This window comes from Brienomyrus brachyistius, chromosome 11, assembly GCF_023856365.1.
Source record: "Brienomyrus brachyistius isolate T26 chromosome 11, BBRACH_0.4, whole genome shotgun sequence".
NCBI lineage: Eukaryota > Metazoa > Chordata > Actinopteri > Osteoglossiformes > Mormyridae > Brienomyrus > Brienomyrus brachyistius.
Window position 1 is genome coordinate 17,138,415 of NC_064543.1, and position 288,358 is coordinate 17,426,772.

The following is a 288,358-nucleotide window of genomic DNA, read 5'->3' on the forward strand; positions in this document are numbered from 1 at the left end:
AACTCTATATTTAGCCTCTTTGCCCTTATTTTCTGCTCCCCGGGGATTATGGGTATCAGCTGTCTGCAGGGAAGGGCATGGTGAATGGCCAATTTTATCTCTTTTAACTGCTGCCCACGGCTGAGGAAATGGCAAGTAATTCAGCGCGCAAGGTTCCATCAGATTCCTTCTTTCCTGAGCTTTCATGGCAATGTTAACAGTATGCCAAGAGGCTATTCAGATTTTGTTTCTTCGACTTCTCTTGACTTCACTTAAAAGACACCTTTTCAGATCACCCAAGTCCAGTCTGAGGAGCCACAGGCTGGAGATCTTCTGGGTTTTCCCCGCTGTGGTCAGACTGATTGGGAGAAGGCTACTGGTCGGGGGAAGTCTTGCGGCTGCCGTTGTTGTTATCAACCACAGCAAATGACCTTACGGAGATACCAGCTGGATCAAAGGGAGCCTCTCTCACTCCTGCCAATTTTAACAACACTCCAGTGCGCAAGTAGATAAAAACTTGAATGCTTGGAAGGAATTCAGTGTCACCTATTTATAAGTACAATTAATCTGCCTAACGGGTCCAGCAGGCCCCCTTTCTTACTGAATTTAATAGGCCCTCGCCAATCAGACTGCCGTCTCCCTCTGAAGCTCAGCCTCAGCGGGTGGCAGATGTCAAGTGAAGGTTAGCCAGCCTAACTGGAGAACCTGCAATTTCCACGACCTGATGAATATTTAATCCCATGATATCAGGAAAATATCCCTTGCCACGTCGCTTTAAAAGACGCAAGCATGGAAACTAATTTGGGCACAGAGCAATAACATGGTCAATAAACTGTATGAAGATGGTGTTAACATTAGTTTGGGCTGTTCATTTTGCTGTTAGTCCAGAAGAACCTCTGATTATAAAGTAATTGGGAGGAGAACATGAAAGACTCCATCGTGGCTCACTTTGAACGTGATGGTTTACCTTCGTTTTACTATCCCAGAATTCCCCACTGCAGTCCTGAAGGCCCAATGCTAATTCTCAAGCTCACCAAGCTCACCCAGTTCAAACTGGGGAAATGTGAGAACACATGGATGTGGAACAAACTGGAAAACAGAAGCAGCACCCTCTGTCTGCTGAGACATTTATTGCTGTTTTCCATGATGCTCCTGCCCATGTTTGTGAGCCTGTGAGGTTTATTGTTCTGTTTAAATATTAAAAAGATAAGCTTTGATCAGATAATGATTCGCAGACTCAATCTATAACCGACACGCGATATTTTTCTGTAGGCTTCAGAGTAAATAAAAAATATTCAAAGGAAATGTTAGCTGGAGAATCTGCTTACAGCTAGTTAATGCGTTTATGTACAGCTAATGTCTTTTAATCACTGAGCTTATTTTTGCTGTTGATTTTTTTTTTAGCTTGCTTTTTAGCTGGTGTTTTCACTGTTGGGCCCCTGAGCGAGGCCCTTTTTGGATAAAAGCATTTGTTTACCATTGGGGAATAAACCTTTGTGTGAGGTAAAGAAGGCCAGGTGCAGCTTGATGCTGGAGCTTTATTTCCACATGATCTGCAGGCACCCGATGGAAATTTTTTGTGAAATTAGCTAAAATGTCATTCATGTGCGAGGACATCATTGCTGTGGTAGATTAGAAGATGCATTCCGCTTTTGAGTATCACACATGTTCTATCCATCTTTCATACCAGTTTAGAAACACAGAATAATGAACGATGTTGGGCAATATACAAACCCAGATGAGAGAGGTTCTGATTCAAGAGTTTATTGTCATGTATATGGCAAGCAGTCAATTACACTATAAAACTCTGAAATGTCCTGTCAGCCATCCCTAAACAAATCAAAGACAAATACAAATTCATCAGTATCAGTAATACATTAAATATGAATACAATTACCACAATAAATATGTAAACATTGTGCAATGGAAACACAATGCAAGTGTTATGAGTATCCAAATGTGGTTAACGTGGGTAAAAAGCACTATGCTAGTCAGGCAGGTTAACATTCCAGCTATGGGTCCTCAGGGGTTCAAGATAGAACGTGATGAGAAACACATTCTGGCCACACATATTGGGGCTGCATGTGGCTAAGCAGCTTTGGTTGCTGTCCCTCCCATCAGAAGGCCATTGGTTCAAGTCCCAGGGTTGGTGAGCTGATGTCACCATATGGTCCTCAAGCAAGGCCCTTAAGCCCAATTTCCTGAATGTGTATGTCACTTTGAATAAAAGTAAGCATAGTGTTAGTCAGTTAAAACACTTTAGTCAAGCAGATAGATTTGAAATTAGGTAGACAGACTGTGGTCTTGTGGGTATGCAAACAGGATAAATGCACCAGAGATTTAGACCAGAGTGAACTAGGCCAACATCCCTGATACAGGCAAGGTGATGGCAGCTTCTGTGTGACACGTTAACTTCCCATAATGAGAAATGACACGGTATCACTGCGATCGCGAGCCAAACCCAAACCGTCCGGCATTCCTGTGCTACTGTGGCCCCCATCCAGGTCTCTTCAACGGGCCCCCTGTCCTTCGGGGGCTGCCAAATTCTAACACTTTCTAAACCACGCGTACCGCATCTAAATTTAACATGCAGGTGATAATGGTCTGCAATTACAGGAAGGGCCACTGGGGATTGCTTTCATTGTTGTTTTGTAAGTTCGATATTAATAGCTTTATATTATTTTTGGCCTGTATTCTTCTGTTTCAGAAATATTTTTCTGTAACTAATTGCATCTAAACTTTGATGACATATTTCAAGAAGTAAATATACAAACTGTGTTCTGACAGGGCAAGTGTTTTGAGTAGTCAGGCTGTACATGCATGTTGGGAGGGTGCTGTGACTAGCAGATTGGGACAGTGTGCCCTTGATCAGAAGGTCACTTGATTCAAATCCCAGGGTCAGCAGAGTGATTTCACCAATTGGCTCTTAAACAAGGCCCTTACTCCCCAATTGCCCCAGACATTATCTCTCCCCGCTTTCTTAAAAAACAATGGCTATAAGTGTCTGATAAATAAATAAAATGTAAAATGATCAGCGTTGAAGGGGTCATGTTGAGGTTTAATTTTGCTCTGCTCTTTCTCTCTGGCTTGTGGTTTGCTGTATGGAATCAAATCTTTTTTGTTCCACACAGCTGTTCACCCTACATGTTCCCCTGCCCCGCTGGGTCGGTGGCCCAGAGACTCCTGGGCACAGCTGCCGTGGAGTGATGGTGATGATGTTGTCAGAGGTTTGGCACCAAAGTCTTTCCAGCTAGTGACAGGTGATGGAGCCTTCTGGCTTAGACCACAATCAGCATGCCTGCTCTCCCTCTAACTAGCAGTGGTAATCCACACCCATTTCCCAGAATCACCCTGGAGTAAATCTGCTCTTCCTGCACATATCAATGTTTGTAAAAATCTAAAAACCTTTGGCATCACCTCCAGGGTGTCCCCTCTCTCATGCTGTGTGATTCCTGGAATAGACTCCAGACTCGCTACGACTCTACAGAGGGAAAGCGGTGTGATAGATGGATGGATGGATGAATGGATGGATGGAGGGAAACCCAAATCTGTGCATTGGCTTTAAACTCCAATATCCACCATTATAATTAATAACTCAATGATTTACACAGATATTCCATTACTGTTGACGCCGCTGTGCCTCACACAGCCACGATTTCCATTGAAATGTGTCGGCCTTTATTGGTGGTTAAGCGAGTATAACTTCTATGTATTTTTCACAGGACTCCTCTGACGTCTTGAGCGCTGATTTTATTCCCCGTGAAAGCGATGAGGAGCGCTGAATGGCATGGTGTGCCTGAACAAACACTGCGATGTTTCACCGCCACACGTCGCGAAGCGCGGGGGAGAACACAATGTGATATTAATTTTCTGACGGATCTGACAGCAGCTGGGTAAGGACCCTCTTTTAGGTGAACGGCAGGCTTTCATTTTCTCAGGCAACTGCAGCCCTCAAGTGTAAGAGAAGGAGAGTCCCTGACAGCTTGTTCTGTACCAACCTATGATGTACCTGTGATGCCTTTCCCAAATGTTCCCTTGGAACATCCTATTATTTAAGAGGACCATTGACCAAATTGAGAAAGATAGACAGACGGACACATGGACACGTGGTGTTACGCATTCTCTGTCGGCCATGTTCTTCTCCCCACTCATAGACACTGCGCAACCTTTCCCAAACCATTAGACCCACATAAATAGACCAGACCTATCCATTATTGCATTAAGAAGTTTGACAGTGGCTTGTCCTTTGATAATCTTATCCAGCTGCTAATCTGAATAGACTTGCTGGTGTGTGTTAGGGAAGGCGGATGTAAAATACTGTTAAGTCTATCCTGGGAAGATGTTACTTTTCACTGTTGGAAAGGTAGAATTTGTTTTTTAGCATTTATTTTAAAGTAATGTAGCGCAGTGGAGGCCAGTGGCCTGGTTTTCCTGATGTGTGACATATCAGCATCACTGCCCCCTGAAATCCTTTATAATAGTTCCACTTCACCTCGCAGGAAGGAGTCAGCACTGGTGTGTAGGAGGGCTAGCTTGGGGATTGAGTATTTTAATCCAGATTGTAAAGGTTAGAATTTTATGGGTCTTTGGGTATTCATTCTGGATCTGCACCATGTCGGCTTATTTTTGCACTTGATTGTGTTTTTAAGATTGGCGGGAAAATTCCGCAAAAATGATTATTTCCCTGGATTTGATATCGTTTCAGTGACAAAGCAGTCTGATTGCTAGGCAGAGGAGAGCGGCATGATTCACTGCTGACGTGAAGATCTGTTACTCCAGAGCACTTGGAGGCTTAACGGTCTTAATTAAAGGTTATGTCTTGCGTTTGATTGCAAGGGTTTTTTGAAGACAGCTTCGTTTGGTAACAGAACTTTAATTAGAGAATCTATTAAATTGGTAATTATAAAATATATGAATGGCAGTGACAGGGCAGTTCCACAGATTCCTCCAATACTCAGAAATATGTTATCAGTTTGGCTCTACTACACAATAGCTGACAATTTGCATAAATACAATTATGTATATTAATGCTATAAAAGACCATTTCAGTAGTATAATGATTTATTTTATTGACCGTAACCAAAAGCTCCTTTTTTTCCCCCTCTTTCTCAGGGGTTGGATTCATCTCCAGTCCGTGCTGCATCTCCATCTCCATGGTAACAGACCGCTTTCCTGCATACCGGCCCTCATGGCTCTCGCGTGTGGGAGCTGTCCGCGGCACTGCGGCGAGGTGCCCCTCACCGGCTCGCCCACGCGTCACGCTGCAGATCGTACCTGCGGCTCATTTTTACTGAGCCTACCCAATGAAAGCTTGATTTCACGCCTCTCTGGTTCAAATGGTCCCAAATGTGGGTGTGTGGATATGGGGGATGTTTGGGGGAGGACCACCTTCTGCTGCCCCCCCTCCACCTCCTCACGGCGAGGCCGTACCCAGAATCCCACACCTACTCCCCTCGCCCACCATGCGAGCATTTCTGATGTGTGGAGAGACTAAGAATGTTACACACAGCGGCGTGATACGCAGAATGTACTACAGTTTGCCAGAGTGGGCTGCTTACTATTACTACAGTACTGTCATTGCTTCCTAACTGTGAAAATAACTCATTTACAAAATACATATAATTACTGTATAGTCATCGGTTTCCTAGTAGAACCATGTAGAACCGATTGCTTGTATTGCAACAGAGATTTTGGAAAAGCATATTCGTAATTCTGTTTTTATATAGTGTATTGTCTTTAACACCCCCCTACATGTCGCTGCCCCCTGTCTGTGCTCTAATGTATTAACCGCCAGACACCACATCCCTTTAAGTAAGACCAAATCCCTTTAAGTTAGACTGCCATAGCTTGCATTCCAGGAGGATGTGATATCAGGGGTTTTCATCTGTTGCCTTTCAGGAACCATGGTTCCTCAACAGTTATGGCAGCTGCTGCTGCTTAGATCTCATAATGATCCTCCAAATCTCCCCTTAACCCCCACCAGCCTGCTTCGTCCCGCGCCCCACTCAACCAAACATTTTTGTGACCTATGGAGAGGGGCGCCATGGGGGGGGGGGGGTTTAGCATGATCCCAAGAGCCTTTGAATGACAGGGGCCCTAAAAAACATTATTAAATTGGTCTGGGTTGGGGGTCCAATATGATATGCTTGCATGGGGCCCAAAACCTCTAGTGCCCCCCCTGCCTACAAATCCCAGACTCTGCAGCCATCTATCTTCCTCAGTTCGGCACCCCCCGGGTTAACACTAATACCTTCACTCCCACTGACTGCTCTATTTAAAACTGAGTCATAATTACACAGGATGATGGAAACGAAACAATCTACACAATGCTAGGAAATAGATGTATATTTAGGCTTTTTATTGAATAAGCTGCAATAAATCAAGCAGTATTTCATTGTACAGTTTCGTTTCTCCTCTGCTGCATTTGAAGGACAGGAGGTGCCATGGTCTCAAGTGTTACTCACGTGAGGTACAGTGCTCTCATCAGCTACTGCCCAACCAAGCCCCTCGTGCATCCGCGCATTAAGCCCAAAATATCCCGGTAACCAGCACACCAAATGCCAGCCTGAACCCAAGTCTGCCCATATCAGTGTTTCATCCATTACATGTCAGGTTCTTGCCATGGGTTCCTTGCAGAGACTCAGTTTAGTTATTGTGGGCAGTGTTGGGCACCTGACCTTTCTCCTGTTGCCATGGCCACAAAGCACGGAGACAGCAAACCATCCTGCATTGTTGTGACACCAGAGGTGTTGCTCCCTGCCTCTTGGCTGGCTCTGCCAGGTATCCCTGTCCCACTTTAGTGGAGCTGCTGAAAGATTGCTCCAAAACAGCCCCTCCTTCCTTATCGGAGCTGTCCTCTGGAAGCCTTTTCAGGAATCACACAGCTAGAGAACTTTCCTGAAAGCCATGTCAACTCCTTACACTCGTAAAAGCAGCACAATAGTTATGCGCTCACACCTGTCCAAAAAAGGGGGGGCTTTTTAGACCATTCTCGTTGCGTTCAAGCATGGCGGCTCAGCTCGCTCCTTCTTGCGTAGGTATTGATTTTGACTATTTTTTGAGAAGTTGCCTCAGCATAGGTGAAATTTCAGTATCTGTCTGTTGTCAGCACACTTGGTGGGGGGAGCTGCCTTTTTCTCCTGGAGAATTTCCCATTTCAGCAGAAGAAGTTTACTCAAGAAAACAACGGGAAGGTTATTCACCGTGCGCAAGGACCTGTAAGAACATATGAGTAATGCACCTCCATTTTAAGTCAGGTTTTCTTCTCAGTGACATTTTTTTTGATCCATTGTTATAGTTAAATGAACTTAATCTTGCCGACCGATCATCGTTTAACACTGAAAGCTCTTCCAAGGAGTCAAAAAAAAACACCAAATAAACCACAGCATTAATTAGATGGAAAGAATTTAGGAGGAATGGTCGGCCTTGGGTTGATGATGCCATTTTTACCTGCGTCGCAGTAACGGAGGCACGTGTCAGCCGTTTTTCCCAAGATTCTCCAGCAGCTGGGGTCCGTGGCCATGTGACCTATTGAATGGGGAGTGCGTAAGTGGTGCTGTCAACACAAGGACATAAATAAAGCTAAAGATAGGGCCACGCTGCAGAGGCAGACCCTTTGCTGGGCTTTTTATAGACATGCTTTGATTAATAAAAGAGAGTGCCGGCTAATTTTGACCCTGAGTCTTGGAAACTTCTAATGGTGCCCTAAGCGTAAGACTGACTGACCCCTTCCCTGGACACCCCCTCCCCCCAAATGGGGGGGTGCTTACTGGAGATAGGGAGCAGGCTGCCGGGAAAAAAAAAAAAAAGCCTGCAAAGGATTTGCCAAGAGTTACTGTGTAAAAATCACAGTGCCTAAGGCTTGTAAGTGTGAGAAAAGACAGGTTCCTTCTGGGACAGCGGGAGTGGATGGATGGTTAACTTGTTATGCAAACCTGATTGTTGCTGGAAGCGGGAGTCAAAGTTCACACGTTGTTTGTTTCCCAGTAGGGCTGGGAGGTTGTGGCTGTGGCACCCTACTGCTACACAAACACACAAATACCCCCCACTGTTAAAACTAACAGCATGAACAAAGCTCCCAGAATTCGTATGTCTCCCATTCTTTAAAAACTATTTATGGATGATATATAGATATTTAAGATGGGTGCTGATCATTGTATGTTCTTGTACATTATATGTAAATTGTATATGGCGTGTATATTACACGCTGAATATATTGTATGCATATAATTTGTCCTCATCATTCTGTTGTACACTATCAGTTAAAAGTTTTGCACACAGTACGAGTTTCCACATTTACATGTTACTCATTTAACATTTGCCAAAAATACACTCGGTATTCTTTGCTAATAACTTTACAGTATGTTCATCATTTCAGAACCTTCAAGACAAGAAAATTCAAGACATTCATTCTACAAGGGACATTAAATACTGCTCTGTTTCATGGCATGAAACAGTTAACTAGTGCATTTATAGTTAAAGGACAACCTAGAATTTGACTATGCCATCACCACACAACCAGTTAATAGGATGTCAGACATGCACTGTTACATACTCTTTCCGTGTTATAAAGGAAGCTTGTTTTATTTGGAATAAAAATTTAGCAGTTTATGAAACAAATGCAAAAGTGATAAAAACCTGTGGTATGCCAAAACATTTGATTGGTAGTGTATGTTATTTGCTATTTATTGTTATTTATCATTATATGTTATAAGTTTGGTATTAATAAAGTATTTCATTTTACTTGTACAAATAACAATACAGCATTTGAATCCTTTGAATACTTTTTTGTGGCATATCTAAAATTAGTTGATTACTATATGGAAGTATTAAACAGGGGGATTTTACATGGCAGAATCTGTGAGTGGGTGAATGAATGAAGGTTTAAAGAATGTGAAATACCCCACAGCAGTCAGGTGACGAATGAGGCAGATGTCTTAAAGGCTGTTTACAGTATGTGGTTGCCAGAGGAACATGGCACAGACCTGACATGTCAATGAGAGGAGTCACCTGACGACCGCGTCAACCAAACGTCTCCAGGAAAGAGCAGCACTGGCTTCAGGACTGAATTCCCATTAGCTGCCTCAGAAGTTTCCAGTTTTCTGGCTGACCTGACCTGACACCCGACCTAGCTGCGGGGTAAGGGGCTGAGCTCTGGGGGCGTTTGGTCATCCGAGCCCTGGCAGAGCGTGGGCCTTGGCAGGGGCGCTGATCCCGGAACCCGAGCGCCGCGTGGGGAGGTGATGGCTCGGAAGCGAAGCCGATTATGACAACACGGCCCCCTCCCGTCAGCCTGACCCACAAACGGCTCAGCCCCCGCGGTGGGTGGCAAACCAGAAGCGTGAAGATGCAAGCAAATGTAGCTCCATACTGGGAGGGGGCCCATGTGACCCGTCCTAACAGAGAAACCAGTATAGAATGAAACTGGGTCAAGTCATTGGACAATGTTAACCAGTGATGGTAAACACCCAGTGACTCCAACTGAGTGCTACCCAATGCAAGCAATTACACTAACCTATTCTCCTATTTAGTGCAAACTTTTATGAAAATGTCTTCAAACCACCTCCTTTTATCTGATGAGAAATGTAGGTCATTGACTTTATTTATGGGTACAACAGCAGTGACCATTAACATCTGGTAGCACCCCGTGGAAGAAAACATATTTGTAATCGAAAGGTTGGTGGCTCATCTGCCCAGTACCTAAAATAATAATAATACATGAGCAGATAAACTACATGATCTTTGAACTGTTTTGAATGCCAACTATCTCCTAAGCAACTTCATCTTCCTGCAAATCAAAAGGTGCCAATTTCAAGTCCGACTGGTCTCTTTAAGATGCATTTGCAGGTGTTTTAGTCATTTGTGGGTGACTCGTGTGCATTTGTGTCACAGGCTGGTGATGGGCGTATGTTCTGTCCCGTACTTTTTAGGATAGGATCTCACTATAGATACCTTTATAATGCATTATAATGGTCGGTATAAGCATTAGGGATGCTTTGTCCTGCATTATAAAGGTATCTATAGTGCATTATAGATGAGGGCTTCATAAAGCATTCATAACCCATTATAAACGACTGTGATGTGTTGTGCCTTTTAATAAATGTTTTAGCCATGTTTATAATGCTTTATGAATGCATTATGATGCATTATGAATGTGGTTATAGATTACGAAAAGCATGGCCTTAAGTAAAGTGTTAGCCATAGTAATATTGAAAATACAGTTACATTAAGCTTTGGCCGATGTTCCTGCGCCACTCGGCCTTGCTAGCACAAGGACACGGCTCTCAACCCTGGCTTTGTTGGTGATTAGCGAAAATGCAGCTTTCCAGTAAAGATGTGAGGCAGAAACACATTCAAAGGCCTTTATAAAACATCCATCCTCTGAAGAGGGAGCCTTGGAGGCTCGGTGTTGCTGTTGATTTCGCAGATGTACCGCACTGAATAAGCTGAAGGTTATGGGGGACGCCACTGCCCAGCACAAAGGCTGAGGGGCCGGGTGGGGATGCTGTCACGTGTCCTTAGGTACTGTACCATGGGGGGTGGGGAGCAGACTGTACATTTCCAGTGCATCGCTAAATAAAGGCAACACAGTGCATGTGTGCTTGGGGTATTTCTGAGCACAAAGTATTTTGGGCCAATGTCTTTCTATTTTTCGATGGGTGAGAGCGACAGATTACTTTTATTGAGGAATGGAAGATGGGGGGGGTGGTTTGTTTATGCGTAACCATGGTTGCAGAATGCCGTGTCAATGGAATGGGGTGCAGATAGATTCCAGTGTGATTTGTGGTATTTGACCTGGCCTTCAAACCCTGGGCTGATGAGTTGCAGAAAAAAGTGCTGTGATTGTTCACCAGTGCGTGTGCATTTGAGTTTCAGTTCTCAGTCTCAAAGAAGGAACTGGGTGATCTTAAACGCAGACATAATAATAATAATAATAATAATAATAATAATAATAATAATAATCAGAAGAAGAAAAATAAAGAAATTAATGATGAAGAAGAGATAGGGATCACAGATCACAGTATTGTATCATTTTTTGACAGATTAGGGACGTATATCACTTACATTTTTACACATTTAGCAGACGCTTTTGTCCAAAGCGACATACAAGTGAGGCAAACATGTGCTGCCAAGGACTTAATTAGGTATATTTGCAGCTAGGCTGAGCTTCCAGAGATTGTGCAGGTACAAGTGTAAGCAGTTTTGGAGCAAGAGCAACACAACTTCTAACTCAAGACACAAGGTGCACATAAATACAATATATACATATATTGTTCAAAACTATGTTTGATTTTGTGCCTGTGTGAGGTGTAGTGGAAATGTGCAGTGTAGTGAAAATAAAGAATGCAACGTGATTAAAAAAAGCAAACAAAACAACAAATAGCAGCACCTTCAGAGGGTAGATAGGAGCAGTGGCAGCCTTTGAAGTTGGGGGGTAACAAGTGGGGGCAGATTTGGGCTTTGGGGAGCAGCAGGGTGTTAAGGAGCCTGACTGTCTGAGGGAAGATGCTGCCACGTTGTCTGGAAGTGATGGTTCACATGCTTCAGAACTTTCTACCAGATGGCAGGGGGGTGAGCGGTCTGTGGGATGGGTGGGCGGGGTCTGTCACCGTGCTGTTTTCATGGCAGATGACATGTTTCCTGTATAGTTCGGTGATGGGCAGAAGAGGAGCCCTCATGATCCTCTCTGCTGTCCTCATTGTCCAGTGCAGGGACTTGTGGTCAGCGACGCTGTAGTTCGGTGACGGGTGAGAGAGGAACCCCCATGATCCTCTCTGCTGTCCTCACTGTCCAGTGCAGGGACTTGTGGTCTGTTACCATGACAAAAAAATGAGCAGGCCATGCTCTCATACTCAATGCAAATAAAATAAATGTCCGCATGGCTCTCTAAATCTGAATTTATGGACACAGAACCCAGTCCTAGGACAGATGGTATTGTTTGACTGGTTAATATTATGTGAAGATAAAATGCTGAAATGAGTATGAAACATTTTAATGAAAATTCAGTATATGTGATTATGCCTATGAATCTATTCGTCAGCAAAATTGAAATTCATCATTTTATTTTTAAGCCAGTGATGTCTCCATGCTCAACTTCCTGTTTGCTTCAAGCAGAAGACCAGAAATAGAAAATATATATTTGTACAAAACCTATAATGAAATACAGTATTCATCAAGGTCAGATGAAATGTCTGTGTTTCAAAAACACCGCCATAAATAAAAGATATTTGCTGCTTAAAATATGGTACAGAGCTATTTTTATTTCAGCTAAAGCAGTTTGTATTACATGCAATTGACTGATTTTCTACATTTTCTGCTTGCTCAGGTATCTCCAGCCTTAAGGAAACACCTTGAATGCTATTCTGAGGAACCTGTCTCAGAAGGTGTGTTACATATATCCATGCCGGCCGGCTTCATCAATTATTTACAGAGCTACAAACAGAATATCCCCATGTGTCCAGCAAGATTCTGCTTCCCGCTCAGGTTTTTGACAGACGACACTATGGGCTGATTGGTAGGCAAATCTGAGCCTCTTCCAAACTGCATCTGTACAAAACAGGTTTTGTCTTACTGACTGCCACCCTAAAAGTGCTAGGTTACCAAAAATAAATGTGCATCCTCATTTTGACAAGTCAGGTTGGTGTCTGCTAGCATTTTCACCTGCACTTACTGTCATTTGAAAATGCAAAATTGAAGTTGCATGCATTATTAGACCACTCATGCAGATATTGATGTGGTTCTACTTTTTACTTTACTTGTCAACTCCAACTTGTCCTCTTGCTGGTAATCATGAATCTGGACTTTTCCCTCAAAGGTTGTGGGTTTGGATAGAAATCATGTAGTAAGCGACAATACACGTTTTCAGCATTTTTGGACCATCTTACCAGTATTTCACTCGGTATCATCTATCGCACTTGTATAAAGCTGTAGGCGTCACATAAAAATTAAAGTATTTTAAGATTTCTGGATTACCCATTTCCGTTGTTTCATTTCAGAATCCATTGCATGATTCTGGATATACGTGTATGAACTTCCTTTTACGTACTATGAACGCAGGATTGATGCTCGTTTCAGCTAGAAAAGGTGGCCAATACTGCCCTCAAGTGGAATGCTTCATTACAACAGTTAATCGGCGCTAATTTATTACAACAGGAAAGGTTTTTCGTTTTAAAATTATGTTTATTGTGTTAAATGTTAGTATTAAATAGAAAATAAATGTACATTAATGAAAGACAAATTTTGGCAAAACACTACTTTCAAAACTCATCACTTGAAACTATTTAGCCAGTTAGAATTCAATGATGTTTAAAAATAAAGTGAAATGAAACCTACTAATAAAAAGTGAAATTAACAATCTAAAAAAATGTTTCAGTGGATACAAATGTTCACCCTAACAGAGACAGCAATGGAACAGCACTTGGAAGTAAAACAGCAACGCTGACAAACAAAAACATGTCAAAATATTTCAAATACACACAACCTCCATATACGTTTTCCTGGCAAAGGTATAACCAGGCAATCACAACAAATAAGACACGACTAAGTGAAAAGCAACATTCATGAGTCTACAGTATTTCTCTATGTATGATTCACTAAATGTATACACATATGCAGTTTCCCTCTGTGTCTCAGCTGTACTACACAGATTTAAATCACATTCAACAGATTCCCTGACTACAACTTCTGGCAGGTAAATCAACATACATAGAGCAACATATATAAGCAAGTTAAATTGAGTTTTTTAATGATTTAAAATATTATTACATTAGTACAATTTTCTTCATATTAGAAACAGTGAAAGTGTCCAAGTATTAAAACACAGGTCAAAAACCCAAAGAAAATTATTCTTATTCCAATATAAGGACTAATAATCAGAGTTGGACTTTTTACTTTTGCCAATACAAGCAAAAATTCATTAACATTCAGTTAAAAAAATATATATAGTAATCAGACAATCTGGAATTACTGATCGGACTGGTTTGAGTTTCCCTGGTAGCAAATTACGATCCACATAACAAATCATGTAACATGCACCTCTATTGAGTCATCTTAACTATCCTGGGAGTGATGTATCCACCTTAAACAGCAGAATCTTAAAGTTATAATGATCTAAACTACTTTATCATTAATAATACTTTATCATATTCATGAAAAAAGAAATAACTTAAGATGTCTAAATTATTAATCACAATAATACTCAGAGAAACCCTTCAGGCACATCATACTGACGTCACATGTGACCAAACAGACCAAGCACAGTCGTAAGCTCCGCCCATCATAGAGGGGGTCAGTGGCAGCTGATTCCTCTGAATGAATTGTCTATTCAACAGGACGAATTGGACAACAATGTATGCGGATAACGGGAACAAGAGTGACAGTAAGTGGCAGTGCAATTTTCTAACTATCTATCAGAAGCTAAGGCTTTCTGTAAAATACAACACAGGCTACTTAAACACTAATCCCACAAGTTGAGATTAGACGGAAGAATGGAATTGACCCAATCAGCCCCGGGAAAGTTCTATGGAGAGCACAGGTTCCCATTAATCCTCTTTGGCCTTGGCGAGGTCGGAGTTGAAGTAGACAATGGTGACTGTGATGTCATCACGGTACATCCGAGCCAGGTCGTCGGGCAGCGCCAGCATTGCAGACAGGCGCTCCTGGTCAAGCTCCCCGTACTCGTTGGTGCCGACGGCGTGCCGGATGAGGTGCGTGGCGGAGTTGAGGTCGAGGGAGGGCACGGCACAGCGGTGCAGCAGCAGGCTGTGCATCTGACCCAGGTTCATCTGCCGCTCGCTGGCCGTCACGGGCGCTTGGAGGTGGACCCCGGTGAGGTGCTCGGCAGCCAGCCGCACGGCCTCGTCGTCGCTCAGCATGTCCCACAGCCCATCTGAAGCCAGGATCAGGAAGCGATCCTTTGGCCGCAGCCGGTGGTAGGTCAGTTCCGGGGTCACCTCCAGGTAGGGTGGTGTGTGGTAGTTGGCTGGAGTGTACTGGTAGATGTCCAGGGAATCCAGGTCACAGCTGTTCTCCAGCACGCTCTGCTGCAGCTCCTTGCTCCACTTGAAGCGCACATCCCCGAAGGCCCTGAATGGCATCAGGATGCCCAGAAGCCGTTCGTCCTGCACCACCGTGGCCTCCTCCGCCTTGGGGTGCTGGGACCTGACCCTCGCCAGCTCCGCTTCGTTCCGGGCGTTGTGGTCCCGGGAGAGCGGCAGGGAGCTCCACGAGCCGTCCTCCTCCTGCACCCCCAGCACCGCCCGGCAGTCACCGGCATTGGCCACGTGGATGCCCTCCATGTCCACATGTGCCAGACAGGCGGTGGAGCCAGCAAACGCCACCTGGATGGCTGTGCTCCTCATCAGGTCACTGTCCAGGGGCACCTGGGCCTCCAGGGAAATATCAGCATCCAGTCTGCGGAAGGCATAGGCCAGGGCGTCTTGGGGGTCCATGCCATCGCCGTGCTCCTCGCTCTCCAGCAGCTCCTGCCAGAAGACCCGCAGGTGGTCCACGTACAGGGAGGCCGACTCCCGATAGATGTAGTCGTTGTGGTGCTTGTACCACTGTAGGATGGGTGGGACGGGCTTGGCGTTCTCCATGGCGTACTCGATCTCCTCCAAGCTACGCCGGGGCATGAGAGCCACTGCTATATAATAGAGGAGCCGCTCGCTCACCGTCTGGGCACAGGCATGGCCACCGTGTCCGTCGAACACGCCGAAGAGCATGCCCTTGGTCTGCAGGCAGGTGGCGACGCTGCGCCGGTCTTCGTTGGGCGCGTTTGCCGGCAGCTGGTTGCTCTCGAACCGCAGCACGGGGCTGAGGCCCCGGCCATCGAACTCGGGGATCTGCACGGTCTGCTCATTCGCCCGCAAAAGGCCATTGATCTGCGCGCCAGTCAACCGAAAGTCCACCTTCTCAAGAGAAGAATGCCTCTGGGAAGAGGGGGCTCTACCATCGTTAAATTCAGGGCTACTGCTGGAAGAGGACCTGGCTGCCCGAGTCCTTCTGGGCCGGGAAACAGGCCGAGGAGGTGGGCGGTTTATCCTAGAGTACAGTCTGTGCTGGCTGCAGGAAAGTGTGAGGGATTTACTCTGAGCACAACGCAGGATCCATGAAGCCACAGTCCCAGACATTTCAGTACTGGGACCTATGACATATAACTAATATTACTGCTCTCAGTCTTGATTTCAGTGTTCTAGAAAAAAATAGAAATCAAATAGTTACTTTCTGGTAAGAGCTGCAATGGCTTTCCTCATTGACAAAATCATAAATCAAGTCATTCTGAAAGTAAATGCACCGGGAGCAAAATAAATTTCGTTAAATGCCGGCAGCTGTTTAATGTCAAAACTATAACGTTGCTCATTTAAGCAGGCAAAGAATGAAATACATAGGATTGTGAAAACGTCGGGTCATCTGGTCAACAACAGAAAACACGTTTAAATTCTTATCTTGTGCACTTTATTTGTAGTACATACAATATAACTAAACTGCTTCGAATAAAAATGTATGATCGCCACGCCAGTTTCATGACTTCAACTGTAAATATTCCTACAATCCCTCGTTGTAAACGCAGATTGCACAAATTTAAAACGTGAATATTACGGTTTACTAAGGAACTTGGCCGCCTTCCTGGAAAGTACGGCGTGGTCAGTTAATGAACTGGCCATAGACCATATATCCCTTTGACCAGGGAAAGTTTAGATCGTAGCACGTAGCCACTGAAAATCCAACTGCTTATTGACTTCATTAATGAAAGGTTACTGTGTCTTGCACAGGTACACAACACCAGCCGGCTAGCGGACTGGCTAGCCGAACGGCTAGCTGTGGGTCAGCCAGGTCAACACGTGAGATTTTATGTGTCGATCACAGTTAAAACATGTCAGAAAATCCTATGATTATGAACATTCTTTCTCGACATCGCTACAAATAATATATCACCTGTCAAGCTGAAGAAAGACCTCTTCCAATTTACACTTCCCCGTACTCCCAACTCCTCACCCTGGCAGCCTACTTCCTCTTCGTTGTGAATCAGTTAAATAAAACTCCGCCCCCTGCCTATTGATTGGATGATACGTTATTCTCCTTTACTGATTGGTTCATAATGGGGCTGGTCATGTATAGCGCCGGGGTGTGGTTTAGCTATTACTCAAAAGCGTGCCGGATTTGGGTTTTTTTATGTATATGTAGTAAAATATAATATAAAATCAAATATGAAAATATAAATCAGGACATTATATAGAAATTGTAGAGTTGACTAAATTCTCAGTCTGTCACCCTTCATTTGAACTACTCTTTAACGCGACCCGACCTGGATACATGGCTGGAATATGGATAGGTGGATGGATGAATGCAGTGGTAAATATTTAATCCCAGAATCATTTTTAGTGCATTATCTCATGCCTTTTATCTCCCGGGCGCCGACTTCTGTTTGGTTAAACGTTCAACTTGCATCAGCATAGCGTTCAGCTGATTTTACGGGGATCTTACTCGCTGACGTATCTGGTGTTACTTACTATTATGTGCCCTACGGACCTCAGCCAGTCTGTCTCCGTAAAACCCTTAGAACAGTACTTTTCGTGTAATAATTTCAACATTAAATTTTGAAGTAAGAAAAAGTATTTGCATATTGACAGCTGCTCTTTGCACTGTTGAAGTGCATTAAAAGAAAAAAAGAAAGAGAATCACAGCCTTAGAAAGCAAAATAGACCATCTCCTCTCCAAAAGAGCTAATGGATACAGGCAAAATCACATACAGCTTAATTTGCTTTTTCATCAATCAATTATTTGGTTTTTGCAGATACCATCTTGCTCTGCTATGAGACACGCATACATACAGCGGGAGCAAGACTTGCTGTCAAGACAGTACTGCAGCCATATTTCTGGTGCCCGGTACAGTAATTGGGGCCAACGGCCTTGTTGAAGGTCACAGCAGTGATGATTACCCTGCTGGCTCACACAGATTGAGGTGAAGACCCTCCAGACTCAGTCTCCTGACCCAGAGACATAGTTTCCCATGTTAATACCGTAGTATATATTTTACATTGTACATGTAAAAAAGAGTTTCAATTTGTACCTTTGCTTGTCAGTGGGGCTGTTATCTCGAGATTGTCAACTGTACCCTAGCTGTAGGCACTTGTTCCTTTTAAGATATAGAAATGGGGGTACCATTGTGGGTACATTAATGTTGCTTGTACCTAGGGGATGTTCCCCAGAGTCCATTGATGTACCTTAATTTTGACTAAAAGATTTTTACAGTTAGGGTACAACTGGCAGACCCTTGGGGGTACAACCCCAATGACAAGCCAAGGTACAAATTCGTTCTCTTTTTCTGACAGTGTACTAAGTTTTTACCACTCTAACATTTTATCTATTTTTTCTCTATGATTTAGTTTGTACTGGGTTTGTATTTAATGATCTCGAAAAATCTCAGATTGTTATTCACAAGGTTTTACTGGTGACTTGCTGATGACTTCTGGAGTGAAAATGAAAGGTTTGCACATGAGGAGATAAAATCAGTGGTAACATTATGCTTCTATACAGTCATTATGAGGGATCAGGGTACTTTGTAGTTGCTAAGGTCAGCGGGAATCGCAACCCACACTTGGATGAGCAGTTTTGAAAATCGATGGATAAATGAATGAAGAGTTAGTCAGCTAATGGTCTGGGGGGAGGGGGGGGGTGCATGTTGTTTTTCAGGAGAGGAAGGTGCAATGCTCTGACTGCCGAATTAGATCCAAGTAAAAAGGATGCCTTCATTAGCAGCTGTTTGGAAAGGTGAAATGAGCCTTTGCTTGATTACTAAATGGAACAGCTTTGGTGAGCATCCATCCTTAAACACCATCAGAACATACTGCTGCAGGATGAACCCAGACAGATTGGATTGTAGAACGGGGATGCGCATGTTAATGTAAAAAATTCATTGAGGTTGAGTGTGATTCACTCTTTCTACGTTTAGGCCTACATTTCACAAATAAATGTAGAGGGGCTGGAAAATGAAATAAAAACACCTAGTTTTAGACCACAATAATTTATTACTATGGTGTAGGACTTCCTTTTGAGGACAATACAGCATCAATTTGTATTGAGAATGACAGATACAAGTCTTGCACAGTGGCCAGAGGGATTTTGAGCTGTTCTTCTTGCAGGTTACTTGATCACTACGTGTTGCTGGTGGAGGAAGATGTTTCCTGACTAACCCCTCAGAAACACCTAAAAGTGGCTCAATATTCAGATCTGGTGACTATGCAGGCCATAGGAGATCATGGGAGACTTTCATGCTCTTCAAACCTCTCTGTCACCAGTCTTGCTGTGCGTATTGGTGCATTATCATCCTGATGCATGGCACCACCTTCAGGGTACAATGTTTGAACATAGTGCTTGGCAGTGACGCACCCATCTAGAATAAGTAATGGGCCTAGGGAATACCACGATATTGCAGCCCAAACCATCACTGATTCACCCCCATGTTGCACTCTGGGTACAGTTTGGGTGGAAAGCCTCTTTGGGGCTTCTCCACACTGTAACACTCTCGGATGTGGGAAAGACAGGAAGATGGACTCATCAGAGAACAGTATTTTCCACAGTGCAATATTTGCACTGCTGACACATGAGTAACCAAAGGTTTGGACCATGAATATTGACCCTGTGGAGCTCCTGATGAACAGGTTTGGTGGAAACAGAAAAGTTGAGGTGTGCATTTAATTTTGCAAAAAATTATACAGCTGTGGTCTTATGTTTTCGGATACAGTTTGGGTTAGCGCCCAGACGTCCCTTCCAGACAGTTTCCACAGTTACCCCTTTTGAACACTGTCTGTCCTTCACGGTGGTATGCCAACATTACCCTGGATACAGTGGCTCTCGATTCACCACAAAGACTTCTCGTCTTGGTCACAGATGCGCCAGTGAGATGCGCCAGTGAGATGCACACCAACAATTTGTCCTCTTTTGAACACTGATATGTCTCCCATTGTATTGTGTGGATTGGAATATTTTTGCACAGCTTGCCATTGCTCTGCTGATTCAACCTTCACACTCTGCACGTTCCATGAGTAAAAGCAATCAGTGAAGACTGGCCACCAGGCAGCACATACACTATACCAGTCAAAAGTTCTACACACCACAGATTTTTACTATTTTTCCATTTATTTCATAAACTGCGGATTTTAAAAAAAAATATTGATAAGCATTGGAAAGCTGAGTGAACAATTGTAAATGAAAATATTGTTATGCTTTTTTCTCTATTTCTTAAGCATCATCCTTCTTATTGGCATCGGATAAATGGTTTAATACTGTCCAGCATTGCTAGTGGGACTGTGACCTGTATGTTAAAGAGGCTCTTTGTGAAAGTGGAAATGTTGCTTGTCTGCTGGCTGGGGACTAATGCTTTGTCAGGAGATATCCTGCTTAAGGCCTGAAAACAGCAAGTAATCCCTTCAGAATGCCTTAAAAATGTCTTTTGAAGGGTTGGATGACTGTGTATATTGTATACACTGACAGTTCATGTAGATATAGGTCTGTTGAGTTTGAAGATGATGGTTGAATGGATAAATATTTTACCTGTCTAAATTTTGATAATTTAGTCCATCCATCTACACAAGGCAGGGAACAACTCAGGATGGAACAGCAAACCATCACAGGGCAGATTCACACGCCATTCACACCTACGGGCAATTTGGTAACTCCAGTTAACCTCGGCACGTTTTTCATTCGTGGGGGGAAACTGAAGGAAACCCCACAACGACACAGGAAGAACATGCAGACTGTACACACATAGAGCCATTTCGGCAACTACACCCCTGGTCCCAAAGGTGTGAGGGAACAGTGCTAACCACTGCGCCACTCCATGTATGTAAATGTATATATACACTATATTCTTTAACAAATAAATTCACAGCCTGGAAACCAATATGTTAGAACTTTGTACACTGGACTGTATATATGTATATATTCTGACGTCTGTTTCGATATACGATATGTCTGTTGGAGACTTTTAATTCGGGGGCAATGTATAACGTTTATAACAAACTACAATTATTTAAAAAGCCTTTGGCAGTTTCTCTCATGACCTCAAGGTGGAAGCACGAGCATTTAGGTAATACTGAATTCCTTAATTCTCTGTGCATTAATTTAACTAAGTCATACAGTCCGCGGATTTGTCTTCCACGGACCAATACCGTTACTCGCCTGCCCATACCAGACCACTAATTCGATGGTTCTCCCAGCCAATCCGCGTTTTCATTCCAACCACATGTAAGCTAATGATCTGTGGTTACTGGATTTTGTTTCAACCTGTAAATTAAGGATGACTGAACTGTTAGAATATAGTTGCCTTTATGTTCCTACATATAAAGACCTCTACGCTATTGGTTTAACTACGTTTTCCATAAATGCTTACTGTGTACTAGCCCGGTGCCAGAATCATTTATCTTCTGGTCGCCTTTTCCCGCTTCTCACACAGGATTGATTCTCAGTGAACGCGATAGCAATGTTTCTTATGAGCGCTATGTATGTAGCTCTGCATTCATACCATTTTTTCTGTTCGTATTCTTTCAGATTTTCAAACCAGTCAAGCCAATTGAAGATGATGTAATATAGATTGCAAATATGGAATATATAGAATACCCAGAAGGATAAGCGGTTTGGAAAATGGATGGATGGAACGTTTGTAATAATTATTTGAAAAATTTGGGAGGTGAATATTAGTTTTAAATTGGTACCAGAGATTGCATTTTAAAGTAGCTTCAATGTGGTCAAGCTAATTTTGATATGCAGCTTGTAGTGTAATTTCTAAAATTCTCCGATGAGCTTTCATTAGCTCAGCGATAAATTTGGTAGAAAAACTAGGAAACTTTAAAGCGATTGCCCAACATTATAAGAGTTTTTTTATTTTCAACAAATGTAACATTTAAGTTAATGTTTGCCTCTGTAATGTACTCTGCACTGCAGAACTATGTCTATATATTTAGACATAACTGCTGATGGACTCGCAACATTAAATTTTTAAGGTGTATAATTTTGTCATGTCCCTCCTTGAATGCATGACCACAAGACGTTTGCACTTCTATATTTTATCAGCCCAACTTCCCTTCTCATAAACAATTCAGGCATTTCATGATATGAGCAGATTCAAACAAAAGCCTGTAGGTGTCTAATTAATTAAGAAGTTAGGGGAAACCACCCATCGCATCTGGGATTCACTGGGCCTTGAAGTCTGTGTGCTCAGGTGGTGCCCAGGCCTGGGATTAATTAGCTTAAGAGTGTGGAAAGCCATTTCAAATGATTCAGCCATTTTATAAAACCCTCAAAACCCTTCCATTTAAAGGCAAATTGTGTATCTGGCATTGGATCCATCTAACACCTGCTGGCAGCTATCCGAGCTTAAATGGTTAAAAAGGAAAGAAGAGCACATGATGTGTGTGTGTGTCTGTGTGTATGTGAGAGTATGTCTGTGTGTTGTATCACGATAACTTCTGGCACGAGAACACGAGTCGAGCCACTTTCCTGGCTACAGGAAGCATCTAGCTGTACAAATTGGTAAATTATGAGCTTTGAAAGTGATTTTCAATTAAAGCATCGATGCCTCAAAACAGCAATATAAAATATTCACAGGGTCAATTCTCAGCAAAGAAACTTCAGTGGCATTCGAGGGTGATGATTAACCACATTCCAGCCTCACATTCACTAAGAAGCAGAATACAAACCATGATCAGCTCAACATTTCGTCATCACCCATTTGAAACGTGTGCTTTCCAGTGGGTAATAAAAATAATCTGCAGTTTCAAAACATTCTCACTATATAATTTTAGGATATAAATCATAGGGAAGAGTTAAAACTATAAATTCAATCACTATCAACATGTCGGTTACACAGGAATCATTTTCTTTTTGCCAATAAAGACAACATTTTTCAATAAAAGTATCTATTTTATTTGTATTTTGGAGACATACAACACCAAGTCAAATATACCATACCAAAAGCATTCAACAGCACAATACTTCATAAATAGGTCTGAAAGACACATACAATTTCTCAGAGACAGTAAAAATGAAAAAGGTTTAAAGTAGTATATAAGACAGGTGAGAAAATGACAAGCCATACCCTGGTCCCCTTAATCAAAACATGAGTCAGCATTACTCAGGATTTGCAGTCAGTCCACAGAGTCACACGGACCGTGGAACTAGTTACACCTGAGGCCCAGGCAGGTTGAATCACGTGGCTGCCTTACATTTAGTCTAATTGGTTCACCTGAGTAGCTTGAGCCATGTGTAGCTGAATAAAGGACAAAGGAGTCAATCAAGGCACACTGATGTCATACAAGCAGTTTTACAGTGAGGAAATTCAAGGTGGAACTAGTGTTTTTTATTCCAGCATACATTAACTTTCCCCTGCAACTGATGTTCAATGCACGGCTTTCAAGAGTGGAAAAGGAGGTAGAGATGGCCTTGTTCAGTGCAACTGTAGCAGCGGGTGTATTACCAAGGAACACCTCTCCTTTTCATTGTCAGTACGACTCTCCAGGACCATAGTAAGCTCATTCTAGGCTGAGGCTAAGGGTTTTCTATCGAAAAATGGGGGCCATCTTAGTTTGGTGTTCCCAGACAGGCATGCTACTTGAAGGAGGCTCGGACCCTTCTTCCTTTCAGAGGCTGAGGGGGTCTATAGTTGTTCACCATGCGCTGGCGATCCTCCTCCTCGCCACTGAAATGCAGCATCCGGAACTTTCCCATCTGTATGGTGGGAGTGATGAGAGAGACACATAAACCAGGGCCATGAAACATTTTTAGCCAACAGATAATTCTCAACTACCTTTCAGTGTTGCGGAGCAGGACTAGGAACTGTGCTCATTTCCAGGTGGTCATGGATTCAAAACCTGCTGGCCAGCAGTGATCAGATCCCCGTTTTGCCACTGTGCAAGGTCCTTAAACAAAACTGTTCCAGGGTCACTGGCTGACACTCCCAAACATCTATCCTATGTATGTTACTTTGGATAAGTGTCAGATAAATAAGTAAATTCAATTCTCAGAAATGCTTTATTGATTCTGGGGGTTGATGACAAGACATCCACCAACATGAAACACTTAGCTTTTTTACATATTTAGCAGACAAATTTAAGAAACATGGAGAGATAGTTCCTGGAGCAACTCAAGGTTAAGTGCCTTGCTCAAGGGCCCAACACTGAAATCACTCTGCCCAAACTGGGACTTGAACTGATGACCTTCTGATCCCAGCCACAATGTCAAACTGCTGAGCCACAAACCGCCTCCGGAAAAGCACATGAACACTCCCTTCAAAGCCAAGGTATTCATGACAAAACAAGGAGCGAGACACAGGGATGGCTCATGAGGATTCTCCTTAGCGCAAAACCTCTCCCGTGAGATTAGACAAACAAAACAGATCCATTTACATTTGGCCTAACTGAGACCTCAAAGTTGGCAGGTTATATTAAAGGGGTATAACTTCCCAGAGGACTTAAACAATGCTAATAAAAGACTGAAATGTCATCACTGTGTTTAGTACATTGTGGTCTAATGACTTGGAGGGATTCAGAGTAGATGCAACCTATAGCTCTATATCTCAAATATTATATACGTTGTTCTACAAGAGTACCAAGCAAGAATCAGTTTGCAAGCCCGTCTAAAAAAAAACAAGGAACATTTTTAGATCCCCTTAGACGTGCACGTATTGTGAAAGCCTTTTAGTCTGTATTGAATATAATCAGTTAGTGAAATAACCGGATTTACACAGTGAACGTGGTATCCTACGACATTCGGATTAAAATGTATTCTGTGTCATTTAATTAAATGTAATTTGAATATTCTCTTAAGTGTATTGGTATTCATGTTTACATCCCATAAATGCATGAGCCTCTTCTAAAATTACATTTGAGCAAGATACAGTCATAGCACTCTGCCTGCACTCACGAAAGTGTCTCAATAGACTCAGGGCTGTTCAGGAACATTTAAAAAACAACACAGAAAGATCTCAGAAAAGGTCTTTGTAATATTTATGGCTAAATACAGTATTTACACCCTTATTCCTGAGGGAAGTCTGCTAATTATAAACAATTACTATTAAATTAAATGCTTCACACTTAGACATGTTACAGTTTTGGTAATTTGTCCTCCATTATAAACCCACAAGGCTGCAATAAAATCTCAGCTTAAAAAAGAAAAAGTCCAGTGATGTCTGTATTTTCTCCGAGCTTGACAGCTGACATTGAATGTGTAGAACTGGGTTCTCCAACAGGGATCCCATGGCCCCATGAGAGGCAACCGATTCCACCCCCACACAATGTTAAATTGGTACTGTTCTCCCAGCCCACCACCTTCTCAGCAATTTTTATTATGAGAATATGACCCACGGGGAAAAAATAATTGGGGAACCCTGGTGTAGCGTTACAAAGTTACAGTAATTTGCTTTTTTTTCTACAAAACTCACAGCTTAGGGGATACAAAAGCCCAAAAGGAGTTTTTAGAATATTCCAAGACAGAAGCGAGAGCAACTATGGCATTCCGCAGACCAGCCAGCGTTTGACCTGTAATCAACACATGAAGAGAGATCAACCAGCCACACATGAAGCTGGTATCGTACCATCTACAGTGATGTATTACACTGCTGCTAGTTCGATGCGTAGTAAGGTGACAGGAAGGGCAGAGAGCCCAGCATCCCAACAGCACCTTCCCAACATGTAAATCTTCTGAGGCTGGGATGGTAGTCAGGATGACAGTGTTCCTTGCTCACATTTCCATAACCGGTATGGTTCAGATTTGGAAACCACAGAACCCCTGAACCACCCCTGGCCGACCAACCTGTTTCGCAGACACACGGATGGGCTCCTTCAGGACAATCCAGGTGACGCTCTCATGCAGTGGAGGCGTGGTCAGTGAACCAGGATACGTCCAGTAGTTCAGGTTGTTGGGCAGGAGGCACCTGGGGTTGAAGTCCTTGAAGTCTACGGAGCTCCCCTGACATTGGTTAGGGGTGGGGGGCAGGAGGTAACAGACCTGAACTCCTACATAACTCCTTAGGTCACAAAATGCTCAAAGGTGAAGGGAAAAAAACTGGTAAGGCTTTGAGAAGAACCATCTGTAATTATCAGGCAATGAAGGACATCATGCTGGAAGTAGAAGATGCAGTGGCACCAAGGTTCATCCTGAATTTCATACCTTAAATTTGACCATATACAAAGAATCCGTGATGCTGTTCAAAGCCCTGTGTTCATCACCGATCTGCAGGAAACAGACAGACATAATAATTTCACGTTAAAAAAAGACAAGAGAATATAACAGGGCTTATGCAATAATAAATTTACAATAGACATTTTGGAATAACAACGGGCTATACAATCAGCAAAGATTCTAGCACAATCTAATCTTCCATGGAGATAAACTGGGCCAACTCACCTCCAAAAGGATGCCAAGGACAGCCAGGCCATCAGGGGCTGCCACTGCCTCGCCAAATGACTTATACTTGGTAGCATTCCAGTGAACCAGGTGAAGCTATAAATGAAGGAAGCGGAAATCAGGGCGTGGAGTTTGAACGGTGATCCCATTCATACCCGTCTGAACAGCCAAAGACAAACTGGCATGACCTCCAAAGCGTAGCTCCTCTATACAGAACAAAATGGGGGCATGGAAGAGTTGGGGCGACACCCCCACCTCAGATGCAAAGGTCTTCCCGCAGATGGTGTGCTCTGAACCGCAGCTGCCTGTCCCACCCCAGTGGAAATGGAACTGCTTCAGCCTATACACCGACTCCAGGGGGCCCCCCCTGATGACTGCCAGGGCAGAGAAGCCAGCTGTCATTCTTTCTGCCGCGCTGGATATCTCTCCGCAGTACCTTGGCACAGAAAGATCATCCTCCCCCATGCTGGTCTTTTAGAAGGGGGCTGTGAGCAACAGCGGATAATGGCAGAATCATAGTAATGGTTGAAAGCAGTAAAATTAGCCACACATTAAATCCCTACCTCATGTAAATGGTTTCTCATTTTTGCCTAAATTAAGTGCCTCATCAAGGGAAGCACATGATCAATGACGGATCCAGACTCCCGGAACAGCCAGGTTGGTTAAATAATGATGCCTGGTGACTCTCATCTGCCACTGAACCCCAGACTGAGCTTCTGCTCTCTTACAGAAGCATTTACTTAAGTCAAACTTTACCCGATTAAAATTATTCACTATGAAAAGAATCTACTGTCAAGTAATTTACTAAGATTAACTCACATTGCTTTTTGGAGTCAATACCACTGGATATGAAAATGCTTCAGCCGGCTGGTTTGGAAAGTTCCAGTGGGTGCTGTCAGTTACTCAAACATGCAAATAATTTCTAACCAGATGCTTATGGATTACGCAAATTAAATGTAATTTCCGGTGGTTTTAAAATACCTCAAATCTACAAACACTGCAGCACTAATGATGTTTTGCGCCAATTTTAACCTACAAGGCAGTATTTAGTTTTGCGCAAATATTAGCGGTTTCAATAAAAATAAATAGTAGTCTATACAAAGAAGAAAAAAAATAAGGAATATAATATAAAGCAGTACTAGTGTATCAAGCTGACATGTATTTACAAAGACCTTACATATTTCTCTACTGACTGCATTGTGGTCCAAGAACCTCCACCCAGGAAGAATTAAGGCACATATAGATGAGATCAGAATATTCATATTATCTGCGTCAGCCAACACAATGATACTTGGGCGTGTATTATAATTGCTTTGCCTCTGGAAACGTTACCGGCTCTGCCATCTTCATCATCAAACTCAACGACCACAGAGTGGCCGTTGTTGGAGATGCTGAGGGACGTGCAGGTGTCATAGACCAGCGTGATGGGGGGCAAAGTTGGGTCAAACTGTGCCTCGCTCGGGACGATGTCAATGGGAGACTGCCGATTGCCCCGCGCGACGGGGTAGTCTTTATGCCAGGCGGAGGGACCTGGGAAATAAAAGCCTGGTGAATTATTATTTTTTACAGTTCAAAAGTATCGCGCGAAAATGCCCCAAAATAAACTGCGCTGAATGAGTTTACATAGTTGATCTCTCTTGGTGTCTTTGCTCATGTAAGAAATAAAAATAATCTGTTAGCGTTCATCCAACTTGACAACACGTCTAAATGACAACCAACTACCAAGGTGACTGTACATATCTAACAGGGAAGCAAGTAACGCAGATTTAATTATTATAATGAAGACAAAGCAAAACTGTGGCAATATTTCATTACTCTAATCGTTAAATTAGAAAAACAAATACGTCAGAGAACAGTAATATCACTTGACAAATAGACACTTAAACCTCAATAAAACAGGTTCCTTAAATTATAGAGTAGTTGATATGTACTGCAAATATCCCCTTATGAAAAGGGGTTAATCTAGCATTAACTTGAACCCAACTCAGGAACAACTGAGGCTGAAAGATTTAACATAGAAGCTGTTGCGTTAACATTTCAATCTATTAGTCCATAGAGCCGCCCCTCACTCAAAAAAAGAATGTGCAGTGAGATGTTAACCAGTAACTATAATTAAGTAAAAAAAATATAGAAGACTCAAGAGATAAATAAAGACTTATTCCCAAGCACGTCAGTTGAGCGCACCTCCCCCAGCAGCACGCCGATGGACCTACAGCCGATCGCACTCACCGTTTTCCTCGCCGTATCCCCACTGATGACCAGTCATTGCGGAAAATTTGCCCAGTTTAACAAATTAATACACGGGTCCGGTCGGGACTGGAAACGCTGAGTTGTGATGCGGGATCCTAAACAAGCATCAGAACAACTGTGGAATTTCTGGAGTAGTCGGAGGTATTACGGTGGGTTTTTTATAGGTACCGTGAAAGGTGAAGTTCCAGGTAGGTTGGGAAGAGATAAGCACGGCAAAGCTGAAATTGGGTAGTATAGCGATCCCGCGTCTTTAACTCCGCCCCATCCATTACCCTTGGGCCCATCAGCCAGGAAACACCGCATTTATACTGCTATTTGTTACTTATTTTGAGTTTTGTAGACTGATGGCATTTTCGGCTGAAGAAAGGTAGCTTTTGCTATCAGAGAAATTCAAATGTAAAAGTTATTTTAACGTTCTACAAATTAGGCGCGGAAAAAAGTGATAATTAATCCTAAATAGTACAATCAACTGCGGTAATTTATCTACTCTGTTGTAATTAAAAGGACATTTTGTGATTTTATATAACGTCTAATCCAGTCTAATGCAAATGGACTGTACGTTGTAAATGCACCAACACAAACTTATTGTAGTACGAAAATAAGCTACTAATATTAGGCTATGTCTTAAAGGAAGACTTTTATAAAGTTCATAGTGGTGTAAATTAAGGATTCAAGTTTAAGAGGTTAGTGGTTGTTGACGAAAATCTGTTTAGTCCCTGATAAAACTATTATTCATACCCCCCCCCCCCCAAAAAAAAACAGCCTATTACTAACGCACATCTTTCTTCACCACGAATAGCACACATAATCTCCCCAAAAGGTAATGTTAGCTTTAAATCGGATATCTGTGCTTGGCATTTGGTCAAGGTGGTAATACGCGGACAGGTAACTTGGCAAACAACTTGCCGGTAGATTGATCAATGATTATAACTATGACCTACGATTATTTAAAGCTTTATCGAAGCTCTATAATTCTTTAGACATAAAATGTTTACTGAAACATATTTAGTTTTTTTTGGGGGCGTGGGCGGTGTATTTCATGCCATTTCATGTTTAAGTTTTGTACCACATTTTTGGAAAAAAATGTTTTGTCGGTGTATTGAATTTGAAATGGTTGATCGATTTATTTCTTGAAACGCGTGCAGACGATCGGTATATTCCGGTGTTGCCGAATATCCTTCAGTTTAAAACTGCGTATGTGTAGTTGGGAGGTCTCGGTTTCTAGACGAGATACGAGATCTCACATGAATTATAAGCAGTAAATTTGGCCACTGTTGCATTTGCTGCGTATGTTTCATTCCTACCCGAAAGTATGAAAGCTGTCATTCCGCACAGCAATAAATTTGTCGCCAAAGATAACTGAAATTTGTAAATACTTGTAAATACCAACTAATGTCCATAAAGGTCATTTTAATGGAAAGAGTAAAATGCTATAATAGGTCTATCTGCAAATTATTAGTAAGTTTATTTCATATCAGACAACAAAGGTCCACATCAAAAACTACACAAATTATTGGTCACAAACATATGACTTACACTAATCCACCTTGGGAGCTTAAACAATATTCTAAATGCATCATTGTATGCCACCTGAAGCCGTTTCATTTTTGCTTTGCTGTAGCTACACCACAAATGTGCTGTAAACAATGGAGTGCTTTACAGTATGCTTTAAAAAGAGCTATCTTTACATCATCTGTACACATGAAATTTACGCGCCAACATCGCATAGCTTGACCACATAAAGAGTAATTACATTTACAATATCTGTGTGAACTAATTTTAACAATTTATTTGGAACTTCTGATACGAATGTACGGACATTTGCCTGACGTCTGAGTAACATCTAAAAAGCAGACATGTCCTTCTATTCTGCAAGTTATCCTTTTTGGGTCGCAACAATTAGATAAACGGCTATCTTGTTGCATTTTCGACCACGGTCTGCCAGTACACTAGGGGGCAATATGAAACATGTAGCCGATTATTGATGGCGATCGACCATCGAAGAAGAGAAAGACGTTCCGGCTGCGATGCGCGATCACTCCGCCTGCTGGTCAAACTCTGCGTCTCAAATACAGCATTACCTGCTCCAATCGTTTTATGTTGAAACCGCCAGCTCTATCGCCGTAGGAAATCGACTAACATCGCAATCCGCGCCGCAGGCATGGCCGACGGCTCTAAAGGGAAATCAACGAAGGAGCAGAAATATGACAGGCAGCTCAGGTGCTGGGGCCGGGTCTGGGGGTACTGCGCTCGTAAGGATGGCGATGGGCCTGCCCATCCATGCAGGAAACCGGGTACCCGGTAGTTAGAACCGGGACATGCGTGTCACCTATTGTAGGAGTGTTTTATTTACTAAGTGAAAGTAGTTGTTTTTGTATTCGCATTGGAATTTATTCACGTATGTATAAATTGTCCATTGACCATGGTCGTGATGTTTAGAAATTCCGGGAACTATATTAGGTTGTGGAGCGTGTGTTACTGATATAACTGGTAATACATTTATGAGAAGGAGAAGCTTTATTGGCTAACGCACCGGGCTTTGACTGTCGTAGTTGTATTAGTGTAGCATGGTAATGTGGTTGTCATCGTTGGTGAAAGAGGACTTGAGTTTCTGTCAGTTCTGTACGAATCTGCCTTTACGTTTTCGCCTCCAGATTGTGGGGGGATCACGGGCAAGATGCTCTGGAGAATGCACATGTGTGTGTGATCAATGCCACTGCCACGGGAACAGAATTACTCAAGAATTTGGTGCTGCCAGGTAAAACTGTTTTATTTAGCAAAACATCAAATCACCAGATACAGATTAAGATTTCAAAATTTTGCACATGTACCTTTGCTGAAATAGGTACATCTCCAATCATTTTGCATTTTTTCGGTGCAATGTTTTTAGTGCTTGTATTTTCTTTCTTTCTTTCTTTCTTTCTTTCTTTCTTAGGTATTGGTGCATTTACCATTGTAGATGGCCATAAAGCTTCTGGAGAGGATGTGGGAAACAAGTGAGCATTAACATTATATTTTAGATTTTCTTGCAATAAGAATTTTTATACTAATGCCTAAATATTATTGCCATTATATGGCACCATGCATTGGTGTGCTTATTGTATTTCAGGTACAGTATTGTGTCCCCTTGTTGCATTGCACCCAAATAACACACATTTTTCAACTTGCAGCTTTTTTCTAGGTATTGACAGCATCGGGAAGGTGAGTGGTAATTAGTTATTAATACTTCATATCGGCCTTTCAGCACCCCACAGAGAGAGGGATTACTGCTGTCATTTTTCCTTAGAGTCGGGCTCAGGCTGCCACAGAGCTGCTTCAGGAGCTGAACAGCGACGTCTCTGGCAACTTCGTAGAGGAGGTCAGTGGTCTCGTTCCCTCTTGGTCCACTCCATGCTCTAATTTTCCTCTGCTTCTTGTAGACTAATTTGCTATAGGCTGTCATTCTTGGCAGGGCAGCGGTCACCAGCCAGCCCATCTCAAAGACATAAGTCGTGAATTGTGATGCTACCTCCCAACTCTAACCCTAACATTAGCCCCCCCTACCCTCCTGATCAGCATAATATAATGAGGCTTGCTAGATTACTTTCTTGTAAAAGTAGCTCTTTATAAAAAAAGGCTGGAGACCACTAAGAGCACTTCCCCACTGCACCAGGTACCATACTTTTGGTACTTCAAGAAAGATCCAAAAATATGGTACTTCAATGTGTTAGTTTTCCACTGGCGTAAAAACTGGTACCGGCGCTGAATGACATCACAACGTGAGTCAGGGTATTTCGTACTGAATTCGAAAAGTGCCAGTTTATTAGTATATTTATATAGCATATTTTAGAGCTGGACAATATTAATACCAGTTGCACATGCAGTTCTTCCATCGCCAGTCAGCTAGATTGAGATCAGGCTTTTTCATGCCTTCACATTGTATGTATGGCACAGGGGCTTTCAAAGTTTTGCTAAAGCATTTTTAACGTGTCATAGGACAATAAAGCTAACTTTGCAATTTTAATGATTCCTTTTCAAGATTATCTAGTATATGTTTAAAAAATCAGTTTAGTTTACCTCTGCTGCTTTTGCATGGACGCTGCATGCATTCTCCGTGACATTTTCTTCCTTACCATTTAAATCATTCCTAGAGAGATTTGTGAGACATTTATGCTGGACTCCTTTTTTTTCTTTATAATTATACCAATATTTATTTAAACAAAATCACCAAAACAACAAATTTAACTGTCTGTTTAACGTTACTGCTGGTGTGTTGTGCATCTGTGTAATTTTTGCACTGGGAATTGTGCACATTCCACCAGTCATTCTTTCAGTCTGGTCTTTGTGCTGTGAATGATGTGACAAAGATGTACTAATTTGTCTGGTTGTTTGTTTTAGACTCCAGACAAGCTCCTGGACAACGACCCTGAGTTCTTCCACAGATTCAGCTTGGTCATTGGAGTCCAACTAGAGGAGAGGTAAAGCAGCGAAAGCTATTGTTTGATGTAAAAGTATATCTATTCAAAGGTCCAAATGAGGGACGCGTATGTATGGTTTTTATATTTCTATACATGAAATGACGGTACCACAATTTGGGCATTATGATGGATGCAAAATCTGGCTTCCCAAGAGGAACGCATCACTTGGAGATAGTAAATTTAAGCTGACTTGTCAATTGTCTTGTATTTGTCGGTTGGTGCTTTGAATAAATGTGACTTTTAAATATTGCATTGTCTATGCAGCACATGCCTGAGACTGGGTGCGGTGTTGTGGAACGCTGGAGTTCCCTTTCTGGCATGCAGGACATACGGACTCGTAGGGTACATGAGGCTGGCAGTGAGAGAACACACAGGTGAGCATGGATAAGGTAATGTTTGTCAAACTGGTCCTCGGTGACTCCCAAACCATCTACCTTTTATGAGTGGGCAGGGAGCAGTGATGTAGATCAGAGGTAGGCAGCCCTGATCCTGGAGTGCTGGTATCCAGTGGGTTTTCTGTCCTACCTGATGAGTTACTATCTGACTGAAATCAGATGTTGTTCATCAGAGACCGGGTAGGATGGGAAACCTGTTGGGTACCGGCACTCCAGGATCAGGGCTGCGTATCCCTGATGTAGACTATCTGGCAGGGAGGTAAGAAAGAGCAAAAATATGGACTGTCTGGGGGTCTCTGAGGAATCGGCTGAGAAACGCCTGGAAGAGGTGCACTGCAGGCTTCTGATAAGTGCATGGGGGTTCATTCAGATTATTCAGATTACAGCTTTTGTTGTAAGTTAGTGGCTTTGGTGTACTAAGATATGGTGGTTAAGAGGGTGGTGAAAATGCAGCATGTTCAAAACCTGCGAGGGGAATCAGAATCGGAAAACTTCTGTTTTCCCGGAGGAAATTGTTTGCGATTAAAGTTCACACAGTAAAGAACAACACAGAAAGTCAATAATAGACAATATACAGTACCACATACAACAATTTCTGTAAAAAAAATAAATGACATAACATATAGAGATGGTAATAAATAGGTGTGTGAGTATGATGATAAGCTTTATCAAACATATGGATCAGCAGGTCAGATTTTAATTACTGTCCAGCTGTAAAAACGGGCAATAAAAAACTTTGCTTTGGATAGACATGCATATGTAGGTAATGTGCTAACATAGCCAGTAACATATGCGTATTCATGGCCAGCTTACACTCACCTGCAGAGAGCAAGATGGGGGAGATGAAAAGAGAATTTCTCTACGAGGATCAATTGTTATTCTAATTATTATTATCGTCATAAACATTATTATTGATAATAATTATATCATAATAATGTTTTTAGTAGTTTTTTTTGTCCAAGAACAGATATGGGATTGGTTGTGTATTGGAAAAAAAAATGTGGTAAACGATCATAAAACTAACCATCGTGTGAGAAACTATAAAACTTTTGGTCTTGGTTGTGTTTTTGTTTTGCCGAAAGTAATAGTGAAAGGATTGCCTGTCAGAGAGTGTTATATAAAAAGGGTAGGTATAAAAAGCTGGAGCTTAAACTTATACCTTCAGTGTCTGTAGCTCAACAAGTAGCATTAAACTAACAATGGAAAGGGTGCGGGTTCAAATGCCAGGGAGTGCATGCAGATTGTAACTCCTTCCTTTACTATGTGTTGGTTTAGATAAAAACGTCAGATGTTTTCTGAACTCAAAATGTGTTTTTTTTGTATATTTTTTTAATCTTGTTCTCATGTGCCTAATCCAGTTGCTGGTTGTTTCTCCCCCCGGATAGTGATAGAATCGCATCCAGATAATGCGCTGGAAGACCTGAGGCTTGACCAACCGTTTGCAGAGCTGAAGAATCATGTCCAGTCTTACGATCTAGACAATATGGAGAAAAAGGTTGGTTAGTTTTTCTCAGTCATTGTTGTGAGACTAGTAGCTGCTAACTACTCAAAGGGAAAACCATATGTAGAATATCTCATTGTTATATTTATTTTGACGTTCGCCAGCACCGCAGTGAATAGCCAAGTAGATTTACACCTCCAGGGTTGTAGGTTTGAATCCCACCCCAGCTCTGTGTGTGGAGTTTGCACATTGTCCCGGTATTTGCATGGATTTCCTCTGGGTCCTGCACCATGCTCCTGCAGTCGAAAAACATGCAGTTAGGTGAACTGGTATTTTTAATGTTCCCTGGTGTGTGAGTGTATGCCCTGCAATGGGCTGACCCTGCTGTCATTTATGCCAAAGCACTATGCCCTCTGGATAACTGACAGTGGATGCATTTTGAGATTATTAAATGTTTCTTACATTATTGCAAGGTTTTTGTTAGTTTAAGTCTGAAATATTGTCTGTAAGAAATACCTCTCTAAATGTACTAACCTTTTTCCTTTCTTCTTACGTATAGGACCATAGTCATACACCATGGATCATTATTGTTGCCAAGTACCTAGAAAAGTGGTGCAATGAGGTAAAAGCAGAGTTTTTCTTTGGTTTAAATTCGAGTCAGTTTATTTGCCTGCTCATTTTCTTGTGTAGCTTTTGAGTAAAATGTACGTGATGTGCATTTTCATATCGTAGCACAATTTTCAGTTACCGAAGAATTACAAAGAGAAGGAGTCATTCCGAGAGCTCATCCGGAAAGGTAGAAGCCTTAAAATGCTGAGCTTCATAACCTTACTGCGGAGTTTCCCATCCCAGCCCTCAGGGACCCACACACGGTCCATGTTTTTGCTCCCTCCCAGCTCCCTGCCAGATAGTCCACATTTTTTCTCCCTCCCATCTCCCGGTAGCAGAGAACTGGGAGGGAGCAAAAATGTGGACCGAATTTGGGTCCCCAAGGACCGGATTGGGAATCACTGCCTTACTCAGTTAATGTTTTCTTCCCATATCTTACTGCTGTTTCATATTTTCTTCTTCTGCATGCCCAGTGTTGTATTTGATAGGTGTCCTGCTGCCCCTCACGTAACCTGATTACATGTTATTTGTACCACTTCAGGCATTTTGCAGAATGAGAATGGAGTTCCTGAGGATGAGGAGAACTTTGAAGAGGCAATAAAGAATGTCAACACTGCCCTTAACCCAACAATGGTCAGCATCCTTACATTGGCTATAATTCTTTAATCAGATGAGCTTCAACGATGATACCAGGGTTATGATACCTGGTGTCTTAAAAATTGTACTGTAAATCAGAATTTATTCTTGATTGTTATATGGGATGTGATGGTGGTACAGGGCACGTGTATGGAGTTTGCATCGGTCGCCTCTAGGTGGACGGGGTATCTGCATTTTCCTTAGTGTGTGTATCACTTCTCATCCATGATGTACCCTTCTTCATGCTCTCTGAATACTTGGATAGGTTCCAGGCCCCAGGCTCACTGTCACCCTTTACTGAAGCAGTTACTGTAGAAGATGGATGGATGGATGGATGGATGGATGGATGTTTACAGAGTAAATTTCTTGCTGTATGACTGTCTGTGAATTTTTTTCCCTGTTTTTATTTAAATGATGTTCTTGGTGAAGCTTATGTGAGAGATGTTAACCTTTTCAGCTGTCTGTGTAGTCTGTCGACCAGCTGCATGGTACACACCTTGGGAGGAGTTGGAGAAACCCTGGTTTGATGGTGCCAATTTTTTCCCTACACAGATTTCACGTGTGGTACAGGAGATCTTTGATGGACAAGAATGCAAGAACATTACATCTCAGGTAAAGGCGGCCATGTTTACTAGCATTTACTTAATTTGCAACGTTGATACAGTGAGATAAGGCATTGGGGCATTTTTGGATGCACGCTAGTAATTGTTGACTTAAAAGGTCCAGAGCAATTTTATTAAGAAAACCATCTTGGGGCTATTAGACTGTAATGTCAGGTCAAAAACGTGTATCCAGCCATATAAACTAAATTAAAGAGTAAAATTCCATAAACTTAGCTTGTCCTTTGAGATACAGCTCTGTGAAACGCACTAGTCTAACGCTAGTTAGTTTCTTATTGAAGATGTTTCCCACGTGTCACTTTGCCCTGCAGACACCAGCCTTCTGGATAATGGCCCGCGCAGTGAAGGAGTTTGTGGAGAGCGAGGGCGGGGGGAACCTACCTGTGCGCGGCACTATTCCTGACATGATCGCTGACTCTGAGAAGTTCATCAGCCTCCAGAATGTGTAGGGGAACATCTGTGTGTGCGTGCGTGTGTGTGTGTGTGCATGTGCGTGTGTGTTCGTGTGGTATGTATATATTATGTTATGGGGACCAAATGTCTCCATAGTGTGTTGAAAACCTCCTATTCTGACGTTGTGGGGAACAACTCAATTTTATAAAAATTTGTGACTACAATCAAAAAACTAAAAATGCCGAAAGTGTCGTATTTTGTTTTGTTACTTATGGTTAAGGTTCGGGCTGGGTTGGGGTACATGTCATGGTTGTGATTTTGGTTTTTCCCATAGAAATGAATAGATGGTCCCCGCAGAAATATGAATAGAAACGTGTCTGTATGTTACATGACTTTAAATACACACACACACACACACACGAACTACTACACAGTGCGCATGTTAATTAGGAATAAAGACATGCATTTGCCTAAAATGGCATTGACACCAATCTCAGTTTAATACTTTATCTCTATGTGAAATGCACCATTTAATTTCAGTCCAGTATATAGTATTTGGAAACAATATTATGCTGCAGGTAAGAATGTCTGTAATTTGTTATTAGTGATTTTTTTCCCCTTTTCAGTTACAGAGAAAAGGCAATGCAAGATGCTTTGATAGTGGCCAAACATGTAGAGTGTCTCCTACAGTCTGTTGGAAAGGTACATTTCATATGTTTTTTTACCATAGTAGAAGACAGGATTCATTTCAGTTGTTTAACAATCGTGGGGAACATATGAACGTACGGCTTTGCACAGCACGTGGTTATTATTCTTTCCAGTTGCTGCGTTTGATAGTTTTTGTTCTTCCTCTCCCTTCCTCTCATAGCCTCCAGAGAGCATCACTGAGCAAGACATTAAACTCTTCTGTAAGTATATTCTGTGCCAGACATCTTTGAGGGGGAAATGCTGATTCAAGTTATGGAGACAGTTTTGCAAGATATTTAGTCTCCCGTTTGGATTTATTATGACAATTCTTCACACATTTACAGTCGGTGGTTCTAAATAAGCAGACCGAAAACTTTCTGTGATCGAACAAATTTAAGTATTAATACCAACGGTGGGTGGAATTATCCAGCACTGTCAAAGACTGTTTCACCCAGTTGGTTACCTTTATTTAATTTCCAATAATTGGTTTAAACCAGGGGGGCGGCATGGTGGTGCAGTGGTTAGCACTGTCGCCTCACACCTCTGGGACCCGGGTTCGAGTCTCCGCCTGGGTCACATGTGTGTGGAGATTGCATGTTCTCCCCATGTCATTGTGGGGTTTCCTCCGAGTACTCCGGTTTCCCCCCCACAGTCAAAAAACATGCTGAGGCTGATTGGACTTGCTAAATTCCCCGTAGGAGTGCCTGTGTGTGTGAATGAACCAACAAGTTATTGATACTCTGGGATAAACCCATCCAGTATGATTTTTGGAAACCACTGAAGAGTAAATAGTATATTGTGTAGATGTGTGGTATCAGACATTATTTCATGATGCACGTTTCCATTTGCTTAAAGGTAAAAATGCTGCTTTTCTGAGAGTGGTGCACTGCAGATCCCTGGCAGATGAGTACAGCGTGGAATCTTTGAACAAAGACGAGATCAGTAAGCGAAAGGCATACCTTTGGAAGCAGGAGACAGGGGTAGCTTCTGGCTCGAAGTGCTTTGTGTTTAACCAAATCAACAACATTGATTCACACAGCCTCCTGTATGGACAGTCCCGACTGTGAGATGGTTCTCTACCTCATGCTGCGCTCCATTGATCGCTTTCATCAGCAACACTCCCGCTACCCAGGTAACGCTGTTTGAGACAGCCACGTAGATTCTGAGACAAAACAGCTTCCATTGTTTTGAAACAACGTCCTTATGTCCCTTTGAATCGAGTGTTCTGAAGGTTTGTCCTTGTATTCTTATGAATATGACATTGTAGAAAGAAACTCTGTTTCTATCATGCTGCCTTACGTTTATCATGTTGTGGACTGTCCTTGACTTTAGAAGCCACTGAATTCTTAACTTTATTGTACTTATTTTGTGTTCCTCCTTCCCCTCTGTAACTTTGCCGCTCTCTTCCGGGCCTACATGTACAAAATGTCTGGTCAGTATTAATTGATTCAGAACGTGGATGTTTCCTTCCTAGGTGTCTACAATTATCAGGTTGAAGAAGACATTGGCAAATTGAAGCTGTGTGTCAACAGCCTTCTACAGGAATATGGCTTAAATGTAAATGTCAAGGACGATTACATTCATGAATTGTAAGTATCCAAGATCAGAGGATGCAAATTGTTTTATTGATTTTGTGTACAGAAAGCACTTCTTATCTATACAAAACAAATACACTGTCAGAAAAAGAGTACCAATTTGTACCTTTGCTTGTCACTGAAACTGTACCGTCAAGGGTCTGTCAGTTGTACCCTCGCTGTAGGTAAACATACCCTTTAGTCTAAATTAAGGTACAGAAAAGGACTATGGGGAACATCCCCAAGGTAAAAACGACACTAGTGTACCTCCAATGCTACAAAAATATTCCTGAGTCAATTTCTGTATACAACAGTAAAATCCCGTTAGAAAGGACTTCAAGGGGCCTGGCAAAACACTGTTATATGCAAGTCCATTATATCCAAAGTCACTGTATGCCCAGAACACAACTACAGGACACCATTTACTCATGCCACACCCCAGCAGGCACACTTGTGGTATAGATTATTATATTGTACATGTAGTAATCCAACTTTACCTGACCAGATGCGTGATTATTAATAATCCCGACTGCGCTGGATATCACCGGCACGCCACGTGCCTTGTAGGCAGAGCCTGCATGTCCATTATAGCCGAACATAACTATAGCTAAAAGTGACCCTGGCGAACAAATTGTTTGTCTGTTATAAGTGAAATTCTGTTATACGCTAGTCCGCTCTATCCGATGCTTTCTCTGCACGATCTTAAAGGCGCACGGCCGGGACCAGAGTCCACTATAACAGGATTCTACTGAATTACCTTCAACTAGGGTACAGTTGGCAGACCCTTGAGGGTACAGCCCCAGTGACAAGCAAAAGTACAAATTCATACTTTTTTGCTGATGGTGTATACTGAGTCTAGCCAAAATAGAAATAATTTTGATGGCTTCCCTGCATGAGTAACTTAATAATAAGAAACTAAATAGATGAGGCTTAATATTTTTCTGACCATGTCTTACAGCTGTCGCTATGGTGCCAGTGAACCACACACAGTGGCATCCTTTCTGGGAGGTGAGATGGTTTATCTGTTAGTAATGAACATGTTATTGGTCTCATGCACAACTTCCCTTTTAAAGAGAACTTTAGGGGATACATTAAATATAATGAAAATTTCTACTTCAAAGTACTTCTTCTTTTTCTGTTTTAGGATGTGCTGCTCAAGAGGCCATCAAAATGATCACCCACCAGTTTGTACCATTCAACAATACGTTTATCTACAATGCCATGTCCCAGACATCGGCCACTTTCCAGCTGTGAAATAAGATGGTTCTTCATCCTTTGTGTTACTTTATGCTTTAATGTAGACTATTAAATTAAAAATAAACCCCAAATCTTTGTGCATTTTTTTTTTGCCAAGTTTATAATTGTGACTTTAAGCCATTCATAATTCATACTGTCCTTGTTAGTGTATTGAACTGTGGAGTTTGCATATTCTCCTTGGGTTTCATAGGTTTCCTCTTGCATTTAAGTGCATTGCTGTCTCCAATTTGGCCATGGTGTTTTTCTGTGTGTGTACCCTGTGGTGACCTGGCAGTGCTTTCCAGGGTGTGCCCAGTGCTGCCTGGGATAAACTCCAAGCCCCCTCCTAACTCTGTACTGGATAAGAAGTTGGAAGATGGATTGATATTTTAATTGTTTTCATTAGATCCAGGGTTGCAACTTTGGTCAGCTGGCTGGAGTGATATTTTCAATTCGAGACAAGTCTGCTAAGGCATTTACATGTATGCAAGTTTTATTACCTTGTAAATAGTCTGTATGGTTTGCAGACTGCACCAACGCTTTTGATGTAGCTAATATTAGGTTTATAATGGAATAATATAAATTTGCATGAGAGTATGAAGGCGTGAGTGCCACACTACTCAACCCTGTCAACCCTGGGACTGAAACATTGATTAAACGATACCTTGTAAATAAATGGTTTCAGAGCGGAGCCAACTGGATGCACAATACCGAAGGGTTTCGTTTGATAAGATAGTAATACCAGTATTATGTCCCATTTCCCTGGTCACCGGTGTGCGGGTTCCTGAAAATTCTCCCCGTTTTATCTCCGTATGGGCGGCCCTGCTTGGTGATATAAACATTTAAATTACTAAGTAAAAATAGACATTTTAACTTTAGAATCGGCTGTAAAAAATAATCGATATTTCAGCATCGATCATAAGGCCCTTAAAGGCTTAGGGAACCGCGAAATGGACGGGCTGCCAGCTTACTGAAGAAGCGGTTTCGGAAGGCACTGCTTGCTTGGAAAACCGGCCCAAAGTTCGGACACTGAGCTACATACGAATGTAAACGCGAAATACTGATTAGTTACAGTAGTGGCGGTGAGTGGCGAGGGCCTGTACGGGCTGTAGCGGCTGGTTATCCGGCTCCCCGCCGGACTGAGGTAATCGTTACACGGCGGGTTGCTAGTACAGCCACTCCGGCTTTCTCTCCCTCTGTTAATTTGTGGCACACATAGCAATAAAACTGGATTTTATGACGGGAAGGTTGAAGTTTACTGACCGACGAACTGGAAAAAGTTCAGGGAAAACGGTTAAAATGTCTTTAAACTATGACCCGAAAGCCTTGGTCTGTTAACCCCATTTCGGTTCCTGAGGTGAAGCTAAATTCAGTCGTGTGCTTTACATAAAAAATATTTAAATTTCTTAAAAACAGGCAAATAATTTCCCTGCTATAAAAACGTGGATAAACGGTACTCTGTCGTTATTTTTTGTGGACTCTTATCTACTTTTGGTATTAGATATCGAATGGTATAGTAATGTAACTAATCATCCGTACTGCAGGTGCTCCTTCTCAGTGCCATTAGCGTTAACATTACGGGGTATCGATCAGTTATTTTTCGTAACACCATCCATCCATTTTCCAGCCCCTTATCCAGCACAGGCCGTTTCCCACTGGGGCTGCACCTACATCTTCGTTACGGGCCAGAGGCCATCACTGCTGTACAGTTGTTTGGAGCAATAATAAAAACACGTTTATTATAATGGTGTAACCTAATGTTCGTGCAGCAGATGCATAGTTATGAATATGACAAACGCATAATACGTGACTATCTTGTGCTGACGGGGTACTGTGGCCTTTATTTGTGCTGAACACCTGCTTGGTTTGCCCACTTAGCTCACTGATACTTGACGAAGAGGAAAAATGGACACTGGCCCGAAAAGCTGTGGTATGGCTCATCATCATTTTCTTTATTTATATGCGATCTCAGTGACACCCGCAGGATTTATCTTTTAAAAACTCCCAGGCACGATTCACAGGTGGTTAATCTATCGAGATTGGCTTTTGTACGCATTCTAATTGAGAGTATAATGTAAAAAAAACAAAGGATTGAACATGTGCATATGAAACCTAAACATTATTTTCATCAAATAGACAGGAGTAACATGCGTCTGAAGTTTATATTCCACATAGAAACGTAAATCAGTAACCACCCGGCAGTGACCATGCATGTATATTCACTTCTATAGGCCTACACCTGGAATATCAATTTCAATGTAATTAAGGGCCAGTATGTTTATGAAAAAAAAACCTGTACTGCCCAGTTCCGTGTTATAGCATCAATTTCTTAATATTTTCATGGTTTCAATCGGTATAAAGGAATTTAAAATGCTACCTGTAGCCTGAAGTTAAAGTGGCAATTGACAATACCAAAACTGTGATTTTGTTATAGACTATGTTCTCCTGTCCCACGTTGGTATATAATGCCATTTAAATTTTTGTGCTAAAATAAACATAAAATAGATATCATTAAGGGATTAATAAGGTACAACATTGTGTAAGAAGTATCACGATCTGCCAGCTTAATTTCCTAGCCTGGCCTTTGTTTGAAGTTTGTGAGTAGTGGTTGAGTTACCATAAATTTCCTCACATAATCCTAAGATAAGTAGGTGTCTCGGAATCACTCAGTTGACCTTTGTGTGCCCTATGATGGGTTGTGCATCACCAGAAAGGCAGCTAGATGTCTGATATCTATCTTTGAGCAAATTAAATATGAAATTTATATTACAGCAGTCAAGACAGACCTGAATTTGTTGCTTGATTGCCTCAAGTACCAGATGAACTGTCCAGACTTACAGAAGCAAGCAATATTCACCATATATTCGATCTGCCAACAAAAAGGTTAGCCATTCACTTTTTATATGGCTTAATTGATTTTATTCATCTCTAATACTAACTGTAGTACATAGATTACAGTTTTTACTGGCATAGTTCATTGTCCATGCCTAATTTTATAGACACGGTTGCTGCAATTGTGTTACTTAATTATCACTGATTTTAACGTATTGAATTAGCTGGATGGCAAAAATGTCCCTTGAGTCACAAGATGAACAGTAAATTAAACGTTTATATGGACACATAAAATTTGTATTCATTTTGAAGTTATTGATCTAATCATCTGTTCAGTAGTCCTGATGTTGTATATATTTATTTAAAAATTCAGCATAACTTTTAATTAACTGGGAAAAGAAATGGCTTGATATTGGGACAGTATATGAAAACGTTTAATTGAATGCAATAATTTATCAAACAAGCTCCTAATGATGTCTTTACAAGTCTCCAGTGTCACAGAAAGAAACCTTAATAAAATCTACTTTGCATTTAAATATATCTTGTTGCTCACTAGCACTAAGGAGTGATTCACAGCTTCGTGTGCTCTCAGATCACCCAGCTACTGTCTGCTCTCCTTTTCACCATCTTCCCATTAGTTATTTCCTGTGAAACTCTTTTTTGTTATTGCATTGAGGTTTTCTGGTTGTGATCTTAATATATTGAAGATTTTGAGCCAAATGAAATGTGTTTGTGGTTTTTGTCATTTATTTGTCTTAATGTTCACTTCTGGATGTGTGTCTTGCCTTTCGGAATAGGGAGTGCATGTTCTCTGTGTTGTGTTTAGTAGTAATATTTTTTGAGGAAGAAAATTGTTATATTGAAGGCTTTTTAAACCTGATATTAAATTGTTGGACATGTGGTTAGGGAAAACACCTGGGCTATAGTCATTGATTTTAATAGAAGTATTTTATAAATTTTATTAGCTTAAATCATGTGCACCCGATTGAACTTCAATCCCTTCCACAGCAGGCTTTGTTGGCTCAGATATATTTACATTATTTTTGCCATCTTTTTGAGCTCAAAAATGTCTTTTGTTCTCTCTTGCACATTTTACTTTTGGCTTTAATTTTTTATGCATTTATCTGAACACAACTGCTGTATCTATTTTTTTAGTTAAAAAGATAGATATATAAATAGATAGAAAGACTGACTTAATAAGGGGATGTTATGGAAAAATGTGGGATGGGTTTATTTATACAGACCGAATGAGTGAGAATGTCAGCTTCTGCATGTAGACTGTTAAGTTGATTGCTATTCAACTTGTTAGTGATGTTGATTAACATGCTTCTGCCGGAGAAATGAGAAGTTGTAGCCAGGCTGCTCACATGACCTGATAGCTTGAACTCGGGCATGCTTGTCATTCCTCACGCTGTGCTGAGGACTGCCAATATAGCTGAAGGCCCCCACCAGTAAGCTGGTACTGGGCCAGATATGATAATCCTCAATGCTAATATACTGAACATTTTAAACTTGGTTGGGTTGCCAGTCCACAAATTGCATTTTTTTTCCAGATGCCAAGTTGTCACTCTCTGCTTGCCTCTTTTATTCTTGGTCGTCTCTGACCCATGCAGCATGGAACTTTCTCACACTGAAAGGTGTCTTTTCGTTTTCCTTTTCTAGAGGAGGTCATAAACTATTTCCGGGATATTGGTGGGATTCAGTTTGTTTACAACCTTTCACAGTCCAGCAAACACACAGAGGTACAGGAGGCTGCACTCTTCTCCCTGGGAGCCATGGCAGAGAGCAGCGGTGCGTACATCCAGTTTTCAAGCATGTTCTTGTGCCTCTTTAGTTCTTGTGCCTCTTTAGTTCTTGTGCCTCTAGATATAGTTCATATTCCTACCATGATAATGTGCAGCATTTACCTATAGTTAGTTCTGGTTTTGCCACCAGTAATTTCTCATGTGTTGTAAATCTCAGTGCTCACAATAGATGGCACCATCCCTTAGGTTTTGCTGAGGCACATTATAACAGAAATCATCTTAAGCATACTATAAAAACACTTTTCACTTCTTCGCCTGACAACATGAATGCTTGTGCTGGGATTGTTTTGGGAGTATTTTATATGGGTCATTATAATACTTAAGTGATTTCATTCAAGCAATGCGCCCATGCGTTTATATTTTAAGTTTTCCTGTAACTCTGTCTTATATTACTGTGTTGACAATGCAGTGTGTGGCCCAGAACCCCATGCTTTTAGAAACGTACTTCCCAGACCCTGGGTCATTGATTCTTACTCTGAAATGCAGCAAACAGTAGACCGGCTATGCTGCCAAGGTCTTACACGATATCCTGCCCCTGAGTGTCACTTTTCGATGTGCTGTGATAACTAAAGAGTATTAATGCTTCCTTTGCAGTGTTCTGCCAGCAGGATCTGTGCGTTGTTGGCATTTTCTCAGACTTGACCCGTTCGCTTGTGCAGGACTTCCCACAGAGCCTGAAAAGAACAGTTGTGTATCTAGTTTCAGTGCTGGTCACCAAAAGCAGTAAGGATGTGATCTACGATGGGTATTTATTTTTTTGTGGATGTTTTTGCATAGTTAGTTTTTTTTTGGTAACTCTAAAGATTGAGCCAAAGCAGGAATCATTCCTCTTCCCTGCTAGCAGGCTGGTGACGGCTGTCTTGGGCTCTCAGTGAGTCTCGGCTGCCCTTGACCGACTTCTGTAGAGGTCAGATTCACCATACAGTTGCATATCTAGCCAAGGGGGCTGGCACCAGCCTGCACTGTTCCAGTCCCGCCCGGTTGTGTGTCCTTGGTCCGTCTGCTCTTGGCAACTGACACAGGTCTCCTCTGGTTTGCAGGAGCAGGCCAGATGCTTGCAAAGGCCACGGGCTGCATCGACGCCCTCCTGAAGATCTTCAGGTAATGGGCGTCTCCGTCCCTCTCCTGCGGTGGGTACGGTGTTCTGAACTCCCGCTCAGTGGCTCTCCTGTCTTTTTCAAGCAAAAGCTTTCCCGGTGGAAACAGCATCGTGGGGGCAGTGAATGCTACAGAGTTGTACCAGCTCTGGGCAGCGGTGTCAGGTGCCCTCTGCAGCTGTGTCAACAACCCACAGAATGGTAGGGCACACAGCCTACATCCCATGGTTCAGTTTTGACTGCACCTTACACAGTCTACCATGCTTTGATGAGGGGTGCGTGACAGTTTCGGGACAGTGTGTGGCTCAGTGGCTTAGGATTCTGTCCCTGTGATCAGAAGGTTGCTGGGTCAAATCCCTGGCCCTGTGATTTTGCTGTTGGACTCTGAGCAAGGCCCTTAACCCCCATTTTCTCCAGGGATCATCTGCCCTTGTGTTCTCAAAGATGTGTGTTACTTTGGATCAAAACTTCTGCAAAATAAATAAAATGTAAAAAAAATAATAATACTTCAAACCTGAATTACAAGGCCCATTGAGACACCTGGTGTTGTCACTGTGACTAAAAATACACTTAATTATGTAGTTATGTAAGTTCAATTAAGAGCTAAAGCTGCATGGAGATCATAATGCCTTGCAACTTGCCTTGAGCAGTACAGTATAATGATAAATTAAGCATGACAAGAACAGACAAAATAATACCGCAGGTCCATTCTTAACACACATGACCGAACATGATGTTCTGTCTTGTTATATTAATGCCAAACAGGCTCCAAATCACATGCTCCTTAGTCTTGCAGCCTCTCGGTCATATAAGGGAGTTAAAGGTGTGTTCTTCAGTGCTGGGTCCAATAGGCTAAAACGGCCACATTTTTAGCGGGGTGGAGCTGCAGGGTGTGAGACTCGCCCACATGTGTTTGCAGTGCATGTTTTCCTGTCAGTCAGTGTGCTGTGACATTAGAAATCCAGGGTGACAGATGGAATGGACTCTGAACAGGCTCACTGATTCTTTTCTTTTCTTTTTCTTTCTTCCAAAGGTGCGTCAGAAACACTCCTTAATGCTCACAGATCGTCTGGTTTTTCACTCAGGGCTGCTCAGATCAATTCAAATCATAGTTCATATATGACATTCATACACAACATGCAGCAGAAGATATAGGCAATGAGTTTCCCTGAGAGCTCTCTGTAGTAAAGAAAGTAAAAGTAAATAAATAAAATAGTAAAAGAGCAAAAAAGTGTTTGTGCATGCGATGATAGAAGTGAAAACAGTTTGTACCTGGAATGGCTAGGATCCTTGAGGATAGACCCATTGCCATGTTAATCATGTATTTTTTTTCCTGTTATACACGGCAGAAGAGAACCAACAGCTGTGCACTTCCACCTTTCCAGTGGTTAAAATGTGGCTGCAGGAGTTCAATCAACCGATGAAAGAGATGGTGCAGCCCATATGTTCCCTCGTAGCCATGATTGTTGCCAACAACTGTGAGTAGGCCGCATGGGTGCAGGCGCATACATGGTACACACGAGTAAGCGAGAAGGCCCTCTTTATGTAAAAGATCACAGCAGGGGTCATACTAAAGGTGCTTTCAGCAGAGGTCCCTTCAGTGTGCTTAGGTCTGTATTTTAGGAACACTGTAGTACACCTTTCTGTGCCAGTTTTGTATAAGGACAGCACAGTGGCTCTGCACACACTGTTGTGGTCTGACGGCTCCTGGACCGTGGGCCTGATTCATATCCGCTCTGCATGTGGACTTTGAATTTGTTCCTCGTTCCTGTTGTCTCCTCCCACGGGCGAACAGTGTTGGGTATTTCAGGTCCAGATGCTACAAATCCAGACCAAGATTTTGTTTCTACCAACCAGTTGATCATAAAGAGTCACAGTCACAGTACTCAGCTGGTTAATAGAAACAAAATCTTGTTTTGAATTTGTAGCTTCTGGACCTGAAATGCCCAGAGCAGCGCAGTGTTCCCCCTAGGTTTACAGCTTGGGGGAGGGGGGGCAGACAAACACCGACAGGATTCATGGTGCTCATGTCTTTCTTTTAATGACAGCAGTCAATATAACAATTGAACTAAACATCAGAACATTTCTTTTTATGACAATTATCCACAAAGTGTGCAGCTTTTGTCACTGCAATGTATCTTTCTGGCCTTCTGGAAGACCATTTCTTGAGCCTCTTGATATGGGAAGTCAGAAATGTCTGGCCCATTTATTGAGATCCGCATGCAGGCTGCAAGATGGTCTCCTTGCAGCCTATTGCGGAAGTTTGTCTTGACCTGCAAATACATTGACTGCTAGGCTTTAAAGGTGATAGCTGATAGCTTAATATAGTGATTGTTTAAAGCAGAAAATCCCATTGTGAAATGTATTTATTACCCTGTTCATGGTTGAGAGGTCCCTCTCACAGTTTACACTGCTGACCGGGTGGTTGTACGCATGTCTGTGCGTGCGGATCGGGGCGGAACTCCGTCATGCACAATACAGAGAGCAGAGGAGAATTGTAAACACGTGACTGTGTAGAGAGAAAAATGACAAGCTGTTGTGTAAATAAGATAAATAACATAAGGCTATTTAGTTTTATTTAGGACAATGTATAGACCTGTTCTATAGGAACCTTGTGTGATTGTGTATAAATAAAATAAAATTAGCTTAACCTTCAAGGGGGGGGGCGGGAGGTGCCGTTGGGGGGGGCGGGACACCCCCTTAATATAATGGTAGGGGAAACACTGCTGCAGGTAAAGACGTGCTGTTGGATGTAGCTGGATTTGTATTTGTAATGTTCATAATGTCTGTGAGTGCCTGGAGATCACACTGGTGTTCCATCCAGGGTGTATATTGCAATGGAAAAACAGTTATGGCAGACAGAGAGATGGCTGGATGGATTTTTAAATATTGGTTCATGGTTCCGCTTTGTAAATTGTACGCTGGTCCATCTGGATTTTCCTTCTCATTAGTGCCGAAGATCCACGGCTGGAAGCACACTATCCATGGATTGTGTGATAATCACTGGATTTGGTGAGATGCACCAGAGAGGAAGCAGGTGGCGAAGCCAGTGCTAGCTGTACAACTGTGCTGGAGGCCAGTCAGGTGCCTGATGCAGCCAGCAGGGGGCCGTAAGGCCAGCTGAGGCTGACTGTAAAGGCAACATGAATAATTGAGTGGCCTTTATCTGTTAATAGAGCTGATGGGGAACTGTGAGTGAGTGCAGTGGTAAATCAACCAAAATGTTGATCAATGTTGATCAGAGGGTGCTATACGCTCGTGTCACTCAATTGCGGCCAAGTCTTTGAGGAAACAGAACTAGGAATTAAATTTAAAATGAAATCCCCTCTCAAATTTTGTATTATGAAGACCTGTCAAATCGTCATTTTTTTTTGGTCAGATTTTGCCTTTTTTGCCAGTTTCTTATGGATAGGAAGTGGTGGAGTCCTGCTGTTTTTGTACTGAAGTCAGAGCTATATAAAACATGACATGTTCCATGCCTAGCTTGCTGGTTTAATCCAGCAGCAGTTATCCAGTGTTTTTCAGTCGCTTCTAACCTATTCCAAAATGCAGCGCCATGTAGCTGGTAGCATGTTAGTACACTCTACCTCTGTACATGCCATATAGGACAGTTAAGCAAAGAGTGTTTTACTGTGAATCTTCGGAAAGATGTTAAGACTGTTACATGTATTTCAGTGGAAAAAGTGCTGTTTACAAAAGATAACAGGCACTAGTTTTATCGTTTGGTGTCAGGGATGCTAACAGGCATCGATTCACCCTATCAGGAATCCCACAGTGCCTCTGATGCTTTTCTTTAACATTTGACGTTCTTACAAGCAGATAAAATTGAAATCCAGTTTGACTTGCTTTAATTAAAATGTGTAAGAGTCCACTGATTCATTGCCTTTTGAAGGCTACTGGTTCTTACGCTGTCTTGCTCCTTAATTACATTGAGCTGATATACATGTTCTTGAACTGAAATATCTCTGCAGCTTTTTAGATGAGCAAGCGTGTTATTGTAATGAAGGCACGCATATGATTTCTTTTACGTTTGATTTTTTTCACTGGATTTGAATTCTCTAATAGTATTTAAGTTGTTTAGTATTTGTAAATGTGACCTCACGTGTCAGCTTAGTGGAACACTGTCCCACCCCCCCCACTATAATTAAAACTAAAAATAGTTACACTCTTGAAAAGGCGACCGTGAAAGTGGGACCTTGCCGACCCTGTTTGTTGTGTGCATATTACAGTCTCTCCCTCCCTTCCTTTCTGCTCCCTCTCTTCTGAAGCCTGTGCCCAGGTCTGCTTCGCCTCTGTGGGGGGGCTCGATGCGTTGGCCCAGTGTGTGCTACAGCTAGTGCCCGAGTCCAGGAGAAACCCCTTAGCCCGTGAAACAGCCGTCGCCATGACGAGGGCGCTGTGCGCCTGCATCAGCGAGAGCGGTGAGCGAGCGGTCAGGCGGGTAGGCTGTGGTGGGGTCACGTCGGGCCGACATCTCAGCAGTCCTGTATCTGATTAGTGTAGCACTGCTGACGAGATGGTTATAGCAGAGTTGGGGGGAGAGAAGGGGCTTCGGCCCTTACAGCTCAGTCGCGAGTGACCGGTGTCTCTATCCCCAGCACCTCTGGCCTCCGCCCTGGCTCAGCAGCGGCTTGTCCCTCAGTTCCTGGCCCTGCTGTCTTGCCCCAGCCTGCATCCCGCAGACCAGCTCTGCATCATCCTCACGCTGGGCCACTGCACCCAGGCCAGTGGTAGGTGCTCTGTCCACCACTTGCATCATCTGCATTGATTTATTTATTTAACCCATCGCATTTATCTGAAGATCTGCCTTACACTCCCCCCTGTGCTTAACCGTTCGCTATATCACTCTCTCGCCCAGGGCATGGATAGCATCTTAAAAACCATTTTGAAGCTCTTTAAACGCTACGTGTCGCTCAAAATGCAGGCCTGTGGAGTTTTTTCACTGCAGCCTAGATGCAGCTTCCCTGCTCCCCTTAGCAGCTCATCCCATAAAAACAAAATGAGAGAACTGTAATAAAACATGACATGTGATCGTCTTTGTCCCTTTCTGTAGCATCACTAAATGTGGAGCAGAGTTTTCATTATTGTAAATACATAGAGAGCTGGAGAAAGTATTGTTCTTTTGCAGGGAAATAACTTTATTGCGCGACATCACTATTATATCACAGCAGAATATGTCAGAAGGTTAAAAATGAGGTTTTCATGTCATTAATGGGAGGTGGAGTGCTGGGTCAGTGCTGGGGCTAGCACCACAGCCTCACATTTTTAAGGTAGGCTTGGTAGGGTTTGCCTGTTCTCCTCGTGCATGTGTGGGGTATTTCCAGGTGCTTCTGCCTGCAGTCTAAAAACATGCGACATTTGGTCTCTCTGAATGGCCCTTTGTGTGTGATTGTGCGTGTGCCCTGCGCTGGACCGGTGTCCTGTTCAAGGTAGTCCTCTGTCATTAGTTTCTGGGGATAGGCTCCAGGCTCACTGTGACGCTGTAATGAATTAGTAATTATGGAAGATGGACGGATAGATATTACTGTCAATTATAATAATCTCCCTTAACGTATCCCTTTGGGGAGAATATTCTAATAATTTTTCTCATTTAAAGGGTGTGTGTCACTGTTGATTTCATTGCATTGAAAACTGAATTCGCATTCGTCACACCTACGGAAAAATATAATGAAGTCTTTGTTGTATCTTTTATTAAGTTACATTCCTTTATGTTTATCTTATATACTGTCAGTTCTTTGTGCAAGAACTTTTAAAGAAGTCTTAATGTATCAGCCAATGTGTGCAGCAGAGTAACAACACTGAATGCGATCACTAGTAGTTCTGCATGACTGGCTGGGGACATTGAAAGAAAATGTATTAACATAAGTTGGTACCACTTTACAGTAAGACTACCCTTATAAAGGGTTTATGGATGGTTTATAATTAGGTTATTAAATAGGTTGTAACACTTTGTAAATCATTAATAGACAGTTATAAACAAATTATAAACAGCTTTTTTGCAATTAATTACTACCATTTAGAAGTGGCAAAAGGTAGCCTTATTGTAAAGTGGTGCCTATTATTAGAAAAATAAACTGCAGTTAATCTTGATCCGACTGGGTGAGGGTTTGTTAGCCACAGTCTCTCTGCGCTTTGGCATGCAGAGCATCTCTCCCTCCATGCACTACTCCTTCCCATAGTTCAGTGCGTTTTCCACAGCGACCTGTCTTCTCTCCGGCTCAGAGGCCCACCAGTACCAGTTCGTGCAGAGCGGAGGCCTGTCCCACCTGATAAAGCTGCTGGCTGAGTCCCAGGATGAGGAGCTGAAGAAGGGCGCCACCTTCGTGCTGCAGTCCTGCAGGCTGATGAGTGAGTGGGGCTGGCGCGACTGTCTGTGCCGGTCTGTGTCTGTGAGTTCGGCATGTTGAGCTGTTCCTATGACTGTTAGGATCAGGAAGGTTCTAAATACACCTTATGTGCTCTCACTGTGCTGTTACAGTCACAGACTTAGGTTTAGGGCATTATATATTTTCTGTCTGCCCCTTTGTACCTCAGCTGAGGGCTGCTCTAGTATGTGTCCTGGCACAGAACACGCACTGACACCTGAAAAATCCTTCTCATTAAGCACAGGAACGGCTGTTAAACAAGCGCCATATAACATTGCTCGGCGTCTGCGGGGTGATCGCTGCGTAGGCCAAGGCGAGATACGCTGTTATCTCACAGACTGATTAGTGACTCTGTTTTTCCCTTTCAAGCCAAGGTCTTATGCGCAGGCGGCAGTAACAGCCCCTCACAGGCTGACCCCCGTGACCTCGGTGACCCCAACGACCTCCAGCGGAACATCTCGTCTGTCTGCGACCTAGAAAGTTACCAGAGGTCGGCACAAGAAATGCTGCAAAAGATCAAGTGCCTGGAGAGAGGGCTGGCTGGGGTGAGGCTGCCAGAGCAGGGGAGGTTTAAATGGCTATCAGGGCGTTAACACTTACCAAGCTGAGGAGGCGCTGCCGCAAGGTGATGTGTAGATTAGAGGCATCGCGTCACATGGCTGTTTCCCTCTAGGCCATGTTACGGTTTAACCTCTGAAAGGTGCTGTTCTGTTTGTTTTTCCTCCACAAAGCTCACCTTCGTAGTTTTCTCTTCAACGTATGAATTCCGTTCAATCATTCACAGAGTTCCACAAAAAAATTCCCTTGTTGCAAATCTTTTGTAAATCTTTTTTTTGATATGTGCTTTCCTGTTGTGTGGCCGTACCACGGTTTTAAGTTTTCTCGTCCGTGTAATAAGCGATGCAGGTAACGCAGCTCGGCAAGGAACAAAGAACGCCGGGCCGTGAATCCTAATTTTAGAATCTACAGGATAAGACGCGGGCTTTCTGTTGCTCTGGGCAGGTCCTCCAGGAGGGTGTTATTGAAGGGGAACGGGGCCCTGGAAATTCCACAGATAAATGGCATGCTCCGCCACAGTGGGGCGTAGAGGCAGGCACAAGAAAGCGGCACCGGTCTTTCTCCGTGCCTTCCCCCGTCAAATTCTATGAGAGCACCCCATACCGGAAAGTACGAGGACGGAAGGATGGGACCAGAAGGAAATCTATTGAGAGCCTAGAAGGTCTGTTTGAGAGAGGGGACCTAACTCCGATCAGGCCCATTGCCATCCCACAGAAGGGTACAGGAAGCAGGAACGATGGGGGAGCCAGGGACCCCAAGGATATAAGCTGTTCTGAAGCCAGGGATCGGGATGAGGTTCAGACGGTAAGCCAATGTGCCACTTACTCTTACCACGTCGGACACTGAGCGGAACACGGCTCCAGGGCCTCTTCCACCCCACACGTCAAATTTCACACATCGTTTTGCTCCCTGCTGTTTGGCAGCCTCTGAGATTTAAGCTCAGATTGATCGTCATGTAAACCATAGTGCAGTTAGAACCTGTATTAGCTGTTTATCAAAAATTGAAATGTGGGAGGGCAGGATTCCATTCTGGGTGTTTTTCTCAGTTTACTCTGACGCCTGTTTGCGGCAGCTCTTGTCCCCTCTGGCCAATCTCCATAATTTTTGGCATTAATTCTAATTTTAATTATCCTAAATAGGAGCTACGTGCGGTTCCATGTATGCTAACATCACCTGTGGGGGCTGCCTGTCCAGGGTCGGGTGAGGAGGCAGATCTTCCAGAGCACCACTGAGCAGGGTGAGGCCACCTCCCCTCAGCAGATTCCGACCAGCAGCCAGAGACCCGGAACCGGGTCCGGACCCCCGCAGCAGGTGCCTCAGCCTGGCGCAGGCAGTGCGATTTCGGGGCTGTGGTACCAAGCTGCTGGTACTCAAGGCTCCGCAGAACAGGGGGGTGTTCTGTGCTCCATGTGTAGACTCAGACTGGTTCCCGAGGGCCCATCTCAGTCTCTGTCTGCAGAGCCATGTGAGGAAGGCGTCTCCCACCACAAAGGCCCCATGAGGTATCCCCGCCGACCAGCGTCGTCACCCAGCACATCGTAAAGCAGCACTGCTCTGCTCTGGATTAGTTTATTTCCTGCTTGGTCACATGCTCCTCAGCTCTAAAAAGCAAGGTTGTCTCAACACTGAAGAATGTCTTACACATTGTTGACGCAAGCGGTGTGACAGAACGTGGCCCCTTATTAATGCTCCGCACTTGGATGTGACCAGCTGCCTGGATTATGAGCTAGTCTGAGATCTGGCCCTTGCTCTGTGTCACACAGCAGAGCAAAATCTTAACAGTTTGCCCTCTTGCTGTAGTTTTAAAGGAGCAGTTGTGCAGAGGGCCCAGGTGTGAGGGGTTGTGTGTCTCCGAGGTCCAGTTGAAGTAATTTTGTCCCAGGCTTGGGAATTATGTGCTTTTCTGTCCTTTGGAAATGTGAGACTCCGAGGAATGACCTCTAAAACTGACCTCCAAGATGACAGATTATATGAGCTTCTGTGCATCTCTGCCTCCCCCCCCCCACCCCCACTGCAGAACAGTCAGGTGGAGTATAATTGTACGTGCTGCCTGTGTGCCCTTTTGCGAAATTCAAATTTAGCTTCCAAATACAGTTGCCCCCCTCCAGGCTGAATTGTGACTGTGGAAGCCGCTGATCCTATTTGCTGATGGCAGGTGTGCCGCCTTTGGGCACCCAGTCCCGCCTTTTTCCATGGGGTTATGGGCATCAGAGCAAAGGGGAACGCGGCCATGCATGCTGCCAAATGCGAATGCCGAGCAGCCATCCTGCACTCTGCCCTTCTGAGGCCTCAAATGGGCAGCAGCTTACCTCTCACCACGTGCCCCTTCCATTGTGTGCTGCTATTGCAACACACTCTGCTCTTCATTTAACTGCCTCTTACAGGGTAACATTTGTAAGTGGTGCGTCTGCATGGACATTTCTGGCTTAATTGCTGTTGTTTTTCAGCCAAACGGGTCCCGTCAAGGAAATCCAGAGTAAACCACACATCCAAGGTATACTAATCCTATTGGTGACATGCTAAAAGAATGCATGAGTTGCATTTGTGAGCATGTCACTAATTAAAGGCATTTCTCTTTTCCCAGATCACATGTCTTTGTGCTCTGAGACGCATGATGACAAAATCAGCATGATACTAAAAACTCCAGCCAAACTGAAGCAGCAGATCTCCTATCGCTGCTCAGGTTAGTCACACATACGAAATGCAAACTGCAAACACACAGAGCAGATGTGAGATTCAACCCCCCAGCCCTACAGGTTTGAGGCAACAGAACCACCCACCAAGCTATATAATTTGCATCAATTTTCCTTAAATGACATAGTTATAAAACATGTTACTTAATTATATTAACTATGCATGCTTACATTGCTAGACCAACTTGAGAGTGGGGGACAGAGGAACAAATCCTTGCAAAATTTACTAGAGGCATCCTCTCTTGAGGGAAACTCAATGGATGCCACCAGAATCCCCTTGTAGAATAGCCAGACTCACTGAAGGGAACTCCCAGAGGGACGTCCTGTTTGATGAGATGCCTCCCGGGCACATATGCGGCCCTCCTAAGGTGTGGCTAACCAAGCGTCAGCACATCCTGGCAGAACAGCCTGGGTGCCCCCTGCTAGCTCTTGTTTGATTTCTACTCAGGCAAAAATGTTAAGTTAAAAAACATGAGTGTGTAGCTTTAAGCCAAAGTCCTTTATAGCTCCTATTAAGGTATTGTAGTTTGTGTTGTAATATGTGGCTGTTGGAGGCAGTAAGACAGTAGCAGATTTACAGTAGAGAATTACAGCAGTGGGGGAGCAGATTTATAAACCTGCTGTCAGACCTGATACACTGGGGGGTTTTTCCGCTCAGGGATGTTGCACATGCCTATGTAAATGTGTGCCGTTAGAAGATGTGGCAGGCCTCTCTGCTTATTTCCCATCAGGCTGTGCAGCGAGCCTCTCTCTGGCGAACAGTAGGAACATCCCGCAGATCCTCCGCGATTGCCAGCACAAGTGTGACAGGCATATGGTCCTGCTGGAGGCTGAGGGTCGCTTCAAAAGGGCTATCAGGGAGTTAGTCAGGAAAAAGCCTGGTGCTTTCAGGCACCCCGCACGTAAGGAGCTCTGGGGCTGCCCGATCTCCTCGCGGAGACCCTCTGGTATCCATGCTGCCCGATCTCCTCGCGGAGACCCTCTGGTATCCATGCTGCCCGATCTCCTCGCGGAGACCCTCTGGTGTCCGCGCTGCCCATCCCTTTCTGCCTTGGTGTTGCTCTGCCTCTTGCCTCTAATGGTACAGACCAATATACTAATCTTTGTTAGCACATTAACCCAGGGCAGCTTAAAACAAGGACGTTAAGGGTCAGCTGGCAGCCATCACATTCTCCTCCTCTGCAGGCTTGCAGTCCTATCAGGGGAGTTAGCATGCTACCTCAAAGATACTAACATTTTTGTTACAATATCTGCAAAGCTTGAGTATAGCCTGAAATACGAGACACTGTGCTTTTATAACCATGCTGATGCTTTGTTGTTGGTTAAATGTATTTGCTTCTGCCTTTAAAAGATGCCGGATAATGTCGTCTTTCTTGTAATGTTGTGCAAATTCCCTCTGACCTTGAAATATCTTATTAGCTATTAGCCTGCTGCCAGCACCGCCAGCCAAAACATATCAGGCAGCTTACCAGCACTTCTGATATGAGTGTGTGTGTGTGTGTGTGTGTGTGTGTGTGTGTGTGTGTGTGTGTGGATGAGTCGGGGAGAGGGTTTATATGGTAAACTCACGGTATAAATCTGGTTTAGGGTGCTTTAAATGCATCTTGAGGAAACAGACTGGGGGGAATTTCGACTTGTTTAGGTCTAACCCTTTTGAGGACTTATTTTTAAAACAATTTCAGGCATTCTTATAGGATGCTTAGTCCGATTATGGTGAGCCTTTACAATAGTGATAAATTGTAAATTGAATAAATTGCCTACCTTTAGGTCTGGGAGGCATTTAGCCCAACCACAGATCTACAATGCCAAAATGTGCCAAAACCGGAACTGCACCCACGCCATTGTCGCCATGGATATGGCTGTGTGGGCATTGCGTGGGGGGGACAACCGACAGCCTCGGCTGCCAGCCCCCGCTACCCTCTCTGCCTGAGCCAGCAGAGCTGTGTGCAACTGGGGAAGGGCCTTGACATAAACTCGATAATGAAAAACATGTTTCGTGGGACATATGCTTTTCCGCACATGCGTACTCCACAAATGTTGACCGTTTTCGCTCTGCCTTTACAGGTCCAAACCTGACACCACTGAACAACTGGGGTTCCCCAAGGACACCATGGAGGAGCACAGATATGCCATGTAATGTCCATCGTCCGCCCTGAAAGGTTTGGGTTGTCATGCTGTACATACCTGCCCAGAAAGAACCATGAAGGTCTTGGGCCCGCTGTATAAGTGGGCTTGTTTGGACCGATACCGCCTCCTATCAGGCTTGTCTGAAATATATGTTCTGTGGTTGGTTAAACAGCGTTTCCACAAAATGTCACCGGGTATCTTGCTGAAAAATGCTTTGTCTTCTGCTGTTTTTTTTTATTGAAAACTGAGAAGTTATTTATCCTGTACTTAATAATGTGTAATAGTTATTAATCCTGAAAATTATTCTGTTTCTCTTCCTTCATTTTGAAATCTGGTGAATCACTAAGTCCTTGTATTAATGAGCATACGTATTATTGTATAAACATCGATTAATTTGGCTGTTCCCATTTATATTTAAGGTTTATGTATTTAATTTATGTATAGAAATTGTCAATGTCCATTTCGCCTTATTCTGTTGTCTTAGGATCTTAATTTCTTTGTTACTTTAGTGATTGTCCATTCGACTTATCACCTCTTATCTAATACAAGACCCTGGGGGAGCACGCAGTACAGATGTCAGACCATCACAGGCACACGAACACGCAAACGGTCACACACACGATCACACGCTATAGGCATTTCATTGATGCCAGTTAACCGAAGTGGAAGAAACTGGAGTCACTGGAAGAGACCTGTATAGCATGGGGAGAGCATGCAAACCGCGCACACACACACATGTCCTGGTCTCTCAAGTAGCTGCTGAAGATGGAAATTGAGAATATATTCCGATATTAACATGAAAAGACAAAGCTTCCATTTATTTCCTTTTATATTTCTTGCCCTCCTTCATCTGCACTTTTCAATAAACAACTTGGTCCAGGTTCCTTGTTGTAATGATAAAAATAACATCAGAATCAGAGTCCGTTTCATTATCGCCAAGTATATGTGTATGAGGAATTTTGATATGGTATGTCAAACAACTTGAGTTACCTGATTGTTTGGCGCACTAGTGGAAAACTTGTTTTTCCTCTAAATTATTATACAGACTTCTTTTTCTTGCAGGTATATCTCTGACTCCTCTTAAGGAATCTCAGAATACACAAGGTAACTTTTGCTCCATTCTCTGTCCTGTATGACTTCCTGTATGACTCGATTTGAGAGCTCATACCTTTGGACTTAATAATGCAATGGTTCAGGGTGAATGAGTTCATCTCATGTATAACAAAGGTGCTAGTATTTGTTTCTCTTGCATGCTATAGCCGTTAGCTACTTATCATGTCTTCAGTATGACAGAATCTGTCCATCTGAACTGTGGGAATGTGGGCCTTCGGAACAGGTAGGTATTTTTGCTGCAGCTGTGCTCCCCATCAGGTCCGGTCACTAAACAAACAGCCCTTTGATTTGACTTGCTACAGGGGGTCGCGGTGCAGGGCAAGATAAGCAAGATGGATCAGAAGAATGTCTGTAAATACTTGTCATATCTCTTACCACTTTTCAGTTTCTGTGTCCGTACATGAGCAAATACAGCTAAATACACCTGGGAAACAAAAGCCTTTATTTATGGTAGTAAAGTAAAGAATCCCCCCTTGAGTGTCATAGTCACAGTGTAGTGGGCGGGTCCTGTGCTGTGCCTTGTGTGAATGGCCGTACTGTTCATTTGCTGGCATATGCTGTGGCTAGACGTACCTGGGGGTAGTCCTCTAGCCACCTGCGAATGATACTCACCCCCCCCCCCAGTCCATTGGAGGACAGAGGGTAGTCCTCTTGATTCCATCCTTAGATTTTTCTTCTTGCACCTTCTAACAAACTTTTCATCATTTTTTAGCACTGAGTTGCCTTCCCCAATCTTGACACCCTCCATTCTCTTCTTTGCCTTAATCTCTCTGCCCCCAATCTTTTTTTTTTGCTTTTTATGTAGCCGCAGTTTCTGACCCATCGTCATTGCCTTCATGTATAAATAATTCACTATGACAGCCCCCCCCCAGCACAGCAGCCTTAAGTGACACAGCCTGTGATTCAGCCATCGCCGCCACATTCTAAATATGCAAGGTCACTGCATGTGCACTTGAGGTGGACGATTGGCTTCTCCTGGACATCAAATACCAGAGACAAGTGTTAATCTTTTTTTCGCTCATTGGTATGGCTGCTTTCACGTTAGCCTGAATGACGTCCCCTGCAAATTAGGATTTTTAAATTGTTTCAAATAGTGCTGCTGTTGTAATTGTCATTATATTTTTTGCACACTTTGTCTTTGAACAGACATATACTGCTCTACTTTACACAGTAGTTCTTTATGTGTTAATGCAGTAACCCCTTCACATTCGCGTGGATTAGAGGCAGAAGATCCCCACAAATGTGAAAATTTGCGAACAATCTCGGGCCCCGCCAACCTCAACCTGTAACAGTCAGCTAGCCAGAACGATAATATAAAAAGTCCATTTATTGCCAGTTTCTTAACAAGTAGTACTGTACTACACACTTTGCATGACGGATTACTTTATCATTTCCTGTCGACCTTTTTATATAATACACTAAGCATTTAAATTATGCCCTTGTATGTACAAAGTTACTACTGTATGCACTGTGAGCAATACGGTTTGGACACATTATTAAAAATGTAAAATTAATGGCAATGAAAAGTTTGCAAGTTCCTGAGAGAGATGTCATGGACACAAAGGCAGCTGACATATGAGGGAGGCTGGTTGCCAAGACAATTAAAGATGCGCAGCGTACCCAAGCCAAGACTTTAATATGAAAGATATAGTATGCACTTACATTATTAATATTATTAATATTTATATATGATATGAGTTTATGTGTTCCAAATCATTTTTAGTAATGTTTTTGGCTGCAAATTTCTGTGATCTTTTGACCAGCTCCAAAAATATTTGTTTTATTGATCATGGCCAGCTCGCGAATGACAAACCATGAATGTGAAAGGGTTAGTGTATGATGTACTGATGCATCTTAATAAGTTAAATGTTAATTTATTGTATATGTGGTTTCTTCAGGGTAATTGTCAAAACTGCATATGTTGCTCCTTTTTACGGAGAGCATATTGCAACCTTTCATGACATTGATTTTTCTTGGAAGGCTGGTTCTTTGTCTTTTTCATATCAGGTCTCCATAGTTGTAATTCATATATTGAATCTTTGCCTATCAGTCAAACACACCTGGGGTATTTGCACAACTGAGCAGATTTATGTCTCCATGCAGCTGTAGTAGCTGTAGTAAGTAATATGGGTAGCGAGAGAGGATTTACGCGAATCGTCTCTGCAGTTAACCTATGAATTTGCTGTGGTCATTCGTTTCCGCCATGCCTCATGGAATCGGTACATGGAGCCTGTGGTCCAGATTCATTAGACCACGTTCTTAAAAACAACATATATAGTGCAGCTGGCTTTTTGCAGTTAACAAAGCTCCTCACTCTAACCTGTTTATGTGCTCTAAAAAGATGGAAGACCACATCTTTGCAAACCCTGTGGGTCTTTTACCTTCTCCCTGACTTGAAATAATGGCCCGGAATGATTGACTGTCTGTTAAATTCAGTTTTTCTCCCTCTGTGCTGATGGCTAGGGAGGTGGGGGTTGGGTGCCCTTCCAAAGGGCCGCTCTCTGTGCTGCGGACACCATGCTGAGAGCCTGCCTCGGCGCTCTCGTGGGGGTGCTGTCCTTTGAGAGCGCACAGCTCTGCACCACAGCTTCCGACAATAAATGCATTATGTAGAGGAAAGCCACAGGCCGCGTGTGGCTATTAAACTAACCCAGAAATCAATATGGATCTTAACTGCCTTTGCTCCCTAATTGGCACCCATAGTCTTTGCTCATTGTCGGCGCTGAAACGCCTAGCGAGCCGGACACGTTTCTCCGGGGGTGAGCTTCTCCTGCAAATGTGCCCAGATAGCGGTGTATAGTAAAAAATGCGACGAAAGGCTTCATTATTGAAAATATTACTTAAAATTCACCTTCTCTGGGTGTCTGTTGGCTTTTGAGAAGGTTTGGGAATATCTGTTTAGCTTGGATGAATGCGAATGGGGGCGAATTTCTTTGTTTCAAAAAAGCCATTAGGGTGACGGCAACAAAATCTCAACTGTATCTGTAGCCAATAGCCTGACCCCTCTGCATAAATAATGAATGATCCAATTGGCTTGTAGCCAGCTGATACCCATTAGCCCAGGGCTAGGCTTGGGGAAGGGGGAGGAGGGTGATGGGAGGAGAGGCCTCTTTTAATATAGATGTATTTTTTTTTCATTTGGTTGTCACGTTGTACACTTCTTTTTTGGCACAGATAAGCGGGTAAACCAGGAGCACTTGTCTTCTGTCAAGAAAGCCTTGGAGCGAGAGTCTGGGAACACATACTGGGTAAATATATCCTATTTACGAAAGAAAGTAACTTAACGGCATGTAATAGTGTTATAAAATAGTCATGTGAAATGTAAGGGCCACCAGTGCTGGTTTGCTGTTGCCAATAAAATAAACTTAAGTGTGAAACAGGACACGGTGCTATAGTATCGCAGCCACCCTGATGAGGGCACCTTAAATCAAGCGTGACTCTGCTGCTCCCACAGGCTGAGTGTCCTCAACGTAGAGAGAGGAAGGACTTCACAGAGGAGGAAGTCCAGTACCTAATGGATGGAGTGAGGAAGCTAGGGCCCTCTTGGAACTCCATACTGTGGTCTTACTCCTTCCAGAACGGGAGAACCAACGTGGATTTGGCAAAAAAATACCGTCGCTTGCAGGCAAGATTCCCATCTGTGTCCCTTTCTGTTTTTTGTTGTTGTTTCAAAGTAAGTTTTAACACGAGGAAAGACTGATTAATAATTAATATTTAGTTTTAACTAGGGCCATTTATTACATAATCACTGGAGCCTTTCATGATTTTTTCATGGTTCCCTCACCAAAAATTCATAAAGCATGTCAGATAGGATTAACGTGAAACTTTTCTAAATACGACCAAGTGGCTAAATATGCTGGCTTTTGTTACTACTTGGGATGTTTTTAAATGTAAGCTGAACTTTCATAGGTAGCGTAACACTGATTGTTCCTTGATCTTTTTCAGAATGCTCAGCAGCTGGCTGTGGACGCCTCACGTAACTAAGACGACAAGCAAAGTTTTAATAGCTGCAGTTGAACATGTTATTATTCAGTAGTTTGTTCTCTCTCAAATATGTTCAAGGCAAACCTAATTTTTTGACAATGTTAAGAGTTACTGCAAAAATTGCATATTAAGATGGTTGTGTTTGAAGTTCAGTGACCACTTGTTCAAAAATAAATGTGAAAGAGGTTGTTCTTAGGTTCAACAGCTACACAATTTGCATTAGTTGTCAGAACCTGCTTACTTAATAGACTTTGTCAGATGATGGGAGTAAAGCAGTTTTACACTATCCTTAGCCCTTGCATATTTGGTGCCTGGTGATTCATCAGTGCATACTTCTGATTCATTTGTTACTCATTCCCCCGGAAGGTTACGTCATTTGGACCTGAGTGATTTCAATAACTATAATAATCATAGTATTTACCATGCTTGCCCAAGCCCTTGACGACTAGAGCAGTTCTTCCCGAGTCCTTGTGGAGGGCTGAGTGGAACGTTCTCTCATAAATCTACATCACTGTCCCCTCCCCTGTAAACCATCCACTAATATTTACGGCTTTATGTCCAAAGAAGCTGGATACACAGGCAGGCACAGGGATAGAGATGTTCTTTTGAGACATATGTTCTCTTGCTTTGGATACCCCCTTTCTGTTATTGAAGGGATTCAAGCTCTTGTGTATCAGTCAGTCCTTCAGGCAAATGTATGGGTATTGTTATGGGTAACTGTGTTTGTGAAAGAACTCAGGCCCACCCCCACTCCCACTGGTGCAGAGTGATGGGAAGCCGTGTGAAATTATTACCCTATACTGGTGAGGAACCAGATATGGTAACTTTGTTGGCCTTAATTTGCAACATAAAAAAGGAAAAAAAGTCACAATAGAAAAAAGTCCTATCTTCCAATAACACTCTAGGGTTGAAATTTTGAATTTCCTAGTATTTTAATTAAATTAGTGCCCTGCAGTGGGTTAGGCCTTTTTCATGTCCCTTCGAATCTGCGATATTTTGATAGCCTGACGCATCACCCTGGGACCGATATTTATGAAGACCAGAGAGAGCTCACCATTCATCTACCCATGCCTCATAGAAGAGCTTGTCCTTCCAACACTGTCCCCTCCCCCATAAACCGTTTCCTCAAAACAATCTATTCCCCTTCCCCCCTACCCTTCCAGTCTGAAGAGGAGGCTGTGTGTGTGTTGGCGTAGAAATAGGTTTTTCTATGAAGTCACATTTCACCAATTAAACATTTAGAATTATTTTTCGGTGATGCAATTTTGCTGCAGAAAAATAATAGATATATAAGAAAATAATAATTTCAGCGATTTATTCTTATGAAAAATCATTTAGGATAGCCGTAAATCATGTTTTGGTAAAAGGATTGTATGAAGTATGTAAATGGTAGGTTTTTATTTCAGTGTTTTTGAGACGCAGTCAGTTCCGTAGGGTTGGTTTGTCACTGTAATTGTGCCTTAAGGGTAAATATGCCAGCGTCCAATAGCTGCTTATAAAATGTGTTCTACAGTGAATTGTGCTAGTCACTGAATGCACATTTTTCAGGTAAAAATTTTTTATTAGTGACCAAGTGATTTAATTAAAATGAGCATTCCATTACCGGTCGTTCCACAGCATGTCATTTTAAACAGTTAAGGTAAGAATATGTGAAAGTCTAGATGCAGCACAATTACATTTGTTAGTCGTTTAGTTATTTAAAGGGCTGCTGTCCTAATTATGTAATGTTATTTTCTGCTGTTTTGTTTTGCTTATCAGTCATTCTGCTTTTTATTCATAAACTGCAGACCCTGTAACATTTCTGTTTAATTTTTTGGCTGCCCAAAAATTCTTTACCCAAGCATTTCCATGATCCATTAAGCAGCTAGTGCCACCTTGAAATATGCATGTCATCAACATTTACGTTTGTGTCAGTTCTTCAGACTAAGTCAACCTCATTCGTTGTTGCGTTTATGGCTGAAGCCATGTCTCCAGTGACTGTGGGGACCTCAGTGTCAGCAGTCAAGTCCTTCTTCAGGTCACAGATGTCTTTTACATGTTCCTCTTTAGGGGTTCCATCGGCTGAGCTGATTCCATTGACGCATTCCTCATTTTGTGATGTCTCAACAACTGATTCGGTAGCTTTAGTCTCCCCATTCAGCTCAGGTGTGAGAACCTCATGCTCTCCGTTCTCCACCTTTACCTCCTCAACCAGAGCTGTACCACAGTCACTTGTTGGCACATCATCAGGTGCTTCCACTTGAGTGTTCACTTCTGGCACCACAGACGGGACAACAGGTTCTTGGTCACGTCCTTCTGCTGCACTTTCCATGACCTCTTTCTCAGTCACACTTTCTTTCACCTCATCACTTGGGAATTCATTGGTAGAAACTGACTCAGAAATAACTATCTCTGGAACAACCTCTGTCACTGCAGCCTCTGTGTTTTCTGAATTTAGAGCAATGCCTGGTACATCTACTTGTGAACTTAGACCTGTCTCAATATTTTCAGGCTCTGAACCTACAAAACCGTCGTCAGATTTGTCTTTGACCTCCGCCTCTAGTTTTGTTTCAGTGGATTCAGTTTTATCCTCATCTGTTGTTGTGACTTCAGGGAGCTCCTCTGGCAGAGGTGGAGGAACCTGTGTTGGTTCCAGGATTTCAGTATATGTAACATGTTCTTCCACTGTCTTTGCAAGAGATTCTGTAGTCTCGCAAATAACAGATTCTTGTCGAGTCTCGAGAGCGTCTGATGGAAAAACGGTCTCGGCAGTTGATTTCTGCACTGTAGTAAGACCCACAGATTCAACAGAAGCTTGTTCAAATGGAATCACAGTGCATTCCTGTACTGTGGTCACATCCACAGTTTTTCCTGCAGCGTTTTCAGATGGAGTAATAGTCTCTATCACAGTGGTTGACTTCTGCACTGTACTGACTTCCACAATAGAAGCTTGTTCTAATGGAATAACAGTCTCTGAGTCGCTGGTGGATTTCTGTGTTGTACTCACGTCCCACTTAACGGTATCTGGTTCTGATGGCATGACTGTTTCTGCCATAGTGGTGGATTCTGTTTTGGGAGAGTGCACCACCGTCTCTGTGACCATTGCCTCTTCTGGAAGGACTGTCTCTGACTCTGTGGTGGGCTTGGTTCCTGTGGCAATTTCGTTTGTCACTGCAGTACATTGTTCTGCTGGAATAACTGCTTCTGTTTGTATGGTGGGTTCGGGTATCACTGTCGTTTCAGCAGTAGCTTCTTTGACTTGAGTACTTGTCTCAGGTGCAGTCACTGGAGGCTTCGTGTCCAATTCCATAGAAACCGGTTCAACTACAACATCAGCTTCAGAAGGTGATATGATGGGAGCAGGATTCTCCTGAATGACTTGAGTTTCAGGGGCTTGGGGAGAAGGGGTGACCACCTCCTCTGTTACTTTTGGCTCATCTGCCTTTTTTAATGCAGGGGTTTCCAAGTTTACTTGCGGCTCTGATCCACTGGATGGTTCTTTTGGCTCTTGTGTCTCGACAGGAACTGATGGAGTTGCTTCCTTCATCACTGCTGCTGTTTTCTCTTGAGTTGCATCCGTTTCTACTTTGGTGCCTTCCGTTGTTGGAGCCTGGGATGGCACAACCTCTTGAGACGCTGTAGAAGCCTCCCCTGTGGGCTCAGTAGAATTATCCAATGTTGCTTGCTTGCCAGCATCGACTGTGCCATCTATCTGCTCTGATAGTAAGGTTGCAGACTTGGTCTCAATGTTGTTGGCGTCCCCATCCTGCTTCTCTTTTGTGTCGCTGACATCGTACCCCTTCTTTTTCTTACTTATCTTGCCTCCCATGGTGTGTCCTATAATAATTAAGCTACAATTAGTAATGGTGACAAGGCTTGCCTCTGTGAGAAAGGCAAATGGAACAATAATGACTCGATGGATATTTGGTTTGGTACACAGCAGTATAAGATACTTTAAATAGCAAAGCGGAATTCAGAAAATGCTGTGCTGGCCGGCTGCCATAGCCCACTGTTTAAGGACAGCCCACCCTGGAATATATTTTCATTTTGGAAATTGTCTGCCATGTTCTACAAGAGGTTTATGGGCTCCATGGGAACCTAGATGAATACTGCACTGTAAGACATCACATAATCCAGTACATACCGTACAGCCAAAGGGCTTCTGTGAAAATGAACTGGTACATAAAACATATTTCAAATATTGACAATATCTATGTTGCATATTTGAGACCTCCCTTGGGTATATGAGATGTGGTGCAGTAGTTATAACACAATTGCATGCCAGAAAATGGTTAAGTACAAAGGACGAGGGTTTTCTAGTAAGGGCTTTAAAAATATATGAAAAACCACGTGAACACGTCAGTTAAAGTGGATTGTGTCAAAGGTCCAACTGCCAAAGGTAGCACCCAGTATGACGCAGGATCATGATACTCCAAAAATCCATTTGTCGTCACGTGGGGGGTGCGATCCGCATTAAGAAGCTGGCCTGATTACAATGGGCGCTGTCCATAGTGCTGCACCGGGGCAATTCAGTTGCTGAACGTCACAGGTACAGCCGGACGTTGATTTATATTATGCGGTAACGGCAAAAGCAGCTTTAGTGACTCAACTCAACGCAACCGGTTTTCACATGCCTGTGCAATTTTCACGTTCCAAAAGAATTTCAATTAAGTGATTGGCTGGATTTCAACGCAGTAGAGTGGCATAAATCGGCTTAATCTAAATCAACAATGACTTATCCATGAAATGGTGACAATTGCAAAAAGATGTATGTATTAAAATACAACTGCACAGTCCTGGGACCGAGGTCTGGCTCTATCTTCAGTAGTGTGGTACATCTCCCGAAAGTGATCTCCTGCTGTACAATCATCAAAAGAGGAATTAATTTCAGAATTTCCTACCAACACTGCTGAATCAACAAATTCGCCCACTTACTCAAACCAGAGTAACAACATGGGGGTGATATAAATAAGAAAGATCTGTATTTAAAAAAAAAAGGAAAAAAAACGCCGGCACGTCTTTAGCACCAACCAGCCCCCACCCAACACCCGCTGCTGCCCCTCCCGGATTTTATTGTTTAGGAACACGTACACCGGCTACCAGATGCTCCAAAAGCATTAGAAATGTAAAACTTGGTCGCATAAAAGGGAATATTTCGCGGAAACATAGCTAGACGAGCAATACGTTGGACTATTTCAAAAGTATTCACACGATGGCCAATGCACGGAGAAAAAAGACACTTCAACAATTAGCTAGTCGGTTATAGCCATGTGCACGGTTCATTTGCAGTCATCCTGAGACCCCAAACTGTTCCTCTATTCTTACATTTCAGAAGCATGGTTCATACAATGAGCGCTACACTTTGTCATGGTCACTCATGGTTAAGACAAATTCGAAATATTAATCCATTTAACGATACTTTATCAATGCCTATACATAAATACACCATTGAGATTTCAGCATGTTAAAATTAGTAATTACATATTACAGGATGCAGTATATCTTGATGAAACATTTCATTTAGAAAAGTGTCAGTGAATCGTTTTAGTCACGTAAAAAAAGATATTCTCTTTCCATCCGAAAAAATTTTGAACAATATTCGGTATTACAGTTTCAGTTTTTACATTGCTGAATTGGTAAAAATGGTAATTGGTTTTTAAAAAGATGTCAATGTACTGCTCAAGAACAAAGGACAGCTCGCCCAAGCTCTAAATTAAATTTCTTCAGTTTCGTTCCTTCACTCTATAGTTTAAAAGTGCGGGTTTAAGCAAATGCATTTTCACTTTAATTTGAAATGCATGTTGAATGATGGACAAACCTGGCTTGCTGATGCGATGGATTCAGTCGGCAAGGAAAGTCGAAGGTCTGGTCCACCACCTTCCAAGGCTGAGCACAAACTGAACTAAGATCAGGTTGGGTACTGACAGCTTCTCCCTGCTTTTCGCACTCCCCGAGGTATGATGTGGGACTGCGTTTTTTTAACCCAGCAATGTACCCCCCTCCTCCTCTTAAACGTGCTTTTTGTAAGACATCTGTCGCAATCAGGAGCGGTCCTGCCCACTGGCCTCTCAGTTTCCCTCCCCTTCCTCTCCGTACTGCATAATTCTCTAAATGAAACGGGGTTTATTCCTTTAAGGAAGAATGCCCCTCTTACCCCCACTCCATTAAACGGTCACTATAGCAACAATTTTCCTTTGACTTCCAAGTAAAGCAAATTAATTTTAATTCGAACTTCCTTAACACTACCGTGCGCCCCTTCTTAAGCGCCACATAACGTGGTGTGTGGAAATGCCATATTTTCAATTTAATAAAAAATTGAAGGCATTTACTAGTAATGTTCACTAGTTGCCTACCCATTTGAAATAAAAAAAGGTAGCACACGAGGAAGAAAAATATGACTAGTGTCTCGCAGGAAAATACACTATGCAGGTATAAAACTCTGACGGCACGATTGAGGTATTCAATCATGTGTTTTGTTTCCGAGAAATATCTTTTTTTTTCTTATTTAACATTTTCAGTGTTGTTTTTTTATAATCGTATTTCCGGTAAATTCAAGTTGCGTGACTTCTGTTAGCAGTTACCAGCTCAGCTAGTACAAAATTGGTGAAATAAGCTCATTTTCTATTTGATTTGTTTGTTGTTGTTTATAGCGTTGTGTAAGAAAAGTAGCTGGGACTGTTTTATGGTGATTGCGTAGAAAAAATAAACTTATTACACCACCGATCCTGATTGCGACAACTGCTCGGATGACAATTTTCTAACTTTCCTTGACTAACTGACACTTTCCTAACTGAATCCATCGCATCAGCAAGCCCGGTTTGTCCATCATTCAACATGCATTTCTAGGTTACTTATCGACAATAATTATTTAATTTGTTATATATAGAAGAATAATATGGGGGGGGAAATCTCAAATTCAGCAACTTGCTGCATTTCAGAGAATTTTGATCTCCATGCTGATGGGTTGGTCCCCATGGTCTGCTGATCACATACAGTAGGAGTTAATGATTATTATTGACAAATGTAACTGGTATAAACAAACTTTTTATGATGGTATGAACTGATGGTTTGTTCACTGGTATAAACAAAATTTTGTCAACACTTAGACTGTAGAATGACTATGTTGTTCTGCTGTTTGGACATATTAGGCACAAGTAAAGAAATGTTAAATAATTAATTAGAACAAAGTGAGAGTTATAATAAATGTGACTTGAAAGGAAACTTTTTAAAGAGTGGCCTCTAGCGTTAGTCCTGTGAAGATACACTTTGTTCGGCTTAGTTCGGCTTCGATTTCCTTAATAAAACATGAACTACTTTTTTAAATCTAATTTTGCCATAAATATAGTACAGTAAAACAGGAGATGTGAATTCAGAAAGGAAAATACGAATGGGTGCTTATCAGACAGAAATTAGTATTTTCCCAGAAACGATGTTCTAATGTCATTATTGGGCACGAAGAAGACGTGCTATTTTGTTACATGCCCTCATTATGGAGAGCATCTGTACCATCTGTTTATCAATTAATGAATGAGTTAACCCTCTCTTATCTCATACCGCAACCAGTGACCCATCTATTGTGAATGAAATGGCACCAATCTGTGGCATTTCTTCAGCTAAACTTTGGGATCCTTTTCTTGTGGTGTAAAATGTAAATTATTTCCTATGTACGGGCACTGTTGTAGACGAGCAGGAGCCTCGAGATCCTGGCCGAATGCTGACAGGTACCTGCGTTTACATTAATCCCTGGCTTGATGTTTCACAGTAAAGGCTGCGGATTCATAACCTTTCAGCTGTGAACTGCTGTCTGGCAAAGTGATGCTTGGCTTGGGCCATCAAGAGAAAATTGTAATTGCTGGGAAGAAATGGAAAAATAAATAGCAAGAACACAGATAAAATCTTCATGCAACCTCTGGTCAAAAATCTGCATGGATTGACGACTTGTGAAGGTCTTTGGGTAAATATTCCTCTACACATGCAAAGATGGTCATTTCCAGCTACTGTTGTGTTATTTCTGAAAGTCAATTGCATGCCAAAAAATATTTAATAATAATAAATAAACCAGATGAGAGCAACATTTAAATTCCACTGAATTAATCTACTCTTTTTGTTGCAGTGTCTGTATTGGTCTTCTTTCCGCCCTTGGGACTCTGCTGGATGGTCAAGTTTCATGCACACTGGTGTGACTTGAGATTCTGTCCATGCTGTCACGTCCCGGGAGACATCGCTTCCAACCTTAAGCCAGTAACCATGGCAACCCACAGCCAAATGGCAGCGCCCTAAGGAACTGTAATGATGGGGGATGTCTCAGCTGTCAGCTGCCCCATCAGCCAATCCTGCATTTATAATGTGGGCCAGGTGTGACAAAGTGTCTGCCACCAATATTAGCGTTAATTACAAACCACATTCAGCCTCTGTTTTTCTTTTTCACATGCTAATTGTCCCAGATTAAGATGAATTATCTACTGCAACATGGGGTTTCAAGTCCCATTTACCATTTTCCTAGTTTTATACATACACAAAAGGGTTAAGTTATTTGTGAGCTGAGTAAATGATACATGTCAAAAGTTATTTTATGTGTTTCTGACCTTACAGATTACAGAAGTGTTTGGAGGCAAGACTGTCCATATTACAAGAGCTTGATCAACAGCTAAGTAACTGTGTTTAAAATCGGGTTAAATGGTACAATTGCAGTTAGTATTTTGATGTACTGAGTTATCTCCTCTGTGCTTACTGTGGTCAAAATTTTAATTAACATCATGCAGGATGGGGATATGGCAGTCCATCACAGGACACACTGTCACACAATACAGGAAAATTATTGACACCAGTTCACGTAACTGACTTTATTTAAGAAAAACTAAACATGGAGAATGTGCACACTCTATGCATGCAGGATTTAAACCCTGAACTTAGTATGTAGGAAACAACAGTGCTAATCACTGTACTACTCAACTGCACTTAATGTTGCATCTAAATTACTAGATTATGCTAAAATCAATGTGTGAAAATTATCTACACAGACAAAAACAGATATATTGATATATCGTCTGTTGAAAGACGAAGGGGATGTTTTGACTTATTACACATCAGCACTGCCCAAAGCGTCAAAATCTGCCTTATTTTCAATTTCTCAGTCATGCCACCAGATGGCGATATAGTGGCATACTCAGATACATTGTCTGTCTATCCATTCATCAGGTCTACTGTCAGAGACATTAAAACTTCTAGACATTATTCAAATTATCCTTGATAATAATCTACCAATCACTAGATGTCTGGCTATTGTTACAGATATTTGTATAGCTGCTGTCTTTAATATAAATGGCATTTATTCATTTAAGTGTTGCTTTTATCCAAGGCAGCATACAATTGAGACGGCAGGGTCTGCCAATTCCTGGAGCAACTGGGACTTAAGCACATTGCTCTAGGCTCCATGGCAAAATCACTCTGCCAACTATAGGATTAGAATCAGAGACCTTTCCATCACAGGCACACATATAGAAAGCCTCTGTAACATTACACATAGCCACATGGGTGTTTGGAAATATATGCCAGAAATATTTGTTTGGCTGTAAAAGGGCAGCCATCTTATGGTTTTAAGGGCTGGGGTTTACATGGGAAAACTCCTCATTCTGTGCACATTTATCTCTGGAGCAATGTGTTCTACCATAAGGGAGGTGAGGATTTAAAGGAGTGGACAAAACAGAGCTGGGTGTAGGAAAGGGGGTGTCCCAGACTATAGGTTTTGTGGGTTAACCTATAAGAGCAAAGATATATAAAGCATGATAGATGAAATGCGCAGGCAACACTGGGTTTCTTGCTCAGGGGGTGCAAGGTGAGAGGGCCCAACCAGTCATTCACCCAGATCAGTGCTGCCAGGGGGTGGCGAGGGTCCCCCTCAGGAGGGGGCCCACTGGAGATTTTAGACCCCCATATGAATCCAATTATATGGAAAAAAAATTTGAGTCCATTTCACTCTTAGTCCTAACTTTACCCCCAACTTTTCTGGTCAAATAGCATTTTCATCTGATGATCAAGGAGTAGAGTTCCTTTTTAAAATCGCCAATGTTGAAAAGACAGAGTTGTTTAAATAAATCCTGACTCACTGGGGGCGCTGCAAGATAGCTGTCTTTACATTGCTTATGTTGGGTCATGGAAATATTTTAAATCTGAGAGTTTAAAGAGGGATTATTACACTAATGTACAAAGAGGACGGTTGATGTCAGATTTTTCAGGTTTTGATTTGGGATCAATGATGCGAGGAAACAAGATGCCCTTGAAGGCAAGTAACTATAAGGAGTGATACTCTGCCTTTAAACTAGTAATGGGTTATCAAACAGGAATACGGCAAAGCAAGCAGAACAGAACACAAGATCCAAGATGGAGAAATGGAGGGTTTGAATGGATATGTGGTGGATTATTTTTGTATCAGCAATTCAATGTGTGAACCTAAACAAAACTATAAAAATTTTATCGCTGTATTGATTTATGGGAAGGTCATATTCTGTTTTCTGTAAACACCCCTCAACTGCAGTATTCTTAGTGAATAATATTTCATATCATATTAGATAGGCCTAAAAACATCACGACAGAGACAATACCTAGCAGAAGCTAATTTTAGATCATTCACTTATAGGCCTATTGTACCCTAAATTATATGAATGAAGAACCCGCAAATATTATCTAGCTAAACTAAATCAAAGAAATCAAATAACTAATTATCTATTAAAATCGGGGGTGCCACTAAAGATTTTAGGCCCCTAGAATGTATATTATATTGGGCCCCAAACCAGATCAGTCAGATTGTACTCCAAATATGTTAGGGCCTTGGAATTGTCCTAACTTATCCCCGGCTTTACGATGCCCCTGATTAAAATACGGTTCTGTTAAAAGAAAAACGTTTCTGACACAAACGTCTTTATAATGGTAATTAAGCGTTATATACTAACACGCAATTTCTAAATATAACTATTATATAGTTACTGTCAAGATATAGCTGTGCTGACGTGCACTTTACGGTGAAGTTATTGGCGGCATTTAAGTGATTATTATTATTATTATTATTATTATTATTATTATTTTATTATAATATGTACGCTGCTGTGTTTCGGTACAGATTTGGGATTCTGAAAAGTCTCTGACAGTGAACCACTCCCATTTGAGCCCCACCCTTGCGAAGATGAGATCAGAATTTAATTCCGGATTTGACCACCAGATGTCCTCGGTGTTGTTATAGGAGGGTGAGGTCCATGTGGCTTCCTCAATTTTTTTTCTACAGTGTTTAGCCGCCTCATCTTGGGCGGTTGCGTTGGCTTCTTGGGATGATATCATCCTAAGGCCAGCGAATCGAGGTGTCTATCGCAATGCCTGACCAAAATACAACAACACGGTTTAATTTGTAAAAGCAACAGAGCAATTCGACAAATCCGGCGCCGTCAAATTAATCGCATGTATTGCACGTTTATATTCCGGGATGATTTTATTTAGCGACTGACCCAAATTCCTCTGGGGCTCCAAGGCACCTTGGTGACACCTCTTTTTGTGGTTGCAGAAACAAAATGGCTCCTGTACTGGAGAAGAAGCTCCTGAGCGCGCCCGGGGCTGGTGACACCCTGGAAAATAATGAAGAAGAAGAAGGACAGAACCTATGGCAAGTCAGAATAATTAGCTGAGTCGCTGCATATTTCTTTTATCATGAACAATGTAACTGTTTCACTTTTGTCACTCATGGCTGCATGGCATTTCCTCTCAAGTGCCGGCTTGGGAGGGTCTGCCAAACGGTAGCCAACAAACAAAGGTTGTGTTGCTACAAACTATTTGGCAGACTGTTTAAAAATGGTCTCGTTATGTACAGGTCATTCGTTTTAAAATAAATCTGTGGTGGGAGCTTATGAACTGTATGCAGACCCTGAAGTGTCACGGTCTCGGGGTGTTTTGTTGTACGTTTGATGGCTCGATTGAACTAATCTCTTTAACGGTAGCTGTCTGGAAAGGATGCTGCCAACAGTGCAGTGGTCCCGGAGTCCCATTTAGAGCAGGACAAAAACTCAGATCATAGCTTCCACAAGGGTTCCCATCTTATTAATCGGCACGTGGCTATAAAATACAAAACGACTTATGTTATTGATTTCCCCCCCCCTCCCCTCCTCAATATCTGGTAACCTTCTTCACAGTACTAATAATCCGATGCACTGATGTAGCGTTACTGTGCGATAGCCGTCTATGTCAGCTTGCCTGTCAGAGCCATGACTTGCACGTTGTTATGACGTGGAATCCGTGGATCCACCTTGTGCCTGGTTTTGATTTGTAAGATGAGCAGGCAAGCTATCAAATCGTGTGCGGTGAGTGTATAGCTGTCATAACGATTACATATATATATGTTTGATACATATCAAACAATTAAAAATGTCACTGCCACAGTGTTTTTATGCAACTGCAAATTATTACAAAACTGTCCACCCATCTTCAAACCACTTAGACTGGTCAGAGTTGCAGGAAGTACAAAACTGGTGAATACCGTGCACATTATGCTGACTGTCATGATGAGTTAATATAGGGAACTTATCACATTTCCCTTAGGTCCTCTATTCTCAGTGAAGTTTCCACCAGGTCCAGTTCCAAGTTGCCATCTGGGAAAAACATACTGGTTTTCGGTGAGTGTAACTCCCGTATTCTTCACTGCCCATTTATGCATTATGTTGTTTTGTCTGATGCTGAAAATATAACCGTTTCAGTGTGGCATAGTGTCTGTCTGTGTTTACAAATGTATGTTTTAATGAAGGACCTGTACTGACAGGGCTTCATTTTAAATTCTTAAATCTGTGACAGGCCCTCTGTGTGTTGACTGAGGTCTGTTCTTCACAAATGTTCCAAAAATAGGAATAAACATCCTTTCAGTGCCTGAAACCAAACCCCTGATCTGTCTGAAGACAAGCCCATTTACAATGAAGACACCTCAGGACTGGACTCGCAAGATGCTTTTGAAAATAATGTGCGGCGTGTTAGAATCTCGATCCGTTTTTGCCTGTTTATTCACAATGTAGAATGACTCCCACATGACGTACAGTAAACCGGGGTGAGCATCAGTCACTGGCCAAATATAGCGAATGCTCTCTTTCATAAGACATGCACTGTGCCGTGCGGCTCGTTGCTTTTGGTCGCTGTGCATTTCCATTTTCCCGCTAGGTCCACCCGAGGGTGGTATTCATTTTCATTTTAAGTAGCTTTGATATAAAAACGTCCATGCAATTCTCAGGTGGAATTCTGCACAACTGCATCAATGAAATATCTCCATTACCTATAATTTCCAGAGAGAATAACGTTCCGTGACATGATTCTTCCTGGCATGTGTATCTTTCAATTCCCTAGGGGAAGATGGCTCGGGCAAGACAACGATCATGGCGAAACTGCAAGGGACTGAACATATTAAAAAAGGGAGGGGGCTTGAGTATTTGTACCTGAGTGTCCATGACGAAGACAGAGATGGTAAGTATCTGAATTCTTCATAAAGAATAACTCTTTCGCTTTGAAGTTCATGAAGATGGCACATGCACTGCCTGAGGGGCTGAGCACCATAATCTCCACCCTTCTGAAGAGGTAACGTTAGCCTGGACTTTAAATGCAGATGCTAATCTCTCTCTGTCACATTTCTCCTCTGCAGATCTAACACGCTGTAATGTGTGGATCTTGGATGGGGACCTCTACCACAAAGGTCTGCTAAAGTTTGCTGTATCAGCAGACTCGTTAAAGGACACTCTGGCCGTGCTGGTGGCCGATATGTCCCGGCCATGGACTGTCATGGAGTCCTTACGCAAGTGGGCCAGCGTCCTACGTGACCACATCGACAAGCTCAGGGTCCCACCAGAGGAGATGAGGGAGATGGAACAGAAACGTGAGTCCTGCCCTCGCTGTCTTTGAACTCTGCGAATGTAACCTGTAGTCTGCCACATTAGCCCACACCCTGCTGACAACGCCCTGTCTGTGTGCGCTGTCCTGGCATGTCACAGCTTGGCAGCTCTCACCAGAAATGTAAAACTTGTTTCAGCCCTGCCCTAATTTAGCACTTGCACTATAGCTGAACTTATAGAAAAATTAGTTGACTGCTGAGTGTACGGCTTACTTTGGGATTGCTGTACTTAGAACTGCCCTCTTGTTTTGGTTTGGTGCAAATGACATGCTTGCCACATCGTAGGACTAAGGACAGCTCCCGCGTCCTGCCTGTGGGTTGCTTTGCCATCCAAGGAGCCATAAATCATCTCAGGTCTATGTTAATTGTTAGTGCAGGAGAAAAATGCATCTTTGATGTCTTTCATGATCGGCAAAATCCTGTAGTCCAGGGGTGTCAAACTCCAGTCCTGGGGGGGCAGAGCCCTGCACAATTTTTGGTTTACCCTCAGTTAACACACCTGATTTAACTCCTTGCGCTAATTACAGCACAGCTCTTGAGCTGAATCATTTGTGGTGGAACAGGGAAAGAATTAAACTACACAGGGTTCCAGCCCCCCAGGCCTGGAGTTTGACACCCCTGCTGTAGTCTGTCCGAAACGACCTTTTGTCAGCTGAATTGTCGCTTAAAGTAGCCCCCTGGTGCCAATTTTCTGGAAATCTAGTAGTTGATTGCCCTTCGCTATACTGGGGAAGTACACTTAACCGTACCTTGGCACACTTGCAGAGAGAGGTTAGAGAGAGGGCACGGTATGGATGTAGTGTGATTGCTCCATGCCGTGCTCGTGCGTGATATGCTTAATCGAGCCCTGGCCAACTTGGAGACTCGCGCACGGTATGGATGTAGTGTGATTGCTCCGTGCCGTTCCTGGGTGTGATGCACTTAATCGTGCCCTGGCCTTCTTGGAGACTTGTGCGCGGTACGGATGTACTGTGATAGATCCGTGCCGTGTCCGGGCACGGAACACAGACATGACTGACACAACTGACACACGCATGCGCACATGTACATTATACTTTTTTTTCTGCTAAAACTGTGTTGTGAAGAAATGGTGTGCAAGGAGTGTATTGGGGGCTGAGTGGAGAGGGGGATCAGTATGGATACGATTCAGTGTATGGATTTTGAGAGGGCGCTGTGCTGATGAATGAAAAGAAAAAAATTGCGTGAGCACACAGAACAGTAATGTGTGTTTTATTTCGTGATCAAACTCACCTTTACTCTCCGCTGTAAAATTAAAAACAGCAAACTGATAAGTGCCCATAAAGGTAACCGCAGTTTCTTAAGTCTTCTTCCATTCATCAGCTCAATAAACATAAAAAAACCTTCCTGTTCTGTGCATTATCCTTCACTATCTAATTGCTTAGAACAGCGTAGCACAATAACCAGTAGTTACGGATGCTAGTTAACGTAGCCTGTTGGCTATAAGCGTTTGCTGTATCATAAGATCTCTTGCATAAATCAATGACTTGAAGGGAGACCATATATGAATAGCTAGAATTTTAGAATTTTTTTATTTTAGTAATGGCCTGATGCACGCAGCTCTGACATAGGGTATAGTTTCAGCAGTGGTTTAGACTACTGGGTCCATGGTTCTGATTCGATGGCTAACGATGCCTTTAATAGTGTAATTAGTACCGGTACTAAAGAAATGTGATAGCGAAAAGCTTTTTAAAACGTGGTACCAATGTACCTTGTCAGTAGTGGTATCTCATGCAACACTAGTCTACACAAACCCTGAGATATTTAGTAAAATGTGGGGCTGTCTTCTTGTTGGTGCAGCATGAATAAATAAAAATCACAACATTGCATGCTTGATAAATCTGTGTGTGTCCTTCTGCCCAAAACGACTTCAAACAAGCCATAAAAAAAGGAGATTAATCAGGAGCTTTCGTTCCTGTTTTCTTCAACGCATCACACGGTGATGACAAAAGCGTGCATGGGCCAGGATCACTAAAGTGCTATGTGAGCGCAGACCAGTGGGGGAGTGGGGAGGGAGTCAGGCGTGATCGGATACAGTACAAGGCAACCGAGCCAAGTATGAGTACGCTGTTAGTGCCTGAAATCAAGGTGATTAGTAACCTGCAGATAATGTGCGGGTGGGTCACAAGGGGGCTTCATGATATCTGATAGATGATATGATGCTTTACTCCAAGCAGTCCTGCACCAGCAAGAGTAAATGTAGATGATAATCTCTCACTTGCTGGTGATGCAGATGTCACTGCATCTGCTGTGCTGTAAACAGAATTATGCATGACAGCTTATGGCTCGACACCTCTAGGTGGTTTTTTTTTTTTTTTGACGGATGCAAAAAACATGGGCCAGACTGGCAAAACGAGGGAGAGGAAGGTGCATGCTCCATACGTTTGCGGAAAGCGGAGAAAGGCCATACTGCAGGAGCCTCTGTCAGAAGCCCGACATCAAACACTTTCGCTGGCCTAGATATGCTCACTCGTACCAAATTCACACAGTGAAGTGCTTGTAAAACAGTACTGGGATGATAGTGAGAGGGCCACCCATGTGTGTTTAGTATTACAGGAAGGCAAAGGTAAACATCACATGGTGGTTCTGTTGTATGTCTGGCTTGCCCAGGTCACATGCTAATGACAAGCTATGGCTGAGCTTTTGACCTCCGTATACTTTACAATCACACCTCATGTAGCGACTGCCTTGGTTAGCGACTATTCACAAATACGTAATAATAATAAAAAATCTATAACTGAAAAAACTATAAAAAATATTCATTTTCCGACTATTGAATGAATTCAGAACCAAATTTTGTATGTTCCCCGGAATGTTGTTTAAAATGTGTATTTTGTGAAGAATAAAAGAAATTGAATATGAATGGAGGAAGTAAAGTCATAAGCACAGCCATGGTCACGCCTGGGCAACCTTGATTTTTACTTAGTGACCATTAAGCTTCATGATCTGGTCATTGGAATGGATCTCTGTGGCTACATGAGGAGTGGCTGCATTCAAAATGTGTAACTTTGTTCAAGTTTAAGGAATGAAAAGCTTGTTTTGGTGCACTTGAGCTGCCTGGGAAATGAACTGGTGGTGCTGATGATGATGATGATGATGATGACGATGACAATGGCTGTGATAATGTTTGAGTGCTTTGTGCCTGGAAGTCTAACAAAGATTTGAGTAGCTTCCATTTGCAGTTCAAGCAGTCTAGTTATCATTGGTGCGACTCATCACATCGGATTTCATCCCCACGTCAGCTTTGTGTGATTAGGGTGTGGCCAAAATGTAGGATCACCTAACATCAGTATATAAGGAGTAGATTCAAAGCCCTTGAGATGACCTCAGATGGAATTCCTGCAGGTCAATATAGGTTAGATATGTGCCGATTTAATGTTTTGGTCTGAAGCTCGATTCAGGGGGATGGGGGCAGTGAGAGACAGTGGTCCTTGCTTCGCGTCTGAGTCTGAGAACGAGATTGCCCATGGATGGGTGTAACTAGGCCATTTCCCACCTCCTAAGACCTGGTGTGACGCCGACTCAGGTGTGTGTACAGATCCCTGCCTGTCCTCCGTCCTTCGGCTGTCCTATTTCCTTCGCATGTCTGTGATTGGACGCCGCCTTTTACCACAAGTAAGCTGTCGAACCTGCAGCTGCTTCTTTCTTTGGGTTACTGCACCTCACCAGTGGCTCCAGCGTACCGGGTTCATGGGGGTAGTTAGGGGGAGTGTCACCTGCCAAACACCATCCCAATTTCCCTGATTGCTTGAACTGCTTTTGCAATCATTTCGTTTAAATTTGTTTGGCTGCTGGTTTCACTATAAGGATTTACAATCCCATGAAATATGAGACAAACACATACCTCAGCCTGCTATTTATATATCAATGTCACAAGGACAGCATCCTTAATAAATACCCTCCGTTGTACTAATATGAGTATTATGAGTGTTGTTGCGGAATTTTCTATGTTGCGAGTGTTAGGCTGCCCCCTGCTGGTAGAGGTGTTAATACCTCCTTTCCCTACTTCCTGCACTGCAGTCATGAAGGACTTCCAAGAGTACATGGAGCCAGAGGAGGTGGTCCAGGGTTCTCCTCAGAGACGGGGCCCCGCGTCTGGGTCCGAGGACGAGGGTGTGCTTCTGCCGCTCGGGGAGAACGTGTTGACGCACAACCTGGGGGTTCCGGTTCTGGTGCTCCTCACGAAGGTGAGTGACCCGTGGGCCGGCAGGCAGTGGAAGGTGGCAAGGTGGTCAGAGGATAACACAAGAGGGCAATGCGTGAGGAGCAGGGCTGCCGAGACCAAGCCACGAGGGAAGCAAGATGTCAATGTCATAGTGTCATTTATTGTCCAATAACATAGACATGACATTAAGACAGAAAAAGAATTAGCCACCTGATCGGCAGGGAAAGATTGTGGAAGTTTTCCGTGAAGCAGTCTACGATAGATAGATCTGCACTTATAACTCTGAATCGATTTTATCAGTCCTTTTCACAGACCCGATTTTGAGCTGGGAGGGGCCAGAGTATTTGGCAGTCGAACAGTCTGAGGGCCTCGCTGTTCTGGCCTTGAGGTTGCAGAACCTCCTATTACATGGCACCTAGACTGACACCTGAGTCTATGGATGGTAGAGCAGCCCTGTGGAAGCTGCTTTGGGTGGGGGCTGGTGGAGGAGCAGCCCAGGGCTGAGAGTCGTCTTATCAGCTGCGGTCCTTGGCTCTGGCCCCCAGCAGCCTGGACTGTGAATGCAGCCCTTTATTGTGTGCTGCTGCGTGTGTCCTGACGTGCAGAGAACACCCCCGCCTCTCCCAGATGTCCCAGGATACCATCCACTCTGTGCCCCTTGCCTCTCCCTCTCCCTGCATGATGCCCCGACCCTCAATGCGTCCTTTACTGCTTCGCGCTTTTGTTGGGACACAAGTAGCCTTTATTTCCCGAGCCTGTTGGTCAGCTGTTAGGGTGTGATCTCCTTTTTGTTGCTTTTCGTATTGGCAGATTAAAAATAAAATTATTTCTGAGACCCTCAGAACGAGACAATTAGAGATAGAGGATGACATTTGATGAATTAATATGGGTGTGTAATCAAATGGACACAATGGATGAAATTGTTTTAATTTGTGGGACGGCAACACATCTTGCACCTACAGTTCAGCCCATCTGCTTGAAGTGTTTATATTTCATGCATGAGTTTTGTGTGTTTATTGAATCCACTCTTCTGTGTGGGCAGAAGTGCTTTTGTTGAGTCATGCATGGACTGATCGTTGACCAAGGTCTCCCTCTAGTGGTGAAGGAAGGACGAAGGCTTGCCTTTTGAGATGGACCAGTGAGGCCCTGTTCACTTTCTGGGCCGTGACAGCAGTCCCCCTTTTTCTGCAGTGCGATGCCATCAGTGTCCTGGAGAAGGAGCATGACTTCCGGGAGGAGCACTTTGACTTCATGCAGTCCCACATCCGACAGTTCTGCCTGCAGTGTATCCCTTTTGCTCACCTTTCCGGAACTTTGTCCGCCGCGTGCCTGCTGCCGTGAGACGAGATGCTGAGTTTATTTTCCTTAAACGCACCTCACAGACGGCGCCGCTCTGATTTACACTTCGGTGAAAGAAGAGAAGAATCTGGACCTGGTGTATAAATACATGGTGCACAAACTGTATGACTTCCAGCTGACCACGCCAGCACTCGTAGTCGAGAAGGACTCTGTCTTCATGTGAGCGGGAACTGTTATTCTGAATGTACAAAATGTGTATGTACAGAATGTACCATACTGCATGTCTGCTGCAGCGACGTGGTTATTTTTAAAAATGAGAATTAAAATGGATTTAACTCTCCCCATAGTCCGTCGGGGTGGGACAACGAGAAGAAGATCGCCATCCTGCATGAGAACTTCACCACGGTGAAAGTGGAGGATCCCTTTGAGGACTTCATCACGAAGCCGCCAGTGCGGAAGGTGGGTTCAGGGACGCATGGGCACGGGGGTGCATTTATGGCCATGGCCATGTCCGTGCCCAGTTCTCAACCCCTGTGGCGCTCTCTCCCTCCCTGTAAATGCAGCTGGTGCATGACAAGGAGGTGAGCGCAGAGGATGAACAAGTGTTCCTTATGAAGCAACAGGTGAGGGCTGTCTGTGCCTCAGTCTGTGCTTCTAAATCTGTGTGTCTGTGCCTCAGTCTGTGTGTGTGTCTCTCTCCCTCTCTCTTTCTCTCTTGCTTAGGCTCTCTCTGTCTGACTTTGTAAGAAGACACATGAGTGGCCCTCTCTCTCTCTCTCTCTCAGTGTCTGTCTCGCTCTGGTTTTTCTCGCTAAGCAGACATGACAGTGATTCACAGTGTATCTCTGTCTGACGCATGAAGCATGTGGATTACATGCCAAGAGTAACACACAAGAGGAGCTTGTAGTTTAATTTCCTGCCTTGGGGAGAATGTCAGACAGTCCTCTGGATCGTTTCACTGGCCGTTTTCATGAAGGCTGACTGCAGGGACTGGGCTGCTCACAGTTTTGTTAGACCATCACAGTGTTCCATGTCTGCTGGCAGTTTCATTTTAAAAAGGAAGGCTGGAAGGCAATCCAGGCTTAATTAGTGAGCAATCCCCGTTTCCTATATGCATGTTTTTGTAATAATTTTGTACAAAGCAGTGCATCCTCCCAGCAGACAAAGCCGGCAATCTGGACCACCTGTTTCCCATTGATTGAGTTTTTAATGAGATGTGGAATTTCCATTTCCTGTTTTTAATTGTAATATTGTGTGAATTTGAACTTAGCTCACCAAACCTTGGGACTGTGATCTATGTGTCAGGAAGTGACATCAGAAGGGTTTCATCTGTGTAATTTTCACTTCAGTTAAACTGCTGTTACTGGCCACGCCACGTAAGATATCATAGTATCAAAGTGTACTACTAATAGATGTCTGCTGTTTACCAGTTGTTTTTTTTCCTCCTTTTCAGTCATTGTTAGCGAAGCAGCCAGCTACACCAACAAGAGCAACTGTAAGTCTAACGTCTCTCAGAATGCAACACTGCACTTTCATAGATGGTGACACTGATAAATGGTTTTTCATTCAGCTCTTTGCAAGGATGGTGAAATTAAAAGCAAATGGTTTTGCCTCAATAGTTTTGAATCATGGGATGGCCTGAGGTCTTGGTACGCTGGGAATCTTCTTAGCCAGCTCTGGGATGTTTCTGAGGTTATGAGGTGCGATGGTGTGTGCTGTTCCTTTTCGCTGCCTGCCAGGAATCCCCTGCAAGAACTGCGTCCGGTTCCCCGCGACCCACAGGTCGTGCTGGACCCACCAATGTCGCCAGTGTGTCGCCCATGACTGCGGTCAAGAAACCGGATCCCAATATGAAGGGTAGGTCTGCTGCCCGTTGATCTGAATGAATATACTGGACATATTACCCCTTTTTTGCGACTCCCCCAAACCACTGTGGAAACAGTGCCACCTGGTGGACCTAATTGGTATAACTCGCAGAGCAAAGGTTCCAGCCAAGTGTTGTCTGTAAAAAACAACCTAGCGCTTGTGTTTCAGGGGCTGCGGCCAATGAGGGCGTCCTGGCTAATTTCTTCAATAGCCTGCTGAGCAAAAAGACCGGGTCCCCAGGGAGTCCTGGAGCTGGGGCCGGAGCGGGAGCAGCCGTACCCAGCACAGCCAAAAAAGCAGGTATGGGCTCCCCTAAGACGCACGCGGCATTTTGGAGGTTCATCCTGAGCTGCCGCAGAGAGTGAGAGACGGCTAAGCAGGCGGCAGGTCCAGTGTCTGACGCCAGCAGGAAATTTATGGAAAAACTATCTGCGCAGACCAGCTGGTAAAATATTTAGCTCCCTTCCTCTGCTGTCAGCAACTCTGCAGGTCGAAGGGTGAGCATTCAGTTGTAGTATTCCTTCTCCCATTCAGGGGGAACAGCTGAAATGCTAGCATGACCCTTAATGTCCAGTCAAAGTAGTTATAGTATGTAAAATGGTGCCCTATTGGACGCCTGGGCCTGCATGCATGTTTCCGAAATATTGCCCTGCTGATCCATGCAGTTGTGCAGCGTTCTGCACGCTAGAATTCCCCCTGCATATCTGCATGCAAGCTGCAGATAATTGGCTTGCTTCTAATCTACAGCCTGTCCTCTAAAAGCTACATGAAAGTATTGTTTTTTTCCTCTTGTCTGTTTTGTTTTTCTTCAAGGGCAGAAGCCAATTTTGACTGACGTTCAGGCTGAGTTGGACAGAATGACTCGCAAACCAGATTCCACGGCGAACAACTCTCCACCAAAAGAGAATGAGGCATGAAGCACACCCACCTGCGGCACCGTCTGTCGATTTAAAAAGAAAAAAAAACGCTGAAAAAAATGCACGCAAGAGGAAAAAAACAAAACGAACAAACAAACAAGTAAATCAACCAAATTCCCCATGTGTATCAGTGTGCGGTTTGCAGACCACAGTTTCTGTCTGATGGCAAGGGGACAAGTGAGGATGAAGTTAGAGGGGGAAAAATGAAGGCATTTTTTTTAAACATGAGGCACGCCAGATTACATTAAAGCTGCACACTTTCAGGCAGGTAGCCAAATCTCTCACGTCTCAGAAGTCAGGTTTAGCTTGGGAGACATTTCTGCTCTTCGTCATTGTCATCTGGAGCAGAGATGAGCTGGGGATTTATTTTCCTTCAGCAGGTCTTATGAAAGAGAGCATACAAAGCAAACAAAAAAAAGAGAGAGATAATGTTCAGAAACAAACTGAACTACTTACAAAAAGTATGTAGTATGATAAGTAGACTTTATTATTTATATATAAAGCCATCTTTATTTTCTTTCTCACTAAACCAATTTAATGAAAAATGTTTAGCTGCATTAACGTTTAACTTAATTTCCATCACAACACTAATTTGAAGAACCTTGGCCTGGTAGCTTATAAGGATATACTGTGCTTAATGCAAATAGCAGATCACAGGACTTAAGGCATATCTGTAAGGAAGCTGTAAATACAACCAAACTATTCTGTGCAAGCTTTGGGTCTTCTGTATAAAGTGCAGTCTTTTGGGGAAGAAATTATGATTTTCAGAGGGAAGCTAAAGACCCATTTCAGGCTCTGGAAGTAAAGGTGGCATTGAAGGCCTTTTTGTTTGGCTCTGTGTGTTAAAGTGTGTTTCATGGGTCTTACCTACTACTAACTGCAAGTGCCTGGCACAGTATACTGTCACAATCTGGTTAGGAGTCCTTAAAGAAACACCTGTAGCTTTTTTTATTTTTTTTTTTAAACGTCAAACTGTGGTTTTTGCATACTCTATTCCTAACGGGGATTTCCGGAAGTCTGCGCCTAGACACCACGCATGAAGACAGGTGGTACCCACCTTCTCGAATTAACGCAGAAGAGCTGTGTTAAGGCCGTTTGTGGCTGGCTTGCTCCTGCGGCAGTTTCACGAGCGTTTGGTGGGATCTGCTCGGGGGAGATCTACTCATCTGCTCAATGTTAATGGTGGCCAAATTCTGAAGGGGGGGGGGGCGGTTATGTCGTTCCAGGTTTTAAGTTCATACTGCTTATTTACAGTTCAATTCCTGTTATTGTAACTTTTTTGTTATTTATTATAATTTTTTTTTTTTTACTTTTTATGTTTTCTACAAAAACGTATGGCATACAGTATGAAACATTCCCTTTTCTGTCACACTGTCACTGCATAGGTCTGGCCTTGTGCGTGTAGGTGATAGACCATGGGGAGAATCTGCTTCAGTGATCAGCACCTTTATTTTGCTGTTGCATTTCTGTTTTCTTTCTCTTGACATTTTACTGACTTCTTGTTGTTGGCTTTTACTGTGAGTAGGAGCAGATGGATTTTTTTTTTCGTTGTCTCTTAATGTCCTTGCTGGCCACTATTGTATCAGAATTTGACACTATGAGGTATCAAATTTTTAGGAAGTATTCAGAACCTGCTGAGTTGAATTTTGATTTTGTACAGCTTTGTTTACCGGAATTTTTTGTATAGACTTGCAAATCGGTTGTTGAGAGATCAATTTAACACTTTTTTAAAAATTATCTTCAATTTCTCTCCAGACATTGTATGTGTCTGGTTGTCAAAACTGTTCAGACACTGATGCAGCAGCTAAATGCTTTTTTTTTTGTTTATTTTTAAAAAAGGTTTTTCTTAAAGAATAACATGAAAAAGGAAAATGTGGAGAATTTAGACCTGGAACCAAAGAATCGAAGTGTTCTGATCTCTGCCCACTGACCCATTTAACCGTCTGTTCAGGTGTTAAATACTCCCTGATGTACAGTACCCATAATTCCAAAAAGCAACAACAGTTACTGAAAAGGTATAATTAAGCTGCTTTTTTTAAGGGAAACTGCATACGCAGAATTTCTGCAGAATCTAAACATGCATGATTTTTTTTCTTCTTTTTGGTCTGGTTCAGATTTACAGATTCAGTTATACTTACCACTGATACTGAATATAACCTAGAATGTAATTAATCGGTTTTGATATACTCAGAGCTATTTATTGGCATAAGGAAGTTTTGGAAAGCTAGGCCTATTTACATATATACATTTTGATATAATAAATTGACATTTGGATTGTAACTTAGTCACTGGGCAGGTTTCCGTGAAAGTAATTAGAGATTAAATTATGCCTCTGGGGCCACTAGAAGTTTTGAAAATCTTGAAAAATGCTGGGAATTCTTATTTCAATTATGATCCTGTTTCATTTGAAACTGGTTAACACTCCTGGCACTTTTTTGGGCCCATGTCAGGTAATTTGTGAATTTTACTCTCATTGAAGGAACCACAAAATTCTGCACCTGGCTGCTAACTGCCAGGAAGTGAGTGAGAGTGACCCTGCACTCAGGAGGCGTATCAAACCTTGCAGTGCACCCAGGTGGCTGCCTGCTCCCCACCGCAGCACAAAGCCCCGCCTTAGATGGGTTCAGATACTTGCCGCCAGCGTGGTGTTGTCGTCGTCTAGGTAACCTGTTAGAATCGGATCAGGCTGCAAAAGTTAAAACTGCTGCTTGAATTAGTGTGCACTTAATCTTTTTTTTTTTTGTACAAATGGTATAAGGAACAGTTAAAGTGTTTTACCATATTGACAGTGGCTGCTCTGTGCATCATAAGCCTGAAGATATGCATTTAGTCTTAGGAGGCAAACACTTCAAAGTTCTGATCTTTTATGAAGGATCTTAAGGTTTTTTTTTGTCCACAGTTAGGACTGTATATCTGTCCTAGACATGTGTATAAACTCCATTGGTGAGGCTTCATTCTTATGCAGTATGCAGTCATGTGGGGTCCTGCTCTTAGCGCTGGCAAAGGTAGGAAAATATTTCTCAGTCCTGGCTTCAATAAAGAAGAATCCAGACCCCAGTCGTCTCGTTGTCTTCATTTGAAATCCGTGTTTGTTTCGGTTGATTTTTGTGCAGGTGCCATGGAAGAGGGATGAGTGGTTAATTACAGTACAATTAGAAAGTACATATCGAGTGGGGTGGGGCTAGCCGGTGGGGGGCGGAGGAGGCGTTTGATTGGCTGCTGACAGGCTGTGGGATGCTCCTTGGCCAAGCTATCATCACATTCATGTTATGCTTTTGGTTATTTCAAATTGAGAAAAAACTTCTGATACTTGAAGAATGTTTGTCATACCTAATAAATGTCATATTTTGTCAATGGCCATTGTTGCAAGTAGTATTTAAAGATTAATAATTTGTCTAAGTAGGTGAGAGTGATGGATCAGAATTAAACTAAAAACACACAGGTAGCTATTAACTTGTTTCATCACCGGTACTTGCAATCTTTTTTTTGCATCCATCCTCTCAATCAATTATGCTTGATTTGTTTCTGACCTAGTATAAATCCAGGTCTTGATTTAGATCCAGATGCAAATTTTAAGGATTAATTGTTTGAAAAAAAAAATCACTTGTTGGTCAGAGGGACTGGTCCTACCCCAAGAAATGTAAGTACCTCCTGGATGGAGTACACTGCTTCAGGGCAAGTTCTGTGCCAACAGAAAGGCAAAGCAAGTAGCCCTTCTTTGGCTTAGGAAATATTTGAAAAGCGCCGTCAATTTAAAATCTGCTTCAACTATTCTAATCTTTAGGGTGCACTAATATAAATATTTTAAGCAGTATTTCGCAAATTTATATCAAGCACTTGAATTATAAGTTTTGTATAGCAATACATTTTTCTACAATGAATTGTACACGTTAGGACCAGTTCACTGGAACCTTGTGTTTTTAAATGTTATGCGAACATCTTGGTATACAGAAAACTGTATACATCAGCAATATACGAAAAGGGTCCTGTTATTTATTTATTGTATTGAGTGCGAGTGTCGGCGTCAGTTACGGAGGTGAGCCGAGGGGGAGGGGGAGGTACCTGAGTGACGACGCGTCACACCTGTGTATCACGTCACATCTATGTTGGAAAGCAGACGTGTCTTCGCAGTCCGCTGCCGGGGTCGCGCTGAGGGGCTGCCGGACCTGAAGAGTTTCCTCTCGGCGGGCGAGAACCAGCGATTCTACCGTATCCGAATCAACAAGGAACCGGGACTTCAAAACCAGGATTGGTTGGGTTCATCTGAGCAGTACGCCATCCCTTTGCTTCCCTGGAACGCTTTGTAGCGCTGTTGGATAACACTTTTTATTCGTTTTTTTTGCTCCCGTATTTGCACGTAATTTTGCAGGGCGGAGACGAACGATTGTAAGAAAATCATAGCCATTTATATTCTAGGCTTGAACGGCAGAAGTGAGCGGCCAAGCTGAAACACAAAATGCCGTGTATGCGGAGGATTTAAAAAACTTTTTTTATATACCGAAAGGAAAAGTAATGGATCTCATCCTGCACAATATTCGGTGAGAAAGGGCTGTGCGTAGACTCATCAACTGCAAGCTAGAAGTAATGTTCCACTTTTTAAAACCCCACGTGCATCCAGTTGTTTTTGTAAGAAGTACAAAAAATTATTTATGCTGAAAGACATTTACAGCACAGCGCCGACGTGGACCCTAACCTGATCAGCTTGGCTGCATTGTTTCGGGTCCGTTTGCCGTAACTTGAACGCTGGTTGAAAATATAATACACGTATAGAATCCGGACTGTCTTGGTTAGTCTGTCGGCGTGTCGTCCTGGTAGCATAGACGTCGCTGGAGATCATGAGGAATACCGATGAGGCGGATGGGTTTGATGGCGAGGCCTCAAACACTTCTATGATTTCGGGGGCGAGTAGCCCCTACCAGCCCACCACGGAGCCCGTGCGCCCACGGAATGTCCTGGGAGGCATCAGGTGTGACAACGAGTATCTGCGGTCAAACTTCGGCGTTTTGAAAATCATTGAAGTGGTGAGTTAAACGGCGGTGCTGCTCATGGAAAGAAAAGTACCGCGCCCGTTGAAGTGTTAAGATGTTTCATGTCGTGCACGATACATGGAAAATTTTCTGTGTTAACATTATGATTCCTGCTTGGAAAGTTGGCCGTAATGGGACTGTTCACTGATACCTTTATTATATGATCTTTACATCCAAACAGCATGTAGACAGCCGCTGTGATTTTATATATACGTTTTTGCATGATTTCAATAAGAAATTCAGAAAATGTTGCAAATAGTGTAAGAAATACACCACCGAGATGTTTTGGAACTTAAGTTCAGCTTCTTATTACACACCTTAAACATGTGTTTTGGGCGGAGGAGCAAAAATAATGCCTCGTCTTTAATACAGTCTTTAACAAAATCATTGAAAAGTACACTAAGGTTTGGGAACGATGAAGCCACTGAGTTACTGCATGTTTAATATGTAGCGAGGACTTTTCGAACATTGTTTATACATCTCTATTACAGTATTGTGGTATTACTTTTTGGCTTCAAAATACAATAGTTTCCCATGAAGGGGTGGTTATCACTGTCGCCTAACACCTCTGAGACCTGGGTACCCGCTCCAGCTCCGTGTGTGGAGTTTGCATGTTCTCCCCGTGTCATTGTGGGATTTCCTCTGGGTTTCCCACCCCCCCCCCCCCCACAGTCCAAAAGCATGCTGAGGTGAATTGGAGTTGCCAAATTGTCCTGAGGTGTGAGTGTATCCTGCAATGGGTTGGTACCTCATCCTGGGTTCTCCTGCTTTCCATCCACAGTCTCTAGGATAGGCTCTGGACCCTCCGTGACTCTGAATAGGAGAAGCGGTTACAGAAAATGGATGGATGGAATTTAGCATGAATGATTTATTTGTAAAACTAGGCAGTAGGTCCCGATCGTTGCAGTGCACTGCCAATTTACCTGATGTGAATATGCAAATTAGCATGCGGAGCTGGTATCTCCAGCATAGGCCTATTATCGACTTGTGTAACAGAAATGCTGCCTTTGCTCGCAAGTCCACCCCCTTAAATACGTAGCGTAGAGATAAGTCGCGGTGCAGTGAAACGTAAAGGGCTCTCTGGGGAGAAATGGCCGATGCGCAGCCCTTAGTACACTGGCCCATTGCCTGCTTTCTGTGGCTTAGCCAGCGTGACCTCATTCTGTCCCATAGCTGTGCAGTTGAATGTGAAACTTTCCCCCGTTTAATAGATAGGATCTGACATCAGAATGCCATTTACTGCGTGCTGCAGCTGGGACTGGATAAATCTGAGGAATGCAACTTTTTTAGGGGAATATTGAGTGTGTCCTGTCAGGTTTGCTTTTATATCTCGGCTGTGGACTTTCACTCCCTTGGTTGACACAATCTGATTTTTTATTTTTTTTTGGGAAGCAATTGCAGCCCACAGGACTGGAATGATTCTCAATCTGTGGCCAAGTTATGTGTAATGTTAAATTGTCTAAGTCATATTTCGGGGTGAGATGGTTGTGAGACACAGCAGCCCTGTTATAAGGTGAACATCTTATTTTTCATTCTGATTAACTTTGCAAAGCATTTTCCCCTTCAGTATGTCTCATTTTCAATTAACTTTTACCAGTGAGTTGTACTTAATGTACTTGGATAAATAGAGATGCTATTATCTACAACATAACAACTTTGTTGCTATCGAATATCATTTTCATGCAGGGTGGTGTATGCATACACAATCGTGAGAAGACTGCACTGAGTAGTTTCTGTGTGGATTTCAGGTCTTCACCTACACCAGATGTTTTAACCAGATGTCCACGAAAAGAGGGAAATGACTCCCAGTGCACAGCCTCTACTGGGACCAGCTGTAGGGGAAGCAGCTTTGAGTGGTTTCTCTGTCATGGCTTGATGGAGCTTCTGAATGTCGATATTTTCTTTTTTTTTTTTTTTTTAGACAAATAAGAAAATGTGCTACACAATGCAAAAACAGGAGAAGCAAGGAAGTCGTTAAGTAAAACAAGTGGTTGGAAATGCCGCCAAGTAGAATAACCTGAAAGCCAGACCTAGACGGCACGCCCGCTGAGAGGTTGTCTGCCGATCCGTAAATTGCCATCGAGACGGCCCCATGTGAGCTTGTTTTCCAAGCCATATGGTGCTTTTCCTCTACAGCAGGACTCTAGGGTTTGGTGGAAACGTGATGGAAATGAGCCAGTAATACTGACAGTTACCGACGCGACCCTGAACAAAGGATATCTGATAGCATCACTACATCGATCGACTCGCTAATGTATTTTATGGAAAGCAGAACCCATGTGACCTCATGTGTCCAGTATCTTGCTCGGGGGAAGTAGATGAACCCCCCGACAAACGCCTGCAGCTGGCAGGTTCCCCAGGGTGGGAATGAAGAAGTCCATGTTCAGTCTCTGTTGGCTTTAGCCGCAAGCTTGGGAGAAGATGTGGAACGACTGTTATTGCCCTGCCTAGGAGGTGTATAAGCTGTAAGGACCTGATGTAGTTCAGTGTGCTTGGACGCGACATGGACTGTGAAGTCATTGTCTATTTTAACTATGACATCACACCATGAAACAGTAGTCTACAGCTTCAGTGATATCTTTTCATATTCTTCTGCGTTTTCTGGCATGTAGGAAACTCGCCCATTCCGGTATTTCCTCGGTTGAAATATGAAATCACCCCATGAATGTGTCCCTCTGATGTAATAGTGGTGTGAAAGGTTTAGCTGATTGTCACCATGCCCACCAGCTTGCATATTTGCTTAGAAAAAGTTTCCAGGGATACTATCACGGGGTAAATATTTCTGCTGAATGAACAAAAAGCCGGGCGCTGTTCCTAAACACGTAAAACGAACTCCTCGTAATGTCTGTGAATGAGACCTCTAGGAGATCTATGGCCTGCTTGCAGTCCATGTTGCAATTACCTCGACAGCCAATTGCTGAGCTCCTCCAGTCCAGGTACCTAATCGCTCTGCTCTCTGCCACTGCACTGGGGACCCTGGTAGTTTGTTTGCACTGTGACACTCTGGGTGAGCATTAATCGTCTGTACCAGCATAGAGTGCATATTTTTTCTTCTTCTGCCATGACTGGTTCAAATGGGACTCTTGAGGTCGGTGGGTGATATGAATTGGATCTGACCAGGTAGAATCTGTGGCTGATTTATTTGTGGAACGTCCTTCTGAGTTTAGCCGTGTTCAGCGGTATATTGTTCAAACTCTGTGGAGTACCTGAACGTTGTTGATCAGCAGCAGGTGGAGTTACTGGGCAGTTAATACATCATCTTGTTGCCCATACCTTGTGTGTCAGAGCTCTGACCCGCAGTTAAAGTTTAGTGTTGGCATGGTAACTGTGTTAATGTTCTGTGCCCGCATGACCTCTTAACCAACCATTGCATGTGATGTTTTGCATTGTGCTATTTTACATCCATGATGCATAATAATGGTTTTACCATTCTTCCCTGGGATCCAAAGAGAGGTGTACTGTTCTCCATGAAGGTGTTCTAAATAGGAAGAGTCTGCTGGTGTCCATGTGTAGGGACTTGGGGCCAATGTGTGGCTCGTAGGATTATAGCGCTGATTCTGTGATCAGAAGGTCTCCAGTTTCAGTTGCTCGGTTGGCAAAGTGATTTCAACTTTTGAGCCCTTGATCACAGCCTTTAATTCTCCACTGCTTTGGCAACTGGCCTACCTTGCTTTCTTAAGCTAAGCAATATTTAAAATGTCTTTTAATGTAAATGTGAGCCTTTACGCTCCAAACACACCACTCCCAAAGAAGGGAGGAAACTGTTCAGTTTTCATCAGCTTGACTTGGTCAGAGTAGAAATACAGGATGGACAGGATCTCCTGTTGTGCTCTTTGCCTTGTTTGATGATCTGTGTGCCGTGAGATGCAGGTAGGAGCTTTGTACACGCAGACCATTGCCGTGTGAATTTGTAGGGATGGGTTGTAGTTGGGCTGCACACAACTTTTTGTTGTCAGAAGGTTTAAACTCTTGATCTATAACGGTCTCCGTATTTGGTGGCTTTTCTAGCCAGGCGTCGGACCACCTGGTTCCAATAATTGCCTCCATAGAAGCTTTAGTGAACAAAGATCCAGCAGGTGGAGCTCAGTCTTCCCAGAATTCCCTGTGGGCTATTTACATGAAACCTGATCCACGTGGGCAGAAGTGTGGGGGTAGAGTGCACATGGAGGAGACTGTGCCCAGCGTCATTTTGTACAGGTTGGTCCAGCATGCTCGCTGGCACTCTGGGATAAACCGCGGCAGCCTGCGATAGATAAGGGGCCGTGGTGCCAAGAAACTCGGGTGCAAGAGACGTGACAGACATGGCTAGGCTGTAATTCCCACAAATGTGTCCCCTGGAAGTAGTCTGAATAAATATCTGCAGAACACACAATTACTCTGCTGTGATGGCTCCATTATCCCATGTGTCATGCTGGCTGAGAATCGCATGAGAATGGATAGGTGAAGTGTGAGGGAAGGCGCCTGGCAAGAACAGAGCAGCTTCTGGTTATAGACTTGGCTTTTTGTGTACTAGGGATGTCATTGAAAATTAATTGTCACATAAATTGTAATTAAGTTAAATAGTTCTTTTGTTTGTTTTTAAGAATATTTTACTCTCCTGATTGACTATCCATGACCTGAGGGGGAACAATTGAAATGACACTGAGAAACATTCAAATTTTAAGTTCTTTAAGAGGATTAAAGAAAAATGGCCCACTCTCTACTGAGCTCTGCTTTTTAGAGTATTTACTTTGGTGCTATCAGACGTTCTGGCTCGTAACGGTAAGTGGCCTCTATCATTTCAAGGTCATTAAGGGAGAAACGTACATATGGTGCTTGTCCACTGGCATACAGGAAACCAGGCCGTACCGTGAAGAGACTAGTTCTCAAACTCGGTCCTCGGGCCCCACTGCCCTGCTTGTTTTCCTGCTATCCCTGCCCCACACACATGTCCCAGCTGTATTTTAGCTTCTGATTGTCTTAACACAACCAATCCAGGTAATCAGCAGTGTGTGGGGCAGGGATAGCTGGAAAACAGGCAGGGCAGTGGGGCCTGAGGACCGAGTTTGAGAACCATTGGACTAGTTACAGTGCGGTTCCAGCTCACTTTGGTTTTCCACTGCAGAAGGGTTGGCTCAGTATAGGCGTGGCTGGGTTGGAGAGCAACGGTGGTCTGTCTTGTCCCTGTGCATTTTGACCAATCAGATGGTGGTGACGCAACGAGCTGAGCTCGCTTTAGTCACGTTAGCAGGGCTTTGTCATTGCGGGTACAAGTTGGGTACGGTTCACGCATTTTACAATAGATAACCGTCAATTTGCAGTACAGGCCGGTTACAGCTCGATTCTTGGTGGCAGTGGAAAAATGCCAAAAGATACAGGTGCCACAGATAAGGGAGGTGTTTCCAGGGCTGCCGTTGATGTAAAAGGTGTGTTGAATTTGCATTGTAAAGTGGCTTGGGTCATACCAGTGTGGAGGGGTGTGAGTTCACTGTTGTGACCGCCCGTAATAATGATCTGCACACTCACTCAGTAATAACTTTATTTTTAAATGTCCTGCATAGTTAGAATAGTTCCTTCTCAGTTAAATACAGAGCTGTTTCCTGTGGTTAAATAATGCCTGTGAGCATCATTAAGTCACAAAAAATCTTTTAAAGCAAGATGGAGGAATGAGACTCAATGGCTTGTGATACTTGCCAGATTGGATGCCGTCCCCCCTCTGTCTTGCTCCAGTTGGAAAACGTGGCAACCACCTCGCGGGGGCCACAAGGGTGGTTCTGCTGCCACATAGCTGTCAGTGCCCCCTTCCCCGCCTCCGTTAGGTCCAGTGTTTTACACTGATTCAATATCACAGAGCTCGTTAATTTAATTTAAACGCCTTCTGGGGCGGGCCCAGTCCTCCCAGCTGTTTTTGGCGTCGGAATTCAGATCCTGTCTGGGCCGGCCGTGGTGGAAAAGGCCCTGGAATCCCTTCTGTGGTGGCGGGTTCTGGTCGGCTCTGAACCAGCCTGACCCGGCAGGGGCTAGCTGCCTCTCCGTCTAGAATAGCACCTAAATGACGTAGTGACTTCACATTCTGTGGTCCTGGGATGTGAAGCTTTTTAAATTCAGTGTGGTCCGTTTTCTCCTCGGTTGACCGTTTGCTGTAGCTGTATGATTTTGCTGGATCAAATTCTTCAGCTTTTTCTTTAAACTGCACTCTACTGTCCAGTTAATGTCTCAGCTTTTGTGTCGGTCCCCCGTCGGCTACCTGCTCTGTGTAACTCTGCTGTTCGTTTCTTGCTGTTCCCACATCTGCACACCCAGATGTGTGTGTTTTAAAAAAAACGTTGCTTGCCTCTGCTAGGCAAAGAAAGCAGAAACCTGGTGTACATCCTGCTTTCCCTGGATGACCATGCTGCCCCAGGATCTGATGTTTACATATATTAATTTAGCAGACATTTTAGTATATAAAAGTGAGGATCAGAGAGCGTGGTCAGACAGTCCATGGAGTAATCGGGGTTAAGGGCCTTGCTCAAAGGCTTAACAGTCATGGGGTTTGAACCAGCAACCTTCTGATCACACCCACAGAGTCCTAGCCTGTAGAGCCACACACCAGTTGGGATGAAAGTGCTTTTGTCTGCATATGGAAGCTTCCTATTGTACTGTATATTCAGTTAAGGTGTTAGTCACCAAGAAAATTGGGAATAGGTTAATTTACCTTAATGGACAAATGAGACTAGTGTTGAAACTTTCAGCTTTGTACCGTCTCATGTCTGTCTGTTTTATATGATACTGGTGTAAATGCGTTTGCTGATGAAACCTGTCCTCCTCCAGGTCCTCGCTCTCATTTCCTTCATCTGCATAGAGACCATCATGATGTGCCTACCTTGTGGGGGGGTCTACTTTTTCGAGTTTGTCAGCTGCAGTGCCTTTGTGGTCACTGGTGTCCTCCTCCTGCTCTTCAGCCTCAACCTGCACACCAAGGTGGCCCACATCAACTGGAACCTCACGGTTTGTACTCCCGGACACTCCGTTTAGTCGCATGTGACCTTTATGTCACCCTGCTGTACATATCCTCCATCACTGTCCCGGTTACCTACATGATGACCACAGCTTGTCTTCCCTGCCAATATATGGATATGAACACACTGCTTTTACTTTACTTTATATTTTCCCTGCTACATAGAAAACAAGTATGTATTTTTGTATCCATAGTCTAAGTTTATGCCCATAATCTGTGGGAATCTACCAATAGTCTCCCCATATTTAATGTCTACTCATAGACAGAGGTCTGTGACTTTGTTGTAATCGTACTAGTGCTTTTCCTCTCAGATCGCCAAGATAGAGATGACTTTGGGATATAAATAAAGGTATAAATAAAGGTCAGCTCCCAGGCTCTCGGGATTTCGGAGTATTGCCAAAAGGCTGTGATGCTTCCATCAACACTTAACCCCAAGATCTCCAGCATGTGGCACGAAGCCATCAAATTCAATGGAAAAAGGCGTGAGGGACCATGATGTCTCCGTTTCACCACAAGCAAATTTCCTGTGGATGGGAAAAAAAAGCTTAGATTTGCACTCTGTAGGAATAATGTATTTCTTGCCTAGTTTCTATCACAGTTTGTCCAAAGATCAAGCGTGTATTTATCCCTAGGGAATCCCTTGGATTCCTTTCAGCCTTACTGTGGGTCTGACTGCTCTATGGTCCATGAAAACAGCAGATTCAGCATTCGGGAACAAGCTAGGAATTGTATTGAATTGTGGTTTTATTGTGTCAGTGCAGTAACTGGGACCAGTGGAAAAATCATTTTTCCCCTTAGACGTGCATGACCTTGGTTTCATATAGCTAGCAGTTTCACCGCATACGTCTGGGCACATGTTTCACTCTCATATTTGACACTCCGCAGAACTTGATGCATTTCTTTCTGGTTGTTCTTGAGCTAATGTACTTATAGTCCAGTCTGGTTTGATCATCTTCTGCTGTATTTATTCTGGATTCTTCTGCATTTTAAGCTACTGGAGGGAAGTTTTCATGTTATGACTATCTGGTTGTTTCTCTGCTCATGCTTTTATTCTGTTAAATCTTTAATTTCAGGATTATGGGCCAAAATAAATCCTCTTCTTTATGTATCTGTCAGTCTGATCTTATAGTGAGGAAACTCGCTATTCACTGCTGTCACATGCCTTCAGAAATGCCAGTTGAACTGGCATAATCCAGATAATCTGTATCATACACTAACTCTTGCAGATAGTGTGTCTATGTCAGAGCTGTAGGATGGGACATGGTGCTGAATTAGCTTTCTCTGTACTCTTTGTACTAATTGCAACCATATCCCTGTAAATCATTAAACTGACCCATGGTTGCGTGTTAGACACACTGCATTTTACCTGGCCTTGCGGGTGTCAGTGAGGGCTTCCACTGCATTTTGCTAGTTGACAAAACGGCAGCTCCGGTCTGTGCGATTTTGATTGTGAGAGTCTGAAGCGGAGACGGTTTAGTATAAATAGTGCCAAACAGCATGAATTTAATCACGAAGGCTGACTCTGAGAATAAACGAAAGAGCCAAAAATAACCACCGAGCTGGATCCTCAAGACTGTATTGGTGGAAGGTTTCCAAAGTTCTTTAAGGAAGAAAATAAGGAGTAAAAGCCTGCTGAAGCTGATCTTCAGGAGCGCCTACGGGCCTTGGAAGGTACCGCCATTCCACAGTCGGTGGCACCAACAGGCGGTGCGGAGGGGAGCCATGGCCCATAGTACAAAGAATGCTGCTGTAGCGAACTACGAGAGAATGGCGAGAATGACAACTGCTGTGTGACTTTTTACTTGGGCTTCCCGTTTATTCAAGAATGACCTTGCGGCACGTTTCTTCATACACAGTTGTGAGAACTAACCATGGTACTTGCATTCCCTGAGCATTTGCGATTTTAAATTTCCCCAAATTGGCAGAGTCTCAGTCTTCACCTGCACTGCGCATGTTTCTGCAGAAGGGTGTAAGGAGTGTGTCCTGTGTGATGGGGTAGAGGGCGTAACCAGCTTCCCTGCAGTTGATTTGCATCTTTATTAGCTGTGTTAAGCTGCGTTAAGATCCTCCCTTTTGACTTGTTTTTCCTGACCGAACATAAATAGAACAATGATAAGCCTATTCTTATGGCATAACTCATAAAGAAGCGAAGGATTTGAACACCATTTTGTTCCAAAATGCGTAATTAGGTTGGGAAGGTATATTGTACTTGTATAAAGTCATACATAAAATATAGTAGATGTAGACACTATAATTTTAAGCAATTTGTGTTTAATGACGAGTAAAAATATTGACGTTAAAGCTATTGCTGGATTTCTAAAAGCTTCAGATTTCTAGAATGGTTCCAATTTTAGCTTCCTTTTGCCTTAATATTAGCATGTATTGCAGCTTGTAATCTGCAGGAACGTATGTATGACAGTGTTGCTGCTGAAGGGCAGGGACTGCACCATGTGGGCCTAGGGTTGGTGGACTGACCTTCTGGGCTCATCATGAGGGGAATCGTGCGCTTGGTGCAGAAGTATGGAGTGTTTCTTCTTCAGGTCCTCAGTGAGACTCCTCACAGGTCTCAGTGTGAGGAACTGTAGCACCGTGGGGTGTGGCTCAGCTGGTTGGGGCGCGGTGCCTGTCATCAGAAGGTTGTCGGATCAGATCAGCGATCAAGATCCTTAACCTCGTGGCGCTCCAGGAACCGGCTGGCCCCGTTTTCTCAAAAACTTTTGTTGCTTTGGATGAAAACATCTGCTAAATACTAAAAAGGTTATATAAATATTTGACTGAAGATCAAATTGAATTTAATTTTTGGATCTTGTGTCTGTTTTTGCTTGTCATTGTTAGTGCACTTACTGTGGCGTCTGAGAGCAACACGATTTCAGTCTGAAATGTTTCCCCAGCATAGCTTCCCATGGAATGAAGTTTTTAGAAATGTTCTGTCCCTTTGCAACTAAGTGAACAAATGAACAGAACTGGAGGCGAATGGCCGGGCACTGCAAGGTCCTGTTCAATATGTTTGTTAAAAATAAAAAATAATTCATGTGGACAGACGCACACCCAGTGTCGCCAGGTCTACGTCACTGAGCCTTGATCCCCGGCGGTGCAGCCGTCATGTGAGCCAGTCGGTACCGTGATGCGGGTCATGGGTCAAGTCACATGCTGGGTGGTGGGTCACTCACTGCCAGGCTTCCCATTGGGAAGGGCGGCTCCGGATTAAACCGCCTTTGCGACCTGCTAGCGTTTCCTTTCCTCGCGGCCTGATGGTATTTTTCTCCTCGTGCAGCGGGTCTGGGTCCGTTAACCTTGTGCTGCTTTCCTGTCAGATGCTCTGCTGTCGCTGGTTAGTTGTGAGGGAGATACCGTGTCCCGCGTATGTCCTGAACGGGTCGTACTCACTTCCTAAAGAATTAAGAACGAAACACTGAGAGTCTATAGGCCTGAGTAGGGGTTTGAGGTGGCGCAGGGTGGGCGGAGAGGGGAAAATGTCGTCCCGTGTTTGTGATATTATGTAAGCAGCATAGGGTTCAAACCAGCAGGACCTCCAGCCCCCTGAGCTGCTTGTAAAGCTTTATTGTCCCCCCCCCGGAGTTTAAAGTCCAGATGTAATTAAATTTTAGTGGCATTAAGTGGAGGCTGAGAATAAAGAAGGCTGTTGCCAGGCTGGTTGCTCCCTGCTGCAGTAATTATCACTGTGAGTTATGGGCATGTTTCCTTTCTCGAGTCCCTCTGTCAGTCTGGAGAGTCCATCCTGACCTCTGTGCCTCACATCGCTCCTTTGCTATCCTGTCTGCTCTTTACATCATGCTTCTCTCTCCTCCTCCTCCTCCCCCCCCCCCCCCCCCCCACACACACACATCACCTCCCAGAGAACCTGCCACGGTTGAAGCATCTCATTAGTTTTGTGCTGGGAGCCTCAGTAAAGCCCTGCAGTCATTCCATGTAATTATGAGCTATGAGTACTGTCTAATATCTGATGTCCAATGCATGACATGATGCCTTCCAGTGGATTTCCTCCACACATACTCAGCAGACGCCTGATTGCTCTAGGAAATGTAGGTTAAACAGCCGGGTCCATTCGGCCGTTCCTCAGCCTGCCTGTGTCTCCCTGCAGGATCTACTCAACACTGGCATCAGCACATTCTCCTTCTTCCTGGCCTCCCTGGTTCTGGTCGCGCTGAATCACAACATCGGAGCGGAGATCGCAGCAGGGGTGAGTGTCGCTGAGTGGCGAATGGCTGGGCACTGCATTAGTAGCAGCAAGGTCCTGTGCAAGTGCAAGTTTAACCACCTCCATTAAGAATATAGCAACGGTCACCTCCAAGTTTGAAGTCTCTTCTACTTCTGTGTTCTTGCTGGCCTGATGTGGTTTGCCTGGCTTGGGATCCGGGAGCTGTGGCCTGTCTCCACTCAGGAGGCAGCTTCAGAGCTGTAAGAAGCTCTTTGATGTGGTTTGTCTGTGAGGGGGGTGGACACCAGGGGGCAGGCAGGAACACGCCCCTGTCCGCTGACCCCTCTCAGAAGGGGACACAGACATTGACCGCAGAGGAAATATTTGTGACTGAAACTACTCCTACAATCATTGCAAAATGGGCCATACAATTTATTACAAAATTAGGCACTAGAATTTTGTGGCTATATATTTTATTGCCCATTCAGGTGCTGTTTGTGCCCATCTTCAGCTACAATTTTCTTAATAGTTCATAAAGCAACGATTTAAAACGCATCATTTTAAGCATCCATCATAAAGTATGAAACAGGCCGCCTTTCAGTAACATCTGCTGCCCCCTTTTGTTTGGAAATGGATGCTGCAGACCGACAGAATTTATTGCCCAATAATTGCGGTTCTTTCACGTTACCTGTCTAACTTGGCTGACCTCAGTCCTCCTGTATTTACACTGTAACCCTGGCCCATGTGTAACAGACCGTGTTAAAATGCCACTGTTTACCGTCTCAGGAGAAAGTCCCAAACCGCACAGGTATGTCCTTTGTCGGTTACGTGCCTAATAGCACGATGCAGGTGCCTCGTGTCCCTGCTCCGTTTCTTTGGGAGAGGGGGGGGGCGACTCTTCACGCCTCGCTGCCCGCCCAGCTCAGGTTCCTGATACGCTGGATTCGTGTGATCTGTTTCATCCTCTGTGCCACCTGCAGATCTTAATACTTAATAACCTCTCATTATCATTTGTTCTTGTTTTATCATTATAATCACTTAAGGTACTTAGGTGTGTGGTTCTTTGGGTTGGGACTTGCGCGTGTGATCAGAAGGTCACCGGGTCAAATCCCAGGGTCAGCAGAGGGGTGTCAGTGAATACATTTACAAGCACGCTAACAAAATCGAGTTATTGTGTTAGCCCGACTAAAACCGGACTTTTAAAGTGCATTTAAACACGTTAGTCTGACTGAAATCGTACTAAATTGAATTTCTCCTCCTAAGTCACCCAGATAATTGGGAATCGATTTCCTCCTGCGTGTATGCACTCAGTTGGATTCAGACTGGCCTAAGCGCTCTGCGCATGTTCCACAGTCCCTTGACCCCCAGGGTTTGACCCGGAAGTAACAGAAGCAGCTGGTACACAGAAGCTTGGAGCGTAGCGGAGGACTGGACTATATGTGATATTAGTACAGTGCATGTTATGCACATTCAGTTCTTACATATGGATACGCATCTGCCAATTAAATTAATATTGTAGTACTTAGATGATGCTTTCACTGATTGTACATTTATTGAGCTGGATATGGATTGGATATTTATCCTATAAAATACCTTACTGCTACTTCAACAGGTCACATAGGTGGCAAAACCTTTACTGGGCTACACTAAAATATATATTGAATACTGGCCTAGCTAATAAGCTGTTTTTATGCTGTGTTCCCACCCCCCCGCCCCAGCTGTGCGTTTGCACTGATCCAAAATGTCGGGCCCAGCTCTCATTAACTGGGAGTATCAGTGCTGGGGGTGACCGATGTCCTTCACGCTGTGTGAGCATGGCTTGAGGGGGACATGCAGCAGGTCTGCATATTTCAGTTGCTTTGAGATGCATGTGCCAGCAGCAGGAATAACCAGTCTGGTTCCGCACTGGTGCCCATTTACACTGAGAGCTGTTAGCATAAGCCATTATCATGAGGCAAGTGGGACAGACGCTGCCTGGCAAAGGGATTTCCGTTTCACCCTTTACCATCTCAGATTTTCAATAGAATAATAGTAGAAAGATACTGAATTCCTCCCATTCAAAATCTCGACTATAGTTTCCGTTAGTTTTTCATGCCCAAGCTGATCTTCCATTCGACTTCCTGTTCCTCTAGTAACTCAAATTCCCCTTCATCTCAGCCACTGCATGTGGATATAGGGAATTAATTAGCTAAATAATAAGAAGCTAGGTCCTGACTGGGAAGAAGCTTTTATGAGTCTGGCCTGTCCAGCGTACAGAATACGATGGTCCTCCGCAGCTACATTGGTGAGTAATTATTTACTTGCTGGAGTGGATTACCTGACAGCTGCAATTCGTCTGGTTCCCGGCTGATTTTATCGTGTTGCCTAATTTTCCGCTTCCTCATCACGGGGTCTCGTATCACCCAGCTTTGATGTTGATGTTACTCAATCTAAGCTAAACTTTTCCTTCGTGTTCTATCCATCACAGATATTTGGCTTCCTGGCTACGGCGGTCTACGCCTTCAACACAGTCTTGGCGTTGAGGCGGCTGCGGCAAGGGGGGCGGCCGAGTGCGGGGCAGACGGGTGATTACACACGGGCCCGCACCACGTCCCGCGGGGAGGTGGAGTCACGACCCGAGCTGCACTGAGCGTCCGAATCGCAGCCATGGAGCCGGCCGCACTGGGGAGACCCCCACGTCTGACCTGTTCTCCCCGGGCCCTCGAAGTTGGGGTTGAAACTTGACCCCATTTTAGGGATTCATCTTCCAAGACCCACCTTGGCCTCTCCGCACCAGTAGCAGGTTGGCTCTGTGAATCTTAAGTCAGTTTCACATGGATGAAGGGATATTTCTTCGTGAGACGGCTTATCACTACGCGACGTCTTTAACCTACTCGAATACAGATCGTTTGCTTTACAGTGGAACCCAGCTATTTGACGGCACTAAGCCTAAGGATTAAAGACCATTTTCTAATCATAAATCCAATCCAAGGGTTACAAAGTGCTTCTCCAGACAAAGTAGGTTTCATCTGGGCTGCTGTTATTTCTGGTCTGTAGTAAGTGTGCCTGAAGGAGCTCCTGTGCAGACCTTGGCTGATGTTTATCAGAGTTGTTTCTGGGTCCATGAGCACATTCCCAGTTAGCATTCTCATTTATAGCATTTTAAAATGCTAACGTGAAATTCGGTAAAGGACAATCCACAGCTAACATCAAATGAAGTGAGTCTTTCTTATGTATGAAATGCAAACATGCGTCATGAGTAACTGGGTCGATACCATGCAGGATAAGAGGAATGAAACTGGATAAATCGGCAGCCACGGCCTGATTCTGTCTTTCAGGAGGCCGTGGTAGCGTGACCCTATTTGCCTACAAGTGAAAATGCTACTCGAGATGTATAATTCGCATTATGGGTTTAACACATCTACTGTTTAAGGGTCAATCCTCTGAAGGAGTTCACTTACCAACACCTTTACATTGTCTGTATGCAGCATAAAGATACCTGTTAAACTGCAGAGGTCACTCTCACTATATACACACATAACGTAACATATTTACAGTGCCCTGACAAAAAACGGAAATGGGTGTTTTTGTAGCTAATGTGGTTTTAACGAGACATCGTTATCTCTGGACCCCACATCCTGATAAAGCCTCCAGGGTAGCTTTTAGAGAAATTGCAATGTCTCTCATCTCGATCTCATCTTTTTAGAAGTGTGTAGAACTAGCAAAGTGTTCCTCTGCCACGTGAATCACAATAGTAGGACACGATTCCAGTCTTGGATGCTGGTACGGGGCTGTGGGAAGAATATTTGGGAAAGGTTTCCATGCCCACATGCCAGAGGTATTCTTACTGGATTAAGGGACTTGGGAAGTAGGGAGAGGTTTCTGATTGGTGGGTTTGGTGTCTCCTGTTGCTGTGCTTGGGCCTAGTTGCCATGTATGGAGAATTGTGGGAAGTCAAGCATCAGTAAAGGCCTTATTCATGGAGCGATCCAGCGTCACAACTGGGGAATGTGATGAGCTGGTCCCGCCTGTCCTGTCTCTCAGCCTAAACCCCAGCCGACACAGACGTGGTTCTCCACGGCACACGAGGGCTATGTTGTGTAACAATCTGTTTTTAAATGCTTACTGTGAAATCAAGCTTGTAGATATGAGGTGGGGTGGGTGTCTGTGTTTTATGATGGTAAGGAAGGCTGTTATGAGAGTGGGGAAGCATGACCAACCGTGGTGTTTTAAGATTGTTTCCGAATGTTCCCCCTACAATTCTATTTATACACGTACGTTAATTATTTGTGTGTGATTTTATAAAGCTGGAGGATATGTCTTTATATTGGCTGAATGATTTAACAAGTAGCTGATCTAAACCACTTGTTTATGTGCGTTTGATGGCGCCCTGATGGAAGATGTGTGTCCATTACAAATCGGTGCCTTTGGTTATGGAACCAGCACAGGTGAGACGCGACCAGCCCTATTTATAGCTTAACTTATTGATATGGCGTGCAGTGTCTCTAAAACTGTGTGCTAATTAGTTTGCGAGTAGACTTGGACTACACTCCTTTGAATTAAATCGCGTGCGGGATGCAGTATGTGCTGCAAAAGTTACCGCAGTGAGTCGAAACACTCGCAACGCTCATTTTTACTAGGGTATCTCTGAACTGCCGGTTGTAATCTTTTATTTTTGAATCACGCCACTTCCACCTCCTCTAAATGAACTGATCCTGATCTCCGTTATTGCCACCATTTAACGAATAAGCAAATATTCCAGATGGCACCGGTTGTCACCTTCGTTGTTGTGGCGACAGGGACAGTAGTTTAGAAACTGCTTGTATGGATGATTTACTCTAGCAGTACAGTGATGTCTCTTACTAACAGTTTGCATTAAACTTTTTTTTTTCTTCATTCAGTAATTTTGCTTACACTACCCTCAGACCCACCCCTCATTTGTCCTACAATATTTCAGGCTGAATACATGGCTGTACAAACAATCTCTGCTGAAATATCACTGACGTGTACCACTAACTTTCAAGACAAAGTCTAACAAAATGACTTATCAAGGTGAAGTATTAGCAGTGTAATGTAAAATTTATTTATGTAACTTTACAAACATCACAGTACCTAATTTCTCTTTTTTTTTACTTCCGGCCATGCATTGATGTTTGACGTGCTGTTTATTTAACGTGATGTTTATTCTACTAGCTCGCAATATCGCTTAACATGTATTCTGTCCATTCTGCTTTAATTTATTTTAACGAGTGTCCTCTATTAAAATCATTAATTTTTTTATATGCATTCCCAATTGTATTTGTATAATTCAGTGTAAATTTATCAGTGCTAATAAGTAGGCTTACAACTGAATAAATTGTTCTGCTTCTTGCGTCGATCTCTGCTGTTGATGTGGTGTGTGACTGTTGTTCGACACACAACCCGGTTGTTGATGTAAACATCAGGTGTTTATTGCTTGTGTCTGAACATTCGTGTCCAGCAGGATGAGCTGTTGGCTGCAGCTGTCATTTGCGTTGACAGAATGCAGCCTTCCCTCTTGCGCACAATCTGCGCTGCTGGTCAGTCTGCATCCCACTACGATCCCAGGGGCGCCAAATGCAGTTCAGCTGGGTGAACCATCCAAAGGTCCCGAAAGACTAAATATGCTCCCACGTATATTTGCAATGAAATTCAAGGTAATTACTTCACACTGGGCTTCGGAAATACAGAATCATGTCAGAATGCAGTCTTTGGAAATCTACTGCATAGAATAACAGCTGTCAGTGGTCTTTCCCCAAGTGGCAAGAAAGGTGAATGCTTCTGCGTAATTTCTGGCCAGTGAAAAGTGCAACCCAATCCATTTCATGTGAATGTAAAGCATGATTATTTTACAGCTGAGGCTGTTAGGAATTTTCATTTAAAAAAAAAAAAGAATGATTGTGAGAGGCAGGAGTATGCATAGTAAGACATGTCTGGAAACAGAACAGAATGCGTTCAAAAATGCGAATCAAGACCACACAGAGAGAGAGTTTTGTAACGCAAAGCTAAAGATTCGACTGAAATGTCAGACTGAAATCTTCTGCTTCCACTGTGGAAAAACATAAAATCTTTATGTGATGAAAAGCCTTCTTTATGCAGTTAGTTGAAAATGCTGAGTTTCATTGAACCCATCACTGGGAAACATTCGGAATGTATTCAGTGACATCCACGTGTGGCCATTTGCATATGCCTTCACATACGCAGTGAATGGCTGACTTGCTGGTTTCACGGTTGGGTTCAAAGGCTTCACACAGGTATGTAAAGGTTAGTGTTATGTGCCTCGGGCCCAGCCCTCTGACAGCTGCGTGTAAAATGATCGTACTGGAAGCAAACTTGTTCAGTATGAACTGAATACTGCAAATTGTTCACAGCATGAAAGGAAGTGCAAAAAGGGGAGAAAAGCAAGTAAACATAAAAATCCCTAGATAAGTGTCTTAGGAAAAAACACACGTAAACTCTTTATCTGATATGGTTCGGGGTTTGAAAGGCCAGTGGTTAGAAGGCTCAAGTTTGTGTTTGTTCTTTAAGCCGGATGAGGAAATTCCTAAAATCAAAGGATGTAGACGTCTCATGGCTTCTCTCCCATCGACTACTTCAGCGCTCAGTCTCAGTCTGAATCGGAGTCAGAGTCGTTTGCTGTGAAACGAAAACCAAAATGTCCTGAAGTACGCGCATATCGACGAAGGAAGTGGAGCTTGGCTTACAGTAAAACATCTGCCTTCTCCACCCACCGCTTGCTAAAAAACAGCATCATTTTTGGGTGGTTCACAGAACCAGAAATCCTTTACAGCTTCAACTGAATATGAGACCCGGGAGGCTGATGCATGACCTTAAGAAACCAAATCAACCCTGGCAATGATGCACAGAACTTATGTGCATATGATGTATCCTTTTATAGGAGTGGGGCATTGTAAATTATGCCTGATCCACCTCATTTTCTTCAATTTGCCTAATGTGACACAGTCCTAGCATTGCAGAAACCATGAAATTACAAGGGCCATGTGCTTAGAACATAACTTTTCCCTTGCTAGAACACATGGTGGGCAAACTCTGAAGCTCACGAAGTGGATGACATCTATGCAAAACCATGTTCTCCAACTGCAAGTCTAAGGTCATTATCGGGTTTTATTCTCACACATGGCTTGGAATTCACTGAATTCCCTCTCAATCCTGCCATACAGACACATTACGGTGCTTCTCAGGCCCGGCACTTGTGTCCCTCGGGGCAAAGACTGACATCAGGTGACTGCACTCTGACTACTTGACGAGAGCTATTTTGGATGCATTATTCGGAAGGGGAGCTTGGAAACAGGAAACATATGGCCAAAAATCATTTGTGTCTATCAGCAGCAAGTTCAAGCTGCAGATGGTATTGATGTAATACCCAGCGAACTTGAGTAAACTTTCTAAAATGAATAAATGAAAAAAAAACAGCATAAGTGACTATAACATGTCACTAAACTGCTCTCATTAATGTTTTTACAGGTATATTTTGGTCACCCAACATATATGGTTATTTCCCCCTAGTCCAAAAACATGCAGCTAGGTGAATTGCTGTATCTAAATTCCCTGTACCATGTGACTGTGTGTGAGCATGTGCATGCAGGTAGCATGCAGGGATCTGCATGCCTGTACCATGTGACTGCATGTGAGCGTGTGTGCTGACATTCCACCTAAGGTGTTCCCATGCCATGTGCCATTATGGGAAAGTTACGGAAAATGGATGTGTATGTCCATTGTGATGTTTGCATGGTAGGAAGCCAAGCAGAAAGAGGTTACCTGCTTGTGGTTCCTCATCGGGTGCTCTGCCTTGCTTAAGGAAGGTGGCCAGGTCATTGAAGATGAAATAGAAATCTAAGGCGAAAATAATGGTGGCTATGAACCCAAAAACCTGTGAAGAGAGAGGCCTTTGATGGTGAGTATGGCATGAAAAGAGCCATGGAATGATGTAAGATGAGAGAAGGCTGGCCTGGAGTGGGGGAGGGGGGGCACACCATTGTAAACTTAATCTGTAACATAATACACATGGGCAATGCCTATGGCATGAGGTAACTTGAAGGTTATGAAGGTGTCTTAGGTTAAACCTCACGGAAGCACATTGTGGTTCACCTCACGCCTTAAACTGACATGCTAAAACGGGGAGATCCCCAAGGTCAACAGGTCATACCCACCCCAGCTGCGCTGGAGGCCCCACCCGAGTACTTGGAGACTGAAATTATGGAGATGATGAAGTAGATGATGGAGGCAGTAACGCAACGCAGGAAATCCTAAAAAGTGGAAAATGCAGCAGTGGCCGTCAAAATCATGCAAGTCCTGTGTACCAGTGGAGTGGGGGATGGCAGATGGGGTGGGCTTGGTATGGACACTTACCACCAGAGGCCAGTAGAAGTCCTTGAACCGCTCATTGAACTTGGTGGAGTAAGCGAAATAGAAGAAGATGGCCATGAGGAACTCGACGAGGGGGGCCGTCATGAATACTGCCGCTGAGGATGCCACGAAGCACACGAAGGTGATGAAGGTAAGTACCTGGCGTGGGAGTGAGCATGGTCAGTGTTGGATGTGGGATGCCTATCTTTGGGAGAAACTAGCAAAGGAGCAGTTTCATTTCATTTTAATCTAGAAGTGTCTGTTTAAGCCTCGACACTCGGTGTGAGGTGTGGCGGTATTAGTATGACGTGGCGGTATGAATGGCAGTCCCCAGGAAAATAGCAAAATGGTACCGGCGCTGGGCCACGGGCTGAAATTGCCCTTAAATTTTCGCTTTCGTCGTATGCCAGATATCTCTCTCTGCAGAGCTATCGTGGCTGATGACTTCCTGTCTGCAGCTACCTCGCAGCAGGTGAACTACGCACACACCTCTCCTTCCAACGAGTGTTTGGGGGTCGTTGCATTCTTCTCTGCAAAGCCTTGCGCAATGGGAAGACAGTGTGTCTGACATAATGAAATGCACATTTACTGAGTCTCCAGGTGGCATGCCGGCGGTCTGCATGCTCCAAAAACCCAGAACTTCAAACTTTTGCTCTGCTTGGATGCTGCAGCCTACATCCTCTTGCTAAATGATTTCACACTTGAAAGGGGCATGTTTTAATTGAGCTGACGCTGTCATGTTCAAGCTGATCAGGTCACCACATACAGACCTTTCTGGAAGTCCCCAGTACAGCAAACAGCCAGCCTTTTGTTCTCACTTTAACTTTGGAGACAATGTGATAAAACTATCGGAAGTCCCTGTAAAACATTTCTCGCTTGCAGTGTATGCAGATTCTGCAGGGTATGATTTACATCTTTGTGATTTCAAGACCATCATGCCTTGGGTTTTGTATGTTTTCAGGTCCCCTTTTTACCAATGACCTCTGATGATACTGTACTGAAATACGCATAGCCTAAGATATTAGGATCACACTGGACGCTGGAAAGGAAAAACGTTGTCGATGGTCGTGATGAATATATTTCTTTCATGTTTGGCCAAAGTCAGAGAAGATACTGATGCATCTTGTAAAAATGAAGGACTGTAACAATAAAATTCTAAAAACTACATACTTGACACTTGTGACAAGCACAATGTGGGGGGGGGGGGGGGGGGCATTTTCAACAGTTGAACTATCACATCAGGCACAGTTGACTTGACCTACTCATTGGTTTAGACAACATCCAGTGACTTGTGTCAAACATTACTGAATTAAAACATATACAATGACTGACAGATAGAACCTGTGCCCAAGGGCATAGGGTTAAGTGTGGATGGGGGGGGGACATGCCCCTACCAACGTTGTATGACAACCATACAAAAGACAACCATCTTTGAAGTTTAGGGCTGATTTGGTCCCAAAAAACTAGTGAATCAAAATGGCACACACACTGGTCATTCTGCGGAGAGGAAGATGGTCAGGGTGTACAGGAACACCCCGCCCCCCCCCATGTTTAAGCAGTCATGTGACAACACTATGAATGACATGGAGAGATGTTATGCGTTTTCACAGATATGCTCCCTTAAAAGCAATGTTTCCTGTTGTCGAGTCCAATAAACGCGTTTCGCTCGGAAAATTGTCTCTTATGAGCTATATAAATAGGTATAACATTATTAATTTTATGTTAACTAAATGACTAAATAAATGTGAATGGGATGTGCTCTCCACACATTCCAGGTTTACGTTCAATGTATGCTATGTAACTTAATCTAATTATATGGCACAGTAGCTCGTTTTACTGATATATTATTACTATGTCCTTACAACTATATTAGTAAAAGAATAGTAATATATTTGCTATTTCCGTCATTGACAAAATCTGATGACAAACGTAAAGGCAGCCTCTTTGAACACTACCAGTTTTTATTAACGCCGCCGATACTGCCAAAACATTTTAAGCATGATTCTAACATAAGAACCACATTTGGAAATGAGGATTAATTAGACTTATTTATGCTGTACATGTTTCTATATTTATGCAGCAAAGCCTCGCTTCATTCCGTTTCTGTTACTTTTTTACTAAAAAGTTAAGTCCCTTCTTGAAACCTGAAACCTCTGCAATACTCGTAGCATCTGAAATATGCAAAAGAAAGGAAATCCCCACAACATCTTGATATGAGGATAGGAATATGCAGGAAAGTATATCTACCACTTCAGCAGCGAGAAGTTTCCCTTTTCGCGAAGCAATGAAATCCTTGTTCAGAAGGAGACCCAGAGCACCGGGCTGCTGCCGATCGCTGGCAGGATCTGCCATGTCCCCCATCGCAGGGATAACGCTTTGCTTTATTCAAAGGTTTTATGTGCCTTTTAGATTGTCCACGGCACTGGAAATTAACTTTTGTGAACTTAAACTCAGCCTGGCTTTTTCGGAGTGGAAACGGAAATAATCACACATGCGGAAACGGACCGTATCCAACAAAGGGGCAGCATCAGAACAGTTAAACGAGAAGGATGTGTCCAGGCAGGGACGAGCCCAGAGATTGTATTTTCACTTTTTATGTAGCATTTTTTTTGTCTTTTAGAAGAAGTCTTGGTTCCGGGCTTTAATATTTGAAATCGCCGAGTTTAAACGTATAAGCAACCACAATATTCTTTATACAAGAACACTTTTGCACTATCGTTTTACTGCATAGCTAATAGGCCTATTAAATAAAAGGACAAAAGAAACTTTCTTAACTTTTCTGGTTATGTACACACACACGTCACACAAGTTAATACTTTAGGAGCAATTTATTAGTAGTATCAAATGTGAATTTTATTAACAATCGATATCATTATTATTGTTATTTATAATAATAATAATAATAATAATAATAATAAAACGTAATACCGTATTGCAATGTGAACTGCCCCTCCCCATAAAGATCCGTGATTCATGTGTAATGTCGTATAGTATTTAGAAATGCTGTTTATCGCTACTTTCATTGTCATATTACTTTTTTACATTATGCCAATATGATCCATACGCGTGGTTTATCGTTCTTTTTGTGGGTGTAATTAAAGATAGGCAGAGTTCATGCTTCGTTGTCTTTAATTTACGGTATTTGTGGCCTTGTTGAAGATCTTCCTGAAAAGAAGGATGCCGTCCACACTCCAAAGGCAAGCCGACATCGTCAAAAAAATCTGTGAATGCATAGAAAGAGAAATGGGAGGACAACGTTCTGCCATCGTCCAACAACTTGTCAAGTAAAGAGCTGTGGGGTGATTTGGAGCCTGTCCTAGGCATAATAGGGCAGTGCAGCAAAATGCAGTGTCACAGGAGGCCTGGAACCTGGTACAATCAGCATAAGACACAAGGCAGGGATACAGCCAGGACTGGATGCCTTTCCGTCACAGGACACATATTACGGGCAATTTAAATATTCCAATTAATACAAGGGCACCCACTGGGCGACGGTTTCACCTGGTTTACCATTTTTATATTGCTCGAAGCACAGTTCTACCTACTGAATATATAAATGCGTATTGGTGCTGCTGTATCTCAAATTTCCAGCAGAAGTCGCTGTCCTACAATTCTGAAAAGGAAACCTACGTTTTATGCGCCCAGGCCGCAATTTAATCATTAGAATAAGATGATATTGTGTAATAACTGTGATTGCTACAGTAGATAAAAGCACTGGGTAAGCGTTTAAGTACTGAGCACTGATGAGCACGTCTAAGAAAATGAATAACGTACGATGAACTTACCCCTCCAATCAAAGTACCTTTAGTTGAATAAGTGACGACAGCTACAAGACTTAAGATGAAGATGAAGACGGCTGCAACAAGTGAGTTGGCAACATCCTGAAAAATGGATGGCAAACTCGCTATTAAATACAGTTTTGTAAATAAAGTTATGCAACAAAATAAAAAATGTAATTCTTACCATTAGAGGCCAGCATAAGTAAGTGAACCTCTTGTTGAACTTTAATAAGTAGAGCAGAAGAAACGCCAGCGTGATGCAGAACTCAATTCCGGCGGCGGCCATGTACGGCCTCTCCGCAGCCACCGCGAAAGACAGAAACGCTACGAAGGTGGCCAGCTGAAGGAAGACGACTGCTGTTCATACCGGGACACTGCGGGAAGCTTATTTGCTTTACTTGTCTGTGTAGTGTACAGTTTAGTGTATGTTTTTATGTTAATTGTAGTTAACCATACGCATAATTTCTGAATACAATTTAGAAATCTTAAGTGTTTTGTATTTGCTGTCTTTTCAGAGCAGAATGACTTGAGCAACTGCAACGGCAAAAAGAATATTAGCAACGAAAGGTCTTACCATCTCTACAATTTTCAGGCTACCTCTCAGAGTTTTAAGAAACTTAGTATCGACTTCCATAATGGCTCATAACCATGTTAATTTTGCCTAGAAATATGAAGACTCTGAGCTGCTTGTACTTCCTCATCTTACCATTTCCTTTAACCGGAAATTTCAAAAGTAAAAATATCTGTAGTGTAACGCGATGAATTCAGGAGTGTGTTACAACTTCAGTGTCAAGATGGAAAATAAGTGAACAGGATTACCTGCAACACATTGCCGAGTATTTGAAAATGAATTAAATACTGTAAGGAGCCGCCCACTGGCCCAGCCACAGAATCCAGTTGGACGGCCAAAGGTTTTGAATTATTATTATGAGCACAGAGAGTTACTTGCCCTGTTAGACAAAAGCTAATTGAATCTCACTCCAAGATATTTAGTTTAAGGATTGCTTTAGAATGTTCAATGATATCCAGATCATTTAGACTGTTCTTAGTATTTCAAGGCTTCCTACTCTTATTAAACTTGTTCAGTCTAGATTGTAATGTTGCACAAGATTTACTTATAGCCGATGAAGAGATGCACACAGACACAATGTGTAACCAGCTTGGTCTTGTCCTGGGACTGCAGGGTGGCTTCAAGCAAACCATGTCAGCTTGGTTGGTCAGTTCAGCTCGATGACTGGGTTTAACTGAATGATTCACCTCAGGGGATGAGCTTATCGATGGACTGTGCAGGAAGACCAGTCGCCCAGTTATCGTGATCATTGCACTCCAAGTACCGTAGTGCCCAAATTATTATGCGACATATCAGTAAAATAATCATTTAGTTCTTAGTTTCTCAGTGCAAGATGCAAGTTTTTTTTCCATATCTTTTTAAAATAACTGGTATCAGTCTCAGGTAGGTTTGTTAATTAGCTTAGCTGATCAGGCATAAAGCTGTATTTTGGTGCAGAAATCCATGATGACTAATTAATTAAACATTTAAATTAATTTTTATTCATTAATGAATGCTGTGCTACGCTGGATAGTTCAGTTAGATGGAGTTCTGGATGGTTGGTAAATGGCCATCCTGTCCCAACAAGACTGACGTCAGAAGGAGGTAGCAGAGTGATGTCTTGGGCTGCAATATGGGAGTGAAATGGTAGGTCCCATATAGGTCCCTCAGCATGTCAAAATGACCTTTACAAGAGTTCCTAACTGACCATTTCCTCCCATGGTACAAACAGAAGAATCGCTTTCTGAAATTAAAGTATTTCAATGCCCAATTCACCACTCCATGCTATAAAAAACACCCTCAACTCCTTGGTTGCTATGGGCATAAAAGGAGAATAAAGTCATAGTGTGGCCATCAATACTTCCTGGTGCCAGACTGGTCTGTAGATCTATGGCGGTCTGTAGAATCTCTGGAAGATAAATGGCGATGAGATTATGGCAAACAAACCCACTACAGTTACCCAACTGTGGAAGAAACTGGAAGACAAGTGGAACAAAATCAAGTCAATGAAGTGGGAGAAAGTGAATATATCCCATGCGCACTGATGTGTCAAGCACTGAAAGCAAGAAGGCATGTGATCAAAATCAGAGGACTGTTAAAACTTCTGGTAACACTTTACTTAAAGCTGTCATCTATAATGCATTATACATGCCTTCATAATGCATTATAATGATCAGGATATAAAGATGCTTTGTACCGCATTATGAAGGTATTTATGCATTATGATGACTGCTTTAAGTAGTACCAATAATTTGAATTAAATATTAATGTTAATTTGATCACATGCCTTCTTCAAATTTTAGTATTTATTTTGTGATGTGGAATAGCTTTCACGGATGAAATATGATTAAAATACATTCATACTATTCATGTTAGAATAACTGAATTCGGATATGCTGTGACTTTGAACATTACAAAAACGTCTCTGTTGTTCTATATATATATATATATATATATATATATATATATATATATATATATATATATATACACACACACACACTGTTTGTAGGTGTGTGTCTTTTTCTTCACAGAACGTTTTGACCTCAATTTGACCCAATTTTTACCAAACTGGCGAAGAAGTTTTGCAAACCAACCTACAAAAGCAATGCTCCGAAGTTACGAAACAGAACAATGGCAAACATAGTCCAGTTTACTTTTACTTGTTTACAGTGCACTGCATAAAATGAAAGTAAAAACACGACTCCTGACCAATACCCTTTTTTACCAATAGGGGGTGCCCGCAAACCAGAAGTGACGTTCAACTGGAAACAGTATTTGGATAGAGCGGAAATGAAGGGGAACCATGTGACGTTAAAATGCTGTGATCCAAGATCGGCTCGGTGTCAACAGAGATGTTTTTGGTTTCTGTCGCTGGCTTCTGTGCGACACTTTCCCGGTCATCAGCTGCAGGACTTTCTTATACTCAGCGTGTGACCAAATTTCACAGCCTTTATAGCACTTGGAAGCAGCCACACATAAGTATGCTGCCTTTGCATTACATGATTAGTGAATACGCAATAAACGGAATTACGCTTATTTGTAGTCCCATACTTAATATGGGAACTGCGCAATAAAATGCTTTGCACGTTTGCCTGGTCGCCTGCGTAACGTGAGGTCGCCACATTTAGCCTTGGTGCTAAAAAGAAGACGCCTAGCAAAAAAATAATCGGTGCTTTAAAAGATGACATTATATTGGTACAATAACCGAATAATAATAATCAAAACGCCTATATCTGGACGTCAAACTGCCCAGCAATTATCGTAATAATAATGTCTTCCTCTAAAGGGAAACTGCAGCGGATCGGCGAGGAGAAGAAAACTCTGGTGAGTAATCTGATCTGATTCTTTTTAATCCTTACCTGATGATAATACTTGGAGGTAACACCGGCGCTGTACTTCTCAGGCTGATTTATTGTTTTATTTCCAGATTTGCATTGAAGGAAATATTGCCAGCGGGAAGACGACGTGTCTGGAATATTTCAGCAGAACTAGCAACCTGGAGGTGTGTAGGCTGCAGTTAAAATAGTTAATTTTTTTTAGTTAGCGAGGGGAAAAATAACATAATCTAAGCAGGTGAAAAGCCTGAACCCGATTAATCGTACTTGTTGTTCTGTACGTTTATTTGATGCTCTTATTAGGAGCTTAGACGTTTCGATTTTTTTTTCAGGTGAACACTGAACCTGTTTCTAAATGGAGGAATGTAAAAGGACATAATCCATTGGTATGTAATGAACATGATGAATGCATCAGGAATGAATTTCCCCATCTATTTGGCATGTACTTTTGATGTTATTCTGCATGACGGGCATGAAAACCCTCTCCAGTATTTCTTCATACTGTCATTTCACCATTTCAGGCTGTGCATATCTAAGTCTTCCTGTATTTATTTTGCCTTTCATGATTTACAATGTGGCATGGTGGGGCAGTGATCAGCATTGTTGCTTTACACCTCTGGGACCAGGCTTCCTCCCACAGACCAAAAGCATGCTGAGGTGAACTGCGGTCACCAAATTCCCCATAGGTGTGAAGGAGTGTGTGCCCTGGGAGATCCTGCATAGGACGCGCAGGTATAGAAAATGGATAGATAGATTATGGTGTAAAATGATGTATTGGTCTCGTGTGGCTCTTCATGCAGGCTTTGATGTACCAGGATCCCATGAGATGGGGCATCACCCTGCAGACTTATGTTCAGCTGACCATGCTGGACCAGCACCTTTCTGCTGTGGTGCGTACCCTGTCTGCTTCCTGATTTACAGACTTTTATCTTCATTTACCCTCATTGTTAAACTGTTGTTTGTTTCCCCCCCTAGTCTGCTCCCATGAAAATGATGGAGAGATCCATCTATAGCGCCAAATACATTTTCGTGGAAAATCTCTACAGAAGGTACTGCGCTAAATATGATTACTGGCTACGGCCTGAGTGTCGGGTATTTACGGGCATTAATTCGCTGTCGCTATGTCCACAGCCAACCCAAAATGTCCTAGAAAAGAGCTGGTTTTGGTTACCTTTCTTACAAGGCAGAAAACGTTTTGTGTAACATTTTGCGTATGTGCGTGTTTCAGTGGTAAGATGCCAGGGGTGGACTTTGCTGTTCTGACTGAGTGGTTTGACTGGATCACAAAAAATATTAACATTCCAGTGGATCTTATTGGTAAGCAGTGATCGTTGTATTTCACGCAATGCTAAAAACATGGTGGATTTGTAAGAAATAAATGGAATTATTTTAGTACCTGAGTTACATTTATCCATTCATTTTCCAAACGGCTTATCCTACTGGGTCGCGGGGGGTCCGGAGCCTATCCCGGAAGCAATGGGCACGAGGCAGGGAACAACCCAGGATGGGGGGCCAGCCCATCGCAGGGCACACTCACACACCAGTCACTCACACATACACACCTATGGGGAATTTAGCAACTCCAATTAGCCTCAGCATGTGTTTGGACTGTGGGGGGAAACCGGACTACCTAGAGAAAACCCCACGACGACATGGGGGAACATGCAAACTCCACACACGTGTGACCCGGGCGGAGACTCGAACCCGGGTCCCAGAGGTGTGAGGCAACAGTGCTAACCACTGCACCACCATGCCGCCCCGAGTTACATTTATTTCATTAGTAAATACCTTTTTGCTTGCGTCTCCATATTTATGCTAATAAAATCACCGATATATTTTGTCTAATATTACGAGTTCTGGCGGGGGAACTTGCCAGTGTTTATTAGCGGGATAACATTACGCCAATTTTATTAAACATTGATCTGGCCGGATTTAATAATGAATTATAAACAGCGGCTCGTATAAATAAAATATAAATAAAAGGCTGTGTCCCCTTTTTAATCACAAACGATCCCCCAGTAACTAATTAAAAAAATGACTTGGTCTTCCTCCATTGTTTTTGGGTGGCAGTGTAGTTTTGCATGAAATTACATGTGAAGATTTTACCTGAAAACGTCATCGCTAATTCAGAATTAAGGTTGCAGTTCATGTGGTGCGGTAGGAAAGTGACACACAAAAGAGGTCAGGGACTACAAAAAGTTCCTGGTTGAGACGGCCCAAGAACCGGGTTTTGGATGTGAAAGTGCCCAGTTACTTTGAAGAATAGATGTATTGAAGGCTTGTATTGTTACTTTGCAGTCAAGTAGGTTTTTGTAATAATTTCTTCTTTCTAATTAAGCAGCACCCTTCAATGAAATGTGTGTGAAATGTCTTGCATGAATTTAACTGGTAAAACAGCAAATTTAAATATGCCACAGTGCATTAGACTCCTTCCTGTTTTTAACCAAGCTGGGTAAATTTTGTGTCCTCCCAGTTTACCTGCAGACGTCTCCACAGACGTGTTTAGAAAGGCTAAAACAGAGATGCAGAGAAGAGGAGAAAGTGATTCCTCTGGTAAGAGAGAAACATTTACCTCTTCTGTCTGTCTTAAAAGGATGGATGTGATTCTTGTATTCCCCCCCCCCCTTGTCACACTTTCAGGAGTATTTAGAGGCAATTCATCAATTGTATGAAGACTGGTTGATCAACCAAACATCGTTTCCCGTCCCTGCCCCTGTTCTTGTAAGTGAACCTGTATTTTTAATGGGAAGTCGTCACACTTCCCATTGTCTGAATTCATGAATTCAGTGCTTCTAATTTCACCACATTGATTACCCTAGTAAAACTGTCTTACTCTTTACTTTCAAGATATCTGTGTTGAACCATAGCGGGTTTAGGACGCTGTGCCTATGATTGGAAGGTCATCAGTTCAAGTAACGTCACTGTTCGGCCTTTAACCTGCAGTTGCTCCAGGGTTTGGCTGAGCCTGCTTTCTCAGTTGTGTGTCCCTTTGGATAAATCGACTGCCAAATAAAATTTAACGTTAAAAAGAAATAAAATGGGATCTGATGTACATCCATTATGTCTTACCAGGTGATTCCTGCAGATCACAATCTTCAGAAGATGCTTCATCAGTATGAAGAGAACAGAGAAAAGATTTTAATTCCTAGCAAATGACTGTGAACAGGGAAAGCCGGCAGATTTCCTCTCTCCCTATGACTGAATGCTCGCTTTTGCTGGCATCCTGGCGATTCCCGTCTTTTGGGCATCGCAGTCATGCCGTCTGTCGTAAGTGTGCTTTCACCATGGATGGCATTTCCTCATGCCATAACATGTTTCCTGCTGAAAGCAAAGAGGTGATCCATCCTTTTTTTGTTTTTAAAGTTTTGCCTTTTTTGTTCTACCAGTCTTACTCATTCTGTAAAACTTAGCTTGGTTAATTCCCTTCCTGTTTTTACAATAATTCACTGACAATGGTCCCGTTAGACAAGACCGTCTCCTAATTACATTTACTTCACAAATTAAAGCTTAAATATAGGCATTTCACCCTTTTCCTTCTGCTAGCTAGTTTTTTGTAGAAATGTTGTGAAACGTCTACATTACAAAATTTCTTTTGCTGAAATACAAGCTAATTTATTTAAAAACAGTTGTTTCGTGAACTGACTGGGTCCCTTTGCCAACTGGATTCATTCAAGAAACTGCTGAAATTGAGAAGTTTAATTAGTAGTGACGTAACTAACAGCTGTTACGACGTTATACGATGACATGGTGGGGAATACTGGGGGGTGATTTGAAAATGTGTGATTGCAGCTCCCGTACTGAACTAATACTGATTAATGGGATTTTGGAGAAACGTGACGTATTGGAGCTGTTAGCGGCTCCGAATTAGGACCCATGATTGGGCTGTCAGTTCAAATCTGGTGGGTGGCAGGGTGATGTCACAGTTGGACCCTTGAACAGGTCCAAAGACTGGCAAACACAGCTTTCTTAGCTGTATGTCGCATTGGATAAAAGCATCTGCTCAATAAAGTAATGAGGAGATTTCAGCCACAAGGAAGGGTTTGGAAGAAGGACGCCCACAAACATAGTGATGAAGCAGCAAGGTGATTGGCCAAAGCCGAACATACCCCACTCCCAAGATTAATACTGGCAACTTGGTTCTGCTGCTATAGGCACACTGAGGAATGGAACCTCAAAGAAAGTTTCACAGTAATGATGTCGTCCTTGTAGTGGTTATTTAAACTGTGTAGTACATAGCCCAGTAACACTGCTGCAGTATAAACATTTAATTAAAAACAAATCCTTCACCTGAGAAACAATAAAAGCCTTCTCGGAAAAAAATGTATGACATTTAGGAATTCATACTTTCTTCCTGTACATCGTCACCAGGACAAAGCAATTCTTCATCCTCTTTTAGTTCAATTTCATGACCAATCAGTGCCGTGGCACAATGTTGGTAACATTTAAATTGCCCCATCAATCACATAAAATTACTCCTCTTAAAGCAACAGGTGCTGAATTACCATTTTTAAGATCTGCAGTGTGTGTGTGTTAGCTTTTGTTCTCTTAGGTAAGGTTCTCTTGATTGGTCAGCTAAAACATTATTTGGATGATGAACCTCGCCTGGTAAAGCTCAGTAACTGAACAGTGATAATGAGATTTAGGGGCCATGTGCTTTGCGGGGAGAGTTCACCACCCCCATTTTAAATCCAACGTGGGGGTGGTCACCCTTGGCTCTTTGAGAAGGCACTGCTCGGCCGGTCGTCCTTCCTGTCGTTCTCCACCAGCACGTACGTTTGTAGCAGCTCATCCTCAGACCGTGAGCATGGGGCCCCACTGGCCTGCAGACACTGTGGGCAGGAGCTGAGATCTCCTGAGGACTCTGCCCTGCAGTCTAGCATGGGGGTCTGTGTACCCAGTGGACTTGAGCTCGGTGGAATATAAAACGACTGTGGAGGTTCTTTGATATTATCTTGTGAGTTAGTGCAGCTGCTACAGTTAGGGATGTTGCAGACGGATAGCAGGGAGGGGTTGCACATTATAGCCTGGGTTCGGATGTTAGCGGAGCCAAGGGGCAGCATTTTACCCATCTCTTCCGGGTGGGATGTCTCTTCGATGGGGTATTTAAGGTCCTCATCTGCACAACGATCTTTCACTTTCAAGTTTCCCATCTTCTCGGTCAGGTCTGACATGGTCCAGTCTTCGCAGTCACGCTGTCTCTCGCCCGACCTCGCCTGCTGGAAACTGGAGGCTGCCGTCTGCATGTCCGAGACCTTGGCGTCTTTGGCGCCGGTGTCCGCGGGGGGCTTCGGCAGGGCTTCTTCGCGCTTTGGCGGCGGCTGAGGAGCGCCGTCAGCAGGGCGGCGCAACTCCGCAATTCCAGTCATGGAGGGTGGGCCGCTCATGCTGTCAGGGTCCAGGAAAGCCTGTCCCCCGCCCTCGGGTGTCCTCGTTTCCGCAAAGTGTCTCTGCTGATCTGCGAGAAGCATCTGAGATTTGCTGAAAATAGGCTGCTGCCGGATGGTGAGGTCAGGGTAATTCGCCTGCATCTCCAAGATAGACTGATCGTCGCTGAAATGTGTTGCTGGGGAAGGTTCCACGATGTTGGGGCCTGGTCTTTCTGATACGAGTGGGCGCCCATCAGGCAAAGAGGTCCCCGGGTCCACCAGAGACCTAGCTTGGTCTGAAGACGGGTCAGAGACATCTGCCTCAAGTGACAAGTTCACTTCCCCTGGCCTGTCTCCTGTACATGTGGTCATATTCCCCTGGTTGAGAAGGGTTGACGATCTCCCCTTGAGGACTTCAACACATTCAGACTGTGACCTTTGACCCATGACCTCTAAGAGATACTCACATTCCTGTCTGGCCAGGAACACTTCAAATCCCACCCTCATGGCTTTCCCGGGGTCGGCGTCCTTGCTCAGCCTGTATTCCGTGTCGCTCTCCTGATGATATCCGATACTTTCAAGTATATTATTGGCAACGTGGTCTGGCAGTACTGCCTGTACGTAGTACACGAAGGGACCTGTAAACGTCTGTTGGAAAGAAAGAGTCGTTTTAACTCTTCTGATATGCAGAGGAACTGGTTTTAGGCGCACTGAGGTATCTGGTGGCTTAAGAGCCAGTTTTTCCCCTCCAGGCAGCATAACAAATCACACAGTAAGATACAGAGGGAAGGAAATGTAACATCTATATGAACTTGCCATATCCTGCCGAGCTTAAACATAAAAAACACATGACAGGTGTAATAAATGTATTTATTCATGCGTAAAGAAATTATTTGGCTTGACTTCTACCTTAAGCGTCCTGATCTCCTTCTTCCAGGGGAACAGGAAGGCGTTGACACAGTAGGTCTCCAGCAGCTCCGCGGCTTTAGCCAGCCCGCACAGGGCGCGCCGGGGGTCCTGGTCGCAGTGCTTAAGACATTCCTGCAGCACCGAATAGAAATCGAAGGTGGTGAAGCGCTTCTCGGCGGCGCTTTCGGACAGCAGCCGCCGCGCCTTGTCCGCCACCGGCGTGTCACCGCACAGCTTGGCGTCGCCGAGCGGCCAGGCGGCCTCGTAATATGTCACATATTCGCCGAAAGCGTCCCGCTGCGCCTCGGACATCTCCGCGCCGGCGTTCCTCATCGTCATCATCATCATCGTCATCATCATCATCATCACCACCACCAGCCGGCCGAGTGAAGGTTTTCGGGACGCGATCGCACGGATATCAGGAAACGCGGAAGCGACGCAAACGGCCGCCGCAGGGACCGCCAGAAAGTCCCGCCGGTGCTTTTCGGAGCTGCGCTGCCGGTTATGTCTTGCGGGCGGATTCGGGATCCGAGCCGGGCTCGCCTTTCGACGCAAACGAAGCTATCGAGACGCCGGACGGACGCGGCATGTCAGCGCACAGGTGCGGCGGAGGAGGGGAAAGTGAAAGGACATCAGCCTCCTTGCACAGAGGAAGTCGTCGAGTTACGGCTGAAACAACCTAGGGCTACTGTAAAAAACTCCGTGGCATTAATAAACACGTAACAGTATCATACTCTGGCAAAAGTCTGCACAAATGATTCTACTTAATAATGTCATTAAACCATGTAACATGGTCGATAGTACACACTTCCAAAACAAACCCTGCGCTGAATAGCTACCCGGCAACACAGCCATCTGGGTTTTACTTAAATGCCCTGACACGGTATTGGTACTTTACTGGCCCCTAGTGCCATTCAGGTGTAATTACATCTTAGAAATTTACCTACTCGACTGTAGGGGAGTCTAATTTCCATTCCCATGCTTACCGGCAGATGGCGCTATGATGAAGGAAACACCCATCTAGCCCCAAGGTAAAGCTGATGGTCGTCATTGATTGAGTTGTTTCATTGACTAAATGTAACATTTTATTTCATTGTTAAATCAATGTTCACATGTAGGAATACAAGTTAAAAACAACAAAGGTCCGTCTAGGGTAAGAAGATAACGTTCCCGTGATTCGTGTAATTCAGAAACATTTTCTTGTGCTGAAAATGCCAGTTTACACAACACAGGAAATGGTTTTGTTGCTTTTCTTGGATGCTGTGTGTTTCTTTCAAACACAAGTTCATGAACATATACATTGCTACTCCTTACATGTATTGATTTCGTTTTAACGTTACCTAGGGTGGCCATATTTTGCTTTGCAATAAAGACACCACAGGGGCAAGACTGAAAGAGATTCATCAAAACAATGAGAATACGCACACAGAAAGTATTCTGATAATAGAAAACAAATGTCCGCATGAAACAAAGCGAAATCCCAGACATTTCAGGCATTTTTAGGTCCCAAAACAGGGGACAGGTCCAGGAGAAAGAGGACGTGTGGTCACTCTAACATCACCCCTAGTCTCGTGCCTTATTAAATGCAGCATTGCGATACAAGACACCAACGTTCGAAATTGTTATATTTTTTGCTGCATTTTCATGTGTGATTTTAAATGTTGGTACATATTCCATACTGGTATAAATATTTCATATTCTGTTGATTAATGTTGTGTAACAAAGCCTCACGAAAGCCAAATGCGCTAAAGGCCACGCTTGCATTCGATGTTAATACTACAGAATGAAATGCTTCTTTACTGGAAACTAGCTGGAATTTTATCATTTCTACGATCACATTAACTGCTTCTGTCTGCTGACACCAAGATAAGCATAGCACTCTCCTGTAAATGTTGACATTGAACCAGACTTATCATTAGCTTTTGCACACCAGCTGAGTCAGTCCTTCCTGCATGCCAGGTAGCATTCCAGAAAGTGCCCTTTCCTCATTCCTACTCATTAATTCTGTTGCTTAAATATGTACTGCTCAACAATATCAATGTGGACAACTCTGGCAAAGAAACCATATACTTTGCTCCCACAAACAGTTTTTTAGTCTTGTACCACAACATAACCTGTCTTTCTGCTCCAGGATTAAATATTTGATGTTAGACAGGGATGTCTGATTCATTGGTAAAGGTGCTTTTTTGTCCACTCCCTCGGTGACGAATGGCACTAGTGCTAACAGTCCATCTTCCCTGACACAATTACAGGATAAGATTAAGTTCGGGAGGAAAATGGGATTAAAACAAAGCCTGACTTGCAATCAATGGGTTGAAGTACAGGGGTGGGTTAACTTATCTGAGGACCCTAGGCCAGGGGTGGCCAATTTTATCTGGAAAGGCCCATTGTGTATGCAGGTTTTTGCGGCAACCTCATAATTAGATTACTGATTAAAAACCTGATTGGCTGAAGAGTTCGCACACCTGGGTTTGAACAGCTGACCTACAAACCTGCACACAGACTGGCCCTTTGTGGATAAGATTGGCCACCCCTGTTGTATGGGGACACCAGCATGTGGTTATTTAACAAACCATTTCCAGGACCTGGTCCCAGGGTTGCCAGTTTTGGTCTCCTGGCTGGGGTGAGATTATTAATTGGAGTCTGAATGCACATGCACTCGTATTTACATGTATACAGTTTTATTACGTTGTAAGCAGTCTGTAGGGTTTACAAACTACCCCAATGTTTTTGATGTAGCTAATTTTGGGTTTGTAGTGGAATAATATACATTCGCCATAGGAGGTGTGAGCGTGAGAGTCTGAAAGCGTGAGTGTCACGCCAAAAGCGTGAGAGCTGGCAACACCGTGGTCCTGATATTAACCTTGGATGGGATATGCATTAATCCACCCCTGCACAGATACCTTTTATGCAGTTTAACATGATTATAAGTGTACTGTAAGACTGCTTTCGATAAAATGATCTTCTGTGCTTCTCGTACTGGGCTGCGTGGTTAAACACAAACATTCAGTTACAGTGCCCTGGTCTGTTGTAGTTAATCTTTATTAGTTGCAAAAGGTCACAACGTGTGTGTTTATCATCCAGTCTGTAAAAGAGAATGAGGATAAATTCTCATGTGACCACACCTGGTTAAACAGACCGGCAGAAAATAAGAATTATACATTCAAATTTAAAGGCATATTACGCTACATTTATTATCGTATTCGGAGTATTGACACCATAACCTCTTGGGTACTAGCTTGCGTACAGAGACAGGTTTCTCTAAAAGACATGCGACCACAATGTCACGTTGACGACTATGACCCCTCTCACTGAACACCATGGGTACGTCTGCAGACTACAATTACCACACACCCTGAACACAATGGCCGCTGCAGCGAGGACCTCTCGCTCTTACTACGAACCCATCCACCCCTGCTCAGACCATCCGCCAAATCATTTATTGGTTCTGAAGCTGTAGACTGGAAGGGAACACAGTTCCTGGATTTATCGACCTTGGTATGCAGTAGACAGGACTCCATATTCTAATCATCATTAAAGACCTAATTTCCCGAAAGCACTGGCCCTAGATGCAATTAGCTCCATTAATGGACGCCAGACTCTGGGCAGAGAGGCTAATTGGGGGGGGATGGGGGGGGGTGCATCAGCACAGACCATCTGTTCTGTCTCATTTACGTTATTCCATGGCACTGGCCACTTGCAAGGGTGTGTGTCAGCATTGGCTTCCTCACCAGATGCATTCGAATATTCATCTGGCAGGTCAGGGACAAGAAGCAAAAATAAAAAATCAATGCAAGTCTTTTTTTCTTTTTTTTTTAAAAAAGATAGTTTTACAAGAAAGAAATTTTTTCTCACTTAAAAAAGGATTTTTTTTTTGTTTACGTTCCAGATACATTCTGTGGCCAGTTTATTAAGTACACCTGCTTGTTATGGCGAACAACCTGCTCCCCAAACAGTAAATCAGTAAACTGAATAATAAGCTAAATTTAACTGAATGTTAAATGTGGTGGTGTTACTGTTGCTGGACATGGAGGTTTTAGGTTTTCAGTCTTGGGATTTCGATGCGGTATGGTGTGATAAACAAAACCATCCAATCAATTCTGTAGCCAAAACAACTTAATGAGTTCTTGAGAGAGGTCAAGGAGTTTGGCTAAATCTAACAGGAAGACAAAAAGGTGCAAAAAATAACAGCTCATTGCAGCAGTGGTCTGCAAAATGCCTTCTCTGAATGCACAACTTGTTCACTCTTAAAATGGCTTGTATGCAAAAGTGGATCCTACCCAGTACTACCTTGGTGTGCTTAATAATGTGGCCACTGAGTGTAACTTTGGTATATTTATATGTGATTTATTATTCAGTGGACGAGAGAGGAGGGAGGGGCTCTAATACAAAACATAGATGTGATTCAGGATGAGTGAAGATATCATGACTTATTACCACAGATCATGATGTAAGAGAGCCGCAGAATCGCTCTTGGGGTGTGTTGGGGGATTCCTCTGACTTCACTGTGATTTAGGAAGTGTGTCCATGGTGTCACAAAGTGGGCACTGTGCAACGTCTTAACAAGATGTTTCAATAAATCTAGTGTGATCCAAATTATAGCCTAAGACAGACTCTCTTGCCTCTCTTTGGTCTGTCTTGGTTCCTGTAAGAATGTGCGAGTCTGACTCCCAGTAGCTTTGGCGCTGAGTGGGGGACTTGCACTGACGTAACAGATAACAGAGATGGCTCAAAATCCTGATGCTTATAATATCAAATATGGAGAATTCTTATTAAGTTTCCGAGAACACTTTTGCTAGTAAACTCCAGTGAACACATACAGTTGTGTTTCTGTTAATACATAGTGTCACTTTGTTTCAAAACAGAGGATGTATCTTAGATTCTTAATGCAATCATCTTGGAGTGACTATGCAAACTTTCTGTATTATTTCATAACCTAGCTGTAAAATATAAAACCCAATATTGTCATCAAGAAACAGTTATTGTTAAAGGTGTTTTCGTGACAAACTGACAATAAATTAACCACGGTAAACACAGTTTTAACTATATTATCACATTACAAACCCAGATTTTAAAAACATTTCCAAAAGCCTCAATTTAATGTTGAGTAGCGATTTAAATATAATCAATAACCTGCAAGTCTGGCTGTAATTATGACTTATTTTTATGAAAAACAATCACATGGTCATTTAAAGAAGGGAAAGGGAATAATTTTGCATATATAACAAATAACAGTGAGTTACACAAACTCTTTGTTTGGAATGAGAAGATTCTTTGCCATGACTCTGAGCAACTGCTGTTATTTACTTGGTCTAAAGGTTTTCATACCAATACAGACCTGCATCATTGCCACTATGCTCTTGAATGTCAAGGTCTATGAAATGAGTCTGGTCATTTTCATTGGTTGCTTACTATGCAGTGAAAAAAATGCTTAGGAGAAGTGGGAGGTACTGAGAATGGTGACATTTCTTAGGATTCATTTTCACTCATTTTTACAGAAGGCCAGTATGGAGATCTCCTAACTGTGTAATTAGTATGAGCCTGCTACTCTGTTCAGAAGTTTTAACAGTCTGTATTTTATAGGCATCATTTTCTGAGAAGTTTATATTCGCGAATGGAAGCCTCCATTTCATGTTAGCTCTGAATATAAAAAAGCTATTCAACCCCGGACACGTAATATAGAAATAGAAAGGATGTTAAGTGACTTATTTGGAAGCATACAGGAAAGCCAGCATGCTAGGAAAGAGCAAAGGTCTAATCAATATAATAAATAAAGAGTAAACAAATAATAATACTCTTGCATATCAAACCAAATTTATGATTTTGGTCTTGATTCCTCATGGGCAGTAGTAATTTATACCTCCTTGTGTACTTTGGTGTGTGTAACATGTAAAATGGTACTCTTCATTGACAAAGCCGTGTGACTCACTTGCGTATTTTCTGTGGTGCTTTGGTGAAGCCAAACTAATGCGATCAGCAAAGCACATAAATCTAACATTAATCACAGTTATCAATAGTGTCTCCTGAACAACAAGCCATTTGTACAGCTGTCTGCATCCTAGACAGCAAGAGCAATGACCTCCATTAAAACTCTCTGGAGAAATACTTCGCTTCCATCTTTGCATGTCATAAACCTGAAAACACGACCGTAGGAAGATCAGGGAAGAGAATCTGGATCCCGGTTTATATTTCAAAGGCTCTCTCTCTAAACTAGGAGTCACTCCGGTGTGACAATGCTTTTCAGGTTTAGGTAAATGTCTCTTACTATCTTACTATCCCCGATTCCTTCATCTGGTTAGGAAAGAAATAAGAAAATAAAATGTTGAAACGACTGAAAAGTTATTCTCCTGTTTGACTATCGCACATTTACACTGGGCAAGATACAAACAGACAGAACGACATTTTTATGCTAGTTCCACTGATTTTGTACTAACTTCCTATGATTTTCATGGGCTGTGATATCAATGTTTTCAGTTTTTTGCATGTCCTACTTTTGTTTTTTTTTTTTAAATTAACCAAACTACCACTGTTTATAAAGCCCACTAAACAGACTTCTGTATTGGATAAGCAGTTAGAATGATCTGTTTGTGTGTCGGTTGTGTGATGCGTATCTTATCAAAGACAGAGTGTAGAAGACGGTATAAAATGATACGGAGATCACATTAGAAGGCTTCAGTTCCTCATTAGCCCTGTGTTTGTCTTGGCAGTGTCCAGTGCGGCAGTTGGTGTTGGAGGCTTCCAAGAACATGTTCGTATGTGTGTGATTTGTTTGTATTTTCGGGGAGGCGGAAGAGAGGAAGTCTCCGTGAAGGCTTCATTTCAGGCCAGTACATTTGTGCTGTTCTCTTGGGTCTGCCTCTTTCGGATGACTGGGCTTACTTGAGTGGAGAAAAACAAGCTAAGGGGTAGCTGTTGGAAACACAGGAGGTATTGTGCTTGCCTTGCCCACATCACAGCACAGCCTAGAGGATTCCGTGCGGCATGGTTTGCCGGGCCGTGCTGTTCGCTGACGTGTGTTTGGGCAGATCCATGGGGATCAGAGGGATGGGGCGGTTATGTCCGTCGCCTGCGATGGCCTCGTAGGGGGGCGCGGCCTCCGCTGGGAGGGCCGCCAGGGCCACGGAGGCGACCGCTTGCTGTGTTGCCCCCTGGGGTCCAGCTGAGCATGGGAAGGCCCTGCCGCCCATTGCCCAGGAGGTTGTGTTTGGGAATTCCTCCCCCTCCAGGCAGGAGTGCACCTCCTGCTGGTCCCTCCACCGGCACGGGTCCGTGAGAGAGTACGGTGGTGGGTCGTCGGTGGGAATGTAGATCTGTGTGGCTCCCGGTCCCACACACTCCTCATAGCTGAAACGAGAGGAAGTATGAGGAAAGATGAGGAGAACGCAGAACATGTCCACAGTATCGCTCAACAATATTGCTCAATGGTATTACTCTTCGGTATCACACACTATACAGCACCTTCCACAGAGCTATTCGTGTTTCCCGAGGCTTTTTATGGACAAATCCCAAAATATCTAGATATAGTACTGAGAAACAATGGTGATTTGCAGCCCGGTTGGGCAAATTGCAGTAGGAACGACGGTGGACTTGAGCAGCTGATCTAGATTTGCAACCACCTGACTAAGGGAGACTGAATCTGAAAGCAGGTGATTGCAGTGGTGGTATGTTTATGACCACTCGAACTTTGCCTTTGTGCTAGGCCCCTGATGTTTGTGGCCCCCTGTTGGTCACAAACAGTCACTACACTAAATACTAATTAAACACATTCCTTACTTAGGAGACGCTGAAGCAGCATGTTCTACTAACCAGCTAGCTAGCTATGGTCTTCAGACTCACTAACTGTATATTTAGTTTTTGAAACAACACTTGGGTGGCCCTGAAATGAATGGGGCCCCTGAAATGAATGAGGCCCTTGAAATGTCATCCTTGGCTGGTTGCTACTGTATGGAAGAATAGGCAGACAGAATGCCCAGCAGAACTATACATTTGAGATGTCTAACCAAGTTTAAAATGGGTCGGCGCCAACACTGAAAGTCTCTGATCAGAGGTCTCCAATTTGGGAGCAGGGGAGATGCAGCTGGGGGACAGTTAGACCCCGTCAGACTGAGGTGATGAGGATCCCAGGGTGTCTCTGTTGCTCCTGTCACCTCTGGGCCAAATGGTGAGAGATTTAATGAGGAGAGAAGAGTTTTGTGTGCGTCAGCTATAATTAGATTTCCATTAATTGTAAACTTCACGTGCGTTTTTAACCTTCCCAGCTAGGGGCTACGAACTTCACTGTACACTGAAAAATTATCTTGTCATTTACCATGTAGACTATTACGCGTCACTTATAAATAACATAAACTGTCATATTTTGGCCCTGCTGAAATTGTTTAATGTAATTTATTCTGAAAGCCTAGAAGCGTATCTGTCACTCCAACCCACTCAGACTTTAATTACAAGGTAATATCACTGACCGCTGGATAGTTTAAGTGAAATCATTGTGGCAAAAATATGACTAGTGCACTTTCAAGGGGTGCTTTGACCCCCTTTGTGAGTCATAAATGAGAAGAACCAATATGTCTGGCTGAGAGTATGAGGTTGTGGGTGGGGGGTTGGTTTCAGAGCAGTAACCTTTTAGTATCGAGGTGCTTAGCTGCCGATTAAGGAGCTGTTCCGTTGTGTTGCCACGGCAGCGAGCCCCGCTGCCACGGGAACAACTGTCTCCGCTCCAGGGTCAGTCTTGGCTCCATCTGCTTTTCAGGTTTAATTGGGAGATTTGGGCTCCCTGTCGTCACAAAGTCCACCCCGCTACAGCAAAGTTCTCCGGTCTCAGCACTTTGTAAAAGCTCAGCTGCACTGATGTGGTGTATAGGGGGAGGTGGGGAGGGGGGGGGTGGCTGGAAGGACACATCTGTGTATCTAGGATACGCCATTGTCACATGGCCTTACATGGAAAATGCATTACAGAAAGTGACATCTCATTTTGGGGCAGGAGGCAGACTGACTTTCCTATAGCACTGTGCACATCCTCTGTTTCCCAGGCCTGTTTCGACATGACCTGCCCACAGGAAATGTTAGCTTTCCTTACAGACAGATGCCCCTTGTGGTCATCCAGAGAGTTGTGCACCTGATCATAAAAGAAACATGTTATGTTTTATATTCAAATCCATTCATCCATCCATACATTCATCCATCCATTCTTCACTGCCTATCTGGGGTTGGGTCGCGGGGGCAGCAGGCTAAAGGCTGGTTCATACTTCTCCACACGAGCGTGAAACTCGCATATCCACTCTGCGTATGTGTACACAGAAACATTCGTACTTCTCTGGTCAAGCTGTTTACTTTGCACATGTGTTGTATTTATCCATCCATCCATTTTCCAAACCGATTATCCTACTGGGTCGCGGGGGGTCCGGAGCCTATCCCGGAAGCAATGGGCTTGAGGCAGGGAACAACCCAGGATGGGGGGCCAGCCCATCGCAGGGCACACTCACACACCAGTCACTCACACACGCACACCTATGGGCAATTTAGCAACTCCAATTAGCCTCAGCATGTCTTTGGACTGTGGGGGGAAACCGGAGTACCTGGAGGAAACCCCACGACGACATGGGGAGAACATGCAAAGTCCACACACATGTGACCCAGGCGGAGACTCAAACCCGGGTCCCAGAGGTGTGAGGCAACAGTGCTAACCACTGCACCACCATGCCGCCCCCTGTTGTATTTATATTTTTCTTAATTTATAATTGTTTGTGCCCCTTTCTCTATGTTTTACAAATTCAGAGAACCAGCTCACAGGGTGGCCAACTTTGGTCGGCTGGCTGGTTTGAGATTCTCAATTCGAGGCAAGTCTGCACTCACACACATGCATTTACACATGTACGAAACAGTTTTATTAAATAGTCTGTAGGGTTTGCAAACTACCCAAATTCTGGTCCAAAGCATCCATGTTGGTGTTTAAAATGGACACTAGTTAATCGATTATGCGCAGTGTGTCCATAGATGTGCGTATAACCCGCTTAAAGGACTGAAATTTGGAGTACAGCGGGCGTTTGTCTGCGGAGGCGTTCGATGATGTCAAACATGTCATAAACGTTTGAGTGGACACGTCCGCTAGTAGGCCTGCAGAGAAGTATGAGGCAGCTTTAAGCAGGGATGGCCAGACCTCCCTCTCACCAGACATCTCCTCCAACTCCACCTGGGAGACACCAAAGCGTTCCCAGGCCGGCCGAGAGATTTAATCTCTACAGCGTCTCCTGGGTCTGCCCCGGGGCCTGCTCTGGGTAGGACATCCATCTTTGAATTAATAATAAATATACAAAAAAATCGAACGAGTCTGTTATGGTCGTTTTCATGACAAATCACCATAATTATTACAGAATGGCAAAGTTCATATTTGGCCCTCCATGCACAATAATTGCCCAGGACTGTTGCAGGGTGGGATTTAACTTGTACACAGAGCGGTAGAGGATCTGGATACTTTAAGAGCTAACATGATGATCCTCTGTGAGGAGGAGTAAGCAGATTTGCCCGTGTAATGTTGACGCGTGGAGACCCGCGCCCGCGGCTGGCATCTTGGCATCGCAGTTTTAACACCCCGTGTCTTAATTACAGCAGAGAGGCATGGATGACTGTCACAGCGTGTCATAAGAAACTGCTCATTGGCGCGTTTTCTGCTCTCTCCTAGTGATCGTTTATTCCCTTTACATAAAAACAGTGCAACATTCTACAAGCAAAGCATTACTACTGTAGATTATTTCATCCAAGATAGCAGGTAATATTTTGATTAAAGGTTATGTGTCTAGGTTCAAGACTCAGTATGGCGACTGCTTTTGTCCCCTTAATCTGAAATTATATAGATGCTGTATATAAGATGTACATATGTACAATATTTTCAAGTCAAAAATACTCTGAATTGGGATTTTTTAAATAAATATTATAACCATCATTGATAACTATTGCCTTGCATTTCCTCCCTGTATTTACATCCTTTGGGTACAATCTTTAGTAAATACGGCATTGTGTTCCATTTTTATGCCGATAATAGTTAAATTTATATGCCATTAAAGCAGGGTAATGCCTCTTCTGCTAGTCAGTTACTAGAGTGTATTGCAGAAAATAAAGCTTGAATGTCATTGAGCTCTTTATTTTAATGAAAAAAAGACGTTAGCGATAGCGCAAGTAACAGAGTCAAAATCGTTTTGGCTTCGTAAAATTCATATTTGACAAGTACAGCTTAGAATTGGGGGTCATAATGGACAGTGATTTGAAATTTGATGCACAAATTCGCTCGGTGGTTAAAACTAGCTTTTTTCAATTAAGACAACTGTCCAGAGTGAAGCTATTTTTCTCGCGACATCATTTTGAGATTTTGATCCATGCTTTTATTACGGCTCGCCTAGACTACTGCAATGCGCTTTCATGTATGTTGGCTTTAATCAGAAGTAATTAGACCAATTACAGCTGGTCAACAACTCTGACAGGTACAAAGAAACAGGAGCACATTTTCCCAGTGCTGGCATCACTGGCATTATTTGATTTTTAGTATCTTTTTGGCCTTGCCCCACCATACCTGTACGATTTACTTCAGCCGTATGTTCCTATACTGTACATGCTCTCAGATAGGCAGATCTCTCCTTGTTAGTTGTCCCTAAGACATGGAGGAAGCTCAGAGGTGACCATGCTTTCTAGGTCATTGCCCCAAAATTATGGAATGAACTACCTTTGAACATCAGGCAGGCCGAATCTATTGCTGATTTTAAGACTGCTCTTAAAACGTATTTATTTTCTTTGGCTTTTAAATCTGCTTGAGATGTTGACTATTGGTGTTACTTGATTTATTGTCTGTTGTTACCTGGTATATTGTTTATTCATCACTTTCTTATATGCCTGTGTACAGCATTTTGGTAAACTTCGTTGTTTTAAAGTGCTCTATAAACAAATTAAATGAAAGAATGAAATGAATGCATTTGTGCTGTTTGTCCCCATTTACCTTTTATTTGAACTGTGCTCCACCAAGGATCAGAACCCACAACCTTCTGAGTATAAACTACACAGTTTCACACATTTAAAGCTATAAAAGTTACAAAGGTGTTTGCTGCTGAACCCATTTTGTGTTTCTGTGAGGGGCCTCCTCTGCATACTGGGTATGACTGAGCTGCTATTTACAGACCACTGGATTACAGACCACTGGATTACAGACCACTGGAAAGACATCGTAGTGGTTCTAATAATAGCTGCAGTGTCGCACACGTGCCGGCAAGTGAATCTGCTGGTTCAGCTCTTGCGCCTTTTAGCGTTACTCCCCTGTGTCACTTTTGCCTTTGCTAATTTAAATACGGTCAAGGCGTCGGCCTCTTTAGCCCAAATGGTTTGCGTCCTCAGTGACACTTCGCAAATAAAAATGATTTTGCAACATTGTAACTCTGCTTTCCCTTCTCGGTGCTTATTCAGCACTATAGTTCCTGTTCACTAACATCACCTTGTTGGTGTGAGGGCCTCCCCTTCCAAGAATTTTTTTTTGTTCAGTAGATAAACTGGAAACAAGCGAAATGGATCCAAACACTTCCCCCCAAGCATATGCTGAAGTCTACATGATGACTCATGTACCATTTCTGGATGAACACTGCAAACTTTTGCACCCTACCAAACTTCCTGGTATTAAACATTGCTCCTTAGGAAAGTAATTGTTGTACTATCGTTATATGTTATTTGTTCTGCTGACTGTTTACATAGAGAATTACTGTGTGATACTTGCACACCCTCATTTCATTGTGCACGTGCACAATGGCAGTGAAGCTGACTTTCACACTGAAGCAAAGAAAGGTGAAGCTGATTTGTATTCAGCTCAGATCAATTAACCAGCAGATTGATTTTAGCTTAGCTGAGCTTCTCCACCCTGATCTGTTTTAATGTTGTTTTCTTATGTGTAATACTGAGAGAAAACAGTCGAGATAGTTGAGTTAACCTTTAGCCTGACACATGCCACAGAGGCTGTCATCTCAAAGGTCTATGTGAAAAACACTGATAAGCCAACATGTTTTAAGTCTATCTAATTCAGAGATGCTGAAAATGACCTTTGTCCTTTTCTTTATTGTTGATCCATTTTATATGAACCCGCAAACAAAGCGAAAATGACTCCACGCATCCATCGATCTGTCCACCACTGGCGTTGCAAATTCAATACAGGGTCCCAGAAGACCTGAAGCACGCCGTTCAGCAAAATCAGTAGATTGAATGGTACGGCAAAATCACTAGTTTGAAATTTCCAGATTTAACCCCATAGCTGCTACAGTTTTTCTACAGTTTTTAGCAAGGCTAAATTGTTGGGATACCATTCATGAAATGGAACCTACAGTGTGTAATACTGAAAAACAGGAAGTTGTCATAGAGAGTGATCCTGAACAGAGGAGCCAATCTTCTCATGTCATATCCTGTCCCTGCCTCTGGTGAGCATTGCTCCAAGATAATGGTTCCACTCCGAACGAGATGTCTAACAGCACCCGCACAATTACTTTGAAATTGTAGAAGGTTAGTGGGGGCCAATTGCGGCCTTGTGGGCGAGGCAGGCAGTTAGCCTTGAGCCCCAGAGTTTTCCTTCTCCTATAACTACCGGGGCAGGACATAAAATAGCTGTTTTTCAGTTTTGTTCCATTCAGAATTGTAACACTGTTGTTAAATGTTGTTTTTTCCAGCAGATTTTACAGCATGTCCCATGAATACCTCCGCGTTTCTATCCCTTGCCAGTGTTTAAAAATAAAATGTCATAACCTTTGAAAGCAGTGTTTCTCATCCCAGTCCTCTGTGACCCCCAAACAGTTTTTGCTACCTCGCAGCTCCTAGCACATCTGGGATAGAGCAAAAATGTGGACTGTCAGGGACTCCATGAAAACTGGCTGAGAAACGCTGCTCTTGGGGTTTTCAACCTCAGTTCCGCAGGGACCGTAATGTAGAATGATGAAGTGTTGGTATAATCATCTGGTTTATGCAACACAGACATAATTTAAGAGGGCCTTACTTACCCAGTACTTATGGTTTATGTAATAGCTTGCTCCTAGCTCTGGTCTTTTGGGGATTTCTGGTGTAAGAAAGGCTTAAACCCCTCCCATTCCAGCTGTTTGTCCAGTACAGGCTTGTAGAGTGACAGTATCACACAGAACGGCGATACTGAGAAGCATATTGCTGTATTCTTCTCTCCAGGGAGGGTGTATTTTGGCCAACCTTAAGCCTATTATTGGATTCCCCTGACTTCCTTCTTCAGTCTCTGACAGGCTGGTACGGGCTTGGCAGTCCGGACACAGGTGTCTCCCAGGCCCAAAAGGTGCAGCAGTTTCTGTGGCACAGGAGGGATTCTCGGATTTTGCTGAAATAACTTCGCCTTGATGGATATTTTTGCAGCACTGTGGGAATCATCCCGCAGTAACAGTGTGGCCATTTCTCTCCAGGCAGCTGGTCAGCTCCCCTGACCCCTTCCTTCGCTCACTGGGCTTGTTCCTGCTTGTCTTTGCCCTCTTGCCAGTGTGCATTTCCTATTTATTGTCCAATCGTAATATGATTTGCTCTGATTTTAAGGGTCTTTTTCACCCTCAGTGTTCCCAGCAGGATTTAAAAAAATTCTGTTTATGATTTGGTTTGATCTCTTTGAGGTTTTTCGTAGGTATTAGGAACCCCCAAAAGACCACAGCTGGGGCCAAACTATTGTATTAACCATAGTAGGGATTAGTGATGTCATGATACCAAAACTTTAGCTTCCTACTGAAACTAAGCAATGAGTTTCGATTTCGATCATTTGTTAATATTTTTTTCTCAAAGGGGGAAATGCTCTCAAATTTCCTGATTTATTTCAAACAAAAAAGTTTTTAATGATATTGGGGTCAATTAAATTTTAAGCAAATTAGTCAAAAAAGCAAGCGGGACATTGTGTTGTCTTTGTTAATATTAGCAGTTCGAGTCACAGTGGGGTGGAATTAATCGGCCATCGTGAAATGGACCCGTGTCTCACAAGTTTGAAGAGGGAGATAGCTATTCATGTAGTACTGTAAAACTATAGATTTTTTTTTTGAAATGTTGCTATTGTACTATTTACATTTTTTTTGTACTTTTCAGTTGCAGTTCACTGTGGAAACCCTAGCAGGGATGCAATGATACAATATTTTCATACTGAGTGCAAGTTCCGATGTTGGCTTTCTGGTACTTACTGATAGTGATACCAGTTAGGGCTGGGTGACGTCTAGAACATAATCTGATATTTTAATTTAAACTTTTTGGATGAATTATATTGGAATCACTGCCACTCACATACAAACAGACCCAGCACCAAGCAGGGTTGATTAGCAGTACTGATTCCCATTTTTTTAGTCTCTGTGGAAAACGATGGCAGTTTGGATTTAATTAAGATTTTTACACTGCATACCCCCTCAAGTATTATGCTCTTCGTGTACTACGATAATAACATTATGCTTGATTGTCAAGAATAATATGCTGGGTAAGATCTTCTGTTATTTTTATTTTCCAAGGCTTATTGTTCGACATTTTCTCTCTCCATCCTAATGCTTGCCACATGTTTCTATTTATAGAATTTAGCGATCATTGTTGACACAGCACAGCGCACAAGGAGATGTGTTCTCTGCATTTGACCCATATGTGACGTTGTGACATAGCAGGGGGCAGCTAATTCAGCGCCCGGGGAGCAGTACCTTACTCAGGATACCTTAGTGGTGCCTTGTTGGGCAGGAATTCGACCCTGCAGTGCTGCTGGTGGCTCCATACTCTTTATGTTTAACTTTTAGGTTTTTAATAGGGCGGTCAATTGATTAAAGCAAAAACGAATTAATCATTCATTTTGCAATGAATTAATCATGATTAATCACAAATAAAAACTTGTTTTTCTTTTTAAGACTAAAGCTTGTTATAATGCATATTTAAATGTAAAAACAATCACCAAATTAATGTATTATAATTACAAAGGATGTATATTTCAGCTATAACAATGTAAGAGGTCATGAACGACAATAGCACAAAATTGTTTTGTAATCATTTATATGGTTTATGTGGTTGCCCCATAATGCAGTGTGTGATGATGTCATTAATTGCATTAATTAAGTTGATTTTAAAGTGTTAGATATTCACAAAGAATCGCAACAATTATTTAATTGTAACAGCCCTAGTTTTTAATCAGATTGCTTCTTCTTTTCGTGGTTAACTTTGAAGTACTTCTACAATGAAGTGTCCCATTTTTTTTCCTCGATAATGATATCGGTGATATATCATTATGTCTTATGTGGTTATAGGCATTGGCATATTGTCAGGAAGACAAGCAGGTGTACATGCGAGCATGCTTCATCCCTCGTTTTAGTACCAGCTGCCTGGAAGCTGTTTTGAGCTTCTCTCTCTCTCTCTTTCTCTCTATCTCTCTCTATTTCTCTCTGTCTCTCTCTCTCTCTCTCTCTCTGTCTCTCTCTCTGTCTCTCTGCTGACCACCTCTTGGGCATTCTATACCACAACATGCCACATCTATCCAGAAAGAAGCCCAGTGCCCTGGTAAAAAACCCTTGAGCAGCATAGACAGCATATACTAAACCCCTCTGTCAGGCTGTTCTGTTCCTGTTCTGTAAGAAAGCGGAGGGAATATACGCCATAGTAACAAATGTATGCTGTAATGGGAACGGAAGCCTGCTTTAGCGGAAATGAGGAGCAATTTCGACCCTCTCCCCAGAGCACAGATGAGATGGATGGTGGCCTGTAATGGTGGGGGCAGTGATGGAGAGCTCCCCTACGCCCTCGGCCGACTTCCTGCTGCACTCCCACCGCCCTCCCCGTCTGCCAGAAGCTTCGTACTCATTCCCATTTCATTCCCGTTTCCCACCTCAAAACCCACAAAAAAAACACCGATCTCTCTTTCATCTATGGGACTTGAAACAGCAGAATTTGTCTCTCTGATCTTTTTTTCTGAACATAATGATTCTATGATTCTACAGCTATAGTTTGATGACAGATTGTAGTAGCAATGGATCTAATTTCCCGATAATCTACTCATTGTCAGAAGTAATGAATGGCTCTGTATGAGCTTGTGGGATGGGGAATAAAAGGTGTTTTTCACACCCTTTAACTGCATCTTCCTCTATTAGCCCCCGGGTCTTTAGATGTGTAACCAATGGATTGATTGTAGAGCTCTGGAAGGGGAGGAGCGAGACAGCCATCGCTGTGGAAATGGAGCTGACAGATCTGTCCCCAAACCTAATTACACGCTATTCAGGAACACGTAATGGCCTGTGATGTTGCAGAAATATTCCATATACTTCATAATTTGCTGTTTAACATGACAAGGCCTGTTCTTTCGGAAATCTCCGGCTTGCGATGGGAAGGTAATTTCACCCCCTTCAAATTCGCTTTTGCAAGCCTGCAGGATCCAGGCTGTGCATCCTAATCGAACTCTCATATAAATGTAAATGATAGTGTGACTGAAACAAGTCAGGAGACGTGGCTGGATGCTGTGCTGTTTCATTGGTTCCAACACCTCGGCCCTCTCTGCTATTGGACGTTTCACCGGAAGGTTTTTCTGTTTCTGTGTACACTATTTTGCCAAACATATTGGTACACCCCTCCAAATCATTGAATTCAGGTGTTCCAGTCACTTCTATAGCCACAGGTGTATAAAATCTAGCACCTAGGCATGCAGACAGACTGCTTCTACAAGCATTTGCGAAAGAATGGGTCGCTCTCAGGAGCTCAGTGAATTCAAGCGCGGTACCGTGATTGGATACCACCTGTGCAATAAGTCCATTCATGAAATTTCCTCGCTACTAAATATTCCAGGGTCAACTGTTAGTGGTATTATAACAAAATGGGAGCAATTGGGAATAGCAGCAAGTCAGCCACGAATTGGTAGGCGACGTAAAATCACAGAGCGGGGACAACTCATGCTGAGGCACACAGTCTGCGGAGTCAATAACTGCAAAACTCCAAACTTTGTGTGGCCTTCAGAATATAATTAGGTAATATAGTGTATTTATGAATGAGAGGCAGCATATGGCTGGCCAGTCAACAAACTGGATCTCTGGCCTTGGCTACCTGCTTTGGTACTGATGGGTAATTTAGACTGGTATCTGTAATCAGTTTAGTTTGCTGAAAATATCTGTAAAATGAGGGTCATCTGGCTGTTGCTTGGTGTTCATCTCTTGTTTAACCTACGATGATTCTCTTATTATTCCTTCATAAATTCTCTTATTATTCCTTTGGGGGTTTGTAGTAATCGTTAAGGTGTATTGTATTGTAAGTCAGTTGAAGAATGGGTCTGTAACCTCGAGAGGTAATTCTGGTAGATGGATGAAGATGAGCTACAGCGTCCCTGATTTTTTTGATTCTTGAAGGCTTGGCTCAGTGCTTCGATTTGGAGGTCAGATGTCCTCTAGTTGGTTTGGAATAAGCTCATGGATTTCCTGTTCCTGCAAGCTCTCGACACAGATAGGCTTAGTATAGAATTAAAGAACATGTAAGTTAATTTGGCAGCGAGTGTCTAACATGTAGGCAGGTGACCTCCCATCTGTCTTGTAGGCATAACATGAGTGGTTTCAGGTTTGATTTTGGCCAATTGTGTCTTTAGATCACATTGTGCTCCTGCATGTCCCTCTCTGGCACATGGAAACTGGAACGCAGGCTTCCCACTCTGGCTCCCAAATCATATGGCATTGACGTATTGTGATGGGAACTGTCTGCAGATTAGCCTTGATATGCAATGGACATCTGCATCCTCCATGTGCCAGAGATCCTCATTTATAGACGTAAACAGGGGTTACTTTATATGCTATGATAACATCACCTGATTATACAAGCAGATTAGCGGCAGTGAGTAAACACAGACATGTGGGGAGCTCTCTTACTTGGGCGGTGAGTCTGGGTACAGCACGTTGACCTGCGAGAGGGATTCCATGTAGGAGTCGAAGTCGAACACCGGGGGGATCTCCTCCATGCATGTGGACCTCAGCTCCCCGATGGACCCGCCGTAGGAGTATCCATCAGGAGCTGTGCACACAAGAGGCCCATTATCCTGCCATCCCACACCCTCTTTTCGAGTGCCTGACGCGAGGGCCTTTGGGCCTGGTTACTCAGCATAGATTATCGCGTGAATCACCAGGACGGAGCAGGAGCGAGTGACGGCCAAGGCGTGTTGGGCCTTCTGCTGATCTCTGTGAAATTGTTCTTCAAAGCCTGCCCTGTGGTAGAGAGAGCTTGGGCTTCCACACAAAGGATACTGGAGCCCTTGATATGATTTTCATACAGTGCCATTCAGCAGTCTAAGCCTCTGCTGGTGTAAAGTTCAGGCTATTGTGGAGAGTATCTTTTATTCCCTTTCGGTGAGAATTGGAGCTGCGGTTTAAGGACGACTGCCTGTCTGGGCAAAAAGGTAGTGGGGAAATTCTATCCCAGTTATGGTGCCCTTGCTGCCTTTGGAGTTCTCAGGGCACACACCTCCTGACTGATTCCACGCTGGGGTCTTTTGATTGTGGCTCAGCAGATTAGGATGCTGTGTTTGTAATTGGAAGGTTGCTGGTTCATATCCCAGCGTTGGCGGATTTTCTCTGTTGGGCCATTGAGCAAGGCCCGAAACCACCAATTGTTCCAGGGACTGTCTCTGCATTCTCAAAATGTACGTTGCTTTGGATAAACGCATCTACTGAATTAATTTTATGTAATATGGGGGGATTTAAGGAAAATACATCATTCATTCACTATATACGATACACTCACTACAATCAAGTTACACAGAATGTTAATGAGATAATATCTGAGAATTCAGGGGTTACAAAGGAAAGTAATTCTTAAATCTGAATGTTTGATTCTGAAATTTTTATCAACCCGTTTGTTTCTTGAAGAATTTCGCCAAATTGCCTTGAACTTGTATACTACCAGAAAAATGCATTTATAAAGAAAGTGAAAAAATTCCAAGAGCAAAGGCTTCTGGGTAGAACCACCAAGCTGAATAAACAGGGCTGGCTGTTTAAGAGACAGAGAGGTGGGGGGGACCTAGTATTGGATCACACATCTGAGGTCAGCTCACCGTAACTGGCGCGCAGGTGTGGGTTGCGCAGCCGGCCATCCTTCCTCAGGCTGCCCACGATGATGGTGACGCAGGACAGAAAGAGCACCAGGCCGATGACGATGCCCGCCACCACCAGCGGGGACACCAGCAGGCTGGCCTCACTGCCACCCTCCCAGCAGTCGGGGTACTCATGGGCTAGGCCGCTCTGGTTTGAGCTCACTTCTTACCCATATGGGGGCAACGCGGGGATGACAACCAGATGAGGGAGAGAAACAGAGCGAGAGAAAACTATTACACCATCTAAGCATCTCCATACAGGACATAGAAATGAAATCACCAGTCATGTTGATATCGAACACTGTCACATTAAATAAAGACAGCCAGAGTCTTGAAAGTGATGGCTGTGTGATATATTACACCCATCTCTATCTGAGGTTCCATCTGGACCCCCCTCCTCTGCTTCTCAGAGGGATGCCCGTGTCTCACGGTGCACTGGACTCCCCTCCTCTGCTTCTCAGAGGCTCATCTATGTCACACAGTGCACTGGACTCCCCTCCTCTGCTTCTCAGAGGCTCATCTATGTCACACGGTGCACTGGACTCCCCTCCTCTGCTTCTCAGAGGCTCGTCTGTGTCACACGGTGCACTGGACTCCCCTCCTCTGCTTCTCAGAGGCTCATCTATGTCACACAGTGCACTGGACTCCCCTCCTCTGCTTCTCAGAGGGACGTCCATCTCTCACAGTGCACTGGACTCCCCTCCTCTGCTTCTCAGAGGGACGTCCATCTCTCACAGTGCACTGGACTCCCCTCCTCTGCTTCTCAGAGGCTTGTCTGTGTCACACGGTGCACTGGACTCCCCTCCTCTGCTTCTCAGAGGGACGTCCATCTCTCACAGTGCACTGGACTCCCCTCCTCTGCTTCTCAGAGGGACGTCCGTCTCTCACGGTGCACTGGACTCCCCTCCTCTGCTTCTCAGAGGGACGTCCGTCTCTCACGGTGCACTGGACTCCCCTCCTCTGCTTCTCAGAGGGACGTCCGTCTCTCACGGTGCACTGGATTCTCCTCCTCTACTTGACAGAGGCATGTACGTATTTTCTAATGGACTGGGCTCCCCTCCTCTGCTTCTCAGGGGCACATCAGTCTCTCCTTGTGAACTGCATTCTCAGCACAGAGCTATCTTTCAATGTCTGTGGTATTTAATATTTCATTTTTCCTCAATTTCAATTCTCAATGAACCATGAGGTGCATTTTCATAATATTAGCCTTGAAAGCTGAAATTAAACTTCAGTTAACTCCAAACTAAGATTAAATTGAGAGTAATTCTGTAAATGCTATATATGCTAGAAAACCTAGCAAATCATTTATTTCCAATTACAGGATTTCTATGTTGAGAGAGATTTATTACAGAAGCTATGTTGTAATACTAAGCATTTAATAGTGAATTTACATTTTTTATGGAGCATTATGTAAGTGGATTGCTTAAAAATTCTTTATAATGGTCTTGTCATGTACAGCACTGCAAAATGCATGTATGATTAGCTGGTACTTAAAGGTACAACTGGAATTTTGCCATTTCTCCCCTGTTTAATTAAATCAATCCATTTCCATTATTGTTTGGATGGACACGTTGAGTAGATTGCCCTCTAGAGGCCGTTTGGAGCAATGACTGTGCAGTGTCTCGGTAGCGTCTGGCTGGAGACGAAAGCAGTTAAGCAGAGGAACAAACTGCTGTGACGGACGGCCGCTCAAAGTCACGCGTGCCAAAAAATACAGCTCCATGACGAGGATGAGTCACACCTTTCTGCTCAATGCCGCTAGCCAGTGACCCCAGAAACATTTCCCTTTGGGGTAATTATGCTATTTTATAATTAGCTGTTATGAGTAATTTAAAGGTATGACTAAAACGGCATATGGGGTACAAGGTGTCAGTAGATTAAAGGTCAACATTGTCAGTGTTTACTAAGGATACGGTGCTGGCAAGCAAAGTTATTAGTTATGGGCAATTAAATATGAAGTAGAGTCACATAGTAGGGACAAGCAGACAGTACTGCTGGTTTATGGTCTATCACAGCATCACTATAAATGCTAATTTATGGGCAGTTTCTTCATGAGGATCACGGTACAGCCAAAGTACTGAAATAAGCTGTCAGTCAAGGAAACAGATGCATACATTTAAAAGTATTTAAAATATAAAGGAAGGAAAATTATATGGGAAAACTTGGCAATCATTCCTTAACCGTGTCCTATAGGGGGGCTTATTAATCGATTTTGGAAGGAGACTGATTAATGTGTGCGGTTAATAACTGTTTGTCAAGCAATGTAATTGCCATCCCAAAGCAGCAGCATTGCTGTCACGTGTGTGAGCATTAAAAAGCAAAGATGGGGCGTGAATAACTGAAGAACTGTGCTTGTACAAGTGGAAAATGAAACTCTTTCATTTGGGGGGGGGGGGTCTGTGACTCTGTAGGTTAGGACTCAGTGCTTCTCATCTGAACGTCACTGGTTCAAATCCCAGGGTCAACGGAGTGATTGCACCATACAACCCTTGAGCAAGGCACTTAACCCCAATTGCTCCACGGACTAAGGTCCTGCTCGACAAATAAAAATGGAAAATGTGCGGTACGTTGGAAGCCTGTGGACCAGGTGAGCTGTGGGGATCCCTTGTGAGTGCCTGAAAGAGACCCCTGTCACCTCATTCCACTTACATTTTCACCTATTTTGTTTTTTATTCCTGCTGGTTGCACACCAGTGCCTGCAACAAGGCAGCGATGTCAGAATTTAAATGATCCTACCCGTGGAGTGAGGTTTCTTATTCACAAAGCTGGGACATAATTAACAGTTCGTCACACACGTTTGTTATATTTTCCAGCTAGCAGCGGGTATGAGCAGTGCCTGGTGAGGCACCAGCTTCACAATAGCATAAAAATGATATTTGACATGTGCGCCAAGGCTCCTAAGCTTTTGTGTGCTGCCATGATTCCCGTACCGGCTCGTAGCAGACGCTGTTCGGTTTAATTTGCACCAGTCCTGTGGGCAATAAGTCCAGGTGAGCAGGCTGAGTATGATGTACCACTTGCTAATAACAGCTCTTTCAGAGATGCCACGACCGGCACCCATCGCCGTGGTGATCCGTTATCGCCCATGTGGGTCCCGGGGACCCTCAAAAGGCTCAGCGGCTGACGGACGCATTGCTTGTTTCAATCACGCTAATTTCAGGGCTTTCTCTCTAATTTCCTCGCTGCAGCGGAAAAGTGTATAGTCTTGTCCGGGACACGTCTTAATAATCAGTCATACCAGATGTGAGAGGGGTGATAATGGCCATTTCCGCCTATGCCAGGAAGCCCAAAGTTTGCTAACCGGCATGCCGGCCACTTTGCTGTAGGAGAGAATTCAGTGCTGCGCCTTTCCATTTATGGGCTGTGAGGATTTCTCTTACTCCATGCTTAGCCCATGTGTGCAGCCCCAGTGTCCTTCCTGGGGTTTAGACCCAATACCCTTCACCGCTTCACTCTCACATCCCGTCCCACAGTAGAGACATGTGAGGACGGGTTGTGTTCTGAAAGACATGTGACTCTGCACACCGCCGGCTAGCTGTGACCCGAAAGAGAGCCATGGGGACCTCTACACACAGAGAACATTCTGGAAGTCGGCAGTGACAGGTGGCTTCAGTCCCACCAGACCCTGTTTGTTTGCACGGATGGTGTCCCCTGCAGCCATGGCACCCTGGGACCCACTATGGCCAGCAGAGTGGGCTGTCTGGCGGGTTGTTGCTGTCCGGCGTGGACTCGCCGTTCCCCTGGAACAACAACATCCTGTTCTGGCTTTGGGGTGGAAAGGGAACAGAAACAAAATCCTGGAAAGTGCCTGCACTCCCCCAGCATCCGTCCTCGTCTGGACTGTTTTGTCACCTTCCCTTTACGCCGCCTATCCCCCTTTCCTCCCGCTACCTGCGTTTCAGCTGCCGTTTTCCAAATGAGGCGTCCCGGATCTCTGGCTCCCGGAGACAGCCAGCTGTGTGGAAACAGTCTCCCGTCTTGCGAGTGTAAAGAGCGAGAGAGGGAGAGCGATGAGTAACTTTCCGCCTTTCACCCCCCCCCTCTCCCACTGGATACATTCCATTTCCATGCCACAGATTTGATAATTATAACCCATATTTAGTATTCCCACCGTACGACCCTTTTTCATTTATTTTCTAGTCCCGTGCATCTGCCCGCTTCTGCCTCCCATGCAGGTCGCCCACCCCTCTCGAGCTGTGTGTGCATGTCGTGCATTCTGCCACCTATTGGACATTTTTGTCCAAAGCGACGTGCGAGTGGGTAGTTTGGGGTTAACCAGCCTTCCTGGAGCAGTTTGGATAAAGGCTTGCTCAGGAGCCTAATTGTGAAATGAAATCCTCTGCTGGCCCTGGGATTTCAACCCATGACCTCCTGGACACATGAACTGGTGCCTAACCTGAGCTCTTCACCCCCAAATAAGAGTAGGGTAGGAATCATTTCCTGCTCATGAAGGAAATGGCTTTTTACGGCCAGTATACCTCCATGTCCAGTACTAATCAAAGCCCATGTAGTGCCCTATGTAAGGTTCATCACCGGCGCCCCCTATCTGAGACAAAGTGAAATTGGCTGGCTAAGTTACCAAATGGGTTGACCAGAACTTTCCATTGTACTCTCCTTAGTGTAGCGTTAAGCAGGACAGAAGTAGCCAGAAACCTCTTCTAATAATCTATCAATATGTTCTCAGTCTGTAGCTGCCAAGGGATACAATTACAATGACCCCTCCCCTAGTCCAGCCACGTGGAATAATACGGAATTAAATACTCCAACAGTTAAGGCCTTATAGCATCGAGGATAAGTGCTCTGTGAAGTGTATTCTGCTTCCTGCTAAGATGTAACCATGAAGAGGAGCTGACATGACTCTGCTTTCACGGGTCAGTGTGGGTGTGTGTTGGCTTAGCAGCAAGGCCTAAGGGACAGAGATCGCCTCCGCTACAGTCAGGTTACTTTTCTTGTCATAGCAGAACAGGCACATCAGGAGACTCCTGACACCTTCTGTCTTCTGCACTATCACACTGGCTTGGTTTAGTTTGGAGAGCTTTCTCACACGCAGAGCGGGAAAACCCTCTCCGTCGGAAAAGACGCTTCCTTTTAAGGTAACCGTGGATGGGATTGCATCCACATTGCAATCCCATTCTCACAAAGTGAGTAGAGCATCTGCTTCATGCAGTTTAGCACTTGAGACAGTTGTTATCCTGTCAGCAGCACTTGAGGAGAAGTTAAATGAAGTGATAGATTTCTGCAGCTGATCCTCTGTTGTGGTTTGTCACACAAAAAAGCAATTAGCTTGTTAGAGTGCGTGGTTATGTCCGACTATAAGAATCTACACACCTGACTTAATTTAAGTGACGTTTTCAAATCTGTAGAACCGTCAAACTCTCAATTAGTCAATGTATCTTTATAGTACCAGTTGTCTTTCTGAAGCACTAATGGAAATTCAGTAAACAGGGCATCTGATGGATTTGAATAGCAACACAGCAACAACTAAAAAGCAGGCAGCCCCCAAATGCACACCCAGTGGACATGAACATTTTTGGAAGTATTGTGTGCCGGGAGCAGTGCTGTGTGGGAAACAGGGGAGTCCATCCTGTGGTCTGAGTGGATCCCAAAAATGGTGCCTTCCTTTGGATGAGATGTAGAACCGAGGTCCTGACTCTCTGAGGTCATAAAAGATCCCTGGGCATCTTTTGAAGGAGTAGGGGGTGGCACCCTGGCTAAAATGGCCCACTGCCTCCTAATCATCCCCTATATCTAGCTGGTGAATTATCTCCTGCCTCTTCACCACCTTCACTTCACCACTGTATGGTGAGTGTACTGGTGCAGAAAGGTAGCCGTCGCATCAACCAGGTATGTGCTACACAGTGGTGGTGGTTGAAGCTCACCATTGGTCCTGTAATGTGTTGGGTGTCTGTATAATCTTATTTTTATATAAGTGATATATAGACATAACATTCTTTCATTTATTCAAAACATGCAGCCTGCGACCTGCCTGAATATCATCCAGAACAACTCCTTTTTGGACCCTTCCGGAAAGCTCACGTTCTCAGAGAGGCGATGGGGTGTGTGCCTCTCCTCGCGCTTAGACCCCCAGCTGTCAGCTTAGCTGGCATGTTAAGAGAAGTCAGAATGTTCATGGCGTGCAGAAATATGAGCCAGGTGACCGTGGAGCACAGAGACTGAAGGGGAAGTATGCCACTTTACATGCTCTTTCATCCTGCTTACTGGGCTGGGAATCTGCACCAGATTAGGGGTGCAGAGGCGTCCCAATGACCATTTTGTATTAGTCTAATGTACGTTTTAAGAACACAAAGGAGTTATGAGGAACACAATATTTAAATGCTGAAAATTGCTTTTTAAATCATCATACAGTAATGCTGGTTAACAAATCAACCAGAAATCCATTGAAACTGACAGAAACTAGCACTGTTTGTGTGCAGAGAGCACAAGTTCCCCTCTCTACAGGCTTTCAAAGCAAACTGAAAAAAAACCACGATGACACAACCGGCTGCCATTTTCTGGAAAATAAGGGACTATATAACGTTTATTTTATCGGATATGAATAATACACTTTCCTTCTATTTCCTACCGAATGCTTATTGTGGTAGGTTTGTCAGGGGGGGGGGCGTGGAGCCTATTCCAGCCAACACAGGGCACAAGGCTGGGGTCCACCCAGGATAAGTAATACACTATGGACAATTTAGAGATACCAGTCTTTTACAGGGTAGTGGGGGGGGGGGGGGACACACAGGGAACATGCAGTTTCCACACAGGGATGGGTGAGATTTGAACCCCTCACCTTGGAGGTATGAGGTAATGTACCATAACCTTAGTGCCGTTTCTTTTGGGATTTTTCTTTTTGTAGAATTAGAATTTTTCAGATGCTGTGAGTACATTAAGATACATGAATGAGTACATTGAGTGCCGTATACTGGTCTGGAGGGGACGGCAAAGTGGGCCAGCTTCCTGAGGTACTGCATGGGTGTCAGGACTCATTCAACCCTCCCAGTAGGAGGCAGTAGGCAATCACAGCAAATTATGACAGGGGAGAGAACTTCTCAGTCCAGCTTCTCATTTAAGCGAACGTGAGTCTGTGGAATGGTTCTTAGTGCTGTGAGTAAAAAACCAAAACTGGCTGCCTGACAGACAACAGTTTTCATTGGATGCTGACACTTGATTGATGAGTGGAAGGACAAATGGTAGTCACTGATGTACAGCCCCCTGATTGGCGGATTCACGGTAAAGGGAGGCACATTGGTAGACCATCAGTGTGCAGAAACGCACACACACTTCGGCACGGACGAAAGCGCGGGCACACACACACACACACACACCCCACAGGACAGCCTGTCCCTGAATGCTCCACGAAGCAGGACCGGGGTCACGTCATTCCGCGCCTCACCTGCAGGGGTTCAATGCGGGCGGCCCTCAAACCCTATGACCAAACTTGGGTCTTTGGGTAGATCCTACTGGTTAAGAAATCAGACACGTGATTTGAGTCTTAAATATTAAATTTAAGCTTGATTTGCCGTTTGTGCGAGAAACGGTTCTTTGTTTTTTTTTCTGCATATCCCACCTCCTTCTTTAAGACACACACACACATATATTTAGAGGTGAGAGTAAAGCTTGGGGTCTGAGCACAGGGTCAGGCGTCCGTCCAGCAACCCTGGAGCTTTTTTTTGGGGGGGGGGGGGGGGGGGGGGTTAAGGACCTTGCTCACGGGCCCAGCGGATATGTGGCGACTCTGACTGCCACAGCCGAGACCTATCCTGCTGAGCCACGCACTGCCCCCGTGAATAAATATTTAAATCCTCGTAGGATGAATGCCGGCTACTTAAATAGAACATTGTCAGTAAATATGCTGTTGTAACTGGGTAAAATTATAAGCCACAGTTTTCTTCATGCAAGCTAACAAAAATGAACATGTAGCTCAACGTTAGGGTTGCCAGCCGTCCTTTATAATATGGGACGATCCCGGGTTGGAACATGCTGCGTTCTGCATTGTACAGGACGACGGTGGCAACCCTGCTGAATGTCTACCCATCCATCCAACTTTCCATCTTCCGTACTCTGCCCAGTGACGCTCCTGATAAAAATATCTGCTTACTATGTGAATGTATGGTCTAAGGACTGTTTGTAGTATATGGGATGCCTGCTTTCTCATTCTTTGCCAGAGGTGTTGAAATGTGGCCATCTTGACTGAAGGACTCTCCTCCCTCCTGGTTGTACTGTAAAATGCCCCCATCCCCCCGGTGGCTGACTGTCCCTCTACAGCTGGCCTGCCTTGTGCAATGCAACCATCTCCCTCCTGGCTGCCTTGGCAGGCTGCAGCAGCGGCTCAAGGTCAGGCCGGGCCTGTCCGAGTCGGCAGATGGTGGGGTGCTGGACAGACACCCTCACCCAGAGCAGGGTCCCCAGGCGCAACACATGCTGACTGACACAGTGCCGCTCTCTGCTGGTAGGAACTTTACACTGAACACAGGAAGGTCTTAGATGCTGCCTGATGATGACGGTCTCTCTTCTGTCTGAGTGTGGCCAGTTACAGGCAATTTGATTTTTTTCTGAAAGATTCCTAAAGCCTTCAACATTGAAAAGATAATTTAATTTCTTAATCAGGTTACAAATAGACTTGATCAATTTGGAGGATAGGATTTTTTTTTTGCATTTGCTGGCGAGAGGCAACAGAAAATTGGAGATACTCTTCGGTTTTGCTATTATACTAAAGCAGTGGGAACCAATTAGTGTGTTTATATGAAGAAAGTACGACTGAAAAAGAACCTCGATAACTGACACAACTTGCCCCACTAGAGGGGATCGCAAATCCCTTTCATCATGCAGAATTTACTGCGAGCGGCTCCTTTATATAGAGCAGCGCAGAAGGAGCTGCGGAGATCAGAGGATCTCTACTCCATCTGACGACTCGTCTCCCCGAACGCCGAGAGGGCAGAGCGGGGAAGCCAGGGCGGCTGCAGGCCATTAATTTTGCTCCATGGGGCGTGACGGCCCACTGGGATCCACACTCCTGGGAATGGCACAGCCTCTGTCCTCGTCGAGCCACAAATTGGAGTTAATGTCCTTCAGGGCACTGCCTCACAGCGCCAACGCTCCCAGACTCAGAGGTTAAGGAGCTCATATAGTTAACGGACTATTAGGTGGCAGAGCCAAATCCCAGTGGGAGGACATTTGCTCAACCTTAAACCATGGTTCTTGGCCTGAGTGGTTTCAACACATATCCGGCTGTATACCCAGACATGGAAAGTCTCTGTAGAGGCTACATTCCATTTATTTGTTTAGCAGATACTTTTAACCAAAGCAACATACACGTTTTTGAGAGATCAGGGTCAGCCGGGCCCTGAAGTAGGGCTTAAGGGCTTTGCTCAAGGACCAAACAGTAGAATCAGCCCATGGTTGTCAAGAGTGTGGAAATGAAAAGCATGCTTGTTTAAATACAGACATTCTGCCTGAATCGGTATTGGCATTCACCGGGCAAAGGGTGCTGCTCTTGTGCTCATCCTGCCCTGTCCGGGGCCAGCCGTGTGGGAGAACTGCTTAAGGACCATCCATTAAGAGCAGTGTTTCCCATTCCCGTTCGGAGACCCCCAGACAGTCCACGTTTTTGCACCTTTCCAGCTTCCTGCCAGACAGTACACGTACCCGGACTGTCTGAGGGTCCCTGAGGATAGAGCTGGGAAACACTGATATAGATGATCCACAAATGGGCAGATTAGCAGCTGGTGCCCCCCCCCCCCCCACCCCCTCTGCCCAACCATGAATTAGAGTCTCGTAGCAAATTGGGCCAGTTAGAATCTGCATATCTTGCACCTTCTTAGAGGCACAGTGTGCAGGAGCAGAGAGGAGCCGTTTGTCAGTGCCAGAAAGTTTTAGCAAGTGCAGTGATGATGTTTGGGGTGATTGGCTGGAGCGGCAGCGGCCAGGTAATGAGAAGAATCAGAACCTAAAGTGATCCCTCTCCGGTGAGCGCAAATGTAGTGAGCAACTATCACGAGTCGCTGACCTTTGTCGTCACTCCAACGATGGTGACTAAGCCTCGGAAATCACTGCTTCCTGCCTCTTCCCTGTTTGCCGGTTTCGACCTCGTAGGTGACTTTCTCCAGCCATAAAGCTCCAGACGCATGCTAAATATATTCGCAGCTTTAAAAAGGACATAAAAAAAACATATATTTATAAGAGTTTATCACTTGCATTCATCTTCCAAAGTCTTATCCCGGACAGGGTCATGGGTGGGCCTAGGTCCTCTCTCTGGCAGTATACAGCACAGGTCAGGGGTACATCCCAGACGGAATGCCCGTCCATTATAGTGTACATGCGCATAATCTAATACTGTCAGCAATCTAGAGATGTCAGTGTGTGTCTTTGAGAAACAGAAGGAAGCCCAAACTGCACACAGGGAACATAAAAGTCGTGACAAATTTTCGAGACTTTTCAGCACTGACTCAGAATCAGTTCCTAACATCTTTAACCCCTAAGCAACCAGTTACGTGAATAATTTATAGCTAGCTCCTAAAGCATGGATCTTATGATATCATTTAATGTAGTTATACCAAAGCTTGCCTGCACAGGTACTGCACACTACATACAGCGGTAGGCTGGCTAAAGGATAATGCTCGAAATAGCCTAGTTTGCTCCCCTGTGATCTGGCTCGGCTTGTCAGGTCTGTTCTGGCAGCAACAAACGGGGCTTGGAGAAGGGAGGGGGGTGTTGATGGGACTCTCACAGAGGGGTCAGTCTGATCTATGCATAGAGGCACTGACATGTGAGCTGGAGACCGGTTGCCTGGGGCAGCATTGGGGGGAGAGAGAAGATGCCTGACCTTTACAAGCTGCGGCAGCAGCTGTGAAAGACAAATTCATTGGGCTGCCTGTCAGATGTCTTGATCCAAAGGGACCTTCATTGTTTACCACTTTATTATAAATGTATAGCAGAGTACTGCTTCTCAAGGACCTTAAGTACAATGTGCAGGATGGAGCCTCTCCTGAGGTTCTGTGACCAGGAGTCCAGTTCCTGATGCACTAGACTGTCCTTTGCTCATGATGTCTGCAGAATTTCCTACGCATCTCCTCCTCTTCCTCCTCGCGTGTAATTCGTCTAATACAACGAAGGCCCATCTTCGCTATTGTTTTCGCTGTCATCTTTTGTGAAATTTTAAATATATATCTTACTTCCAGTGAGAAATGCATTTGCATATGTCTGCCAGCCGTGTCTAGACTGCGAGAAATAAAATGTACTGCAGACGGAGATCGAGTATGTTGATTACAGTCTTGCTTTCCTCACTCTTGATGTCGACAGTTGTGCTGTCAGACTGTAATTCTTCTCAAGCAAGAGACCCCAAAAAACAATTAAATAGCAAGAAGCAAAGGCACAGTGAGGGCTTTCTGTGGCAATGATTTTCTCCTATTAGGACAGAACAGATCCTAATTGCAAAGAAAATAGCTTGTCTTCCAGAAGCCACATGCTGAATTCACCTGACATCTGCCAGAGGCATCTTGCCACCTGCAAGCTCTTAAATTGTTTTTCAGTGTTGAGGGAACTAGAGCTAAGCCCTGAATATAGATATGGCTCCTGTACAGGCAGGCTTAAGTTCCTCACGCGCACACTATCTGCTTGCTTTGTATGTTTTCGCATCAATGTTTATTGAGTTTGTTCACATACAACATAGCAGTAAGGCAGCATGCTTTACGGTCACTGCTAAATTGCCGATAAAATTGACTCAATAATCTATTGTCATGGCCGACGGAACCAGCACTGCTCTGTTACTAGAAATCAGACTCATCAGAGGGGAAAGGCTATATTTCCCTCTCATCTTGTCCTGAAGACAGTGTGTTGCTTCTGAGCTTTGCAGGCTCTTAGCATTTCTGCTGGTCGATTCCAGCTTATGGTTTGACTGTGATGAAAGTTCATGGGGTCTGTTTGCAACCATAACACGCCTCTGATTGGACAGCACAGTTCTTCAGGACACAATAAAGAAGCTTTCCAAATACGGGACTGCTCTGATACTTTGCAGAATTTGGCCCTTAATGTTCACGCAAGCATAATTATATTGGTAATAGGGTATAAAATAAGACTAAGGTGATGATTTTGATTAATTTTGTTTCATTAATAATTCATATTGGTTAAAACATATTAATGTCGTTCACTGCTGAGGTTCCAAAGGCATGTTATTAGGAACCAACCCATCGCTCTAAGTGACATACGCCCTGAGTCAGCTGTGCAGGGTCTCCATTTGCCTGTCACCTATTCTTTCTAAAAGAACGATCCACATATGCCCAGTAACGACTGGCATGATCCAATTCCAAGAGACTCTGGGCCAAAGATGCTGCCGCATGCGAGAATCTTAATGCACGACTCCTAACTAACACACAGACCAATCCTCAGACAGATACACAGAGGCAGCCAATCCTCAGACGGATACACAGAGGCAGCCAATCCTCAGACGGATACACAGAGGCAGCCAATCCTCAGACAGATACACAGAGGCAGCCAATCCTCAGACGGATACACAGAGGCAGCCAATCCTCAGACAGATACACAGAGGCGGCCAATCCTCAGACAGATACACAGAGGCGGCCAATCCTCAGACAGATACACAGAGGCGGCCAATCCTCAGACAGATACACACAGACGGCCAATCCTCAGACGTATACACACAGACGGCCAATCCTCAGACAGATACACACAGACAGCCAATCCTCAGACAGATACACACAGACAGCCAATCCTCAGACAGATACACACAGACAGCCAATCCTCAGACAGATACACACAGACATCCAATCCTCAGACGGATACACACAGACATCCAATCCTCAGACGGGTACACACAGACATCCAATCCTCAGACGGATACACACAGACAGCCAGTCCTCTGAAAGATATACACAGACAAGCAATCTTCAAATGGATTCACACAAACAGTCAACCTTCAGACAGACATGGTCAGACAACCAATCCTCAGACGGATACACGCAGACAGCCAATCCTTAGACGGATTCACCCAGGTATCCAATCCTCAGACAGTTATACGCAGACATCCAATCCTCCGACGGCTACACTCAGAACAGCCAATCCTCAGACAGACAGCCATACGCACATTTGATTTCTCATTCTTATTCCACCTCAAACAGAGGGTACATATAAACAGGCAAACATATACTCATACTCATTTATGTGTATGTGGTTTCTAACGACTGACCCCTGTCAACACTCACAACAGCCCAGCCACAAATACAGCAGGATTTCCACACAAACAGACACACACACCCCAGCCCGCACCGGAAAACCGGAGGCTGGATGCTCTCTCTGCTTCTCACTTCAGCCGCATTGCCAGGCCCAGTGTGGCGTGGGTGATGGATGCAGCCTCAGTGAGCTCTGTGTGCGAGTGTGTCGCGCATCGGCAGGAGCCCTGCACGCTCTCCTGCGGGGGGGGGGGGGGGGGGGGGGGGGGAGTGGCTGTGCTACCCGGCGCCACTGCACCCCGTAACTAATAGAAAGGTCTCGGCGTGAGGTGTGACGGCAGCTGGGAGAAGGTCACCATCCGGAGCGGGGAGCTGCAGTAGCCAATTAGTCAAGCGGGCGTGCTGCTTTACTGCAGCTGCTGCTGGGCACCGATACGTGTGTGTGTGGTGTGGGGGGGGGGGGCGGACCGCACCAGTGAGCCTTATCTGTGCCCCACCAGCTCAGTGATGTGGCCCCGCCCACACAGCTCCTCAGGTGGTGACTCCCGGTGGGGGAGGGGGGCGGGGGGGGTGGAGGGATCTGTCAGCCAAGGTGGAGATGATGGAGGTAATGGGGGGCTGAAAAACACATTGAGATGGGGGGGGGGTAGGCTATGGCTTATTTACAGCTGGCATTGAGGTGTAGCCATTCTGCCATTAAGGAAATACTTATAAAGAGGAATATGCTGTATCTGTACACTGCAAAAGGCATATAATCAAATATAAAAAGCTCACGAATATACCGTGATATACAGAATATCCATCCATCCATCCATTTTCCAAACCGCTTATCCTGCTGAGTCGCGGGGGGTCCGGAGCCTATCCTGGAAGCAATGGGCACGAGGCAGGGAACAACCCAGGATGGGGGGCCAGCCCATCGCAGGGCACACTCACACACCATTCACTCACACATGCACACCTATGGGCAATTTAGCGACTCCAATTAGCCTCAGCATGTTTTTGGACTGTGGGGGGAAACCGGAGTACCTGGAGGAAACCCCACGACGACATGGGGAGAACATGCAAACTCCACACACATGTAACCCAGGCGGAGACTCGAACCCGGGTCCCAAAGATGTGTGGCGACGGTGCTAACCACTGCACCACCATGCCACCCCGATATACAGAATATGGTCTTTTTAATTAAGAATATGTAGTTCCAGTATGTATCTGTTATACAGACATCACCCAACCCCATTAGTCTGACCCTGACTGGTATATATAGATGGATGTAACTATTGTGCAAGAATGCCACCTGCTTGGATATAAGCTGGACTATGAAAGAATATGAAAGAATCTGACCCATTGCTGGCAGAGTCCAGCTGCATGCACTGGTTATCTTTTTACCAGCTCACAGTCAGCCAGCTACAAAGGGCTCATTCGGTTGGCACTGGAGTCTTAGACTTCACAACTTCAGCCTCCACTGTGTAGGAAGGCGTGAACACCTTTCAGGGGCACGAGGTGTCCACCTCATCTGTGAATTTCACTTGTGGAAAAAAAAACATGTTTTAAAATGTATATGTTTATGTCATCAAACGTAGGCACAATGATAACTGTAGAGCAGTGTTTCCAAATTCGGTCCTCGGGGACCCACAGTCCCTCATGTTTTTGCTCCCTCCTGTGGACTCTCTGTGCATCCCTAAGCACTGGGTTGGGAAACACTATCATAGGGTAGCTGACATTTGTCACATGACCTCAGGACAGGATAGCATGGACAGTGCAGAGTCTCCAATTCTTAAAGGCTTTATGGCCCCTGGACTAAGGGGATGAGATGCAGAGGAGCGCTTCATCTTTCCACATGCACTGTAAACCAGTGATCCCCAGGCTCTCACAGTGGAGAATGCCCACCCTATAAATCATCCTAAATCACCTTAGTGGAGCGAGCTGGAAATTAGTATCTATTACGCCGGTCAGTTTTTTAAAATGACTAAGGAGATTAATTTGCTACCATACAGACTGCAGAGGTGAACACAGGTGAAACCATGTAGAGAGTAATGTATGACAGTCTGGTACTCATGGGAATGGATCTGCATCCTTTGGTGACAAATAATATAGCAGCAGGTGGCTTGATGGGAAAGAGCCAGCCCTGGTTAAGATCCGCTTCCTCGTGCAGCTGACTCTTTTTAGTACAAAGGAGGGTCAAGGCGGTTCCTGGAGCAATTGAGGTTGAAGCCCTTGCTCAAAGACCCAACGATGACATGACTCTGCTGACCCTGGGATTTGACACAACAATATTCCGATCACAGGCACAGTTTTCTAACCTGCTGAGCCGCGCACAACCCCTATTGAGTTTATTCTGAAAATAGCTATAAATGGGTAGGAAAACCTGGCTGGGCTACACAGCTTACGGTAGCTTCTAGGCTATGGTCAGCTGTTCCGGGTGAAATCCTGTCTGGAAGGCTTTATTGAACCTGGACGCTGAAACACACCCCACTGGGTCAAGAGAGAGGTGTCAACTATAACAGAAGCACTGAGGCCCCCTCACTAGGACCGATGCTCAGAATCCAACCTATGACTTCATTCTGCGTCTTAAATGAAACGGAACCAAAATGGAGGGTCCAGTCAAGGCTATTGCTATGGGCAACTGTGATATTTCAGGAATGAGATAGATGACTTATGAATTATATATCACAGCAATGGCGGGAAGTCATATTAACCAGCTAAAATCTCTTTGGCAGACGACATTAGCGGCCGCAAGCCATGCTGCTGTACCGAATCATGTCCGGATTAGATGTTTCCGAAATGTACTTTTTGACGCTATTGGGGCTGAATCAAAATCTCACATGAGGGAAATGGGTTTGCAATTGTATTTTAGTACATACAGTGTTTTCAGTGAATGTAAATATTTCTCAGTTTTACATTGTTCATTAAGGCAATGCTGCAGACTATGCAAAATGTCTTATCTGCTGTTAGTGTATGTGTGTTTTTTTTTCAAATTTATTGTAGCATAAACCATGTATTAGGGAGCCCAGGTTTGAAATCTGCAGCCAAATGACCATGTGCAACCTCTACAGCAGTTAGCAGCCTGATCATGAGTGGAGAGGATCTGTCTCCTTCTGCAAACAATTTAGAGAAAGGTCAGGACGCATTAGCGGCCATCACAAATGTGCCGCGTCTGGGGAATACGCAGTTACCCAAAAAAGGCCGGTAAGACTGTTTACTGATTGGGTTCCAGATGCAAGCAGAACGATGGACAGGGCAGTCAGGGATGTTTGACTTCTACATGCTAAGATTACACACAAACTCCTGGTTACTATGGGCAAACCTTGGAGGAAAACTGAAATGTAAAAGTTTGGGAACAATCCATGTCTAATAAGGCTAATCATAAAAAGCCCAACGATCATGAACACGATCTTTCTGTGCTTTTGTTAGCGATGATTCCCATCGAAACTGATGTCAGCCACATTGACCAGCCAGCTGCTTAAATGACACAGCCAAGTCAACCCAAGACTAAAGAGCTTGGCCGAATTACACCAAAGAGACATGTGTCACATCTCTCGCAGTCTCTAATCAACCACTGACAGTTTATTTTTCTTGAGGGGCAACACTGACTGGGTTTTCGAATGAATACAGATTTTTTTTTTGATTTCCCCATATCTGCGGTAATAGAGCTTGTCAAAATCATTTGATTAACATAACAAGATGAAAATGAGTAACCAGACACATCAATAAACGGCCTCGGTTCTGTCTGGAAGGATTAGTCCACAAGGCAGCTGTAGTAGGGGTGAAATCTGCCACGTCGAGCACAGATGACGGAAGATGAAGATGGATGACTCTAGTGCACAGGACGACGGGCGGGAATCGCCCAAGTCTCCCTTACCTGAGCAGATCAGTTTCATCAACATGTAATCCCTGCCACAACCCCTCCTATTATAACATCGCAGCCAACCGAACAGGCAGTTCCCAAAGTTTAGCTCCTCCTTCCTGCACAGAAGGGTGACTTCCTCATCTGAAAGACAGAGACAATAGCAGTAAGGCTCCCCTCTTTATGTTTATGCACCCAATAGACCAATTGTTTACATCAGGTGTCTCCAACTCCGGTCATGGAGAGCTACTATCCAGTAGGTTTTCTGTCCTACCTGGTATCCGATGACCCACACTTGTTCCTGGTATTTACCTGAACACAGGTGTCGCTCATCAGAAGCCAAGTAGGATAGAAAACCTACTGGACAGTAGCTCTCCAGGACCGGAGTTGGAGACCCCTGGTTTACATAACTGATTAGCTTCCCACAAGGCCTCCATGTTCCTTAGTCTTTCCAGTCCATGGGCGTCCAGTGTGGTGACATATACATCCTCTTTGCTTATCCAGTGTAACCAGTTACAGGCATCCAGTCAGATTCCAGAACTGACACCACCACCTGTGGACTCCCAGAATCCCCCGTAAGTTGTGCTGGGGATTTATTTCACCTGACATGGAAGTTCACAAACCGATGCATGCGCGTCATTTATGCAAATCTGTCCATGAAGGCATCTGGCCAGAGTCTGACAGTATCTCAGAGAAAACCAAGAAATGCCTGAGCATACTCTGAGTCATCTTTAAGAGTCACTGCATACATTAACCGTTGTGACTCCTCCGTGAAGCAGTTCCTGCAGTACTGCTTCTAGCTGCTGATTTAAAACAACGTAGCGCTCAAAGCTAATGGAAGATAATGACTAGTGCTGCTCATGTAATGCATGCAGCAGACTGCGCGATGTAATGCTTACTTACAGGCTTCAGAGTAGTTCCTGTCAACTTCGATTGGTCCTGAGGTGCTGGTTACCAGGGGGAGATCGAGAAGGAGTGCTTCAGAGGAGAAGAAGGGAGAACAGAACTAAAACAGGCCACAGTATATGCTCCGGATGGCTTTGTTTTTCTGTGAATGGTTGTGCACTTGCCTCTCCCAGCAGCAGAGCAAGCTGATGTGTCATTTCTGCCCCCACCGGGCAAAAGCACTGATTGGACAATCCACCCTTCACCATGGCAATAGCCTCCCTTGCTGCCTTAGTCAATAGGAAAGGGGGCTTGCACATGAATCTGCACTCAATCTACAGCCAAACTAACCATCAGCTTTTGTAGGATAATGCAAACAAGGCTGTACACCTTGAGGGATGCATGAGTGTAAGGTAAAAAATGTCCAGTTCTACTCCAGTATGGTAAATAGTCAGCCTCTCGTCACTACCTGCTGATAATATGGGTCATATAAGTTGGTCCAGTCAAAAGACACGCTGTTTATTCTTAAAGTGTGTTAAAAAAAAACCCTGAAAGCAGTAGTTAAATTGGATAGATTCCACATTTCCCCCCTTCAAACTGATCAAACTTAACATTTGCGTGGAAATTATTACAACCGCGACATACAGTATAGCCATTGCCCAAACTAAACGATTACATTAACCGAGCACGTTATTCTCATCCAACACCCAGAGTAGCCCAAAGCTACCAAAACGTCAGGGGTTTTAGCGAATAAATTCAGCTATTTCGCGTCACACTACTGTGCTAACTATGGACAGAAATAAGTACAGTATACCGTACAGTTTCAAAATAGGTGAACACTACAGCTACTTTAGAGAACAAAATATTTATTGCTAATAGGCTATCAATACCATACAAAGAAGGACACTGCATATGTGTACATAGAAAACATGGCAAACAGTTAAACAAATTATATGCATTCGGCGGATGGACCGAAATATCCACCATTAATCATTAAAATCTTATTTAAATTCGGAAGCACAGGGATGCTTATTTTAGTACTACCATGTATAGCTAAAGGTGGCTTAATTTAAATCCACGCATCAGCAGTCTATCACTTGCCTCCTAATACGAAACAATCGCATGATCGCAAAATGACAAGAAATGTCACCTACCCGCGCCGATGTACAATATCCCCATACGATTGCGGTTTGCGACGACAAGCTCTGGTCGACCAACTAGTTCGAGGAAATGGGTTTCTATAGGTGCCGTGCCATGAATTGTGTCTCCTGGACTCATTGTTTATTTGTAGCCGTAAGGGGAAGCCAGGCTACAAGCGCCGCAATCTGCAGCATCGGGCTGTTCCAGAGCAGCCGCTCCGCAAAGCCGCGATCCTCTCCCGGGAGCCTGTATCGTCTGCCGGTGGAGCACTTTAGCTCCTCGAAGACCTAACCTCCTAAAATAACATCTCTGATCGAGCCCACTGGGACCGCGTTAGGACGGCATGTTTACATTGCCATGCATAATAACGATCGTTGCCTTTTCATTAGGTGACAGCTTTTCCGCGAGCATCCTTGTCCACGCAGCCTTGTGCTGCATATTATAGATCTGGATGTTTTAGCTCACATGACAGGCAAGCGGTCAAAGAATGACATAACTAGAGCAATGCCTCTCAAAAGGCACCACAAAACAGCTCCATACGTTTAAACGCCTGTTTCTGTCAGTCCCTTTGATTTTCCATCAGAAAGATTATGCTCGGTAACGAAGTTAACGTGAATTTGCGTCTATTTCCCGGCCCTTACCCTGTTAACTACATTAATATTAACATCATATACAGAACAGGTGTCTGTGCAGAGAAGAATGGCGATTGGGCATAATGACTGACCGCTAGAGAAATCAGGAACTAGTTTTTCTTCATTATATGTTAACAGTATATGATTTTTAGTCATTATCAGTTATTTTCACTCAATATATATTTTTAAATAAAATAAAGAACATTCGCACAGTGTTGTTTTCCATTTGTATAAACAATTTAAACATGAGATGTGCATAATTCTCCATGTTGAATTCTCGTACACTTATAAAATGAAGTTGAATTTAATCTTTTTACGAAAGTCTTTGCGACTCCTGCTGGTGAGACCGCGGTATTCGAATCAAATGGTTATTGCGGTCTATATTTCGGTGGCATTTCATGTTACGCGCGTCAATTCAAATTATTATTAAAAGAATTATAATGTACGTTACAGTAGTGTAGATGGCATTTAATCTTCATATTCAGTGATTTTTCTACGATTATTTGACATTTTATCCTAAGGGTCGGATTATAAAAAAATCTAAATGAGAAAGACTAAACTTAATTATAATTTGCTTTATAATTTCCTTCGATCGTTATAACCCGCCAAGAAAAGCAGCGTTAAAGTAATTGAAATAAATCCTCAGCTCTACACATTCCTATTAACCTATTGGACTTACATCCAGTCCAATAGAAATACACAGTATGATTGTTCAGATGTTACATATTTTATAGAGTTTGAATCCTGGTGTGATATTTAGCAATAATTAAAATACGCCGAAGTTTAATGTAACACAACAGAAGTAAGAGATGAAGTCAAGGTTTGTATCCTGTTTTTTTTCGTACTAGAGAAGCGTCACCTTCTGTTGCTTTTCTGACAGGTTGTTCTAGATGTACTTTGTGATTTCATCTCTAAGTTCTGAAGATGTTTTCCAATAACTCCTACAATAAGATGGCTGTGATGCTGCTTTCATAGTCCTAGAATCTTACTGGTAACTTTGATGGACAGCAATATAATATAAGCATAAATAGGTGTAACATTTTTTTTAAGAGTTGTGTCCTGCGAGGGTATGGCACCCCATCATGGTTTATTCCTTGCCTTGTGGCCCTTGTTTCTGGGACAGATGCCGTACGCCCCCCCCCACCCTCTCTGGCCCAGTATTGGGCAGGTGATATAGAAGATGAATGATTGAAAAGTTTTTTTTTTTAATAAAACATTTTGGTAATTTGAATGTAGCCGTCTGAAAGCAATTCTGTCTGTTGCACATAAATCATACCATGCTTATCCGAGCCGTGTGAAAACGTCCAACCTCCACATCCATTGTGGACCTTTCATTCTAACTTCTGGTCACTGTATGTTGTTCTATACAGAGCTGACTTCCCACCATTATTGTGTCTACACTTTTTAAAATTTCCTGTCATGGAGATGCTGATGGTTGTATGGACATTTTACCCCCAGGTGCAGCTCTATTCACTGTGGGAAGCTCAGCACAGGCTGCATGGTCCCCTTGTGCCCCCCACTTCTGGGAATCAAAGCCTGGACCATCTGGCCCAGAGGCTACTCATGCCAGGGTGTTGCTCTGCAGCTGATGTTAGCATGTGGAGGTGTGTGACCGCAGAAGGTCATCACCGCGTCGTAAGGCCATGCCTACTGCATGTCCTGCTCAAGGTAGAACTATCTTCGCAAGGGTAAGTAATGGCCTCAGAGTATAATCTCAAAACCATCCACTCACTGGCAACCAGTACCAAGCTGGGATCATTGGCCCTTTTGCATGCATTTAGCTAATAGATGAATTTGGTGTAGAGAACAATAAAAGGAATAGCTTAAAAAATCCCTGTAAAAATACGTTATTGCACAAGCACTGTCACTTGAGTACTAATCACGGCACTATTTTTTTAATGACTGGCACAATCTAAAGAGATATATGCAAACCTGTACAACTGGATTCATAAATTCAACTAGATTTCAAAATACTACAGTATCACATACAAGTACGAAAACATTGCACGAGAACCAGTGGAAACCTAAATATATACTGAAGGGAATGTTTAGCCCCTTTTGATTGTATGATAACTACCTGATGAGGTGTTATTTCCTCTGAGCATGAAGACGCTGCCCGTGAACAGGAGCCGGCACACCTTCATTCCACCTGAAGTAACCTGATGACGTTGGCTTGCGTTGGGATTGTGTGTGTAAGCCAGCGAGGATGGGAGACAGGCCTGTCAGATGGCTCTGTGCTTCGCGCCCTCTGCGTGTGGCGTTGGAGCGGAAGATGCGAGTTTCCCTGGAAAGAAAACAGGAATGGGAGGCTAGGGGTGGGGGGCAGCAAGCTGGAGTCATGTTGCCCATGTCCTCATGTCTTGTCTTCTGTGTCCACTCGCCAAGATTTCCTTTTATAGAAACTAGCCCGACATCCTCTTGCATGCTGCATATGCTGGTTTTGTGAATGGCGACGTGTGTGTCCGTGTGCTTGTTATTAGATTCAGATTCAGATGCTTTATTGTCATTGTTGTTTCCACAGCAACAAAATTTAAAGGTGCATCCTCTCCAGTATCTCAACATCAAAACAATAGACAAATAAGTAACAATAAAACAAAATAAATCCAACAAACAAACAAACAGACCAGCACGATAAAAAGGTGTGAGTCTAATAAATAAACCGCCATCGCAAGCAGGATTAGCTGAAGTACTTATTCTCGGTTAAATAGGAGTAAACGCTTTCTTTGGTTGGCTCATTTCATTACATCACCTGAGTGTCAATAAGAGGCAGCAGGGCAGAGGACAGTAACACTAAACCCATTTCACTTTGGTTTCTGCCCTTTTCCCAGCCCTGTTCCAAGACACAAAACTTGGGCCATTTCAGGTACTTGACATTAACTCCTTATGCTTGTTGATTGAGGAGGCCAACAAGAAGTGCTGAATGATTATCCAGCGATAATGAAAGGTCTCTTCGCGGTAAGACTCCTGCAGGTGGGATGACTTCTTCATCAACACCCGTCACTGAGAAAGGTGTAGTTGAGTCAATCTGCTGTCATTTGTTGCTAGTGAGCGTGTAACATGAAAGGAGAAATGCCAGTCAGTCTGAAGGCAACATATGCTACACATGCAAACACAAGCACCAAGAAATGGGAGTATGCCAAATTCACATCCCAGCCAAATTCACATCCCAGCCAAATTCACATCCCAGCCAACTGCAAGTCACATGTTCTTCAAGCTGAGACTCATGGGATTGACTAGAAAAACGAAACCATACAATACTAGTGCACAGTCAACTATTCCATTATGAATCAATTTGAAGTTTTTTAGGGTATTAAAGATTTTAATATTCCCAAGTAATTTAGTAATTAAAGTATGAAAGGTCTGCTGTAATGTTGCCTAGTTACCCATATATCTTGATTAAAAGGCCTGTAATGGCATTTAATTTTCAGACCAGCTACCTGAGCTGTGTATTAGCTTAGCATTTTAATTTCATGTACTACCAACAACACACAATGGTAAAGTAAGTAGGAGCTCAGGTTCTCAGCACAGAACACTGGAATCTGGAAACTGCTCTGCTTGTCGGACTACAAACATGTGTGTGATTTTTCATTTCACTAGAGGGCGTGTGACACAACAGAACTGCACATAGTGCATTAACCAATACACATGCAGTTTTGTTTCCAGTTGTATTAAGGATTATAAATAAAACGTAAATTATAGGTATTACTGAGCTCCGATAACGGTGATATTGCTCTCATCTCTTGTATTGCAATATTATTTAATGATATTTTAGAATTTCTATAGGTAGAATTACCTCTCTTACTGATTATGTGTTTATACCGATGCTCTGTCCGTTGCTTAAAAAGAACAAATAATTGATGAAAAGTTAACAGTTAAAGTTTGATAATGAGAGAAATAGATACATGCCGTAAGTATGTTCGGTCAGATTGGACAATGTCAGGTCACATGTCGCCAGGGTTAAGCACTACACCTCCTGTGCTTCAGCCATAGGGAGTGAAATATAAGTTTATATATGCAATGTTTATGTATTGCAGTATTCACATTTTTCATTGCCAAGGTAATCCATTGTACTGGAAGCACCTACAGATAAATAAAGAATGCCCTTTCCCAGTGGTATTTAAAAGGTGATTGTTCAGAGGCTTCAGGAAGTTCTGTTTGGAGTTTACCGAGGCATTGGCAGGAAGCACAGCGTCATTAAAGAATTTCCTCCAGTGTCTGTGGATAAGTGTTCGCCATTATCTCAGCCATCTGTTTCTGTCATTCCTTGGCAGTTCCTCCACTGACAGTTTCAAGACATAAGACTTAAATGTTCTTATAAGATTTACATTTTGCAATTGTTGATGCTAGCCATAAAACTCAACGCCCCATGAAACTCACCGATGCTTGTAATGTGTTGAAAAATTTCGGCCACTCAATCCACACTCATTGCCTGCTGAACCATTATTCTCTTTGGGTGAGCTGCCAAACTCTCACCAGCAAATAATTACAATGGCTATGACTGTTGTTGCATTTGTTGTCGTTTTCGTTCTTGTTGTTTTTGCGGCAGTAGGTGGCACTGTGGCCTCATACCTCCAGGGTTGTGGATTTGAATCTCGCCCTTTCTCTTTGTGTGTGGAGCTTGTGCGTTCTCGCTCTGTTTTGTGGGTTTCATTCTGGTTCTCCTGTCTCAGTCCAAAGGCATACAGTTCAGTAAACTGTCGTTTCTAGATTACGCATGGAATGTCTGAGTCCTTTGATAGACTGACATCCTGTCCACTGTCTTCTGAAATCTATTTGTTATTTCATTCAGGTGATAAGAAACTCAACCGGCATGTTTTCACTTAGCCGTAAAGTTTATTTAGAAACGATACTGTATTCATATAAAATTACAGTTCAAAATTAACTAGTTTTACACAATGCAAACATTACAAAAAATATTTATGGTGTCATTTTAACAGAAGGCACACATTTCTCGCTCTTACGAAGCAGTGAAACACAGTGATTTTGGAAGCTGTTCTTCCAAGTTACACAATCTTCATGAGGATCACAAGAAAGGGACACTTCCTTACATAAGCACGCACAACACACCGGGTGGTAAAGTTCTCTTGGTGAGACTCAGGGGAAATATATGAGAACACATACGTACAGTCAAGTATTCTGAAAAGATGGGCAATTACAGTACATACAGCAGACACACAGGCACGGCGTCTACGTGCAGTGAGGCGGCTGATAATCCTCAGTATGCACCATTTCCTGGATGAGCGACACCCATAATTCACTGGGGCTGCTGTGGTTGTAAGCGGTGGCATACTTTCAGAGGGTATCAGTAATCAGTAGTTTTCATTTAAGACGTGAGGTACATGAATTGCCCAAATCCATCATTTAAAGATCGGCCTGAGTGTGATGTGTTTATTTATATGCACTGGAAACTTAACACTGCATTTGCATCACGGTAACAGGAACACACCAAATTCTTTCTATCAGTCACAGAATTACGTCAGTACATAACATATTTATTTGATCAATGAAACACTGCAAATTCAGCTTTAATTAAGATTTTAAACCAAACAACCCATTCTATTGCGTCCTTGAAAAACAATTTTAACTTGGTTGGGCTTAAACATTTATATTAAGCATATTTGTTACATTTATATTTATAACAACAAGGGGCTGGTGGTTGAATGTTTTTTGCGTTACACTTTATCACACTGCTTTTTAATTTTTTTCCCAGGGAGAAAACAGGAAAATAGCTACAATGTGTCAGACTCGAAAGATAACGGGGCAGGAAGCAGGCTTCCTAACACATATATGCAGGAAGCTGATTCCAGTGTTTTGTTTGTGTTTTTCGAATCAGGCTCCGTGCTGGAGAGGATGGGACCCGGGGCCTCGCTGTATACAACCAGAATGGCAAAGCTTCCACAAATTGTATCTATGGTTTACACCGCCAAGTAGTGAAAGACTACAATATAAAATAAAATAAAACTAACAAGAGAATAAACCCGAAAGAATAAAAGAAAATATATAGATCAAAGACAAAATGTTTTTTTTTTTCCTCCAAAATGTAGACGATATATAAACAAAATGCTGTGCCCCACTATTGCTAAATTCCTTATTCCATTCACTTTGTGTATAAAACGATGGTTTGCTGGATCTCAACACTCGGAGTAAAGGTTAAAGTTATTCAGACTGTATTTCTGTCCTCGACAGACCTTTTTTTTCCCGTCAATGCTTCCTGTGACAGTTATTAAAATCTTGTTTGATGGTCCTCAGAGACAATTTTTTTTGTCCTTCAGAACCAAACTGTTGATGAGCTTTTTCAAAGAAAGCTGGAATTGACCACAAATCTTTCAACTCCACTGCGTTCAATGCTTCCTGCCAAGCTCCCATGGCTATTGTATGCGTTTCCGGACAAAACTGTGGTCAACCTGCTCATGACAAACGCCAGACAAGCAAATGGCCACTGAGAATGACTTAATATGAGGGTGGAGGCAACATGATTTCATGCAGATTTCTGTGTTTGCTGGAAATGCGGCCGTCCTTTTTAATTACATGTGATTGTGTGTGTATAATTTTGCCACCATTTACTGGTATAAATAAAAAACGTTTAAAAGTCTGTTAAACCCACACAAGATTCACATTTTTCTGCTTTTTTCCCCCATAAGTTCATGAAAAACCAAAAGGGTTTTTTTTACAACTAATGACTGATAGATCCAATATCTCGCTTATTTTACTGACAGTGAGAATTCAGGACGATCTCCATTGAACAATTATAGAAATCATTAAATCAAAGAGAATACTGAAAATTGAATTAAAAAAATTAAGATATGGGAGTAAATGACAGAGATAAGCACATAATTTAAACTTGGCACACTGTTGACAGGGAGATCCATAGTGATTTTGGTGTCATTCTGCATTTTATCCTGGCAGGTGTGGTGAAGCTTTGTTTCTTTAACTGAAAACTGATTAGAAATGACTTTTTCTTAAAAAAAAAAGAAAAGAAAAAGCCTCACAGTTACTGCTGTAGTCAGTACGTGTATTGATTTTCAGAAGGTTCTATTCCGTACAGCTCGGCCAGTGTCTTGAAGCGCGGACCCCAGTCATTGAGGATGTCGTAGTCCAGGCTGGCGTCGTCAGAGCGGCTCTCCAGAGAGCTGAAGCTGCCGACCAGCGACTCGGGCCCCTCGTATCCGTAAATATGGAGGGTGTCGTAGGGGCCGCCATCCCGCTCGTGGTCTGCCTCGTCCTTCTTTACCTCGATCATCGTGGCCATGTCTCTCCTGACCGCCGGCGGTTTATTGACGGCGGCGTAAACGCCAGGAGGCGGAGGCAGCACGGCGCCGTCGTTCCGCGCCGAATTCAAGATGGAGACGTCGTAGCCGTTGGTGTCCATCTCGCCGCCACCTTCCTCGTCGTATGACACCAGCTGCTCGTGAATCTCTCCGTTCTTGCCCAGGATCACCGCGGCTTTTTTCTGCCAACGTTTTCTCAGGATGAAGAGGATCACAATCACTGTGGTAAAAAGGGAGAAACCTTTCATTCCAGCTTTACTTTCCTCAATTCTCATATGCATTTCAAGCTGGAAGATCAGTCAGTCTGGATGAAATAAATGATTTGTTTCTGGATATCAAAAAATAAAAAATGTTACATTTATATATAAATGTATATAAATATAATTTATATATTTATATTCTTTCAAAGGGGCGGCATGGTGGTGCAGTGGTTAGCACTGTTGCCCTACGCCTCTGGGACCCGGGTTCGAGTCTCGCCTCGGTTACGAGTGTGTGGAGTTTGCATGCTCCGGTTTCCCCCCACAGTCCAAAAACATGCTAATTGAAGTTGCTAGACCCCCCGCGACCGAGTAGGATAAGCGGTTTGGAAAATGGATGGATGGATGGATGGATGGATGGATACTTTCTATAATCTTATCTGGTTCTTAATTTGATTTGGGGTAAAAATGATTTTTTTCCAAATATAATAAAGATTAAAATGTGGAATGTGTGTGAAATTACTATATTTAAAAAAGAACATATAGAAATCAAGGAACTATTAATATAATGAAATATTGCACAAAAGTAATGGGGGGCTTCGAAGGGGCACGGGTACCCTGGCAGTTACCAGAACATTCTACATAAAATTGGGTGGGTGGGGGGGGGGGGCATTACATTAACTCTTAAAAAAACAAATAGAAAACAAAAGAAAATCTCTGTTGGTCAGTTGGTCATACATTATATTCGTATCAGTATTCCATCCATCCATTTTGCGTAGCTGTTTTTCTGTACAGTGTTGTGTTGGGCTTGGAACCCATCCCAAAAAGCACAGGCCATAAGTGACGCAAACTCACACATTAGGGGCAATTTAAAGATAAAACATCGTAAAATTGGATATAAAAATTGGTCTCTTGCTGCCAATTAACATTTCCTTCTGTAGGTGACACGTCAGGTTCTATCCATTTACACAGTGTGATATTTTCTTTATGCAGTTCAGAATAGTGGGATTGTTCATGGGTATAAAAGCACATCCCATCCTAGCTGGTTGGGATTTTATGGGAGGAAGATTTAAGCACAGACACGCAGACGGAGTTGAAGATTGGGAAAAAATAAGTCAAGAAAGAAAAAAATGAGAAGGAACGAGAGAAAAGCTTACCGAGAATAGTGAGGATGCACAGGATGATGGCGATAAGTGCGTGGAAGCTGGCGTTACTTGCGGTCGGAGCCGCTTTGCAGTAGTAATTCTTCCTGTTGGAGTCACAGCTACACACAGGGATATCGATGGTGGTGGTGCTGCTACGGGTCGGGTAGCCGCTGTCCACCACCTCCACCACCAGATGGTACAGCGGGTCATCCTGGTTGAAGTCTCCATGACGCACAGTAATGTTGGCAGTGTTGTCTGGGTGGCAGGGAAGCAGAGTGCAGATTGAGTGAACGACTGTTTCATCATCGGTAGTTTAGGGACACTGTGAGCAGAAGGTTGTCGGTTCAAATCCCATGGCTGGGTAAGTCCTTAATGGGAATTTGTAAAATAACAATCCAATCAACTGTTGCAGCAAAAACATGCATATGAATGGGTCAGCACTGTTATATCGTAAGACCCTATGGTTCATTTTGGTTGGACTATAGTTTATAGTTTTGATCCGGAGTAGACAACCCACGAAGGGCCAGTGTGTATGTAAGTTTTTGGGATAACCATTAGGTTAGCTGTTCAAACCCAGGTGTGAGGACTCTTCAGCCAATCAGTCCTCTAATTAGTAATATAATTAGGGAGCTGCAGTGAAAACCGGCAAACAAAACGGTCCTTTCTGGATAAGACGGCCTACCCCTGGTGCAGATTTTGGTTGGAATTCATCATATAGTTAAGGAATATGCCCAAAACTTAAAACCAACAAATTAAAGTATTTCATGTCTTTCATGCCTGTACATACCCTCTTCCATGAATAATGTCCTTATTCAATATGGAAAACAAACACTTGTTCGCATGACATATTAATGTCATTTTAGCAAAGGTCACGTATCAAAAAGTAATAGGGTTACCATATCTTTACATGGTGAGACTATCAACATACCCTTGTTATCGGTGAGTGTGAAGTTGTAACTTGGTTTTGCTAACCGGATAGTGAATACTTCCTTATGTTCATCTCTGTCTGTTGCTTTCACTCTTCCTATTATCTGCGAGAGAGGGAAACAGAAAATCATTACCGATCGATCACTGCTGCCAGGCTCTTGGATTTCCTTAAGTATCACAGATATTGTTAATAAAAACTTACTGTTCCGGGTGGGTCAGCCTCACATGCAAAAATCATTCCTTCCGCAGTTAGCTGTGGGTTATTATCATTGATATCCAGCACAAAAACCTTTACCAGTGCCTGGGATTTAAGTCCTGTTGAAAAGCAACAAGATGTGTGTTATTATGTTTTCCGCTGCATTGGTAACGGGATGTGTTTTAAAGTATATATATATCGAGAAAAATTACTTTGTGGAGTTCCTGACTATTAGCGTAGCAATTAATAATAATTTAATAATTAAAAATAAGGCAATGCCAGTGTTACCCTTTGCTTATTTCAAATGTTCATTGTTTGCCATAATATCTTGTATAGTGTTGCCAATAAAGTTTATCTCTGCACACAGAAAAGTTAGTCATATCCTTGTTCTGATATACCATAGCTGACATGTGTCAGAAGCCCAGACACAGCCGGACAGGGGAAATATTTGGGGTACCACCTTTTGGATTTGCCTCCACAGCAGTAACAGTGAACTCGAGTTGATCAACAAGCTCTCTGTCCAGATCTTTTGCAACCGTCATTACACCGGTGGTAGGATCGATGGCAATAGGACAGTTTTGGTCATCTATGTGATATCTGCAAGAAAATGGGCCGTGATATAACAACTGATTTTTCAAATTTAGTTTGTCTTAGTGCATATTGAAAACATTCTGCTGATGCGTTAAATCAGTTAACTTTTAAAGGTGTGTCCCAATTTGCAATGCACTTCTGTATGTCTTTGACCAATGAGAAAGTTACACATTTTAATAAACAAAATAGAATGTATGTATGTCATATGTATATTGATGTCTCCTGCATTACATGTTATATAACTTCCTGGTATTTTCCCTTGTTTTCCTGTTAGGAAACTGTCAATTATTGCTGGTGAAAGAGACGCCATGAACTCACAAAAAAGTAGGCAATAGTCTCGGTACACATAATAACACAATTCATTTATAAAAACCCCGAAGAATTTTTAATTTTGGCCTGGTGCCTAGAAAAGGCAGAGGTAACTAGTAAAAAAAAATCTCACTGCTAAGCTAGTTGCATGTGCATTTGAGTGCTCAGTATATGAAACTAACTTTAGCTGCCAAACTTTGAAATCACAAGCGTTACAACCAAATCAGTGCTATAAAAAACTTGGAAATATGCATCTCAAGAAAAACAGTAGTAGGTCCACAAATAGAAATAATGATGGTGAGAATATTGCATGAATTAAAACCCGCATAGAAAACATACTGTATGGCGAAGTTGGCTCTATCAGGGTCTTTGGCTGAAACCTTTCCGACCAGGGTTTTGATGGGACTGTGTTCCTTGATGCTGAAGTTGTAGATTGGCTCGGTGAACAGCGGCGGCTCATCAATGTCGATCACATTGATCATCACCTCAGCCCTCTTAATGAGATTCTCATGTCGGTTGTCAGCTGGTTCTCTGATGCCACTTTCTTTTACTTCTATTACGAAGTTGTATGTATCTTTTTTTTCATAATCAAGTTCCTGTGGAAATGCGGACATTAAACAGGGAGCTTTGAATTACTTCATCAATGATACTGATGTTCTTCAGGACTGATATGATATTTCATAAGCACACAGACCTGCATCAAAGTGAGGAGTCCGTCTTTCATGGGGTTTTTAACTACCATAAACACCTGAGGGAATTCAAGAACGGTGAAGCTTGGGTCTTTATTCTGCTCTTCATCTCTGTCTTCTAGTTCCATGATTCCAATTTTGGAATTTTGCTTTGCATCTTCTTTAACGTTAAACGAATATATCGCTGTTGGTTTGAGAGATAATTCCAGAATAAATTTCAACTTCCAAATACACTTTAAATGATACCAGAATGCAAATAATTTCTTAGTTAAGATAACACAAATTCTTGGGTTTTTTCTGGAAGAAGTCTTACATTTCTTGAAGACTGCCATATTGTCATTGATGTCGAGCACGTTGATTGTCACTGTGGTGCTGTTAATGTTTCCAGAGTTCATGCCGGGCATGTCTTTGGCTTGGACAGAAATCTTGTACATGCTCTGTTTTTCACGGTCTAGGTAGTCGATTCTGGTTCTAATGTTACCTAAAGTGGATAAAAACACTTTAATCACTTTCCTGAGGGATTAGCCTATTAACTTGAGTGACACTCTATGGAAAGTATGAATCACATTTAACGGTAATCTGAATAAAATCTCTTGAAAACTACAGACAAAACTTTACACTTTACTATTATATATATTGCATATTATGTAATATATATATTTCATTTTATTAAATATCTATTTATGTAGTTTTCATTTTGGCTAAATCTATACTGACTCTGAGCAAAACACAGTATTCCCAGTGGTAAAATCATATGTGCACCACAAGGAATGTGGTTTTTACCTCTTACATCATTATTAAAATAATCATGTTAAATTAACTGTTCATATTAGCAGTACATAAGAAGATGCAAATCTGGTTCATGTCTCACCTCCTTCGTCAATGGTGAATAAATCCGTCCCATTTAATAACTTATATTCAAGGTTCCCATTTGGAGTTGTTGGGTCATCGTAATCAGTGGCAGTCACTGTCATCACCAGGGTTCCTGTACAGAAGAAGGGTCTGGTTTCCTCATCTCTAAATTTCAGTATGTAATTAATTGAATTGTACAGACCACCAATGGTGTGAGATGAGCTTTCAAAGTCTCCTTTACCTTTTGGGGATCTCTCCACAACCGATCCTTTGAAGTCTTGTAGAAACACTGGGTTGTTATCATTTAAGTCGGAGACATTGATGTCAAATTCTTCTTCATTATCCACTTGCTGATTGGTTCTAGTATCAATAAGTCTGGCTTTGAGTCTATATGAGCTTTTTTTCTCACGATCAAGCTTCTCCTGGGCGTATACATCTCCAGATGGATCAACCGTGAAGATTTTGCCCGCACCATCTCCATCAATTTTATATATTGTGTAGATATTAGATTTATTTGAATGTAGCTGCAAAAAAAAAGTCTAATTTTTATAGTGGCAAAAGAAAGGATTATTGCCCATAAAAATGATATTATAGTTGAAGAGCATTTATTGCCTTGCATATGATTTTACTTGTACCTACATATTATATTGGTCGTAAATGTTATGTGGGTAGTATAAAATGGTTAAATGGTTTATTGGTGGTTATTGAAGGATGAGTGTCAAACATAGCATTTGAAATATACTGTGTTTGTTGTTCACACCTTAAACAATCATAATGTATAAATATATCCAGCTGATTGTGGTGTTTACAGTACCTTCATAAAATGATAAGGGGGGTCTCTTTCCTCCTGCACATAGAAAGAATTCCACACCCAGTGTCGCTTATGTCTCTGCAGTGACAGGGAGGAGGTCTCACTCTTGGCGCCAGGAGAGGCCAGGCTGAGTGTCAGTCCGAAGAGCAGCAGACATGTCATTGGCAGCATTATCAGGCCCCGGGCAGATGGTCCCATGTGGTGTGAAAGATTCTGCGGGGTGAAGCGGACATGGAACCATCAGGAATTCCCACATGGCAGAAGTGTCATTGTGGGTGGGGTCTAAAATAAACACTCTCTCTGCGGTCGGTCAGACCTTAAAATATTACAACACTGGGAAATCAGGGCTATATGTTTCAGCGCAGTCTGAGATATATCCAGGACTCGAACTCAGCTCACTCACTCAGCTGAGGTGATTCATTTAGACAAATAAGTCAGCACTAGCTTGTTAGCTAATAAAAAAAAATAGCATGCTGGACTACGTGTTTCACTGAACTAGTTCAGTTGTCTAGGAACAAAAATTCATAAGTTCCATCCCTGGGCATCAGGCCTACGCATTTCCTCGTACCTGGACCCCATCCTGGGACTCCCCCCCCCACCCCCGGGCCTAGACCTAGGACATCTTCTTCAGTTTTCCCGATTACAGGATTGGAGAATCACTGTGGGATAGCACTCTGTGTACAGTGCACACTTCCCAGTTTTAGAAGCCTTCATTCCTAAGGTTCTCATTTAAAAGCGTTTAATGCCACTTTCAGAGCTAACAAAACAGCAGTATTATATTTTTACTAGTCTGTTGTTTTATGGGTGAGGGTGGAACAGGCCTTATGTTTTAACATACTGTTAATGCTGGCAGCTGGCCCACTTTGGATCAGGACAAAGCCTTAAAATACGGCCTCCACTGACCAATGGCCTGATCATGGAAAATAATTCAAGTAATTGTCCCAAAATTGAGCACTACTGCCCCCAACAGGCCAGCCTACTCATCACTCTGTTCAGTATTGTTAGTAATAATTGGCTTTCACTCTGTGAGCTGAAAAGCTCCATATTTAACTGCAGTTTTATTGCAGGCATTTCTGATATATTGCAAACAACTTTAATTTCCAGACAGAATCATAAGGTAAATAGGTATTATGTGGTGCAACCTTTATTCATTGTGATTGACGTCTGATTGACCATTTTACTTTATTATTGTTGGATTTCTCATTGTCTGCAAGAATAAGGTTTATTTATAAATAATTTTAACATATGGCTTTCTGTGGAAAATAATACTATATGTTATGTGTTGTATATTTTCTAGAACAAGTTCATTATTTAGTAACATTTTCTAAATTAATCTGCGTATTACAAACCCTTAAACAAATACTTAAGCATAAATTATTGAATACTTACATGTACATATTTATCATTTACAAATTTCTAGTGAGAAATAATGGCTACAAGTACAGTATGCTGTAAGACAGCAATACTTTTAATTACACTGTTCCAAGTTCCAAGCTGTTATAATACTACATTGATTACGGTTTTCCTCTAGCTGTTTTCCCATAGAATTATGAAGAAGATTCTAAAGTTAGATGGATTATAAGGATTATAATGAATAAAGATTTCCTAGGTTGTGTTTGGTTTAAAGATTGCAACATATTTCAGGCATTATTATTTGTAAATAAAAATTGTAATTCCTCTAATTCTGGTAATAACAAAGAAAGAAAAACTGAGAAAATACTGTAGTTGTATAGAATTATAGTAATCATCATATTATACACTGCTTGGCCAAAAAAAAAAATCACTGTTTGAATTTAAATCAGTAAGTACTAAATCAGTACATTAAATCAGTAAGAGCCAATGATTGGATCATTATTGCAGATCAACGTTGTGCAGCAATAAAGTGAATTCAGTTGAGTGCCTGATTCTACTGAATAGCCCGGTTATCCAATCAATTGATTTATTTGTTTCGTAATGGAATGGGCATATTCCAGGATGACGATGCCAAGATTCATCGGGCTTGAATTGTCAAAGTGTGGCTTAGGGAGCCTGAGGAATCATTTTCACAAATGAATTGGCCACCACAAAGTCTTCACCTTAACCCCATTGAAAGTCTTTGAGATGTGCTGAAGAACATTTTGCAGAGTGGTTCAACTTACCTACAAGATCTCGGTGAGACATGAATGCAAATCTGGATGAAGAGATTTGTTGAGATGTTGCACGAGCACGTGGAAACAATGCGGTGACGAATGTGGACCAAAATCAAAGCTAAAGGTGGTCCAACGAAATATTAAAGTTTGGGACTTTTTCTTTTTTGGCCAGGCAGTGTATATGATATAACCTGTTATGCCAAACCACCCATCCACCCATCCATTCATCCACCCATCCATCCATCCATCCATCCATCCATCCATCCATCCATCCCTCCATCCATCCATCCATGCATCTTCCAACTGCTCATTTCGGTCAGTCTGGTTGATGGTTTACATAATCATTAAGGCGCAGGACAAGGTCGACTTGAAAAAGGATGTCAGTCCATCACACAGCATTGTGATTCTGCCGTTAGGCCCATCAGCAAGGTCCTTAGCTCTTCGCTTCTGGGACTGTCTGACCCTGCTTTCTCAAGCGATGTTTGTCTCTGTGGATTCCACTTTCCAATAAAAAACATACAATTATACCCCAACCATGAAGTTTGGAGGCCACAATGCAATCCCCTGAGCCACTACAGCACACTCGGCTACAGTGTCAGTATTAAAGTTAAATCGCTTATTTTTTCTGTTAATTTTCACCCATATAGCATGATGTTTAAAGGGGACACCTTATCAGTTAAAGGAAGTAGAAGCACAATACTACAGGGAAATACCCGGCAAGGTTGCCATTAAGCTAATTTCTCTGTTATAACACACCCTTCCTACCATTGAATCTTACCCACCATTCTGCCTTCTGCCACAAGAAGGAAGGAATCCATCTTGTAAAAATAGCATCTTATCTACTCAACTAAGGACAACAAACAAGTTTTCAAAGTAAAAAACCTGCAGTTTTCAATAAGCGTGTCTCTGCATTCACTTGATGTGGGGCTTCATTACTCTCCCCAAATCAGACCTATAAACCTGAACAATGTTGAAGATACAATGCGGTACAGCTTCTGTCCTCAAAGCAAATACCACCGACTCTTTTCTTTTTCAGCAGTTTCCCACTTTTCCTACTGGGAGTTGATGCCTTTAAATAAAAAGCTGGAGAGAGATGTGAGGCTGCCTCCCGTGGAAAGGGGGGGCCATATTTCGTGATTGTGAGACAGTAGTGTCACACCCAGAGCCTCGATAGACACGGCTGGCAGAGATGCACTTTTAAGGATCGAAAGTTAGCTAAACACGTACGCAAGCAACATGCTCCACAAATATGGTCTGGATTAAACAGATCAAATAAATCCCAGTATTATTTTTGTAACTAAGCTGCTTGGGTTTATGAATGAAAGCCTTTTATCTCAGTTCCAAGCAGAATAGAACTCTATGAAAATGTAATTTGTGACGTGGTTCGAAAGAAATGACCAAACATCTCGTGCATATTTCCAGTAATATCAATGCCTTATTATAACACAGAATTTGCGATTCGGTGGTCTGTGCCTATGACTATTATCATGTTGCGGTTTATTTGATTAAGGGCTTTCAACATCAAAGATATTGTTTCTCAACCTGTAGCATTTACTATTTGATCTAACGTAGGGTAGATATAAATTAAAACTTTATTCTTTCATTATATACAATAATAAACATATAAATAAATAAATCATTAAAAATACCGGTAACACGTTACAATAAGGCTACACTTTGCCACCTATAAATGGTAATAACTCATTAATAAGAAGAAAACTTGTTTATAATAGTCTAGTAATGATTTTAAAAGTGGTACAACACAATTAATAACCTGCTTATAAACCATTAATAATCCCTTTATAAGGATACCCTAATTGTAAAGTACATATATTATGTACTATAAATAGTGGAGTTACTAGTTCTGTGTCATATTCAGCATCTTAAGGAACGTCAAAAAAGCACTGCATTGTACTAGAGTGATCGGCTCTTTGAGAGGCATTTACAGCCCCTTTTCTCTTTGATGCCGTTTAATACAAAGTCCAAAAGTTGATACTGCATCATCAAAATTGTTCCTGGCAGTAAATGGGAATTTATCAAATATATAAAAATGTCAGACTAAATGATCTATTTCTCCGGATTAAAATGAGGTCATAACCCAGATTTTAACACATAATTTATCCTGTCGATGGCAATTGCTTAATTTTACATGTTGCGGAGAGTATCTCAGGTCATAGAGGATTATTTCTGGATAATTGTGGCTTTAAAAATAAACAAAAAAAACTGCATGATAAATAAGAACTGTTCAGAAATAAACAACTGAGAGAAAATAATTTGTCCAACCAAATGGATAAATGATTTATAAAGGCTCCCTGCATTTACTGTATATTCCATGAGAGGTTGGGGGTCAGGGTCCATTCTTGTTTGAGGATGATACGGTCTAGCAGGGCAGACTTTACGGCACACTGTCGCTTGCTGTTCAAGCTCAGGGTGCTTTTGTGTCACCTGTCACAGTTATTTAACCCCTGATTCTGTGTGATAGATGGCCTGGGGTTTGAGGTGCCTCTCTGTGCCTCTCTTCAAACTCCATGGACATTTACAACATACTACAGCCTAAAACAAGGACATGATCTGGACTCACCTCAAACGACGCTATTATTTAGCCAAAGCTTACGTGAAAATGCAAATAAACTTCAAGTAAATACAGTTCAATTATTCTTGTAATACCATATTATCCTTATTGTTCCTCATATAGCATTTTTAACTTGATAACTTTCTAAGAAAATAAAGCTTTAAAAAAAAACAATCATTGTACAACATTATAAATCCACAAGTCAGTCACTTAAGCATGAGAATGATAATTTCTTACCCGAAGGTGATATTTTTTGGGTCACCTCCCTTGTTCCAGTCCTCAGCCACCCAAGAAGCAGTGCCGTTTTAGGTTGGTCCGTGCGCCGGTGTGTGCGTGAGGAACGCAGGGCGGCACGTACAGCTGTGAACCTGTTTAAGCTCAGACCAATAGAGTCAAGACTTGTAAAGCTGCCCAGGGTGAGTCTGGCTTCTCCCTCCCGGGTGGTTTTCCTGTTATTGTCTCACTCGGTCGTGGGCTCTGCAAGTGCTGATGAGAGTGGAGGAAGTCTGATAAATCCAAACTAATTGCTGGTTAGCAATTCAGAGCCATGGGCAGCGGTAGCAGGGAAAAGATGTTAGAACCACACAGATCAGCAGCTGGAGTGGCGGTGAGAGAGTGACAGGACGTTTCGGAGACGGCTGATTGTGACAAGCACGGAGAACGGTCCAAGGATCATTAAATCGCTGCTCTGCGCCCGTGATGACAACATAGGAAAGGAAATAAAGTGAAGCGATTCATTATTTATACCTACGGCACAGAGATTATGATAAACAAGAGTTAATCCCATGAGATTTTCCCCCATAGTGGTATTAAATTTTTCAGGGAACATCAGAGTATTCGATGAAGAAATTTTGTCTAAGCCGGTAAATGAGATGAGTGGGTTTTTCTAAACCCCTTAGTCTATGTCCCAGGAGCATCAACTGTAATGTGGGTAATCTGGCCTCGAGCTTGACGGATATTGTGTCCCACTGGAGGGGCAGCGCTGGTATGGAGGGAGACAGTCTCTTTTTAGACTTTTTAGTCTGAGGGAGTTTACTTGACAGGACAGCTGCGACGAAACAGGAGAAAAAGAGGCACAGGAGGTAAATAGTCTTACTGTGTCAGGAGCTAAAGATGTTGTAAGTCAAACTCAGTTTGTCCAAAATTGACATATTCTGACTTCAATGATCCTGACAGTGTAGTATGAAGAACGTGAATTCTTCAGCTGTGTCTCTAAGAATTTGCTATAGTCTTGACCCCTGTTGATGTGTTTAGGTTGGACTGGCCCTTGGTGGGGAATTCACAGCTCAGCAGTATTTCCCATGGTGCAGTGGGGAACTGCGATGTCCAGGACCAGTTTTGAAGCCCAGTTCAGCCCTGTTTCCCACGCTCCTATATGCTACAAGGCATATGGCATTAAGTTAAGGTTCTTCCCCTTCTCACCAAATGACCCATTCACTTTCATTTTCATAACCAGGATGTTCTGAATTGCTGGTCAGTTCATTTTTAAGTTCCCTCTATTTCAGGGGTCTGTCTTCCTCTCTGGGCTGTGAAGATGGTCAGGTGAACAAGCAGGGTGAGACTGATACCACGTGACTCAACGAAAGCCCTTCTAATCACATGAACCGAAATGAATTAAAGGAAGTTTGCTTCTCTCTGGAAGACAAAACCCACATGATAGCAGTTTTCTCTAACTGCCATCTCCCGTAACACGCCCAAACTGCCTACATGATAAGTAATGGGTAACCCAATCAATGAGTGATCTGCATCATCCTGAGATATGGACACAGTGACCAAGAGGCTCCATGAACATTGTGGTACACACTTTAAAAATTAATTCTCCACCACTAAGCCATCCATTATACTGTAAGTGATTTTTCATTATTTGTCTAATAAACTGTAACTTCATTATAAAACAGTTATCGTTCCTCCGGCATATAAGGAGTATGAAATTGCTTACATATTAATACTGCATTTTCAAATAAAAAATCGTGTTCTCTGTGCCTTTTAATTTAAATTTTGCTTTGCATAAAAATGCAAATGAGTACAAAATGCATTTTTCAAGCATCTTGATTTTGTTTGACATAAATTTAGTAATTAATATCCAAAAATATGTTGCAAGAGCAGGTCATCGGAGTGCAATGGAGGGAGATTTTACTCCTTTTCACATCACTGGAACCCCTGAACAGGAGCTACATAAAGAGGTTTTATGCCTAAATAGTTAGTCTGGATGTTGCATCATATATGAGAACTAACATTAGTGGTACAGTTTTAATGGATGTTTAACTAACATTAATGGTACAGATGTTTTAATGGATGTTTAACTAACATTAATGGTACAGATGTTTTAATGGATGTTTAACTAACATTAATGGTACGTGTGTTTTTACAGGTTTACAGATACATGTCATGTCTTCTGCAGCAGCATAGTTTTCATTCCCAGGCTGACATCATACCCCTGATTTAAGATAATTTTTTCTCTGTGCAATAAGTGATGGAAAGAGACACTTATTTTACGGACATTCAGTTTCTGAAGTTACGGCCATAGATGGAACACTGGCAGAATTCCTGGTGGTCTGCCTGTATCTGTAGGCAAAGAAATACTCTGCCACTATGAATTTGCGTGGACAGACGCAGCCTCACAGCCAATCACGTCAATGCTAAGGAGCTAGTGCTAAGAGATCTTTGATGTAAATTTCCTGATCACATGGTGCTCTGTAGGCTGCGCAGAGAGAATGGCAAAGGCAAGGTTTATGGTGAAAGGAATTTGCGCTAAATATTGCTTCCACGAGTATTTTAATGCGGCATGTAGCCCATCCGTCCATCTTGCAATGACTTAACTTGGTCTGGCTCACAGGGGGACCCGGAGCCTACCCCAAGAGCACACAAGGTTGGTGTAAGTCTGGATGGGATGCCAATCTAACACAGGGTACAAACACACTGGTGCGCATGATCACAGAGTATGGGCATTTTAGAGGCACAAGATAACTTAACTACATGTCTCTGGAATGCGGGAGGAGTACGGGAGGGAAGCTGTGTTTCACGGGGAAAGCATGCAATCTCCACACACACAGTGCCGCCACTGCGTTCGAGACAACAGAACAACCCAGTGAGCCACCATGCCGTCACAATGTCCTCCAAAAATAATACAAATAAAAATAAATAGATGGATCGGATGAAAGTGACAGTGGGTGATGTTTAACTAACAAAGCTACACAAAGCGACTCAGTTCATCCTTCAGCTACTCACTCACTACTGCTCTCTCAGTACTACTCTCTCACTAGTGACAGCTGAATTTTAAATATTTCTGGGATGTTTGACATTCTGACAGCAGGTAGTAATAGATTGGCCAGCTCAGCAGCAGGCTACCGCTCACAGACATCACATAGGGGAAAAAATGGGGACATGATAACAGGACGCAAATCTGAACATTTTCCCATCTGAAGAAGAAATCTCTTACATAGGCTTTAAGTTTCTGGGGAAAATGGAGGCTTTAGTTATTAGTTGGACATTGATGCGACTGTAGCTAACAGGGGCTGAATTTAAAAAAACCCGGCAGATTTCGCTCAGTGACTCAAAAGCCAGAAGAAAAAAAAGGTGAAAGACCTTTGACGTGGTAGATGGTGGGATGAATGATGAAACTATTTTTGACAGTTTAAAATATTTTTGAACTTTTTTGAACTTGCCGTCGGTTTACCCTAAATTGTTGGGATGTGATGGGCGTTGTCCTGAATTCTTGCTGCTATAACTGGCAGCAGAGTAGCATGCAAGGATAAACAGAATCTGACTGAAAAAGAAGTGTAATTAGTTTTTTTTTTTTTACTTTTCAAGTGAAGTTTCTATATTTTAAAAGTTTAGTTTTAAAGTTTAGTGTTTAGCGGTAATTAGTTCAGTGAATCCTGAATTGATACTGTATATCTTTATTATGCTTTATTTTCATAGTTTTCTTGTACTTCCTTATCACATATTTTTTCAATTAACATTAAAGTGCCTCATGGGGGTGCGTAACATTTAAGTTTTATGTGCTTGTGTCGTAGGTCATTGTCTGTTGTCTTACGTAACTCTTCCCTGTTTTTCCTGAATTGTAAATCTCCAAATATCTATGTTAATAAATTTCAATGTTCTGTATATCTATTTTCACTGATGGCAATAGAACATCAGAAATAAAATGTGGGGCCCATCACCAAAGTTCTGAAATAGCTACACAGCAGGCAATGTGGCAAGATATGGAGTTTCTAGGAGACTGTTGAGGCGGTGTGGGAGAGAAGCCATGTGACTGGCATTTGCGTTAAAGCTAACTGGCTGAATAATAAGACGTAGCTGGTTTCCAGGTCTTTTATATGGCAACTCTGAATAGTTACAGAATACTGTACTATGTAAATAAATCCAATATAATGTAAATAATAAATCCATTATAGAAAACAGGTAATATATATACTTGTTGTGCGTGTTTTGTGAAGTTAAACCCTACTATCCATATTAGCAATAATGCTAATGAATACCACAAAGAATTGTTTTGACATTTATTTCTGAAGTTATGAAACCTGAAGCAATAATCTGAAAAATGAAAAAAGCAACTTAGTTTTTTGATCAAATAGATGCAGGCAATGCTTTCAAGTTGCTTTGCTTATGCTCACATGTAGAAACCATTCATTCACAACATATTCCCTTCAGGTTTCAGGACTTGGGAGAGTTAACGTTGCCAGAGAGTTACATCATTGTGCTGTTTTCATCCTCCACACCTTCACCCAGTAACAACTGGCACACTTACTGCATTATGGGTAATCAAAGAAGAAACCAGAAGCAGAAGAACTTTTATAATGCTAATGAGGTCAAACAGTTCGGCTATTATAATAACCTTAAAATAATTTGAGTAATTTCGGTTAATGCTATTTATAAAATACAATTTTTGTTGGGCAAATAATTTTCACCTCTTTTTATTGTACGTATTTAGTTAAGATATTTAAATAAATTGTTTAAGCATGAATGTGATGAACATGAGATGTATGTCTAAGGAAATCCCCAGGTCATTGGTGTGGGCAAATTCTTACCAAACTTGGTATGAAGCATTATTCACCAATTTATTTATTTATATATTGTCATTTATCCCATGGTCCTCCATGACTCATAACAATATATGTACTGTAGCAGTAATCTGAATAGCATGTGCTTGCATTAAAAGTTTCATACTTCATACAGGTACTTTGGGAATAGAAGTTGTGTGGTATCTGTTTCGGTTAGTTATAATCAACAGATTGCAGTTATTTCTGTTACATCAGTTACTTCCTGTCAGACCCAACCCAATTTGCGACTCATGTCCTTTTTTGAATCTCACTAGTCATAAACTTAGGGTGTTGCTCACAATAGTTAGTCGGCAAGTGGATTTACATTCCAACAGCCGATTGCTTACAAAAACTCAAAATTGTTCATCAGTTAGGTAACAGGCCGAGATACTACAGGGAAATAATTTTTATAGCTAACGTTTTGAGAAGGGAGCCACTGAAATGGCCAGAGCGTCCATGTTGTGTGAAAGGATGCCAGCTCCGAGCTCAAACTTCCTGTATGTCACACACCATGCTTCAGCTTTCAGGAGTCGGACTCCTCCACTCCACGCACCAGCTGCTCCAACATTCCTTTGACTTCCACTGTCATTTCCTCAGAAGGAAGATCAAGGTTAAAGGTTCCACCAGGGGAAGTAGCTACCGTTTCAATTGGAGGAAGTCATGACGATCAAGTAACAGTCATCATAGGCATATGATACAAAATGTATTACCCTGCTACTGGAATTCTTGAAGCGATATTTGAGCACGGGAAGGGGTGAATGTAAGATATCCACAAAATGTTGTATGGACTGACCTAAAAAAACAGCCATATTTGAAAGACTGGAGATGATCTTTTTGCAGGACAGAAAAGACAATCATCTTAAAATATTTACATGTTATGTAATGTCATTTCTCATTACATGGGAGTATCTTTACTAGCGAATAATCAGCCATGTTAAACTACCCACGTAATTTCCTGCTTGTTATAATACATTTATGAGATTTTTGTAAGAAAATTTTCCAGTGAGTCAATCTGCAAGTGACTTAACAGGAAGTGGAATTATTGCACTATCATGGAAGACTGAGACCTCAACTCTCGCTTTACTGGTCTTTATCCCCAAAATGTCACAGATTTCATTTGCCTGACTCTCATGGGAGGCTTTAGCATAATCTTTGGCTTTAAGACCCAATACACTGCCCCAGTCATCTAAGCTACTCCGACGTGTGATCCTCCCGTCTGGTCAGAACCAACATTATATTGTCTATTAAGTCATTTACTTTATTTATTAAGTTATTTGTAATTATTCAGTTGTTTGGCAGATTCCTTCCTTCCCATTCGTGCTATGCCTGTTTATACTCCTGGAAATGCATCTTTGAGTAACTGAGGTTATGTAGAATCGCTTATGCTCTTGAACTTCCGCTTGCATCTTCTCTTTGAATATGAACGTGCATCGGTTGACCCACAGATCCAGGAGCTTCACCATAATGCCTTCCTGACCCCTCTGAGCCCTTACAATTTAACCCTGTGCCACATACTCAAACCCTGCTTTATCCATCCTCTTGTAGGGTCCCTTGCCATTTCACATCGTGAATAGGGAGCGACTTCAGCTTCGCGCGCCCAGCTGCAAATCCACACTACGTCTGAACTGAACCTCCAAGTGTTTGGAGCCATAGAAGCCCACAGGAGTTACATACTGACTCAAATAAGAAATTTAAATTGGATTTTCAGCTCATATTCCACTCCTTGGGAACAAATGATTGGATTATGACAGGATTTCTATGACCAGATGTGAATAGGCATGATTGCGTTATTCTTGCATCAGCCCAGCTCTTGACTTCAGTTGAGTCTGAGTTGCAGTATGCAGTTTCTTCTTGATCGGATATCTGCATTTTTTTTAGTATAAAGTCAAAATATTTTGGTGAAATACATTTATAACTCAAGAACAAGATGTAAAGCAGCTTGCCTACTGTACTACATGCTGTTTCTCTGCATCCTTCTGCAGTTGCTTGCTGGGTGATTTATTTTCGGCTTCCCTTTAAGATTTCTAATGGTTTGTTCTTTTTTCCTTTTTCATTAGGAAAATTCAGGTCGACGGTCAATAGGGATTTTTGTGCATGTATCTCTTTTTAATCATGTTTAACATCTAATATTAATCAGCAAAGTGTATACCAAGTTTTCATTATGCAGTATATAATTTAAGTGATTGTCATTGTCTGTGTGATATTCCAAAAAGTGTCTTGTCATTTCTGCAACCATTTATATTCATTTATACAGATAAATTACGTTTTGGTTACTAGCTAGTTATATTGTTGTCAGAAACTGAAAGCTCTTGCATCAAATCATGAATTTCTACTCCCGTTATTTCATACAGTATAGGCTTAATTATATTAACCGACCTACAGTTCAATACTATTGATATATTTTGTAGGGTGAGATCTGAAGGGTCATTTTTATAATATCAAGTTTTAATTTTGAAGATGAAAAACATATTAGTCTTCACTAGCAGCTGGTGTTTGTGAGAGGGAAAGTCATTTTCCCCAGCCGTTACTGGTGTTCACTAAGTAGTACTGGAATCAAGCACATGCTCTAATTCACTTATTAAGGAATACATTTTGAAATAGTGCTGCATGACATATTTAAGCCCTTCTCCACATCTTTGCCAGAAAGCCTCCCATGCTGGTAATGTTAGGAGAATTTCATTTCTTATGAGTGCGGCTCAAAGCAAATGTGCCATTGAGTGCTTCTTAAAAATGTTGTTTCCAGTCCAGCTGTAAGCGCTAATCTGTTTTTACTTGGCAGAAATGAGCTGATGGCTATAGGTGCAGATGATCTTAGGCATAGGACGCAACCTTAATGTAGGTTTAATCTCAATAGGCAAACTGCGCATATGGCTTACCTCTGTCCTTTATAGCTGCCACCCGTCAGTATTCACGGCTTCGTCCGATACTGAAAAATTGACCAATATGGGGCGCGATTGTCTCGTATTTCGCGATTTGCCCCCAGGTCACCATGTTTTTTTGTCGAGTGACGAAATCTTATCGTCGGACCCGAATTAGTCTTAATGGATGATTAATAAATAAAGTTTGTTTTTCTTATTCGTGGGTTAGGTAATGCTGCAAGTAGGGCGATGTGTGGCTCACCGGGTTAGGATGCTGTGTCAGGGGGGTGATTTCGCCCTTTGGCTTGCCTTCTCCAATGTGCGTTGCTTTTAATAGTAGTCCTTGCTAAAAAGCTTCAAGTACACTATAAATAAATCTGATAGATAATACTTGGAATTAAACAATCAACGCACGTTTAATGTTAAATTGCAATGGTGCTCTGTGTGTATTTATTTGACTCCACGGCCGTGGTCCACAATATTATTCCCGGTGCCGAAATCCCGGCACTTCGACTCCAGTTTCCAGCCACAGGACACTCCACATAACGCGAATTCATGCATAATGAACAGCAGAGAGAGAGAGGGGGGGGGGAAACAAATTTAATTTTCTGTATGCGTTATGTATCCTTGTTTCTGGGAGTTAATTATAAAATACAGATTTTTTTTGGGGAAAAAAAAAAAAAGCTACAGAGAAATGCCTGGAGCGAAACAATAAGAAAATGTCAAAAACAGGCACATTTATAATTTAAGAACAATGATGGAAAGAGCTAATCTGAACTATAAGTCTTACCTTAATGAAGGAAAGTGAAATTTATGTTACAAGAATAATGATGATAATAAAAATTAAGATTCTTTTAGCTGAATTTTCAATTTTCCATCTGGTCTTTGTGCTGATTATGTTGACTTCCATTGGAGGCAAGATCCCCTTTCAATCTACATTTGCTATTTATTGATGATCAGCGAGCCACCGGAATGGTAACTGGATCAGTAACTGATCTGCTACATGTATATAGATGTTACATATATTTATCAGCTTTGAGGTTACATTCTGCAAGATTTCTTGGGTTTTTAACCTCTCGGAACTGTTATTAGTAAACCCGAAACAAGAAGTAAAAAATTCTGAAAATTGTAATAAAATGGCCGATCATTCACCCCTTGTCTCAACATGCATTATTTGAATGTGGCCATAACCTTCCATTGTGAAAAAATGAGGTATGCCATGATTTGAGGAAACCGCAAGTAACCCAGGCGGTTATTTCAGGTCATCTTACGTTCGTTGCAGACCCACTGCAGTTTGAGATTTTCTCTAGTTGCATGTTAATTTCCCAACCTTTAGAGTCCTCTTTATTGAACCGACGATATTAACAACAGGAAAAAACATAGAAGTTAAAATTAGGATTTTCTCGTTTGGATCTTTTTTTAGTCTATTTTCATCTCTTGATTGATTTACAAAATCCACTCCACACTTGTCAACACGTGCACTTTACAAGCGGGTTATCACTTTAATTCCAGATTATGCATAGCCGCTAATCCACTTTAAAAAATCTGATTAAACCTTTGCGGAGAGCAAGGTGTCACTCTAAAGGGATCCTTATTGTTCCAGTGCGAATGTCTCTTATTCGTAAAAAACACAGGTGCAGCAATACTATAAGATCTCCTCAGGGTTGTCTTAAAATTATACATTTGCATTTATTTATAATTATAAATTGCACGTATAATAATATCCATCTATCCTGCTATGCATCCAACTCTTTATGCTATACAGTATATCCGTGAAAATTGCATGAATAATAATAATAATTATTATTATACAGAAAAAACACTGACAGTTATATTTTGGAAAAAAAAAACATTAGTCACGTGTTCAGGAGGATCCATAAAGAGGTCTCTTTCCCCATCTAGTGGCGGAACTTATGTCTTCGCATACTTTGCAATGGTTTTTGAACATGTGAAGGATCTGTGAGACGATAATCCTATTCTACTTGCAAATGAATGATCAAAGTCTTCTTAAGAGAGAGCCATGATTATAATTCAAGAGTCAGATCTTTTTTAATCAATGCGGCGGTTTTCAGCAGCCATCGGATCTCTGTGCCTCGGATTGGAGGATTTCCAGTTGACGGTTGCTGCCTTATTTGAAGAGGAAGTGTACTGCAGTGTGTAATTATCACTGATGCATTTGTTTTAGTGCCAAGCGGCAAATTGAAAATTGGACAGATTCGCGAGGCTGTTATCAGCAGAAATCCCGTGGGAATTAGGAATCCGCGTGGCAGAGCCTGGGATGTGTCACATGTAGTACAAGGCACACCACTGCAATGTTATTGGAGATCGCTATGGGACATTGCTAATAAGACTGGCTTGACAAGAGGGGCCTGAAAGAGGAAAACCAGATTCACTGCGTCTAGGGATAAATTCATAGTTTGTTTCAGTTACAACAAGAGAGTGGAGGTGATTGACTCGATGCACATGTTAAATAACAAAATATGTCCCTCCCCCACAGCGCTAACACATAGTGTGTTATAAAATGTGTACTGTCGTTTGTGGGTACCAAGGTTTATTTTTGAGTATGTGTCAAAAAAGCCTGTATACTGCGTACCACAGGCTCCAGGATGGTGTGTATCTATTCAGCAAGAAGTCGGTATAATTATATCACAAGGAATTTTTACATTTGATGTCAGTTGGATGCAGGGGGACATTGCCTACGGTTTCTTTCTCTGTTGTCTTCTTCCTATGACTTGTGAGATGATGAGCTCCTCCCCCCATCATTTTTTGCAGCATATGGCAGCTGTAAATGCCCTGTACTCTAAAGCAGAGTTTCCCAACATGGTCCTTTGGGACCCCCAGACAGTCCATGTTTTTGCTCCCTCCTAAGTCCCAGTAGGGAGCTGGCAAGGAGCTGGGAGGGAGCAACAACATGAACTGTCTGGGGGTCCCCGAGGACCCCGCTGGAAAACACTACTCTAAAGACTACCTCTGCCTTGTGCAATGGACCATTATTCTCTAGAAAGAACCCCCACCTGAGGAATCAACAGTGTTGGGAAAGTTACTCACAAAGGTAATTCAATATAGACAGAGGTGGAAAATTTAGGTCCAGAAAGTACAAATTCAGACCAAGGTTTTGTTTCCACCAACTAGTTGAGCACATAGAGTCACAGTCACAGAGTCACAGTCACAGAGACTCACCTGGTTGGTTGAAACAAAACTTTGCTCTGGATTTGTACTTTCTGGATCTGAACTTTCCACCTCTGTCTGTAACTGGTAACTTTTGTGAGCAATTTCCCCAACACTGGGAATAAAGAATAAAGTCACTGCACCTTCTACATTATAATAATTACCATTTTTGAAATCTAGGATGATGTGATGTGTAGAATAAAGTAGAGTAACCTATTGGAGCAAATTTAAACCCTTTACGATTCTGTAATCAGTATAAGCATTTATGGTGGCACAGAGGCTCGGGGGGGGGGGGGGGGCGCTGTGGCCTCACGTCCGCGGGCTGTAGGTTTGAGTTTGGGAGCCCTTCTCTGTGTTTGCATGGCTTTCCTCAGGGTCCTTTAGCATCCTTCTGCAGTCCAAAACCATGCGGTTCGGCTAAGTGGTGCTCCAAAGTCATCCACGCAGTGTGAGTGGATTAGCATCCTGCCCGGCGTTTTCCCCCTGCTACCTGCTCTGTGCTTCCTGCGATATGCTCTAGGCTAACCTGGACTCCATGCTGGGTAAGTGGTTATGGAAATGCATGACAGAACCTTTTAAATGCTCTGGGCTGTTCTGTAGAGCACCTTGGGCTACTGGCATGCGTCCATTCATTGAGGAGGAGGCAGTGTGTGACTCTGTGCCCATGATCAGAAGGTTGGCAGTTCAACTCCCATGGTAGGTAGAGTGATGTCACTTTTGGGCTATTGAACAAGGCCCTTAACCCCAATTGCTACAGGGACTGTCTTGCCCTGCTGTCTTATTTTTATGTCGCTCTGGATAAAAGTTTCTGCTAAATACCTTAATGCAAGATGGTGAAAAGCAGTACTAGACTCCAACAGTGTTCCATGCTGTGCTTCTTGCACCACACTGCTCACTAATAGGCTTTGTCAGGTAAGACTTCCTTTATTTGCATTTATGATAAATTTCTTTGTTCAAAATTCACACTTTAATTGCTAGTCCCTCTTTCATCTTGGGTATCCACTTACCTCAAGGCAAGTTTGCCAACAATCTGGACTCGCTGAGCATGCTTATTAGACATGTTTGAGCAGTTGAACCTAGATCGCCACTGTGGGATTCACCGCCGCCATTTTTCAGGGTAAGAGCAGTGATATAACTCTGCCACCCATGGGATCTGAACCCATGACCTTCCAAATGTGGCCACAGATCTATGACCTACCCATAGAAAGGTCTATTTGTGCTATTCTCTATATTTTATAGTAATTTTAGACATCAAAACTATGAAATGATATATATGGAATTATACTCTGACCAAAACACTATATATATATATATATATGTTGGGGGGTAGGGGCCAACTCTGTGGGTCGGGACTCCCTGTTCAAATCCCAGGGTTGGTAGAGTGATACCACCATTGGGCCCTTGAGCAGGACCCTGAGTCCCAATTGCTCTAGGAACTGCTTGCTTGACGCTACCTTCTCCTGTACTCCAAAAGGTGGCCACCTGAGATGCCTTTCCATCTGCCCTGAAGGAGGTCACACATTTGCTGAGCACTCTCTGGTCAAACTCCTCCAACCGTTTCTGCCATGTTTCGGTCAGGTGACCAGGTCATGTGATGTGACACTGTCACCCTCTTGTGTAGGCAGCTTTGCGGGTCCAGGCTTTTGACTGATACTGTATTTCTGTGAAGTTTCTGGGGCTCACAGGCTGTACAGAACTACTGTGGGCTTCTTTTAAAATTATTCGTGCCTGCAAGCCTGTATGTGTATGCTAGAAGTCTATGTATAAAATCCCCAAAGGATTAAAACTTAAATAAAAGAAATTCACTCTAGGAATCATGGAACATCAGTACTCATTATCTGCCTGTCTTCACTGCTGTGTGAGCCTGTCATTCATTTTCATTCTTCAGAAATTGAAATTTTTAATCACTGATGATTCTTTGCATACTAAAGCAGGTCTCCCTTGCCAGCTGACGAAGAAACCAGAGGTCCTGGACCAAGTTATACTTTTCTAAGAAGCAGAAATGATTCCTGCCCTTAAAGGTGCTAAGTTGTATTACAAAGCTGATGCCGGAGAGGGATCTAATTATATAATAATTGATAAACATAATTAAATCAAAATTACTGTAAAATAATCAATTTCTATAAGGAACACAATATGCGTTAAAGTTAACCTACTGAGTTACAACTCTGTCCAAGTGTAATTAAGGACTGCAAAATAGCTCTGCTTTATTAAATCAGTTAAAATGGGAAAGCTATATATTTAGTTCCCTTGATGAAAGACATTTACATTTAATACCCATCCGTCCATTTTCCAAACGGCTTATCCTTCTGGATTTTAGGGGGTCTGGAGCCTATCCTGGAAGCTACAGGCACAAGGCAGGGAAGAGCCCAGGAGGGGGGACCAGCCAATGGCAGGGCACACACACACAAACACACACACACACACATATAGGGTATACCTATCCTTATAGGGCCCGCTCATTCACTTCTACTAACACTAACTATGACAACCTTAACCCCCACCCTGCCCTAACCATAACCATAAGTAACCAAGCAAAATACAAGAGTTTTTGCAGTTTTAGTTTTTTCATAGCAGTCACTGATTTTTATAAAATAGAGTTTTCCCTTATGGGGACCAGGAAACCAGTCCCCATAAGAGAAGAAAACGGATATTTATCACATTATGGGGACATTGTGTCCACATAAGGATAGGTATACCCGCTCACACACACACGCACACAAACACACACGTACCATTCACAGTTGAGCAACTCCAATTAGCCTCAGCATGTCTTTGGACTGAAGGGGGGGATGACAACATGGGGAGAACATACAAACTCCACACACATGTGACTCAGGTGGACTCAAACCATAGTCCCACAGGTGTGAGGCAATGGTGCTAACCACTGTCCATATGTTAATACTAATTAAAATGTGTTTGAATTACTCTGGCTGTACTTTCTGTGTAGTCTGCTCATTGAAGTTATATGTCTTGGTTGATTTTTTGGTCCATTTCTGAATGATTTCTGCCATGTGGGCCAGTCGCTTTCTTCAGGACTGTGACGGACAGCTGTGTGACACGACAAGTATAAATGTATCTGTCTAAGCATTTTGGGCCAAGTCTTTGTCTTTGACCACATAACTATTATCTGTGGCAGAGGACAAAACACTCCCCACTGATCTGCCCTCAAACTGACCCTTTAAATGACCATGATGAGTGAGTAATTAGCCCAAGAAATATAACGGCATCATTAAGTAATTACATTGCCACTGAAAGCATTTATTCTCCTGTTATGAACAGTAGGACGCGTTTTTTAGAATTCATTGAATCCATTTATAAATAATTGTATTTATAATATGGTTTACAAAGTGAAACTGTGTTTAGTATTGTGTGGTAATGTGTACCAATGCAGCGCATGATTTTTCATTCAAGAAGTAGAAATGCTAATTCAAAAACAGGAGCAAACCACTCAGTAAAACAGATCACCATTTTATATGCAAATTAAATAACAGGTTTGAACTGATATACATCTCACATATTCTAATGGTGGGTGATAATTTGTGTAATTTGGTGTCTTATCTCACATGATATTTTGAGCTATGCTCAACTATCAAATATCGAGAACTGATTATATACCAAAATGGAACAAAATGTTCTTGACCTGTAATTATCCGCAGAAACATTTTTATGGCAGATCAAAAAAAAAAAAAAAACTATTTCTCATATTTTCAGCATCTATTTATTTGCAACTTTGATTACATTTACATTTTATTCCCTAAGCTAATGCTTATTCCTGGTGTGAAGGGTGTATATGACTAATGTGCCAGACGAAATGAACTGTGGAACAATTATTTATTTGTATACATTATTTATTTGCCTGGCAGCCACTATTATATAAAGGAATGCGCACAGCTTTTAATTTTATATACCAGGGTGTTTTCCAAAACAGTTCAAATTTGGCTTAAAGGTGCATAAGGCTGATCCCTTCTTGGCATGCAAACCTTTCTCAGACCCATGCCAATTCCCTTAAGCACTTTGTTAACTTTGCAGTGTGAAGAAGTTACAGTTGCAGGCAGTATGTTCTGAAAGTTGTGGCAATACTCACAGTAAAACAGTTTATCCCTACACTGACAAAGTGAGTTAATTATTATGAAAATGGGATTAATCCATAGCTGTAGACCATCATCCCCAGATTTTGTTGCCGTCAGCTGTTATTGATATATTGAGGTATTAATTAAGTCTGCAGCTGTGTGTTAAGTATGTGTTCAGCCTTGGGCTCATCATGCCAAATTTGCGATGGTTTTTCCATGTCTGCCGAGGAGACTTTTCCTGCAGAAAAAATGCCAGAGCAAAAGGAAAGCCGGGATTGTTCCAGTAGATATGGAATGTGCTGCATCACATTTCCCGTGCCACGATATGTCCATCTTTGGCCAGTCCTGGTCACGACGGAGACCAGAGGCTAATTGCACTTGAGAGCAAAGCAAGCCAGCTCCATCTGCCAGCTCAGGCTTAAACTCTCACGCCCTTTCCTGGCACTATGACAACAGAATGCAAAATATGGCCTGAGACTCCACTGTTCCACATCCGGGGTTCCTCGTAGACTTCAGATAGATTTCATGAAAGAGAGAGGGAGAAAAAAATCCTAATCTGATCAGAGGACTGGTGTATTCCAGGCAAAGCGCAAGGGTGGAAAACAGGTATTGTCTCTCTGTCTTCACCGAGGATCAGCGGGCGAAGTAAGCAGTCCGGTAAGAGTGGCCTGTTTGAGAGGGCAAGATGCAAGATGCAGGAGGGTAAGATCAGTTAGCAGTGTGAAGAACAGACAGCTACTCTGCAGTGTTTGAAGCTTTTGACACCATGCTGCTCTCTGACAATTTCACGTGTTTTCCTTTAGTCCCCCAACACTTTTTAGAGATGTTCCACTGTATTTCTGTTCCTTTTGGAATCTTCCAGGAGAATCTCTGCCAAGTATTTTGTATCACAAAGGCTTCTCAACTTTAGAAGATCTCTTTGCCCAGATCATAATTTCTTAAATGTTTCATAAACGCCTCACTTCAAGAAAACACTGAGCAACAAGCATTTTATTTTATTTTTTTCCCAAAGACTTGGGCCCATATTCAAACTGTCGCCAAAGTTATTTAGGTATTATCCTGACTGTACGCTAATTCTTAGAACAGAATTCTTGTATATTGAAACCTATTGTCTGGTCTGGTTCACAATGCAAAGGTGTTTCTTAAAGGAAACAGATTCAGCTTCCGCATAATAATCCCCCCCCCCATAATAATCCCCCCCCCCCCCCCAAAAAAAACAGAACTTTGACAATGCAAAGCTTTTGGACTAAATAGTTCGAATAATTGTCATGGCACAATTTGAGTGCATTGTTGGTTTCTAAATAGTAAAATGAATTCATTTTTAAAAAATGTTCACCCTATATACAATAAGAAATCTACATATTTTTGTAAGGTTTCTTTGTTTATTATATCATTTACTGGTGATGTGTTGCAAAGTTTAAAAATAAACTGAACTTGATAAACTGAGTACTGGAAACATCCGTTTTTGCGCACTAAATACTCAGCAAGTCACTCTAGCTGTCTTCGGCTCGGCTGTGACACCTTGTGGGAAGGGCAGGAGTCTTATGTTACAATGAGAAAGTGCATCTCGGCGTTTTAATGGTATCAGAGCTAACTCGTCTCAATTAGCTGGCCAGACGTTTAATCCCATGAACTCCCGTGGTAGGTGCTTGGCGCCGCCTCTGTCCGCGTTCCTCTGGTGCAAATTAAAAGATGGGTAATGAATTTGTGTATGAGCCGGCCTCTTTTCCCGGTGGGGCTGTCAAATTCGCCTAACCAACTTCAGGGTCTCTGTCGCCACCTAAAAATCATAATAACGGGCTAAGGATTGACGCGGATGTGCATGTATGTCGTCCAGAGACGGCGATGCATTAACACAGTGTAAACAATTTACTTCATACTACATTAAGGGCACAGTAATAATGGTAAACGCCAAGGCATGTCGGCGAGGTCTTGATTACAGACAGTGGGTGTTTCAGAATCGAGTAAAAAGGTTTATTTTTCTTCAATGCTGTCACAGTAGGGTTGATTTCAAGTAATTAGCAGAATGAACTCTTACTGCTGTGTGTTTCAGACCTGACAGCGCTTCACATGGATAAACATTTCTGTTTGACAGAGGAGTCTGTTTACTTTACACATTCTGTAAAATAAGGCACTACGGACTTTGTACTGTACAGACATGTTTTTTCTGTCCATCTCTTTGTGTGATTAAAAGTGTATAGTATATGTGCTTTTTTTGTTCTATAACAAACTCATATCCTTAATAACACAAGCTGAAGATGATGCTTGAATATTTTGCTGAATTAACTTAATGCATGATTCCTTTGGACTTCAAATGAACTTAATATAGGTAAACCATGAGTGGTAGTTGTTTGGCGATTGATTTAGTAACAACAAGGCTCAGATACTTCTGTTTTTTGTACTATAATGGAGAAAGAAAATCAATACAAGTAATCAGACTTCATACAAATTACCTTCATGCTTTATAACTCCCATCGGCTGGTATACTAAAAAGTTCCTTATACAGGTTCCTAAGAAACAGGGTCATAGTCTTATGGTAAAGATCTATAGATTCCACAAGTCTGCCACGGTTGGTGTTTGCCTTGACTCCAATATGAACACAAGGTTGAAATTTTATTGGTTGTTCTTCACTTTCCCTGGAATGATAAAACTACCATTCGCTCGCATGGCCGTTCTTGCCAGCAGCTGGTCACTTTGAATAAAAAAGAAATAATGATGAAGCAGGAGTGCATGTGAGTGTGCCCTGTGACGGGCTGGTGCTCCATCCTGGGTTGTTCCCTGCCTTATGCCCGTAACCTCTGGGATAGTCTCTGGATCTCCCGCGACCCTGAATAGGACAAACAATTTCAGAAAATGGATGGAAGGATGGATGGATGGATGGATAATGATGAACCACCAGCAGGAAGACAGGCTTCCCACTTTGTTAAGTCTTTAGAGAGAAGTGTCACTTTGTACTTCGGTACAATCTCCAGGTTAAAGAAAAACAGAAAAGAAAAACTGAGATCAATGGCCTCATGAAATAAGTCCAGATATGTCATTTCTTTGGAGGAGCTGTGGGTACTTTCTGCAGATCTCTCATGTGAGAGCAAAGAAGGCCAGGCACAGGGGAGATGGGTTCCTCCCTGGGGTCAAGAGTAAGCCACAAGTAAGCACACCGAGCTGCAGACATTTCGGACATTGATTTTTATCCTTTAATCATAACTGGACATTTTAAGTTGATCGAGATCTCCAGGTGAGAGTAAGAAAAAGAAAGATTAAAACAGGCCTCAGGCACAACTGTTTCGTCATAAACCCCAGAGACTCAATGGGAGCAGGAATAAAATGAAAAAATAGTGTTCAGTTGTACCGCAGGGACAGCCAAAGGAAAATTTAATAGCACAGGAGCTGTTACACGGTGGTTCTGGTTTTATAGATTCTTCTGTTCTATCTAAAACAAAGTGTTTTTTTTCTGAATTAACTTCCGGAATCAATTGACAAGTATCGACAACAATAACTGCAGCACTGCCGTGCTTCTGCACAAAGTCAAAGATTTTAACAGAAATTGCCAGAATGTTCTCAATCCTCGTTGCAAACAAATTCTCTGTAGTATGCCTCTAAGATTCATCATCCCATTTGAGACCATTTATTCCAGGTCTGGATCATTCATATACTTGTGTATGCTTTATGTGCTGTACTTGTTATTAGGTTCAGCTAATGCTTCCAGTAAAGGAACATTAAAGTGCTTAGTTGTCGTTATTGTTATCAGGAAAGCTTGGAGAGATAATACATCACTGGCACTTAGCCGGGGAATCCGTGAAATGAAGTGCCATGGGCTTGTGTACTATGGACACTTAGTGGTGCTGAATCTCTTCCTCACAGTTCAGTCTGCATTGCATGATGGGATGAAAACGTTAGCAAGTGCTTCTAACAAGTAGGAAGCCGTTGATAGCATGGGCTCTGCATAGAGAGAAGAAACGAGGAAATAAAACCTTACATCCGGGAGTTACTGAGTATACCATGTTTTTGGTATAACATCTCTACATATACCAGCTGTGAAGGTACTTTGGATATGGTTTTGTAAGGCATGCATTCTGGATAATTTCTTGTTTTGACAGAGTGGGTTGATTGGTCAGCACCGTTTTGTGTTCACATTTCTGAAAGACTCGTCAAATTGCCTGATTGCTCTCATATTCTGTCAGAAATGAGGTTCACCTAACATTTATGAAAGGATTCGGAGGTATTTGCCCGTTTAAAAGGGAGCACAGCTGGGCGCTAAGCCATCTTCAGTGGTGATATCCACACACCTTAATGAGGGTTAATAGATTGGATGTGCTGCAGGAGATGAAGAGGGAGAGAGACTATGACCCCTTTCAGGGAACTAGTATTAAAATGCAATTAAGGTCCACGTCCGCAAAAATGGTCCCTGCTGCTCCGCCAGTTTTTCCTGGGTGAACCATCAATCAAGTCATGTTCGATGGACACGTGTATCATCTGAGGTGCTGGACCCCACAGCCCAGGGATAGGCCCATGCCAGAAAATCACCTCCACCTGCCTACACCAATCGCATGAAATGTAATGACTGGGACCAATCGGGTACACAAACAATCAAGATCAGGAGATGAGGGTAAGTACGTGGCCAGTTGGAAACAAGCAACCCAGCAGGAGTAATTTGTTTTGCTGCCTCCAATTATCAGTAACGGATTGTTAAGTTTTGTCAGACACAATAAAGCATTCATTTCATAGTTAATTCTGTGCATTGAAATGATTTGAAATTTGGGCTCCTTTTCACCAATACAATGGTGTTTCACTAATGGATGCAGACAGGTCATTTGGTTTTCACACAAAATATTTGGTTCATTTCAGTGACTTAACAAACTGACAGTGTTTCCCGCATGCTAAAGAGGGGAACCATGGTTAAATCTGTTAGACTAATGGACAGACTTTCTCATATTTAGATGATGCAAAGAAATGTCATGGATGGCTTTGGTTGCAAGGGAAGACGCAAGGGACCGAACGAGACGCCTTTTGCCTCTGTGTTATTCACCATTTTCATCAGACTTTGTTGGATCTGATCGTTGCAGATTAACAAGTGTTTCTTTATCGACTGGTGTGAGAAAACATGATGTCTGAGCAAACTGCACCTTAGATGTTAGACTGAGTTGCTCACCTGTGATGTGTATCGTTGACTTGATTTCTTTGTTCTTCTTTGAATGGACTTTGCTCTAGGCATCCCGGTCCAGAGTAGGTCCGTAAAACCCATCTTTCAACTCAAATGTCAAACTTGGGCTAAACCATCATGCTATTGATTTATAGGGGGGTAGCTGAAACACTAAATGATGCGCAAAGCATGTGTAGCTCTTGTTGACCCATTGCCTACTGTGCTTGTTTGCCATGTGATGTTATAGATTTCCATGAGTGTGTCTGTGCACGTCTATGCTTTCAGACTTTTATCTTGATCTTCGACTGGGGTCACACCCCACTAGGCATTGCCCCATATGCGGTCCACCCAAACGTGTCATTAATGAGCCATCCCGCTGGCCGTGCTCCAGGGAGACGGAGGTGAAAATGTTGTGAGGTTTTCTATCCCGGGGATAGATTAGTCATACTGCTCTTTCTTGTATTGTCCGTGGCCCGATCCCCCACCGAGGGTCACGTCGTGACTCCCCCGCCATCACGCAGCTGGACCCATTAAAAGCGAGTCCTCTACTGGCAAAGCACTGGTGTGGACCCGCATTCGGTGGCCGCCCTCTGGTTTCTGAGCGCTAGTGCGGCGCGGGCATGCGCTGGCCGCTTTGATCGTGGCCGCTGTAGCTGCCGGGAACGTATGGAAAAAGCAAAGAGGCAAAGCTAAACCTTTGAATGCATTTTTAATGCCCAATTTGGACTCAGAGACGGCGATGGGTAAATAAATGAAGATGGGGGCAGCTACTGACTGCAGGCCCTGCTCAGTGTGGCACGATGAGACTCTCTCATCCCCTGTGATGGCTGCAGGTGATGGATTTCGGACCAGAACCTGCACGTCATCCCCCCCATCTCTCATCCTCGCTCCCCCCCATCCTCTGGAGGATTAGGACACCGCCCTGATTAGGCGCTTGCTCCTGGGGGGGGGGGGGGGCTTTCTCTGGCTCGTCAAGCCGACACCCTCCCTCCATTCAGCTGGCAGATCCCTCTTATCAAGCCGCCTCGTCTCCCGCCTGCTGCAGCGAAGATATTTATGTAGACAAGCAAGCCTCAGTTATTTATTTATAATAAAACGATTCTAGCCGGATGTCCCTCTGAGGAATGTTTTTTGTTTTTTTTTTTTGAAGAAAAAAACCCCCAATGATATTCAGATTTTCCTGTGAACCAGAGACAGATAGACAAGGTTCAGCCCCAGCTTTGTCTCAGATGCCTATCATGGGGAATACGTCACAGAGAACTGTCTTTTTCTGTAAAAAAAAAGGCTGATTTATGTAGATGCACAGGAGTTCAAGGAGCGTGTAGATTATTTTCTTTCCTCGACATGCCACGGGAACATTATTCATTATCTCTGCGGGAAGCTCGTTTAAGGTTAGATTGATCGGCAGTGACATGAAGCTGTGTAAATAAGTCAAGAAGAAGCCTTGATGTAACTTTTACAGTGACATTTTCAAAGCGTTATTTAGGCCCACAAAAAGAGAGCAGGCACACAAGACAGCATGAGTCTGCTGGCTTACACTGCAGCTCATTGCGCAGGACTTTTGTTTCCTGACAAGGATGCTGTCTTCCTGAACCCCAGGCCCGAAATCTCACCAACACACACGAAGAAAATGCATAATTACACTCTTGTGGAGTTTTACCAGTTTCTTTCCCCTTCTTTCTTCCCAGACCATAAAGGCCCATGGCTCCTCTAATAAAAGCAGCGAACGGGCCCATGTTTCAACTTAAATGCCACATGATAAGCTTCTGACGGCCTTTTATCCGGACCAATGTGAGTGTGATTGAGTAAATGCAGGCAAACGATAGATGTAAATAAACCCATGCAAAATATTAGTTAAATAATAAAACAAAAAATGATCATGATATTTTATCGGTGCTTATATAATTTTATTTTAATTCGCTAGTAAAAGACAAAATCCCATATATAAACCTTCTGGATAACTACAGGCTATGCAGATAACAGGATATTCTTGGTGGCTAACTGCTAGTGTTTAAGTACTGATGATGAACCAGTAATTAGTGGAGACCCCACACTCACCTTGTCTGCCTTCCCGTCAGTCAACAGATGGATGAATCCTTTTTTTCCCTCACAGCTTGTGGGAACACACACCCTGCCTAAGCAGTGCCAGGCCCCATTGCTCAGTGAGGCTCTATGGCCTTGTGCATTGACGAAATGCTTAAGCAGTCTGACATTAGTGCCCAATGAGGAGCTGTATCACTCTCTCATTCCTATTTCCAGCTACACGTGATCGCTCATTAATGTTCCTTTGTTAGAATCTGGTATCAGATTCTCAGGTATCTGGCAGGATTTCTTTACAGAGCTATCCTCGATTTGAGGAAAGTTAATCATGCATTAAATGGTGGTAATTTAAGTGTCCACCAACACTTCGGTTTTACTGGGGGATATAAGTTACTCATTAAAAGCCTATTATTCTAAAATGAGACCTTGCTGATTAGCAGCTAAGTGGAGGTGGTACGTATGGATGATACTGACTGATACAGAAGCGAATTCATGAATGGTTTGATAGGCTTTGATCAACAATTTCCAATAATTAGAACATGGGCAAACGTCAGTGTGTTTACAGTTATATTTATTTAATTTCAGCAGACACTTCTGTCCAAAGCAACATACAAGTGAGGCAAATAGTACATTACAAACGTACGACTGATGAGAAGTGGACTAGGTGTTCGTGCAGCTAGGCTGAGCTTCCAGTGAAGACCCAGGTACGAGTGTGAGCAGTTTGATTGTTTGTCTCATAAGGACAAAGGCATAGAACTGGCCCAACTAAATGGAAAGTTTTAAGCTATGCTGACTAACGGGATAGTGGACTACAATTACACGATGTCACTAGTGGTGTGCTGTAGATGTGACGTAGGTATTGATCATAAATTGAGATATGTGCTGGTCTGGGATGTGGGGTGGACTGGCATGGGTGTAAAACCCAACAGAGCTAACACACTGTGTCTGACCAATATGGACTTGCCTAGATGTAGGACACATAAAACCAGATGTGGAGATGTGCAGTCCCATTTTACAGGGATCTCTTTCCCAGCTATGAGAATTATTTCTGATACCTACAAGGTGCAGTGTCTGACCCGGAGAAGGGTCTGTCTGAATACTAAGTACCGTTTCGTCGATCTGGGGCTGGAGGCTGGAATGTTCTCCTAGCCCTGAACACGGACGCAGCCCTTAGGCTGCGAGAAAAGAGCACAACACCAACTGTGCTCTAATTTCTCGGTCCTTTCTCTTTTGTTTCTTTATTCCTTGTCTCCAATACCAGCTGCACTGTCTACTGCTAACGTGGCTACAATATACAGTGCTCTTTGCAATGCTAAACCTCCGCTGTCTAAATCCTGTGGAGTCCTGACATTCTTTTATGGTAAATACGGATTTTGTGGATAGCGCTCGCCTCTGTGAAATGTGACATTTAAAAACGGCAGGAGTTGTCAGGGTTGCGCCGGCTGCGAAGCGTCTAGAAATTGGTGGGGATGTGCGCTATTCAACTAACCGGCTGGCGTCGACACTCCCGGACTTCTCCTGTAGGGGGCAGTACACCTCTACGGTTAAACAATTCCGGCCAGCTAGTGCTGTGTCTCTCTTTTATTTTCTCGCTTTTCAGCTTCCCCCGCCTGCTCGCTGCTATTGTATGACTGGGGGAGACGCTCAGACATTTATCAGTCTAATCAAAGTTCTGCTCACCAGCACTGAACTAGGCAGGTCTACGGGACTCCCCTCCTTTAGATGCCTGAGTGTACACCTCCCCCCTTTGCCCCGCCCTGCCCCGCCACCAGCACCAGCCAGCAAGCCTCTGCTATAATAGACCTTGAACTACAATTAATCCTTCCCTGCTCGATTTGCCAATAGTGATTCCACAGCTCAATGTGAATAACAGGTTCTGGCTTTGTGGAGGAACCACACACCAGGACTGCTGAGCAGGGAACGTGTGAGGGAGACTGAGTGATTTAAGATGATGTACCATGTCATTAAAGGTAAAAATTACTGCGCTGTTATGGCCTCAGTACAAGACTGGGCTGTTAGTCTTGACATACTTATTTTTCCTCAGCCACCATTAGCAGGAAAACAAGACTCCTCAGCCACCATAAAGCACTTTTATTGCTGCGACGTTTCCCGGTTTAAGAAAAGGGAATTATTCTCTCTCCTGATATTCTGCTGCATATTTGTTTCCATCTCGGAGCCGGAGGATGGGGCCCAGCCAGCGCAGGCCGGCCTGTAATCCCTTTATGGGGGCGCTCCCGCTTAAATGGAGAGCAGGGTTGGAGATGGAGCCGGATAGCTCGCAGCTGTGAGCTGGGGCCTCAGCAGACTCTGTGTAAGTGCGACGGGGGGGTGGGGGTGGGGGGTATGGCAGTATTTAAATTAGGCAGCAAGAGGGATTTCATTAGTTGTTTATCTCGAGCCTTTGAAACCCTTAGCAGCTTATTAGAAAACAACATGCACACCAGTGTGGGCCGTGGGGCTCGCAGACCAGGCCGTTCAGACGACGCAGCACGACAGCCGCCGCCGTTCCTGCGAGCCTTTATGACGTACCCCCCCCCCCACCCCCCACCTCTCCACCACATGGACCCAGTGCTCCTTCAGTTCCCCTATGGGCTGCTGCTTCATTCAGCAGGACAGTGGCAATGTGGTGCCACGCAGCCTGGAGGACAGACACTTAGAGACGCTGACCACCCCCCCCCCCCCCCAAACGCACATGCCTCGGCCGGTGGTAATAGGGAGCAAAAAGCCGCGTTCTCCCGCCCCTCCATAAGCCCCCGTCCTGACGGGTGTCCTTGCGCCGCTTTCGGCACTCTGTCGCGCTGCGAGGGGGCCACCCAAGCTCCCCACACAATTAAGGCTTGGACACGAAACACTGGGAATCATCAGCCGAGTGTGTGTGCGTGTGTGTGTGTGTGTGGGGGGGGCGGATAGCCAGACACCAGAAGGCCGCGACGTGAAATCAGATTGCGCACGTCGCCCACTCTCTCCGGGCCGGGCGGGGAGGAGAGAGATGATCCGGGCGGATGAGGGGGACCGCTACTCTTTAATTGCGTTCTTTATTGCAGCGGGAAGGGCAAGGCGAGACTTTCTGTCGCATTCTTTGCGCGGAGTTGCGCATTGAATACCTGCCTGAGAGAGATTAATGGCGCTGCATTGTTTTTCCTACATATGCATTTACGTTTGGCCATCTGTCTCGCATCTTGCTTGAAACGGGATCGGCACATATTGCATATATGTGTATCTGTGTATACCAAAGTCAGCTGAATTTACTGGATCCATGCAAGACGACTCTCAAAGCGCAGAGCCTCAGCCGTTACTCTGTGTGCCTCTCATGGACGAGTCTGCGCTGCATCTGTCCTGGAAACGGGCCCTTAACCTTGGAGCAGAAACTCTGTTCCCCATGTTTAAACAATTCCGTCTCCACTGGGCCAAATTTCTGGGGCTGCGCAATGGGGGAGTTTTTTTGGGGGAGGATTCCGGCGGCGTACCGAACAGCCCACCTGGATCCCTTCCCTCAATTTATGGACGGGCAAAGACACAACGGTCCGCTGCCCTGCGACGTTAAAATCTACATCACGGTGCTACAGAGGGGTACAGATGGTTAAATGCTGTAGATAAACAAAATCCAGGTTGTTAACAGGCTTTAAAAATCTCTCTGTGAATGCATTAACACACAGGAACGCAATTTTTCGCTACACTCTCTCACAAACTACTTTAATCAGGGGTAAAGAAACTAAACGCTTGATTCCTCTTTAATGCATTCGTTCTATTTCTATTTTAATACACTTGACCATGGTGTTAAGGTGCCAGAATATTCCGTTTACATTATGTCAGCATTCTGCTCTGCTGAAAGCCCATGGGCGAAGCGTTCTCAGGCTCCACGTTAGATAAATGGAAGTGATACCAACTACGTGCTACCTTACTCTCGAATAAATAATGGCGAGAGAAATGTGCTCCATGGCACTGAGTTGTTAACGTGATTCCCCTAAATTCGCCTTATTGGCGTTCATTGGCGGTCTAAGAACACCCTGCGCATTCATCGGCACTTTCAACCTGGCGCTGCGTCTTTTGTCTCAGGTGTTTGTAATTTATGTGGGTCACGACGCTGTCATCCTCCCTCCTGCTACAATCCAATTTATCAGAAGTTCTTTCATAACTCATCAAACTGTGAAGGACAATCCACCCCCTGAAGCTACGCAAATCAGCCCACTGTACGTAGTTTTTTTCTTTTTTCCATTTTTCTTTTGTTTACCGTAAACCACACCCCCACCCCATTCCTGTATTTCTCCAGGATTTCAAATGCATCCAGTATATACTGTAGAGAGTTCAGTTGGGGGGGGGGGGGAGTGATATATTCCCACATACACACACACACAAACACACACACACAGATGCCAGCTTTTCTGGAAATTCGATAACACCCCGCACCAGGACTACAGGTGTTAAAAGAGTTGTTAATGACAGGTGGAAGGACACTTTCATATTTTTAACCCGTCATGAAACTCCACTAATATTCCCAGGCGAAGAATTTAGCACCCCCCCCCCCCACTGAACTAGTACATATGTCACTGCTTTGGCTGAGCTTGCATGCATGCTGTCGTTTAAAACAGTCCGCGACCTTGCTCACGCTGTGGTGATAAGACTTCTTTTTTGCCTCACTGACTGACAGATTAAAGGAACGTATCTGATCTTAAAATAGTGTTTATTGTCATTTAAATTCCAAGTGCTGTAGTCAGACTCCGGCAGCTAGGCCTCTAAGATGGGATGTCAGTCGCTACATGTGTCTCGGGCCTGTCTTCGCGCGGGTAAATAGGAATTCTGTATTCTGTATCCTCCTTCTTGCCAGACTCTAACCAAGATGGCTAACCTGGCCCAGGATGTACACACCTGGGTCTTATCCAAAGCCCCCAGTCCATCGCTTGCCTTCAATTGGATTCGGCGAGCATGCAAATCCCGCGGCCTGCGTCGGCGGGCGAGATGAAAGCCGAGCGACGGCCACAGCGACGCTTCCTCTGTGCGGTTTCTGAGTCTCCGAGATAAATGAACGCTTGAGAGATAGCGACCACATTAAGGGTAAAAGGAAGGGTCCGTATTTGTGACTACAAAGGACCAGGGCGGCGCAAGAGTAAAAGCAGGTCTTCCGGGGAAGGGTATGAAAGAGCGTCAAGGGGTTGTAAATATCCTCCGTCTGTGCTAATCGCACGTCGCTAACTGCAGGGCGGGCGACTCGGCGGATGGACGCCTCCATGTCCTTTCATGTAGGAGCTCAGATGGATATAAACGCTGACTGGCACTTTCACAAGGCCACTGCACATGGCTTAGAGGACGTGGGTGCATCTCTGTGATGGTTCACCCCAGGAGAGCCAGAGCCAAAGAGCGAGTCAGAAATACAAGAGTAAGTCACGGTTGGATGGACCTTCTTCCAAATAACCAGCAATGGATGAAGGCAGATTCGTTCTTGTACCATTTCTCCAGCATCACACATGGATTTTTCTAAATGTACCAACAAACTCCTACTTCCTGTTTCCTGTTTTGCCCCTTTTATCCAATCAAATTCCTGTACATTCAAACAGGTAAACTTAAGCATAAATCTTAAGCAGCAGAATCGAAACAATAATATTCAATTAAACAGATAAGTCAATAAATTTGACAATTTCTACTAAAATTATCTTGCATGACGATGAAATGGCATCTACAGGCCAGGCCCCTGCAGGACGTGACTGCAGAGATGAAAGTGTCTGCCAGACGCAGGAGGGAACGGGGCTGAAGAAGGTGATGTAGGGGAACGAGTACCCAAGAGACACAGAGCAAAGATCCTTTAATCTCCAGTGGAGGAGGAAGGAGCTGCAGCCAATCTCACAGAGGGAGGGAACACAGTAGCACCACAGGCTGAGGAGGGAGTGTGTGTGGAGAGTAAAGAAAGAGGTAGGAAGGTGGAGAAAAGAAGGTGGAGTTTCACAGCTATAGAACTATGGGGGACAGGAGTGAGTCTAGGATTCTTTAAGGTGGGTCCAAAATTTATACATTCTTTAAGGTGGGGCCAACTTTATCATTAGGCAAAAAAAATGTATTTTGAGTGACATTGGAAGGGGCACTCCGGGGCCCAATCAGCTTTCAGCTGGGGCCAATGCCCCTCTGGTCCCACCCCCATGTACAGCCCTATTAGAGTAGAGGCATATCGCTGTTGCCAGGAGCTGGATGTTGAGTGGGAGGGGCAATGTCGGATAGGAAGGGCCATGTCGAATAAGAGGAATAATGTCGAGTAGGAGGGACGATGCTGAGTAGGAGGGGCAATGTAGGTGGGGTTTATAAATGTTACCATCTGATACCCTAACTCTAACTCTAAACCCCTCCTACCCCTAGTGATAAACCCCTCCTACTTGACATTGCCCCTCCCACTGAACACTTGGCTCCTAGCTGCAATGATATATATTTGTATTAGAGGACTCTCATTGATTAGAACCACTGTTCTTTTATAGACATGACATTCTTCCTTCTCCCCTTGGAATCACAGTTACCATATATTTACTTACCCAGATTGCTAGAGTTTCTCTCCATCCACCCTCCTCCTACAACCCATCCTGTATTTCAGTGCCAGTGGTGTTTATTGTTGATTCATTTGTTCGTCAAGTAAACTCAACCGTGAGTCAAATATATGAAATTTAACAGAAAGGGTATCCAAAGTTTATAGCTTTCCTCATGTCACTGGATCGGTGCTGAAGCCATTCCGGAATTTTCCCTAAAGAATATAATAATCCTCTCACCAGTTACTGTGCACCTTCTTACATTAATGCTACTTCTACATTGTTGTGTGTCACTGATATCAGACTCTCTCCTTTCTCCCTGTAACTCAGCTAAAAGCACCGCATCTGCTCCTAGTCTCTAACTATGCTTTCTCATCCCCTTGTTGCCATGGGACTATGAATAGAGTTCTTTGTCCGGCAGAATGCAGCCATTTAATAGCCCTCCCCAAGACCAATTTACACTGCTCATCACTCTGTAAATACTGTACACACACAACCCCCCCCACCAATTCCCAGAACCATTACCTCCCAGCCCCCTGCTCTGGTTTGCAATTCATGGGACGGGGATTTCAGGTCAAACGCTTGAATAGGGTTCGTGTTTGTTCTTGTTTTCTTAGTGGACACCCTCACAATGCAATGCACGGCTGTTTTTGTAACCTGCTAATTAAACAGCCGAGTCAAGGTGAACTGCACAAGGCTACAACAGCAGAGTGACTTTGGGATTCAAACCCAAAATGATCCTCATTTATCTTCTGATAATACTATTTTCTCTGGATTCTATTGTGCATGTCATAAAACTTCAGTAGGGATGCCATTAAAAATAATACAAACAAGCAACCTTTCATTGCCATGCCTTTCCATAAAATTATGCAAAGGAATTTTATGCACATTTATGTCACTTTGTTATTCTTGATGAGTCTTTCCTCTAGAATTGAACCTGACTGGGAGACTCATTTCCGGCCAAACTGGAAAAAAACAGCCCTCGAATGTTGCAGGAAACTAAAGGTAAATCTGGGCTGAGTTTTTTATAGGCAAATCCACAAGCCTTCAGTGTGGTTCAACACAAAAATATTGATTACGGCTTCATGGGGCTAGTTGTGCATTCTTTCATGATCGATTGCTCTCCGATATTTATATTGTGTTTCTTTTATGGCAGAAGCTGTGCTGAGGCTTAGACAATTCTTGGCAAAGCCACCCGTGTTCAGTCAAAGAGCCATGAGTCAAAATACACTTTGAAAGGGATAAGCCCATTGTGTGAAATGCCACCCTCTGGTGGCAGAAACAGGATCTGCAATCTTCTCATTAGCTGTGATGGGGTTCCCTGCCCTCGCAACAAATCCCCTGGCTACGACTACACATCGCAGAGCCGTTCCATTGCTGCCACGTCTTCCAGAAAATGCAGTACAAGCATATATCGGCATGTACCAGAGATGAGGAGATCCTACTGAAGGATAAAGCTCAACAGCGAGGCTCGCGGTTAATGAAGCTAGCTGACGGGCGACACTTGTTGTCGTGTTATCAGTATGAGAGGCTGAATGTGAGATTTGCACCTGCCTATCAATGTGCAGGATGCATTTGTCATAACTGTAAAAAAAAACACAGGAATCTGTGCTGATCTAGCCCCTGCTCAAGGTGCAGGAAGGAAAAGCTATTAGTCTTGGATGACAGAAAAATCCTCAGGGGCTTGAGTCACCATTCGCGAGCCGCCGTTCAACGCGTTAGGCCCCCTGGATGTGACTCACTTTGTGTATCGCTGCGCTGTGTTGTAGGTAGGGCTGTGACTCACAATGCGTGCATCCTTGCTCATTCGATAAGGGATCTGGACGTAGTTCAGTGCCTCTGTACCTTGTGTGGTATATAATCGTCTTTTTCATATGGTTGTTTGCGTCTCTCTGTGATAGAAGACCTTATTTCTCTTTATGACGGAAACACCAGTTGTTAACTTCCAATTAGCAATTTATGCCCCACAGTACAGCTAACGAATTATATTTATATATTGTAATAATAATCAATGATTTGTTAAGCAGAAGAACAAGAACATTATAAAACGTTAGTAATAGTCCTCTAAGGAAGTATGCCCTCAATTTTTTAAAGTAATTCAACGATAGTTTGCATAACATTGATCATATTGCATAACAGACAATTGAATACTGAGGTATGTGTGTAGCTGGGCATATTTAATGAAGTGGTAGCTAAAGCAGGGTCTCTTCTGACACCAGGTGTCCAGTTCCCAGTAACCTCAGGCACCTTTTCCTCCAGCAATGTTCTGCTCAAAGTGTTCCTGAACCTGGGCGCTTGGTGCTTCTTTCCCCGTGACCGATCTTGTCACCCATGGCTGCTTGCAGCAATTTCCAAGCCGCTGTTAGGGCAGTAAGAGACATCTCTTGAAAAACGTCAACTTTCTTTTTCTTTTTGCTGTTTTGTTTGTCCCCCGTAAAATAATCGTTCTATTTCGTCGTAGATCTAAGTGTTTTTTTTCTTCCTCTCGGTGGGTGTCACATGGTCAGTGTTGTCAGTTTGATGGCAATACATTTGTCCCATAAGCCATTTGCTGGAGTCGAAAAACACAACGACGGAAATGCACACACACATGCATGCTCTGATCATCAGGTCACTCTTCACACATTCAGACACAAAAATCTTCTTTCTTTCTTTTTCTTTCTTTCTTTCTTTCTTTCTTTCACATGAGAACTGTCAAAGAACACTTCAAAAAACATCAGGTCAATTGATTCAGCTCACTCAGAATCTGTTTCAGTGAACACTAATTTATTGCCTTCACTTCCAGCAAAGTCTAATCTGTTAACATGAAGACGTGCTGAAGCAACAGTGTTGGCAAGGAGCCGAATTGGATGTAGTGAAAGACAATAGAATGACAGGTGAAAATTGAGCCCAAAACTGCCCAGTGTGTTTGCCATTGCTTTGGCAATAGATCAGGCAATATTTCATACCAAGTCTGTCACTAGAAGTCTTGTTTCGTGACAGAGATGAACATAAGAGTAACAAATTCAATTCAAGCAACGAATGCAGAATCCTAGTAGGCTTTTTACTGGAAAGATGAGATGTGTGCGGACACTTGAAATATCAAACATACTTAAGGAGTGTCCAAATACGTTCTCCCACTGAAGCTCCTTAAATATATGCTGGGAGTCATCCTTAATAATTTTAATAAATGCACTACATGCTTTGCACAGCTTCCCAAGCACAGAGGTGCACGGATCAAGCTTCTCATAGTTAGAGTCCTTATGGCTCTAACATTTTTGATTAGCAGATGATATGTGACGAGTTGGTATGTATTAAATATTAAGCTTACTGGATACCGCATACACACGAGTTGTGATCTGTGAGGTGCTGCATAAGTCACCTGTAAGATCTAAGGGAACGTGATACAGTCCACAGTGGATTATGGGATAAATTCGATAAGCCTGGATATACTTTATTTGCCACTGGTACAAGGAATTCGTCGGTTTTTTTGCATGTCCCATCTTGCTCTCCATGTTTTAGGGGCCACAGTCCTGGGTCCGGACCCATGTCCCGCACCCTTGTAGCAGTTGCCGTTAAGGGCTTTGATCAAAGGCCCAACAGTGATAAGACTACTAATGACTAATCAGCAAGCCGACTGTTAGAATAAAATGCCCTTATTGTCATTGCACACAGCAGGTACAATGAAATACTATGTTTTGTGGGAACTCGCCTGCAGACCCAAAGAAGTATTCTTTTCAGGAGCTGTGTGCTCAAGGAGACTATAAAGCTTAAGGAGATTAAATGTGCGGCTAAAGTCTTAGCATAGAAGGGAGTTTAGGGGGCACTAGGAGACCATCTGGAACAGCAGCAGAGGCAATTCTAGGATTTTTTAAGTTTAAGGGAATAAGAGGAGCCATAACTCATAGAGAGGAGCCAACATTATCTTTAGCCAATGTTCTGTTTTAAATTGGTGAGTGACAAGGGAGGGGGCACTCCAGGGGCCAATCAGCTCTCAGCTGGTTTATACCCCTTTGGCCAATACCGCTTTATATGTCCAGCCTCTGGACACACCCCTGAACAGGCACAACCTGGAACACATCTGATTTACAGTGGTGTGTGTGTATGTGTGTGTGTGTGTGTGTGTGTGAGGGGGGGAGGGGGGTGGGGGGGGGGTCTGAATGTTTACAGCTGGATACTAGGGGAGGATACTAATGGGGAGGCAGATTTGAGATGTGTAATTACGGTAATGATAGACGTCAGTGGAATGAAATGTAAGTTGACAGTGATGTTGTAAAGGCAACAAGGAAATGACCAAAATCAAAAACAGGAATGAGTAAATGATTTTGTATAGACTAATCGAGAAGGGACTGGCCTTGGAGTATACATGCAAAATACATTTTAGGGTAACTAATTTATGTGTCCTATTACTGGATCATTCGCTATTATCTTATTATCAGATTGATACTGCTGAAGGTGTTTGGCTGAAATAGCTGTAGCCTGTCAGACTCAGATACTGGGTGTAGCTGAGCAGATAATGAGATCAGAAAAATGTGCAGCTTGTGTGAGATACCGGTAATGAGTAAGTTCAATCTTCCCTTTCTTTGAGGTAGGATACCAGGGCACGTGTTATATGAAATATATGTGTGTGGCTGGATTTGCCGAACAGACCGCATAACGTAACATCTGAAAGTCTCTTACCAGAGGTGATAAAATTATCCGGCGATAATCGAGACACGATACAGAAGATGGCAGGCAGACTGTGACTGCAGCATGGCGGTGCTTGATATAATGTTTTTTTTTGTGCTCCTTTTGAGGAAGAAAAAAAGTTTTGGAAAGCAAACAGTGAGAAATGGAACCAGGAGATAGATTTGTGGGAGATGATTTTCCAAAGACATTTAGCATAGCATACCTCTTGTGATGGAATCAGAAACAAGGGAAGAGCAGAAAAACATGGGAAAAGGCAGTAAGAGGTTTTGCATGCTGGGCTCAGGCTGTTTTATTTTCTGTGTTCTGTTTTATGGTTTCCTTTAGTTCTTCCGCTTTTCATGGGATGGCATGTTAAAGGGGCCACAGTCCCTTTTCCTGTTTGGTTTTTGTTAATAATGTTTGGTTTTGCTTAAACCTGCTCTCCTGTGCCTTGGTCCTAAACCTCCTTACTGTCGGCCAGGGTTTATTTTAAACCGATAAATCTCAGGGTATTACGGAATTATCCAGGCAGTCGGAGAGACAGGGTTATTTTTTTGTATGCTGCTGTTTAGCTTAGTTTGGAAATCTTTAGGGATCAGAATAGATCTGCAGATTGGAAGTTGCAGGGCAAAGATCCAGTCCTGCCAATATTAACGATTTTGCCAGACGACAAGTAAAGTTATGGAGGCCGTTATTCGGGTCATGATTGCAGATCGTTTGGTAAAAAATATGAAATGTTGTGGTATTCAGTATGCATTGAGGAGAGGCAGAGCACACCCAAGTAATTCAATGGATCCATTTGAGATTGCAGCAAATGGGTGTGTAGGGAATGAAAGCTTTATGATATACTTAGACTTTGTAATAAACTACTAGCATCCTGTGCAGTGTCCCCCGGCCTTGTGTTGCCATGGATAGACCTCAGCCCCCGCCGTGACCCTGACCAGGATAAGCAGTAGAAACACAGATGGATGGATGTATAAGACCACGACCGTGTGCTTCCATGTATACTAACTGACTTTGAGACAAGAAACGATGGGCCATTGTAATTAGTGGCGTACCACATGACTCTGTGCTGGGACAGTTAGTCTAATCTACATAAATTGCAATGATCCTGGCATAATTAACACCTTAATTATATCTGAAACAAAAAAAAAAATTCTAAATAAGCTGGTACAGTCGAAGAGTTACTAAAATGATCTAAACGGAATTATGGAGCGAACAGACTCTAAGCAGATGGAATGCAGCAAGGTCAAGCGCAAAGTGATTCATTCAGTAAAGAGAGTGGGTATACTGCAGGCAATAAATGGAGCTGATAGGAGAGAGATAACATCTGCAGCTTTTAAAGAAAAGATTTAGGCTTATATGTAGATGTCTCCATGTGTACATTATGTCAGCAAGATAAAGGAGTTCAACAAGTCGGTGAGAAACGGTAAGGATTGCTGGGCGCGACACATTACCGTACAAGGGCAGGTTAAAAGCGCTAAATGGCTTTAGGTACAAACTACAGGGAGTCAAAGGGGGCTTAATCCAAATATACAAAGTCTGGTCAGCCGTAGTGGCTACTTTAATGTTAGTACTTATTTAAGAACAGACACTGGCCAGAAGTTTGGAGCCACAAAAAAACATTTCACGACACCGCGCGAGCTAAAATGCTACCAGAGCTAAGATATTAAATTGTCAAGGTGATTCGTAAGGCCCCCCCTGCACCTTCCTGCCCTTATCTGCTGGTATCTCTGTGCTGCTTACTTATCTCCTCAGCATGCACATTGAGTATATCTCTGCCACCTCCCCGCTCTTCATTGTCCATATTCCTCCCTGCAGGATACCCCTGAGGATCTGCCGCAATCCAAGCAGCGGTCAGTGCATGCAGTATGCCACTCCACTGGACACCAGAAGGTGAAATATCAGTTTGTGCCCTGGGGAGGACAGGCACGAAGTGGTCAGCTGCTACCCCCCCGGGGGGGTCAGGTTATGGAAATGCTCTTTAAATCTCATATGCCTTCAGGTTCTGGAGTTTTCTCATTCGTCTGTGGCTTACTGGTCGTATCCTTGACATTATTCTTGAACGCCTTCCCTACTTACCGATGGGATCCACTTGCTTAGTTGAAAAAACAGGTTTGCCTCCATCGCATCCTTTCAAACTGCTGCAGTAGTACGTTAATCAATTTTTTTTCCAAAGTTCCTTGAAAATCTGAATGAAAATGTTGTATCCATCCATCCATCTTATAACCAGTTGGGGTGGGCCTAGAACCTATCCCAGGTGGCAATGGGAACATGGCTGGAGAGAAAGCTTGGGGCAATTTATAAATACCACTTAACCTAACTGCTTGTCCTTTGACTGCAGGAGGATGCCAGGGCTTTCGAACCCACAATCTTGGAGGTTGGAATCATCAGTGGTACTCCCTGAACCTCTCGGCCTCCCAATCTGAGCTTTTTAATACATTATTTTACTTATTTAAAGCCATTTTATTCAATAAAGCTGCAGTTGTTTTTATTTGTATTTAGCATAATTTGCATTCTTGTCTAATGATTTTCCAGTTTTTCAGTTTTATTCAGAAAAGTCTGGCAGCTTCAGCAGAAGGGGCACTATATAAAATATTTACAATTATCAGATTGACTTCATGATTGATGTTTACTTTTAATGGTTTCTAATTCTTTATCAATTGCTTTTTAAGCTGCTCTACTTGGTAATTTGCCTTGGTCAGCATGTATTGTAATGAGTCATATGTATCATTCACTGAATCTGAGGTCATTATCGTATAAAGCCCTACTTTAAGTAAGCATACACTTAACAGAAAGTGCTTCAGATTCAATGCAGTTGTAAACAAACACATTGAAATTAACAACCGTCAATTAATTTGTCATCAATAGTGACAATATTCATATAAGCCCCTGGCTATTTGTACTGTATACTGTTTTCACCAGCTTTCTGTTCAGCCTTTTTCAAACAACGTGCCTGTTAATTTCATGCAATGAATTACAATCCTCAAAAATAAAGAATTGGCTTAGGAATCATAATCCTAGTTAAAAAACAGGATGACGAAAAATAAATAAATTGGTTTCTATCAAGCACCTTCATCGTTGCAGTATGTGTAAGCGGCCATTGAACAGCAGAGCCCATATAAAAATGGATATTTTTAAGCCACATTAATACAAAAATTGGAATGTGCAGTAACATCCTGTTATCATGCCTGGGTGTTTCTGCCTGGCCACTTCAGATAATGAAAGACTATGACAGCACTACTAAACAGGTGGGTTTGACAGTCAGCTAAAACCCCGACAGAAGCCACTTTACGAATATGTGTGTGTGTGTATATGTGTTTATTCTGGGCACTGAGCAATGTAATTGTTCCATTATAGGGGACACGATGTGCGAGAGGCACCTTGACAGAAGCCCTGAATTGTCGAATACCTCCCCCATCTCTTTTTAATTTCAGCATAGGCTCTGGTGAGAGCCTGGTGCAAAGGCTGCCTTGGGTATGACCTTTGGCAGAAGATGGTATAATTAGCAGGGAGTGAGGAGAACACTTCTTAGAGACCCTGAAAGCTTAAGACTCACCGGACTGGTGCAGTCATTGCTGATTAAGGAGATGGGGGAGAAACAGAGATAGGGGATGCCTCCAGACCTGGGGGGAGGAGTCATAAACAGTGGCAGTGTTTACCATCACTCAAGGCCCTTTGAGGTTTTGGACCCCCCCCTGTTGGCCACAAACTGTCACTACACTAAATATTAAATTTGCATTCCTTATTTAGGAGCATGTTTTACTAACCAGCAAGCTACCTATGGCCTTATGACTCACTAGCTATTTGTTTGATTTGAAACACCTGAGGGGGTGGGTGCTCCGGAAGTGACACCTGGGGGGGGGGGGTGCTCCGTAAATGACACCTGGGGGGGGTGGGGTGCCCCAGAATTGACACCTGCCTAACTAAACAAGACAGTGTAATAAAAGAGGAATAGAAATGAATGAAAGGTGGCCTTGTATGGTATGGATTATTATTGAGTGTCAATGACATTTCTGGCATTACGGTCACACCTGAAACTCTGTTTGTCTGTACAGCTGTAGCTGTAGGTTCCATTAGCCGTTACCCTGCGGCTTCCAGCGTCACCAAAAACCAATTTGTGAACAATGCATTTCACTCGGTTACCTTGGTTTATTGTATTTGCTGGCAAAGCAACGTAAAGCAAACTAAAAATAAACCAGGATGTGAAAAGGTGAGGTGTCCCTCTCTTTCTCAGTTGATCTATACTTTCCCTCCAAAATGTTGTCAGCGTTTTCCCCACAAATGAAGTAAAGAGATGTCAGATGCTTAAAGTACACATGGGTTGAATTCTACAGTAGACAGAATGATGTATACAATAAAGGAACAGCTGACCAATGCACTTTAATTCCTATTGGGCCAAACAAACAGCAAGTTGAGGCATCACGTTAAGACAAAACTATGAGAATGGCAGAATTAATAAGAATTTATAGGTCAGTCAATGGCTGAACAGCAGATAAAACAAGCTCTGGGAATTGTGGGAAATATCATTTCCTTGGAAGCATAAGGAAGTGTTTTGAAGAAGTGTAAGGTTTTCAGATTTAGTGGCTTTGTTATGATTTGCACGGTTGCCTCACACCTCTGGGACCTGGGTTCGAGTCTCCGCCTGGGTCACACGTGTGCGGAGTTTGCATGTTCTCCCCATGTCGTCGTGGGATTTCCTCCGGGTACTCCGGTTTCTCCCCACAATTCAAAGACATGCTGAGGCTAACTGGAGTTACTAAATTGCCCTTGTGAGTGAATGGTGCTGGCCCCCCATCCTGGGTCGTCCCCTGCCTCGTGCCCATAGGCTCCAGACCCCCCGTGACCCTGAAGGATAAGCAGGTGGGAAAATGGATGGATGGATATATGTTTAGGAAGCTGGATACTGGTCTATGCTAATGACTACTGGAAAGAATATGAAATTTATGTACCATACACCTGCTTTTTCCTACCATGTAATAGAGTTAGTGTGCTAAAATCCTCACAAACTCATCAAAAAGTCAACTGAAGTGCGAATTTCCAAAACTTCAATTTTTTTAAATTGTTTTTGTGATGAGACCGCCAATGACCTAAAGTCAGGCTTCATCATCACATGGCACAGTACTGGGAACCAAAACTCATAACTCATTCAGTCCTCATGTGATCTAATTAAGAGCCCGATAAATATCCAAAACTCACAATCCACAGGAAGTCCATAGAAATTTTTTTGGAAACGTATTTCATGGACTGAGTCCGTTTTGGAAGTTTGCTTTTCAATTACCATTAAGACTGAAGATGTGCTGCCTAATCCATGGACATAGAAGATAAAAAAACAACTTGTTACTACAATGCATGTTTACGAGGTGCTGTACTGTAGCGGTGTACCTTTAAATAAACCATGCAGCTCTGTGGAAAGATGACAGGTTGGGGTCAAGAATAATGGCGGGGGGGGGGGGGAGAAATTAATGTGTTTCAGTTATCTGGTTTGGATTTGATGAGTCAAATGTAAGGTATGTAAATAAATATCAGTACAGATGAAATGCATGTAGAAGAACAGCAAGGGTACAGGCAGACAGCAGATGCCAACGCTACTCAATGCCAGACACTGCCAGCCTTTAATCTCCAATAAACTGTGGGGCAGCGGAGGTAGCGCAAAGAGATCAAACAGCGCATTTTTTTTTTTTGCAGAGAAGTTGCGCATAAGGTGCGGGGGAGATATGATGTCACCTCAAAGCATAACCATCATCACTTTGTATAGGTGCTGCTTGACGGGAAAAAATAATACAAGGGTTAAAAAAAATGCTGGTTGGTGCTTAATCTCTCCAGGCTTTTGGTGCCATCCCAGGAGGAGGGAGGGGGGAAAACTAATTTGGGTAAAAATGGTATGCCGGTAAAAATGCTGGAGTCATTTATCCAAAGCATCTTACATTTTTTTTATGGTTAATAGAATGAAGAATTTCAATTGCATTTCAAGTGCATGGCTAAAGGGTTCAACAGCAATACCAGCTAAGATTTGGATCCAAACCCTTTGGTCACCTGATTCAAGAAGCACCTGGCGCCTTCACATGTGAAGATAAGACCAGCTTCTGATGGGCAGACTTTATAAATCAGCATTCTTCACGTTTTTGCCAGTTAATTTGTAAATTCGGTCCCTGTTGAACAGTAATCTGGCGTGTACTTAACATAAACACAGCTTGTGAAGCAGGACAATCTGGCACTTGTGATAAGTTGATAAATTACTCCCAGTAAACAGGATAGCAGATGGCAGAGTGGTTAAGGAACTGGACGTAATCACATGGTTGCAGGATAATTGCATTAATTCATAGCTAAAAGCAGCAGAAGAAAAAATTATCTTTCTGTCTGTATACAAGGATGGATAATGAATTAATGAATCACTTTCTTTTGAGATATGTTAATACACAAAATTTAAGGATTAAAAGAGATTGTTGTACATTGTCATAAACAATTTTGTCTAATTTGTCTTGGCAATTAAGTAATATTGGCGTGTTCATCAAGTTTTTCATTAGCATTAACTGGGATTTTTTATGGATTAACAAACAAAATCCTTTATAAATACCAGCTGATGCTAAAACTTTATTAGCTAACTTACAACAGAACTTGAACTGAAGGATAGCCATCTAAATAATTTTTCAAGCAATTCTAATGAAACATGCATATTTGTCTGGATCAGTCACTGCTCCGTTTTTTCCCCGTCTTGCCAGCAGGTTTCACTGGCCATCCTGTTTTCCCTCTGTTCCCTGTTCCAAGTGTGTTCCCCTGCTCCCTTTGCCACTGCATGGCTGACAGGAATAAAGTGGGAACTGAGATCAAACCCTCTATTTTGTCATGGCTTTTGATGCTTCAGTCATCTTGGAAATCTAGTAGTATTTACAAACAATGTTTTGTATACCCTTCTTATTTATGTACTGTATTTCTGCACTGATCCTAGTATTTGTATTTTGGTAGTTATCCATATTTTTATTTGCTTTGTAGTAATGTTCTGTTACCCTTGTTTCTAGTGTATGTAGTGGTTGTTAACTACTCACACCTGTTCCTTTTTTTGTTGTCGATACTTGTGAATATACTGTATGTACCTGCCCTTTCCCTACTATCTGTCAGTCATTGTAAATTTGTTGCCTGCATGCTGATACAGATGTTAGGATGTCATGTGTTGTATGTGCTACCTCCCAGTGCCTATGGTTATGTATTTCCTTGAGTACATTTATAGCAATTGTTAGTTTTGTTTTACCTACCTGACCATGTTTCAACCCCTTGTGTCATAGTCGATTTTGTTTCCTGCTTTTCGGAGTTTAGTTTGTAATAAAGATACCCTGGTTATCTGAAATCTGCTCTATAAATCAGTCATTACAATATTGATTTGTTATTCGTGATGTTGCTTTAAAGCTAATTTATTAGTTTAATTAGTAGACTTATCTATACAGTAATGATTACACATAGATTACCTTCACAGAGATCACTGTAATCTCTCTCATTGACTTGAAGTTAGCGGAGCACTGTCTTAACTGCAGTGGTATGTATCTCAAAGCATCACAGCTGGGATCACAAACATATTATGTGTTGTAGTGCATCTTATTTTATTACAGATTGCGCTGGCTGCCCTAGTGACCACACATCATAAAATCGTAATGATCCTTAGTCTACAGCTTTGGAAAAAATTAAGAGACCATTCTATATTCTTTATAAAAATGCATTTTTAAATCCTGATTTAATTCTGGTTCTGGTGCCAGAAGGCTACACTGCGAGGCAGGCTGCTTCCAGGCTCAAAGTTTCCAAATCACCAGTACACAGGAACCAGGTGAAGCAGGAGACACTGGCAATAATCAGACACCAGCCAGAGGGCAGAAGCCACTTTTTAATGCCAGAGATGACTGTCAACTTATCCAGCAGCGCCTCATAAATCGAAGGATGACCTCAAGTGACCTTCAAAAAGAATGGGAAACATTAAGTGGTGTGAAGTGCACTGCTAGGAAAATTCATACCAGGCTCCTAGAAGCAGGACTGAAGTCCCATAAAACAAGGAAGAAGCCCTTCATCAATGAGAAGCAGGGAAGAGCCAAGTTGGAGATTGCAAAAAAATGTACAATTTACACAGTTACATACACATACACTGAGAAATGAGTGAAACTGAACATTTAGCTGTATTCTCTTGATTTTCCCCAGAGCTATATACTGTAAGTGACAGGAAAGAAATATCAGAATTTCTTAGCAACATAATTAATAATAATTTGTCTAAGATGAGATAAGATGAACTTTACTGAACCCAGGGCGGAGTCATGGTAAATACAGCAGTGAAGTAGCCAGGTGCAGATGAAACATGCAACGCAAAACAAGAAACGCACAAAAACAATATAATCAGTGCAAATTTCAGAAAGTCCATAGTACATCTATTTAATAATTCATGAGCTTTTTCATGCTTATTGGACTATGTGTGAATGAGAACCGAAATGCTTGTCGTTGAAAAGTAAAACATGACCTCAGAAGAACTTGGCAGACCTTCAGGGATGTTTTCAACACATGTCTGGAAGGATGTCTGATCCATCACTTCAGCCTTCCTCTTTATGATCTCAGCGTGGTCATTAAAGGGCCAGCACACTGCGGCCAGCGCGTCTCCGATGGGGCCCTGTAATTTCCACGCAAAGCGTTCATGCTTTTGCCCACATCTTTCTCAGCGCCCACGATTTCAACATGTCCGGGGTTGTAAATCAGGTTGTTGTGCTTGAGAGATTTGAATCCTTTAACGTTGCACTTTCCACACATCCATAGGCCTTGGCAGTGGACATAAATGATTCCCTTGACCTACAAATAAAGAGCATTTTTGAACATCTAAAGGCCCAGGTTGCTAGACCAATTGCCTGGAAGAGAACCAATACCACTCAGCGTACTGAAGTACTTAACGTATTGCTTGACTAAAAATATTCGGCTCTGAATTACATATCATTAGTAGACTTCTGGATGTGCGACTCGGCCACGAGATGTTTTTCAGCTGCAGTTTTTGTGAAGCTGTGGGTTTATTCAATAACTTGTCACCTGACACACAGGTGGCTACGTCAAAACAACTTAACACAGCTGCGCAACTGACATTTATGTTTATAGCATTTTATTAAGTTTGCCGCTTTGCTGGAAATGAAGCCAGTGGTCTGTGGCAATAAGGGACACTTTCCTGACACGGAAACGTTAAGAAAGATTAAAGTAATATACGGTGAGGCCTTGCCGGGGCAGCTGGATCCTGGGACTTTCTGCCTCTGTGTTGACCAAAATAGCATCCCTGTCTCCTAGCCATTGTTGATTTTGACTAAATTGCATGGAATTACCCAGCAATCATTGCACTTTGAACAATCAAAGCCCAACTCAGAGAAATTGCAGGCTGCTGGGAGCAGCTGGATTGAAGTGTAGTTGGATATGTCTGACACTCCTTGTTTAGTTTCCACAAATCCTTTTATTTTTTTTTTTTTAAGAAAGTCTCCCTGTTTTCGTCTGTTTCACTGAGATTCCTATAACTTGTTTTTTGTTTTTTTCTTCCATAAAATTTTTTGTTACAAATTCTGTGGTATAAACCCTGGTGTTAATGCAAAGCCTAAATTAAATCATATATACTCATGGCAGCAAAGCTATATTTTGTCATTAAGAATTATGACTGACTGTAAGAGTGAATCCGTGCCAGGCCTGTTGTGCGATCTTGATGCAACTGGACGGGTATTGATTCATCACATAAAAGTTCACGGAATATCCGGTTTAAGTAATCGAATGGCAACGAGCCAGAGGAACGCTAGATCACCTGTCCGGATGGCAAGCTGCTGGACTTCTGTCAATCTCAGCCAATCACAGGCCACTATGAGTTAATCGGGACCCTGGCGCTGTATTCAAAAATTGGGCAGGATTCTAAATGGTATTTAAGGAAGGTTAATTAATTGGAAACACACACACACATACAGACACACACACATGCATGCACACACACACACACACACGCATGCACACACACACACATGCATGCACAGACAAAGACGTACAAATCTTTAAACCATTTCTGTTAATTTGGTAGCAAATTAAAAATATCTGCAAAGTAGGTTTTCTACTTTTCTTTTTATTGGTTTTATCCTCCTTTTCTGCTGTATTATTCATATCCAAGCAACTGTCTCCTAGTCTCATTCTAAGCCTTTTCCTAGTCCAAAGTATTCAGTGAAATGGGATAATAGGATGAGATTACCACCTGTATTTGAACATCAAGAGAGATGAGTATTGGCATAATGTGTTAAAACCCCAACTTAAACGACCTGGAACAGATTCCAACATGAAGTACGACTGTCATTATCAAGCAGGTTTTCACAGATGGTGAATCAATCCTTTTGCTGTTGCTTTTCTTCCATTTTTAGCTTCACTGTGCATTTTTGTCCCATACTTGAGTTCTGAGGGTACGTATATGTGTTTGCTGAAGGATGCGAAACACACAAGTCCGTCCGCCTGGCTATAGACACACCCAGCTGTTCCCGTAAACCCTAAGCAGCTGCATCTTATAAGCTGTTACTATGTTTGTTACTATATCTGTTAATTCTGTAAACCTTCATGCAGCTGAATGAACTACTAAGGAACCAGTGAAGGAGAAAATAATGAATATCACAAGAGAAATACTGATCTCATGTTTGCTCATCTTTAATGAGTCGTGAAGCATCTTTTATCTTAAGTAGTGACTAAATCTGTTCATCTTTTCATGATTTGTACTTCAGTAGTGACTGAGTTATGGCTAAGTATTTCTGCCTTGTCAAGAAAAGTTCTACCTGAAGCGCCAGTGAACCACTGTAATGAGCCGCGGCAGCGCTGGAGAGGTACCAAGATGCGAATGCTGCTTTTCAACGTACCACCTTTGACATCACAGAAGTACGCAGAGAGTGTGATTAAGCCATTCTGTGTCAGGGTGTGCTTTTGCTTGGAAATTAAATACTGACATTGAAGGGACGTCTCCCCTTCTATTCCTCTATATCACTTTTCCAGTACCAGGTCGCAGTGAGCCTGGAACCTCTCCCAGAGGATGCAGCGTATGAGGCAGGGGACACCCTGCATGGTCAGGATGTCAGTGCATTGAAAGGAATTCTGATTCAAAATCCTATTACAGAAAGGCTGTTAAAGAAATTTCATTGCGTCTTCCTTGAATAGAAGTCTTATTTTTTGAGATATGTAAGATCTGTATCATCATTCTGTTTCGTAATCCTCACCCATAAACTGTATTCATTATGGATGATATGAAAAGTAATGGAACTATTAAAATCAAGCCCTCCCAGTCCCAAACATGGGGCCAGGGGCTTTCTCCCAAACTATGCATTGTAGTCTGTTATCAATGCAAAGTTTCCTAAACCTGATTCTGACGGCACCAGCATTTCGGCTGGGTTAGGGTCCAGTCGAACAAAATTAATCAAAGGTAAACGTAATCATTAATTAATAATGTTACTCAATATACTTCATTCTTGTTCAGGCAGGGCTGGTCCTGGGTGTTTGGGCACCCTAGGCAAGATTCTGCTAAGCGACGCCCCCAGATCTGTCATCTCCGCAAATGGAAAGAATGACCCAGAATGCAGGCTGTGCAGGGACACCCCTCGCGGGGACGTTTTATTGGAGCACACAGAATTAACAGCAGAAGTAAACAGGCAACAATGACCAGAAAAGGAACACTGGACTGAGAGACGAATGAGGGAGAAAACCTCATTCCGGAGCCTATCCCGGAAGCAATGGGCACGAGGCAGTGAACAACCCAGGATGGGGGGCCAGCCCATCGCAGGGCACACTCACACACCAGTCACTCACACATGCACACCTATGGGCAATTTAGCAACTCCAATTAGCCTCAGCATGTTTTTGGACTGTGGGGGGAAACCGGAGTACCCGGAGAAAACCCCACGATGACATGGGGAGAACATGGAAACTCCACACACATGTAACCCAGGCGGAGACTCGAACCCGGGTCCCAGAGGTGTGAGGCAATAGTGCTAACCACTGTCCCACCATGCCGCCCCCAGGAGGAAACAAATTATGCAAATTCATTTATATTTAAAACATTCAGTAGCACAAAGTATGACTACTAATTAGCTAGCTAGTCTGTTTCACAAGAAAAACAGTGAAATATTAAAATGAATGTAAACAACTTTAATATCACACAATGCAATCTGAGGCATTTTTCCACTCACTTTTGCACGACCTAATGAGATTGGCACCTGCGTCACTTACAGGGCAGGTCCTGTGTTCAAGGGAAAAAAAATAACGAAGAACTCTTTAATTCATGAATTAATGTAGGTGACATGGTGGCAAGGCTGGGTACAGCTTTAGCCTGAAGCCTCCGGGGTTGTGAGTCTGATTTCTGGCTTGGCCTTCCCTGCATCTTCCTGAAGTTGGAATGGGCTCCTGGGCTTTGTGTTAGTTTTCTCTGCGTCCTCCTGTTTCCTTCTTCAACCCAGAAGTGTACTGTGAGGCCAGTGGGTGTCTCTGAACTGTCCGTAGTGTATAATTATGGCTGAGTTTCCATTGACGGACTGGTGCTCACTGGAACCCTGTAGTTACCATTATTATATAATAACTTTAAAGCAGAGGCTATATATATATATATATATATATATATATATATATATATATATACTTTTTTATGAATTCCACCTCAAAAGAATCTCTCATGAGGTATTCAGAAACGTGAAATGTCAATTTGTGCACAGGATTTAATAAAGAGCTCAGTCAGGCCTGATTAATTAAGATCTCTTGTGGAACAAAAACGAGTATTCGCACAGGGAAATCCTGGCCTACTTTATGTGAAAATGCTTACTGGGAACATAGGAACCAGAAAACTAAGACCGTGATCCTATAGAAAATCACCAGAACAAGGCTCCTTTATTGCTTTAAACAAATTATACTGTAGTATATATATATATGTATCAATGTTTTTGTTTTCGAATTTACTCTGATAGGAAAACAACTTTTTATGCACTGTACTGTACAAGACTCTTAGACAGCCAAAGAAAATCTGATAACACTTATAAAATGCCATTTGTATATGAATCTATGAACACATTCATAACACATTATAATGCATTCATAAAGCATTATAAAGGTCACAGCACAGAACACTCAGGGAGGCATGTAGTGCATGGAAGGCCCTTGTGTCAAACTGTGGCCCCCTGTCTATCTACAGGAATACAGTAAAACCTGAAGACCCAGGTCAGGAGTACCTCTGTGAGTTCGGTGTGGGGAGCTTGGGAAAGGGTATCAGCCCGCACATTCTGGAGAAGTGGTCCACCACCGTAAAGACCACTGTGTTCTTCTGGGACTGATGTAGGTCTGTGATAAAGTCTAGTGCCACATGGGACCAGGGGTGCTGTGGCAAGTGCAAGGGTTGCAGGTGAGTGGAGGATTCTCAGGTGGCAGCTTTGTGCTAGGCACAGATGGAACAAGACGATGAATCTTTCCACCTCCTCTCTCCAGCATGGCCAGCAGTAGCATCGGGCAAGCAGTGGTGGCTACTTTAATGGTGCATGGGGGAGGAAGAGTAGACAAGGATGTTGTTGATGTGCACTGTGACAAACTGGCTTAGCATGTCAACTGGCTTATGAAGTTATAGAATATCGACTGGCTATTAGCAAAGCCATAAGGCATCACCAGGTATTCAAGCTGGCCGGTAGTTGTTACGAATGCTGTCTTCCACTCATTGCCGGCCCTGATGCAGATGAAGTTATAGGCCCTCTGCAGATCTACATTTGTGAAGATCCGCGTCTCCTGAAGCTGCTCCAGGGCCGAGGGAATCAGGGATAGAGGATCTTGGTGTTTTTAGGTGATGGTGTTCCAGTAGTTGATACACAGTTTCAGGATATGGAGCCTCCTGCTCCAATTTGATGGCGTAGCCCAAGTCATGGTGGAGGGGAAGGCCAACGACAGACAGAACCAGGAACTGGATGTCCTCACCATGGATGGTGCACACCTTCATCCACAGTGAGCTGGTCTGATGCGTCACCCGGTCAACAGTGAGCGGCGTGTTGTTCACGTCTTGAACGGAGGGGGGAGCTGCCAGTGGTTCTGAAGGAAGGGAATGAAGTTCCGCCAGCTGCCAGTCGATAAAGTTCCCTGTCGTGCCAAAATCCAGCAGGTCCCTCTCATTCAGGCGACCCCCAGACCAGGACAGGGAAACTGGAACTGCCACCTGCTTGGAGGATACAGGAAGTGAACATGAAACTACTACATGGGACGAGGTTTGGGTGGACCCGCATTGGATGACCCCACTGGAATTTCTTTAAGAATTTCTTCTGTTCTCCAAAAGATTGGATGGCTAGAAGTACATCACTTCAGTTCCCAAACTTCTACTCAAGGGCACCCCAGCTATTCTATGTATAGTTAATTTCACTCCCAGCTCAATTAATTTATTGATTAATTAATTGTTTAGTTTAGTTAAATAACTAGATTGGTTAGTCATACATGGTTTGCTAGTGGTTTTTACTGTAACTATATATGTGTATTGGATGGTATCTGCAAATACTGGGGTGACTTTAGTAGATGTTTTCAAATGACTAAGCTGACACACTTGGGGAGACATAGAATCATAGTTTTTTTCCAATGTAAAGTTCATTTAAACATCATTTTCTTTAAGTGCCTAAGTCTGCCAATGACAGTAAGCGTGTGTGGATGATGTTTGAAAGCCACCTCTCTTCAATCTTTCAATCTATCAGAAACTGCAGTGAGAAGCACGTAAAGTAAGGTGTTTCATGTGACTCTCACAAGGAAAAATATGTGTCAATGTCACACTTGAAATACAAGGGTCCGTTAAAAGCTAATCAGTGTTTGTAAAGTGCATTGAGTGCGTGGCCTCACATGTTGCGGTGTGAATGCCATCGAGGTGTGTTTGGCTCCTTGTTATGAGGCGAGGTGCGTGTTCCTTTATGATATAAAGTCACAGCTTTATGATATATAGTTAGTTTCTTTACTCTTTCAAAACAGAAAGAGATAAAATAAGGTAAAAAGGGCACCTGTTTTAAAGAATTGTGCCACATGTTTGCTTTATCTAGAGTGAAAGTTGTTGTTGAAGTGTATTGTTTTCATGTTAGTATTTTTATTATATTTTCTAACCTTTATTACCAGCTGATGCTCTGAAGAATCGACGTTTCATTTCATGTGTGTGAAATGACAATAAAATGACTTGACTTGGAAGGTTTTACTGTGCTATGTATTCATATTTTTCTATGAAAGAAATGGCCAGGTTTTACCCAGGATGCCATGCTGCAGTCACGTGACCCACATTGTCTCTGCTTTGGAATAGTGGGGAAATCTTTCATTGAAACCAAATGCAACAGTCATTGACAAAAATGAGAATCAGTTACAACTATGGGCAGATGGAATTCTAGCATCTAACACTACATTCACCCCCTTATTCCCAGATGAGGTTTTTTACTCACTATAAATTTTTATACAAACAACAGCAATATGACTCTGTTATGCTATTAAATACAAATAACAAACAAAAAAATGTGATCCATTTTACGGATAGTTATTTATGAACAGAACACAATATACGTGAATTGGTTAAAAATGTCCTCAAAGTGAACTGTAAAACCTGCCTGAACAAGAATTATTTACACACCATGGCAGAGTAAAACTTTAAAATTAAATCCATCCATCCATCTTCAAACTGCTTCTGGTGAAGGTGGCATTTTTAAATAAATGATTATGCTTCATTTTAATTCTTTATATAGCTATATAATTGGTTATAAAATTGTCATATAACAAAAAGCCCTCGATAAAAATTTTACATGGGGTATTATTATTGTTATTATTTATTTTAAAACATTCTTTAGTTGTATTACAGGTAAAATGACCACCATGTGATTAAATCTGTGAAACTCTACACATTTGATAACCCACTGTGGTTTGTGAGCTTGGTCATGTATCATATATAGCCAGGAAATCCAGTGTGTCTCAAACTATGTCTTTAACGAGCAGTGAGGGACCCAAAGCTCACCTCCAGGTTAGGGCATCCGGCCCCCCTCCCAGCCAGACGACGTGGGCAGAGTGGACAGCTGTGGGCTTGGTGTGGCCCCCCCGGGGTCAATCCTAATCAGATCGAGGTAGAGTTACTAGGTTCGCTGTGGGTGTGCAGTTTCATCCATGACTATTTAAGTTTGGAGGGAACAGTGCGGCAGTTTGAGTGCTAACCCAAATAGTGTTCTATAAAAAAAAAAAAAACGAAAAACAATATTTTCCCTGGGTTCTCCTGTGACTCGTGTGCCTGGGCCATGACCTCTGTGACCCTGTCCTATTAAATTGCCCTAGGCTGGAACCAAGCAGGAGGTGAATGAGAGGGCAAAGGATTTGATCCGCTTGCACAAACACGCTGCCTCTGAGTGAATTGCGGAAGGGGTGGATTGGACTGCCGTCCGGTCCAGGTTTATGGGCCTCGTCAGCAGCCGATAACCCGGCTCTCGATCAAGAAGTTACCCTCAAAGGACTTAGAAGACCCTACATTCGAGGCTCTCCCGTGCTCTCTTCTTCCCTGAATGCAATGCCATGTATAACGGAATGCCATCTCTCCGTCCCTCGTGGATCGGACGTCATGTGATGAAGCCTCGGATCACGTTACAGTGGCTGTTATCCCTTCATCAGTCATTTGCCATCCGCGTTTGTGATGAATCTGACTGAAGTTCCACCACCCAGAACAGACGCCAATGTGCAATAAAGCGCGGCATTTTATTACCCAGCATCCCTTGCGAGGAGCCACAATATTGACACACTGTGGCCTTGCCTCTCCAGCAGGATAGCTCTGGGTGGCTTCGTGAAGGAAAAAATGACAGGGACGAAATTGAAAAGGAATGTGCTGGGAGTTCCCAGCCTTTGTGTTTTGGGGATGAAAGGATTTGTACGAGGATGGGTACGAAGATGGGTATGAGGAAGGGTAGGAGGATGGGTATGAGGATGGGTATGAGGAAGGGTAGGAGGATGGGTACGAGAAAAGCATTTGGGGATGCGAGCATGTGGCAACTTCGGGAGGAAAGTTGTCCCAGGGGACTGTGAGTCTAGGTGTATGGTGTATGGGGTGGGGGGGGTCAGGAAGTTCAGGTGCTCCGTGAGAAATTCGAGCTGACTCCAGTTCCCGGCGCCCGCTGCTGATATTACGCCGTCGTGACATCGCGCGACACATCTGACAGCTTTCGCCGCGGCCCGAAATTGAAGTTTAGAGGGACGAGTTGTTGTTAGGCAGCTGGAGTGAAAGTTTGATTAGATGAGGGGCTGTCACTTTGAATCGAGTTGGTGACTGCAAGTGTTTGTGACTATACTCCCTGACAAGCCTAAAAATACAGTGCCCAGAGCAAGTCTCCCAATATCCGTCTTCGTCTAAGCTAAGTCTCTCTCTCTTTCGCTCTCTCTCTCTCTCTCTCTCTCTCTCTCTCTCTCTCTCTATATATATATATATATATATATATATATACACAGACACACACACACGCACATTTTTATGCACTCCCTCCCCTTCACATACAAAAAATACAATCTTCACCATTTTGTTTTTACTTAGAACCATAAGAGAAGCATTAGAGGCGAAACTTTATTAAACACAAAGGATTTATAAAGGATTTTTTTTTCCCCGTGGAAGCGATGTGACTAATATCAAACAGAGCCTGTATTTCTCTGTCCTGCCGAAGCTTCCAAGCCTCATTCTGCCGGTGTGGTGGTTTCTGCTCTGCCCCATTCTCCATTTGCTTGCTAATTTTGGAGTCCTCCCTGGGTGAAAAAAAAAAGTATTCCCTTTACTTGCGTTTTACATGCTCGGCTATCGAAATTGCTCCTGGGATGCCCGTTGAATTGAGCAAAGAGTTAAAATAAGAACAAAAGCCTTCCATGAACACAGCTCAATCGACACTCAATCCAGACTCCCACTTGGCTCTCCTGCTGGCCCTTTTAGGCCCAAAAATGCCCTTAAAGCGTCTACATTTGAAACAGAATGGAATCCTGATGCTGCTTTATCTGCAGACAAAGTTATAGTTTGATTTATTTAAAGCAAAGCGATTGTGTATACAACACAGTACAATTGCAACAAGCTGTTTCTTTCCAAATATTTATTATATCTGCTCTGCATATGTATGGAAGACTATCATTCTCAGATTAATGGTAAAGTCCTATAAATCTTATGTGTTTTCCAAGAGGGGTGCAGAGAGAGATTGACAGTAAACTGTCAGGAAACAGCTGCACTTGGGCGCTAATTTAAAATGCTATGATAATTTGATTCAGCAGTATATTCAACGTACAGCAATAATATAAAACCGGTGAATCCCAGCCGACTGACGATGCTGATATTAAAACTGAATGCCAGCATCACATTATTTTCAGGAAGAGTTAGTTGTATTATTTTCTCCAGTGAGCCTTAAGACATAAAAGAATAAAGCCGAGAAAGGTGGAGTAATGAGACTAAGGCCAGGAGTGCGGACGGTGACCTGACCTTTAACTGCAAAAACTGAAGCACTTGCGAGGAAGCACAAAATGTCATGCATCCAAAATGTGGTGTGGCCAAGCTCTCGTTAACGACTCGCATGAAGTGAATATATCTCGGGGATACTTGTCTTCAGCTTTCTATGGACGTCTTGAGACGTGAGCAAACGCAAAGCATGCAGTTTAAGTGATGGCCCAATATGCATGAATATGCTGCAGAGAATAATCCATTATGGCAGCGGAGGGGAAATTACAGTAATGACTCATTGCATCTTGGTGGTGGGGGTGGTGGGGGTGGTGGGGGTGGTGGGGGTCCAGAAGTTTCACCGTTTATAGTTTGTGTGGCATGTTGAACTGAAGTGACTTTTCACTTGAAAGCATGTGATCACTGTTTGAATTAAACAAACAAGTGTTCACCTTTGCATAAAACAAACGAGCATTCGTCTTTGCATAAAACAAACGAGTGATCACCTTTGAATAAAACAAACAAGTGATCACCTCTGAACAAAACAAGCGATACATGTTTGAATAAAATAAACAAGTGGCACCAGGAGAGCCCCTGTTTTTCAACTCCAGGATACGTGATCTTTACTCAGCTCTCTCATTTTTTTGCGCCTGATGATAACGTTGTATGTGAAGTTCTGCTGCAGCTTATCGGAACGCTACACACCTTCAGATGGCTAATGCCTTTCTCTCCTTGCTTGGGGTGTTTTTTTTTCTTCTTTTTTTTGCGAGCTCTTTCCTCTCTGCTGTTGCAAGTTTCACATTTTGACACGGCCGGATTGTTCAGGGTCTTGCTCTGCTCTCCTCTTCTCGCTTCGTTGTTGTTTATTGCTTTCTTTGTGCCTGTGGGATGTCTTTTTTTTTTTCTTTTTCCCTGCTAAATATGTGCCCTTGGTGTCTCGGAGTTTCGGCGCCCCGCTGTCGAACTTCAACTCACTCTGCTCCCACCCCCCACCCCGATCCTGTGGTGAGTCAGTCTGTTTGGCCAGCGTAACTCTGTGGTCTGTCCTTCATCCGCACTCTCACTGGGACTGAACGAGCGACGACTTGTGACGTTTTTATATCACCAGTGCTTCCAGTCTAAGCTCCTTAGTCTATACAGAGCACAATGGGCTTTGCTCGACATCCCGTCTGCGTAAACAAGGTCGGTTTTGTGAGGCCGGATGCCATAGTCAGTGATGGTACCTTCCTCTCCCCAAAGATGCCATAACGAATATTATGACTGACCGTGAGATTGGACTGGCGCCCCATTGAGGGTCCTCTTAGGAAATAAAAGCACAAATGTTTGCCCGCTAGAGATTTCCTCAACTAGCCCGGAGGACCCACATTGAAGTTTTTGCCAAGCTTAAGTGCCTTTTAAGCTGTAATTAGTGGTTAATTCTTGATTCATCCTTGATTAAAGTGGGGAGATCTGATCACAAATCTGACTTTTGCTCACAATTTTGTTCCCCTGAAGGACTAACTGCGTAAACAGCCATAAGGTGAAGGGGACTAACATTACTTATACTGCAGTCTCATAATCACATTCCTGCGACTCTGTCCAAGATAAGCAGTCAGACGACTGACGGACGGATGGATGAATGATGATTCACTGCTCTCTTGCTAAACTGTCTTGAGTAGAGATTCAGAGAGAACAGATCTTGCTGGGGGCAAATTTCCGAGAATATTGCCTTACTTTTGTGTGGCATACTTGAAGGGTTGGGTTTGCCTTAGAAAAAATACTAGAAGTCAGGCAGTCTATGAAAGAAATTCTAAATCTATACAACACATACATTGCATGGACTATTTCCATCAATTTTAATTTAGGGGATAAAAGCATTTCGCATGCCATTTTTATGTCACTATACTAATCTGTAGCTATATTTTAGATTAGTCAAACTTTTATACATTGTAAATAGCAAATGGGCTGTATCATACATATAAACATTTGAATCAGGATGAAATTTGTTTTTTGAAATCCATTGTCCATGCAGTCCTCTATTAGCACCTGCTAAACACCACTGAATAGGCTTTAGTCATGTTCCCAGAATCCTCCAGAGGGTTATCAACAATTATAAGCATTTCAGGTTGACTATACAAACAGTGAACTCTGCTTACGGCCACACATGCCCAAGCATATGGAAATTTCCCATTTGGTTCAGCGGAGAAACAAAGTAGAGAAACAAAGGCTATTACAAATTCATGCACCTCAGTACTATCGTCTTCTGTGATTTATAGTCTTTGAATACACACGTATGCTGTACTCTGTTCTTAAGAAAAGAACTGCAAATTTATTCATATTGCATCCATTGTAGTTTCACTGGTAGTCCTACTCTCCCTAAATTGCAAAGGGACAACGTCCTGTCACCATTTTTAAGAGGCATGTTAGCCCTAGTTTATTTACACTGTGTCCATACCCATCTAAACTTCTCTTGGAAGGCTGGAAGCTTTAATGTCACATTCATTCTCACATTATCTGATTTGAAGTCCAGCTCGGGTGACATTGTGAAAGTTCAGTCCCTTAAAGAGAGCCTAGAGGGCAGCAAACTCGGTTTAGGAAGCGCTATAGAATATCTTTAATCACCCCAAATGCTTCTATAATGAGGATAAACATTCAAGTTCAACCTAAAGACTTGAGTAATAGTTTTTCTTCCAGCTGATGTGGGAAAAGACACATCAGCTACATATAAATGTTGTTTTCTATGTATTAAGTTCATCCCGATTATGGGCAGGATGAACATCAGGTTGCAATTAGTTGCACAATGATGATGCCTTCAGATAATTAAAGGCTATCTATCACATCTTTGTACAGTAAAGTAATCTCTATTATGGATAAATGCCATGAACAATAGGCAGCAGTGCTGATTATGTTGAGAAGGATGACTCTTCCAGATCTTGTGCACTAAGTAAATACTGACTCTCTGTATTTGACCATCTGTCCTTTCCTCTGTGATCAATGTCACTGGACCAAGTTTTCACTGGTCTGTGACTAGCTGCTCCAGCGTCATGCTTATGAGGAATTCATGTGGATCTTTGCACCTCCCAGTCCGGTTCCTCACATGCCTTCTATAATGCCACAGAGTAAACATGCATTCCTGGATAAACACAATGGTCATTATTAATCCCCATCAATTACACCATTACACACTGTGATAATGTGAATTTGCTATTTTGCAGATGTCCAGTGACTGGAACTTTTTTTTTCTCCCCGAGTCTGTTCTGTCATAATCAGTTGGAGTGTTAATCATTAAAATCAACCATGTCTTCATTTTTTGACTCCAAACGATAATACACTGGATGCAGGAGCAACTGGAGTGGGCCTCTTCACAGAAAGGGCACTCGCTTGGTGTGATTTCAGCACGCTTCTCCAGCACTCGAAACGCGGCAGTGGCACTGCGGAATTTTAAATGAAGGTTAAGTAGAGCAAATTCAGCGACGTGCATTCTGATGAGCGCTCCCATGGCGAACTCACACTTAACCTTAGTCTCCAAAGGACGTCTTTTCCGCCAGCAATCCAACAGGACTCCGGATGACATCCAGGCATTTTACATAAAGTGACCATACTTTAGTATACTCAACTAACGCTGCATTTGCATAAAAAATAAAAATAAAAAATCTATGGGAATTAAAAAAAATTAAGCACCCTTATTATTTCCATATGAAAGTATGTTTTCTATCATTCAAAAAAGGCTCATTCATGAACTGAAAGAGAAAGCCGGATCCTTTAATGATTGATTAATATGTTTAAAAGGACTCTGTCAGCAATGGTGGAATTTATATGCTGTGCTCCAACTGCAGTTGTAAAAGTTTGAAGACTAGGCCATCAAGCCAATAAAATGGAGGTCAACAAGGAAATCACGCCTAACGCAGAAAAGGTGCGTGTGATTCTGTTCTTTGCAGAAACCTACTTCTCCATGCATAAGTCATTGTCACTTCCAGATACCCTTTGGTTTGAGAGCGGAAGATATATTACCAGGAACTGTTGCGGTATAAGTTTCATGCATTAATAATTCCAATAGCGGGGTCTAAAAACCCTAATCAAAAACATATGTGAAGAGGTTTTTGTTCCCCTTCAGATGATACGTCTGTGGGATTCAGAACTGAAACCTTATAGCTTGTTGTGCATATATTAACCAAAAATACAGGCAAGGCGAATTCCTGATAGAGGAACATAATCGGTTCTTGGTGGAGCTGCTGTAAACCTCTGTGTTTTACAGTATGTGGATTTGTTTTATGAAGAGTTGGTGTAGTCCATAGTACGGAACTGATGAACGAGGCTTCTGTTCATCAGAAGGTCACTGGTTCAGATCTTTGGTCATCATGGGGATGTCACTTTTGAGCACACTAATTGCTCCAGGGACTGAGGCTAACCCTGCTCCCTCAAACATACGCTGCTTTGGATAAAAGTGTTTGCTAAAATAATAATTAAACAAAGGACCGGAATAATCTTAATTCTCCTTTTATTTGTCCTTTATGCGTAATGTAATAAGTGTTTTGCCAATATGTAAGTGTTTACATAGTGTATTATAATACTATTATAATTTATGCATTATAGTATATAGGGACCACCTTTCTTCACTCAAAGGAGCAGTCGCTATCTATCTATCTATCTATCTATCTATCTATCTATCTATCTATCTATCTATCTATCTATCTATCTATCTCTAACAAAGTATTCAACATGCGTGTCATTAGGTCTGAAAATGGACGGATGGATAGATGCATATTCCAGTGCTTTTTTTTCTTCATTTTGCTAGGTCAAGATGGCATGCTGCCAGCTGTCTCGCCCCCAGCGTGAATTTCCGCTGTAATAACTCCGAGTGATGGCCCACCTTGACCGGCCTGTGTTGGCAGCCCCATGCCTGCCCATCACTCAGTGATGCTGGAGTGCAAACAGCTGGGCGCAGAGGCAGAGTACAAGGACCCATCCTAAGGTTTGTCTTGTCATGGTGGGGGGGGCGCTCAGCTCTGGGAGTGGCAGCTTGGAGAAAGCCGGCTTTGTTTACGGCTTTTTCTGTTCCCCTATTCCACCTTCTCGTCCCTCTCAGACCTGGCCAATGAAGGCACAAAGCAAGGGATTTCACATCCAATCCAAGCCTCAGTGCTGCGCTCAGGATAGTCTCATGCTCTTTGCCATGTACCAACGTCTCGGTTTTTCACCAGGTCAGAGAAAGTCAGACCACATCTCTCAAAATCAGAACTATGGTCAGGTCTATGAAACTTTGGGTAGCACTTTCTATGAAGCCCCCCTTTATAATGCATTATAGATACCTTCATAATGCATTATAACGCATTCATCAAGATATTGTAAACCCCACTATAAATATTTATCAAAAGGCATAACACATTATCGCCATGTTTATAATGCATTGTGAATGCTTTATGAAAATTTATGATGTACTATAGTTACATTCATAATGCAGTACAATGCATCATCCCTAATGCTTCTACGGGCCATTACAAGGGATCATAAAGGTATCTATAGTACATTATAAATGAGAGCTTCATAGAGCATTCAGAATGCACAATAAACATGGTTATAATGTGCCTTTTTATAATTATTGCTATGTTTATAATACTTTATGAATGCATTATAATGCATCATGAAGGTAGCTATAATGCATTATGCTGGTAGCTTTAAGTAAAGTATTAGCAATGCTTGCTTGAATTCTAGCTCTAAGTCTAGCCCCCTAACTTTCTGTGCTCTTGCAGTTTTGGGGAGAAAAGGAGTGCTAATTAAATGAAAGTTTAGAGCCATTACTCACTAGCACGCCCTACGTTAGCATATTGAATGTTGATTGCTGAGGTAGTTTGCAATAACCTGGCCAAGAAAAACATAGTTAGTGACATAATAATTTATTACAGCAATGTCTAGAATCATGTTTCTCTGCTTCTTTGTACAATCAAACCCTTTATTGCGAGTGACTTGGTTTGCGAGTGTTTTGCAAGACTAGCAAATTTTTTTTAAATAAATTTTAACGTGATAATATGAGTATAACGTATATGCTTTATCTGCCGAGTGTCACGTGATCACAAGTGAGCCGATGGTTCTTCTCTTTCGCTCTCTCGCTGCGGGATTGTGGGTAATCCTCTCCCATGCCCGGTCTTAGTCTGCATGCCTCTTTAGTAGAAAAGCACCACCCGAATAAGGGCGTAGCAGTGTGAGCGATGAATCTGTTAAACAACAATGCAATGTCCACATTTCTGCGAAATCGAAAAGGAGGCAAAAGCAGCTGTCATTGAATAGGTTCCTTCTTAAAGTCGCACAAAAACAAAAAGATTCCATTGAGTCAACAGATAGCAGTGATTCTGTTAGTTATAGTGAAAGTCATCCTACAAAATAACCCTCCTCTTTTCCTCTCTCGTCTACCTCACACCATCCATGATTCTTTTCAAAAGTAAAGTGCAAGTTAATTTGTTTTATGTATGTTTACTTTTTATTTTGTATTAATCATTTTTATATGAATATTTTTGGGTTGTGGAATCATCTGAGTTTCCATTATTTCTAATGGGAAAATTCACTTTGATATACGAGTGCTTTGGATTACAAGTACGATTCCGGAACGAATTATGCTCACAATCCGAGGTTTTACTGTATTTTGTTTCTTAAGCCTTATTGTACTGTTCCACCTTGACATATTTTGAAGGAACTAAATCAGATTAAACTGATTTTTAGTGATCACTTAAATGCAGTTGGCAAAAAAAAAATTACAGGAAATTTTTACAGGAAAATCTTAACAGTTTCTTGTAATCTAAATTATTTGTCATGAGTTTAAGTATGTAAATGTATGGGGGTTCTCACATTTCTCTTTGAGAGTCATACAAATAAAGAATAGGTCATTTGATTTTAATACACATACCTCAACAAAGACATTTTTTTATTGATGTGAGTAAAAATAGTTTTGCCCACGTTGCTCTTTGTTTACAGGTGATGGATTCTCCCAGCAGGTATCCACACTCATTGTAGTCCCACTGCCCCGCCTGTATATATCCCCCTGACACCTTCCCCATTTTTTTCCTCTGGCCGTTTGCCCTGGGTCACTCCCAGACCACATTTGAACGCGTGTCCTTGTCACGCTCAAAGTGAGCAGCTGGCAGCTGATTGGCCATCAGCCTGGATGACTACATGCTGGAAGGTGGGACTTAGAATGCCTCCTGATGCAGGGGTGACCGCAGCCATAGCCTGACTGAGTGGGGGGATGTGCAGTGTGCAGGGAGAGTCGCCCTGCTGTAGTGAGCTTGCTCCCAAAGCACGTACGCAGCAGTAAAGGAGAGCTTGCTAGAAAAGCGAAATTGCCGGCAGAAAGACCGACTCGGGGAGACCGTGAAAAACAATAGATGTTTTCAAATAAAACGAAATAATAGTTCCAGAAGACGCCACCAAGACTGGATCTGGCCCCAACCCCCCACCGAATCCGTCTGACCTCGTTTTGCTCCTAGAACACCCCTGGTGAAGCCGCATACCCTCCCCCACAATCCAGCCCATCCCCAACCACATCAATCATGGGAGAAAAACATGGCCCTTGAAAATGTTTGCTTTAGCTGGGATCTGGCTTTGCCATGCTGATCTAGCAGCCCCAGTATCTACCACACACACAGCGTACAGATGTTTTCTCAAAGACTCGGCCCCCCATACCCACACACCCCACCTCCTGCCCACAAGCCCTATCCTGGTTCTGCAGTGCGTGCTAGCTCTTCCTCAGAACATGTGTGCTGCGAGGGGGGGTCGGGGTATCCGCACATGTTCAGCCAATCTGTAAGCTCATATAAAGGAGCATTCATGGAAAATATTTAGGGGAGGGCAGACCCATCCTCAAAGTATTTGTTTACACTCTGTCTTTATGGCACATGTTGGATTCTCAAACTATAATCTTACTTTTCTTCTCTTCTTATTTTTAATTCACATGAAAATATCTGCATGTATAGTTAAAGAAAGAATAGCTTCAGATATGGATGTCTGGATGGTTTTAAGAAGATCTCCCTCATTTGAATCAACATAAAAGTGTAAAAAAAAAAGTCTATATATTCCAGTATCATACTTGAAGATCTTATCTTTAATCTCCTGCACAAAGTATAAACGGTCGGGACAAAAGGAATAGTGATTTCTGTAATTTTACCTGTGTGAACAGTTTGCTTTGCTGGGTCTTAGAACTTGTGTGCTGACCTCTTGAAAGTACATCTGTCTGAAGCATTTATAAGGGAGCCAAAGTGCCAAAGTTCTTTTTTTTGTCTTTGATTTATGTTTATGCTTCAGCCAGGGAATCACCAGGGATGTGGCTGCGGTGTGAGAGAGGTCAGGCGTGACTTTTGATAGGACCTCGCTCTGCTGAAACACTGAAACATTACACTCAGGTACAACATTGACAAAAAAGTCTTTTAGTAGCCTGCTCTGACATTTTCTAGCGGAATACGACCTTCTTAACATTTTTTGCGGGGGTAATTAATTAATCCACATGAGTTCAGAACCTCTGCCGCTTCTTGCCAGCAGAGCCTCTATCACCTAGGAGCTGGTGATATATGAGGTGTCTAAGAAAAGCAGACGTCTGTCAGCTTCATAGGTCAACAGTGAGGGGCCTGGCTGGCTACACTTGGCTAACAGCTTAATGAGTAGGATTTTTTTCTGAGAAATTCCATCTGGTTTTCTCTTTAAGGTGAACTATTTTTTTTTTTGCAAACTACAGTATAGATAAAACATGCATTGTAACTGTAGGTCACCAGAAAGAAGCAAAGTTTTAACATCTTGTTTCCTGCTGTTATGCTTAAAACTTTTAGCCAAGCAAAAACTTTGATTCGGGCTCATGTGTTTGATCTTTTGGGGAAGATCTCGCTATTAAATATAGCATTTATTTCCCACTAGAAGCTTCTGGTTCTTTCCATTTGTTCTTTAATGTCATTTAGGAATGACAAATATACACTTGCTGGCCACTTCATTAGGTACACACACAAATATTTAATCTGTCAATCATATGTCAGCAGCACAATGAAATAAATTATGAAATAAAATCATGAAATAAAAAAAATCATTCAGCTACTGGTCAAGAGTTCCAGTTAACGTTCACATCAAAGACCATAATGGGGAAGAAATGTGATTTAAGTAACTTTGAACATGGCATGGTTGTTGGTACCAGATAGGCTGGTGTGAGTATTTCAGAAACTACTTATCACCTGGGATTTTCATGCACGACAGAGAATGAGTCAAAAAAGGAGAAAACATGCAGTGAGCGGCGTTTGGGTGAAAATGCTGTGTTGATGGCAGAGGTTCACGAAGAATGGCAAGACTGGTTTAAGCTGACAGAGAGACAACAGTAACTTAAATAAACACTTGTTACAATCAAGGTACGCAGACGAACGCATATCAAACTTGAAGCAAGTGGGCAGAGGACCATACCAGGTGCCACTCCTGTGAGCTAAGAGCAGGAAACTGATACTAAAGTGGGGATGAGCTCAGCAAATATGGACAATGGAAGACTGGAAAAACATTGCCTGGTTAGATGAGTCTTGATTTCTGCAGTGACAGTTAGATAGTAGGATCAGAATGTAGCGTAAACAACATGCAAGTATGGATCCATCCTGCCTGAACAACTATTCCGGCTAGTGTTATCCTGCTGGAATTAGCCATTAGAAACTGGGAACACCGCGATCATAGAGGGATGGACATGGACAGCAATAATACTCAGATAGGCTGTGATATTTACACAATGCTCAGTTGGTACTAAATATCACAGCCTATCTGAGTATTATTGCTGTCCATGTCCATTCCTCTATGATCGCGGTGTTCCCAGTTTCTAATGGCTAATTCCAGCAGGATAACACACCATGTCACGAAGCTCATATCATCTCAGACTGATTTATTTGAACATAGCAATGAGTTCATTGTGCTAAAATGGTCTCCACAGTCACGATATCCCAATCCAATTGAATACTTATCAGATGTGGTGCACTAGGAGATTCACGTCATGAAGGTGCAGCTGACAAATCTGCAGCAACTGTGTGATGCTGTCATGTCAACATGGACCAAAGGCTCTGAGGAATGTTTCAAGCATCTTGTGGAATCTATTCCACAAAAAGTAAGGCAGTTCTGAAAGCAAAGAGGAGTCCAACCTGGTACAACAAGGTGCACCGGTGAGTGGTGACTGGCTGGTGAGTGTAATAGTTCTGTTATGCCTAGAAAAGGTCTGATCTTAGTCGTATTTCAAAGCAATCAAATTTTTAATAGACTTTCCCATGTATGGATGCACTCCTGATGCATGTGTCAGTATTTTATCGATCTACACACTTGTATTAATATCGATATTTCTCTAACACAACTTTTATTAAACTAGTCTACCAAGGGATCTGCTTATGGTAAGGGCTGCTCTTTGTAAAATCACAGAACCGTAAACTTAAAGACATCAGGTCACCAACTCGGCTTGCTACAATATGTGTCCTCTTGCTTAGCGTTTTTTATCAGCCGGCTGACGATAAACTGCCTGGGCGACAGGTTTAGCTAGCTGATTGGGCCCAGACCGGCATTCAAACTAATTTTTCAGCCTCCACTTCAAAACACAATCAGAAAGAGCAGCATCATGTGCCTGCTAAAGACACCCAGAGCTATTTAAACGTCATTCCTTTCTTTTCGCGTGTGGCGCGTGTGTGCATTCAATTTGCCGTCTCTTCAAAGCCGCTGGAAGCAGATTGCGGGAAGCAGAAAGTGCGCGGCGTGCATTTCATGTTGTGCCAGCGCAGAAATTGTTTCCCGAAAGCTCTCGATATAACATGCTACGTTCAAAGTAATGCAGCCTCATTCGGGTATTTTATTGTGTGCTACAAAAATTAATTTAGTCATACGAGCGCCGTCTGGATGCTGAAATGACGTAGAGTATGGCTTACAAGAGCAGGCGGTCTTCAGGGGAGAACTTGTAAAGCTGGGAGTTACCAACTTGTGGTCTGGACCACAAGTCTTATGTGGCAGTCGTGTTTGCTAAATAAGCAGGAGGGGTCACAAGATTCTAATAAAAAAGCTTTTTTTTCCTGGTGGCCCATCCTTTCCTACAAATGTTATTGGTAGCAACCTATTAGCAAATGTATTGAAATTTTATCGTGGGGACCTCATCCCTAATTTAATCATATTGAAAGGGGTTTGCAAGAACTCAGCAATGTTTTTAGGGGTCTCCAGGCAATAATTTTGAGAGTCACTGTTATAAGAAACCCATGTGAAACCGTGTCGCGTTTCCCAGAATGATCCACCGGAGGTGAGAGTGGTTCTTGGAAAAAGGCTGCTGGGAAGAATTGCGGGCCTTTGTGTAGATAAAGGCCTCAGATCAGAACATCAGCAGCGTTCTCCCCTGTCCTTCAGTGATAGTTTCCCAGCATTACTCGTATATCTTCATTTCACAAAACGGCTGCAAATTGCACCCCGGGATAAACAGCCCTGATAAATTGGAGCCATTGTATAAACAGCTGCAGCCATAATGTGAATTGTTACACTGCGCAGAGCCTCATAGACTGATCGATTTAGACACAGACAATTTAATATACATAAAAACATTGTGTGCAGCACTGTAATTTATGCTTATGAAATTTTACGACAGGAGTTTTACTAAAGGGATTTTATAACAATGCACCTTTACAGATTATTTTTACCTGCTTTATCTGAACTAAATACAAATTAAGAATGCACAAAGAATAAAAACACTAAATTATTAATGTTGAATGAGGCATGTAGATGTTTTGGAGGTGGAACTGAATGAAACAAATTGTGAAATAAATTGTAATTATATATTGGTGGTTTCTCAGTGGTACAACAATGGCGCTGCTTGTACAAGCTAATACCAGCAGACTCGACGTGATGTAGAGGTAAAAACTGGAAAAAGACATCCACAGGATGCTTACGTGTCTGTGGTAAAAATCAATATGATTGTATCAGGTGATATTTCATGCTGATGAATGCATTTTCGCAGGGTGGATTGTGTAAGGGATGAGAGTGAAAGTAAAAAAAAGAGAAAATGCCCCAGCGAGTCCCGCAGCCGGCCATTTGGAGGGGAGGGGACGAGGCATTGTTCTTTGCGAGGGGCATTAGTGTCAGCAAAACAGCGGGTAATTTGGCGGCAAATGGTGAAATGCCAGGGTGACAGGATACTTTCCGAGCAGCACCCTGAAGGCTGGCTCAATCTCTCCGACAGGTCCTGCTGAAGCTGCAGGAATGCTAGCACTCTCACCGCCACGCATCTTCATAGATAAAAATACATAAACTACCCAGATTACCCAGAATTTTTATACTTTCGAGCATCGATAGTCATATTACCATAATAAATTGCCCATAGACAGATAATGAGTGTTGCTTATACATGAAGCCTTTTTTTCGTTCCTGTGTTTGTTTATGCTGCTGTCACCGGCAGATGCTGTACGATTAAAGTGAATAATTTAAAGCTCCTGTCCCCTGCTGTCCTAGAACCGGGTGGCCTGTGACCCTGGGCCGGCTGAGAGGTGAAGGGGCAACGCCTCGCAAAAAACAGTGCCTTCAGCTAAGGGGTCCCCACGGGCCGCTGCTGTGGCCCACATTAGCTGTGGTGACGTGACCAGGTGCTGCTAATCAGGGCTTTATCTCGCTGGCCGCAGCTCGCTATGCATGAGATCTATATAAATAGCCGGTCGCTCCGTTTGAATGACACGGCCTGCACTCAGATTCCATATTCCATAACTTAACGTTATATTGCGTGAGAAATAGCCAGTCTTAATTTAAGCGTCAGTGTATTAATGCCTGTCTTCTCCGGCAGGGTGATTTCACATTTTGCAGAAGGAGATGCGCCTATTTTCATTTTCTATCCTGTGCTCCTATAGACACCGAGAGCTACTTCAACGTGACGAATGGGCCTCTTGCTCTTGTTTGTCGACAGTCCCGATTTCAAAATTATTGCCGCTTTAAAATCATTTAAGTGCCCACAGACAACAATAAACCACCGGCACTTACCTTATCCGAAGCTGAACTGCCCAGAGAGGGGCCACTAATCAGGGTGTTATCTTTAATTGCCCTATCATCTTTACGTTATAACGCAGTGATGTACAGTGATCTATGTGCTTCAGCACCTTCAGTTCTGGGAACTAGGAAACTGTGCCCTCCATTTGCCAGTAACCACGGGTAACATAATAATCCTTTGCACTTTGTAATGATCATATTTCCTACTAATCTGTTTGAAACAGGACGATATGCACCTTGAAGTGAGGTAGAAATATAAAAGGATTTGCGGTGGCTGTTAAATGCTCTTTAAATAGACTTCTGACAATTCTCCTTTTCCTTCACTCACTCTCTCTTTCTCACTCCCCACCTTCCACTCTATTCTTGTTTCTCTGGGCAGAATGTCAAAATGTTTACTGTACATTTCATTGCAGACACTCTTTTCGATGTAATGCAACATCATATAGTCGTTTAGGAGTCCTGAATGATTCAGTTGTATTTGTACATTTGTTTCACAGATTAATATTAAACTGTGGTGCTTCAGCAGAACCTGTCAACCCAACTGTGCTGTTGCCTTTTGGTGGGCAGTGCAAATATCCTCAATGTGAAGCTCTTGGGGAAAAAAATTCTATGCAGGGATAATGGCTTTGTGGTGCGTGACTAATTATAACAAATTAGTGTATGTGCAATCACTGCAGCTGGGCTTGGGCCGTGGGTGAGATGCCTCCTTGGTAGAAGGGTTTAGATGGGTAGGTGAAACCCCCCAGAAACGTTGGAGAGACTTGGCGTTGTTGTTTGTCATGTGGTTAATGCGTCTCTTCAGTGTCACATGGAAGGCCAGTAAGGAGCCTCTAGCTTGGCGAACAGGGGTGGTGTACAATATATAACAAAATGGGGTTGTATTCCAGCTATAGCTAGAAGTCCACGCCAGACTTCTTGATTGCCTGATGGTCAAATCTAGGAATTTTTGGCTGAAAGAAGAAAGATTCTGGCCTGGCTGTGACAAAGTGGACCAATTCCTCTCCCTTGCACCACTGTGTTAGGGTTCATGGAAATATGCTAACACAGCCTACATGCACTTTGTGGACTTGTAGAAGCCCTACACCAGTGTGTCCCTGCATGCACTATAGGAGGTGTTGCAGGATTATCGCACCAGAGCTCTTACTGTGTCAATTCCCATATAAATTTAGCAAGACTGGTGACCCTCTGCCGCATAAATAGCTAGAAGATGCATCAAACAGTGGCTAAGTTACATAAATAAAGCAGAAGTTTAAAACTTCATTAAATTAGAATTACAGTTATCGTGACCCTGCATGAGTTGGTTATGGAAAATAAATGCGTGGATTTTTGTTATGGAAAATAGATTGATCTTCTGTATCTTTCTTGGATTTTAAGTGTTTTTATTTACCAAACGAATACTGCAAAACTCAGTCCACTGTTCTGTAAGACTGCCCAAAAGTGTTTATGCAGATTTATGCAGACCTGTTTATGATGTCAAGAAAAAATTTATTCATTACAAACTTTTTAAAAAACACAGGTAATAGTAGTATAGGTTTTTTTCTCTCTAAATACTTGCAGCAACTTTAGAGGAAGTTAACTACTGAAAGGTGTCTCCTTCAAGAAGCCACTAATCTCCCTTAGAGGTTCACATATTTTATTGAACTCTGCCTTCGGTAAGCAGACAGTGCTTCTTTGGATGAGGTACCCAGACAGTCATTTTTCACAACATTATATAAAAATGATTATTTTCTTCCCAGAAACTTCCACAAAAATCACTATAATACATCGAAGGTTAGTACTGTGATTTTTTTTTTGACTCTTGTCTCACACGAGTGTTATATCATTACTAAGGTCATGTATATATATTTTCAAGAAGGGCAGTAGACTATAGCAGATGAGTTAAGATGAGTTCCAGCCTTATTGGGTGCCGAGTCATGAATTACATGTGAAGGTCTTTGAGCCCATAGTACAGTGGCCAAAATTTATGGCCGTAACCTGTTGTGACATCTTTGTGGCTGGCTGGAGGCAATCAGCTGTGTAGTTTATTCCACATAAATACGTTCTTTTGCTGTTAAGTTTGTTGTGCTCCTTTGAAATAAAGCAAAGATGTTAGGCAAATGAAAATGGAAGTAATTTAATTAAAAAAAAAAAAACTGTGCTGTGCTGTGGAGGTCGGTGTTATTTTTGAACTGCAAAGGAATACTAGCGTCAACCTTAAAGGAAGCAATTAAACTCCATAAAATTCCAGATTAAAAAACTGGTTCACAGGTAATTATTGAAGCTGGATTAATTGCACTAAATTACATCATTCATAGGGGCTTTTTTAAGCATTTTAGTGTTTTTAGGCAAAGTGTCATGCTTGTCACCTGCTTGCCAATGCGTACATAAGCAGTAATACTGCAATTTCAATTTAGCATTATGCTATATTACATTTATTTAATAAGCTATTTTTATCCAAAACAACATGCATTTTTGCGAACAGGTCAGCCAGCAATTGAGATTTCAGAGTCTTGTTCAAGGACTCAATGGTGAAATTACTTTGCTAACTCCAGGATTCGAGCGAGCAACCTTCTGATCACAGGCACAGCAAACTACCCTCATTATGATTAAATCTTCTCGACAGATAATTATTCTTATTATCCATCCTTCCATTTTCTACCCACTTGTCCTGTGCAGGGAAGTGGGGTCTGGAGCCTATCCGGGAAGCTATGGGCGCAAGGCAGGGAATAACCCAATATGAGGCTGTTATTTCTATTATTAATATTATTAAGTTGCATGGCAGCTGTTGTGTGCAGCTGGAGGTTTTTCTGAAGAAATGAATCAGCTCTCCTGGAATTTGAATGTGTGACCTTTTTGGTAACTTAGCAGCCTTATTGCGGATTTGGCTAATGTGAGCGAGCCCCGCCTCTGTGCCCGCCTTGCCACCCAGGCCCCCAGACGCCATGGGATGCCCGTCCCATTCTGGGTCTGAGGAGCAAGCGTGGTGAAAGGTCACATCGCGCACCGCAGCTAACGTGTCAGCCCCGGTCTGCACCGGGCCCCCATCGAACTCCAGCGCTGTTGTGGTGTTTGGAAAAGGTCACCTTATTGATTTAGCTTGCCTTTTTGGGCCTCCTGATGAACCAGTATTTTGACATTAGAAAAACCCTCATTAAGGTTTTATTGTGGGTAAACTGACATTCAGTTTTTGTTTTTGTATTCTGCCAGTTCACCTGCTCCTGACCAGGGTCTTCGTCGTGTGTTATTTTGTGTGTGTGTGTGTGCACCCGGTGATGGACTGGCATCCAACCTGGGGGGGGGGGGGTAGCCCTTACTCGTGCTGTGCTTTCTGTGACAGAATGGATGCTGTGTACAGTGTGAACGTTTCTTATGAAGGGTTCTGTTACATTCAAAGAACTGTTATTGATAAATCGTTTTTTGTCAGTTTGAAATACATGTTGTTTTTTTCTGGTACAACCTGCCATGGTATTGATTGTGCCGTCGTGACACTGCACCGGTCTGTACATTAAATTCTGCCTTAACGTAGAGCCCCCTATTATGTCTCATTGTAAGGCCTGCTGCTGATTCTTCTACCATCAAGAATTAATGTAAATTAAATGGAAGGAGAGCTTTGCATAAGGCTTCTGAATTTGGTATAAGATCATCAGCGTTGAGACTAATTGGATGTCAGGACTATGATCACTTCTCTCTCCCTGCAGATATGGAAACGCGGAACAAAGATGTCACACATGTCTGATAACACTGACTGGGCCGCTGATGTGTTCCCTGGCATCTCCCGAATATTATCTTCCCAATTAACGTTCGTGTGGAAAATGCACAATGGCTGGAAAACATCCATAAGTCATATTTTTATTGTCAACGCAGGATGTGTTAATAAAGATGTCTTGCCGTGCCGTCTTGGAGAGCGATTTGATTCCGACGTTACCATAAAGGCGACAGATGTGCTTTACGCTAAAAGTATTGCTGTGAGTCATCTGGTCAGACGCCCGGTCAGATACAGCTGGGATTAAAGTCTTTGTGAAAGTGACTGCTGTAACCGAAGTCCTGTTTCAAGAGGGAAGACACGCTTAGTCTCCTTGATTACATAGACAAGGATGGTGATTATGCTCATCTCAACACGATTGTCTCATAAATATTTATATTCCATCTTTTAATTTTTACCGCCGTCTTTGTGGCTCATTGTCACATGAGTGGATGACCTATGGCAACTAGTGGAAAGCTAGAAGAACTAGAGTTACACCATAAAACTCCTATTCTTTGTGCACGGTTTAGGCGCAAACTACTTCCCAGAACGGTTTATGTAGCTATGCTGACCCGGATGAGTGTGGCCCCTGCATTGCTGGGATATAGGACTGGAAAAATGCTTGAAATGCATTAGGTGGTGGGTTCACAAGGGGGCGATTTGGATTTAGCATTTATAGCTTCAGAGAGATATGTACTAAAGACTCCGTCCTCCTCAGAATTGCAAGGTTACGGTGTGACTGCAATGCTAAAGTGCTGGAAAGGGAGGGGTGGTGAGTTATATATAATTCAGCCATGTATAATGTATGAAAAAGTAAACACTAGAAAATGAGGTAAACTATTACAAAAGACTTTTCCCCTTCATGTTTGTGTTGTGAATCTGTAAGATACTGTACATTCAATAAGCTGTAGCTTAGCTTCGTATCTAGCCACTGAACAAAAGTCCAATATCGAGATTAAAATCACACAAAATTTGACACATAAACTGACATAAAATGGTCATTTTAGGTACTGGAACAGTGCAAATAATCGTTGGTTGTAAAACACGTATTATTTTGTCAAGTCTGGCTTATGAAACTTTAAGTTCTATGATTAAACACAAACATTACAGAAAAGAGTGACTGTCCTTGAAATGTCTGATGGGATGTTGACGTGAAGCTTTAAATCTGGCTTAAAAATCCAATGGGTTTGGAGCAGCCATTGGTGATTTCATTCAAGCCCAACAATCAAATATGTGACAGTGAAACTGTTTAGCTACTAAGTGAGAACTCACTGATTTGAAAATGCCATTTGGGCAAACCAATGAATGCTTGTTGATTTTCTGCTAGATTTTCCTTTTTATTGCCCAGCGCACGCTATCTGACCAAAGGGCACTCGCCTCTCCATTCATTCCAGATGTGGGGAGGGGTGAATTCTCATCTCCGGTGCAGTGAAACTCATTAAGGTGAGTGCATTTACATATTCATGAAGCGCAACTAGCAGAAAATTAAAGTTAAGCAGATAATGAGATTGGTGTCAAAAAGTTATAGGCTTGAAATATACATTAAATGCTACATACTCAAATTGGAGGAATTAATGTTTAAAACAAGACTTGATGGCATTAACGGCAGCTAATTTGAACGTGCTGTACCAACAAATGTACGACACATAGATGAAGCTTCAGCCTCATGATTTGGATGGATATCAAATACAAAACTTCATGTTCCAAACACTGGAATGGTTTGAAATTCAGAATCCTAACTATGCAATACAGAATTTAGGCACACATAAGGAATAATAAGGTGGCTAAATAGGTAACACTGATTTCTCACACGTCAGGCACTGGGGGTTAGAATCTCACCTTCGCCGGGCTGTGTCTAATTTGTCAGTTCTCCCCATGTCGTCCTGGAACCCTTTGGGTGCTCTGGTGTCCAACTACAGTCCAAAAACATGTAGTTAGTGTAATTAGTTTGCATGTGTGTCCTGTGAGGCAGAGCTATTTTATTGAGGGTACACCCTTACCTTGTGGTCTATGTTGCCTGTCCTAGTGACTTTGACCAGGGCAAATGGTTGAAAGATGAATGGATACAGATAAATCAACGATGCAGTAACTGGTTTGGAAGGGAGAGGTGTGAAGCAGTGTTTTCAAATCTTTGGCCAATTATGTTCTTATCTTAGAACTATATATATATGTCTGTCAAAGTGTGTCAGCTTAGCCATTTCAAAACCTCAAGTATTTGCGGCAACCATCCAACACACCCATGAATTTTTGTGCCTCTTCCTATGGCTAATCAGTACCTCATTTACTTTTTAAACTAATTTAATGTAATTATTTAATTGATTAATTGAGCCAGTGGTGACATTTACCATATGTGTGGAATGGCTGAGACGCCACTGAGGAGAGGTTAGGGAGCTGGAGCGGCGTTTATCTGGTCATCCAGAAAGATGTCAGTAATTTTGTGACATTCTTGTCATTGTTCTGTTAATTTTGATTTGCATGTATTCTAGCAAATATACACTTACTACAGAGTAAATATCCATCCATCCATTTTCCAAACCGCTTACCCTACTGGGTCACGGGGGGTCCGGAGCCTATCCCGGAAACAACGGGCACGAGGCAGGGAACAACCCAGGATGGGGGGCCAGCCCATCGCAGGGCACACTCACACACCATTCACTCTCACATGTACACCTACGGGCAATTTAGGAACTCCAATTAGCCTCAGCATGTTTTTGGACTGTGGGGGGAAACCGGAGTACCCGGAGGAAACCCCACGATGACATGGGGAGAACATGCAAGCTACACACACATGTAACCCAGGCGGAGACTAGAACCCCGATCCCAGAGGTGTGAGGCACAATGCTAACCACTGCACCACCATGCCACCCCCCAGAGTAAATATGGTACTTATATTTGGGGTTTCTTCATTTAAGTACGGGTACACACTATCCAGTTCATCAAGTTATCAAGTGGGGACCAGAGAGTCTCTTGATCTGCTTCTAATGAGTTGTACATTCAAAGATTCCTTTCGACAAGCTGCTAGTGTACAGAGCCTTTTCTGTAATTTTGGCGTTTCTGTTAGCTTTCATGAGCCTGACCATTTTTCGCTGACTTTTCTCATTGACAAGGTGTTCCCACTCACAGAACTGCCTCTGACTGGATGCTTTTTGTTTATCGCACCCTTCTCTGTGATCTCCAGATGATGTAGCGTGTGAAATCCCCAGGAGGGCCGCTGTTTCTGAGATGCTGGAGCCGCCACGTCTGGAAACCGACTTTCAAAAATGCTTAAATAATGTGTCTTGCCCGTATTAACAATTAGTCAAGCAGTACCATAACCCCTTAACCCTGCCTGGGTTCATTATATATAGAATTGGAGCTACATGCTTCGCTGTTAGCAAGAGCAGCTTGTTTGCGCTAATGAGCAGTAATAAAGTGGCAAATAAGTGTTTGTCAATTAATTAATGACTTTCCAACTATAGATAGTTAATCAAGATCTATCTTTTTAGTTCAGATAGAAAACAAAACCTAAAGTACACACACATTGTCTGTAGGAATTAGTCAGCTACTTTTTTGTGCAACAGTTCAGTGTTGTTCATGTGTTTAGGATATGTTTCATGTATTTAGGATATGAAATGCACCAAAAATTGAGGGTATAGTCACATAACAGGCAGAAAAGTGCATGAAAAACACTGGCGAAGGCTCCGGCTCTTTATTGAGGTTCACTTAAGTGTGGCAGACATAAAAAAAGTATGTTTGTCTAGTTCATCCGTTTATCTCTGGTAGGTGACCCAGATTGCCCTGGTTAAGCAGACGTCACTGAGCCTATTCACGGGCCCCGGTCCTGCGGTAATGCAACGCTGACCCTCCATGCTGGCTCAAGCTGTGTGAGATGTTATTGTGACCCAGATTGGTGTGGTCGCCTGTGTAGTAGGATGTGTTAATTAAAAAATATACAAGCAGTCCTCGACTGATGTATGCAATTCGTCCCACAAAAGCTCAAGTAAGTTATATTTTGCACGACGGATTTCCCCTCCAGACCTTATACTGTAGCAAAACACACCTATGTAAAAAATATACTAGTGATTGAACAAAAGCATACATATTTAATAATAAAACGACAGAAGTGTAATTTACTTACTGGCATATTTTGCTTTTATGAGTTTGCACTTCTGTAAACTCTGTGGATTGCATTTTTTATTTTTTTTTGTAAGTCCCTATTTACTTAAGTCCATTTCATGTAAGTTGAGTCCTGCCTGTAAGCCTGGGGAGGGAAAAGCCTGTGAGATTCAGCCTGTCTTCTTGATTACGGATTATTATAGTATTTGATATTCATCTTTGACGTTATTCCAGTTCGTTTGATCTTCTGTATTCAAACCTCTGCACCTGAACTATTGTCTTTGGCGTTCAAAACGCACTTTGTTGTTTTGTTGACAAGCCGTATTGGAAAAAAAAAGGATTACCCTCCTCCTGACAGCTAACAGCACAATTTCGCGTTTATGTTCACTGAAATGCCGCATGTCTGAGGTATCATGTGGTGCAGATACCAATTGATATAAATCCTTTGAAATGTCTCCTCTATCTCTAATATGGCCTGGTATGGGGTAAATTGCACCTATAAAGTGTGGTGCACAGAACCAAGACTGTTAAGTTTCCACAGAGACACACGCAATTATATAAACAGAGGAGAATGAAAAGCTAGATTGGCCAATGAGCTACGCTTCTTTGATATACTGGAGGAACCTGCCCATAATCCTGGTGTGTGCGTTAGCGGACAAAACTAAAATGCCCCCACAGGGGTCCCAGCCCCTAGCATTATGTCCCCCCACCCTGGCCCTAACATCCAGCTGGAACGTAACACTATATTCGCAATCGATAGCGGGCCGAGCCCGCGAACAGTCACCGGGCCCGGCTTCTGCTACAATAACAAAGCCCAGGGGGCTAACCTTCGCGCCTCGCTTTGTTATGCCTTGCTGCAAGGGTAATAAATGAGATAGCAAATTGCGGACTAGAACCTACACACTTTCCGAGCGCTGGGAAATCCCGTTTTAACCTTTGCTGGGACGAGAAGCGGCGGTCATTCTCCTTGGTAATCGTTTTTTTACAACGGTCAAGTTAACGCACTACAATAAAGCTTGCTTCTGCGGAGGCCCTCAGGCCGGCTTGGGGGGGTTACTGTATTTGTTTATAGAGAGGAGGCCTGGGACAGATCACTGTGCGAGGGTGTCTGCAGGCAACCACACAGGGCAGCTCAGAGTCATGGGGTCCTCGCGCATAAGGGGAAACCTGACACCACACGGTCCGCGTTATAGGAAACACATTCCCCAAATGGGCACTTCATTTATTTGAATAAATCAGCGCTGGGGGTGGGGAGCTGGGGAGAGATGGAGATGAGGGGATATGGTTGAAAGGCTAAAAGTGGGGAGATGTGAGGCAAGAAGATTCTGGATGGAGCTTCCAGGACATTTTGACGTCCAGGGATGGGTCGTAGCATACGCATTGTCATGTGAGGTGGAAGTTTGGGTGGTATGGCCTGGGGTGCCTTAAGGGAGGGGGGGGGTGGAGTTAGGGCAATTACAATGGCCTCAGGTTGACAGAGGGCCTAAAATATTTAGAACTGGACAGGTCTGGGTTGGGACCCAATATAATTTGCTTTACAGGGGCCCAAAATCTGTAGTAATGCCCCTTGCATGTGGACAAGTGTTGGGTAGCTTGGACTGATGTTGGGATGCAGAGCTATATCCTCATGTTTAAAACTGCTCTCTGGGAGGGGGGGGTCTAAAGGGACACTAAGTAATGGGAAGCGTGCCCCCCCCAGACCCAAAACGCCCACACTCATGAACCATTCGTGGCCTAAAGTCCCGGTTTAAATGCTTTCATTAAAGCCTTAAAACAATTTAATTTCAAGCCCTATGTTTAGTTATTTTTCTTCATTTCTTCTTCTCCGGGTGACGACATGTCGGAGAATCCAGCCAAAGGCTTTGTATGTCTGACCCATTTTTTGTCCCCCCCCCCCCCCCCCAACCTGTTTATTATATTCCATCAACAGAAGCTAAGCATTATGCAGCTGAAATAGCTTTCCATGTGTGTCGAGCTATTTTTTTTTCTCACACTCTTTGTACAGGTGGTGGAGGGGTGGCATGTGGCAGCTGCCCCCCCCCCCCAATCTTATGCACTGCACAGGGACTGGTTTCTCTTCACACCGGCGTGGCGTCTGTGGCTATCGTGAGACGCCACCGCAACTGGACTTCATCACTGTCACCAGCTGCCAGCCTCTCCTTAAGGGCGTGGACTTGGGATGGGGGGGGGAGGGGGTGCCGCATGATGGATCGGGTGTTAAATACGCTTGACCTTCGTGAGGCGCTCTGCAGTCCAGGCGTAATCCCAGTTCTGTTCATGCATCTCTGTATTCTACTCCAACCCAAACAGCTTCTACACACAACTTAAGTAAATACACTTTACCTTAAAGTGATTTTTCACTTTCATTAAACAATTCATCTGTTAATATTATTCCTTTGTAATTTAATTGCATGGAATAAATCCCATCTCTACACATTTTCTTTGCTTCTCCTAGTTATTAACTCAGCAGAATAAACAATATATTTTGTTACACTTTATACTATTTGAGTATATAAATATTGTGTCGACAATAAATTATAAATTGGAATTATGTTAACAGAGCACCTGAAAAAGGCTGTAATCAAAGATTTAGTATAACATTCCAAGAGTGTATAGCTCAGGATTAAATGTTATGTGAGAAAAGCTCACTTCTGGTACCATGCAAGTAGCAGCTGAAAAATGAGAAATACCAAGTATTTTTGGTGCATCAACATCACATGAAAGGTGAAAAGTGAGAGAATTGAATAATGTGGCATGCTGGGGTTTCTAATATGTGACCTTGGAAAGGTTTACTTTTACCTTTCTAGGATAGAGATGTGGAGTGAGTGGCTGGTTTCCCTGCCTGCACATCACTGTCTGGCATGAAAACCCCAACCACCCAGCCGTCACGCTGGAATCACCCCGCACGCGACTCACGTGCAACGCTGACATCTCGCCTGGCAAAGCAGACACGAGAGAGATTTTTAAGGGAACACTCACGGGGGTTATGTCACGAGAGACATCTGAATGTTAGGATTTTCAGTATGTGTATCCCAGCCATAGCATTTCCTGCTTGAATAACCTTCACAGAAGGATCAACCATGTTTTGCAGAGTCTCTTAACATTAACCACATCTAGCCGTGCTTTTCTTTAATCGATGTGACATATGAAGTCTACTTAAGTGTGGCGGTCATTCTGTATGATGTTTACTGAGTTTAACATGATCTCTGGAATTTACCACTGCAAAAGAACTTCACCATCAGCACATGCATTTTATAAAGCTGTTTCTGAATGCTGTTTTTGTTTCTTTAATAGTTTTATATGTCGCATTGTACGTTACAAAAAAACAAAAAGGCGTATGATAATTTCTGGACAAGTCTGGGCTGGAATTCAGGACACATCTGCGGTGGGGGTAGAAAAAGCAGGACAAGTCAACACAAGCCGCACGTAAGGTGTAATGGAGTTTTTCTCCCCTGGATGTGTGCACTTGTGAATATAAGTAGAATTAGACAGGACGGCCTGGTTAATTGAAATCAAAGTAAAAAGCATCAGTCATTTGGAGCCTGTATAATTCAAAGCCGGCTGCATTTTTAATGGAGCTGGTGGACTAGGGCCCCGTGACTCAAGGATTTGTCAGAGTAATCTATCACCTGTGAGCCTGTCACTTCGTTCTTTTCTTCCCCAGTAGAGGAGTGGGTCGGTTGGGAATGGTAATGGAATACAGCTCCTTCAAGCAAGCCAGAGCATTCTAATCGCAAGAGAGGGTCTTCGCCAGAGGTTTGTACTGGATGCAAGGCAGCCGTTACAAAAACGACGGCAGGAAGGAAGCCTGGTTTTCAAATTTTCCATCTAAAAAGAGTTGCTGTTACTGCGTGTGAAAGTGCTATGTGATAGCCTGAGAAAATCGCTATGCTAATTACATTTGTTTCATTGATTTATTGACTGACTGATTATTTTACCGAATGACAAACCGATTCAAAGGAAGTGATTTACAACATCCAATGAAGACTCACGCCTACTTTGTGCAGTAAGCTTGTGGCAGGACAACATTCTACATTACGATTCAGTGTGAATAATACCTCTATTTAGTTTAATAGTTCCATTGTTTCAAGCTCTGTCTTCAAATGAAAAGAAACATAAGTTGTACATGTTGTACTTTACACCCCATCTTCCTGAACACCATGCTAATGTGCTATTGTTACAACATTCCAATAACACTAATGTTTTTTTACATCAGTAGAAGAGAAGGTCAAGGCAACACAGTTATACGAGACTGTAGATCTAACTCAAACATATGCAAAATCTGTATTTGATGTGCTCAAAAGTAGTTCATCATTCCAGTCTCTATTGTTTTTATTCCAGAACTTATAAATAGGAACCACCAATGCTCCATTAAATCAGTAACGCTTCAACATAATAACACAGACTTCAAATGCATTAATATTTGAACCATATGACAATAGTTAAGGAGCCTGTCTTGGCAACACTTGACTTTCATTTATCAAGAGGGATTCAATTACACAAAAGTAAAACACATTTGTTGTCCTGTCATATGACTTTGGGATGGATTTTCTTGCCCTCTCATAAGGCGATAGAGCCCAAGATAACAAATTAAGGCCGTTAAAGCCAGTCAATATTCCACAATGCGCCTCTCGATTACAAGAGACACAGTGCTGATTCGTCCATATAGAGGCGCTATGCAACACCTGAATGTAGAAATAAATTGATAAAAATCCCATCGCATGTGCTGTTACCTTGCTTGTTTGTTTTCTGTTTTCCATTTTTATTATTATTATTTTTAAAGCTCGGTCTAAGTGAGTCAGACAGGCAGCACCAATCCAATCTACACTTTAATGAATAGCGCCAATCCTGAAATTATGCATTCTTCAAGATTCCATCAGTGGCTGGTCGACCCTCAACCTGGGTGTCTTGGACCTGAACAGTGGTACCAGCCTCCCCACTGGCTGCTCTGAACGATGGTCCATCACCAGTCTCAGCATGGAGCTGCAGCTGATTGGGAAGCTGTCACACTCCAGTGGGCCCTGTCTCCCGGGGAACGCACACACAGACACACACACGCATATGCGCACACACACGCATGGACACACACACACAGGCATGCGTGCACACACACACAGACACAGGTTTGTAATTATATCTTTGTGGGGACTCTCCATTCATTTGTATGGGCAAAACTCTAATCCAAACATGACGACCTTAACCCCCACCCAGCCCTAACCTTAATCATAAGTAACCAAACAAAATGTGAGATTATTGGCATTTTTTTTTTTTTTTTATTGCATTCACAGATCTTTGTAGGGACATAAAAAACAGTAGCCTAAAAGTCAAAATAACAGGTTTTTATCAAATTGTGGGGGACATTTGGTCTCCGCAGTGTAATATAAACATAATCCACACACACACACACACACACACACACCTTGAATGTACAGACATAAATACACGTAAAGGTATGGCCACTCAAAGCAGACGCTATTATACACATAAGATATACACAACCAAACATCCACGCAAACATTCATATATACCAAAGTGTGAATATGAAGATGTACAGAAGGATTTAGATGTAACACTCTCAGCCATGGGAAAGCACAGAATTGCTCTTAAATGGTGTTTTAATGAAATTGTACATGACCATTTCAATCTGGGATCTGAGTGGTATTTAACCTAACTATCAAAAAGCATAATGCATTGTTTTAATGTACTGTCTAATAAATTAGTCAAACTGATTAATTTAAATAAATATACCAATTAGTTATTTGAAGCACTAGTTAAACCTGTTGCGGTAATGGAAATTTCTTGTGAGGTTTCTGGTGCATGCTTTGGTTAATATTTAATGTGTTTCTTACAGATGTGGTGCTGAACGCAATCGTGCCTTTAAACAAGTTCTCACCATATTGTCTTGAGCCAGGTTCAGCTCAGTCATGCATCAGCCATACTGTAGGTAGCATCAAGGAAGTAATTAAATGTGCTCTAACACATGCCCAAATAGAAAGCTATCCAGGTGGAATTTTCTCAAAAATAATGCAACTCACAGCGGATATTATAGACATTATGTGCTGATCCCTTCATAAATTTGCAATCGTGTTGCCGAAGCAGAGCCTGGACTCTGGCCATCTCCGTTAACCTTGCAGGGGGGGCCCTCACCCGCTAAGAGAGCAGTGCTGGCTGCTTCCTTCCCCAATCCTCACCGTCCCACGTAAGGGCACCGGTGTCAAGTGCTGGAGGTTTAAAACACGCACGCCTGTCATCGGGTATGATTTACCGGGGACTAGCAATGCACAATTCCCTCTTTGAGCGACTCCTTTCTGCAAACCATATGCATTACTACTTAGTGCTGTGTCCAAGCAAGAATAGCCACAAAACGTACATCACCACTATATTGTCAATTATGGGAAAGGCCATTTCACCACTCGTAGACATGTTAATACATTAATTGCGTTGTAATAATTATGAATGCATTAAATCTTTTGTCGTACTGGAGCTCGACAATTACACTCACACGGTACAGTACCGTGGTGCGAACTGAACCGTTGGAATTGAGGTGTCAGAAAAAGAGTAGTGATGCTATGTTGGGGAAAAAAGCTTATATATAAAAAGTCTATTACAGGCCATCTCCCCTTCTGTTAATACCAGGCTAATGGAGGCATAAGTCAAAAGCTGACACTGAGTGCAAAGCAAGAGAAATGAAGTGATAATTGGAACGAGTCACTGTGCTCCATCTCTCCCAGCAGAACTTATCAGCTGCACCTGAACTTCTGATCTGAGGCTGATCGAGCTGTTATAGGTGTACTCTTAACCCAGGTGATTAAACCGCTGGGGAATGGAGTGAGGCCTCCCTCATCGGGCACCTTTTAAGTTTCTGCTCTCCGCCTAAGGTAGTGTTTGTTGTGAAACATTAAAGCTCTTTATCCACCAATTAGCGGTGTCATTATGCTGTTATAACCTTTGCTAAATACTTTGCACAGGGTTGTAACAGCAAGACTGCCAGCTGCGACTTTACTCAGTTCCAGTGGAGCGATCACTCTCTGCGTTTATGGCCACAAAGGAATGATGAATATAGAGCACTTAACAAGATACTAAAACAACAACATCAGAAGTATTTTATGTCGCTGTACTACAGTCGGGAGAAGTGAATGCACAGTGACACACTCAAGATGTGCCAATACCACTCAGGATGTGTCAATTATTCCCCTAATGGGAGCGATTGGGAACATATGTCAGGTTGCCAGAGATATTTTTATTACATGTTATCGTACGTCAGATTGTGTATGTGGTGTTTGCATTTTCTCCTCATGTTGCTTTTTTCCTGGGAATAATCAAATGACATTCAGTTAGGTGAATGTCGCTTAATTGCTTTTGATGTGTGTGATGGTGTGCATAAAAGTATGTGTGTGTGCAGTGCTGGTCAGCCCATTTCGTGCTGTAGGCGGCCACCTATAGCGCCATCTTCTGAGCAAACAGTGCCACTGAAAGCTGCAGCACCCAACTAGGGCTTACCTAGGACTCCAGGGTCTTTGACAGGGCACCACCTGTGCGTCCTGGGATGAACCATCATTCTGTCCAGGATCTTCACCTATGCTGCCCCCCACCCACAAGAGTTTGGAAGGAGTTTTGACAATCGATAAATGGATGGACCATCATAAGTCATGTAAGTAAATAAAAATGAAAATATAAATAACATATACCCATAATAATGTGATATCAATGTAATTAATAGACTTGACTGATGTAGCTCATGTTGGTCACAGATTAATTGAGCTATAGTTGTGCATTTAACTATGGAAATTCAGTCAAGCTGAATAGGACAGAATAAGGGCTCCATAAAAAAGGTTTTGACACATATGCATGTATGTAGTGCTTTCAAATGCTAATAAACATCTTCTGTTTGAAACAAAAAACACTTTCAGAATATACATTTATTTATTTATATCTATATTAGAAAGTGTTTCAAACTAAAGAATTTGATATTAGCATACATGCACTCATGCACACACACACGAAATCTGAGTGTGTGTATGTATATATATGTATACACACAGACACTTGTCATAGTGTTTTTTTTATAAAAATGTAAAATTACGGCATTAGAACATGTCACTCTACACATTCGGTTAGATCTTGATAACACACTCATTTGCTTCTGCAATGGCTGTTTCTCTCATCTTTGGTAGCATAGGTTTAATTGGAAGCCGAAACACTGTGATGTCGCAGACGTATTTTAAAATGTTTTTCTTTTAAATTATAGCTCACACACATTTGCCCTTGATACTTCTCAGGAAAAAAAGCCTAATACATTCTAATTAAAACATGAAAGGACTTCCCACTAAGTATAACATTCATTATTGAAAGCCCAAATGTAAGGTTATGTAGTAGTAAGTCTTTATATTCTGGGAATAAATGCATATGTGAAAGTGCGTTGTTATTCTTTTTAATAACATGTTAACATTTTGTGAAATAAAGTTCTAGATATTATGAATTCTACATTGTAAGTGCTGGAAGAGAATTAACTACAAGTCAGTAATCCATCTTCTGTGTATCCTGGGGGAGGGAGAGGGGACGTGCTATTTATATAAGTTGGTATTGAAGCTGCGCACTGTATGTGTGCGAGAATTGCAGTGACTCTGGTGAGGTTAACAGGGAGTAAAACCTGAAGAGATGTCTTCCTTCTGTCTTCTGTGAATGCCTTCATTTCCAAAGTCACAGCATGCCTGAAACCTGTGCAACTTGTTCAAACCACCCTTCAGCATCGACAACATGGGGTGCTAACAGGGCGGGGCCACGAAGGCACTGACCAGCTGAAAGCTGATTGGCCCACAGAGTGCCCCTCTGTTATCACTTTCAGATTCAAAACATATCATTGGTTGGCTCCTCTATATGAATTATGGCCCCTCTTATGCCCCCGCCTTAAAAAAAATCCTAGAATCGTGAAGCTTACGGCTTATTTTTGAAGTTCTATTAACAACAGTGAAAGGTGTTTATCAGCTGAAATCAATGAGTCTTGCAGTTCAGGTCAAGTCTATAAAAGCTGAATACGATTTAACATCCATATCAGTGGTGCTTATGGACAGTTCTGGCTCATTGAAATTCCGGTTAAGTACTTTCGCTCAAGGGATTTCAACTCGTAACCTTTTGGTCACCAGCTCATTAAGCACACCTGCTGCTGGCCTGAATCATACACCGGCGAGCCTCTTAGATTTGTCAGGGACCTACTGTACCTAGAGGGTGTGCGCTGAGGCACGCCTGTGACATTGCTCACCCTCTGCTATTCGCTGTCAGCTACCGTTGTGGGTCAAAGGGCAGGCCTGGACCGAACAAGTTCACTTAGAGCAGACAGAATCGTGGTCTGCAATAGCACTGAGCTTGTTGCATAATGTGCCGGCGTATATACAGTATGTTAAATATCTATGTTTTAAAAACACAGCAGAAGCCTGTGCAAGATGACATTGTTGTAGACAAAGAAACTCCACAGAGCTGTGTTCTCTGATTGTCCTCAAGGCTGTGGAATTGAAAATGCACAACTTTTGTATTATCCCTGAAATTCATTTACCCTGTGCTTCTGGGCAAAAGTTATGAGCTTGGAGTAAACTGGTTATTACTTACTTAAATGCATCACTTTTGAAATAGAATGTGTGATTTTTACTTTCTACATTTTGTTAAATAAAAAATTGAAAAGGAACATCACGCAGAACAGCCAGTCCCGAGGTTACAAACGAGATCCATTCCCTAAGTCTGTCTCTACATCAAATTTGCCGGTCAGAAAAATAATAATTCAGTGCACAATAATAATAATAATAATAATAATAATAATAATAATAATAACTACAAGTGATACTGTACTGTACATGGAGCAGATTCACGAGTATCAAGTTATGTGTGCATTCGTTATTATGAACGATTGCATTTAACTCAAATGTTTTATATAATACACTTTATGCTTGTCAATTTGATTGAGTTGTCCATAAGTTGGATGTTCTTAACCTGAGGACTTCCTGAATTCTGTAGCTACTGGCGGTTCAGCATGCATTTGATGCAGTGATGCTGTTTATGTCACTGGATGCTCTCTGTCTTCATAGCTGTGCTCTTCCGCTGTTTAGGTCATGAAGCAAAGCCTTCATTTCCGACGGGGGGGACTGGGGGCCACCTAAATGAAAACCTATGGCACTGGAGTGTACAAATACTCTGCGGAACAAGACAAAAGTTAAAGCTCTTTGAAAAGAAGGGTCACTAATGGACTTTTATGTATACATACTTATTTTTATATACAGGCACGTAAATAGATGACATGTACGGGTGAAAGCTCGTTGTTGGACCCAGTCTGGTATGTGCTTTTATAAGTGGCAAGAAGGACAAGAGAAAGACCACGGTCTCACTTTGTTCCATCACGGGTTGGACATAAAGATTAATAATGCATATCATTTTATATCCCACTTCAGTTTTTACAAAAAAAATCAGGCAAAACTCCCACAAAAGCCACCAATGTCCCCATTTGGCCGGGTTCTTGTCCCTGGCCGGTCAGACTCTCCATACACAGCAGTTTCACAGTCCCATTTTGTCCTTTTTTATTATTACATACATATATAATGAAATGGCTGCGGTGCTCTTTGTCCCCCCAGGGAGGCTTATGCTTGGTCCAATTTTTATCAAATATTTAATCTGTTTACCATGTTGTCACAACAGCCGTGAGGATTCACATGCACTGGCCTCTGGCACAGATCCCCCCCCCCCACACACACACACAGTGGCTCCCCAGCCGTGCTTTGCGAGATGGCAATCGGAGTTCTGCTGCACTTGTTACCCTTCAATCAAGCAGGGCAGGGGAAGAGGGTCCTCACACTGCAAAAGATGAGGCCTTACAGGGTCCTCTTCAACAACAAACCAAAGGCCTCATGCTTAATTCATCATCTCCTCGATGCCACCGATAACTATGCGTCTGAAAACACCCTGTGACATTTCGGTTCCTGCATCCTGTGGGCAGCAGCCGCTACCCACACGATATTCATCAATTCACGCCCCCTCTTCACCTACTCCTAACTCCTCCCGTCCAGGGTGCCTGAGTATTGACCCCCTGGAACCAGCAATGGGAGGTTGACCTTTTCATATCCTGTATATTCGGTGTCTCTGTTCTGTGAAGATAATACTCAGGCAGAGATAGTTTAAGGTTGTGGGCAAATGACAAGAGAGAACATGATAATGTTCTTTTGGGATATTAGCTGTTTATTAATCAAGTCTCAGGTTTGTCATGTTGGGATATGAACGGAGAGATGGCATTGTAATAATATACACATGCTGCATTAATGTCACAATGGCTAACGCTTCCCATCCAGCTGATATCTGGCAATACAAAGCCTTTTGGATTCTGCTCAGCACATGCAAAAGCAGGCATTCATCAAGAAACGAAAAAAGGAAACCGAACACATCAATAAACCCCTTAGCATACAAAAGACAAGCTGTACGAAAAAATAATAAAATAACAAATCAGATTGCAGGCTGGTAATAATGGAGGCCATTTCCTTAAGATGCGTAACGTGGAAGAAACAGGAAAAAGAGTGAGAGCAGATACATTAAAGAGGGATCCGCACAACCCCATCTTAGAATAAAACGACAGGTAGCAGGAAAAATTATGGAGTCCCGGGCTGGTGTAATGACTTCATTCAAGAGCTACAACTTAAACTTACGTCCTTAAAAAACTTTCTAAAAGCAGTCTCTCCCTTGGTAATAACTTATAGCCATTAAATGTTAAAAACACATTTAATTCATGCCTCAATCCCAACACTGAAAATGTCAGTAAAACACACATTGGGAGTAGCCAGTGATGAGGGAGGCTTAGCTACTTCAATTGCCAGTCACTGCCCAGATGCCTCCCTGTCCCACAGTTATTGTACCTATTTATTAATGAGGGGACAGGAGACGCATCTGGAAAAAGGGGTTAATGAGTTTGAGAAAGAGATGGGTCTTATTAATCATGCTAAGCTTGGAATCTGGTCTCACTGTCAAGGCAAGTGTACTTACAGTAGCACTGTCCTTAGCTCCTCCTTTTAGCGAGCCAGCCATCCTTCACAATGCCTGCGAAATGCTAGTTAACTCACCACTAACCAGGGATATATACAGGGACCGGTCCACAGGGGCACTGGACCCAGCTGAAAGCTGATTGGTAACTCCTGCCCAGTCGCTCACCGATTCAAAACATATCATTGGTTAATGTTAAGGTTGACCCTTCTATATGAATGATGGCCTCTCTTATGCACCCACCTTAAAAAATCCTAAATTGCTCCTGCCACTAGCTACTAGCTTTTGTGAGATGACCTTTTCGAAAGTATACTCTGCGATTAATATCGGAACTTTTTAGTTGTTGGAATTTTAGTTGTTTAGCAGAATCTTGATTCTCAGATTCACACTACATCCGTCTCTACAATTAGGTCTTTGTTGGATTCTGTATGTGGCTGAGGGGAGCATTTATTATGGTTATTAAATATTACTAAATAGAGAAAAAAATACACAAGTTTAAAAAAACGTTGTTTTTTAAAAACGTTTTTTTTTTTTTAAATAGCTTACATGTTTGCGAGATAGGCTGCATGGCGAGTTCTCGGCGAAACATGAGTCATGGAACGCAGCACCTTCTGCAGGTTGCGGTAGCAGGTTCCTCACACGTCAGGTACCAAACAGCAGAGGCAAAAGAAATGAGAAGCAAATTAACAGCTGTGGTGAAGGAAGTGAAAAAGGAGCAGCTTACGAGCACCTGTCCTCTGCCAGCTGTCGGGAATGACATGATGCTTCTGTGGGCTTCTGAAATCTGTCTGCCCTCTAGGTACTCATAGAGATCCAACCAACAAATACTCACACTGAAATCCCACAACAAATACTCACATTGAGATCCCCCAACAAATACTCACACTGAAATCCCACAGCAAATACTCACATTGAGATCCCACCAACAAATACTCACACTGGAATCTCACAACAAATACTCACACTGAGATCCCCCAACAAATACTCACACTGGAATCTCACAACAAATACTCACACTGAGATCCCCCAACAAATACTCACACTGGAATCTCACAACAAATACTCACATTGAGATCCTCCAACAAATACTCACACCGAGATTACCCCAGAAAATACTTACACTGAGATCCCCCAACCAATACTCACCCTTAGATCCCCCTGCAAATACTCACACTGAGATACCCCATCCAACACTCACACTAAGATTTCCCAACAAATACTCACATTGATCCCGAACAAATACTCACACTGATTTCCTCAACATATTCTCCAGCTGAATTCCCCTAATAAATATTCAAACTGGTTTCACCCATATTTATTTACCTGGCTGAGTAGAATACTGTAATACCCTTACAAACATACAATAAACCAACAATAAGAGAAATGAAACAGAAAACGATTCCCTTACCTTTAAGTTTGCAATGGAGCTTTATTTGCCATTTGTATAAGTATGCGAACTAGTACCTTGGAATGTTTTTTTCCACACATTCCATCTTTCTCTTCTTTTTGAAGATATTTATAAACACACTGTGGTCGGAGTAAAGCTTGGGGTCTGAATGCAAGGCCAGCTGTTCATCCAGCACCCCCGGAGCATTTTTAGGGGATTAAGGACCTTGCTCAAGGGCCCAATGGTGATGTGGCTTCTTTACTGAACGCAGAATTTGATCTGCTGACCTTCTGGGCACAGCCACAAAGGCTTAACCTGCTGAGACACACCGACCCTGAACTGAAGAACATAACCAGCTACTTAGGCTTATGAAAATTCCCTCATTCCTGCCCAGTGGGTCAGTGCTATGAATATGTGCCGTGCCCATGCTAAGACCCGGCAGCTTGGCACGTACAGGTGCTTACCACCAAAGGGTGGACAGCTGTGTCGGGCAGGTTCGGGAGTCCCTGAGTACAGCCGTCCACTCTGGCTCAAAGCCCAGCTCCCGATGACCTGCTTCACATGGAGTTTAAGAAGCCATCTCTGGGCGAGCTGCAGCCTTTACTGAAGTCCCCGCGGGCAGCGCTATGTCCGGGTCTGCTCTCCTCCACCGTATAGACCCTTCTGGCCCCACCAGTGGTATTCTTTTATTCTAGGAGCTTCAGCACCCCCCCCTGCCCCCCCACACACCTCAGTTCCCTCCCTTCTTCATACATTTTTATCTTTCTGTCCCACTCCATCTCTCTTTCACAAAATTCATCTCTTTCTCTCTCTCTCCTACATGCTCTATCTTTCTCTTCCTTTTCCCTTCAGGCTCTTGCCCCTCTTTCTTTCACACTCTGTCACTCTCTCTCTCTCCCTCCCTTTTCTGTCTGTATTTCTATCTCATTCATCGCCTATCTCTCTCTCTCTCTCTCTCTTCCTCACACTCCGTTTTGCTATTCATATCAAGAGGCTTTCTTGGGGTCACAAATAATATGCATTACAGAAGCGCTTTAATGCGCATCTCGCATTATGTAAAGAGGACATTATAATAATGTGCTAATGCATTAAGAAGTCGATTGGAAAATATGAAAGGCATTCACCTTGTTGCTCGCAGCCTGGGGTTTGGCATTCAGCGAGCCACTGACCTGTCATCGCTAGACCAGCCTTTTCCTCACCAAGAAGAATTGGTCATTTGTCAGTGTCTGAAATGTTTTGGAAATTTGGCTTCCATTTCTCTTTCCTGCTTCCACAATCCCCCCTCCCTTATAAAAAATAAACTCAATTCCTCCGCAAGCCCTAAAAAATAAATGACGCCTTAACAAAAAAATATGTGCGTTTTACCAAAAGCACAAATAGCTGCAATTATTCCGCCACCTTTTGGGAACTCCCCTCCCTGTCATCACTTAATTACATTGCTACTCTCATCCTGCTGATTTGCCTACTGCAGTCTCCAGTTCACCCATCCACAGCTACCTGTGAAACTACTGATGTTGGGTAAGACGCGTATAGTAGGGTTACTGTCTTCCACAAGGGGCTGAAAGATAGCTACTGCCCCAGAAGCAGAATATTTTCTACCCTGATTTAGTTCCTTAGATAACGTTAGCTTGATGTCATTTATCCTATATGGTTTTCTTACTTCATGGTGGTTTATTATATAAAACAAATTCCAGAAGATGAACAGAAATCCATATTGCAAGTAAACAAAGTAGACACGCCAGAAATAGTTCTAAGAAAGCCATCCTTTGATATAATTGGCTGACGATGCCTTGGCGGTAGTACCACCGATGCATACGATTGGTGCATTCATGTTGGCTGTGCTTCAGTTGTGTTGCAATAAAAAACAAGGAATCGTACATATTTAGACATCTGGAAGTCCTGCATGCCCGAAGAGCTCTTCACTATCTGCCCACTTGCATTTATCTCAACAGCAAGCCCCACTTCTTCTGAATACTGAACATGCATGTGGAAAAAAAAATGACAGCCCACAAGCATCAAGTGTCTGTAACATTATTACTTTACAGAGGACATATTTTTCCATGCTCTTCCCGGCATATTTTTCCACACTGTCTCCTGCCACCCAAAATGCATTCTGAAGGTGGAGGGACCTGACAAACCATGGTGTAAGGCAAGCTTCCTACAAACTGAGAGCAGTCTGCTTTATTGTAATATTTTAATTAAAAACAGCCTGTTGTTTTATTTACAAACTATATAAAAAGAGAAAATATATAATTTCTATTTCTTTTTTGTCATACTGCCAGGAAAAGTACGCCAGGGATCCTTGGGATCCTGTTATTTCCCATAAGAAGTAGAATAAACAAATCTGAGCTTGACCTAGAGTATTGTTGTGGTTTTATTATCTGCAGTACATCCAGCTCCTTTTTACAAAGAGGCGTTTTCAAGCCTTTTGTAGCACTGCACTGTTCAAAACATGAAAAGAAACAGGGACATAATCAGTGGTCACTGTATGCTTTTTCCATCCATGATATATTCTTCAGCAGCACTGCATCCAAAAGGTCCTTGTAAACTACGCGGAGAACAAAGGTGAATTTGGCCTCTGCCAAATTATAAGTAACAACTTTTCTAACGCTAACCCTAAATGGCTAGCCATTGCAAACGCTAAACTGTACAGCTAAACACTACCAACAATCCACAGCATTTAAATATGAAATGAGAGAAATGGCCTGCACTATAATGAAGATGTGGTGTACTGTAGCAGCTAAGACTGAAGTGTGTCCGTGGGAGGAATCACTCACTGCAGGGACTAGAAGCGCACGGATTGGGGGAGGGGGGGGGTGGACTCTGAATGAGTTTACAGTGGGAATTCTATGGGGTGGGTGTCATGAGATCGAAGAACAGGTGGAATCAATCTGCACAACTAAGCCAGGACCATCCCTCTCCATGGCTGGATGTGGGGCTGGACCGGGGCACGCTCAAAGGCGTCTCACATTTCATGCTATAAGCTAAGCGTTACTTTGGGATGTCTCCGCGTGTTCGGTCACCTGCGTGTATGGGTTTCTGGTTTGCCATATGACATAATACATTTTAAGCCCATGCAGATGCCAGAAGCCTTAACTAAATGAGATAATCACTACCAATTTCCAAAGAGTGAAAGAGAGAGCGAATTAAGTCATTAAATACTCAACAGGCACAAAGGTTCCTATGATTAAAACACGCTTGACCCCATTGCAACTGCTGGAATGATTCACTTTTCAAAGGTCTGATACAGTGGGAATTAATTAGTCCGTAAGTTATCATTGGAGCACAGCACTCGTGAAACGCAAAACCCATGCCATGGTTCCAGGCAAGGTTTACGCCAAAACTTTAAACAGAATGATTAAGTTATTTTGGGACTTTGTTTTTTTGGCGATGGATGGCTGGAACAGTGCAGAATGGGAACTCGAGCTGGAACTGCTCACATTCACATTCAGCTTGTCGCTATCACAACGTGTCCCTTTGCCAGTCGAGGTCCTGCTGAACCTCTTTGTTTCTTTTGCCATCTTTGGTCCTCGTTCATACTTCACAGCTCATACTTTCGAGCCGCACAGTGGAAAGTTCTGTGCAGTTTTGGACCGGAGTTGTTGGAATCTGCCAGTTGAGGTTGTCTCCATGTAAATTATGTGCTTGTGATCTTTAACCCTTTTTATGGGGACATGAATGGTAACCAGTGTCACTTACCTTAAGATGCACCACTTTAAAAATCGATTGTTTAAATAAGGTGGGAGAGTGAAGGGCAGTCCTGGTCTTTACACCTTAAGGAAAATGCAAGTGAGAAAGCAGGATTAAACCGTCCCTGGAGATAATGGGGCTTATCAGGTTTGCTCAGGTGCGCAGTGGTGACATCACTTTGCTGACCATAGGATTTAAACCTGCAACCTTCCGATCACAGGTACAACATAATACCTCCTGCCTTGTACCTTTATTCCCAGACTACCATGACCCAGTACTGGTTAAGCTGTTATGGAGAATGACTGGATTGGTGGCATGGTGGTTAACTCTTTAGGCGCAAGTTCTCTGAAGCTACGTCATTCTTTCGCTACAAGCTAACTTTAAAGTGACAGCCTCTGTAGTGCATTAAAAGGGTGAGTTTTATTCTACGGCTATGTGGACATGCCCACATTACTACAGACAAAGTGGACGGTCCCTTGTGGCAGTCAGATGATGGTACGGGAGTGGCTGGCTCCCAGTGGGACCGCAGGTTTCCAGCATCTGGTTTTGTGTGCATTGGTCCCACACTGACAGTGGAATGTCCAGTGCATCAATAACCACGCGGAGCCGGGCTGAGAAGAATGGGGCTGTGCGTTCTGCTGTAAGAGATGATTAATTGGATGAGATCCTCCAAGATCCACTGGGTGATGATGTAGAATACTAACCCACTCCAGCGATATATTTACTTGATGGATGCACTTGGGAGGAAAGATGACAGTTGCAGAAGAGACAACTCATTGGCCCCGCCCAGGTCTGTCCCTATTGGTGAAGACCCTCACTCACACCTACAATCAGGCCCCATCCATTACATTTTATTTATTTGGTTGACCGACACCCATATTCTCAGCTGCATGCATGCCAGTGTTAGTGACTCATTTATACCCTTAGGGGAAGTTTCACTGAAGCAACTTGGTATAATTTATGAAGAACACAACAGCTCATCACAAGTCAGGGAGCTGGAGCCTTTGAGTGCACTACACTACACACTAAAGGGAGAGAGGAGGCAGGTTCTACGGAGGGGTAGGAGGAATGTGTCCCTGAAATCTGGCTCAATCTGTTCAAAGGAGGAGATAAGCACAGTTCAAGGGGAATCTGCATAAACTGTGTCTTATTCAATCAGGCAAATGGTCCTGTTGAGAGAAAAATGAAAGTAAAGAAGAGTATAGTATAGAGTAAAGTTATAAATAGGAGTACAGCACAGGCGTACTTAGATGGTCCTCTTCTCTTAGATAAAACACTGGATATGCATGTGGAAAAAACAACCACCTGCAAGTGTCAAGTGTCTGTAACATTATTATTTTACAGAGGACACACTTCTCTAACTTTTGATTTATCTCCTATATACTGTTTGTTTTTATCCTACTACCCCCCCCATTTTAACTTCATTTTATTTAATTTATCTTTGCTCTCTTTTTTGTGCAGTCTTGAGCCTGGTTTTCACTGCAGGTTGCACCAGTATAAATCTGCATGAGACAATAAATTAAATCTCAAATCCTGAATCCTCATCTTCATAGAATCTCTTATCTAAGGAACATAATGGAAACAGACTGAAGTATTTGGTGTTCTATAAAAGCACTGCCTTTGATGTATTCATGTTCTCACTTCGGTTAATTTTATGCATGTTATCAACATCGAGTGCTGAGTAAATATTAGGGGGTATCCCTCACCCTTTAAGCAAAGGCACATGTGCACTTTTTGGATTATATTCTCTGGGAAAACTTATAAACACTAAAGCAGAAATTAATTTTATCAAACTGCAGCAAGGCAATATGCTAGCAAGTTATTCTAGCGACCAAAGAACTGGCTCTTTTAATTTTTAAAAAACATAATACCTTTAATGCACTTTGCCCTGGTGCAATGCTACACGCATACGGAAATTGATGAAAAGGCGTTCTGATGTGGCATGTTTGTTATTTGCACGGTTATGTGGCTACGGAGAGTTCAAACGAACTAGCAACAAATTAGCTTTCAAAGCCGACAGAACCTTTTCAAGCGTTTGTTTGTTGAGACGAGTGGTGGCTTGAAGGAGACTTGAGATGATACCCACAGGCGACTGTCACTCGGGTTGTTTGCGGAGGATACTTCCAGCTGCCTTTTCAAAACTAGCGTAGCTGGAGCAAAGTTTTCTCATGGGAACGTGTCAACGTGCATGACTCTGTGTGACGGCAGATAAACCAATAAACCAACCACTAAGAAAAACTGACGGAAAGTATCGTGTATCGCAAAGCAACAGGACAGAGCAAAGTCATCGTTCTGAAAAGCCTAAATGTTCTTCTCGTTAAAAATACCAATAAATATCCAGATAGGTAAATAAAAATCTAGACAGTATAGGTGTGTTTGTTAACCAAACTAAAAATAGTAACATCACAGTTTACGTCCGTTATGATATTCAATTTATCATTAACTGGCCTTACGCCATTAGCTTCTTTTATGGGCCTGGGTGTTGCTGATTCTTTGTGTTTGAGTTTCATATGTGCATATTCAAGGCTAATTTTGCTGACAGCTTCACAAAGCGTTCAAACAGCCACCTCTTTGCTCGGTAGACTTCTGTTATAGCATTAACAATCAGCTAAGTTTCCGATATGAAGATTTTTTTCTCCCTAAAATGTATTAACATGGATTCATTGGTTTCTTTGAAAGGTATGAAAGCCCTGATGTAGGCAGAGGAATTAATCTGTGACACTGACTAACAATGAAAAGAATATAAGAGACAAATATAACAACCCTTAGTCATTTCTTGGAGGTAATTATAGCTACGCTGATGTTATACAGAACAATGCAATGTGTTAATATGCAGGAGCATGGCTGTTGTATTTCAGTAAGAATCTTAGAATTGTAACTTTTTCTTTATCTTTGCCGTGGGCAGGCCACAAAAACAATGGAGTTTCTAGAATGGTTCTGAGTCAGTGCGAAGAAAGAGCCTACATTTCACAGATATATCTGATGGAAGAGGGGTAATTTCCCTGCTTTGGCAATTGCATTTGTATCTGTAGGCCGAGCGATGGAGAGGAGACAAGCTGTAATTTTTCGAGCTCCTCGGTGAGTAAACAGGCTGAAAATGAGACCCTCTCCACGGATGTGTCCTGTTTACTGTGACGCCCGTGAAAGTCGTAATTAGTCGCACCTAAGGTGGTCTGATCCCTTATTACAACTTAAAAGTCACCGAGGATATGTGTCCAAACACAGCCATCGATTAACTGAAGCCTATTAAAATCAGATTAATTAATCTTTTAACTGACTCATCGGAGTATAACTGAGAAAAGCGCAAATGCTTGTACGGGTATAAATATCTGCTAGTTGAAAACTTGTATAGATTCTCCAAACAGCACCACTCAACACACTCATTTAAGATAAAAACAACACTATTGTAATGCCTGATTATTTTGGCCTTTATGACATATTTTCTGCACATTCCTTGCCAAAATGCTGACAAATACTAGCATTGAATTTGCATGGGCAGTCATTGATGTACGTTGGATAACAAGAGTGTATTAGTCTTAATCCGGTTTTGGATATTTCAGAATAAATGGCAGTAGATGGACAGAGGAATATTGAAGTCAAAATAAAGAGTATGGGTATGGGAGAAGGGGAAGTAAGCAACCAAACAGAAAAGCAGTAGGGAGGTAGTTCATGGAGGGTCAGCATTTGAACTTTAATAAATGTTGCTTAGGTTTAGGCAATGTAAGTAAAGTTTTTGGTTAAAAAAAGCCTGTATTGTTTCCTAACAACTAATGTGGTGAGAGGTGGAGCTCAATAGTCCATATAGGTCCAATATCTTCTACATCTAAGTGGCAATTTCTTGCTGCACATTTTATAAGGTCTTGCAACCATGCTACAGAATTAAACGAAATTCAGTTCTGACAGTTTCTGATTAAGAAAACTCCTTACAAAGCCTACAAAACTAATTTCCAGATAATACAACAATAAACAGTGCACCTTTAATTATTTATGTACTGTTGGATGCTTTGGGAATACATCAACTTGATTTTTCACAATGATAACCTATCTGAGTCGGAGTTTCGGAATACAACTTTTAATGTGCAAATTTTGTCATCAATATTATCAATATCATTATCATTATGAGATTAGTTTCGGTCAACTGTAAAAATTTGCTTCTGATACGTCTATAACCCACATTAGATTTATTGGTTTAATAATCTTTCTGTGCTTTTGTGATTATGAAGTAATTATGTAGTCTCTTTTGCTGGGTGTCACCAATATTAGAATTGCTCATTTTTCAGTGTACATAAAACCATTTTTACATATTACCAGTAGCATCCGTAATGGAAGCATGAAATGTTTTACGATAAATCTGTATAATTATAAAAATATTCTCCATAGTTAATCTAATTGGTTCTCTGTCTATGTGGAATACAATTCATGTTTGAAATATTTATTTGTTTCTGTGACAACATTCTTTTTCATAATGATTAATCATCTCGATGCAATAAATACTGTGCTGAAATATGTCACTTTGCAATTTCTAATTCGTTGTTTATGTATCAGAAATGCTTGAGAATCTGAATACATATTGGAGGGCAGCAATTGGCTCACTGGATAGCAGGTGAGGGGGGTGGGGTTGCATATTATATGAGTTTCCTCCCTCAAAAATCTAAATTCTCATTCAGTTGTTTGTGTGTGAATTATGATACACTAGCATCCTGTCCTGGATGTTCATCTGGATTGTGCCCTGTGCTGACTGGGATTCCAGCCCCCAGTAACCCCGCACTGGATAAGCATCTGGGGGATCAATATATATTATTGAAGGAAGATATGCAGTATAACATGCTTCCTTTGAATCCATGATCCCCTTTTCCCTTCTGAGTCATGAGATATAGATGTTTTATGATTCTCCTCTAGTTGCATTGAAAGCAGGAAGTGACTGCGAGAAAAGTCCGCCTTTCATTCCTTCTTAGCGATGGCCCAGAATACTTGACTCCACCAATTGACTTATAGACCTAGTAGAGTAATATGCTGTAGGAGGAATCTGCCTTATACAGTTCAGTGCAGTTTAACCTTTTAGCTCAGACCAGTCAAAGAGATTCTCAAGGAAAAACCATAATGGGCTCTTTCCTCTGTCATTTTTGACATCTCGAACAAATAATTCCATCTCTGATGCATTCATAGATTTTAAATCACACCTGTATTATAGACCTGGGCATTCGTGGCAGTCGAACATGTTTCTGTATCACTGGATAAATGTGAAGTGAATCTGGACGTGGACAATTCGGCAATTCAATTACTTATTAAAGTACTATTCCTATCTATCTATCTATCTGTCTGTCTGTCCGTCCGTCCGTCCGTCCGTCCGTCCGACCGACCGACCGACCGACCGACCGACCGACCGACCGACCGACCGACCGACCGACCGACCGACCGTCCGTCAGTCCATGAATTGTTTGCTTGTTTCATGTCAAAGTCAATCTAAAGGTCAGAGTGTCAGAGTATGGTGTGGTCCAAGATAAAGAGAATTTAGAGAGAAGAGATTCAGAGGCCGATACTCAACGATGGCTACCATTGGTTCCAGGTCAGTTCTGGAACACTAGGCTATGTCTGTGTAAGTCAGATTTGTGTGACCTGTGTGGTGTGAAGACTGTTTTACATGCATGCAGATTGTCCTACTGATCTCATTCATATGATAATCAAGACGTATCAAAACAAAAGTGGGCTTTTCTTGGAATAAAACACAATGCAGATTACATGGTACAGATTGGAATATCCCCCTGAACAAAAATGAATGAACTACAGCTGATTTTTCTTAAGAAAAGGTATTCATATAGGAATTATGTGGTAACCCTCACACCTTATAATCAAAGAGTATCATATTCATTCAAGGAATAGCCATTAACAATAAGCAATATACAGAGGGTACAAACAGAATGAAAAAATGTTAATATCCTTATGCAGTAGAAAGCATTTTTCAGAGTCCTCATCCACTTCTGTCTGATTCCGTTTATACTGGCTCCAAGCTATTCTTTTTTTGTCCCACAAAGTGAATAGGAGTTGGGGTTGAGGATGAGGTTGCTGGATGTATTTCGCAATAGTCTGGCTGTTAAGTGTATTATTTATTGGGAAAATATCTATTGGGATGGCAGGGCGACTGGTGGTAAGAAAATGTGCAATTTACAGTTTTTTCCCCTTTTTGGAGGTCGTGTGGAGAGGCCGTGCATTTTAGGATAACCTGACACAAACCAAATCCAAAGGAACAAAGCAAGGAACAAAAAAACATATAGTACCGACATATACCGATAAAGGAGAGAGCAGACAAGGGAATCGATTAAATGGGGAGATACTTTGGGTCTTGAGACTGACTTCAAATGGTCGTCCAGGTCAGTCGTATCTAGAATGAGGGGCAGGTACAGAAAATCGATGCACAAATCCACTCACCTAAGTCTCCCCCGTGAGATTGTGGGTGACCACGCCCCCTTCCCTCCTTACACACGTCTTATCTAAACCACTTAATTAACTGCTGTGCCAAATGCTAAATATAAAAATTAGGTAAACAGAGCACAGACCTGGGCCTGCAGGCGATAGAGGTGTTGGTATTAATTTGCATGACAGCCAGCGCTGATGAGCTTCGTGGACTTGAAAGACAACAATATTTAACAACTGGTCACCTGTCTGCAAGGGAGGCAGCCTCACACCGAAACATGGTGGACAGGGCTACTGCAAGTCTTCAGAATACTAGAAAAAATAAAGTTTTCTGGGTTTCTTGTTTTTTTTTTATTTCTCTCACTTTGTTAATAGCTTGGTGTTTATTATTCTGTTGATGTCGCTCTCAAAAGATCCTACGAGGGCGTCGCTTTTTGTTTTAATTTTTCAAAACGCCCCAGTGGGTTTTGCACATTAAAAACACATTCTGAGTATATGTACGATGCTTTATCTCGGGCCAAGGGGATAAAATTATCCCTTATAACCTTATGTCCTTGCATCAAAACATGGACAGTCTGACCTCCTTCCTGACCCATATTTGAATCCAGACAAAGCCCAGTTTTTCCATGCCAGGTTTCAGATGCAAATGGTTCTGTTTGCAATCGGCAGTGTGGTGAATGACTGGGCTGTGGCCCTGTTATGCCGTAAGGCGATCCAGTTCAATCCCCATCTATCGCAGTGTGGTGCTTCTGCTAGTACTGACACCACGTGATGACCTCCATTGCTTCTGTGTACATTCTAGAGTTCTATAAGGGGGAGGGGCATAAGAGGGACTATAATTCACACAGTGGGCCAACCTTGTCATTAGCCAATGATATCTTTTGAATCGGTGATTTACAGGACAGGAGGTGCTCTGGAGGCCAATCAGCATTCAGCCCCATGTACATGCCCCTACTTCTTGGGGGGTGGGGCCTCTGTCCAAAGCTTAAATGCATGATATCGAGATTCAAGATTTTATTTGTCACATGCACAGTTATGCAGACACAACTGGCAGTGAAATATGTCTGACCCTGCTCTTGAGAAGAGAGAGTTCAGAGAAAGATGAAATTAATTGAAATAAAAAAGGCTAAAACAAAGGCTAAATAGAAGATAAATAAAGCAGAATTGCATTATATACAGTATGCATGGTAGGCGGTGTGTGAATAGCAGTACATAGAGATACGAAAGACATAAACAATGATGTGGGAAGTTCACACTTGATGCAGCAAAGACACATAAATAATTAACAGTGACTTACAAAAACAGTCCTTTACATCCCAGCATACTGTTAATCCTCTTAAAGGCCACTCTGCCTCACTCTCCTATTAGACTGAGATCTCGGTACCCTCAAAAGGTCAGCAAAAGGTATGGGAGGGTTGTTAGCATGTGTTAGGGAAGAACAGGCACGACCACATGTGACGTTAAAGAAAGATTTAAGTGAGAAACGCCACCGTCGTCTACTTTTTAATTGCTGAACACTCATTAATCCTCAGCGATACTGTTACAATAATTTATCCCCCCCTCCCATGATGACTTGATGCCAATGTTGAGGCCAGTGACTAATGTGGTATAAAATATTCCTGTTAATGATATTTTTTTAGCAAAATAAATATTCCCTTCAAAATTAACCCACAGATGGTAGGGCAAGATATTGCTCCATGGTGCTAAAGAAGTTTAACTTTGTTTATAAGTTTGTCCGAGGTTACAGTGCATTGGGAACTCGGTAGTTTTCTATCGAAATGTATTTAGCATAAATGATTTTATTTGAGTGGCGGCATGGTGGTGCAGTGGTTAGCACTGTTGGTTCGAGTTTCCGCCTGGGTCACATGTGTGCGGAGTTTGCATGTTCTCCCCATGTCGTCGTGGAGTTTCCTCCAGGTACTCCGATTTCCCCCCACAGTCCAAAAACATGCTGAAGCTAATTGGACTTGCTAAATTCCCCGTAGGAGTGCATGTGTGAGTGAATGGTGTGTGAGTGTGCCCTGCGATGGGCTGGCCCCCCATCCTGGGTTGTTCCCTGCCTCGTGCCCATTGCTTCCGGGATAGGCTCTGGACCCACCCGCGACCCAGTAGGATAAGCGGTTTGGAAAATGGATGGATGGATTTTATTTGACTAAACTATTTAGCTGCATGACATGAGGTGTGAACAAAGGGAATCAGTGACACAGATTAGAAAAACAAGAATGCAGTGTTAAATACGACGCCTCGTTCACTGTGAAAAATGCTTCCCGTGTCCATTTGGCTAACGGGAGCACATAGCAAGGTGAACTGTGAGCGAACTGCGGCTAATATCCCAAGCTTCTACAATAACAACCTGGCCCATTGGTCCATCTGAGGCAGGGGGGGCCCATGTGACTCGGCTATGTAGCCAGGGCTGGGATCATTAGAGCTGGGCGGCAGCGTCTCAACTCACCAGGCTCCAAGGGCACTCGGGAGCTGGTGGCTTATCAGGAAGGCCAGCTGATTTGCACCTGCCGGGGAAAGCCATCCAGCATCTCTGTGTCCCTCCTGGGGGAGCGTGGGGGCCGGCATTGGGAGCTGAGTCTGGGATCACTGGGTCCAGTAATGCACTGAGAACATCAAGGAACTCACAGGTCCTTGGCAGCCTTTCACCGCCTTTCAGCCATTCCAGTATTTTATTCCATTAAAACCCATGGATACTTTTAGATAATAATAATAATAATAATAATAATAATAATAATAATAATAATAATAATAATAGGGTGGCATGGTGGTGCTCCGGTTTCCCCCCACAGTCCAAACACATGCTAAGGCTAATAGGAGTTACTAAATAGCCCATAGGTATGCACGTGTGAGTGAGCCCTGCGATGGGCTGGCCCCCCGTCCACGGGTGTTCCCTGCCTCGTGCCCATTGCTTCCAGGATAGGCTCTGGACCTCCCACGACCCAGTAGGGTAAGCAGGTTAGAAGATGGATGGATGGATAATAATAGTAGTAGTAGTGGCAGTATTATCACTGATATTATCATTAACAACATTAATTATAATAAATAGTAAACTGGCACGTAAAGGTGCTATCCTTGTGAGGCTGATCAGGATAAAGGGTTGGAAAATGCTGGATAGATACATGCCCCCCTCCACCCCCTCCCCAAGATGAATAGCAGGGCTGGCATTGTGTCGTTTCCCCCGGCTTTAACACGTGAGGGCGTCCACGGTCCCTGGAATCTCCTAGGAACCAAATGCTCTTTAAACCTTGACAAAGACTGAAATGACACATATGAGAAACCTAGACCCTTGTTATGTTGTAAAGACTCTGGCTGACTTTATAGACTCACATCATAGGCAACATCGCCCTTTTAATGAGTTTTCAGAGGAGTCAGAAGGTTTGCATCAACACTTGTGATTATCATTTGCATTACGTGAATTATAGAAGGTAATATCATGGAAGGTAACATTGCACCTAAAATATCCCCGTTGCACACAACATCAACACTTACTCCGGGTTATTATTGAATAACAAACCATAGAGTAACCCACAAAGCAAAAAATGTTACCTTTTTTGGTTGTACTAAAAGTTCCTTGTATTCAAGACCTTAGTCAAACGAATGAGGCACTGTATAGCTGAAGGACACCAAAAGGTGTGTATTCTAATTCGATTATGTTTAAAGTTAAATTAAGTTAATTATGGTTTTTAGTATGGATTTTGCTTCAGTCAAGCTATGAGGAAATCATTTCTTGAGATCACAGATGGCTCAGCTAAGAGTGAGCATGAATGCTCATTTGCCACCTTGCCATGTGTTATACGCACTGGCTGCAGTGATCACAGTGAAGGTACACCTCACAAAAAGGCCTGTACAAACGTTGGGTGCCTGTGACACTATTCATACCTCAACTGCTCCCACCAATCAGATGAACAAAATATCCCTACCTGACCCCAAAGCCGGTGGCCACATCCAAAGGCTCAGAAGTCGCTATTTCTCAACAAGCAGGAAAAGCAAACAAGGTCCCCCAGGATGCATCTGCCGGAGACAGCTCCGTGAGCCTTCTCCAGAAGAGAACACGGGGCCTTGTGGAGCATGACAAGACCTCCCCTCGTGTCCTTTCATCCCATTCTCTGGCCCAGTGTGCTGCTGCTCATCAGCTCAGCGGCCGTGATGTAATAGGCGGGAAAGACGCCGATGATCCACAGACCCGTGGGAGCTCTGATCCGATAGAGCTGGCCATGCGGGCTGCAATACGGGCTCCTCAAATCAGCCAGGCCTGTGATTCTGCAATTAGCCCCTGCAGCTCCTGTATATGAGACATTGTGTGACTCATAGTTCTCTGCTAATAAGGTAACTCTGCAAGGATCGATCCATCCATCCTTCCATTCATCTTCTAACTGCTTCTCCTGGTCAGGGAGAACCTGAAACTCATCTCAGGGAGCATAAGCCATAAGACTGGGGTCCATCCTGTTCTATATAGATGACATATATGTTAATTAAATACTTGTATATCTAACTACTTAGATATTTGTAATTATATAAAAAGTTATAATAGTTTTGAAGCCTAGTCACTACCAATTCAACCACATCATGTTTTCTCCGGTTGAATTAAAAAAGATGGCAAGATAACCTTTATAAATTTGATTTATTTGCATTTTTATCCCTTTGTTTGAGTATCAATATATGCAAATATTTGATTGTCTTGTTTAGATCCTCACTGGCTTCTCAATCCTTAATATTTGCTTAGGTTAATCCCTTTCTGATAAAAAAAAAAAACGTGCGTCCTTTTGCTATATGGCCATCAGTATGATGCGCTTCTACATTTAAACATTGAAAAGGCAAATACTGTGTGGGGCTCAGAACCTCAAACGTGGCTCCTTTGAATCACCGAAGAAAATTGAGTATAGAGCGATTTGAGAAAGAAAAAAGTAAGAAAACTGATGGATGTGTTGGAACCGACCATGCAAACGTGGCATGCAAAGAAAGAAGTAAAATCTTTTGTGTTGAGTGATGAATGTTTTTACTGTCCTTGCAATCTATGGTGTAATGCAGTGTAATACAAAAGTGTTTTAATTCCATTCAGCTGTAGCTTTGTTTTATATATCCACAGGGGATATAGCCTCATCCTTATGGAAAGGAGAAAAATTATCATATGGTATTATTGTATTAATATGTGACCTACACACACTTCTGTGGTACAGGAGCCCACTGGGATACGCAGGTATAGCATTCAGGTGTGGATTTCCTTTCTCCAATGAGTGCTCACAAAGCCTAGTTGTTTTTTTTAAGTTTTCTGTTTCTATTCTTGTATTACATACAGTTGAATTGTGTAACTGTGGAGCATGTTCTAACATAGTACTTTCTAGCCCAAAACAGCAATATGCACATTTTATCCTCCTATTCATATACTGCCTATAAAGGGTCGTGCTAAAATATTCTGTTCCTATTTTACAAGTATATAGCAATTGGTCATGCAGTTTTATTTGATGTTTTTGATGTTTGTAGAGATTTGATTTTTGAATGTTTCAATGAATGTTTCAATGCATGGGTTATGATTGTAATCATTCATACATCTTACCTACACAGAAATGTGTTAGTTCAGTTAATTTGTATGCAATTTGAGAATAATTCAAATTACTATTAAAACTAAATACTGTAGTTTTGTTGATGAAGGCATTTAACTGAAATAAAGGATAGCATTTTGGATGAGTGCTTTTTAGAAGACAAACATATCACTTATTTAAAATTCAAAGGCAAAAATGCAGAGAAGGTTCTGGAACAGCAGGTGTTCAGTCATGCGCTAGGTTGTTCAATGTATATTGTCTCTGTTGTTTTATGAGAGGCTGCCTGTACAGTAAATGTACAGTATGGAATCACATAAATTCAGCCTGAATACAGAGCGTAATTCCAAATGTAATGAAACATGTTTCTGACTCCACTTATATTAGCGGATATGTAGATGATAGCAAAGCAGCTGATTGTGGCAAAGCCCCAGTGGTTATTTACTTACAAATAGGGGCGTCGTTTTCCCTTAGGAAAACACAGACAAGTTGGCGAGTAAGTAATTGCAGATTTTTGCCATAATCATTTAATGTGGTGCATTATGGGATACCGTAAAGATGTCAGGGCATTCTCTAGAGACAATAGGGCACATACACAAAGCTGTACATTCTGTGATCATAATAGGGCACACTGTGCAGAGGTTAGGATGCACCACAAGCACATCTGGACATGGACATTGTGTGCTGTGTGAACATCGGTAAGGAAAGGCTTCTCAGCAAGAGATGTACATTTTGCCCTATCATTTACTGTACATCATTTAAATTACTCTCTGGCATTCATAATTATACCTTTGATATATTGAAAATCCAGGAATGAAACGTCCATGTACTGAGTATGCAATACGACTGATCTTTCACGACATTGGTGGTTGTATCCTCTACCACAACATTTCTGCTAAAATTTGTATGAAAAGCAGCTGAGATATATTTATATTTCAGTTCTCTTTGTGCCACAAAACACGTTCTATTACTAAAATTGTAGACTCTTTTGCCCAATTGACTAGAACTTCTGAACAATTATAGTGGAGGTCTTTGAAAAAGAAAGAAAAATCAATTTCGGCTCTGTGCTAGACGGTTTGCAATGGAAATTCGAAATCAGCTCCTGACCTGCCTGGCCTTATGGAACATTATAAATTTATTTTCATAATTTGGGCACATTAATAACTGCTCAGGGTTATTGCTTTGGCTTTAATCTTTTAATTATTATAAGTACACAAGGGACCGTTAGACAGTTGCAGCCAGAGGACTCAGAAAAACACATTTGTTTATTTAGTAGTATATTTTATCTGTCCCATATAATAAGGCAAGGTCTTTAATTGTGGTTAATTAGACAAAGCTGATATATAATTCCTAAATATATCTATATATATGATTGGCAGCTTTTATCCAATTACTATCAGTTTAAGTTTACTTTTTAGAAACAAAAGGATTTAAATGAAAGATACCAATCCATGTCTTTGATGATGTATGAAATTTTTGCATGCTTTATTACCATACCTGGGAGCAGAAAATTACTTTTCCTGTATTCTAAATGAATACTCGCTTTGTAACTTCCATCATTAATACTGTAGCATGACTTTCAAAGGACTATAAATCTGGAACACATTAGACGGTAATCCATTTATGTCACTGTCCAAGAATACAGTCTTACAACTATAATGCAAAAATTGTCATTGTTACCTACGTAAATTAATATAGTTTTATTTCTGCAAGTAAGATGTCTCATTTTAAAACTCAGAGTAATCTGAGGGAGTGCTGAGAAATTAACTCTGAATTGCATTTATTTCAGTGAAACATTATTTTAATATTCCAGCTCCCCCATTCATTTCCGGTGGTATCATCCGGCAGGTCTGACAATTAATGAGTCCCTCGGCCAAAAGGACCCTGACACGGGATGCCTCAATTTCCTGGCTGCTCGTTTAGCTCACGTGTCACAACCGAACATACGTGTTCATTAATGGCTCTTTGTTCAGGAATTAGTTGCGATATAATTTGTTCTAGAATTACTTCAGATGTGATTTAATTAATCTAGTGCAAACAGAAGGGGTGTTTAATTGTAACAGGAACATGGGTGTGGTCGCGACCCAGGGCCAGCTTGCGGTCATATCGATTTCGCCACCCTGCACTCTTCCCATCTGGCGGGGCACGTCGGCTGCAGCACATGTTGCGCGTGGGAAACGGCGCCATATGTGGCGGAGCTAAAAGTAGAAAACGTAACATCTTCCTGGCCGTCACAGGTAGAGGAATGCGTCGCTTACAGACCTGCCTTTGAAGTAAAGCCTGATTAGCCCGACGTTGGCGGGGATTGTGCTCATATGACAGCTGTCTTGTCTATTGTAATTACTGCTCGTCACTCGCACAAGCGTTTGCGTGTTAAATACGTGGTTAAATACGACAGGGCCTCGCTCTCCTCCAGTAAGCGTGGCAATAAATAAAACAAGCATTGCGATTACGCAGACAGTGAATCGCTGTGTTGCTGTTGCATCACCTTGTTATTAATTTTGAATAATGCGGTAAGAATAGCACCGCTCTTGGTTTATAACAAATTAACTGTCAATGTTAGTATTTCACTAAATTCTTCCAATTCGCCTGCAAGTAAACAGAGATCTTAGGTCACGAGGCTCCCCTTCTGAGTAATGTGGTACCGAGTTTGCTCACACGCGGTCTGGATCGATGCCCGGGAAGCCGTGTCGCTCGCTCCTCTCTGTTTCGGCAAGCGACGAGTGCGGCCCCTGCGAGAAGCGCTTTAACAATTCATGCAAAATATGTTAATAATGTATAAGGAAAAAGGTGGATTATGCAAATCAATGCCGAAAGCCCTGACGCCGACGAAAAGAAGCAAGGATGCGGATCGCACTTTAAAGACAACGCGTTGACTGTGGATGAGAGCAAAAAACAATTACGGACACATTAATTAGTGATTACTATTCAGGAGGCGGAACAAGGCATCCGCCGATGCCTCCTGCCTGGCAGAAGTAGTCAGAAATTAATTTTACAATGGAATGTTGAAGGTTTAGTAAGCAGGAGTTTCGCATGTGCTAATAATGTGTCAGTGTAGCAGTGTTGGATAGGCTCATCCCTGCTGAATACTAACGGCGCTGTGTTTGCGGAAGGGGAGAATAAGCAGACTGCGCCCTGATTAATGCCCTCCGACATCACGCTCGCACATGTCTGACCTTATGCCACCTTGAGCCAATTCTAATAACCTCCTTAGTAGAGGTGTCAAGCTTTTACCTGGAGGGATGACTTTTTCATTTCCTTTTTCACTGGCATTTATCTGCATGCTGCGGTGTTATTTTGAGGTCTGGCTCCTTTCGAGTGGGACAGAGTGTAACGGCAGTTCTGGATCGCTGGCTGCAGTTTTTGGATCAGGGCTTAATGGGAGTCTTCGATTTCTGAATGAAAATAGCGATCCAGTATACCTGTTCGACAAGCCAAGGCAGTGATATGGCAATATGACTTCTGTTTAATGTACAAAAATAATATCGATTTACATAATATTCATAATGTAGTTTTTTAGTAGCTTTTCCGCTAATTCTCACCAAGATGAAATGCAAACAACAAAGGAGAAGTGACTTCCTGTTCCCACCAGCTTTTCCACTTTTGGTATATAACTGTTTACTTAATACTCAAGAAAACGAAACTAAAAATGAAACGAAAACATGTTAGAATAAATAAATTGACTCACATTTGAGGCCTAATAATGTGCGCTGCTCTTGCTGAAGTGCGGCTGAGTGCTAGACGGCACACAGCTGTGATGACATCCCTGCCTCTCTTCATCACTCCACAGGAAAATCAATGTTTGCTCAATTTTTAGAAGGTTTTAATAAGGCGCAGTACAAATGGCTGAGGGATATGAGTATTACCGAAATAGATTAAGGAAATATAAAGAAATATGAAATGTTCAGTGAAGCAAGCCGTCAGGCTGTGGTTTAGTTTGGTCTCCTGACAAGGCGAAAGACTGAACATTTTGGGGTATTTTATATAGAACGGTTCTGCTTAGCCTCAGCCGTTGACGAATCCACTTTTACGCAGTAATTCCCATGTCTGTGTGCTGACCAGACATACTAGAACTTTCTTGCCTCAGCAACATCAACTCAAGTAACAGAATGTTTCTCTTTCTGTTTTGCCGAAAAGAAAACAAACAAAAAGTGCACCTCGATGCTAACTTTGTTTATTTCTGTACAGTTCCTTTCCAAACATAGTTACCCCAGAGCCTTAGCACTGCGTAGGATTTAGCATCTCTCAAAAGAAGTCAATTTTTCTAAATTTCACAATCAGCATGAAAAATGACAAACCTTTATGGTGGAGTGCAAGCAAAAATGACTATGGCGGGTTTGGGAGAAACAATTTGGGTAAAATACTCTGCTGGAGGGTGCACAAGCATACCCCACCCAACTCTAGAAACCTTTAGAAACCTTTGGATGAAAGTCTTTTAATAATGCTACTGGCCAATTCTGCATTTTAGCCGCATGTGATATTAATCACCTTTGCGCGGCTATCGTCCGTGCATAGTGCTGGAAATGATTCTGCAAATCGATGCAGCATTAACCAGTTGACTATGCAGTTCGTAATCCTCACAGTTGCGCACATTTGCTTTAAGATCACGTGTGATGTACTTCTGTGTACAAGCAAATCATTTTTGCTCGGATGGTGGAAGCCGACTCAAATTTCTCTCCATAAGCTGCGATTAATTCCTGACTTCACAAACCATGATGCAACTGGCCTGCGTTTTCACTCAAGCTTAATTTTCAAAGTATCCCCAGGCTGCTACGCATTAAGCCCCCTTCTCCTTGTGCATGGCTGGCGATTTGTCCGCCTTGCATCATTATTGTGTTGCTTTCAGGTGGACTTGGCTGTTTGTAATCCCTATGGCCCAGTCTGTTATGTGCCCCTTTGATTCGCCAGAGCTTTTCCGTGCTGAATCGAATGGGGAAGTGTAAAACATAATGACCATGGTAATACTCCAGTTGGGCCAAATTACACGGCAAAGAGAGATTGCATTTGGTGGCAGTGATTTCCTCCCTTAATTCGTGTCTCATTTAGATTCTAAGTGTTTGGGTGATGTCTGGTCGAGGACGCTACGGCGGTAAATGGGGAATTTTAAGCCGAAGTGCCAGGGTTTGTCAGAGGAAATGAATAACTTCACATGCAGGCAGGCAGTGCTGTAAGTGACAGGAGCGATCCGAGGAATCAGAGAGGACCCCGTGGAGGGACTGCGCTGACAGCCGTTTTTGTTGAGGCGACGTTGTTAGCACGTAAAGCACACCGCTTTGTTTACCTGTGAGTCTTGCTGCCGCAAGAAAACGCAGTGAATGACGTTCTACTGTGTCCTGCATACGCGAGTAGAATACCACACCGAAAAATGCTAGTCACTAAAAAATTTCTGCCACTATTCAAATAATTAATATTCAAATGACCAAAACCAAGCATCCGGAGAAATCCCTATTCATGCATGCTTGTATTACTTTTTCTTTTTGAGGCTCTGGTTGGGGGAAGTTTTATCCACCTTGGGTCCAGCGTGGTTTGTCTTGCAGGGGTTGTGATGATGTACAAGGTACACTGGTCACAGACAAGAGACCGGGGTTGAAAAGATGATTGTGAGCAGGAAGGTAGAAGAGGAGAAATTTGCGATGACCCCCATGCCCTGTGCCACGGTAACTGATAACCCAGAACTGCTGTGAATGGGGAAATGCCAATCTTGGACAGGGGTGTCGGTTTGGGGGGGTAAGGGGCAAGCGGGTGGCATGATACTCACCCCTCCCTGCTTCCGCGATAGGCCTGCATGTGCTAGGCCCTCTGGGAAT

General features: G+C 42.8%; 13 protein-coding genes and 3 long non-coding RNA genes across 37 annotated transcripts; 8 read left to right on the forward strand and 8 right to left on the reverse strand.

Annotated features, from left to right (window-relative positions):
* Positions 1-13,143: 13,143 nt before the first annotated feature.
* pdp2 (putative pyruvate dehydrogenase phosphatase isoenzyme 2) lies at positions 13,144-17,006 on the reverse strand. Its single transcript, XM_049030757.1, has 2 exons — positions 16,915-17,006; positions 13,144-16,171 (listed from the first exon to the last, which is right to left on the reverse strand). The coding sequence occupies exon 2, from the start codon at positions 16,107-16,109 to the stop codon at positions 14,520-14,522; it is 1,590 nt and encodes a 529-aa protein (XP_048886714.1). The 5' UTR covers positions 16,110-16,171; positions 16,915-17,006; the 3' UTR covers positions 13,144-14,519.
* Positions 17,007-17,165: 159 nt separating this feature from the next.
* Positions 17,166-21,921, forward strand: LOC125751665 (uncharacterized). Its single transcript, XR_007400721.1, has 3 exons — positions 17,166-17,331; positions 17,774-17,941; positions 21,529-21,921. It is a non-coding gene; the product is annotated as an uncharacterized LOC125751665 (long non-coding RNA).
* Positions 21,922-22,889: 968 nt separating this feature from the next.
* Positions 22,890-28,936, reverse strand: ca7 (carbonic anhydrase VII). Of its 3 annotated transcripts, XM_049030774.1 has the most exons (8): positions 28,798-28,936; positions 28,609-28,724; positions 27,712-27,909; positions 26,635-26,753; positions 26,380-26,475; positions 26,143-26,205; positions 25,786-25,941; positions 22,890-23,703 (listed from the first exon to the last, which is right to left on the reverse strand). In XM_049030774.1, exons 2-8 carry the CDS (start codon positions 28,643-28,645, stop codon positions 23,584-23,586), a joined length of 789 nt encoding a protein of 262 aa, XP_048886731.1. In that variant the 5' UTR covers positions 28,646-28,724; positions 28,798-28,936; the 3' UTR covers positions 22,890-23,583. The 3 variants fall into 3 exon arrangements, with proteins under 3 accessions (XP_048886731.1, XP_048886730.1, XP_048886732.1); XM_049030773.1 differs by having other exon boundaries at positions 28,609-28,865; XM_049030775.1 differs by lacking the exon at positions 22,890-23,703 and adding an exon at positions 24,965-25,511 and having other exon boundaries at positions 28,609-28,870.
* Positions 28,937-30,616: 1,680 nt separating this feature from the next.
* nae1 (nedd8 activating enzyme E1 subunit 1) lies at positions 30,617-40,769 on the forward strand. The gene is made up of 20 exons (XM_049030756.1): positions 30,617-30,849; positions 31,284-31,387; positions 31,565-31,625; positions 31,800-31,830; positions 31,916-31,987; positions 33,007-33,086; positions 33,351-33,460; positions 34,867-34,976; positions 35,482-35,544; positions 35,655-35,718; positions 36,073-36,164; positions 36,720-36,779; positions 37,099-37,232; positions 37,807-37,882; positions 38,049-38,088; positions 38,723-38,809; positions 38,907-38,999; positions 39,342-39,456; positions 40,400-40,449; positions 40,586-40,769. Exons 1-20 carry the CDS (start codon positions 30,791-30,793, stop codon positions 40,693-40,695), a joined length of 1,611 nt encoding a protein of 536 aa, XP_048886713.1. The 5' UTR covers positions 30,617-30,790; the 3' UTR covers positions 40,696-40,769.
* A 323-nt stretch (positions 40,770-41,092) lies between these two features.
* terb1 (telomere repeat binding bouquet formation protein 1) lies at positions 41,093-63,470 on the forward strand. 13 transcript variants are annotated; one of them, XM_049030718.1, is made up of 22 exons: positions 41,093-41,821; positions 42,556-42,607; positions 43,450-43,560; positions 45,172-45,300; positions 45,909-46,037; positions 46,355-46,415; positions 46,497-46,612; positions 47,761-47,889; positions 50,680-50,832; positions 51,010-51,141; positions 52,634-52,759; positions 53,146-53,321; positions 53,779-54,138; positions 54,529-54,836; positions 55,782-55,828; positions 55,919-56,017; positions 56,759-56,929; positions 58,092-58,160; positions 59,217-59,258; positions 62,442-62,515; positions 62,722-62,892; positions 63,213-63,470. In XM_049030718.1, the coding sequence occupies exons 2-22, from the start codon at positions 42,583-42,585 to the stop codon at positions 63,249-63,251; spliced, it is 2,667 nt and encodes an 888-aa protein (XP_048886675.1). In that variant the 5' UTR covers positions 41,093-41,821; positions 42,556-42,582; the 3' UTR covers positions 63,252-63,470. The 13 variants fall into 13 exon arrangements, with proteins under 13 accessions (XP_048886675.1, XP_048886681.1, XP_048886676.1 ...); XM_049030724.1 differs by having other exon boundaries at positions 46,500-46,612; XM_049030719.1 differs by having other exon boundaries at positions 41,093-41,759.
* Positions 63,471-64,791: 1,321 nt separating this feature from the next.
* Positions 64,792-69,204, reverse strand: si:dkey-56m19.5 (cell surface glycoprotein 1). The gene is made up of 2 exons (XM_049030751.1): positions 69,049-69,204; positions 64,792-67,067 (listed from the first exon to the last, which is right to left on the reverse strand). The coding sequence occupies exon 2, from the start codon at positions 67,057-67,059 to the stop codon at positions 65,170-65,172; it is 1,890 nt and encodes a 629-aa protein (XP_048886708.1). The 5' UTR covers positions 67,060-67,067; positions 69,049-69,204; the 3' UTR covers positions 64,792-65,169.
* A 107-nt stretch (positions 69,205-69,311) lies between these two features.
* Positions 69,312-72,137, forward strand: LOC125751668 (uncharacterized). 2 transcript variants are annotated; one of them, XR_007400725.1, is made up of 4 exons: positions 69,312-69,659; positions 70,993-71,184; positions 71,344-71,585; positions 71,823-72,137. It is a non-coding gene; the product is annotated as an uncharacterized LOC125751668 (long non-coding RNA). The 2 variants fall into 2 exon arrangements; XR_007400724.1 differs by having other exon boundaries at positions 69,312-71,184.
* Positions 72,138-74,347: 2,210 nt separating this feature from the next.
* On the forward strand, positions 74,348-88,458 carry dync1li2 (dynein, cytoplasmic 1, light intermediate chain 2). Of its 3 annotated transcripts, none has more exons than XM_049030762.1 (14): positions 74,348-74,470; positions 74,782-74,880; positions 75,810-75,883; positions 76,599-76,715; positions 76,891-77,121; positions 81,175-81,341; positions 82,511-82,604; positions 82,702-82,837; positions 82,966-83,077; positions 83,182-83,241; positions 84,072-84,113; positions 84,358-84,475; positions 84,653-84,784; positions 85,298-88,458. In XM_049030762.1, exons 2-14 carry the CDS (start codon positions 74,789-74,791, stop codon positions 85,399-85,401), a joined length of 1,479 nt encoding a protein of 492 aa, XP_048886719.1. In that variant the 5' UTR covers positions 74,348-74,470; positions 74,782-74,788; the 3' UTR covers positions 85,402-88,458. The 3 variants fall into 3 exon arrangements, with proteins under 3 accessions (XP_048886719.1, XP_048886721.1, XP_048886720.1); XM_049030764.1 differs by having other exon boundaries at positions 74,350-74,470; positions 85,303-88,458; XM_049030763.1 differs by lacking the exon at positions 74,348-74,470 and adding an exon at positions 74,482-74,581.
* Positions 88,459-89,480: 1,022 nt separating this feature from the next.
* cmtm4 (CKLF-like MARVEL transmembrane domain containing 4) lies at positions 89,481-106,916 on the forward strand. Its single transcript, XM_049030783.1, has 4 exons — positions 89,481-90,422; positions 97,221-97,397; positions 101,510-101,608; positions 104,034-106,916. The coding sequence occupies exons 1-4, from the start codon at positions 90,237-90,239 to the stop codon at positions 104,193-104,195; spliced, it is 624 nt and encodes a 207-aa protein (XP_048886740.1). The 5' UTR covers positions 89,481-90,236; the 3' UTR covers positions 104,196-106,916.
* cmtm3 (CKLF-like MARVEL transmembrane domain containing 3) lies at positions 106,662-112,466 on the reverse strand. The gene is made up of 5 exons (XM_049030787.1): positions 112,178-112,466; positions 109,934-110,089; positions 109,735-109,830; positions 109,343-109,454; positions 106,662-108,199 (listed from the first exon to the last, which is right to left on the reverse strand). The coding sequence occupies exons 1-5, from the start codon at positions 112,289-112,291 to the stop codon at positions 108,171-108,173; spliced, it is 507 nt and encodes a 168-aa protein (XP_048886744.1). The 5' UTR covers positions 112,292-112,466; the 3' UTR covers positions 106,662-108,170.
* A 277-nt stretch (positions 112,467-112,743) lies between these two features.
* Positions 112,744-115,964, reverse strand: LOC125751662 (chemokine-like factor). The gene is made up of 4 exons (XM_049030789.1): positions 114,284-115,964; positions 113,894-114,049; positions 113,716-113,811; positions 112,744-113,151 (listed from the first exon to the last, which is right to left on the reverse strand). Exons 1-4 carry the CDS (start codon positions 114,341-114,343, stop codon positions 113,059-113,061), a joined length of 405 nt encoding a protein of 134 aa, XP_048886746.1. The 5' UTR covers positions 114,344-115,964; the 3' UTR covers positions 112,744-113,058.
* Positions 115,965-116,273: 309 nt separating this feature from the next.
* tk2 (thymidine kinase 2) lies at positions 116,274-120,626 on the forward strand. Of its 5 annotated transcripts, XR_007400718.1 has the most exons (11): positions 116,274-116,740; positions 117,048-117,085; positions 117,189-117,263; positions 117,429-117,482; positions 117,897-117,986; positions 118,072-118,145; positions 118,325-118,413; positions 119,570-119,649; positions 119,737-119,817; positions 119,944-120,072; positions 120,169-120,626. XR_007400718.1 is itself a non-coding variant. In XM_049030770.1 (10 exons), exons 1-10 carry the CDS (start codon positions 116,614-116,616, stop codon positions 119,986-119,988), a joined length of 753 nt encoding a protein of 250 aa, XP_048886727.1. In that variant the 5' UTR covers positions 116,274-116,613; the 3' UTR covers positions 119,989-120,626. The 5 variants fall into 5 exon arrangements, 4 of the variants coding, with proteins under 4 accessions (XP_048886727.1, XP_048886726.1, XP_048886728.1 ...); XM_049030770.1 differs by having other exon boundaries at positions 119,944-120,626; XM_049030769.1 differs by lacking the exon at positions 119,944-120,072 and having other exon boundaries at positions 116,279-116,740.
* A 720-nt stretch (positions 120,627-121,346) lies between these two features.
* On the reverse strand, positions 121,347-124,252 carry si:ch211-189a15.5 (spermatogenesis-associated protein 2). The gene is made up of 2 exons (XM_049030755.1): positions 123,372-124,252; positions 121,347-123,110 (listed from the first exon to the last, which is right to left on the reverse strand). The coding sequence occupies exons 1-2, from the start codon at positions 123,735-123,737 to the stop codon at positions 121,800-121,802; spliced, it is 1,677 nt and encodes a 558-aa protein (XP_048886712.1). The 5' UTR covers positions 123,738-124,252; the 3' UTR covers positions 121,347-121,799.
* Positions 124,253-126,395: 2,143 nt separating this feature from the next.
* On the reverse strand, positions 126,396-163,186 carry bean1 (brain expressed, associated with NEDD4, 1). Its single transcript, XM_049030765.1, has 6 exons — positions 162,525-163,186; positions 161,389-161,463; positions 160,501-160,629; positions 143,416-143,616; positions 142,238-142,379; positions 126,396-130,715 (listed from the first exon to the last, which is right to left on the reverse strand). Exons 1-6 carry the CDS (start codon positions 162,646-162,648, stop codon positions 130,334-130,336), a joined length of 1,053 nt encoding a protein of 350 aa, XP_048886722.1. The 5' UTR covers positions 162,649-163,186; the 3' UTR covers positions 126,396-130,333.
* Positions 163,187-167,955: 4,769 nt separating this feature from the next.
* cdh5 (cadherin 5) lies at positions 167,956-188,794 on the reverse strand. The gene is made up of 13 exons (XM_049030742.1): positions 188,747-188,794; positions 181,066-181,314; positions 176,131-176,340; positions 175,558-175,840; positions 175,336-175,449; positions 174,778-174,945; positions 174,470-174,648; positions 174,115-174,371; positions 173,336-173,472; positions 172,882-172,994; positions 172,681-172,783; positions 171,765-172,007; positions 167,956-170,630 (listed from the first exon to the last, which is right to left on the reverse strand). Exons 3-13 carry the CDS (start codon positions 176,323-176,325, stop codon positions 170,146-170,148), a joined length of 2,277 nt encoding a protein of 758 aa, XP_048886699.1. The 5' UTR covers positions 176,326-176,340; positions 181,066-181,314; positions 188,747-188,794; the 3' UTR covers positions 167,956-170,145.
* On the forward strand, positions 181,394-185,240 carry LOC125751670 (uncharacterized). Its single transcript, XR_007400727.1, has 2 exons — positions 181,394-181,910; positions 182,083-185,240. It is a non-coding gene; the product is annotated as an uncharacterized LOC125751670 (long non-coding RNA).
* Positions 188,795-288,358: the final 99,564 nt, after the last annotated feature.

Coding starts and splice junctions, on each gene's coding strand:
- si:ch211-189a15.5 (XM_049030755.1), bottom strand. CDS start 123,737: ATGATGATGATGATGACGATGATGATGATGACGATGAGGAACGCCGGC. Junction 123,111..123,371: donor AGGAGATCAGGACGCTTAAG/GTAGAAGTCAAG, acceptor TCTTTCCAACAG/ACGTTTACAGGTCCCTTCGT.
- si:dkey-56m19.5 (XM_049030751.1), bottom strand. CDS start 67,059: ATGGGAGGCAAGATAAGTAAGAAAAAGAAGGGGTACGATGTCAGCGAC.
- bean1 (XM_049030765.1), bottom strand. CDS start 162,648: ATGAGTCCAGGAGACACAATTCATGGCACGGCACCTATAGAAACCCAT. Junction 161,464..162,524: donor GATATTGTACATCGGCGCGG/GTAGGTGACATT, acceptor TCTCCTCTGAAG/CACTCCTTCTCGATCTCCCC. Junction 130,716..142,237: donor TACCCAGACTCACCGCCCAA/GTAAGAGAGCTC, acceptor CTCTCGTTTCAG/CTATGAGGAGTGTGTGGGAC.
- dync1li2 (XM_049030762.1), top strand. CDS start 74,789: ATGGCTCCTGTACTGGAGAAGAAGCTCCTGAGCGCGCCCGGGGCTGGT. Junction 76,716..76,890: donor CCATGACGAAGACAGAGATG/GTAAGTATCTGA, acceptor TCTCCTCTGCAG/ATCTAACACGCTGTAATGTG. Junction 82,838..82,965: donor GAGAAGGACTCTGTCTTCAT/GTGAGCGGGAAC, acceptor CTCTCCCCATAG/TCCGTCGGGGTGGGACAACG.
- tk2 (XM_049030769.1), top strand. CDS start 116,614: ATGTTTTTGGTTTCTGTCGCTGGCTTCTGTGCGACACTTTCCCGGTCA. Junction 119,650..119,736: donor AGGAGAAAGTGATTCCTCTG/GTAAGAGAGAAA, acceptor TCACACTTTCAG/GAGTATTTAGAGGCAATTCA. Junction 119,818..120,168: donor CCGTCCCTGCCCCTGTTCTT/GTAAGTGAACCT, acceptor ATGTCTTACCAG/GTGATTCCTGCAGATCACAA.
- ca7 (XM_049030774.1), bottom strand. CDS start 28,645: ATGACTGGTCATCAGTGGGGATACGGCGAGGAAAACG. Junction 25,942..26,142: donor TGTATATGGTCAAATTTAAG/GTATGAAATTCA, acceptor AACCAATGTCAG/GGGAGCTCCGTAGACTTCAA. Junction 23,704..25,785: donor TCCGTGTGTCTGCGAAACAG/GTTGGTCGGCCA, acceptor CCCACCATACAG/ATGGGAAAGTTCCGGATGCT.
- LOC125751662 (XM_049030789.1), bottom strand. CDS start 114,343: ATGGAAGTCGATACTAAGTTTCTTAAAACTCTGAGAGGTAGCCTGAAA. Junction 113,812..113,893: donor ACTTATGCTGGCCTCTAATG/GTAAGAATTACA, acceptor TCCATTTTTCAG/GATGTTGCCAACTCACTTGT. Junction 113,152..113,715: donor AAGGTACTTTGATTGGAGGG/GTAAGTTCATCG, acceptor ATGCATTCACAG/ATTTTTTTGACGATGTCGGC.
- pdp2 (XM_049030757.1), bottom strand. CDS start 16,109: ATGTCTGGGACTGTGGCTTCATGGATCCTGCGTTGTGCTCAGAGTAAA.
- cdh5 (XM_049030742.1), bottom strand. CDS start 176,325: ATGGGACCATCTGCCCGGGGCCTGATAATGCTGCCAATGACATGTCTG. Junction 172,784..172,881: donor AGGCTGACCCACCCGGAACA/GTAAGTTTTTAT, acceptor CCTCTCTCGCAG/ATAATAGGAAGAGTGAAAGC. Junction 170,631..171,764: donor GTGCATCCTCACTATTCTCG/GTAAGCTTTTCT, acceptor TTTTTACCACAG/TGATTGTGATCCTCTTCATC.
- cmtm3 (XM_049030787.1), bottom strand. CDS start 112,291: ATGGGGGACATGGCAGATCCTGCCAGCGATCGGCAGCAGCCCGGTGCT. Junction 109,831..109,933: donor ACTTCTACTGGCCTCTGGTG/GTAAGTGTCCAT, acceptor TCCACTTTTTAG/GATTTCCTGCGTTGCGTTAC. Junction 109,455..109,734: donor GGGCCTCCAGCGCAGCTGGG/GTGGGTATGACC, acceptor CTCTCTTCACAG/GTTTTTGGGTTCATAGCCAC.
- terb1 (XM_049030718.1), top strand. CDS start 42,583: ATGGACACTGGCCCGAAAAGCTGTG. Junction 53,322..53,778: donor TGGAGAGAGGGCTGGCTGGG/GTGAGGCTGCCA, acceptor TGCTCTGGGCAG/GTCCTCCAGGAGGGTGTTAT. Junction 55,829..55,918: donor GAGTAAACCACACATCCAAG/GTATACTAATCC, acceptor CTCTTTTCCCAG/ATCACATGTCTTTGTGCTCT.
- nae1 (XM_049030756.1), top strand. CDS start 30,791: ATGGCCGACGGCTCTAAAGGGAAATCAACGAAGGAGCAGAAATATGAC. Junction 30,850..31,283: donor AAATATGACAGGCAGCTCAG/GTGCTGGGGCCG, acceptor TTTCGCCTCCAG/ATTGTGGGGGGATCACGGGC. Junction 31,388..31,564: donor CAAGAATTTGGTGCTGCCAG/GTAAAACTGTTT, acceptor TTTCTTTCTTAG/GTATTGGTGCATTTACCATT.
- cmtm4 (XM_049030783.1), top strand. CDS start 90,237: ATGAGGAATACCGATGAGGCGGATGGGTTTGATGGCGAGGCCTCAAAC. Junction 97,398..101,509: donor ACATCAACTGGAACCTCACG/GTTTGTACTCCC, acceptor GTCTCCCTGCAG/GATCTACTCAACACTGGCAT. Junction 101,609..104,033: donor GAGCGGAGATCGCAGCAGGG/GTGAGTGTCGCT, acceptor TATCCATCACAG/ATATTTGGCTTCCTGGCTAC.